The sequence below is a fragment of the Sabethes cyaneus genome, chromosome 1, assembly GCF_943734655.1.
Source record: "Sabethes cyaneus chromosome 1, idSabCyanKW18_F2, whole genome shotgun sequence".
NCBI classification, from domain to species: domain Eukaryota; kingdom Metazoa; phylum Arthropoda; class Insecta; order Diptera; family Culicidae; genus Sabethes; species Sabethes cyaneus.
The window spans coordinates 86,616,904-86,905,261 of record NC_071353.1 but is presented as its reverse complement, the minus strand read 5'-3'; the positions used below and the strand labels follow the sequence as shown (position 1 = coordinate 86,905,261).

General features: G+C 40.6%; 1 protein-coding gene across 2 annotated transcripts; it reads right to left on the bottom strand.

Moving 5' to 3' along the window:
- Window positions 1-48,924: 48,924 nt before the first annotated feature.
- On the bottom strand, window positions 48,925-259,651 carry LOC128732891 (tetraspanin-2-like). 2 transcript variants are annotated; one of them, XM_053826323.1, is made up of 5 exons: window positions 259,572-259,651; window positions 209,466-209,660; window positions 209,241-209,414; window positions 126,129-126,347; window positions 48,925-50,033 (listed from the first exon to the last, which is right to left on the bottom strand). In XM_053826323.1, exons 1-5 carry the CDS (start codon window positions 259,635-259,637, stop codon window positions 49,881-49,883), a joined length of 807 nt encoding a protein of 268 aa, XP_053682298.1. In that variant the 5' UTR covers window positions 259,638-259,651; the 3' UTR covers window positions 48,925-49,880. The 2 variants fall into 2 exon arrangements, with proteins under 2 accessions (XP_053682298.1, XP_053682297.1); XM_053826322.1 differs by lacking the exon at window positions 259,572-259,651 and adding an exon at window positions 259,013-259,400.
- Window positions 259,652-288,358: the final 28,707 nt, after the last annotated feature.

Below are 288,358 nucleotides of genomic sequence, written 5' to 3'. Positions count from 1 at the left end.
CCTAATATGGTTCCATTTGATTAATTAGTTTTTGAATTGAGGAAATTTGTATTTCATTTGAATAGGAGCCCCCCTCCTAAAGTGGAGAGGGGTCTCAATTCACCATAGAAAAAATTCTTGTCTCCAAAAACACCCACATGTAAAATTTTGTTCCATTTGCTTGATTAGCTCTCGAGTTATGCAGAAATTTGTGTTTCATTTGTATGGGAGCCCCCCCCCCCTCTTAGTGGGGGGAGGGATCTCTAACCATCATAAGAACCTTCCTTAGCCCCAAAAACCCCTAAATGCAAATTTTCACGCCGATCGGTTCAATAGTTTTCGATTCTATAAGGAACATAGGACAGACAGAAATCCATTTTTATAGGCATAGATTTGTATGGGAGCCTCTCCTCTTAGTTGAGGGCAAAAGACCGCCATCGAGAGAATCTTCCCTAGCCCCAAAAACCCCTACATGCAAATTTTCATGCCGATCGGTTCAGTAGTTTTCGATTCTATTAGGAACATAGGGACAGACAGACAGAAATCCATTTTTATAGGTATAGATTGTTGTTTACAGTCGCCAGTACAATACAGACTAGTATTATTCATATTGATCTAATTTTCTGAATTAATTATTGCACTTCTAAATCTACTTTTGCTAATATTAAAGTCAAATAAATGGTTTACTTCATTGAAATGCCTTCAGGGCCTTGCCAAGGGCTTCAAATGGTGAGTTGACAACCTGGAAGGAGCGTCAAACACAGTTCTGGTCCTCACAAGCTCCCGCCTCACGCCTCCACGAGTCATATGATACCAAATGCGGCGTAGCCTGGGCAATGCTGTCAATCTGACAATAGCGAAGTGAGGAGGTGCGACGCGAATACTGGCGCGGTAACCATAGCATGGCGGTAGAGGAAATGCTTCGTCAAACACGAGCGTTTGTTCACCAAGGAGGTGCAGCTCAAACAGCGTTTGTTCTCCATGTTAGGGGCGGCCGATTTTTTTACTCGTCCTTATGCCAGCAGGGACTCTAAACAGTGCTGTGCACGATGGTCCTCCGGCGAGACAGGGGGTTAGGGGCAGGCCCAACAAGCCGCCCTGGAAAACAAAAAGTTACCAACAACGAAGAAGAAAATAGGGATCGGAACAATCGGCGTCGACCTACGCGACGAAATAAGGACTACGATTGGAAACTCGGGACATGTAATTGCAAATCGCTCGGCTTCCCGGGTTGCGATAGGATAATATATGATGAACTACATACCCGAAACTTCGGAGTCGTAGCACTGCAGGAACTTTGCTGGACAGGACAGAAGGTATGGATAAGCGGGCATCGAGCGGCTACTTTCTACCAAAGCTGTGGCACCACCAACGAGCTGGGAACCGGCTTTATAGTACTGGGAAATATGCGCCAGCGTGTGATTGGTTGGCAACCGATCAACGCAAGGATGTGCAAGTTGAGGATTAAGGGCCGTTTCTTCAATTACAGTATCATCAATGTGCATTGCCCACACGAAGGGAGACCCGATGACGAGAAGGAGGCGTTCTACGCGCAGCTGGAGCAGGTGTATGATGGCTGTACGCGACGGGACGTGAAAATCGTTATCGGTGACATGAACGCGCAGGTAGGACGGGAAGCTATATATTAGGCTGACCAGACGTCCCGGATTATGCGGGACAGTCCCGGAATTGGATGGCTTGTCCCGGATTACTAAGCGTCCCGGAAAATGTCCCGCATTGATTGATTTTTTAATCGAAACAGTTTCCAAGGATGCAACATAGGAAATTAAGTAACATTGCATGAACAAACCTACTGCTGACACCGGTCGTTAGCCAGTGTACACCCTTTCCAATCACGGCCACGTCCAGCCGGCACTTCGAACTCCTCATCTGTCCAATGTCTGGTGACTGTTCTGTTCATCTTCAGCTTTCGCTTCTTTATCCCCCAGTATTTGAATACTGGAAGAACCCGGGGATAATTTGGTGCACTCAGCTCTTTTGAGATGAACAGAAGTCCATGGTCCATTGTAGCATGCAAGCTAAAACTGCGGTAGGCTGTCATGGGACTTAATGAATGGCAAAATCCGCCTGGTGAGGCACCTAACCCTGTGTATCTCCGAATTCTTGTCAGTCACAAAATACTGGTTTTCACACGAATGCCAGTGAAACAGATCCCTTGCCAAGTCATGACCTTTTATCATGAACCCATCCCCAAAACCAATCTCGAATCTACCACAAACCCTACCGCGAACCTGAGCATGAACACATGCATCGCGTTTCGTCAGCACCCGGCCTCATCCCACGAGACCGCATTCTAGCCCTTGTTTATTGTTTGAGGCTTCTGTTGGGCTCCCCACTTCCTCGGTAACACGTGTAGCCATTCCGAAACGGATTCGCCGTACAGCGGTCAGTATTCAGTGTTTGTCGCCAAAGCACAATCCGTGATGCTGAGATCAGCCTTGACTTTCCAAATGACCCTCAACTGCAGTTGACGATCAAGAATGCAACTCCAATGTCTGACCTGCGTTTTGTGGACAACCCTGACAGTTTCTTTGCAACCCTCAATTACTCACATCACCGCTCTTTTAGAACAATCCGTCAGAGCCGCCAGCTCCCGCGCCGACTCTGATGGATTCTGCAGGTGACCGCCCACAGTTACTACCATTTCTCCTCCTGCATGATGAATATCTCGAAACCACGTTACCTTTAATCTGCAAAAAAAAATATACCGAGCCCCGAACTGTTTACAAATAACATAACGCTACCAAAAGTTAGCATCCACGGCCGCTGGGAACGCCGCTATCGCCAAAATGAAGTGCCTCATTTCTAAATGATCCCATCTTTACTACCCAACAGATTTAGCAAATAAGCTATTCAATATGTCCCGCATTCATCCAAAAAAAATCTGATCACTTTACTATATATAGACCGGTAATCGGGCCAAACAGCCTGCATGCCGCAACGAACGACAACGGCCAACGATGCGTAAATTTCGCAGCTTCCCGCGGTATGGTAGTCCGAAGTACCTTCTTTCCCCGCAAAGATATTCACAAGGCCACCTGGAGATCACCAGACCAACGAATAGAAAACCAAATTAACCATATTTTAATCGACGGTAAATTCTTCTCTGATGTTATAAACGTTCGCAGCTACCGCAGTGCGAATATAGATTCGGATCATTTCCTAGTTGCAGTCTGCATGCGCTCAAAACTCTCGACGGTGCATAACACGCGTCGAAGTCGTACGCCGCGACCTAATATCGAGCAGCTACGAGACACCGGAGTTGCCCAGGAATACGCGCGGCAGCTGGAAGCAGCGCTACCAACGGAAGAGCAACTTGGCGCAGCAACTCTTGAAGATGGTTGTAAAGGCATTAAGACCGCCATCGGTAGCACTGCTCTAGCGGCACTAGGTACAATTAATCCGAACCGAAAAAACGATTGGTTCGACGGCGAATGCGAGTGAAATTAGTGCAGGAGAAGAATGCAGCACGTGCGAGAATGCTGCAACACCGTATGAGGGCGAATGTGGATCGATATAAACAAGCACGGAACAGGCAAAACTCGGTCTTCCGGAGGAAAAAGCGCCAACAGGAAGATCGAGATCAAGTGGCGATGGAAGAACTGTACCGTGCTAACGATAAACGGAGGTTCTACGAGAAGTTAAACCGTTCGCGCAAAGGCTATGTGTCGCAGGCCGATATGTGTCGAGACTCAGACGGTAATCTTCTCACGAACGAACGTGAGGTGATCGAGAGGTGGAAGCAGTATTATGACGAGCACCTTAACAGCGATGTAGCTGAACATGGAGGTGACGATATGGCAATAGATCTTGGAGCACGTGCAGAAGACGACAGAATACCAGCCCGTGACCTCCAGGAGGTAGCAGAAGAGATCGGTCGGCTGAAGAACAATAAAGCGGCCGGGGCTGATCAGCTACCCGGCGAGCTGCTGAAATACGGTAGTGACGCACTGGCTAGAGCGCTGCACTGGGTCATTGTCAAGATTTGGAAGGATGAGCTACTACCGAAGGAGTGGACGGAAGGCATCGTGTGTCCGATCTACAAAAAGGGCGACAAGTTGGATTGTTGCAATTACCGCGCAATCACACTGTTGAACGCCGCCTACAAGGTACTCTCCCAACTTTTATGTCGTCGACTATCACCATTTGCAAAGGAGTTCGTGGGGCAATATCTAGCGGGATTCATGGGTGCCCGTGGCACCACGGACCAGATTTTTGCGCTTCGACAAGTGTTGCAGAAATGTCGCGAATACAACGTGCCCACGCATAATTTATTCATCGACTTCAACGACGGCGTACGACACGATCGATCGAGATTAGCTATGGCAGATTATGCACTACTACGGATTTCCGGATAAACTAACGCGATTGGTCAAGGCGACGATGGATCGAGTAATGTGTGTTGTTCGAGTATCAGGGGCAGTCTCGAGTCCCTTTGGATCTCGAAGAGGGTTACGGCAAGGTGATGGGCTTTCATGTTTGCTGTTTAACATCGCTTTGGAGGGTGTGATATGAAGAGCGGGTATAGACACGAGTGGCATGATATTCACGAAGTCCATCCAGCTTCTTTTTTCGTCCGCTGACCGTCGAAGAGTTTGGACGCGCATTTTTACTGCGCAGTAACATAAGTACAATAATTTTTTTTTTTTTTACCGACTTGCGAAAGCCTCGCGAATATTTATAAACAATTTTGACCGTCGCGCAACCGCGAGTAACTAGTATTTATAAACAATTTTTGACCGTCGCGTAACCGTGTGTAAATAATTTATCTTGTCCGCCGCGCAGTGAACTCCAGCCGTAATGAAGTGCAACGCTCCTGAATGTGGAATGACAAGTCTACGTCATCTTTGGAAGTGTCATGGAACATGCGGACGCAGCTTTCATGCTGCTTGTATTGGTGCTAAACGTGAGTGGGAGGACGATTTACGGAATTTCGTCCTGCCACTATGTACAGAATGCACACCAGACTTCACGGAAAAATACTCGCTGAAGCAAATAATCAGCAAGCAGACAGAAAGCCAACATCGAATCATCACACAATTGCAGAATATCACGCATATGCAGGACGCCGTGGAACAAATCGAAAAACGAATGGCTGCCATTGAACAACATTGGCATGTGGGAAATAAGCAAATAGCCACCACATTAGCCAGTATATCAAAACATTCTTTGTCAGCAAACGTAAGCGACCACCTCTCGGTCGTCGTACGAAATGCTAACAGCGAATTTTTTAAGCCGCTTAACGCGAAAATGGCAGAATCATTCCATCGTATCGAAGAAAAAATATCAGAAAACGTGAATGACACAATTGTAGCAGAAATCCAAAGACACACAAATAAACTCTTGGAAAAGCATTTTGGAAACGCTTTTGCTACACTTGAATCAAAAATTGACGCAATTGAATCATCAATTGAAGCCTCGTCAATTAGTAAGCTCAATTGTAGTATTGCAGCAAAAGAAGTACTAGACGAACTAAAAGTACTTTCTGCTGAAACCTCCAAAATGCATACAACATCAGTGTCCGTCAATCACCTTAGTCTTTCTGAAGAGATGGAACGATCACTGCATCCGTCCGCACCTGTAAATGACGCGAAAAATGACCCTTCACAAAATTCCGGCTGGCGTATAGTAGGCAGCAAAAAAATCTGGAAAGCTGACTGGAGTTCTTTTGACTCCAGGCAACGAACCCGCCGCTTTCAAGAAAAACAGGCAGAAATTGCAGCGCGAAGACGCAGACAACAACGTAGACGACAGCGTAAAAATTCGGACAACATCAATAATAACACACGTCACAATCATCACAATAATAACGACTATACTCAGCACAATAGCGAACACCGCAAGGTCAGTAATAATATCTACAGCAGCAACGACTATGACAACACCAACAACAATATCCATAGAACTGTGGAAAGCAATCAGCCAATGCTTCCAAAAAATTATGCATTACCTCTGGACAAGGACCTGCTGGCAGCTGCAAAACTTCAATTTTCTGGACCACCAACAACGGACATAACATCCAAATTCATAAATTTCCAAAAAGGCGAAACAATTAATACATATAGAACCGAAAACCAGACCAACACCACCCTGAACGAAAACGGAAATAACAACGCCAGCAATAACAATACCTCACACCCAGCTCCAGCACCTCCTCAAGACAGTCTATTTGAATGCGACCCAATGCGTCCACCTATAGTCCGGCTCACTCAGCAGTCAACAAACGGCGACGGACGCTTTCTGAAAGCTAGACTGCGCGACCCAAAAATAATGAAAATCGTCCGCCTGTACTTGGCATATATGAAAGACCAGCAGCCGTCAGTCTGTATAGAAGGACTAACATCAACCAGCATTCGAATGCTTTTGGCATCCGAAGGACTCCCGACGTCTCCCGAACATCTAAAGCGCATCTTTCTAGAAGTCTACCAGGAATATGGACTTTTACCGCCGGAAGCAGAAGCTGACTTGCAGTCGTACAGACAATTTTTAGTAAGCGAACGAACTCACCGCCTTCAGCAATTGCGCGAAAGTAGCAATAAATTTTCGACAAGCGTTGTACCGTCACGTAAATCTTACAACGCGAATTTTCTCTACCATTGACGCACAACACGGAAGAATTTGAATCACCAAACGACGACGCCCAGTCTAATGAAGAAGAAATTTTATCGACGCGCTCTTTGGAGCTAGTAAACGTAAATGTAAGTAGTAATAATTTTCCAAAAACTTCTTCTGCACTAAAACAGAATGCGGCTGAAATTCTTGTGTATTGCCAGAATTTCAACCGCATGAAAAGTCCAGCCAAAATGAAGGAAATTCATCAAAAGGTAATATCATCTTCTTTCAAAGTCATTCTTGGAACCGAAAGTAGCTGGGACGAAAGCGTCAAAAGCGAAGAAATTGTTGGAAATCTATTTAACGTATTCCGGCACGACCGTAATTTGTCTTTAAGTCAGAAAAAATCTGGAGGAGGTGTCCTCATAGCTATAAACTCTGACTTTACTTCGGAAGAAATAATTACTAGAAAGCACATCGAATTTGAAAATATATGGGCCAAAGCAACCATATACGGCGAAGTACACATTTTTTCAGCCGTGTACTTTCCTCCCGAACATGCTAATAAACAGTCTTATGAACTCTTTTTCGAAGCAGTAGAAGACATTATTTCAAATATGGAACCCGAAGTAAAACTACATATTTACGGCGACTTCAATCAGCGCAATGTGGACTTCATTGTAGACATTGACAATGAATCCATTTTGCTTCCAGTAGTAGGCGAAAATGAAACATTGCATTACATTTTTGACAAAATTTCACAATTTGGCTTGCATCAAATAAATTCAGTCAAAAATAGTCAAAATGTTTATTTGGACTTACTTTTTACAAACTGCACAGACGACTTTGCTGTAAATGCTTCACTGTCTCCCTTATGGAAGAATGAAGCATTTCACACAGCAATCGAATATTCAATTTTCACACACAATAGCTCTTACCCTACTGACTTGGAATATGAAGAAGTGCCGGAATATAACAAAGCAAATTTTATAGAAATTAAGCGTAGACTATGTACAACAGAATGGCAACATGTGTTTTGTACTGAAGGAAATGTCGACTATGAAACAGAAAAATTCATCCTTTTCTTGAAGTGCCTTTTACACGAAACTGTACCAATGAAAAGAAGAAGACGAAGTAAACATAGTAAATGGCCTGTGTGGTTCAACCCACATCTAAAAAATCTTAAAAATAGAAAACAAAAAGCACACAAAAAATTCAAAAATGAAAACAATACCATTAACTTGAATAATTATCTCAATATTAGCGAAGAACTCAACTCGGCCACTAAAATCGCGTATGAAGAATATAATAGTAAAGTCGAAAATGAAGTCAAATCATGCCCAAAAAATTTCTTTAACTATGTAAATACTAAATTGAAAAGCAGTAATTTCCCATCCCAAATGAAACTTGACGGGCTTATTGGAAATAATACTAATGAAATCTGCAACCTTTTCGCAAATTTCTTTCAAGAAGTATATACAACATTTACTGAAGAAGACCGCGACCAAGAATATTTCTCATTTATCCCCGAATTTTCTAACGACATATCTGTCTCTCAACTATCAGAAATTGACGTATTTGAAGCACTCAAAGGCTTGAATGCGTCAAAAGGGCCGGGGCCTGACGGAATAGCACCCATATTTCTCAAAAACCTGGCCGAAGAACTTGCTACACCATTACAACGCCTATTTAACATGTCTCTGAAAAATGGAAAATTCCCGAAAATATGGAAATCTTCGTATTTAGTCCCTATCTTCAAATCAGGAACAAAATCAGACATCCGAAACTACCGTGGAATTGCCATTATCTCTTGCATTCCTAAACTATTTGAATCAATTATAAATGAAAAAATTTTTCAACAAGTAAAACACAAAATTACAAGTCAGCAACACGGCTTTTTTAAAGGCCGCTCTACTGCCTCAAATCTTCTGGAATTTGTAGCTTTTACTCTTAATGCAATGGACAGTGGCAACCACGTAGAAGCTATTTACACGGACTTTAGTAAGGCATTTGACAGAATAGACATACCATTATTAATCTTCAAATTAGGCAAAATTGGAATAGAACCGAAGCTCTTGAAATGGCTTCAATCATATTTAACGGAACGTAAACAAATTGTTCGCTTTCAAAATGCCCTCTCGGACCCTATTCAAGTCACCTCTGGGGTTCCCCAAGGTTCCCACTTAGGACCACTTCTTTTCATTTTGCACGTAAATGACATTTCCTACATACTTAACCACTCAAAAGTACTTGTATATGCAGACGACATGAAAATATATATGGAAATAAAAAATGCCCATGACGTCGCAGTATTTCAGAATGAAGTCAATGTATTCAACACTTGGTGCAACAAATCTTTACTAAACCTCAATGTAAAAAAATGTAACTCAATAGCATTTAGCAGGAAAATTCAAACTCCCTCTATTGACATATACTTAGGAAACAATATTGTACCAAAATGTAAAATTGTAAGGGATCTAGGAGTAATCTTAGACTCAAAACTAACATTTACAGAACATTACAATACCATTATTAACAAAGCAAATAGAATGCTGGGCTTTATCAAACGCTTCAGTCATAATTTCAAAGACCCATACACAATAAAACTTTTATACATTACATATGTAAGACCTATTCTGGAATATTGCAATATTGTATGGCACCCACAGACTGCGTTACACGAAGGACGCATTGAATCTGTTCAGAAACAATTTCTACTATACGCGCTTCGAAAACTTAACTGGACAGTATTTCCATTACCATCTTATGAAGCGCGCTGCATGCTTATCCATATACAAACACTTAAAGAACGTCGCGAACAAGCAATGCTTTACTTTATCAATGACATTATTTCTCAACGCATCCAGTCCGCAGATTTGCTTGCTCAATTAAACTTTTATGCGCCGAGTCGTAACCTTCGAACTAGAACAATATTTATGGAAAAATCATATAAAACCAATTATGCGAAAAATGGACCAGTCAATAACATGATGCGCCTTTATAATCAAAATTGCGAAAGAATTGACATCACTATGTCCAGAATCCAAATTAAACTACGACTTAGCCATAGGAATAATGTATAGTATATAAGTAAACATTGTAATAATATTATTGTATGTAGTCTACAAATGCTTGACGAATAAAACAAATCATAAAATCTTGGTTTCGCTGACGACGTTGACATCATTACACGTACCTTTGAGAGGATGGCGGAAACGTACATCGGACTGAAAGCTGAAGCCAAACGGATTGGACTTGTCATTAATGTATCGAAAACAAAATACATGAAAGGAAGAGGTTCTAAAGAAGTGAATGCTGACCTCCCTCCCCGGATTCATTTAGATGGTGATGAACTCGAGGTTGTAGAAGAGTTCGTGTATCTGGGCTCACTGGTTACCGCAGACAACGACACCAGCAGAGAAATACAAAGACGCATTATAGCAGGAAATCGTGCCTACTTTGGACTCCGTAGGACGCTTCGATCGAACAAAATTCGCCACCGCACGTTAACAATCTACAAGACGCTGATTAGACCGGTAGTCCTTTACGGCCATGAGACATGGACTATGCTCGTGGAGGACCAACGCGCCCTTAGTGTTTTCGAACGGAAGGTGTTGCGCACCATCTACGGCGGAGTGCAGATGGAAGAAGGAACGTGGAGGAGGCGAATGAACCATGAATTGCATCAGCTGCTTAGGGAACCACCTATCGCCCACACCGCAAAAATCGGTCGCCTGCGATGGGCTGGGCACGTCGTGAGGATGTCGGACGACAGCCCAGTTAAAAAAGTTCTCAATAACGATCCGACTGGAACGAGAGGGCGGGGCGCGCAGCGAGCAAGATGGATCGATCAAGTGGAAGGCGACCTGCGGACCCTACGTAGACTACGTGGCTGGCGAATTGCGGCCATGGATTGAGAGGAACGGAGACCACTTCTTCGTACAGCAGAGGAAACTACGACCTGGAGCTGATTAAGTAAGTAAGTAAGTTCATTGAAATGCCTACAACAAGCATGAAGCGGGTTATTATGGCCATACGTTGTTCGATGCGTCGGGGTCCAAAGTAACGCGTAATTTCGCAGACTACGACGAGGCGCGTGGATGTTCAACCGCTCCAGGAGGTAACTGCTATCGACGGCCCCCGTTAGTAAGTCGAAAATAAATAATCTTCGCGACAATACTCTTCTTTCTGCTAGCGTACTGAGCCTTATTAACCGGCAACGATTTTCATAAGCAGGAAGGTGTAGCGGGTTCTGCTATGGCAAACGGCGCAGAGCATACTGAATGAATGCACGTTGAACGCTTTCAATTTTATTGGCGTGAGTAACATTATATGGTGGCCATACCGGTGCGGCATACTCCAGAATACTGCAAGCAAGATCAGCAATCAGCTGCAACCCGACGGATGAAACCAAGAAAGGCGTACGCTTTGGACGAAATCGTGTTAATGTGCTCGTCCAAATTCATCTTGCTGTCGATTGTAACCCCCAGATCCTTGACGGAGCTGCAGCTTGTTTTTTTTCCTTGTGATGGCCCCGACCCTATATGGTCTTTGCCTCCACCCCATACGCATCTTTGGAGTGGGAGGGACGTTTATCTCTCGGATATTTAAATATAGTTACTTCACATATTGTTGCTTATCTATTTATCAACCATACTACTTGTTGCATCACTCTCCCGCGTATGTCCATCACAATACTATTAAATTCTGATAATCGTATTTTCTATGATTTCATATAGATTGGGCTACCATTACTTTTCACCTGTCTCACCTTCGCAAGCAACAGGACGATTACTATTTCACCTGTCTCGCCTTCGCAAGCAACAGGATATTCCCTAGTAAAAAACGGTTCTGCCTTAGCAGACTATAGAGTGAATGACTCGACAAGTTCACAATAATCGTTGATTTAAAATTGGCTTTTCACTGTTTCAATAGCCATGCGTTTGAACCGGGTCAAATTCGTTGAACATTTGGCTTCCTGTGGCAAACTATTGTATATTTGAAGTCCTTTATAGAAAAGCGATCTCTGAGTCGTCTGTTTCAAAAAACGAGGCAGTCTAAAGTCAGAAGCACCTCTAGTGTTGTGTCTGTGTATATCTCTACCAAACTGTATTTCTTGTGTAAGATATTCAGGCAATATACCAATTTTCATTTTATGTATAAACATCAAGCTGTTATATATTATTCTTTGTTTCACTGACATCCATTGGAGCATATCTAACATAAGATTCGTTGGTGTTAACCGTCCACATCTGAGCAATAGTCTCATTATCTTATTTTGCAACCTTTGAAGCCTCTGCACTTGCGTATCTGACGCCAGCAACAGCACCGTAGCGCAGTAATCAAAATGCGGCAATATAACTGATCTTACATATGTTAGCTTGGACCAAAACGTTAGATATCTGTTTATCCGACACAGTACTCCATACTTTATGGCAATCTTTTTTATAACGTAATGCACGTGTTCAGAGAAATTAAGCTTTTCGTCCACTTTCTATTACCTCTTCGTCTATTTTGAGCTCAACATTCTGAGCAAATTTTTTATTTCCTATAATCATCCACTTTGTTTTCGATACATTCAAGCTTAGTTTTTTCCGTTTCAAATACTCTGCGATCTGCTTGAGGTCAATTTCAGCTTCTCGAATTGCCGTGTCTAAGTTGTCACTGGCCCAATAAATTGTGGCATCATCTGCAAAGAGTTTCAGGTTTCCATGTCTCAAGCAAGTTTTTAGGTCATTGATGTATAAAATAAAAAGTAAGGGTCCTAATACGCTTCCCTGTGGTACTCCCAAATCATTCCTACGCGAATTCGAAACAGCGTTTCCGTATTTAGTCCTTTGACTTCTATTAGAAAGATAACTGTTAATATCGTGTACATGTATGCAGTATGTAAATCGTTGTGGATTGCGAAGGCGGCAGTAAGAAATAACGTTGCATTTCGATACATTCACTTCCATACCGCATACGAGGCACCAACGAAGCAGGTTGTTAATATCACTTTGCAAAGCGTCGCTATCGAGAGAGGAAGTGATAGTACGGAAGATTTTTAGGTCGTCAGCGAACAACAATTTCTCGGAATCGATCCAATCGCAAATATCATTCACGAAAAGTACAAAGATTAATGGTCCTAGGATACTGCCTTGAGGTACTCCGGACGGAATGGGAAAGCTATATGACTTAGTTTCTTGAACATTCACGGAAGCCGTCCGGCCAGTCAAATAAGAGTACAACCAGTTACAAATCCAATCCGGCAAACCTAGATGCCTCATTTTTTCAACAGCTAGTGCGTGTAAAACCTTATCGAAGGCTTTAGCGAAGTCAATGTATATTGCGTCTACCTGTTGATGTTTCTCAATGCGCCTCAACGTGTTAGTTACAAAGCACATGAGGTTAGAGACAGTGGAGCGATTTTTTACAAACCCGTGTTGATATTCAGTGATTACGTTGTGAACCGCTGCATATAGCGAGCGATGAACTATTTTCTCAAAGACTTTTAAGATGCTGTTTAAGGCCGAGATACCTCTGCAGTTTTCAACGTTATTCAAGTTACCAGACTTATGAATCGGGGTAATCGAAGCATGTTTCCAAGCACGAGGGAAAACTCCAGTAACAAGGAAACTATTTAGGATCAATCTGGGAGGGACTGCTAGTGTTGTAGCGCAATGTTTTAGAAATAGCGTCGATAATCCGTCAGAACCCGCTCCTTTAGAGGAGTTTATTGTCGAGAGAGCGGATGATATATCGCTCAATGAGAAACTAAAGTTTGTTTATATTTCTCTTTATTTTTGGCCGTTTCGTTTTGCGTGGATGGATTTGTCATTTGTGGCAGCAGCTCTGCTCATTGTATTGAGCAAAAAAGGTGCACTTTTTGCACAATGCGTGAGGAAATGGCAAGCCTGCTTGGTACAATTCAGGAATCAACGAGAAAGTCGAAGGGAAATTTCATTTAATTCTACCATAACAAGAGAATTAAACAATAGAATTATTGCACCTGGCAGCAATTTAACGAGTCCTACGCAAATTCGTTTTTTAATTATAATTATCCTGTACTTACTAAATCAGGGTGTCGATTTCCTGGAAAAACCTGGAATATCAGGGAATTTTTTTTTGGTTCAGGGAAATCATGGAATATCAGGGAATTTCGAAATTCAATCAGGGAAATTTTATTCACTCGGTAATTAGCCGGGATACCGCTCTTCCTAGCAGCTTTTCATCTGACATTTTCTGGCATTCGACATCAAACAAGTTGTTACACTGTCTTTCACACGTCGTGCCTATCACTTCCTTCGTAGTTGTTGGTGCCATGGAGGATCCTCCACAGCCGCTGGATGTTGAAACGCAACTTCTTCTCAGTGCGAGCCTTCGCCGATTTCAATAAGCTTGCGCGGATCTTACGACGAGATAGTGTCAAAGTCGCTAAGAGAAGACCGTACATCGATGACTTCCAAAAAGTGTCCAGCGTTAAACTGGACATGGTCGATCTGGGAGCTAGAGTATTGAATTTTCTAGTCGTGCGCATCCCATAAATCCTTTCGAACATGTCATAGAATTCGTCCCTAGCGTCATCGGATTTATGATTTGTTGGTGAGTATACGTTAATTAAGCTGTAGTTGAACAATTTGCCCTTAATTCTCAACACCCATATACGGTCATCTACGGGCTTCCACCGGTTTATTCGGTACAGAACTCCATTTCTTTGGAAATGGCCACCGAACTTCCAGAAAACTTCGAGTCGATGTAGTTCTCGAGCTTTGATAGTTGCAATCCGAAATTATGACTGCCAGGTTTAGTCTTAACTTCGCATACTGTCCACCATTGGGGATTAAAATATTTGCCATGTGGATATTTTCTAACAATATATCTAGCTAAACTTTTGCCGTACCGCCAGCAAAATGCACATTTTTGTACCAAAAATCTTTAGGCAATCATCTCCTTAACTCCACACTTTTTCCAGCAGAGATAACAAGCTGAAACTTCCAGAAAAGTTTTGTTTTAGTTCAACTTAAAAACCGCAGACATGTGTTTACCTTCCAGGGGCAAAGTTATTAGTTTGAGCTGACTGGAAGTTAGCAAGACTTGTTGTGTTTACACGGCTGTAATTGTGTTATATGTAATATCCTATTTTCCCAGAAAATAAATTTTTTTTATGAAAATGCAATAAAATTTTCTCAGCAGTCCAGGAAAAATATTAGTTGGAACAAGTTTTCCACATAATTTTTTATTACGGTGCAAAATTCTAAGGAAATGTTGGAAAGCCCATGTTTTCGGTCTTAAGAAATTTTGAAATACAGTGGACTCTTGGAAAAGTTAATCGATTGGTGAATGGGTCGATTAACTTTTTCGAAATATTACCTTTTCTGAGTATTTCTAAGAGTCATTGAAAATGATAAACACAAAAGCGAAAAATATATTCTCGGAAGCAGGATGCTCATTTTTAAGTATCTAGAAGTTGTAACGTTAAAAAATATGTAGCAAGATATTTATGGAATAACCCAAGTAACAATTCAAAGCCGCTTGGTTTTACTTGAATTTTATAAAGGTTTTATCGCGGTATGAATCATAACCACTGGATTTATTGTGGTATTGCGCAATACCAAGAGGATACGAGTGCAAACACACTTATAGCTAGCTAGAAAACCATAATAAAACTGTTAATAAAGCGAATTTATTGTGGTTGCTTATATTACCACAATAAAGCTTGTTGGCTGCACCACGTCTCCTATAAACTTACCATAAGTGTGGCGTAGCAACACAAAATGGCGCACCAATCAAAATTGATCTTATCGCGGTTACTTGTCAAACCGCAATAAATCTGTTAGCTTTATAGAGCTATTAAAATGGTAACACTCTAACCAAACAGTTTTTTTGCTGCTACTATGAAGAATACCAAAGTTCAACACCAAAATCATTTTTTTATGCGAAGCCATATTGCCATATTTTAGTATTTTGTTTAGCTCGAAAACAACGATTCATCAAAGCAAAGTGTTTTGCAGAAAGAAGGTCATTATTAATCGGTTTTCCTGTCATAGGAAGCAACTAAAATGATTTTGCTAGAAATTGAGATTGACTAACTGAATATTTTCAGTTTGTTAAAACAACCAGTTTTCGAAAATTGCTAAATTTCAGTGGCGCGCTGATTTTATCAAAATGCACGATGAAATTAAATGCGCACATAATGCAAACCAACGATATTGCTTAAAATTGAATAAATATTCTATAGGATATTTTATTCTGGTTGCTATATACCAAATCGTTCAGAATGATCTGTCAGTAAAACTAAAGCTTTTCTGCTCACGAATATATTTTCAAGTTGACAAACCTAGCGAACTTATCTGGCGTTTGCTAGAAAAGCGAAAAACAAAAAGCGAAAAGATTTTTTAAATTATGGCGATGGCTGTCAAGCAGCGAAAGCTTAATCGGTTTTATTGCTGCTTTTAGCAGAGCGTGATACGTCTACTTGAGTTTATAACGTGATTCTTATAGCGGTTATGAAAACATTCTGAGGAGTGGGCCACTTGGTCAGAAAGCAGTTTTATAGCGGTCATCAGAAAGTTCTGGTGGAGCTCTTAGTTTTATTAGCGGTTTTATGAAATTGGTCATGAAAACCGCTATACGAACGTAATAAAACTTGGAATTGTTACTTGGGAATGCTTCCCTACGATAAAACTGAACCTTGTCGTGGTGTAAGGCTTTTTAACTAATCAGTAAATGAGCAGCGGTCATGTTTACTTCTGAATGTGGGTATATGTCAAAATACTTTTGTGATTTCAAGTGGGACTAAGTGAAAATTCAAGTAAAAATTTACTAAACGTGATTGTTGCGTTGCACTATGGGGCAGAACCCGAAAAAGCTCGGACAAAACCTCAAAATTTTTATTTGAGATATTCTATCAAACTTAATATTTTATTTATTTATTTTATTTATTTATTTATTTATTTATTAATTTAGCATTGGGCGATACTGCGAGAAGCATCGATATTCGAATATCGATACAAATTTTTTAAAGGTATCGATCCGGCTGAAATATCGGGCGGCAAGTATCGATACCGGTAGTATCGATATCGGTATCGATACACTGACAGGGTGTACGCAACCACAACGAAAACCATACTTTTGTTTATTATTTAGCTTAATTTTCATCCGTTTTTTCAGCAAATCTGTTTTCTTAAGTCGGTAAACCGACTTTTTGCCAGATTGACCGGTCACCAGCTTTGCAAGTGAAAAACCGGCCGGGCCGGTCAGAAATCGAGCACTCAGCAACCTTACAGACAAAAATGCTAGAAATGGAACCTATGAATAAAAGCGAGGTGACCATATCGGTCGAACTAAAAAATCAGAACATTTTCTGCCCAAACATGCGGATGAAGATTTAGATTCGACAAACCAATTAATTTAACCCCCTTCCACCTCTGTTTACGCTACAAAAGGTACAAGCCATACAAAACTGGACAATAATGATGACCGTGAGAATGTACCTCTACAATCATACAGATAACTAAATTAAACACTTTGTTCTACAAGTGGTAACACCAACAGGTAACAATGCTCCTAATGGCCCTTAACACCTAATACAGTAAACATCGAAACATTGAAATAACTGTAGAGCGTAACACTTGCTGAGACAGATGAAAGTCAAACACTGCTGAAATTTGGTTGAATGCATGTTGCAGACCAGTGATGGCGCTATCAGCAAGAGAGACAAGAAAAAAAATGCTACGTTGTAGCGACCCGGGGTGGATTGTGCTATATCAAGAACTCCCAAGTCAGTTTCATCCTGGTGCCAATGGTGCATTCGTACAACATGCCAGCTGTGTACACATTGGCGTAGCTAGGTAATTTCCCTGGAGGGTGCCCAGGGGGTGCCTTCCGAAAAAAATTTCATTATGATCCAGTTACGCCGGCTGTCAGCGATAGCACAGGGTTTTGTAGGGAAATACCAGACGGGCTTCATGAGAGCCAAAACGATGACAACAACTACGCGTTTGCGATACCTAGCAAAAAAGGAAAACATCAACGCGGTGGGAATATATACACTGAATGTTTTTCCGGTTTTTCAATTACAATGGGGAAAATTTCTGGAGGGGGCCTGCAAAATTCTGGAGGGGCCCTGGTACCCCAGGCACCCCCTCTAGCTACGCCAATGCGTGTACGATGGGAATCTTTCAAAGTAGTGCCTGCAGCTCGTGGTTTATATGCCTGGACCGCTCTCTGCTTCCAGTTACCAACACCTTGCGTTCAAATACGGCAAATGCACTTATATTTTGCGTACGGTTTATGCTCCTTGATCGAAATCACTTACGAAGGCAAAAGTAGACCTGACATAGCTAGAATGTGTCGTTGAATCTGCTTACTCGTATTATTGACGGCGGTTGCCAGAGATCCCTAATTTATGAATTCATCAACCCCTTCCAGTTCATCTCCGTCAAAAGTCACTCCATGCAGGGTTTCTTCACTCAACAACGCGGTTGCGGCCTCATTGACGGCCTAGCGTATCCAACCACATCCATTTTCGAGTGGCAAGACAGCTAGCTCCATTGAGGAAAGCAAAGCTTCACTCAGCAAGTGCGCGTAGTTCTCAGCAACTTGCGAGTTGTCTAAATGATCGCATTTGAAGATTATTTTAAAATCGGAGCTGGAATTGCACTTGAAATTTTACTTAAAATTGAACTTGAAATAGAAACTGAAATTTAACTTAGAATTAAGCATGGCATTATGCTAAAAATTGAACTTTAAATTGATATTGATGATCAAATGATATTGGACAGTTTGAATCAATTTCAACTTAAATATTTACTTTAAATTGAACTGGAAGTAAGACTTTAAATTGTCCTTAAAATTAAACTAAAAGTGGAACTTGAATTTGGACTTCAAATTACACTTAAAATTGGACGCGAAGTTAAACTTAAGTTTGGACTAATTCAGACTAGAATATATAAATAGGACTTGAAATTACACATGAAATAGGACTTAATGAGACATAAAATTGAACTTGAAATTTTACTTGAAACTAACCTGAATTGGATGTAAAATTATACTAGAAATTTTACTTACAACTTCGCCAGAAATCGGACTTAAAAAGGAACTTCGAATTGGACTTGAAATAGGATTTGAAATTTAATTTCATTTTTACATCGCCCAAGAAATCCGACTTGAAATTGGATTTCAAATTGAAATTAAAGTTTTATTTAAAATTTGATTTAAGACTGGAACTAGGAATGCATCTATTTTTGCAGCGTTAGTATATTTATCGATAAAAATAGCCGCCGTACTTTTAATTAGGTACACCTCATATTTTAATTTCTACGAGTTCGAGGTGGTAAACTAGTTTATATACTTCGGGTCGTTGATGACGTCGGATAACAACTGCAGCAGAGAAACACACCTCACCATTCTTGCCGGAAGTCGTGCTTACTACGGATTCTACAAGACCATAAAATTTGACCAACTTCAACCCTGTATCAAATGTACCATGTACAAAGCGCAAATAAGACCGATAGTCTACGGGCACGAAATGTGGACAATGCTCGACGGAGACTTGAAAGCGCTGCAACGGCCAAGGCAACGTTTGGACGTTGTGTGCTTAGGATCATCTTTGGTGGTGTATGTGAGTACGGTGTATGGAGAAAAAACATAAACCACAAGCTGGCGCAGCTTTTCGGCGAACCCAGTATTCAGAAAGTTGCTGAGGCTGGAAGGGTACAATGGGCGAGACATGCCGGAAAACAATCCCGTAAAAATGATGTTTGCCTCGAATTCGATTGGTTCCAGGCGCAGAGGTACGCAGCGTGCTCGACGGTTAGACCAAATGGACTCCATTTAATGGAGCAAGTCCTGGAAAGTGTGGGACATTCGAGAAATTGGAGACGGGCAGCCATGGACCGAGTTTGTTGGCGGAACATTGTTATGCAGGTGAAATCCTAATGGACATCGCATTAGGATAAGCAAGGTTATTAATTAGGATAAGTATTTTAGTTTCTCTAGCTTTTACTATATAAAGGTATCGATACAAATATCGGCGTTTTAGCATCGATTGGATGGTAAATGGTTGAATAATGCGCTCCAGAACTATCACGAAGTTCCACAGCCTCTTATTTAGCAACTCCTATCTCTACCTCCTCGTGGTACCATCCGGGATACGCTCCTTAGTGGAAATCGGACAACCGGTGGAAACTAGGGTCGTATGCGGACAGAGAAGGGGGCACTCATGCGAAGGCTGAGTGTAAACTCTCCGCCTGCAAATGACGGATCTCGGTAGTAGCATGTTCGATGAACCTGAAAATACCGAGAACCTGAGCAGAGGGTCCAAAGCCCCCAAAGGAGGATGGTTTTAATAGCTATTATCCATGGCTAAAAGTAAAAACATGAATGGATAAACCCCTAATCCAAGGTGTCATGCGACCCGTGCCGAGGGATGAATGGTGGGGGGGGTTCTATAAATACTCAGCCTCAAACGGAGCCTGTGGAGTACCAGAGCGCCCTCCACAGTAATCAGCCCTTACCGCATCATGAGGGGCTCTGATGTGGCGGACTTTTCTTTCCCCTCAACTCGTGGGATTCTTATGGAAGACAAAATCAAAAATATAACAAGTGTGGATACGGTGGAAAACCCGTTCGCTAGAGGAGGCATCCAGCGTTCTCCACCAAGGGTGGAGAAGGATGCAACTAGGAGCGCTAGTGTGGGTGGCAAAGGCAGCGGTATGCCTACCACGCCGGACACAGCGATGAACGGCCCAGCGCTTATCAGGGCGATGGAGAAAAATAGAAATGCTGTACCTAAAGTGGTAGCAGCGTCACAGCAGCTCGAGGTAATAATCGAGTTCACGTCAGGTCGCGGAAATTTCTCCAAGGACCTGAAGCAGAGCTTGCTCATGCTTCGGAGAACCTTGAATGCAGCGACCAAAACGCACAACGACCTCGTGGCGCGTGCAGGAGAGGCTAAGAAGGTGACCGTGAAGGCGTCGAAGGCAGTACAAACGGACGCTTGCCCGTTGACGGAGTGTCGTAACGCGGCCCAGGAGGCTACGGAAGGCGCTACCAGCAGCGGTAAGGCATCCGCCAAGCGCCCGAGACAGTCCCCGGGGGATAGCACCCCTGGCGGACCGAAAAAACGCCTGATCGGTAAAAGCCCTCAGGCTAGCGGGTTGGCAGAGCTAACCGATGAACCAGCGGGAAGCTCCAAGACAGGTGGCCCGTGGACCGAGGTTAGGGCCAAGAGAAAAGGCGGAGGAGGCTCCAGTAAAAAAACTGCTCCACCTAAACCGGCAAGAAAGCGAGCGAAGAAGGGCGACGCTCTTATCCTGAAAACCGACGGGTCGAAATACTCGGAGGTTCTGAAGGCCATGAGAGGAGACGCCCTACTCAAGGATCTGGGCGCGGACGTACGAAGCATCCGCCGCTCACGCACGGGCGATATGATCCTCGAGTTAAAGAAGGACGCCACAAAGAAGAGTTCCGCATACAAGCCAATAGCGGAAGGAGTGCTCGGGGACGGAGTGAAGGTACGTGCTCTCACACCAGAAGTGACTCTCCAGCTTAAGAACCTGGACGAGATCACCGAAGTGCGTGAGGTCGTACAAGCTCTCAAAGAGCAAAGTGGAGTGGTGGTGGCAACCGAGGCGGTTCGCCTACGCAAGGGTCCGGCCGGGACCCAGGTAGCCACCATACGACTTCCGCTGATTGACGGAAACAAATCCCTGAAAGCTGCTAGGCTAAAAGTGGGGTGGTCGGTATGCCCACTGAGCGTGTCCAAGCAGTCGGAAGCTTGCTTCCGGTGTTTCGAGCACGGACATAAAGCCTGGAACTGCAAGGGGCCAGATAGGAGCCAGTTGTGCAGGAGATGTGGCAGTGCTGGCCATAAAGCAAAGGACTGCGCGGAGCCTCCTAAGTGCCTGATCTGCACCGGTAAACGGGACGCAAAGCACGTAACGGGAGGTCCAAGGTGCCCGGCCGGTGCGCCGGCGACTAAGCCACGTTCATAGTGCAAGTGACACAACTCAACCTGAACCACTGCAGCACAGCTCAGCAGCTGTTACACCAAGCAGTTTCTGAGTCAGCAATGGACATTGCCATAGTCTCGGATCCATATCGCGTCCCTGCCGGAAACGGCAACTGGGTCTCGGATAGGTCTGCGACGGCGGCTATATGGACAACAAGCAGGTTCCCGGTTCAGGAGGTTGTGTCAACTGCAGACGAGGGATTTGCGGTTGCCAAAGTGGGTGGAGTGTTCTACTGCAGTTGTTATGCTCCGCCGAGTTGGTCTATCGAGCAGTTTACGCGGATGGTAGACCGAGTATCAGTTGTGCTGACTGGTTTAAGGCCGGTGGTTGTGGCGGGCGACTTTAACGCTTGGGCGGTAGAGTGGGGAAGTCGTCGCACGAACCATAGGGGTCGGATTCTGCTTGAAGCTCTGGCAAAGCTTAACGTAGATCTGGCCAACGTCGGCAACACAAGTACCTTCAGTAGGAACGGTGCGGAGTCTATCATCGACGTGACTTTCGGCAGTCCTGGTCTGATAGGAGACTGGCGGGTAGATAATGGCTACACTCACAGTGACCACCAGGCGGTCCGCTATGGTGTCGGTCAGATAACGAGGCGGCAGGCGGCGAGTAGGGCCAACACTCCAACCACCCGTGGATGGAAGACATCATACTTCGATCCCGAAGTATTTGTGGAAGCGATCCGGAGAGAGTGCGGTGATCGCGGTATGCCCGATCCGAACGCTGATCATTTGGTTGAGGTACTGTCGCGAGCATGTGACGCTACCATGCCTAGGAAAGGTCGTCCTAGGTATGGCAGGTCACCGGCTTACTGGTGGACATATGAAATTGCGGAACTCCGCGGAGCGTGCTTTCGTGCGAGGAGAATTATGCAAAGAGCTCGTTCGGATGAAAGCAGGGCTGAATGTCGAGTAGCACTCGTTGCTGCACGCGCAGCGCTTAAGAGCGGGATAAAAGCTAGTAAACGAGGCTGCTTTGAAAGGTTATGTGCTAGTGCCAATGCGAACCCGTGGGGTGATGCCTACAGAGTCGTAATGGCAAAGACCAAGGGTGTGATGGCGCCCGCTGAGCAATCGCCAGAGATGCTGGAGCGGATCATCGAGGGCCTCTTTCCGCGCCACGAGCCAAGGCCCTGGCCCCAGGCCGCTGAGTCGTCCCACGGCCGACGTTCCAGTATCTCAGACCATAGCGTAGGATGGTCGGCCTCCCAGCCGAACATCCAAAGTAACGTGGACGACGGCGGTTTGGAGGTCGGGGAGGAAGTGACGGTTACGAACGAGGAACTCATTGATATCGCTAAATCCCTAAAGGTGAGCAAGGCACCGGGGCCAGACGGTATCCCGAATATGGCCATTAAAGCGGCTATTTTAGAGGCTCCCGAATTATTCGGGGCAGTAATGAATAGATGCCTGGAAGCTGGCCACTTCCCGGACAGATGGAAGCGACAGAACCTGGTCCTATTGCCGAAGCCGGGAAAACCTCCGGGTGTCCCCTCGTCATATAGGCCGATCTGTCTACTCGATACTGCCGGCAAGGTGCTGGAGAGGGTTATCCTTAACAGACTCGTACAGTACACGGAGGGTACAAACGGTCTGTCAAGGAACCAATTCGGCTTCCGAAAAGGCAAATCTACGGTGGATGCCATCTTGTCTGTCACTAAGACAGCCGAGGTGGCAATCCAGCCCAAGAGGACAGGTATTCGTTATTGCGCAGTTGTCACGCTCGACGTGAGAAATGCGTTTAATAGCGCTAGCTGGGACTCCATAGCCAGCTCGCTTCGGAACGTCCAAGTCCCGGTGTCGCTGTACAGAATTCTGGAAAATTATTTCCAGAATCGTGTGCTATGCTACAACACGGAGGATGGTCAGAAATGCGTTCCAATCACCTCAGGGGTTCCGCAAGGTTCCATACTGGGCCCGGTGTTGTGGAACGTCATGTATGACGAGGTGTTGAAGCTAAAGTTTCCGGTAGGGGTGGCGATTGTCGGCTTTGCGGACGATATCACCTTGGAAGTCTACGGTGAATCTATCAGAGAGGTCGAGTTGACGGCTGCTCACTCTATAAGCATTGTTGAAGATTGGATGCGATCCAGGAAACTGGACCTAGCGCATCAAAAAACGGAGGTTATCGTGGTTAACAACCGCAAGTCGGTGCAGCAAGCAAATATCAGTGTCGGGGACTGCACTATTTCGTCAACGCGGTTCTTAAAACTCCTTGGAGTCATGGTCGACGACAAGCTCAAGTTCGGGAGCCACGTCGACTATGCCTGCAAGAAGGCTTCCACAGCTATTTCGGCATTGTCTCGTATGATGTCTAATAGCTCTGCGGTATATGGCAGCAAGCGAAGGCTTTTAGCCAACGTGGTCCAGTCCATACTCAGGTATGGCGGGCCGGTGTGGTCATCGGCGTTAGGTACCAAAAGCTATCTAGCCAAGCTGGAAAGCACCTATCGTCTCATGTGCTTAAGAGTGGCGAGTGCGTACCGCACAGTTTCACATGACGCAATCTGCGTCTTAGCGGGTATGATGCCTATTGGTATCATCATCAGCGAGGACGTAGAGTGCTTCAACCAACGTGGAACTAGAGGCATACGGAGTACCACAAGATCGGCCTCGATGATCACATGGCAGCGGGCATGGTCTGATTCCACAAAAGGCCGGTGGACACATAGACTTATCCCGGAACTATCCGGATGGGTCAACAGGCGTCATGGCGAAGTCAACTTCCACCTGACACAGATTCTGTCAGGGCATGGTTGTTTTAGACAGTATCTGCACAAATTTGGGCATGCGGAGTCCCCCGAGTGTCCTGAATGCGCGGACGTTGAGGAAACTGCAGAACATGCTTTCTTCATATGCCCTCGTTTCGAGGGCGTGAGAAGCAACATGATGGCAGTTAGCGGACAGGACACTACTCCGGATAACTTAGTCCAAAGGATGTGTTCTAGCTCGGACGTCTGGGGTGCGGTCAATGCGGCTGCTACCCAGATCGTACTTGAGCTACAAAATCGTTGGAAAGCCGATCAACGGCGAATAAACAGCCTAACTACCATAGTCCAGTAGTTATCTAAGAGCGTGCGTTAAGCACAATAGCCCCTCCCTGAAGTAATACCGATAAGGTGGTTCCAGGGGGGATTGAGGCTGGAGACTCGAGTAGGGTTTTAGTGGGTCTGGATCTCCACGATCTTCACGGGATACCAAACCCCACTCCCTGAGCTGTCTTTTCAGGTGTCTGATAGCAGATTTCCCTACTCGTTAAAAAAAAAAAAAAAAAAAAAAAAAAAAAGCATCGATACTGGCCGGTATCGGGACGCTCAGTATCGATCCAAAATATCGATGTATCGGCCCAAAAGTATCGATTTTTTCGATACAGATACAGTATCGCCCAATGCTAGTTTAATTGTTTGTAATTAAGTATTTTTTGATTATTCATCGTAAAACAAGTAGTTTACGTCGCGTTAGTCTTCATGTTGTTGCTGAATTAGTTTTAAAATTAGTATCGCGACTTATTCTCCCGGTATGATTCAAGTAAGTTGTGGGAAACGAAACAACATTGAAGGATGTTCCCGGATTCCGCCGAAGGCCCCAGTGAAAATCGTTGGTGGTAATACTCCGATTAACGCTTTTTTTCTGGCTGGTCGATAGAACTGCGGTAAATTTTAATTGTTTGCTAATTCATTGAAAAATAAAAAGTTTACATCACGTTCGTGTTGCAGGTGCATTAGTTTTGAAATTGATATTGTGGCATATAAAAACAAAACAAATCCGAGTACCAAAATAGTAAACAAACTTGCCTCAACGCGGCGGTAATCGTGGAGGATTCTATAGTTCCGGCGGCGGTGACGGGCCAAGGCCTAATAGTGCCCGTAATTGAATATCCGGCAATGAAGTTTTCCTTTCAAATTGTGTCCCCACAGGTAGTGGCAGTGGTGTCCTAAATGGGTGCAACCGAGGCGAAATTCAACATTGAAAATATGCACGTGGTGACGTAAACAAAGCACGAGAAAGCTCACAAGAGTCACGTTTTGGCGACAGCAGGGTTAGGAATATGAGGACCTTGTGGACTGGGCAGCACCTAGTTCATGGTTTCAAACCTAGACTTCGCCGTAACTCTACACGAGTTGTTTGCAGATTTTGGCCCATTCAAAAACGTATCAGTCAGGACTGATCATATAGATCACTAGCAGATGTTGTGTTCGTTTTTCCATCGGTTACGGTCCATCAGTGATCATTAGAGTATAAGATCTCAACTGTCCCCGTGTTCATTTTTTGTTAGTGTGACAGGATACGTGAACGCGATCCCTATCGCGGTGTAAATAGATTGAAGACAGCCAATTAGGATGATAAATGAAAAAGATCATGCGAAGAAGATTGATGTTCTAGTAGCTGTGCCGTCACCGAAGAGATATGGTACAGCAACAGCTAATTTTCTATTGTAGTGATGACAACTGAAATCTATGGACGTCATACTAACTATTTGATTAATTTTTATTTGATGTTAAAAATTTAGTTAAATAATCAGCCACACAATTTAAAATTATTCAGGACAGTGTTTTTAATTTAGCAAAGGTCGTTTGCAGATATCTTCTACTTTAGAATTTTCGAAGTTATAAGATTTGACTTTCGTCGTAAATGCAGCAGTAGACGGGCTTTGGTAGCAAAAATAATGTTTCAGCAATTACGTACAGAAAATGATAATCAGTAAATCTTTAATTAAATTAATTTTAATTAGGTACTGAGTAAGTAGCAAAACTTGAATGAACCTTAAATTTAATGAAGCAAAGTAGAGATGATAAATAAACGTGAACTATAAAACAAAAACACTAACTTGTCATTTTGAACTGGTACTAGTGGTACTGACAAAGGAAAATATTGACGGGACGGAAATTGACAGGGATGGTAGGATGGTTTAGGCCTTCAATTGCGGCCTGGAATGGAATGAAAGTATGGTATTTAAGGGGACATGGCCGACAACTTCAGATCTAGATTCTATAAACTCCCGGTTCTTTTGATAATGATGTAACAATCCAATCAGGGAAAATGGATGAAAAATAATCGTACACCCAAGCACTATAAGTGTCCCTGGGAAAAAACTCGACGCAATAAAATGCCGGTTTCAAAATAAGTGGAAAAGCTGATAAATCTAAACCTGCAATAAAAAAACTGTTTTCCGAAGTAAATTGTCAGCGTTGTCGTCTTAAAATGATTCTATTAAATGGCATTTAAAAAGTTGAGATGATATATTTTTCAAATTATCCTTAGAATAATTTTTTTAAGTATGCCTCCTTACTAGGGCTATGACGCCTAGTCTCTTCGACAAGTTTGCTGTCTTGTATGAATGGGTACTAGAAGAGCGAAATCTGTAGGTTGAGTAACGTGTATGTTTTGGACAGGGCGTCAGGCGTATATATTATTGGCCACTTTCTTTTGATTTTGCCGTAGGTGGTCAATAACAACGCTTTGGTCAAGACATAGACGATACCCTAATTTATGAAATATTTATAGACCTGAGTGCAGGCTTAACATGCTCTTTTCGCTTCGATTTTGCTATTTTAATGAATATTGTAGAAGAAAGTAAAGTTTTATCTTTTATATTTACGGCGCTACAGGGCTGCAATGCCGTTGGTAGCAAAAAAGCCCTTCAAATTTCACAGTAAGCTGTTTAGTGCACAGAAGACCGCTTAGGTTTCGAGGTACGATGTTAACAAGCCAGTCGTCGTTTGTTCGAATGTCGGCCACGCGTTGCTGCTAGATAGTGTCAGTAGGATTGTTGAACAAGCCCCGTTACCGTCCTGTACTCTAATAACCGGCTGTGAAGTCTGTCGATAAAGAAGCGTCAAGTCTTAAGGTACTATTACACTAGCATATAAATATGGTCGATGGTGCCATATGAAATATGGCTCATATATCAATATGACACGCAAGGTATGGCAAGAGCTATTACACTAAGCCATATAAATTTGGCCAATTTCTATGACAGGCAACCTTGTCAGTTTATATGTTTTTATATATAATGCAAGGTAAAATATGGCAATTACACCAGTATGACCAACAAAGACATATGAAACAATGACCAGTATGAATTTTGTTGACATATATGGCAAACCTATTACACCGGGACATATATATTTGAGGCGTGATTCACTTTTTGTCCAAAAAAACGCTATAATTTGGGTAACAGAAATTTTAAAGTTAATAAAAAAAGTTTTGTTACCTATATTCGTATTTGATTTAAAAGTAAAGTGGCAACAGGAGTTTTTCGATTATTTAGAATATATGTTTTTCGTCCAATTCGAAAATTCACCTGCATAATATGATAAAAGCAAATAGCGAAAAGCCACTGGTTCCGGGACGAATATGTTGGGGTCATAATCATTATTGTTGTTGTTCAGGATAAAGCCGGTGTGGTTCGTCCTGTTTTGTCTTCATTATACTCTTCCTGGGTCACTCATGGCCAATTTCCCAGGCGTCTCAGAAGTCACCTCCGACTTGGTAGGGCTATTTTCCATATTGGGCCCTCCTGTGCCTACTGCCGATGCGGGTCTTGAAGAGAACGGTTTTCGGAAGGCTCACAAAACTCGTCAGCAGCTTAGAACCGGGATGGTTCGTTTTGTTTTAAGCTCCATTCAACTCTTTGGCTATTCGCCCAGGCGTTTCTGAAGTCGCAGTTTTTATATTTAAAAAGTAAAAAATGTCGCTTTAGACCTGGACGAGCCTTCTCACACGTTAAGGGGGGGGGGCTACTCTGGAATGTCGAAAAATAATGGATGTTTCGTATGTTGGAATTATAGTTAAGTGTTGGGGTAATTTGGTTATAGACTGAGGTATATTCGAACGTGTATATTATGTTTTTTGAATGCCAAAATAGGGATTATTATGCTGGAGGCAGCAGGGCGCGTGGATGCTCTCTAGAAAATAGTTCTTTGCAGGCGGTACGTGCTGGGAACCAACGAAGTATCGATAAAAGGATTTCAAGGATGATTTTGAAGCTTTAAGTCAATACCTAAATTGTTACGTAGCGGTTTTTGAAAATTCGAAAAGTTACCAAAACGGCAGCAATTTTTCCAAAAGAAAGGCAATTTCAAATGGCCAATTGCGAGCTCATGAAAACTGAAAAATTGAGATATCTCAAAACGGCTACGTAACAATTTAGATAATTCATTTTTACATGCTGAAAAAAAATTTCAGCAATATCGGAGCACGAGATCCTGAGATACACGTACCGCCAGCTGAAAAAACATGGTTTCGAGAAAAACGTGTTTAAAGTTTAGTTCAGCGAAGTACTTCCCTAAAGGTGACCCCACAGTTTTCGCTGTAACTTTCCAACGAGATCAGATGATAAAAGTCCTTCTGGCATGACATTTCTGAAGGTATAAGCTTCTCGAAAATGCAAAAGAAATAATATTGGATTTTTCCGACTTTCCAGAGTAGGGTCCCCCCTTAAGTCCCTCTATTCTTGGAGCTGATGGGGTTGCTGTATAGAACCCTTTTCCTTAGTACGTGTCCGGTTCACCGTAGCTTACCGACTTTCGCCAAATGTAGGTTGCACGTTGGTAATCTTCTCAACTAGTGTCTGTTGCTCTTGGTTCTGCTCTGCTACTTTTTGCTTTGATCTTGTACTCCGCCAAAAGTTGTCCGCAAAGACGCACATGTCCTCCATGAACATTGTTAAATTTATAAAAACTATCGGTCTAATGGAGAGTTTGTCAGGTTCGTACGACGGCTTATGTCTGATGATCGCAGTGCCTTGCGAAGGCCAAGTAGGCTCGATGTCCTGCTTGAATACACCATTGGATGTCCTTATTTGTGATGTTGTACGCGGCTACTCATTTACTAGTGGTAGGGTTGTCAAGTCTGAAAATTACAAAAACCGGCTGGTCGGTCCTGCCTTCCTGCAATGTGGGGGGCCCAGCTAGCATTTTCATATGTATAAAAAAGATGAAAATCAGCATTACGTACAGATATACACGCGAATAAATCGTATTTGATGCGCAAAATTGGCATATCCGTACTATTTTGGAGGCGATATACGTAATTACGAATAATTTTGAGTGTTACGACTATATAAGTATTAATACACGATAATATCCGATTAAGCGCGAATCGCTCCGTACTACGATACGATTTTGTGCAGAAAATCGTATATGTGTCAGTTATTATCATTATATACGACAGAAAATCAACTTGTTCCCACTTTATCCACCTTTAGTTACGATTTCGAGTTTGTTAGAAGATGTTTACGATAATTTCCGTACATTGATATACGAGTTGGTGTTAGCTGGGGGGGGGGGGGGGGGTTGTGGCAGTATAGCATTGGAGGATTTGCCTGGAACGGTTGACAGTTTCCCGTGTAATGGGACGAACAGTCAGTTGTGGAGATAGCGAACGGTAGGACCTCACAGTCGAAACCAGAACGAACATTGAATTGATTATTGAAGTGTAGCAGATATAGTAGGCATAGCATACCTATAGTAGAAATTTATATAAAGAGTGACATTGAGTGTAAAACCGATCATTAGCATTTGAGAAGCTCTCGAATAAACATTGTTTTAAATAGCTGTCTACAGAAGATAGCTAGTATCAGGGTGACAACTACTTGCTTCTGGCGCTAGTGGTGGACAATTTAATGTATACATATTACCGCCAGAAGCAAAGTATTGTCACTGCAAAACTGGCTATTTATCTTCAATAATCCACTGCTCAGGATTGCTAATAAATTTATCAAAAAATTTACAAATTAGACAAAAAATACAAATCCGGCTTCATCGGAAAACCGGCCTATGTGCAGGATTGACCGGCCACCGGCTTTGCAAGTGAAAAACCGGTCGGACCGGCCAAAAACCGGCCACTTGGCAACCCTACCAGTGGTTCGTCGCAGTCAACGATTACCGGCTGCAAAAAAGGCATGTTCGTCTTTTTTGAGTCTCTGTCATTCATGTATTTGGTCTTCGACGCATTTGTTTTAAGCCTAGCCTAGTTCAACGTTCCTAGTCCCTGGTTCAACGCAACTGGCCTCCGCCTTGGCAAGGTTATTGGTTTTAACCCCTTTCCTCCCAGCGTTACGAAAACGCAACGCACTCTTATCTCAATTATAGGGAAGGCTAGGTTTGAGATATTAACTTGGGTCCTAAGAAATCTAATCGACATGTTTTTTTCCAAAGCTCAGATGTTTTTTGCATGCCAGGAGGGCATTGGGTTAAAAGGCCACTGCGACAATCTTATTGATTTTCTTTTTGGGGCAAGCTCCGATTGCTGTACACAGTTTACGGACTGCTCATACCCATTGATGGAGTTGAGCCGGATAGTTGTAATCCTGTGCCCCAATTCGGTACTACGCGGTTAATAAACCTAATGAACGTTGCGGGATTCAGGAGTAAAAAGGATACTTTCGAAGAAATTTTAAAAATAACCACGCTAATAATTTTCGACTCTAAATAGGTGGAAACTCCGCAATATAAACAATCTTTAATTTTTTTAAGTTAACAGGAAAGCAATAATTTGTGTTTTGATTTTGTTAAATTGTCAAATGCACATAGCAATAACTCTGAAATCTATTGAGAATTGAAAATAGACAATGTTAATACTCTGATAAATGTTACATACAACGCATGTAGCATGTATGTATGAAGAATCCTATTATTAAAACGAGGTCGTATCTTGTCACAACTCCTCTTATTCCCCCCCCCCCCCCCCCCAGAAAACATTTCTGGCTGCGCCCGTGCCAAAATGGCGAAATTGCAAAAGGAGGCAGAACGGAAGTTGACCTAAGAATGCTTATGGAAGACTGTAGTGTCGCAGTACCCAATTTCTACGAGATCAAAAGGGATGGAAGGAGTTGTTTGTCTTATCTTCAAAAAGCGTGATCGGCTCCGACTGGTCGTACTAGCGCGAGCATTTTTATCACCCGACAGATCTAACAGAAATGTCAGGAACACAACGTGCCCATGGATCATATCGTTATTGACATTAAAGCAGCAGATAATGTATGAACACGTGTTTACGGACAAACTGACACGACCGATCAGAACTATTGAATCGAGTGATTGTTTCGCGCGCATCTCTCGGGACACTCTCAATTTCCTTCGAGAAGCGGCTTGGGTTTAGACAATGTGACGGCTTAGCCTGCATGCTTTTCAACATCGCTATTGAGGGGGTGATCTGAAAACAGGACATCCGAACAAAAGGCACGGTTTATAGTATGGGTATAGAACTTCTAGTCTTTGCAGATGACTTTGATGTCATAGCCTGGATCTTTGCGACGGAGACGATAACCGTTGACGGCGACGAATTAGAAGTGGTAGATGTGTACGTGTATTTGGGCTCGCTGGTGACCGCGAACAACACTAGCAAGGAGAACCAGCGGCGCAAACAAGTGGAAAATCGGGCTTTTGCCCTTCGTAATACACCGCGGTACGAAGCTGACAATGTACATAGCCCTCATTAGACCGGTAGTTCTTTATGGATTTCAAGCTGCGACGCTACTCACCGGGACATTCCCTTCCTTGCGTGTTCGACCGGAAGGCATTAGCGGAACTAGCGCACATTTCTAGGGGGGCTATAGTCCCCGGTATTTTTTTCGACCATTTTTTTGGTCGGCCAGGTCCATTTTTCTAGAAGGGTAAATCTAAGCCCCTCCTCACCGCCCCTCCCCACTAGTTCCGCCAATGCCGGAAGGTGCTGCGGATAATAATATTGATATTTTTTTTTTTCAAAAAATCGTATCTTGAAAATTACTTATATAATCAAAATGACGTCACGTCAAAATCACTGAAAAAGCAGTTTTCAAAATCATGACAAAATTTTGAAATGAAATCTGACTGCTCTTTTTACACACTCAAAAGCAAATTGTTGCAACCCGATGTTCAGATCCTAGAAAAATTACTAAAGTTACACAAAGAAAGTAGAACGTATCCTTCAAGAGCAACATTTATTTGAAAACACTATGTTAAAACGGGTCACAACATTTTGCACTCATTTTGTAATCGGTTCGCTACAAATTAAACAACAACAAACAAGCCACATAAAGATTTCATTGCAAGCTTTATGTTCATAGAACAGAATTACAAGAATTTGCGAGATATTTTAACAAGTGTATTCAATAAAACGAGTCGCTATGAAGATAAACATGAAAAATACGCGCGTTGAATATGACAAACGGGTAGCATATAAAAACCAGCAATTTTTATATGGCTGCCTGGCACCATATATTCAAATGCATATGACTAGGGCTCTATTTTGATATTACACTGTGACATATATCTGGCGCCGAATAGTATGACAAATCTTGATCATATATATGGTGTCATTTGTTCATTGCCATATAAATATGGCTATTACGCCGCTACATATATATGACATAAGACTGTATGACGGGCCGCCGCCATGTGTATGTCGCCATATTAATTATGCCATATTTATTTGGGTATTACACCTATATGACAAATTTATATGGCAAACTAGTCATATTTGTATGCAAGTGTAATAGTACCTTAGGAAGAATCTATTCATATTAGAGCCTGAAGTTGACACAGCTAGCGACTACACTGAAGTTATAGAAATCATGAAGAAAAAATTCTTAGATCCGGCGCTCACCAGAACAGAACAAATGTTAATTTTGTCAATGCTACCAAAGTCTTGGTCCATCCAAAGCATTATGAAAAAAATTGAGGCAACAAGATACATCGTTACGGGAGCCAGGAAAACTGACGCAATGGAGACTAGAGCGAAAACATATAAATCTGGTACAGCCTTAAGTGAGGAAACGAAAGAAACTGTTTTTCAATTTTTTGAGGATGATGATATAAGTCGTACCATGTCTGGTCAAAAAGATTACGTCTCTGCACGGAAACACGGAGATCGTCATGCTATTCAGAAACGGCTGCTTTTAACCCATTTCCTCCCAGCGCACTGTGGTATCGCCATAGGCCAATAATCAAAAAAAAATTGTTTTGTTTTACGGTTTCTAAAATTTTTTCGGATCTATTATAAACCCAAGAAGGCAAAAATAACATTTTCATCAAATATATTTGAGCGACAGTCTACATTTGAGCGTAAGATGTGATATAGTGTTTGACATTTTCAATATAAGCCTAAAAAGCAGGTGGTTTTTGGATTGTGTATATTGTCACCGTAAAGCAAATTTCAGCTGGTTTTCACCAAGGAACTTTGAAAAGCAGCTATTCCTTACAATGCAAGCTAGATGTTTACTAGTATTTAATTCACTGTTGTGTGTGAGTTAAAAAGAAGTTTTGTAGTTACAGAGAAACTAAAACATTCAAATTGACTTTAGTTTTTAACTCTGATTCTACCCGAATCTAATCATCAAATTACTATCTACTGATTCATTTAAGTCTTACAAATGAACCTGTGTAGGTTTTAGCTGCTAATACTTGTTAATGAGTTTGGCACCTTCGACTTAAGGATTGATAGTTGAGAGGCATGGTACCGTGCAAGCACCATATTCAAAACAGTGCCTAATTCTGAACAGCTGCATTTATCTCAAATATTGACAAAACTCTAGCTATTTAAACCATTTTAGTAATATTAAATCATCAGATGTAGTGATTAACTTGTTTAAATAGCTAGAATTTTGTCAATATTTACGAAAAATTAGCAACTGTTCAGAATTAGGCACTGTTTTGAATATGGTGCTTGCACGGTACGATGACTTTGATCAAATTTTGATTCATTTTACTATACAGCCTCTGTCAAGCAGAATATCATAAAGTAATGTATGAGGAATTTGTAGAGCTAGTTATTGTGTACAATATTGCAGAATAAAGTTTTACTGCATCTTTTGTATTTACAGTGCTACAATGCCGCTACTGTGTTGCTAACCAAATATACGTTCACTGGTTACCAACGGGATAGGAGCCGTATAGCATTGTAAATACAAAATATACAACAAAGTTTTGTAAAGAAAAATTGTAGATGATAACTAGCTCTATAAATGCCCTCCGCATAACTTTTTCGAATTCTGTTTGGTTGAAGCGGTACACTTAAATAATCAAAGTCGAGCCAAAGTGAGTGCGCCATGCTTGATAGTTGAGAAGAGGAATTGAGACAACTAATGATGGCAATACAGCGAACAAATTCTTGAAATACTCTGAGATTAGAAACAATTGGTTTAACATTGAAATTACTTGAACGTTGTATAACTATTCTGTAGCACTCGTCCTCTGGGTACGCAATCGATACGGTAAAATTTAAGGAATAAGCTATAATTGGTTACCAAAACCTTTTGCAATGATTATTGCTAAGTTCAAATTCATTCATTGCAAGTTTAAACTTATTCTTCAAATCCAACAAACCAAAATTCCCTCAAGAATTGTTTGAACTATTACATTTTTAGATTGATGTTTGTAAAATACTTGGATAAATAACATAGACGCATTTGCATTTCAAATACTATCATTATATTGCTTGCAATTTTTGTTGTAGCAAAAATAAATATACAAAACTGATCAAAAATAAGTACAATAAGTATTTTGGAACTACATTTAAGTCAAAACAAAAAAAACGTAACGTTAGTTTATTTAGAGAATGGCAATAAAAAGTGTCTAGTAACAGTGCTCTTAAGTTAAAAGTATTAAATCATCCAAATGGAAATAATTGTAACGAAATCATAGACATACAACTTTGACGTGTGTTTTGGTTAAAAGAGACTTATTTTCGTCCATTTTGATGATGCTGGACTTCAATGTCATGAAAAATCCATTTATGGCCGCCCGTCCTAACAAATGGAACCACTGTGCAGCGTTGCGAAAACGCAACGCACTTTCATTCGTTTCTGGAGATGGCCCGGTTGAAGATATCAACTTGGACCCTGAGAAACAAAGAAAGATTGGAAAAAAATCTAATCGACCTGTTTTCGCTCAAAGGTCAGATGTTACATGTAAGTAACATAATTACAGCTGTGACAAAACAACAGGTTTTGCTATTTTTCAGACAGCTAAGGAAAAATGCTCATAAAACTCGATTTTACCTCTATTAACGCCTGACCTATCAATCAGTGTTAGTAAGAATCGGTTGCTTGTCAAAAAAAAACTTTGTTTCATAATTTTGATTATTTTTGTAATTTTCAGATAGATTTGAAGCTTTGCGTTGCGAAAACGCAACGCTAGGAAGTAACGATATTCAAAATTTGCAACGGGAATGTTTGTTTTCGTTCGTTCGCTGCGGCGTTTCATTTGATGTCGTTGCTATTTAGTAAACAAATGAATGTAAATCTTATCTTTCGCTTATTTAAAATATCCCGAAAACATTATAAAAGTTTACATAACATAGAATTCGCAGCTTCAAACACTGATGGCAGATGGAGAAGCCGTCGTGATAAGAGCGTAATAAAAGTACAAGGGTCCATGCCTAGTGGCACGGGCGCAGGCTTGAAGTAGGACTACGAATGTAGCGCAATTCGTCTCCGAATGCTAAAGCCGGTGATTTTCGTATGAATTTCATATATAGATGCTCAAGTTGCGCATTAAAGAATTGTGTTCTTACATGTGAGAAATTCACAATTTCAACTCTTCAGTTAATTTATATGGTGGACGTGAAAAGGTCCGTTTGTTAATCTCTAATTCTCAAATTTCTGACTCGTAGTGTCCATTGTCAACTTTCGTCCTTCAGATGGGCTATTGGGGTGAGGATTAATGGTGGGAATACTGTTTACCGGACAAACGCTACTGGTAGGATCTGTAATCAAAATAGACTGTTATGTTTATGATCGTTAGGATAAATTTTACAACAATCAACCTGCTAGTTGTCAAAGGAAGATTAGAACCGTTGCGGTTGTTTAGTAAGTGGTAAGATTTTAGATATCACTGGTACCTGTAATTTAATTGTCTGCTGATGACATGAAATTTTCAATGAAAATACTCATAATGGTATTACTTACCTAAAGCAGTAAATATTGGCCGATGATAAGAGAAGTAGCTGATGAAACGTTTGCATCTAACATTCGGAATATGTTTTGCAAAAACCATATCAATGCAAGATCCCCCTAGTGTGGTTGGTTGTCGATTTGATACTAGACTCAAGTCAAGAAATCTGGCCATGAACTCTACGAACTCCTGACCTTCTGGTTTTGCGAGGTCAATATTAAAATCGCCGGTCACAATAATTGGAACAAGTTCATAAAAGTATCTGTACGTGAACAAGTTTCTCGTTATAAACAGCTCTGCTTGTTTTAAGGTCGTATTTGGTGGAAGATATATTGAAAATAGGATGGTTTTACAGTTGCCAATTAAAACTTCCGCAGCACAAATGTCACCATAGCCGTCTGATACTTCCAGCAGCGGATCGTGCTCTTCACTGAACTTGTTTATTACGTGTGGAACGGATGATGCAGACACATTTATCTTTTCGTAGATTGCTACGCCACCTGCTCGCTCATTGTTACGTTTCGAGTTGACGATGCATTGGAAACCTAAAGGTATTAATTTTATTAATAAGTGCGCCGAAGAGACTGATACGATTTAAGCTAAAATAGCACTTTTATGAGCGATTGCGCACTTATTGATTGGACAATTTTCCTTGCAATTGACAATAATAGATCGATGTTTCGAATCCAACACGGTCGGCGTAATTTCCACACCACACCAAACAATAATCGGCTGCTGCCGAGTTTTACCACCTTTGTCGCGTCCGGACAGGGAGATAAAATCGTAACTCTCGTTCACTAAATCGTAACCCAAACAACGCGAAAATGATGCCGTTCGCAAAATCAATTCAACTGCTTCATATACTTATTCAGTAGTTCTTAAAAGAACTGATTGTTTTCTACCAGCTGTTAATAATACGAATCGAAGAAATTTACTGCTTGGCAGCAACTTTTTTCGGACCGCGTTCTCCGTTAGAACTTCTTTTGGCTTTGGAGTTTTCGATGCCTTTGCTATGGTCTTCATTGACTTAGTAATCTTGCTTCTCGCTAGCAAGTTTGGTAGGCGAACGAACCGGAAGCGCCAGTTCTTTGCTTGGACCAGAAAATTTTCATCTCTTCATAAACAAATTCGTTCGTCTTAAAAAGGACGGGTTGTGGTAAATTATGTGGTTGAAAATCCGGCCAGCAGAATGGCTTGAATGTTTGAAACAACACCTCCCAGGTGACAATGGTTACCGGACAGAGCATTTTCCATTGATTCAAGCTCTTCCACTCCCGCAACTATTTGGTTCTAATATAGCTGATAATAGATCGATGCTTCGGCAACCAACGCGTTCGGCGCACTCTACTCCAAACAATGATCCGCTGCTGCTGCTGCTGCCGCTGCGCTGCGTTTTACTAGTTTGCCCTTGCCGAGTCCAGTGAGGGAGATACAATCGCAAGATACAAGATACAATGCTGTCTGTTCGGCACCGTACCGATGCCAATGCGAAAATGATGCCGTTCGCCGGCTTACTTCTGATTATATACCAGAGCAAACGGCAGCAAGTTGTAACAAAGGCGGATCAACGTAGGGTAGAGAATCATAGACACGAAAGAAAGGCGGTACAACGTAACCGTACATTGTTTGAACAAAACCGGTGTCCGGTGGTTCCTTAATGAAGAGCTACCAGTTTCTGCAGAGCAACCTAATATGAAGCATCGTCTTCATGCCACCGAAAACCAGTGGAAAGGCCGCAAAGCGCGATAGGAAAAAGAAAAAAAAGCTACGCCACTAGGAGAGAAACGCTATTTTCTTTCATTTAATGCCGACAGGGATGGCACGGCAACGGGCATGGCAGACGTGCACTCACAGTTGTGTGTGGTTGTGCCGGGTGAGTTTGCCAAGCGCGCCGTCTCGGAAGGTACCAAAGTATACCGGCCTATAGTAAATGTGTCTTGTCAGGCTTCTGTAACTATACAATTAGCCCTTTTTAGGGCCTAATATATAAATGAAGACGCAATTCGATTTTCTCACTAAACGCTTTGCCTCGAATTACGAAGTGGCGCAGTTTTCTTTTCAAAGAATTTTGCCAGGTAATGTGGCTTTTCCGTTTCATGCTTTCCAGAAAGAATCACGAAATGGCATAATTTTGCATATGTAGGTAGGTATATGATCAGTTGTATTCAGTAAGTATGTTATAGTACAGGACAATTATTCAATAACTTTTTCTGCTCATTAATGAGCGCTTTTATTGAAACTGTTGGAAATTGGTGTGGAACTTTTATATTTAATAATTTGGCTAAACTATAATGGTCTTTTCGACTCCATAATGGATCTGTTGTGGGAAAGTTGCTGGAAAGAAGGCAACTTATTAAAACAAAATGAAACCGTGAATGCTTGCATCTGTTTGTTCATTTGTTACAATAACCTGATGCTTTTAACATGAGTTCGCAATATTTGTCGTAATGCCGTTTAAACATATAATTACTGTACGTGTTAAAGCTTGGATAAATAAACTGCCAACTTGTCATGTGCATTTTTAAATGAGGAATATCATTCATGAGAAAAATCAATTCAACTGCTTCATATACTTTTTCAGTAGTTCTTAAAAGAACTGATTGTTTTCTACCAGATATTAATAACACAAATCGAAAAAATTTACTGCTTGGCAGCAACTTTTTTCGGACCGCATTCTCCATGGAACGACTTTTTTTGGCTTTGGATCGTTATTCTCGGTACCGATGCCCATGCGAAAATGATGTGGTTCCTCGGATTACCGTTGGTTATATATCAGAGCAAACGGCATCAATTTGTAACAAAGGCTGATCTACGTAGAAAAAGGAATGGCAGAGAAGAAAATAAGGCGTGACTATATGAAACCGTACGTTGATTGAAGCTTCCAGTTTCTGTAGATCAAGCATCGTCTTCATGTCATGGCACCGACAACCAGTGGAAAGGCCGCAAAAAGCGATAGGAAGAAGAAGATGCCACGCCGCTAGGAGAGCTACGCTATTTTCTTTCGTTTGTTGACTACGGCTCAGTCAAGCATAATATCAAGTTATAGTGAGTGTGGCTGGCTGCCGGGTGAGTTTGCCATGCGCGCGCCGTCTCGGAACGTACCGAAACAGTCACCAAAGTACAAATACTCATAGTAAATGTATCTGGTCAGGTTTCTGTAATAATCCAACAATTAGCCCTTTTTAGGGCCAAATATATACATGAAGATGCAATTCGATTTTCTCACTAAACGCTTCGCCTCGAATTACGAAATGGCGCAGTTTGCTTTTCAGAAGATTTTGCCATGTAATACAGTTTAAACATGACTGGCGGCTCGTACGCGCATAGTTGATAAACTTCCAATTTGTCATGTTCATTTTAAATTGAGGAAAAATGTGAGAAAAATCAATTTAACTGCTTCGTCTACTTACTCAGCAGTTCTTAAAAGAACTGATTGTTTTCTACCAGATATTAGTAATGCAAATCAAGGAAATTTACATCTGGGCAGCAGCTTTTTTCGGGCCATCTTCTCCGCTGGAACGACTTCTTTTGGCGGCTTTCGGTGCCTTTGCTGTGGATTCCATTGGCTTAGTAGATTTTTGTTCGGGGGCAGCCGCATATTTACTCCAGTAGTACAGCTTTAATCGGAGCCGCCTTTACAGCAGTTAGCAAATTTAATTTGTTATCGTCCGTTTTATCAACCTTGAACGAATCGGAAGCGCCTGCTCTCTTTGTTTGGACCAGCTTTTCGACCTTCTCGACAGCTACCTAATTTCAAAACCTTTTTCACGAATGTGATCAAGCTTGAAACGTCACAATTGTGGCTGGCGGCGATTTACTTGAAGACGGCTTGCACCGAAGATCCGTTGATTATTCAGGGCATTGATAGCAGCGAAAACCATATCGTTCGCTGGCGGACGAGTCGATGGCTTCTTCGGTTTGTTGGCGTCTCGCTCAGTGAATTTGGATGTCTTCGATGCCTTATTCCGGAGAAGCAGCAAGCAGCAACAGCTAAAGCCTAACAATTTTCGAACGGATTCTATTACAAGGCGTAAACTAAATACAATCAAAGGAAGCTTAAACCATAGCTCATCTCGTATATATTTCTGTCATCTGTGCTTGGGAAGCATTGACGTGGGGAGGCAAAAAAATGAAAATATTGAATTAATGAATGTTCGTCTAATATTTTCTTAATTATTACATGTCTGTTAGGGAAACATGTAATAAACTATGTAGAAATGGATTTTTTGAAAAATTTCCAATCGATTGATACCAATATCTCTAGAATCTATTGAGGGATGAATGAGTTATAAGCGTGTAAACCATAACCACTTTTCGTTACATGTTCCCTTTTCGTTTTTCTGAAGTGCACCCCAATATAGAAATCAAAGAAGTAGTCCTACTTCAAAATTGTTAAAGTACCTTTGCCTCCGGAATATCTAGAGGAATTGAGTAATGGCAACGACAGTTTCATGGACCCAAATTTAATGTTACAAGCTTTCCGGAACGTGTTGGTAGGCATTTAATCATGTGCGATGACATGCATTTAGCATTCAAACTGCATACTATGCGTCTAGTACAAAGATGGTCTCCAACCCAAATGTTTCGATATCTATCATAAAACATAACATGTAATACTCTAAGTCGTTCATTTAATCTTTATTAATACTCAGAATCACAAAAAAAAATCCCAAATTTTATTTAACGGTAAAAAAGTATGAAGCATTTATATGCATAATAATGAAGGTATGCAAAAACGGTATACCCTTAATGCCCAGCGTTGCGGGACACAGGGTCAAAATTAAAAATACATGTCAGCGGTTTTTTCTTAGTTGACCTAAAAGAGAATTTTTCTGAAAGTTTCAACTTTCTATCCCTGATGGGAAAAGTGTGGGGCTTAATGGGTTAATGACCTTAAGGGAAGCTTACCAACGTTTCAAGGAAATCCACGGCAATATCAAGATTGGATTTCCATTGTTCGCAAGCCTCCGCCTTAAACAATGTAGGCTACTGACCAGTTCAGGAACACACAGCATTTGTGTGTGCATGACACATGAAAATGTAAATTTAATTTGACATTATTTGAATAAAATTGACATCGATAAGGATTTGAAAAAATTCACTGACCATCTTATTTGTAAAAATAAGACAACATATTGCTTATTACGGTCCTGTAAAGTTTGTCCAGACCTCACGTCAGTACGAAACAGTTTATCAATCTAATTAGAAAAAAGGCACTGCCCAACTTTCATTTGAACAATGGGTTACCACTGACAGATGTGACCTAGAAACTATTGTCAAGTCAACAGATGAGTTTGTTGCATTTTTCTGCTTGAAATTAGAAAGTTTAATACCACATGGCTTCATAAAAACACAGCAAACTGACTTTTTGAAATCTACAAAACAAAATTTACAAGAAGATGAGTTTTCAGAAAACTTTATTGGCAAATGAAAAATCACGGTCGGCGCACAAAACTACCCACCGCCTTTTTCGGGAAACTGCAGTATTACAAAAACGGCTTATGAAATTGATACGATATCTTCAGTAATGTTGTACACACGCAGAAAAATAAATTGTAAATGCAAAAAAATTCTACAAAACAATTTGTTGACTGAAGGCTAACCCAGATATTTTTCTGATTCTAACTGTTTGACCTGTTAGTTCAATAATAAGGTTTGTTATTTCGAATGGACAATTATTAATGGGCAGGAAGTTATAGTCAGTAGCTGTGTTTCCTGTGTCAGTTTCCTATGTTATTACTATTATTACTAATATTGCTATCGTTGTTGTTACTGTCACCTCTATTGTATTGTTTTGGATGTAATTAGTTATAATTATTATTGTTATTTTCTCATTTCCCTCCTTTATTAGAATGATTTGCATGTCTTGTGACTAACCGCGTTAACGGTATTCAACTAACAATATAAAATTCTCATGAATGACGCTGTTTGTCTCCCAAAGACCCTCCTAATGCTGATGAGCTACTGTCGGAGAGTCCATCAAGTCGGACGGTGGCAACTCACCGGCGGCCTGCTCCTCTCCATTCTTGCTGCTGTCGTCGCGGTCGGACTCAGTGGATTTCTCGAAAAGCTTTATAGCCTCGATTCTGTCCATTGCCCAATCCTGGCAGACTTCAACTGGAATTCCACTTGCCCTTCAAGTAAAAACAGGTATTCGATTCTCTGGCTGATTCAAGCGATAGCGAAGGGCTGTCCTCAATATACCATCATTCCCACTTCCTAAAATATGGTTATAATACATAATATATGGCCATGGTATGAGGATTTTTTCGATTCAATACCATCCTCACAGAATTATCAGCTTCGTAAACATCTTATTAAGTCTTGCTTCAGTGACAGCTTGCACTAAAGACTTAACACGACATATATACATATCTCCAAGTGAAGTTCTAAATGGTCCACCTCATCCTTTCTTAGTTACAGAATTGCTTCAATTTGACCACGGTCTGAAGAGCATACCGACTAATCGGTTGACTACCGCTACAAATAGGCAATTACTGCCACCGGAAATAATACAAGCGAGTACCAGTCCCCATTATATCGCATCTGCTCAATTTTTTTTAAGTAGTTTTTCGATAGTTCTGAGCGATAATATTGCTCTTGAATAATATTCCGCACAAAATATTCGAAAATAAACGCCAACAGCTACAATACTGCAAAGATGGTAGATAAAGAAGCGGCTGTGGCTTTTAATGAGCATAGGTGGTTGAACAGCGCTGGGTCAACCGTGATGACATGGGTAGTTGGAGAGATGAGTAGCGTCCATCCTAGCGAGTAGTTAGTCGGTAGTAGCATAGGTGATAGACAGACATAGAATTCTCGTGATATTACTAACCCGAAAATTGCAATCAACATGTTGACTAAAATTTTCCCTCTTTTCTTTTTCTTCTCTTTTTCGTTTTCTGACTTCGGTCGTTGCTCCTCACTGCGAGCCTAACGTTGTCGTGGGGGGCAACGAGGGATCAGCTACAGGTTGAAGACGTTGGAGCGGACGACGTGAAATCAGCGTAGGCCCTAAGTTATTACGAATATACAGGTACGACAAGACTGACACAGGCAGATAAGCGGATAAACAAAAGGAAGGAGAAGATCAAGATAAGTACATTCATTGTTATTGCTTATACAATTGTAGCGGATCTGCATAGAGTCAAGTTCTGTCATCTCTTTTTCCTACTCATTAATTCATCATTATCAACGCATTATGGCGCTAGCGTTGTCCGCAAGGACTCTTTTATCATTATCACAACCACCTTCTCTCAGCCTTGGGCAGACTTGGCTCTAACTGCCCCACCTTGTGCTGCAAACAGAAACAGAAGCAGAATCAAAAATAAGTATTTTTGGGTTTATAAATGATCTAGCAGAAGCAAAAAGAGTATGAATTAAGTTTAAACAATATTTTTTTATTCAAAAATGTGAACTTGAACTGTGAATGTTGAACTCAACAACAGGTAATTGTTGTTTCAAACTATCATCATTTTTCTGCGTGCAGTATTATAATTCTCATCTTTAGAAAAAGTTATACACGGTAAAAAATTATTTTTTGGTGAAAATAAAAAAAACATGAAACTTTCAAAATATTATAATGATTCATCAACGATTGCAACCATTTTATGTTTAAAAAGTCCGTCAAGAGCTATCCGTCCGGTGCAAATAAGTCATTGACATCCTGGGGTAAGACGTAGTCCTACGGCAAAAAAATATTGTTCGAAACCACAACTTTTTTTCATGAACATACTGAGGGCATCATTTTTTCGTCATTTAAAGCATGTATGCTGAAACTGATTGATATTCAAGCATGTTTTTGGAAGTGAAATATCTTGTGTTGCCGAAAACGAATACTTTTGTTGCCAAAATCGAGCCATGCCAAAACCGAATCATGCCAAAGTCGAACCATGCCAAATTCGAAATCCAACTGTATATATTGTTACCTTTAACATGCCAAAAATATTTTTTTTTAAATGAACTTTTTTAGATATTTAACTTTTTAGTTTTATTTTTTGTATTTTGTCAACAACAAAAAAATTTTCTCAGTGCACATATTTTTTTAGGAGGGCAATTTTATTATCTACAACTTTGCTGACGACACCATTTCGATTAAACCATTTTTCCAATATAAAATATTTAATTCATTAGTACCATTTTTGGTTAGGCTCTTTTGATAAAGCAATCGAGATTTTAAAAAAACCATTGATACGGTAAAATGACACCTTTTTTTAATCAGAACATATATACAAAGTTTCAGCTAAATCAAAAATGACAAATTAAAATCGATTTGCGAAACTCCGTGGAATCCCTCCACTACAAAGAGACTTACGTAGTCCTGCGTCACATATACAGTCGTGTCTTGTACACAACCCCTCTGATTTTTGCCTTTCAATGGATCATTGGAAAAGCTAAAAAATTTCACAGATGTTCTGCCAAACACACTGGACGAACGTCTATGACCGACTGTCAATCAAGGGAATGGTGTGTTGCTATCTCTTTCTCATGTAGGAGTGAAGAGAGCAACTTTCAAATGGTCCTCGGTAAAGGGGAATTCTCAGCAAATTTTTTGGTTCCTGTCAAAATTATCATTTTGATACCTATGCGTGGTACATCGAAAATGTATGAATTTGACAGCCACTTCACCCCGTAGCTGTCAACCTGCCTTGCAATCTGATTGGTCCACCTAAAAAATCAGAGGGGTTGCGTACAAGACACGACCGCATATATAGGTGACGCAGGACTACGTAAGTCTCTTTGTAGTGATAGTGGAATGTATTCATGCTTGTAATCATTCGATTCTTCATGTATACATGCCATATGCAACATATATACATGCTACATGCGTTACATGTAACATTCATCAAAGTAGTAACATTGCATACGTTCAATTCTCAAAAGAATGTGCATTTGAAAACAATTTAACAAAATCAAGAACACAAACTATTACTTTCCTGCTACCTTACTGAAATTAAAGATTGTTTTTACTATCCATGGTTTCCCACGTTGAAGGGATTTTAGCAAATCAATGCTATTTTAACAACAGCACTTCTTTTCACTACACTTCTAATGAAACGGCAAGCATGCGTATTCAAGGAGATCCGTATTATAACCGAACACTACAGCTGTAGCACATTTTTCCAACACAGACATCAAATTCGCCGAGTTTTAATCGTCACGCAGTAAAGAATTTGCGATTTATTGGGACAACAAACTTGCGTCATTTTTTCTGGCACACTTCACTAACACAGACATCAGATTGGACTAGGTTTAATTGCGTTCGTAAGAAATCTGTTGGCACGAGGGGGCTTTGTCACTCTCTCTGGCGTACTTCCCAAGCAAGGACATCAAAATGGTCTAGGTTGAGCCGCAATGTTAAGAAATCTTGTTGAAATGAGGAAACTTTGTCACTTGTTTTGGCTTACTTCCCAAGCACAGATATCAAATTGGTATAGGTTTAGATCATCGTAAAGAATCTTCCAACCAATCACGAAGCGAGAATTCTGGTAAAACTTAGGTTCATTATTTTCAATTTTTCAATTGTTCAACATCAAGAATCCATACTTTTCTTCATTTCATTCTTAGAACATTTTCCTATCGATTGGTGTAAGAATATTGAAAATCGATCGGAAAACCGCTGAGCTATTAGCGCTCAAAACCTTTCATTTTTCGTGACGCTCGCATTTTTCGATTTTTTGGAATGACACCCTATCTCAAAACTTGCCGTAAGACGTAGTCCTACGTCAAAAGACCGGTTCAGATTAACCGTTATCAACCGTCAACAACAACGGAACGGCAAGAAATTATGACGTGTAATCTATATCAGCCTTAAAGTTTACTCTAAATATGCCACGTGGGGCTTTAGTGTCCATCTAGCGGTAAGCATGAGCAAAAGCCCAAAATTTAGCTGAAGAAAATAAAGATTTTCATGTACGGTGTGACACATATGCGACAGTGTGACACAATCATTACTCTATTGAATCGCCTTTTGTTTGGATAACACGCTTCAAACGCTTTTTGAAGTCGTTACATGCGGCACGCTCTACTTCCATCGGAATAGCTGGGGGGAATCGCTGGCCATCAGCCAAAAAATGAAAGTTCATTTCGACTCTCCATTATATTTTTCCTGTGATTCTATACTATTGAAGTGTTCAAATCCAAAATTTTAGATCAATATGACATAATTTGAATTTTCTATGAATCTTGAAAGTATACTATCTCAGCATGTTTTAGCGTTTTTTTGAAAAATAACCCAATATTTCAAAACATGCTAGAGGTCTAATGGTAGCTCGGATTTCAACGGTGTCTAAGGAAAAGTTCTTCTATAAATAGTACTGAATAAATTCCATTAATTGAGTATGCAGTAATTTTATCGTAGTATGCTATAATTTTAATTTTCATTAAAAAATGCCATATTTTCGCGTAAAACACGCTTAAAAGTTTTGAAGCCAAGGTTCGCCACTATTGACACTACCGGGAAAAGTTAGCGTAAAATATGAGCTTTCAAATGGATATAGTCTGATTTAGCGCAGAGTACAGATGTTACGCTTGTAAGGCTACTAAATCAGAATTCAATAATATAGACAAAATGCAAACACTCAAAGTAAACGTACGATATCTCAATTAAGGGATATCTCCTTTACATGGTTGGATAAGCTGCTTCGAATGCATGGTCCATATTGCATATTGACTAGATTTTCGAGGTTGGAGAAAATCTGGAGGATACGGCAATAGTAATGACGGAAATACAGCTCAAACATCTTATGCCATTCCTGGTATTAGTTCTGAAATCACGGGTATAGATATGAAATTAATTAAAAGTTGAGAAATTTTCTCATAGCAAGTACTTGAACACATTATTCCAGAAAAATTTGAAACTTGTTGTTTGTATACCAAAAACCTTTATGTCAGGGTATACTCCTCATACAATATGTCCACTGCAATGCAAAGAATTTGAATACGCGGTCATAAATGAATTTAGACAACTATATTGCTGATAGGACGAATGACAAGAAGCAGAAAAATAAGTTTTTCTTGTTTAATTATAGTCACTTTAACAATTCGGGTCATGTGGGGTTGTGGGGTTGTGTATTAAGTCCAGGGCCGCGATGTAAGAGGCGTGAATGCTAGCCACTACACCTGTATTGACCCTAACGAAAATAAGGTTATTGCCTTATGCTAAAAATAGTGATAAAATCACAAGACAATATTTTACATGCAAAAATGAGTGTGAAAATACAAATCGTGATAGAATTATTCATCTTCTTATTTCTCTGGATAAAGTTTATAGCTTCTTCGCAACGGAAAAAATGTAATTAGAAAAATCTTCCTGAGAACGCTATACTACTATTGAAGACGAAATGTGAAACGAGTGATTCTGCAGAAGGAGAAGAAGACCAAGAAGAAGAAGAAAAAGAAGATGGAGATAAAGAAGATTAAGAAAACTAATAAGGGGAAAAGTTTTGATTTTTGATTAACATTAACTTATATGTGATTTGGTGTTGTCTATTAAAGCTCATACTTGCTTTGTATTGTTTTATAAAATGTTTTATCCTATAAAAATCCATCTGCAATAGTTTTCCAAATGACCCTCATTTTTTATACGTCATTATACTTAAAAAATACTTGAAAAATAGTTGAAAATTTTCCCTAACACAAAAACTATACATTCTAATGCAAAATAAACCTGAAATTCGAGTTCAGCACCCCAAAATTACTTAAGAACCACATATTATCCTTGATCTGAAGAGATTTTTTTGCTTGGCCAGCATTTGTATGGAGTCGCCCCACTGTGCGTCTGCACAAGATTTGCAGTGTGGGCTGGAGCTCCATCCTGTTGAAATCAGTAATATTCTTCACCATGCATTTCCCGAACCAAAGGCATCAAATTTTGTTCTAGGACTATTTCTAGATAGTATTTTGTATTATCTTCTATACCTATGTCAATAAATACTAGAAGAAGTTTCCCTTTCTTTAAAATACCTTCCCATACCATGCCGCTGATGAATTTTAATATCGTGGTACATTTCGTTTCTGCTTTGGAAAGTCCATGATCGAAACCAACCGCAACCTATCATTTTTAGCATGAGTGGGGATTTGAAGAACAAACAACTTGTCATCAGAAAAATCACTTCGAAATCACCGTGCCGACGGAGCAGCAGTTAGCATCTTTCCTGCCGCTCTTATTTTGTAGCTTCCGTTAATCCTTGGATTTAACGTTATTTGAATGCAGTCGCTTCCAGAGCCATTTTCAAAATTCGACGAAGAGATTACTTGTTGAAAAAACTACGTCAAGTAAGACTTCAGTCATGATGACACATACACATGGTCTTTGTTTGATTGTATTAATTATGTATGCTATTGCAACCATAAAATGATTTTTGTTCAAATATATATGTGTCACACTGTATACAGGTTTTGAATTCCCTTATCACAATATATCACTCAAGTAATGGTCGAAGTGATGAGTTCATACAGGAAAAATACTGTGTAGTTCAGACGATGAACTTTGTGAAATTCAATTTATTTTATGAGTATATCGAATAATAGTGATTCCAGAAAGAACACCATATACTGCTTTTACATACAAAGGTTTTGTTATCTAATGGCCTACGTCTATACGCTGCTTGTGCAGGTGTATCATTGTGCAATGTTTAATATATTTTATTAGCAGCAATGATGGCATTTATAAAATAGCAATGAGAGCATTGGGTGGTATTTTCGGCATGCTTCTAATTATTGGGCCTACTGTTTCGTTTCAACTGTACCTGAAGAACCAATTCATCAGCAGCAAATGAATGTGCAACCATATAAGTGCACACAGTGGACCCCCGTTCGTTTGAACGATTCCTCATTCAAACTAATTCAAACTAACGGGACTAGTTTTTAATTTGAACAACTGGCAACGCCAAATATGCTGGAACTTGTGTGAACTGGTCGCCCTGCTCTTTATTATTGTTTTGGTGGTTTGATTCAGTTGGCAGTTGCAAGCAGCGAATATTTCATTTATCGATCGGATTTCTATCATAATCGTTGGGAAAACGCAATGTGAAACAGAATAAACACGCTAGATCAGTACAAACAAATCGTGTTTATGTGCATTGTCGACATAAGCAAATGATGACATGTTGAGAATGACATTTGAACCATTTTTAATTTGCACATCGTGCAAACCAGCGGGATATAAATTAAAAAAAGGTTCAGATTGAAAATGGTCAAACGAGCGGGGGTCCACGGTATTGGTAAGAATTAGTGATGGTTTCCACCTAAGATACGGAGAACAGGGGATAGGCTCAAAATAGAAACAGGCTGAAAAACTGATGCAACCCTATTAGTTGTAAAACTTATATTCCACATTTTCAAATTTTAACCTTCGTTATGCGCGAAAAAGTGTATATGATTATAATTATTTCATCACTCTACAACGTAAATCACTTAAACGATTATTAATTCAAAGCGCACACATAGTTTGTTCAGTTTTTATAGTTGTCGTTCCTCCGTATGGCACAACACATTAAAAGAGCAAATGTCAATGCGAGGATTTCAATGCCTACAACTCCAGCACCTATGATATACACCAGCTTAATATTTTTCGTTATTTCTTTAACCAGCTTTTCCATGCAGCCCTGCAAATAAAATAAAATTCTCTGTTAATAATTTTCACGTTGCTTATTAGAGTAATCCTGCAAAGTAAAATACAATATTTTGTCTTTATAGAACTCATAAGGAAACATCACTATGGGCAACAGGCTTAGAGCTTAACCATATACACCATAGTGTAGTCCTGTCGATCCAGAACATCACTGCACTGCTCGTATAGGTGTAGCCTATGGAACTTTTTTGAGAAAACTTAACTTGAAATTTGTATGGGAAAATGACTCAATGGAGGCGCATGGTACACGAATATCCTACATATACCCTCAAGTTTTATAAATGATGTTAGTTTTCTGCTTCCACATGGTTGTCGACTATTCTATGCTGACGATACTAAAATTTTTAAAACCATTACGTGCCTGAGTGACTGTGTGGAACTGCAAGAGTACTTGAACGTGTTTGTGAGCTGGTGCGAAACAAACTGCTTAACGCTAAGTATAGAGAAGTGTAACGTGATTTCGTTTCACAGAAAACGTGCGCCTATTGAACATGACTATACTATTTCTGGCCACCACCTCCTCCGCGTACAGCATATTAAAGATCTGGGAGTGCTGTTGGATAATGGATTAACATTCAAGAGCCACTACGACAGTATTATCTCCAAGGCCAACCGTCAACTTGGATTCATGCTCAAGCTTGCGGATGAGTTCCGAGATCCACTATGCCTTAAATCGCTTTACTGTTCACTTGTGCGGTCAATTCTCGAGACTAACTCTGTCATTTGGTGTCCATTTCACGCAAATTGGTCGCGCAGAATCGAGATGGTACAGAAGAAATTCGTCCGCTATGCCCTTCGCCATCTTCCGTGGCGCGATCCACTGAACCTACCGTCGTATGAAAATCGCTGCCGACTTCTTGGCATTCAGCCACTGGAACTCAGACGACGAACTGCACAGGCGGTTTTTGCTGCTAAACTACTGACGGATCGCATCGACTGCCCGTCGTTATTGGAACAACTGGCCCTATATGCTCCCGAACGACCGTTACGGCTGAGAAACTTCTTCTATTTAGAACCACGGAGTCATTTATATGGATCTCATGAACCTGTTCGAATTATGTGTCTTCGTTTTAACGAGGTGTTTGAAATGTTCGACTTTAATGTACCAATACATGTTTTTCGTGACCGCTAGCTTAATGTTAGAAATTAGTGGTAGCATAATTAAGAATATTCATTAAGACATACTTATTGTCAGATGAGTCTTATAAACAAATAAACAAATAAACAAAGTAACAGAACAAAAAGAAAATTAGGGTAATTGATCTTGAATGGACCTATTTAGCGCTTTTTAACACCACCACTCGCACTCCTGCTCAATTTACTCGTCATTTATAAATAATATGTGGTGATGTTACTATTTGTTGGAAAATACCACCTTTTTCTACATTATCAGTACTTTAAAAATGTATAATTGATGAAACTTTTATTAAATATATCCTTTTTTGCCAAAGCCTTTTTTTGATCTTGAATGAACCCAACATGATCTTGAATGGACCTATTTTTGATTTTTGAATGGTCCTAAATTAGGATTGTCATAGTTTCTTCCATGTAAATGAACAAAAAGATTTTTTTTTAATAGTACAACTATACTACTGTTATTTATTAATAGGACACAAGGTTTAACAGCTTTTACCTTTCTTATACTCTGTTAGAAAGGTATGAAAGTCAGTTGAAAAATTTGAAATCGGTCACAGTCGCCGAGGGTCTTGTTTTTATGTCAGCCCAACAATTTAACAATGTTTCAGTGACCTGATATGTGTTGTGTATGTATCTGTGTGTGACATTTGTATATTGGAAATTTATTATTACCTGTTGTTCAGATATGGTTGAAACGATTTCCACGTCATAAAAAAATTATCTCGCCTTCTTCTTCTTCAGCAGCATAGAGCCGGGGTGGCTCGTGCTGTTTCAAGCACTCGTCTCCATTCAACTCGGTCTTGGGCCACTCGTCGCCAATTTCCTAGTCGTCTCAGAAGTCGCAAATCGCTTTCGACCTGGTCGAGCCATCGTGCACGTTGGGCCCCCCTGTTCCTGGTGCCGGTGGGGTTGTTGAAGAGGACCGTTTTCGTCGCACTGTCGTCCGGCATCCTTACGACGTGTCCGGCCCACCGTAGCCTGCTAACTTTCGCTAGATGTACGATGGGAGTCTCCCCAAGCAGTGCCTGTAGCTCGTGATTCATACGCCTCCGCCACTCTCCGCTTTCAGTTTGTACTCCGCCAAATATCGTCCGCAGCACTTTCCGCTCAAACACGGCAAGGGCGCGTATGTCCTCCGTAAGCAGCGTCACGGCTTCAAGTCCATAAAGAACTACCGGTCTAATAATGGTTTTGTACATTGTTAGCTTCGTGCGGCGGCGTATGCTTCCTGATCGTAGCGTTTTACGAAGGGCAAAGTAGGCCCGATTTCCCGCTTGGATGCGCCGCTGGATCTCCTTACTAGTGTTGTTGTCCGCGGTCACCAGCGATCCCAAATACACGAACTCTTCTACCACTTCTAGTTCGTCGCCGTCAACGGTTACCGTCCGTGGGAGGCGCGCATTTGTTTCCTTTGAGCCTCTTCCTTTCATGTATTTGGTCTTCGACGCATTTATTTTTAGCCCAATTCTCCTAGACTCCGCTTTCAGTCTGGCGTAGATTGCCTCCGCCGTCGCAAAGTTCCTGGCTATGATATCGAAGTCATCTGCAAAGCCTAGAAGTTGGCTACTCTTGGTAAAAATCGTGCCTCTCGTTTCAATGCCCGCTCGTCGGATCACCCCCTCAAGAGCGATGTTGAACAGCATGCAGGATAGACCGTCACCTTGTCTCAACCCTCGTCGCGTCTCAAAGGGACTCGAGAGTGTCCCAGAGATGCGTACGAAACACATCACTCGATCCAATGTAGCTCTGATCAGTCGCGTCAGTTTGTCCGGAAAACCGTATTCGTGCATTATCTGCCATAGCTTGTCTCGATCGACTGTATCGTATGCTGCTTTGAAATCGATAAAGATGTGATGCGTGGGCACGTTGTACTCCCGACATTTCTGCAAGATCTGTCGGATAGTAAATATTTGGTCCGTAGTTGCGCGAGCCCCCATGAAACCCGCCTGATAATTCCCTACGAAACCTTGTGCTATCGGTGACAGCCGGCGTAACAGGATCTGAGAGAGTACCTTGTAGGCGGCGTTTACCAACGTAATACCACGATAGTTGCAGCAGTCTAGCCGATCACCCTTTTTGTAGATGGGACAAACCACTCCTTCCATCCATTCCTCCGGTAGCTTTTCCTCCTCCCAAATCCTCGAAATAACCCAGTGTAGAGCCTTTGCTAGCGTTTCCCCGCCATGTTTATAAAGCTCTGCCGGTAGGCGGTCCTTCCCAGCGGCTTTATTGGTCTTCAGCAACCTGATTTCTCGTTTGACTTCTTGGAGATCAGGTGCTAGGACATCACTATCTTCCATGGGCGCTCCTAGGTTAATTTCCGTTCCGCCTCCTTCTGCGACTTCGCCATTGAGGTGTTCATCGAAGAACTGCTTCCACCTGTCGACCACCTCGCGCTCGTTTGTAATTAGATTCCCTCCCTCGTCCCTACACATGTCAGGTTTCGGTGTGTAGCCCTTCCGAGTTTGGTTCACCTTCTCATAAAACTTGCGCGTGTCATTAGCTCGGAATAGTTGTTCTAATTCTTCACGATCTCTGTCCTCCTTTTGGCGCTTTTTTCTCCTCAGGATCGTGGTCAACTGGTTCCTAGCTCGTCGGTACTTGGCCAGGTTCTCTCTAGTGGCAATACTTAGATAATTTTTCCAAGCGTTTTTTTTCTCCTCCACCGCTTGTTGGCATTCCCCATCAAACCAATCATTTTGTGTACTCCGAGGCTCAATACCTAGTGCCGCGGTAGCGGCCTCTCCGATGGCCGAGCGTATTCTGCCCCAACCGTCTTCGAGGTTTGAAGCACCTAACTCTTCGGAAGAAGGCAGTGCCTCATTCAGTACTCGCGCGTAGTTCTCGGCAGCTTGTGGGTTATCTAGCTGCCTGATGTTCAGCCGAGGAGGGCGGCTTTGACGTGTCCGGTATACGGTGGACAGCTTTGAGCGCACATGTACTGCTACTAGGTAATGGTCAGAATCGATATCCGCACCCCGACGGGAGCGTACGTTCGTGATGTTAGAGAAGAACCGGCCCTCTATGAGAACGTGGTCAATTTGGTTCATTGTACGTTGGTCAGGTGATCTCCAGGTGGCTTTGTGGATATCCTTGCGCGGGAAAAAGGTACTTCGGATCACCAGGCCTCGGGAAGCTGCGAAGTTTATACATCGTTGGCCGTTATCGTTTGTGTCGGTGTGCAGGCTATGGGGTCCTACCACCGGTCTATACATTTCTTCCCTACCGACCTGGGCGTTCATATCCCCGATGACGATCTTGATGTCCCGTGACGAGCAGCTGTCGTACGTAGCCTCCAGCCTCGCGTAGAACGCTTCTTTCTCATCGTCGGGTCTACCTTCGTGCGGGCAGTGCACGTTAATGATGCTATAATTGAAGAAACGGCCCTTTATCCTCAATACACACATTCTCTCGTTGATCGCCTTCCAATCTATCACGCGATCCTGCATTCCGCCCAGCACTACAAAGCCCGTTCCCAGTTCGTTGGTAGCGCCACCGCTCTGGTAAAACTGGGCCTTTCCGCCACGTATCTTCCATACCTTCTCTCCTTTGCGACAGATTTCCTGCAGAGCTACGATGCCGAGTTTGCGGGGTTCCAGCTGTTCAATCAGCACCCGCTCGCAACCTGCGAAATTTAACGATCTGCAGTTCCAAGTCCCGAGTCTCCATTCGTCGTCCTTATTTCGTCGCCTAGGTCGATGCCGAATATTCCGCTCCGAATATGCTTGAATGTTGTTAGTTTGTGTTGTTTAGGTGTGTAGCCATACTGGGGCAACACAACCGAGTCTCGTGATGGGGCTGCCATCTTATAGTGCCGAGACTCACTACCTCCTTCCCGGTTAGTATACGACCTTAGTTTCCACCGGGGTTGGTTACCCGATCTCCGCTAAGGTTGCTCGTATTCCGGCTGGTACCACGAGGAGGTCGGGATCGGAGTTGCTGGATAAGAGGCTAGCGACCACTATGGGGTCTATATTCCGCATTATCTAGCCGTTTATCTCGCCTATTAGTTTCAAAAATTTAAACCATTCATTAAAAATATGTAATATAACTTGTATTAAACGTAGTTTATCAAGTATAGCGGGGTACGAGCTTTTATTTAGTGAGTACATATTTCGAAAGGTAAGATTTTTACTGACGTAGGACTACGTCTTACTGCAAAGTATCTAAAGGTTTCCGACAGCCCCTGTCGAACATTTTGAATATAAAACCGTTGCAATAGTGAAAAATTCGTTAATTAGTGGTAATTATTCAATTTTTGACACATCTATATGCAATTTTTTCAGTTCAAAAATGGTCTAGATTTTGCCACGGTTTCGATTTTGGCAACATAGGCGACACGCGTTTGTTGTAAAATTCGAAATCATACTGTAAATGGTGCTTGAAAAAATTAGGCTTGGTAATTCTACTAGGTTTAAAGGTAAGGTTAGATACTAGGTTTTAATTTTAAATGATAGTCGATGAAGAACTGTACCAGATAGAAAATAGGAAGTTTCAAAAATGAATATTTTAGATCTCTGGGTCACTCAATTTCGGTGGACAAGGAGGTATTAATTTTGTCACAAGTCAGAGGGGAGAGGTGCTTAAAGAAAACTTTACATCCCCCAAGAAAAAAATCAGAGGGGTTGTGTATAAGATACGACCACGGATGACGTAGTACAACGTTAGTCCGGTTGCATGATTTTGAATATTTTACTAAACTGATTTTCAAACTATCTGTCAATCGACCAAAAGGTGATGTGAAGTCAACCTGCTTACTTATCGGCGGAATATAAGGCCTTTGCAAAAGTTGGTTTTCACGCTTAAACTTTAAATAAAAATGCTTAAAACCCATGTTTTTTGCTCGATTAAAAAATTCACTTTGTTAATCACCCCCCCCCCCTTCAGTGGCCCAACACCGGAAGGACAAAAACTTTATAAAATATTTGTAATGGCCTAATTTTACTTTATTCTGAGCCTCATAATTATTAATTATTATAATAATTATTCGAAAACGGTCCAGATATTGATCCAAATTTTATATTTTTTGCACCACATCATTATCCAGGCCTTTACCTAATTTCTAAATCCTCCATTGACGCATAGATGATTTTATTGCCAAACCGGGAAATTTTGTAGAACAGTTGGGCATCACAAAGTTTCACGAGGGTGAGGAAGTTGGCGTTCTTAACCATTAGAAATGGCTGCTTCGTTTTACTCAGACGAGTCTGATTTTGTGACTACAGGATCCGGTTGAATTTTATTGGCCTTGGGGTTTTCGGTCAGCGCGCTAAAGGTGTTTTGAAGCTTTGGTATATGCTTGATTAACGTGTTTAAACTATTTCTCATCTGAGTTTTGTCAAAACATAAACTTACAACCAAACTTTTTGCTGGATGGAAAATACAGGACGTTATTTGTTCATGAAAAAAAAAATTTTACATAGGGCGAACAAATTGGGAAAATTTTACTTTACTTATATAGATTACTTACATAGATTATATAGATTACACCTTTGCTTCGTGCTAAAACAAATACATAAAATCCAATTAAAAAATTTAAGTGTAATTGGTTTTCTGCTAAATGCAAATAACGCCAAAATAGCTCTTTTTTAAGGGGCATAGTACCTTTTACACCATATTTTTTGCTTAATTTCAAATAATTTTTTATCGATAACGCGAAAGACAAATTCAATCGGGTTTTTTGCATTCAAAACATTGCATTTTATACTAATATTTGCAATTTTGTTTTCATAAGGAAACCTCTCCCCTTGCACCTACGGCTCCCTGAAGATAGTCGTTGAATTTCGGTACCATGGATTGGCGCTGGGGGGCTTATCCGAATAGAAAAATTCCAAAACGACATGAAAGTACATTAAATTATCTTGTGTTTGGATGGAAAGGATGGATTTTTTAGAATTCGAACACATAACAAAATGGCGGACATTGAAACATAAAAGTATGGTTTTTAAGCGAAAAAATTGACTTTAAATATTTCTAAAAAATACAAAAATTACAATATCAAGAAAAGGATGGGTCAAACACTAGATAATTTTGTTGGCTTTCAAACCAAAAAAGAATCATGAGAATTGCTTGAGCCGTTCTTGAGATATTTATGGTAGGGGAAGGACGGTAAAGACACAGGAAATTTCCCACGCCAGTGGAAAAATTCTAAAGTAATTCCCATTAAAAAGAAAACTAACTCGAGTTCCTTACAAGATCTCCGACCAATCAGCATTCTGTGTGCACTATCAAAAATTCTTGAAAAGATCTTGAAGATTCAAATCAGCGACCACGTTCGACGTTACAATTTCTTATCGCAATTCCAATCAGGTTATCGGGCCAAACACAGTACAAAGACTGTTATGCTTAAGGTCCTAGATGATGTTGCTATTGCTATTGATGGTGGCAGGCCAGTTGTATTGATTTTGCTAGATTTCTTCAAGGCTTTTGACACGATCTCTCACAATATTTTATGCACGAAGCTCCAAGCTAATTTCAATTTCTCAAACCATGCATCAAGTCTTATTCATTCATACCTTACCGGAAGAAGTCAAAGGGTTTTTAACGACGGTTCGTATTCTAGAGATATCTGTATAACATCGGGAGTGCCTCAAGGATCTATATTAGGACCACTATTATTTTCAATGTACATTAATGACCTTCCTGATACACTAAAGTTCTGCACAGTACACCTTTTTGCTGATGATGTGCAGCTATACTTCAGTTGTGAGTGCATGTCTTCTTGCGACGTGGCGGCTAAAGTAAACTTCGACCTTACCAGGGTTAAAGAGTGGTGCGCTACCAACAGACTATCTCTGAATATATCCAAAACTAACGCTTTATTCATTACTAGAAATACGTGTCATATTAGTCAAAAACCTATATTGAAACTTAACGATGTAAAAATTAATTTTGTCGATAGTGCTAATAGTCTTGGATTTACCATCCAGAGTAATTTGGAATGGGATAAATACCTATTTAAACAATGTGGCAAAATACATGCTGCTTTACGATCCCTGCATAAAACCGCTATGAATTGCAGCTCCATTATAAAATTGAAACTTTTTAAAAGCTTAATCCTTCCGTACTTTGTTGCTTGTGACTTTCTACTCTCGGAGGCATCTGCGTCAATTTTATCTAAATTGAGAGTAGCTTTAAATATGTGCGCTCGTTTTGTTTTTGGCCTCAGTCGACTCTCTAGTGTGTCCCACTTACATAAACTGTTAAGTGGATGTCCTTTCGAAAACTATGGGCGTATGAGATGCTGTTTATTTTTACACAAGCTAGTTGATAACAAGGAACCAGGCTATTTACTCAACAAACTTCAGCCTTTCAGGAGTACTCGATGCCGCAAATTCGTTCTACGTCGCCATAACACCTCAAAATACAGTGATACCTTTTTCGTCAGAGGTGTATCCTATTGGAACTGTTTGCCAAATGACTTAACTTTGGAAATATCTCATACCGCATTTAAGAGGAAATGTATTGAGCACTTCAATCAATGAGCTTTATGATTAATGTTAAAAAACGTACAGTAGAATTTTTTTTTTTTTTTAATAGTTTACGTGACACTCATTCTACCTTTTACACGATGTGACATTACAAGACACTGTCTTAAGTTACGAATAATAAAAAAAAAAAAAATATCTCTATAAAATATCTCTCTATAAAGACGGACACTGCGGGAAAGACGGACACTTGTCATATTTCATAAACAATAATTTTTTGAAGCAAATCAATGATGGGAAACGTTTCTATAGACTGAATTAACACTTTTGAATTAAACTGCCGATTTTTAGCAGCGCAGCTGTCAAATTTATAAGCAAAACAAAGAAAAAATGCGTATATACGCTAACCGATGTAATTTTGTGTGTGAAGAAAATAGCTGGTAAATCGTTTAAAAACAATATATTCATGCTAAACCGACGGCATTGCGTTAGTTTGATCCTTCACTGAATATCCATTGGAAACCTAAGGAATTTTTGAATATTCAGTAAAAAGTTATTGAAGTTTGAAAAAATGGTATCCAAGTCGGTTAAGACGGACACCCAATGGTAGGGAATGACGGACACACAGATTTTGAATCCACTTTGCCCAACAACTATTTAACATTGCAAATACTTACATATTATATATGTAAAAGTAACCAGAAGTCATATAGCAGTTGGAATAGGCCAACTTTTAGAAACGATTAATTCGTCACCAATTAAAATATTGAAGGGAACCATTTTATTTTCTCGCTCAAAGGGGGGGGATCGGGAAGGGTGTTTTCCCAAACCAATTATTTCCTAAATACATGATGAAATATGTTAATCTTGCTTAATACTGATAATTCGACGACGCGTGACACCTTTTTGCGAGTGTCCGTCTTTCCCATATCAAGTGTCCGTCTTTCCCGCCCATGCGCAGAAACTTTGATTTATACATGCTGTTTATAATATTAAAAAAAGTTTAAATTTTGGAAGAAATTTTCCAGCACACGTTGTAACTTTATTAGACAGAGACTTAAAGGTTCAGTTTGCGCGAAAATTGCGATCAATACAGTTATATTTGAGTAGATATTGAGTCTTTACCTTAAGGTGTCCGTCTTTACCGCCCTTCCCCTACTGACTTTCAAACCCTGGTTTCGAGAAAAACGGCGTTGAAGTTTTTACTCGTTGTTTAATCGCTCCAGACATGCGCGGTACAAATAGCTGTAACTGTAATTTTTGGAATTCATGCAAACGACTTCAAACACATATGCTCAAAATGTTAATCTTTCGAAATATTCAATAAAAAAATTTAGGTTTTAAAAAATTGAAAAGGTACTATGCCCCCTTAACAGAAGGCAGTTAGTATCCCTCTTATCTTTTGATCTATCTTATCTTTTAATCAATGATGGTTAAAATTTTTGTACAATACTGAGAATAAATTAAGTTTATATTATTTTAAGCATACAATGACATATGTTAGCTAACTAATTAGGAAGACTTTTTAGTTTCAAAACTAGAGGCTACACTATGAAGCAACTACGAAAAAGGATGAGTGATAGTTAGTTTTATCAATATAGGGTAATTGATCTTGAATGGACCTATTTAGCGCTTTTTAACACCACCACTCGCACTCCTGCTCAATTTACTCGTCATTTATAAATAATATGTGGTGATATTACTATTTGTTGGAAAGTACCACCTTTTTTCTACATTATCAGTACTTGAAAAATGTATAATTGATGAAACTTTTATTAAATATATCGTTTTTTGCCAAAGCCTTCTTTTGATCTTGAATGGACCCAACATGATCTTGAATTGGACCTATTTTTGATTTTGAAATGGACCTAAATTTGGATTGTCATAGTTTCTTCCATGTAAATGAACAAAATAATAACAAAGAATTTTTTTTAATAGTACAACTATACTACTGTTATTTATTAATAGGACATAAGGTTGAGCAGCTTTTACCTTTCTTATACTCTGTTAGAAAGGTATGAAAGTCGGTTGAAAAATTTGAAATCAGTCACAGTCGCCGAGGGTCTTGTTTTTATGTCAGCCCAACAATTGAACAATGTTTCAGTGACTTGTTATGCGTTATGTATGTATCTGTGTGTGACATTTGTATATTGGGAATTTATTATTACCTGTTGTTCAGATATGGTTGAAACGATTTCTATGTCATAAAAAAATTATGTCGCCTATTAGTTTCAAAAATTTAAACCATTCATTAAAAATATGTAATATAACTTGTATTAAACGTAGTTTATCAAGTACAGTAGGGTTCGAGTTTTTATTTAGTGACTACATATTTCGAAAGGTCAGACTTTTACTGACGTAGGACTACGTCTTACTGCAAAGTATCTAAAGGTTTGCGACAGCCCCTGTCGAACATTTTGAATATAAAACCGTTGCAATCGTGAAAAATTCGTTAATTAGTGGTAATTATTCAATTTTTGACACATTTATATGAAATTTTTCCAGTTAAAAAATGGTCTAGATTTTGCAACGGTTTCGATTTTGGCAACATAGGCACCACGCATTTGTTGTCAAATTCAAAATCATACTGTAAATGGTGCTTGAAAAAATTAGACTTGGTAATTCTACTAGGTTTAAAAGTTAAGCTTAGATACTAGGTTTTAATTTTAAATGATAGTCGATGAAGAACTGTACCAGATAGAAAATAGGTGAACCTTCCTATTTTCTATCTGGTACAGTTGAATATTTTAGATCTCAAGGTCACTCAATTTCGGTGGACAAGGAGTTATTAATTTTGTCACAAGTCAGAGGGGAGAGGTGCTTAAAGAAAACTTTACATCCCCCAAGAAAAAAATCAGAGGGGTTGTGTATAAGATGCGACCACGGATGACGTAGTACAACGTTAGTCGGGTTGCATGATTTTAAATATTTTACAAAACTGATTTTTAATCTATCTGTCAATCGATCAAAAGGTGATGTGAAGTCAACCTGCTTACTTATCGGCGGAATATAAGGTCTTTTCAAAATATTTTTTAAGTTTCTGTTTTTTTACATAAGGCGAACAAATTGGGAAAATTTTACTCTACTTATATAGAATACTTATATAGATTAATCTAAATACACTTTTGCTTCGTGCTAAAACAAATACGTAAAATCCAATTCAGGTTTTGTGCTAAATGCCAATGACGCAAAAATAGCTCTTTTTTAAGGGACATACTACCTTTTACGCCATATTTTTTGCCTAATTTCAAATATTTTTTCTCGATAACGCGAAAGGCAAATTGAATCGGGTTTTTTGGATTCGAAACATTGCATTTTATACTAATATTTGCAATTTTGTTTTCATAAGGGAACCTCTTCCCCTTGCCCCTACGGCTCCTTGAAGATAGTCGTTCAAAAAAACCATAAATGGCGGTACCATGGATTGGCGCTGGGGGCTTATCCGAATTGAAAAATTCCAAAACGACATGAAAGAACATTTAATTATTTCGTGTTTGATCCATCCTTTTTTAGAATCCGAACACATAACAAAATGGCGGACATTGATACATAAAAGTATGGTTTTTAAGCGAAAAAATTGACTTTAAACATTTCTAAAAAATACAAAAATTACAATATCAAGAAAAGGATGGGTCAAACACTAGATAATTTTGTTGGCTTTCAAACAAAAAAAAAATCATAAGAACTGCCGTTCTTGAGATATTTATGGTACCGACTTTCAAAACCTGGTTTCGAGAAAAACGACGTTGAAGTTTTTACTCGTTGTTTAATCGCTCCAGACATGCGCGGTACAAATAGCTGTAACTTTGTCAATATTTGGAATTCATGCAAACGACTTCAAACACATATGGTCAAAATGTTAATCTTTCGAAATAATCAATAAAAAAATTTAGGTTTTAAAAAATTGAAAAGGTACTATGCCCCCTTAACAGAAGGCAGTTAGTATCCCTCTTATCTTTTGATCCATCTTATCTTTTAATCAATGATGGTTAAAATTTTTGTACAATACTGAGAATAAATTAAGTTTATATTGTTTTAAGCATAAAATGACATATGTTAGCTAACTAATTAGGAAGACTTTTTAGTTTCAAAACTAGAGGCTACAATGTACAAACACTATGAAGCAACTACGAAAAAGGATGAGTGATAGTTAGTTTTATCAATATAATTAAGTTTTTATTTAGGCTATAAATCAAGCCTACTTTCAATATCCCGTGCTTATAGATTAATTATAAACGGAGATACTATAGTGACAACAAGCAGTTTCAATGAATATACAACGACGAGCTCGTTAGTGGTAGGCAATGATAGCTACCGCCAGTGATGTCTCGGAGCGCAAAACTAGGTCCATTCTAAAATCAATACTAGGTCCATTCAAGATCAAAAAAGGGGGTTAACATTTTTAAGGAATTTGAAGATTTTACTGGTTTTACTGAACTTTTAAATACCTAAATTGAAATTACACATATTTTAGCATCATTTTAAGAGTATTGTTTTATTTCAAACCAGAAGGGTTCCGGATAGTAACAGTTTGAAAATACTCTATGGTGACTGCCAAAACGCTGAAAAACAGCTACTTTTAAATACGCGGCAATAAAGTAGTTTTGGCTATAATTTTAATTTAATTTTATTATATTTACGTTCAGAAATGATTAAAGATAAACATAAAAGCTAAATACAGTACAAAGACTTGATAATTATATCCTAAAATTCTTATTTAAAAATAGGTCCATTCAAGATCAGAATTCGACTAGGTCCATTTCAAAATCATTTACCCTAATTAAGTTTTTAGTTAGGCCTACTTTCAATATCCCGTGCTTATAGATTAATTATAAACGGAGATACTAGAGTGACAACAAGCAGTTTCAATGAATATACAACGACGAGTTCGTTAGTGGTAGGCAATGATAGCTACCGTCAGTGATGTCTCGAAGCGCAAAACTAGGTCCACTCAAAAATCAATACTAGGTTCATTCAAGATCAAAAAAGGGGGTTAACATTTTTAAGGAATTTGAAGATTTTACTGGTTTTACTGAACTTTTAAATACCTAAATTGAAATTACACATATTTTAGCATCATTTTAAGAGTATTGTTTTATTTCAAACCAGAAGGGTTCCGGGTAGTAACAGTTTGAAAATACTCTATGGTGACTGCCAAAACGCTGAAAAACAGCTACTTTTAAATACGCGGCAATAAAGTGGTTTTGGCTATAATTTTAATTTAATTTTAGTATATTTACGTTCAGAAATGATTAAAGATAAACATAAAAGCTAAATACAGTACAAAGACTTGATAATTATATCCTAAAATTCTTATTTAAAAATAGGTCCATTCAAGATCAGAATTCGACTAGGCCCATTCAAAATCATTTTCCCTATATTGATTGAAAAAGACCAACGAGAAGCAAAACAGAACTTTTAATGAAATAACGAAGGTATGAGAAAAGTCACCAACCTTACGTTGAAACTTAGGAATGAAAAAGGGTCATGAACCCGTAGTTCGAACGAAGGCAAGGCGTTCGGCTCGAAAAAAATAAGAATTTATAGTAATCGAATGATATACAACTTATTTGTGTATAACCAAAATTATAACAAAAATCTTTATATTTATACATGTAAAATGAAAACCTCAAAACAATAAATCTAACGAGAATTAAACATTTAAACAAAACTATACGTTAATAAATAAAGACTTGCTTGCAATAGCATTAAGTAGCTATATAGGGATCAAGAAAAATTACGGGCTTAGGCTATAAGAAACAGAACACAATAGATACAATAGGAGCAGACAACATTCTTTTTTCAAAAACTTAACAAACAAAGTTATATGAATTATTACGGCCCGTTAGGAGAAAGGCAACCCGCGGTAGCCTTCAGGTAAATAAATGAACGCAGCCGATGTGTTTTATGAGAAACTAAAAAAATCGTGTTGAGTTACCGCCGGTTAACGCGTTTAGGAAGTGCTATTTTTAAGAAGTGAATATTACGATTACACAAGTACGAAAGGATGACGAAAATTAGCTACGGGGATGTGTCGCGCAAGACACCAACGGGCTCAATGTCAGATGAGCCATGATGACGAGTCGATTGTTTTTGAGATGACGAGCTGAGTGGGAGTGGGGAGTCGCGAGCGTCAAGGATTGGCGGGATTCGAAGGAGACGAGAACCAAGGGACCACAACCAAGAAGCAGCTAGTGAATGCCAATGACGATAACAAAAAGTGAGGAAGGACGACCTCAATTTCGATAAGTGAGAAGCAACGGAGGCGCACGGTCGACATAAGCTAATACCGACGACCGCGCCATTTTTTTTTAACACGAAAGAACCTGCAAGCAAAAGTAGAGATGCTTGTTTGATTCCGCTGATCACGCTACATAAGATTAGCCGGATCCTCGCTACGCACCACATAAGTCCGATCGACTATTTGGGCATATGGCATATGTTTTTTCCGACACGCTCAACGCTCCCACCATTCCCCAGAACCATGAATACCATAGTTGCGGTGATCTGGACCGGACGATGACAGGTCGCCGATGTCGCCGATAGAACCTACCTAGATTGCTGAAATTCACAGGAATACGTACACATGAAAATTCTCTCCAACACAGTTGCTTACGTTATCAAGCAGTGTCACTAATGGCCATAAGCGGCGGGGCACTAGCTAATTACAAGAAGAAAAAATTATAATCAGAAGAACTTTATTTTATAATCAGTGTATTTCGATTTTATAATCTATTTAAAAAAGTCAATGTCAGAAAAAGTGTCAGAAATTATGTCGGATATCAATGAAATGAAGTCTATTCATATTGTATTCACTATTGGAAAGGGTAGTTATCGGCCAAGCTATTGAGTGTTTTTACCTCACTTCGCCTTCACTTCGATTTACACACCAAGTGCCCATCACCCACCAGTTGTCGAGCATCTCTTTCAGCGGTGCTCAACAGCTCATAAGGGGGGGGGAGATGTAGCGACCATGCCCGCTACTCTCCCATATACTAATCTTGCCAGGATCCGAAGGACGAAATCCTGGATCAAATCATATTATTATTATCTTCAACATTTTATTCGATTACCCGCGCCGGTCAGTGACTCGATCGAGCGACGGCGCCGGTAGGGCAAAATACTTCGATGAAAAACAACGCGTTCGGCACCATTCTAGGTTAATGAACGCGCAAGTTTCTTAACCTGCCGCAACGAACAGTTCCCAAAACAAATGCGGGGTTGCGCGAAGTTGCAGTTTTGCCGACTAAGGTAAACAACGAAGCGCGGAACTGTTCGAGTTGACAAAAAACAAAGTTCCCGCGCGAGGGCTAAAATGTATGCGCGAGAGGGAAGCTCAACGGACAGCGTGAGGTCTGCCGCTAGGGAGAATAGGACGGAACTACCTCGAGAAGGAGGAGTTTCCTTAGGGTAAACAGTTTTTAGCAAGTAAGAATTAACTTTGTGTAAAAAGTTTAGAAAAATAAATGAGAGTCCAATTTGGCACGCCGACCCGTCCGGTCGGCAGTGCGAATAAAACGGTTGGTTTATTTCTTTTATTTTCTTAGGATCGAGGGGGCCCTTAAGGCCCATTTATTATTATGCAACAAGCGTTTCTAAAATCACTTTTTGTCTACCTGGAAGTGTTATTAAACTTTTCTCCTCGTTACGCTACACTTTCCAAGTTATTTTATACCGCACTTTCCGCTAAACGGGATTCCGCAGTTTGAAAGTGAGACTGCACAGAACTGTGACCAAATTGCGACATACTGAAGTCACTGTCGTAAGAAAGATACGAAGCAACAACAGCATTTGGTATTAGGGTAAATAATCCAGATTTGGCTGGCAGGCACAATATCAATTTAAATAATCTCTGACTCTGAAGCATTAGTTGTATTTGTAATAATTCGGGGTTTATCGCCGCAATGTAAACTAGGAAGTTCACATTTTACAACACCTTTCTATCCCGATGTTCGAGCAAATCATTGAAGCAGTAATGTAGCTCACAATGCACAGTGGTCCCATTGGTATCAGAACACGCGTTTTTTTAATTGCGCCGAAATGGTTGATTATACTGGTTGAGTATGTTCAGAGAAATTTCTCAGCGTTAAAAGCTCTTTCATATGGCATGAACGATTATTTGATTAATCCCCCTAAAAGTTAGATAAAAAATTTATTTTTTGAACAGTAAGAGATACAGCAAAACAAAGTTCTACAAAATTTTTGAAAAGATTATTATAAAGAACTTTGCCAAAGAAAGTAACCTTCTAGCTATTATAGTTTTAGAGATAAAGAACAATTTTTGTGGAGACTTTTCGAAAATCAATTTTTTGACCACAGTTCTTTCTACAGTATTTATACGCATTTGACATGTTCGGCAAAGATTTTCTAACAGTCAAATTACATACTTTTGTAGAATATAGTAACTTGCTATCGTCAATATTTGCAGAGAAAATTAAAGTTTTCGTTTAAAAATTAACCAATTTTCAACAGCAATAACTCCCAAACATGCAAATATATTTAAGCCTTTTATTACCCATGTGAAAGTACAAGAAAAATACTACAAAATGCAAAAAAATTAGCTTGACCCTGGCTATCCCTCTACCAAAACACTCGCATTGAAAATTGTTACTCGGTTGAATTTAATATGGCGTAGTGTAAAAACCGTGTTATCCCGATCAAGTAAGTGTGCAAAATAAATAATGAAAATGTGTAATCCAAGTAGTATGGATTATTTGTAGAGAAAAAGATTTTCAAAATTCGTTTTCGGATGAAATATGATTACTGCAGTTCGAGGTGTACGAATTTCGAAATGTATTTGAAGATCCTTCATCCTCACTATCGCTATTATTGTGCATATCATATGTACTGACCAACAGTTGCAGTAGGTACAGCTTCAGAGGACATGGCGTTTTTGTTATTTGGTAGTTCCCTCATGCTAGAAATTACCGGATCAGAAGATTCAGACGGCAGAAGATCCGTATTTGTAGCCATTCTAGAGATCTTCCTTGTGTGATGAGTTCGAAACTGTTGTATGTCCTTGTCCACCATTGTCATCATCAGCTCGTAACTACTACCGTTCTACCTTCACATTCAATGGATGTAGGATGAATTTTTGCGATTTACTGGTCTATGTTAATTTTTTCTTGCAGCGTTAGTGCAATCGTTTCCTTTGCAAACTGGAGATGCAACGGCCGGCAATACCTGGTCGAAGACGATCTAATTAGGCTAATTCAAAGAAACATATCTGGTCGTAGATGGATGTGGATATAGGAATATATTCTTTCCATTTGTTACTGCTTTCATGGGAACAATTGATGTGACACAAAGGCTTGAGTTGGACTTCGTGCCATCATCATCAATGAATGTTTGCTAATACTCGCTAAGATCTGCGGTTCCATCTTCCATCGCAACCGTATTTTACGAAAAAAGTTACTGTCTTCAGTTCTTCACCAGAAAACGTGTTTAGTGATGCAGCTTTCGAGCTGATAATACTGGACGAGGTCTGATATGCACAGTAACAGCGATAGTGAGGATGAAGTATCTTCAAATCGCTTCAAAGCGCTTAAGCGCTTTGCTGAAGAGAAGCTTGGTCTTCCTCTTGTAACGGAGAAATGTTGTCAGAAATTGGTAGAACACAAATTTTAGAAATGGCTCTAGTATGCCATCTTTGGTCCTGATCTTCGCGACCCGACCCTCCCGTCGTCTGCTGTGTGTACTTCAACCACTCTCCCAAGGCTCCACCGTAGAGGCGGTTGGTTGTCGTCCTTAAGCAAAACCATCATATCTTTAGCCAAATTGTTCTGCTGTTTAGTCCATTTAACCCCGTTTTGCAGATTCGACAGGTTAGACCATTTTTTCCAGATTGTCTGTAGATACTTCTGGAACTGCTGCCATCGTGATAACGAATTTTCTCGGAGATGTTGCAATGAGGGCTCTACGATTGACACCATTCGACGATGGGTTAGAAAATGTCCTGGTGTAAGGATTTCCAAATCTGCAGGATCGTTGCTCAAGGGTGTTAATGGTCGACTGTTTAGACATGCTTCTATTTGCGTCAGTAAAGTGTAGAACTCTTCAGGCGTGACGACGTTTGTTCCTAGAGTACGTTTTAGATGATACTTCATCGATTTTACTTCCCACAACCCCCCGAAGTTCGGCGATCGTGGCGGGATGAACTTGAAGTTGATGCCTGCATTAGCTGCAGCTTGGGGTATAGAGTTGGTGAATGCTTGTGAATTGAATAATTTGCGCAACTGGTCCAATTCCCTTTTTGCGCCTAAGAAGTATCTAGCATTGTCGCACATGATGATTTCTGGCATTCCTCGACGCGCGACTAAGCGACGAAGTACACCGATGAATCCTTCCGTTGTTTGATCGGAAACCATCTTCATATGGATTGCCTTGGTTACTAGGCATACAAAAATGACCACATAGCATATTCGAATATCAGTTTTTCTATGCGGGAAACGGATTTTGAATGGGCCTCAATAATCTACCCCTACACGAGCAAAGGGCGACGCTGGACTTACACGTTCTGAAGGAAGGTCTCCCATGACTTGCTCTTGGATTGTCGGCTTAACACGGAAACAAGAAACACAGCTACGAATTACCTTTCTGCAAAGGTTTTTCAGACGGAGTGGCCAAAACCGTTCTCGAATACTGGCGACCAGCAATTGTTGTCCAGCATGTAACATAGTATGATGCTGGTGGCTTACGATTAACAAAGTGAGAGGGTGTGTGTTGTCTAGAATGATTGGGTGTTTCCTTCCAAATGACACTGAAGGGTTTTTGAGCCGACCTCCAACGACGATGCCACCATTGACCAGCATCGGAAACAAAGGAAGAAGCCGAGAAGATTCACTTACTTGGCCTGTTGTTGAAAGCCTAGCAAGGTCCTCGGCGAAAGTTTCAGCTTGCGCAAGTTTCACTAATCCTGTTAGAGCAGTTTCACGTTCTTCGAGAGACAAATAGTCAGTTTTTCGATTGGCAGGGTTTCGACAATTGTATGTAAATCTCCTACAGAGTGCTGTGATTCTAATTAATGCTGACAGTGTCGACCGTAGACTGAAAATTTCACTAACAGGTTGTGGTTGAGCAAGTGTCACTACGACAGACTTTTCTTCTAGCAATGTTTGCTCTAAATCTGCCTCATCCAACGATGCAGACTTTGGCCACGAGTTTCTGGATTTTGACAGCCAAGTTGGTCCATGCCACCAGGTAGAGTAATCTGCTAATTGTTCTGGTGTCATGCCGCGAGAAATAGCGTCTGCAGGATTCTCAGAACCAGCCACTTGGTTCCAAACTCCACTTCTGGTTATGTGTTGAATTTCGGACACCTTATTTGCCACGAACATTTGCCAATGGCGACGAAGAAAGCCAGCATTTCACTATAGTGGAATCTGTCCAGAAAAATGGCTGAGCAGAGATACGAATACTATTGCTGACCTTTTGACGTAGGACTACGTCTTACGGCAAGTTTTGAGATAGGGTGTCATTCCAAAAAATCGAAAAATGCGAGCGTCACGGAAAATGAAAGGTTTTGAGCGCTAATAGCTCAGCGGTTTTCCGATCGATTTTCAATATTCTTACACCAATCGATCGGAAAATCTTCTAAGAATTGATCCAAATGAAGAAAAGTATGGATTCTTAATGTTGAACTATTGAAAAATTGAAAATAGTGAACCTATGTTTTACAAGAATTCTCGCTTTGTGATTGGTTGTAAGATTCTTTACGATGATCTAACCTAAACCAATTTGATATCTGTGCTTGGGAAGTAAGCCAAAACAAGTGACAAAGTTTCTTCATTTCAACAAGATTTCTTAACACCGCGGTTAAACCTAGACCGTTTTGATGTCCTTGCTTGGGAAGTATGCCAGAAAGAGTGACAAAGCCCCCTCGTACCAACAGATTTCTTACGAATGCGATTAAACCTAGTCCAATTTGATGTCTGTGTTAGAGAAGTGTGCCAGAAAAAATTACACAAGTTCATTGTCCCAACAGATCGCAAATTCTTCACTGCGAGACGATTAAACCTCGGCGAATTTGATATCTGTGTTGGAAAAATGTACTACAGCTGTAGTGTTCGGTTATAATACGACTCTGTATGAATACGCATGCTTGCTCCGTTAGAAGTGTGGTGAAAAGATACCCGAGCAAAGTTCCATAACATAAAAATAGCAAGATTTGTTATCCTGTGATCAAGTTTTGATAACAGGATTTAGTAAAAACTTGTATGAATTAAGTGACAACATAACAAAAATGATAACAAAAATCGTTCGGGATGGTATCAAGTTTATACTATACTCAGTTATCGGTAATAGCAAATGATGTCCAAATTTTGTTATCGAATTTCTTCACTATTGAGAACATGTGTTGTTATCATGATGTAATCTAAATAACAAAAAAAATCTTCTTTACCATAGTCTACTATATCGACATTTTGTCTCGGCTAACTGCCAACAAACTTAAAATAATTGTTGGGAGTTACAATGGGGGTCTCGAAAAAACCTCCCCATGCGTTTATACTTATTCTACCGGCCGGGATTGAACTCACGCCTTAGAGCACCCTATGCAAATACCTTACCTGTGCACCACAACTGCTCTTGTGTGTAACTGGGTTAAAAGCGTATGTGCTTTGGCCAATTCGCTAATATGGCAGTGACGTTATGGCACTGCACGATCTCTTTTACACTCGCAGTGCTGCCCATATGGAAGTGTGAAATTGTTCAACAGTTTTCTGTCTTTTTTATTCTCTCCCTCTTCCTCCTGCGTCGCAGTAAATGACTTCGCTGTCAAAGTGTCAACCGTAGATTGAAGTCTGCTATAAATGAAGTAAGCTTTGAGTATGTCGACGAATATTGTACAATCGTGGTGTTTTTTTTCGAGTTTAGTTACGCGTCAGTTTCAATTTTCATTCTAATTCGAAGCTCATTATTAGTAAACTGGATTCAAAGAATAGAATCTTTACTACAAAACAGACTGACAGAACTCTGCTGGATTCCGGGTCATGCTGGAGTCAAGGTTACGAAGCAGCTACACCACTCGTGCGCTAATTGCACGTCCTCTAGTCGCACCGTCTTTTTATTGCACGTTCGCTAATTGCACGATAGTGCAACTAAAAAACAGTTATCTGTCAAACAGCACGTGGTTTCCTAGGTGGATGCTATAAACAAAAATGCAGCGATGCCAAACAAAATCTCTCTTCTGCATTACGTAGATATATTAAAAGCAAATTAATTCAAATTCTGCTAAACTTTGGAATGAATTGGACACGTTTTTAAAGATTTAACTGTTTTTCTCAAAATCTAGCGCACGTGTGAGTGCATGTGAAGAATTCTTTACGGTGATAACGTATCACGTTTTACAATAAATATTGGCAGCCACCGTGCAATTAAAAAACGAAATTCGCTAGTTGGATCACCTCATTCGTGCAATTAGCAAACGAGTGCTGTAATCAACTATCCGCTAACACTAGAAACAATACACCAATTTCAACAGCAATTCCGGCAGAAGTCGCTATGAAAGAAATGAAACGTAAGATCGAACAACATTGGGACAACTAGTGGTTTTCAATGCAAGACGTAAAACTGCAAGAAGTAAAATTTGAAACTAAAAAATGGGTAGACTGCAGTTACGCCTGTGATCAAGGTATTCTAACCGGACTGGAAATTGGGCATACGAGACTAACGCAAAGCTTTTTACTTAACAAAGACTCACCACCATTATGCGATTGTTGCGAAACCACAATTAACGTACGACACCTTCTCCTCGACTGCAGAAAATATATAAACGCCAAACGAAAATGTAATATTGACGAAGTAACACTACAAAGACTCCGAAACGAAAGTTATAGTGAAAAAACAGTGATAAAGTACTTAAAAGAATGTAACTTGTACAATCAATCATGAAACAGTAAGAAAATAAACGCTAAAGCCCCAAACACAATGCATACGGATTTTACTACGTTGCGGCAATTTGACAGTTTTTTCATGGGTTTTCTGTCAAATTTCCGCAACGTAGTAAAATCCGTATGCATTGTGTTTGGGCCTTAACTCTGCGATTACTGCGGTTTTTTCACCAATTTTTAAATTCGAGCGGTTTTTCTACGACTTTTGGATTTTAAATAATATAAAAAAGCGAACACATTTTCATTCGAGCAAGTTTAATTAGTAATAAATTATAAAGAATTTTTTTAAAAAATTGATAACTTTGACAATTATTTAATGGCGAGCATGTTAGTAGAATCTCAAAGGAATTTTACGTTTTATTCTGCTATGCAACAAATTCATGAAAGTAAATATTTTGTATACGAATCATCGTGTAAACATTTCTGTAAATCGTGTAAACATTTCTTATTTGATCTCGCATAATAACTTTGAGCTAAAACAATCTGCCAAACTAATTGACAACGCCAAAAGGTGACGGTGGACATCAGAAGGTTAATATATTACTTCTTCTTATTGAAATCGCAAAATGATTTGATAGTAGTTTAACTTGTTTAGAGGGATTATTACGGATAACCTATCTTGATACCCGCGTACCATATCATGTTATATAGAAATATTCATTAAATAACATCAATATAACATATTGAGTTATCCGTTAACAAAACAAGTTATCTTGTAGATATCGCTTTGTGATCAAACTTTGCTCGGGTATGCTGTTGATAAAATAGGATTGAATTGGTAAAATCCCTTCAACGTGGGGAACCATGGGTAATAAAAACAATCTACTTTCAGTAAGGTAGCAGGAAAGCACTAGTTTGTGTTTTTGATTTTGTTAAATTGTTTTCAAATGTACAATCTTTTGAGAATTGAACGTATGCAATGTTTCTACTTTGATAAATGTTACATACAACGCATGTAGCATGTATATATGTTGCATATAGCATGTATACATGAAGAATCGTATGATTACAAGCATGAATACATGCTACTATCCCTACAAAGACACTTACGTAGTCCTGCGTCGCCTATATATGCGGTCGTGTCTTGTACACAACCCCTCTGATTTTCATAGAGATGACTAAGCACAAGTGCGGAAGATAGCTCCAAGCGAGGAATGGTCATTTTCTTACGTTTGCGACGAATATCATCCAGAGGCGCTACACGTGATTTCGCAGTAATCAGTCTAACTGAAATTTCACCATCATACGAAGTGCAACGGAGATACACGCATGCACGGTTTGCTTTTTCGGAAGCATCACAAAACCCATGAATTTCGGCTGCGATGGCGTTGTTATCAAATGCGAGCCAACGAGGAACTTTAAGAGTAGAAAGTCCAGCTAAGTTGCGACGAAATTCTAGCCACCAGTGCTGAAGCTCATCGCTGAGCGGTTCGATCCAGGAGCATCTTTGCTTCCAGAGGTCCTGGAGAAAAATCTTAGCTTGGACTACGACAGGCCCTACTAATCCGAGTGGATCGAAGAGGCGTGCAAAATCGGACAATACGATACGCTTGTTGATCTCGGTGGACTTATTCCACTGAGGCACAGAGAATTTAAAGTAGTCCGTTCGAGGTTCCCATGAAAGTCCCAGGGTTTTAATTGTAGCTTTGGATGCCTCGAGTTTGAGAGATGTGCGATCATCCTTCAGGTCTTCGGGGATCGCTGCTAATATTTCCGAGCTGTTGGAGCTCCATTTTCTAAGGGTGAAACATGCAGATTCGAGTAGTTGATTCAATTCGGTGTAGACTCGAATGCCTTCTTCGACGCTATTGACTCCAGCCAACATATCGTCTACGTAAAAATCCTTTGATAGGATCTTTGCAGCTACAGGATATTTTTCTTTCCCAAGATCAGCCAGTCGTTGTAAGCACTTCGTAGCGAGATACGGTGCCGATGATGTCCCATATGTGACAGTTGTCAACTCGAACGTCCTTATTGGTTCATTTGCAGAGTCTCTCCATAAAATACGTTGAAGACGATGATCAGCTGGAGCAACGTTGACCATCCGATACATTTTGGCGATGTCAGCAACGATAGCGAATTTATGCAAACGAAAACGAAGGACTATTGAAAATAAATCTTCCTGCACTACAGGACCGACCATTAGCGCTTCGTTGAGAGAAATGCCAGATGCAGTCGAGCAAGAAGCGTCAAAAACAACGCGAAGTTTGGTGGTAGTGCTGTCTGGCCGGAGAACAGTATGATGCGGCAAATAATACGGGAACGGTTGCGATTCAATTTCATCTGTCCCAACTGGTACTTCTTTCATATGACCAAGCTCCAAATACTCATGGATGAATGACGCATATTCTTTCTTTAACGCTGGGTTGGCATCCAAACGTCGTTCTAGTGAATGAAAGCGTCGAAGAGCAATTGAACGAGATTCACCTAAGCGATCAAGCAGGTGCGGCTTTTTCGGCAATGTCACTACGAATCTACCGTCTTGTCTCTGATCGTCGTTTCATCGAAAAATTGTTCACACTTGGATTCTTCCAATGATAGTGTGCTAGTTGTTTGACATTATTCAAGTTCCCAAAACCGTGTAAGTAGCTCTTCTAATCTCTCTTCCGCGCAAGAAACAGCGGCAATCGTGAAATCTTGGCTAGTTTCTTCCGTTACCTTGCCCGAAATAATCCACCCGAAATGGGTATTTTGCAAGGTTGGACCGCCTCCATTCACGTTGTATCGACCTGCTAGCAATAAGTCGTAGAAGATTTCCGCTCCTATGATGAGATCTTTTTACTGGGATGGAAGAATTCAGGATCAGCCAACAAAATTCCTGTGGGGAACTTCCATTTAGTTATATCGAGCTGCTTTATTGGCAAATCAGCAGTTACTTTTGGAAGGACAAAGAACTGCAACGAGATTGTGTATTGAGAAACACGCGAATGGATCCAAGCATGTACTGACTGCTTGGAACAAGTGCTAGCTTGATCGATGCCTGACAGGCAGACATTCAGGATGACGAATGAATTTGAGTTTTTGGGCGAGATTTTCAGACATGAAACTCAATTGAGACCCAGAATCTGGCAAGGCGCGAGCTACGGTTGTATTCCCATAGTCATCGCTAATGTTGATAACAGCTGTAGACAACAGTACAGTGTTTCGAGTTGCTCGAGTGTTCGATGATGGCACGGTAGTATGGCTTGTAGAAGGGAAGTCTGTGCTGCATGGGGTGTGTGATTGACTAATGCTTGCGTTAGTGGCTTGAGTGTGTGTTGTAAGTGGTGCTGGATATTTCGTCTGTGTAGAAACTGAAGGAACTTGAGCTTGGGATTTTTGCTGATTTTGTGGTGATAGCGGGTTCGGTGCTTGAAATCTCTTTCCAGATTGCGTGCCAGAAGATTGTCCTGATTTAAACTGTGAGGTTTGAGGATTACCTGAGTGCAGGAGTGTGTGATGATTTCTCCCACATGTGTGGCATGTGCCTTTTGAACAGAATTTGGATACATGGCCTGGCGAGAGACAGCTAAGACAAAGGGACTTTCGTTTCACCTCGTCTATTCGATCAGATATTTTCATTTTCATGAAACGATTGCACCTAAACATGGAATGGGCTTACTCCCCACAAAATGGACACAACGATGATTGAAAAATACCGCTATGGCTGACTGTAGATGAACGAGACTGGAAAGGCTTTCGTGTCTCTCCGCGGTTTGCTTGCCCAGACGAAATACTTCGTAAAACCATACACTGCTCCTTTAGATAGTCGATGAGTGCCCTGTAGGTCTGAATCTCTACAGAGTTGTGATGATTCTCCCAGTTTCTTAACGTATGCGAATCCAGTCGTTGACATACCATGTACTGAAGGATGGTACTAAATCCCTCCGTTTCTTCGTCAATCTTCTGAAGCATCATTACGTTGGTTTCGAAATCTCCCACCACACGATTTAGCTGCTCATAAGATTCTCTCTCCATTGGTTTGACGGCGAACAATGCATCCAGATAAGATTTGGCGATGAGCTTTTTATTTTCATATTTGCCTTGCAAAGTGCTCCAGGCAATAATATAATTTGCTGCTGTAAGCTCAACGGACGCGATCTCTCGCAATGCGTCACCCGTCAGTGATGTTCGCAGATAAGTGAATTTATCGATGGAGGACAAATGTTCATTGTCATGGATCATGCTCGTAAATGAATCGCGGAATGTGATCCACTCTTGCAGTTTCCCACTAAAAACGGGTAGTTTGAGCTCCGGAAGTTTTATTCGCATTTGAGTGTCGGCAGCAAACGAGACGCGAGATCGGGGCATGTGGTGATCTGTATTCCTACCAGCGGGAACTATTAGTGCCATCAGTGACTGCTTTATGGAATAATAGTCGTCGCGAAATCGCGAATCACTTTTACATTTTCCTGTTCCCGTTTTTCAGCGACCGAAGTGCGTAGAGATTTGCGTTCTTCGTCTGTTTCAACCGTTTCTAGAAACTGATCGTCTTCTTGTTCGTCCATAAGCACTTCCACACGCATTCGTACTTCCATAAATTTATCGTAGATTTCGTCCAGCTTATTGATCCGCATTTCCAGCACGTTCCGATTATTTTCCTCGCTATAGTTAGCAACAAAGGCTTTAAAGTTGTCCAAGGAGCTCCGCAACGTACGCTCTTGCTTGAGCAAAATTCTTAGATCGTCTTTGGGCATTGTAATTTAATTACAATCACTATTAACACACTTTAACTCACTGCACTACCTCGACAGCAATTATTACACTTGATTGATAATTGATAACCGTTGACGCGATATGACAGAACTTGCAACCCAAAGACCACGCTAAACCACCGAAATAATTTTTATTTGAAATAATCAAGCGGAGAAATCAGACCCAGGGCTCAATATTTGTTCGAATCAGTAAAGACGACAATAATTACAACGCCACAATTTATTTAACGCATGCAAGAAATACATTGAATCAACCACGTGCATCAATTTTTATTTGTGATGGCGGCCTGACCATGCTATTCAGCACCGCATCTGACACATACCCTTTATCGAGCTACTTAGCCTTTGACTTTTTCGACGACGTTAGGTAACTTTCCGGATGATATTTCCGTCGGAGTTCCTTCCATCCAACAAGCAGGCGCAGATCCAATATCCACTAACGGCAGCAGCAGATCAGCACCAACAGCATCCAGATCCAACAGCAACGGCAGCAGACTAGCGCGGTTCGAACAGCAGCAGCAGCAGCTTGACACAATGGCGACGTGCCTATTGTGCAACTTCGAGCGAACAATGGCCTATTTTATCAGCACACGCGGTTTCCTTGAATCCGGCTCGAACGACCAAATGTTGGAGATTTCACTGGTTCACTTTCTAAATTAAACTCGCGTATACTTAATTGAATCGAGTTTTATTGAATTCACGAAAAAAAATTTTATTCTTAATCGGGCTTGATCGAAAAGAACGTCTTATTACTTCGATTGCTTGATCGGTACTACTTTAATCTGATCGATACGAAGGTTACATATCAATTTTATCAAACGATCATACTGAGAGTGAGAGTATATGAGATCGATTAGCCTATATTCACCACTGCATGGCTGATCCTTTTTCTTCTTCGCCACTATTCATTGAGACATTGACACGTCCATAAATGACTCTCATTATTTTTCGTATTAACTTTAACACATGAGAACTGCGAAAAGCTTCAACAATGCATTGCTTGAAGAATTCGTACTGCGCGCTTGTCCTTTGATCGCTGGAATATAGCTCGGCGGTCGGTAATCCCCATTATCTCAACGGCGTTGAACGGTTAGAGAAAATATAACCAAAAACATTCCATCAAGAAGACTGGCATCTCTTCGTCGCGCCCATACAAATGTCGAGCAACAGAAGGAACAGCGCACCCCTCCCGACAAAAGTTGAAGCTGTGTGTACATGTATTGGTGTGAAAATATGTATGCGAGTATGGCAATGCATTGCATACGTGTTTGTGTACATCCATATTCTAATATACACACACTAGTATGTGAAAGTTCAACTTTAACTCGGCAGATAGCATTGCTGTTACTGTCGCTCGACTTTTAGCAGAGTTGCCAGTCTTCTTGATGGGATGTTTTTGATATAACGCAAATTCATTCGATTCGCTCTCCGTCGCCTGTCATGGAATCACCCGCTCCAGTTTCCAAGATACGAAGTTTGCCTGATGCTAATTGGACTGGACACCCTAGCAACCAGGAGAAATCTGTGCCGAGCAATCCTTGTAGCTGATATCCTGATGGCGAGGGCCGATTGCCCATGGCTTTTCAACCATATTAGTTTACGAGCTTAACCAACATCTCTTCGTAGCAGAATGTCTATCTAATCTAATCCTCTAAGTACCGTTACGAAAGAAAAATTATACAGCAAATGGGGTCATCGTCGGACTACAACGAGTTTTCAACCAAGTGTCAGCTGGGTTCGACTTTTACCTAACTCGTAGGACTATTCGTGGGAACACCGAAGACCGTTCATAGCAATGTGCTTATCTTGACAAATAATTAATGAAACACAAACGAACTTTGTTTCTTACTGTTTTATGCAACATGATACGCAACAAAGAAAAAATACTTTCTTCGTTATTCGGTTATCTAGCAGGAAACGTATTGTAAACATTGTTGAAAGTTTGCCAACAGAGAAGTTTGCCCCAATTATGCCACAGTATCTACTTAAATAGATAGAAAATTGCATCCTGCATCGTAAACGAATAACTTGTAACGCAATTAACAAATTATTAGTAAAAGACAAGTTTAATAACACTTCCAGGTGGACAAAAAAGTGATTTTAGAAATGCTTGTTGTATAATAAAATCATCCTTTTTCAATCAATATAATTTTCTTTTTGTTCTGTTACTTGAGGGTGTATGTAGAATATTCATGTACCATGCGCCTCCATTGAGTCAGTTTCCCATACAAATTTCAAGTTAAGTTTTCTCAAAAAAGTTCCATAGGCTACACCTATACGAGCAGTGCAGTGATGTTCTGGATCGACAGGACTACACTATGGTGTATATGGTTAAGCTCTAAACCTGTGACCGATAGTGATGTTTCCTTGTTAATAGAGTTTCACAAAATACAATTTCGCGAAAAACCATGCGCCGGATGTACCAGTTCACGGAAAATCTTTTCGTAGAAAGTACCATTTCGCAGGGGTGCTTCAACTGAAGGAAAGTAATAGAGGTCAGTAGATCTAGGAAAATAAATAAACCTAGATAGAGGTGATCTCTACGGGGGGCTACCCCCGCAGTGGCTGGCGCTTCCGACGGCAGGTCGCCAGCAACACTCGCGGCCTGTGGCCGTCTCGCGCTAAATTATCTAATGTCACTATTCATAGTTTTTGGTGGTCTTGTTATTGATTAATGTTTTATGAAAGGGTCTCAAATTTCTCGATTTCGATTAGTTTTTGAGTTACGCAAAAATTTCTGTTTTATTTGTATGAGAGTCCTTATCCCACTACCACAAGGGAGAGGGGTCTCAAACCATCATTAAAAAATCCTGACCCCAAAACCCCCCACATGCCAAATTTGGTTCCAATTGCTTGATTACTTCTCGAGTTATGAGGAAATTTGTATTTCATTTGTATGGGAGCCCCCCTCCTAAAAAGGTAAGGGGTCCTAATTCATCATAGAAAAAATTCATTCCTCCAAAAACACCCACATGCCAAATATTGTTTCATTTAATTAATTAATTCTCTCCCCCCCCTCTTAAAAAGGAGAGTGGTCATTTTTTTTTTCAATTTAAGGAGGCCCACCAACACACCCCTACACCAAAGAACTCGCACATGGACTCTATGTCCTGGTAATGGACTCCTCATTTGGCAATAAAAATCTTAATACGAAAACTGAACGAAAAAACAGAAACTAAATATAATGCAACAATTAAAAGGTGTGTGTGATGAGCTATATAAAAAGTAGTATCATGAAATAGTCGTGGGATGTTCCCAGTGGTACTAAGTTCCTTTGAAGGGTATCCCTAGAGTACTACAGGTTAATGATTCTAATGAATTTGGTTAAGTGTAGCTGTTTCTAGCTGATGCAAAATCATAGCAAAAACTGACTGATACATGATTTGTAGTGCTGCTTCAAACGGGTTTTAACCCATTATGACCCGGGTATACCTAAATTTGGACCAAATAAAGTGAAACTCTGTAATCTATTATATTATGGCTCGAATGTGTCGGGAAACGCAAAATCGTCATTTGGAATGCTTTCAAGGCCAAAATATCGCAGGTTAAATATTTTATAGGCTCAGTTTCAAACAAACAAATTACAAAGTTTTTTACAGATTTCTTATCGAATTTTGTGATAGACTTTACATATAAATACTAATTTACATGTCAGGCAATGTTTCGTCACTAAATGTAGACTTCTTCATGCGTTTTGGAGACAAAAATTTTTTCGCCATTTTTTCAAATTTTTTTCCGCCATTTATCACAACTTTGCACTGTTGAAAATACAGATGAAATGACAAAAACTGACAAATTATAGCACACACACATCAGATTGATGTCTTATCTCTCTTGTAGTGATATATTAACAATGCTAACTATTGACATTTAGCAGTAAACAGGTTTTGAAGACGAGGTATGATATATCATACGCTGGGGACCGAACAAGGCTTATAGGCTGGTAAACGGCTGAATAATGCGTACCGTCGGTGCCTTGTGCACGTGTAGGCATAAAATAGACCCTACAGTGGTTCATAGCCTCTTATTCAGCAACTCCTATTCCTACCGCCTCGTGGTACCAGCCGGGATACGAGCAACTTTGGTGGAGATCGGGTAACCAACCCCGGTGGAAGCCAGGGTCGTATGCTGACAGGAAAGGAGGGCTCTTTCGAGCTTCGTTGGCCCTCCGGCGAAACAGGGGGTTGGTGTAGCAGGCTTTGCAAGCCGTCACCACGAAAAATATTAAAGCATGGAACGAAGAACAAATATATTCTTACTGGAACAATCGGAATAGACCCACGCGACGAAAAAGGACTATGGATTGGAAACTCGGGACGTGGAACTGCCGATCTCTCAACTTCCAAGGGAGCACTCGAGTGCTCTCCGACGTATTGAAGAGCCGCAAGTTCGACGTCGTAGCGCTGCAGGAGGTGTGCTGGAAGAGCTCAACGGTACGTACGTTCAGAGATGGACATACCATCTACCAGAGCTGCGGCAACACACACGAGCTGGGTACAGCTTTCATAGTGATGGGCGAGATGCGGAAACGGGTGATTGGGTGGTGGCCAATCAATCCTCGAATGTGCAGGTTGAGAATCAAGGGCCGATTCTTCAACATAAGCATCATCAACGTGCACAGCCCTCACCTCAGAAGTACCGATGACGACAAGGATGAATTCTACGCGCAGTTGGAGAGTGAATACGACCGCTGCCCAAAACATGATATCAAGATCGTCATCGGGGATTTCAATGCTCAGGTCGGCCAGGAGGAGGAATACAAACCGGTGATTGGAAGGTTCAGTGCACACCAGCGAACCAATGAAATGGGCCTAAGACTTATCGACTTTGCCGCCTCCAAGAATATGGCCGTACGTAATACCTTTTTCCAGCACAGAATCCACCATAAGTACACCTGGAGGTCACCAAATCAGACAGAATCACAGATCGACCACGTTTTGATCGACAGTCGGCACTTCTCAGACATTATCGACGTCAGATCCTATCGAAGCGCTAACGTTGACTCGGACCACTACCTAGTGATGGTTAAGATGCGCCCAAGACTCTCCGTTGTGAACAACATTCGGTACCGACGCCAGCCACGGTTAGATCTCGCGCGGCTGAAGCAGCCAGACGTCGCCGCAAACTACGCGCATTCACTCGAAGCTGCACTGCCGGAAGAGGACGAGCTGGACGAAGCCCCTCTCGAGGACTGTTGGAACACTATCAAAACAGCCATCAGCAGTGTAGCGGAGAGCTCCATCGGGCATGTGGCCCGGAATCAGCGGAACGATTGGTTTGACGATGAATGTAGGAGGGTGATGGATGAGGAGAACGCTGCGCGGGCGGCCAAGATGCGCAGTGCCACACGTCAGAACGTGGAAAGACACAAACAGAAGAAGATGCAGCGAAACCAAATCTTTCGGGAGAAAAAGCGCACCCTGGAAGAGCAGGAATATGCAGAGTTGGAGCGGCTGCATCGTTCTCAGGAAACGCGAAAGTTCTACCAGAAAGTGAACGGATCCCGCAAAGGCTTTGTGCCGCGAGCCGAAATGTGTCGGGATAAGACTGGCAGTATTCTGACGGACGATCGTGAGGTGACGGATAGGTGGAAGCAGCACTTCGACGAACACCTGAATAGCGCCCAGGCGGAAAACCATGGCGGCGGGGAAAGCGATTTCGACGGTGCAGCAAACGGGGAAGAGGTGCCAGCCCCAACGATAGGCGAAGTTAAGGAGGCCATCATGCAGCTAAAGAACAACAAGTCAGCTGGAAAAGATGGCATCGGAGCGGAGCTTATTAAAATGGGACCAGAAAAGCTGGCCGTTTGTCTACACCGACTAATTGTTAGAATTTGGGATACGGAACAGCTACCGGAGGAGTGGAAAGATGGGGTTATCTGCCCGATCTACAAAAAGGGCGACAAGTTGGACTGTGAGAACTATCGAGCGATCACCGTTCTCAATGCCGCTTATAAAGTGCTGTCCCAAATAATTTTCCGCCGTCTATCACCAATTGCGAATAGATTTGTGGGAACTTATCAAGCCGGCTTCGTCGAAGGTCGGTCTACAACGGATCAAATATTTACACTGCGGCAAATCCTCCAAAAGGGCCGTGAATACAGAGTTCCCACGCATCATTTATTCGTTGACTTCAAAGCCGCATATGATACCATCGACCGGAAAGAGCTATGGAAAATCATGGACGAAAACAGCTTCCCCAGGAAGCTCATCAAACTGATTAAATCTACGATGGATGGTACGCAGTGCTGTGTTCGGATTTCGGGTGGATTGTCAAGTTCATTCGAATCACACAGAGGGCTTCGTCAAGGTGATGGTCTTTCATGCCTGCTGTTCAACATAGCGCTACAAGGTGTTATGAACCAGGCGGATATCAACACGCGGGGCACGATATTCAACAAATCTAGTCAATTCGTCTGCTTTGCCGATGACATGGATATTATCGGCAGAACATCTGTGGCGGTGGCTGAACAGTACACCAGACTAAAGCGCGAAGCAGAAAAGATTGGGTTAAAGGTAAATACGTCTAAAACAAAGTACATGCTGGCCAGCGGAACCGAGGCCGAACGACACCGCTTGGGCAGTAGTATATTGATCGACGGCGATGAGTTTGAGGTAGTCGATGAATTTGTCTACCTTGGCTCACTGGTAACGGCGGACAATGATACCAGCCGTGAGATTCGGAGGCGTATTATCAGCGGAAGTCGTGCTTACTATGGGCTCCACAAGCAATTGCGGTCGAGCAGACTAAGTCCCCGTACAAAGTGCACCCTGTACAAGACGCTTATTAGACCGGTTGTTCTCTACGGGCATGAAACATGGACAATGCTCGAGGAGGACCTGCGAGTGCTCGGAGTTTTCGAACGACGAGTGCTAAGAACGATCTTCGGTGGCGTACAGGAGAACGGAGTATGGAGGCGTAGGATGAACCATGAACTCGCACAGCTCTATGGCGAACCCAGTATCCAGAAGGTGGCTAAAGCTGGACGGATACGATGGGCAGGGCATGTTGCAAGAATGCCGGACAACTACCCTGCAAAGATGGTGTTCGCCTCAAATCCGGTAGGATCAAGACGACCAGGAGCGCAGCGAGCAAGATGGTTAGACCAGGTGGAGCGAGATCTGACGGAGAGTACTCGGTGTCCGAGGAATTGGAGAGCGGTAGCCCTCAACCGAGTTACATGGAGAAATTTTGTTCAACAGGCTTTGTCTTAGGACGGCAAGCCACCTAAGTAAGTAAGTGGGGACCGAACAAGGTTGCTCGCATACCGGGTGTAATGATCATGATTTGTTATAGACAAAACGATGTTATGATGAATATTTGGGTTTTTTATTGTATCTTGTATGAACAAACTGGTTTGTAGTCCGCGTAGAGAAAGAATGCTGTGCGCCATATTGTGTACAATTGAAGGGAAGAGTATAATCGCGGTAGGTTGTAGATGATTTTGAGGCATCTATTTTGCAATGTTTCTAGTTTTTTCAGCTTGGATTTGCAACCGTGTCCCCAGGGAAGAGTTAGGTATTGCATATGGGAATGAATACAGCCATGATAGAAAGTCAAGAGGGCATCTCTAGGCACAAACTTACTAACACGGTACATTAAGCCGCACAAGGATGAGACTTTCATTTGGACATGTTCTATATGATCACCCCAATTAAAATTCGTTACCAATTCAACTCCTTCTTGCTCAAACGACGGGTTGCTATGTGTAGGTATTTTTTTCCTTGGTGAATGGAAAACCATGTATTTGGTCTTTGATAAGTTTAATGAGAGCAAATTTGCATTAAAGTATCTCATAAGTACCTGCAAGTCACTGTTTATTGATGACACACTAGATGAAACATCGTGGTTTGGATAGAATAAAGCAGTATCATCAGCAAACAATTTAGGAGTTCCATTAAGCGGTATGTTTCCTATATCATTAATGTATATAAGAAATAAAAGTGGCCCAATATTACTACCTTGTGGAACTCCAATGTTTATAGATCTTGAAGAACTCTTGACATCTTTGAATGTCACAAATTGCTGCCTTCCACTCAAATAGCTACGAATGACATCGTTCGTTAATCCCTGTATTCCATAACTTTCCAGTTTTTGCAAGAGAATGTCGTGGTTTAATGTATCGGGAGCTGGATTCAAGCAATGCTCTCGAGCAGACAAATTACAGCATCATTGGGAGATACGTCGGTCACGATTTCGGTGATCAAAGGATGTCCACAGGGAGGAGTTCTCTCCCCCCTGCTCTGGTCACTGGTGGCCGACGCACTCCTTCACAAGCTGTCACAGCTTGGTTATGAGACCATTGCTTACGCCGACGACGTTGTACTTATCGTCAGAGGAAAGTTTGACGCAGTACTGTCAAGTCGCTTGCAAGGAGCTCTAAACACCACCATGTTATGGTGCTCACAAGAGGGACTTAATGTAAATCCCACCAAAACAGTCGTTATACCATTCACTAGGCGAAGGAAACATACCATTACTCCGCCTATACTGAATGGTGTCAGACTGGGCTTCAGTAATGAAGTCAAACACCTCGGAATAATTCTCGATAAAAAACTGAACTGGGCTGCCCACCTAGATTATGCTGTTAAGAAAGCAACTTCGGCTATCTGGGCATGCAGGTCACTGTTTGGCAAAACCTGGGGATTGAAACCTCAACTAGCCTTCTGGTCATATACTACTATTGCACGGCCTAGGATAACCTATGCTGCAGTCGTATGGTGGCCAAAGGTGAATGAGGTGACAGCCCAAGCCAAACTAAACAAAGTTCAGCGCCTGGCCTGTCTTACAGTTACCAGTGCCATGCGTACAACACCTACTGCAGCCATGGAGGCAATGCTATGCTTACTGCCTTTGCATCTTCATGTGAAGAAGGAAGCAGAGCTCGGCGCACTACGGTTGCAAAGGAGTAAAACCATACTCGAAGGTGACCAAATCGGTCATCTTCGCATACTTCGGGAATTCAATCTGACACCCTTAGTAACTTCAGTCTCTGACTGCATGGAAGCCAGGCCCAATATGGACGTTCCATATGAGGTGATTGAAACAGATCGCTCAATGTGGAATAATGGAGGGCCAGATCTTCCATCTGGAACTATCTGTTTTTTTACAGATGGTTCAAAAATGGGGGCCTGCACAGGCTCCGGAGTCTACGGACCCGGCATCAGGGAAACTATCTCATTAGGAAAGTGGCCCACCGTTTTTCAAGCAGAAGTATATGCCATATACATCTGTGCGACAATATGCTTGAAACGAAGGTACAGGCATGCGAAAATCGGTATCTTCACGGACAGCCAAGCAGCACTACTGGCTCTCAAGTCCGCCAAATGCGTGTCCAAATTAGTTTGGGAGTGCAGCACAGCATTGAGGGAACTCTCCCGCCAAAACAAAGTTTTATTACTTTGGGTGCCCGGTCACTGCGGAATCGAGGGCAATGAATTTGCTGACAACCTAGCAAGACAAGGATCAGCTCAGCAATTTATTGGTCCTGAACCGTTTCTGGGCACCTCCACATCCGCCGTGAAAGGCGAACTGATGACATGGGAAAAGCTAGAAATAGCATCCCGTTGGAATCAAATACAGGGTTGTAGACAAGCTAAACAGTTTATCTACCCAAACCCTGCAGTAGCTAAAAAACTACTCCATTTAACTCGTAGTGAACTACGCACGATCACGGGACTCCTAACAGGACACAGCCCCGCTCTTTATCATTTAAAGAATATCGGCAAGGTATCATCTGACACCTGCCGCTTTTGTAACTCTGAACCTGAAAGTTCAGCGCATCTGCTCTGCTATTGCGGAGCTCTTGCATTATCAAGGCACAACTTCTTAGGAAGTTTCCTTCTTACTCCATATCAGGTATGGAGCCTAAATCCCAAAACGGTCATTGGCTTTATAAACCATGTAGTACCGAATTGGGGCACAGGATTACAACTATTCCGCTCAACTCCATCAATGGGTATGAGCGATCCGTAAACTGTGTACAGCAATCGGGGCCTGCCACAAAAGACGATCATTAAGACTGTCGCAGTGGCCTTTTAACCCAATGCCCTTCTGGCATACAAAAAAAAAATGTATCGGAAGCCTTTTTACCGTTGTTATACTATAACAAAGGTTTAGGAATTGGTCGAAAAACACGAAATTGAACCGAGGCCCGGAGGGCCAAGTCACATATACCAATCGATAGGGTTCGACGATTTGAGCAATGTCTGTGTGTGTGTGTGTGTGTGTGTGTGTGTGTGTGTGTGTGTGTGTGTGTGTGTGTGTGTGTGTGTGTGTGTGTGTGTGTGTGTGTGTGTGTGTGTGTGTGTGTGTGTGTGTGTGTGTGTGTGTGTGTGTGTGTGTGTGTGTGTGTGTGTGTGTGTGTGTGTGTGTGTGTGTGTGTGTGTGTGTGTGTGTGTGTCTGTGTGTGTCTGTGTGTGTCTGTGTGTGTCTGTGTGTGTCTGTGTGTGTGTGTGTCTGTGTGTCTGTGTGTGTGTGTCTGTGTGTGTGTGTGTCTGTGTGTGTGTGTGTCTGTGTGTGTGTGTCTGTGTGTGTGTGTGTGTCTGTGTGTGTGTGTCTGTGTGTGTGTGTGTCTGTGTGTGTGTGTGTCTGTGTGTGTGTGTCTGTGTGTGTGTGTGTGTCTGTGTGTGTGTGTCTGTGTGTGTGTGTGTCTCTGTGTGTGTGTGTGTCTGTGTGTGTGTGTCTCTGTGTGTGTGTGTGTCTGTGTGTGTGTGTGTCTCTGTGTGTGTGTGTGTGTGTGTCTCTGTGTGTGTGTGTGTGTGTCTCTGTGTGTGTGTGTGTGTGTGTCTCTGTGTGTGTGTGTCTCTGTGTGTGTGTGTGTGTGTCTCTGTGTGTGTCTCTGTGTGTGTGTCTTTTTTTTTTTTGTATTGTTTATGCAGGGAGAAAATCTTCATAGACAGCACCTTCGCGGTGCCGAATAGGACTCACATGGTGCCAACATGCGCCTACCTACTAAAAATTCTCCTGCTGCCCGTTCCTGAACCCCTCCCGGAACTACCGTTAGGTTTTACTTCAGGAGGGAGGACGTGCCGAAGCACTCCGACTTGTCCGTTGCGTGTGTGGGTCCACACAACACCCTTGCCATTTCATACCGCTACTACCCTTCACCTAGGGCCTTTTTTGTATTGTTTATGCAGGGAGAAAATCTTCATAGACAGCACCTTCACGGTGCCGAATAGGATTCACATGGTGCCAACATGCGCCTACCTACTAAAAACTCTCCTGCTGCCCGTTCCTGAACCCCTCCCGGAACTACCGTTAGGTTTTACTTCAGGAGGGAGGACGTGCCGAAGCACTCCGACTTGTCCGTTGCGTGTGTGGGTACACACAACCCCCTTGCCATTTCATACCGCCACTACCCTTCACCTAGGGCCTGGGCTGCCCAATCAGCCCGTTACTGACCCTAGCAAGCTATGTCAGCCCTGTCGTTGCAAACGTTCTAGCCGTTGCAACTCCGTTATCACCGCTGTTACCGCCCTATCGACGGCACCCCATGCACGCTGCTCAGCGCACATTCTCTGCACGATGTTGTCGGCGTTGGTGTCTTCTCCAACGACCGCAAGCATCACCTGCCGAGTGGACGTAAACCGCGGGCAGTGAAAAATCACATGCTCCGCCGTTTCCTCGGCTACCGTGCAAACGGGGCAAAAGGGTGAATCTGCCCGCCCGCGCGTATGTAGATACTTCTTAAAGCATCCATGACCCGACAGAAACTGGGTAAGGAAAAAGTTTACCTCACCATGACCTCTGCCGATCCAGGACGATATGTTCTGGATCAGCCTATGGGTCCACCTACCATGGTCGGTGCGATCCCATTCCGCCTGCCAACGCCTAATAGAGTCCAGCCTAACTCTGTCCCTAGCGCCCCTGACGTTCCTCTGCCTATGGCACTCGATATCCTCACCTAGGAGTATGCATATTGGAATCATGGCTGCAATGACCCCAATCGCATCCAACGATATGGTACGGTAGCCGCACGCAACGCGCAATGCTAACAGCCTGAACACCTTGTTCAGGCATGCCTGATTGCGCTTACTCTCCAAAGCCGGGGCCCACGCCGGTGCACCGTATCGTAGCACCGACATGGCAACGCTGGCCATCAGGCGTCTCTTACTGCTGCTAGGACCGTAGCCGTTCGGCATGATCTTAGACAGAGCAGTGACCGCCGTTGACGCTTTACCACAAGCATAATCCACATGACTGGTGAAGTTCAGCCTGTTGTCTGTCATGACACCCAGGTACTTCACACTTCGTTTGGAGACAATCACCTGTCCCCCCACGATTATTTTTGCCTCTATGGCCGACTTTCGGTTGCTGACCATCACAGCTTCCGTCTTATGGTGGGCCAATCGCAGATTGACGCCCGCCATCCAACCCTCTATTATGCTTATGGCGTCTGATGCCAGCATTTCCACCTCTTCTAGAAACTCGCCTACCACCGTAAGGACTATATCATCGGCGAAGCCAGTAATATCGACCCCAGTGGGTAGTTCAAGCCTCAGCACCCCATCGTACATGGCATTCCAAAGCGTGGGGCCGAGAATCGAACCCTGTGGAACACCCGCTGTCACTTTGTACCTCTTCGCCCCATCCGCCGTGTCGTACACTAGCGTCCGGTTCTCGAAGTAACTCTTAAGCAACCTGCAATTGCACCCCAGTTAGCGCTGTTAAAGGCGTTTTTGACATCGATTGTGACTATAGCACAATACCTGTCGCCGCGCCTTTTCCGTTTCATAGGCTTCTCGGCCCTCTCCACTACGGACTTTATGGCATCTACAGTGGACTTCCCCTTACGGAAGCCAAACTGCGTGTTTGCCAGTCCAACATCACTTTCCACTACAGGCGTCAGCCTGTTTAGGATTACCCGCTCTAGCAATTTGCCTAGCGTGTCCAATAGGCAAATTGGCCTGTACGACGAGGGATCCCCAGGCGGTTTCCCCGGCTTTGGCAGCAGTACCAATCTTTGGACTTTCCATTTGTCTGGAAATTCGCATACCTCTAGGCAACTCTGAAGCGTCTCTCTAAACATATCGGGATACGCTTGGATCGCCGCTTTGAGTGCCTCGTTCGGAATCCCGTCAGGACCGGGCGCTTTCTTCGATTTCAAACCCCTGGCAATTACGATGAGTTCCTCATTCGTGACCGGAGTGAGGACATCATTCGATTGACCGTACGGGGTCGGAGGCCACCAAACTGGATCGTGTTGCGGAAAGAGCCCTTCCACGATGACTTTCAGCTTTTGGGGGCAGGTTTCCTGCGGCGCAGATGTACCCTTCATCTTTTTCATTACCACCTGGTATGCACCACCCCAGGGGTTTGAATCCGCATCGCGACATAGCTCCTGGAAACAGGATTTCTTGCTACGCCTAACCTCTTTCTTAAGCGCCGACCTTGCCGCTCTAAGATCAACTCCCCGAGCTTCAGCATCTGCATCGGTCCGGGCCCTCTGCGCTAGCCTTCTCGCTCTGTGGCACCTGGAACGGAGCTGGGCAATGGTATCACTCCACCAGTATACCGAGCGACGACCGTTCATTGGCTGCCCCGTCCTAGGCATAGTGGTATCACATGCCCGTACTAGGACGTTGGTCAGCTCACGAGCACTCAGGTTCGAGCGGGTGCTCTCTGCACTGAGTGCTTCAACGAACAGGTCTTTGTCGAAGGCCTTCACTTTCCACCTCCTCCCTGTCGACTTCGCCCCGCGTGGCCGTAGCGCCCGTCGTTCAATCGTGTACCGTATAGCTTGGTGGTCACTATGCGTGTACTCATCTGACACCCTCCAGCCCATGTTGTCAAGCAACGTTGGGCTGCAGAAGGTGATGTCGATGATCGATTGTTGTACCCCCCTACAAAAGGTACTGACGGATCCCACGTTAGCCAGACTTACATCTAGCTTGGACAGAGCTTCCAACAAGCTTTGTCCCCTCGGAGTAGTGCACCTGCTACCCCATTCGACAGCCCAAGCATTGAAGTCTCCTCCAATGACAACGGGCTTGCGGCCCGTGAGTTCGTCGGTGAGCACGTCCAGCATCCGGTCAAACTGCTCCGGCGACCACCTAGGTGGAGCGTAGCAGCTACAGATGCAGACGCCATCGACCACCGCGATCACGAACCCCTCTTGGTCGGACGACACCACCTCCTGGATCGGGTATCTACCCATCACAGCGATCGCTGCCATCCGACCCTTATCGATAACCCAGTTAGCGCCTCCACGGGGGACCCGGTAGGGATCCGCGATAATGGCAATATCGCACCCCGTCTCGGCTGCCGTTTGCCAAAGCAACTCCTGTGCCGTTTCACAGTGGTTTAGGTTAATCTGTATAACCTGCACCCTTATCGTTGCAATGCCCGCCTATAAGCCGCACACAGTGGACCACCTGTGGCATGCTTATTTCCCGCATCGACTGTGCAGAGCATGCACCTGGGGGGTTTGCTACATCCCCTGGCGAAGTGGCCATCTTCGCCGCACCGCCTGCACAGCTTGGACCGATCGGGGGCCTTACACTTGGCCGCCCGATGGCCAAAGCCCATACACCTGAAACAGCGTTCGATACGCCGTTTCGACACCAGTGTACACACTGACCATCCTACCTTAATTTTGCCAGACGCCAACATCTTGTTGGCGATTGCCTCTGGCACGTTTAAAGTCGCGGTTTGCATATCTCCATATGCCTTCCGCAAGCGGATGTCTGCGGGTGCCACATCAACCTTAAGCTGATCCCGCATAGCCTCACTCAGGTCAACTGTCGTCGTAATCTCGTCGAGGTTTTTACACTCGACCAGAACACGCTGCGACAGCGCCTTGACCTGGCCCGCTTCGCCCAGGGACTGCTCAACCAGTTCCTGGTAATTCGAACTCTGGACCGTTGGGTCCTTTCTAAGTTCGAAAAGCATATCCCCTGCCTGGGTTCGGCGGGTCTTTACAACGTTGGCCCCAAGCTCCTGCAACTTGGGGTCCACACGAACCTTACGCAGTAGATCAGCATACGACAGCTTGCCTGTCAGCTTCACTACTAAGGCGTCGCCCTTATGGACGCGCCTTGGCTTTGGCTTTGCAGCCGCAGCCTCGCTCGGTTTCGGCCTCGGCGGTTTAGGCGGTTTACGCCTAACCACCTGCCAATCCTCTTCCCCGGTCCCGGAAGCACCATCCGGGACCGCCCCCGTGTCTGTGTGTGTGTGTGTCTGTGTGTGTGTGTCTGTGTGTGTGTGTGTGTGTGTCTGTGTGTGTGTGTCTGTGTGTGTGTGTCTGTGTGTGTGTGTCTGTGTGTGTGTGTGTCTGTGTGTGTGTGTGTCTCTGTGTGTGTGTGTGTCTGTGTGTGTGTGTGTCTCTGTGTGTGTGTGTGTCTGTGTGTGTGTGTGTCTCTGTGTGTGTGTGTGTGTGTGTGTCTCTGTGTGTGTGTGTGTGTGTCTCTGTGTGTGTGTGTGTGTGTGTGTGTCTCTGTGTGTGTGTGTCTCTGTGTGTGTGTGTGTGTGTCTCTGTGTGTGTCTCTGTGTGTGTGTCTTTTTTTTTTTTGTATTGTTTATGCAGGGAGAAAATCTTCATAGACAGCACCTTCGCGGTGCCGAATAGGACTCACATGGTGCCAACATGCGCCTACCTACTAAAAACTCTCCTGCTGCCCGTTCCTGAACCCCTCCCGGAACTACCGTTAGGTTTTACTTCAGGAGGGAGGACGTGCCGAAGCACTCCGACTTGTCCGTTGCGTGTGTGGGTCCACACAACACCCTTGCCATTTCATACCGCTACTACCCTTCACCTAGGGCCTGGGCTGCCCAATCAGCCCGTTACTGACCCTAGCAAGCTATGTCGGCCCTGTCGTTGCAAACGTTCTAGCCGTTGCAACTCCGTTATCACCGCGGTTACCGCCCTATCGACGGCACCCCATGCACGCTGCTCAGCGCACATTCTCTGCACGATGTTGTCGGCATTGGTGTCTTCTCCAACGACCGCAAGCATCACCTGCCGAGTGGACGTAAACCGCGGGCAGTGAAAGATCACATGCTCCGCCGTTTCCTCGGCTACCGTGCAAACGGGGCAAAAGGGTGAATCTGCCCGCCCGCGCGTATGTAGATACTTCTTAAAGCATCCATGACCCGACAGGAACTGGGTAAGGAAAAAGTTTACCTCACCATGACCTCTGCCGATCCAGGACGATATGTTCTGGATCAGCCTATGGGTCCACCTACCATGGTCGGTGCGATCCCATTCCGCCTGCCAACGCCTAATAGAGTCCAGCCTAACTCTGTCCCTAGCGCCCCTGACGTTCCTCTGCCTATGGCACTCGATATCCTCACCTAGGAGTATGCATATTGGAATCATGGCTGCAATAACCCCAATCGCATCCAACGATATGGTACGGTAGCCGCACGCAACGCGCAATGCTAACAGCCTGAACACCTTGTTCAGGCATGCCTGATTGCGCTTACTCTCCAAAGCCGGGGCCCACGCCGGTGCACCGTATCGTAGCACCGACATGGCAACGCTGGCCATCAGGCGTCTCTTACTGCTGCTAGGACCGTAGCCGTTCGGCATGATCTTAGACAGAGCAGTGACCGCCGTTGACGCTTTACCACAAGCATAATCCACATGACTGGTGAAGTTCAGCCTGTTGTCTGTCATGACACCCAGGTACTTCACACTTCGTTTGGAGACAATCACCTGTCCCCCCACGATTATTTTTGCCTCTATGGCCGACTTTCGGTTGCTGACCATCACAGCTTCCGTCTTATGGTGGGCCAATCGCAGATTGACGCCCGCCATCCAACCCTCTATTATGCTTATGGCGTCTGATGCCAGCATTTCCAACTCTTCTAGAAACTCGCCTACCACCGTAAGGACGATATCATCGGCGAAGCCAGTAATATCGACCCCGGTGGGTAGTTCAAGCCTCAGCACCCCATCGTACATGGCATTCCAAAGCGTGGGGCCGAGAATCGAACCCTGTGGAACACCCGCTGTCACTTTGTACCTCTTCGCCCCATCCGCCGTGTCGTACACTAGCGTCCGGTTCTCGAAGTAACTCTTAAGCAACCTGCATAGATGATCCGGTACCCTCATCCTATGCAGCGCTAACGCAATTGCACCCCAGTTAGCGCTGTTAAAGGCGTTTTTGACATCGATTGTGACTATAGCACAATACCTGTCGCCTCGCCTTTTCCGTTTCATAGGCTTCTCGGCCCTCTCCACTACGGACTTTATGGCATCTACAGTGGACTTCCCCTTACGGAAGCCAAACTGCGTGTTTGCCAGTCCGACATCACTTTCCACTACAGGCGTCAGCCTGTTTAGGATTACCCGCTCTAGCAATTTGCCTAGCGTGTCCAATAGGCAAATTGGCCTGTACGACGAGGGATCACCAGGCGGTTTCCCCGGCTTTGGCAGCAGTACCAATCTTTGGACTTTCCATTTGTCTGGAAATTCGCATACCTCTAGGCAACTCTGAAGCGTCTCTCTAAACATATCGGGATACGCTTGGATCGCCGCTTTGAGTGCCTCGTTCGGAATCCCGTCAGGACCGGGCGCTTTCTTCGATTTCAAACCCCTGGCAATTACGATGAGTTCCTCATTCGTGACCGGAGTGAGGACATCATTCGATTGACCGTACGGGGTCGGAGGCCACCAAACTGGATCGTGTTGCGGAAAGAGCCCTTCCACGATGACTTTCAGCTTTTGGGGGCAGGTTTCCTGCGGCGCAGATGTACCCTTCATCTTTTTCATTACCACCTGGTATGCACCACCCCAGGGGTTTGAATCCGCATCGCGACATAGCTCCTGGAAACAGGATTTCTTGCTACGCCTAACCTCTTTCTTAAGCGCCGACCTTGCCGCTCTAAGATCAACTCCCCGAGCTTCAGCATCTGCATCGGTCCGGGCCCTCTGCGCTAGCCTTCTCGCTCTGTGGCACCTGGAACGGAGCTGGGCAATGGTATCACTCCACCAGTATACCGAGCGACGACCGTTCATTGGCTGCCCCGTCCTAGGCATAGTGGTATCACATGCCCGTACTAGGACGTTGGTCAGCTCACGAGCACTCAGGTTCGAGCGGGTGCTCTCTGCACTGAGTGCTTCAACGAACAGGTCTTTGTCGAAGGCCTTCACTTTCCACCTCCTCCCTGTCGACTTCGCCCCGCGTGGCCGTAGCGCCCGTCGTTCAATCGTGTACCGTATAGCTTGGTGGTCACTATGCGTGTACTCATCTGACACCCTCCAGCCCATGTTGTCAAGCAACGTTGGGCTGCAGAAGGTGATGTCGATGATCGATTGTTGTACCCCCCTACAAAAGGTACTGACGGATCCCACGTTAGCCAGACTTACATCTAGCTTGGACAGAGCTTCCAGCAAGCTTTGCCCCCTCGGGGTAGTGCACCTGCTACCCCATTCGACAGCCCAGGCATTGAAGTCCCCTCCAATAACAACGGGCTTGCGGCCCGTGAGTTCGTCGGTGAGCACGTCTAGCATCCGGTCAAACTGCTCCGGCGACCACCTAGGTGGAGCGTAGCAGCTACAGATGCAGACGCCATCGACTACCGCGATCACGAACCCCTCTTGGTCGGACGACACCACCTCCTGGATCGGGTATCTACCCATCACGGCGATCGCTGCCATCCGACCCTTGTCGATAACCCAGTTAGTGCCTCCACAGGGGACCCGGTAGGGATCCGCGATAATGGCAATATCGCACCCCGTCTCGGCTGCCGTTTGCCAAAGCAACTCCTGTGCCGTTTCACAGTGGTTTAGGTTAATCTGTATAACCTGCACCCTTATCGTTGCAATGCCCGCCTATAAGCCGCACACAGTGGACCACCTGTGGCATGCTTATTTCCCGCATCGACTGTGCAGAGCAGGCACCTGGGGGGTTTGCTACATCCCCTGGCGAAGTGGCCATCTTCGCCGCACCGCCTGCACAGCTTGGACCGATCGGGGGCCTTACACTTGGCCGCCCGATGGCCAAAACCCATACACCTGAAACAGCGTTCGATACGCCGTTTCGACACCAGTGTACACACTGACCATCCTACCTTAACTTTGCCAGACGCCAACACCTTATTGGCGATTGCCTCTGGCACGTTTAAGGTCGCAGTCTGCATGTCACCGTATGCCTTCCTCAATCGGATGTCTGCGGGTGCCACATCAACCTTAAGCTGATCCCGCAGAGCATCACTTAGGTCCACTGTCGTCGTAATCTCGTCGAGGTTTTTACACTCGACCAGAACACGCTGCGACAGCGCCTTGACCTGGCCCGCTTCGCCCAGGGACTGCTCAACCAGTTTCTGGTAATTCGAACTCTGGACCGTTGGGTCCTTTCTAAGTTCGAAAAGCATATCCCCTGCCTGGGTTCGGCGGGTCTTTACAACGTTGGCCCCAAGCTCCTGCAACTTGGGGTCCACACGAACCTTGCGCAGTAGATCAGCATACGACAGCTTGCCTGTCAGCTTCACTACTAAGGCGTCGCCCTTATGGACGCGCCTTGGCTTTGGCTTTGCAGCCGCAGCCTCGCTCGGTTTCGGCCTCGGCGGTTTAGGCGGTTTACGCCTAACCACCTGCCAATCCTCTTCCCCGGTCCCGGAAGCACCTTCCGGGACCGTCTCCGCACGTTCGCTGGTAGAGGCGCGAGCCGAAGTCCGCTGCCTCTTGGCTACCAGCGTTGGTCCATGGTCGGGCGTAGCCGCCTTGCGCTTGGCAAGCGGCGTACGCGCCTGACTAGGCATGGCCACAGCCTTAGCGGCTATGGCCTGAGCTTCGGCGATTTCGCATCGCTGCAGAAGCTCTTGCCTCTCCACCTCGGCAGCTATGACGGTAGAGCGGAGGCTCACCGCCAGCTTTTTAATGTCGAGGTGGACATTTGACCTAGAGTTGATGAACGAGTACAACTCGTCCACCAACTTTTTGGCTTCCTCCAGCTTGCTACTGGCTGGAGGAAGCCCGACTTCGCCCTCAGGAGGGTGCACCATGCCCTCCGTTGACATTTGCCTACCGCTGTCGCTCGCCTTCTTGGCTGAGCTGGCAGCGATGGCCACCGGCGTTCTAACTGGGGTGTTAGTCCTAGGTGGTGTCAACTTCCTCTTCGGTATCGCTCCCGTTTTCGGGGGGCTTCCCTGTATGGGCTGTGCCCCCGACTTCGGCGGGCTTCCCTTCTTGGGCCGCGCCCCCGATAACGGGGGGCTACCTGTCTTTGCTGTTGGTGACCTAGCCAACTTACTACTTTTGGCAAAGATATCATCTTTGCCACTAGTAGCACCCGTATTCGATCCCTCTTTGAAAGTTAAAAATTTGTCCATTCGAAAGGGTCCCAACTCTAGGCCGCTATCTCCACTCGTAATTGTGTAGTCGCCTTAACGATCCCATGGTGATCTATGCAAGCAGGGAGGCCATGGCTAGGGACACTCCCCCCTACCCTTCATGGGGGCAGGGATGTCAGCATCCGATCGGCGTTAGTCAGGAATGTATCATCTGAGCCTACACCACCGCACTTTGACGTGAGTGACGAGCTTTGAACGTACCTAGAGACCAGCCACGGTTTTAACGGGACGGAAGGCAGCTGTACCATTAGCCTACTCGCCGTTTCGGGAAGGTATCACCCTTCCTTACATAAGGTAGTAGAATAGCACAGCCGTCAGCCCTGTAGCGCCAAATCCAAACGTTTATTCCCGCCCGTCCAGTACACCGTAATTAGGATCTTCCTGGAACCGATCCTAATGTGCCCATGGCACTCCTGACCTGGCTTTTTTGCTTAAAGTCCTGAGCTCTAACAGGACGCTACTACGTCCGCAGCTGGCTTATAGGAATTGAGCTCCGCTCGCCTCTTTACACCACTGCGCCACGCTAACCGCAAACACTACGGCGCCCGCAGCTGGCTTATAGGAGTTGAGCCCCGCTCGCCTCTTTACACCACTACGCCACGCTACCCTCAGGCACAAAGTGCCCCCCTTTCCCTGTTAGCACACAACTGAGGGTGCAACCAAAGACTGGTATTTGGTTGACCCTAGGCCCAGTTGCGTCCCGGCCGGTACCGCGTGGAGGTAGGGATAAGAGTTCCCACTCCCATCGTAATGGCTATTCGGAGTCGCGCAAAGTCGAATGCGACTTTGTTCGGCGCCTTAACCTCGCTGAGTTAGGGCCTTAACCGGCCTGAACAATGTGTGTGTGTCTGTGTGTGTGTGTGTGTATGTGTGTGTATGTGTGTGTGTATGTGTGTGTGTGTGTGTGTGTGTGTGTGTGTGTGTGTGTGTGTGTGTGTGTGTGTGTGTGTGTGTGTGTGTGTGTGTGTGTGTGTGTGTGTGTGTGTGTGTGTGTGTGTGTGTGTGTGTGTGTGTGTGTGTGTGTGTGTGTGTGTGTGTGTGTGTGTGTGTGTGTGTGTGTGTGTGTGTGTGTGTGTGTGTGTGTGTGTGTGTGTGTGTGTGTGTGTGTGTGTGTGTGTGTGTGTGTGTGTGTGTGTGTGTGTGTGTGTGTGTGTGTGTGTGTGTGTGTGTGTGTGTGTGTGTGTGTGTGTGTGTGTGTGTGTGTGTGTGTGTGTGTGTGTGTATGTAATGATTTTTTCTATCGCCTGTTTCTCAGAGATGGCTGAACCGAATGGTTCGCTATTACTTTTGTTTGAAAGGTGTTATTGTCTAGTAGATCACTATTGAGTTGTTTCGTGATACGACGTTTCGTTTAAAAGTTATAAGCAAAAATGTGAAAAATACGTGACACGGGTTTCTTCGGAACTACATGACCGATTTCAACGATCTTAGCATCAAATGAAAGCCCTTTTCAAAGCTAAATTGTTCAGTAATTTTTAATTGAAAACAAACAAGTAGTTTAAAAGTTATGCTTAAAAAACCTGTTTTGACAAGGTAATAATTATCGCCTGTTTCTTAGAGACGGCCAAACTGATTTATGCGCTATTAGTCTCATTTGAAAGATAATAAATCCTAATAGATCACTATTGAATGGTTTTTTGATTGGACGTTTAATTTGAAAGTTATGAGCAACCGTATACACCACACCAAAATTAACAATAATTTATAATGATTTTAACCAAGATAATTTACCTAATTTGAATTATTTTAATATCAAACGAGAGGTTTTGACACTACGAATATATATGCAACATTGCATAAGAATTGGTTTTACCGGTTAAAAGATATTACCCCTCGAACACTCGCGCCAACTTTTGTAACACGGTTACTCGCGCGCACAATAGCCCCAAAACCAAAGAAAATGTGCGTACTAGAGTTTTGACTAGGAAAACTTGGTTTTAGGTTTATCGAACCTGCGGAAGAGTTTCCAGAAATTGAAAGCTATATCGTCTGGTGGAATTTAAATTTTGATTAATCTCCCTAAAAGTGAAATAAAAAAATTATTTTTCTTCAGTGCCAATATAACACATTGATGTGTTCTGCAAAGTTATTGAGCATATTATTACAAGAAATTTTGCTAAAGACAGTAACCTTCTATCTCTGCAGCGAATATAGAAATATCTTATTTATTGTATATGAATTTGTAAAATCAGTTTTTCTATTTTTGCTCTTTTTGTAATTGTTGTATGACTTTTTCATGTACTACAAAATTGTACAAATAGTAAAAATACACAACTTTGCTGAAAATACTATTCCTCTATATTTGCTTGTTTAGGATCTGTGGAACTTTGATTATAAAAAATACCCTAATTTTGACTCCGCATTACTCGACTACCAGCAAACGGATACATTTTACATTTGCTGATAGTTTTGCTGCATAAATTTTCCCAACAATTTAAATTATTAATGCATTGAATAATTATGATATTTTGCTCACAATAAGTTTGTTGAAGAATATACGTTAGTAAAACAACGATTTGTAACTTTATAACAATATGGCGTTGAAAAACCTACACGTGTTGTATAAAATACAACAGCGTGAGTTAATAAAAATTGATGAAAATTATTCAAGAAAACTCTATTGATGTGAGTCAAATAGAATGGCATTACAGGAAACTATGCACAGTTCAAAAACCTATAAACTAGACCTTTACTAGACAATGTATATGCTAAAGGATAAGATTTCCACTTACAACTTACTTTTATTTGCACTTACTCAGATTAATAACAACTTACTTATCCTTACTCGCAATTTCATGAAAAAAGAATCTATCAAAATTTAAAATTGTTCCTATTTTGTTCAAATTTTGTAAACTTATTTGAGCAGGTAGCCGTCTTTCAATATCTTGGTAGCCAAACAACGCCCGATGGTGGTACCAAGACTGATATAGCCACACGGATCAGGAAGGCCAGGGGTGCCTTTGCAGGTCTGCGAAACATTTGGCGCTCAAACCAGATCACTCTACGTACGAAAACCCGAATCTTTAATTCAAACGTTAAATCCGTACTGCTGTATGCCTGCGAAACGTGGTGCGTCTCAGCGGAGACAACGCAAAAACTGCAGGTATTCATTAACCGGTGCCTGCGATATATTATTCGTGCCTGGTGGCCTGATAATTGGATATCCAATGAGGAACTCCATCGTCGGTGTCATCAACGGCCGATAGCCACAGAAATTCGTGAGCGTAGGTGGAAGTGGATCGGACACACCTTGAGGAAAGGAGCGAACGAGGTTTGCAGAGCAGCACTCGACTGGAATCCACAAGGACAGCGTAGAAGAGGCAGACCCAGAGGCTCATGGAGACGGAGCTTAGCCAACGACATCCGGGCTGTAGACGAGAACCTGTCCTGGTGACAGGCAAAAGCCATGGCGGGTAACCGTCAGCAATGGAGATCTCTAATTTCATCCCTTTGTTCTGCCGGACCGGCGGACATGGACACATAAGTAAGTAAGTTTGTAAACTTATTCAATTTTCAAAAATTTTATGTAAATCGACGCAACGCATACGCAACGATAACCAATAGATGAATTATGTTCCGAAGACGTGTCGATTTCTATCTCAAATAGCAAGTAAGACCGTATAACAAAGGTTCCTTTCACCACTAGGTGGATTAAATCGGGTTTTTAAATCAATAAAAAGACCTCCGACGATACATTTGTTGTCTATTTTGTTTATTAAGAAGTCAACAAGCTCACCGATCGCCGTAGAGGTACTGCATCCTTTCCTAAACCCGTACTGGAATTTATACAAAACATTGAATTTATTCAAAAAATTGATTAATCTTTAGTCTTTCAAAAATTTTATTTATTGCAGACAGTGTAGAAATAGGACGATAGTTGCAAGGGTCAGACTCATCCCCAGATTTAAAAACAGGCACTACTCCTGCAACTTTTAAACAATCTGGGTACCTTCCTTGGCTCAGTATTCTGTTGAAAAGCTCTGTAAAAATGTTTAAAAATGCATTCGAATTTTGCTTGATAATACTTGCTGGTAGATTATCAGGTCCACAGCTTTTTTTGGTATCTAGATTATTTATTACAGAAGAAACCTCAGCTAAATCTGTGGGTTTAAGATAAATTGTTTGCTCCAGACGGCTTACAGTTGCCAATGGATTGAGATTATCTTTCGGAATTTTCCCAGCGAGATTCGCTCCAATGCTTGAGAAGAACTGATTGAATATTTCACTGATTTCAGAACTATTTGATGTTTTGCTACCATTATTTTGTAGCTCAATCTTAACATCCCATTTGGTTCTCCCCATTATTTCGTTTAAATTTTTTCATACTTTAGCACTACAGGTGTCGTCAAACAATTTTTTGAAATATTCGTTTTACATCTCTTTTTAACAGCATCAAGTTTTTTTGTTACATGATTCAGCATTTCTCTCAAATGACTATTGTTCGGATTCCTTTTTACTTTTTTCAAGTATTTGTTTTTGAGTTTAATCCATTGCCACGTATAATAATTAAGCCAAGGACATTTTCTGGTTTTTAAATTCACTCGTTCATTTTTAGAAGTGGTGCAAAGATTTGAAATATTATTATAAGCCGTTGTTATGGACACAATCGACTCGTTTACATCTTCAGTACAAGTGAAGGTATTCAAAAACTGTGCTTGTCAACAATGTTTTTGGTTAAAATAACATGTTCCTTTGGATTAACAATTTTAAAAGAAGAAACAATTATTAAGTGATCACTAACATCCGTATAAATTGTGTCATTTTTTTATATAAGTAAGATCTTCTTTTCGTCCAATAAAGTGGTCCAAAATATTTCCACTGACAGGGCGAGTAGCAAACGTATTTGAGCAAATATAGTCATACGAGTTCAGTAAGTTTTCATAACGACGAACAGTGCTGTTACCAGTTAAGTTGATGGAATAAATGGAATATTCATATCTCCAACGATAAAACGTGGACATGACGTGTGCGTTGACAATAACCTTTCCATATCATCTTGAAAATGATTAAAATCGAATGATGGCGGTCTGTATACGCCTATAACATCATACAGCAACCCATTTATTTTTATTTCAATTTGAATCATGTGCATGCGCTCAATGAGAATATTTTTCTTCACATTGAAGCTTAATTCATTCTTCATATACACGGCCAAACCACTAGACGACGTATCACGACAAGAGAAGATTGAGTTGTAATTTGGTATTTGATACAATGGACAATTTTCAGCTTTCAACCACGTCTCACCAATTACCAATATGTCAACAGGAACTTTTACGCTATCGGAATATTGGCAAACTTCTGCAAATTATTCATTCCCCTTACGTTCCATTGTGCTACACGAACGAAATTTTTACCGTCATCAGAATGATTTAGATTGAACTCATCAACATTCTCGTAGTATGAATTTATTCTACTAGTCATTTATTATACAATTGACACGGTTTTATATTACGGGCAAACGGAAAGAGCTTAATATAGTTTGTGTTGTTATTTTTGCGCTTTCTCTTAGGAGAGGGAGTTTGCTTTGGAGGAGATTTTTTAGTATAGCGATTAACTAGCTCATTTAAATCATTTCTAGTTTTTATTACTTCCGGCTTCGAGTTTTCGTTTTTCTTGACTAGTACAATGAGACATTTTTATACTTTGAGATAATTCATTTTGCGCCACATCAAATCACATTGGCTTGATAAAATAAGAGTGGAATGGGCACATTTTGGATCCGAATGGCCACTTCACCATCGGTTCCGGAACATCCGGTACCCGGTTTTTAAGGACAAGTTTGAATTTCAGGATGATTTATATTGCGGCACGTCAAATTTCATCACATTGATAACATAAGACTATTGAAAGTATAATAAAGACATTTTAAAGGCAAATGACCACATCAGCATCGGTTCTGGAACATCCGGTACCCGGTTTTTGAGGCCATTTTTGTATTTTGAGATAACTCATAATGCGACATATCTAATCACATCGGCTTAATAAAATAAGACTGATGGAAGTGAAACAGTGTCATTTAGAAGCCAAATGGCCATTTTACCATCGGTTCTGGAACATCCGGTGCCAGTTTCGGCGCGGCACCTCTAATCACATCGCGTTGATGAAATAACAATAATGGGAGTACAATGGGACGTCAGTCGCATATAATCTGGTACCCGGTATTTATAATGAACCGTAAAACGGGGTAACTCGGGTCAGATGAATTACCCTGCAATCCAAAAATGTCCCCAAAAACCGGGTACCGGATAGTCCGGAACCGATGGTGAAATGGTAATTTTTGGCTCCAAAATTTTTCTATTGTACTTCATATTTCCATTGTATTTTGTCAAGTCAATGTAATTTGATGTGCCGCATGACGAATTATCCTATTCACAAATGTTGTCATAAACCGTGCACCCGATGTTCGGGAACCGATGATGAAATGGCTATTTGTCTTCAAATTGTCCGTAAACAAACCTCTTATAACTGTCTTATTTGATCAAGGTATGGTGATTTGATGTGCCGCAAGATGAATTATTCCAAAATCCAAAAATTTCCCGCGGAACCAGGTACCGCATGTTCCGGAACCGACGGTAAAGTGGCCATTTGGCTTCTAAATGACCTTATTTTACTTCCATCAGTCTTATTTAATGAAGCCGATGTGATTTGATGTGTCGCAAGATAAGTTATCCTAAAATACAAAAATGGCCCCAAAAACCGGGTACCGGATGTTCCGGAACCAAAGCTGATGTGGCTATTAGCCTTCAAAATGTCTTTATTATACTTTCAATAGTCTTATGTTATCAAGCTGATGTAATTTGACGTGTCGCAAAATAAATCATCCTAAAATTCAAAATTGTCCTCAAAAACCGGGTACCGGATGTTCCGGAACCAATAGGGAAATAGCCGCTTGGATCCAAAATGTCCCCGTTGACGTCCATTAATCTTATTTTATCAAACCAATGTGATATGATGTGCCGCAAACTGAATTACCACAAAATATAAAAATGTCCCCCGGGACCTGGTAGTGGGTATTCCGGAACCGACGCAGAAGTGGCCATTAGTTAACAAATACTCCTAACATAAAAGCCAGCAAGATAAAATTATTATGCTAATGGAAAACGAAAAAGTGTTATAACTTATATGCTGGAATGGAAGATAGAATAGACGATTTGCAATACTAACTTGCTGTGATTGGAGTTGTTAAAGATTTTTTGATTATGATATTTAACGCATTTATTTTGTTTGAGTTTTTGCATTGCATCCGTTCGCTCAAATTTGACTAAACTGGCTACTCAACCTGGACTACCTATCCTTGCACATAACATCGCACGCAAGGAGCTTTCGCCCCTGTTGTAGTCGACAGAAATCACACAGTGTTACAGCAGCACGAGCCAACGGCTTGATTGCGCACGACGCCAATTCACTGTTTCAATTAATCTATTTGCTCAGTGGGATTTAAAACAACATGCATTTGCATTTATTATCGCATCAACAAAACCACAAGACTACTAGAAGGGCTACTTCAGCACCCATACACCAAGTCGAACCAACGGCTTGATTGTGTACGACGCTTCGTTAACTCTTTTTTCGCTAAATCTCACCATTCACTGTGTGCTGAAATAGAGCTACTTCAGCACCAATACACCGAGCCGAACCAACGGCTAGATTTGTGCAAGACTCTTCACTCAATTTTCGCTTAATCTGTCGAAACAAATAAATATTTGAACGATGATTTTGATCCACACTAAATAAGTAGAAAAAACTATACGTGTGCCACTATTTGAACCTAGCGGCAGTACATCATACTCAACGGTATTCATATTCACGAAGTTTGTTTACGATGAAAACTTTAGAGCAGCAAAACAACAACAGCAATAACAGCAATCAGCGGTCTTATTCAGCAATAAAACAATACGCTACTATGTCTTCCTCCGATAATATTTCGTACACCAAGCAATGTAATCAACTTTATCGAATTTTCCCAGCATAATATTCGTATCTCTAATTTATAGTAGCAAAACAATTTAACTGATTTCTTAAATATGAATACACAATATTTTTTACGCAATATACACTCCTTAATTTCAATTTAAAAACCGGCAAGAAAACGAATGCTAAATGCCAAAAAATTTATTATTACTCCGCTCCTAAAAAGGGGAGGATCTCAATTCACCAAAGTAAAAAAAATTGCCTACAAAAACACCCACATCCTAAATTTGGTTCCATTTGCTTGATTAGTTCTGAAGTTATGAGGAAATTTGTATTTCATTTGTATGGAAGCCCCTCCTCCTAAAAAGGTAAGGAGTCCTAATTCGTCATAGAAAAAATTCATGCCTCCAAAAACACCCACATGCCAAATATGGTTCCATTTGATTAATTAGTTTTCGAGTTATGCGAAAATTTGTATTTCATTTATATAGGAGCCCCCCCGCCTAAAGTGGGGAGGGGTCTCAAATCACCATAGAAAAAATTCTTGTCTCCAAACACCTGCACATGTAAAATTTTGTTCCATTTGCTTGATTAGTCCCAAAAACCCCTACATGCAAATTTTCACTCCGATCGGTTCAGTAGTTTTCGATTCTATAAGGTACATAGAGCAGACAGAAATCCGTTTTTATAGGCATAGATTTGTATGGGAGCCCCCCCTCTTAGTGAGGAAGGGGTCTTTTGCCATCGAGAGAACCTTCCCTAGCCCCAAAAACCCCTACATGCAAATTTTCACGCCGATCGGTTCAGTAGTTTTCGATTCTATAAGGGCAACATAGAGCAAACAGAAATCCATTTTTATAAGCATAGATTTGTATGGGAGCCCCCCCTCTTAGTGGAGGGAAAGGTCTTTTGCCACGAGAGAAACTTCCCTAGCCCCAAAAACCCCTACATGCAAATTTTAACGCCGATCAGTTCAGTAGTTTTCGATTCTATACGGAACATAGGGACAGACAGACAGAAATCCATTTTAATAGGTATAGATTTGTATGGGAGCCCCCCCCCCCTCTTAGAGGGGGGAGGGATCTCTAACCATCATAAGAACCTTCCCTGGCACCAAAAACCCCTACATGCAAATTTTTACTCCGATCGGTTCAGTAGTTTTCGATTCTATAAGGAACATAGAGCAGACAGAAATCCATTTTTATAGGCATAGATTTGTATGGGAGTCCCGCCTCTTAGTGGGGGAGGGGTCTTTTGTCATCTAGAGAACCTTCCCTATCCCCAAAAACCCCTACATGCAAATTTTCACTCCGATCGGTTCAGTAGTTTTCGATTCTATAAGGAACATAGAGCAGACAGAAATCCATTTTTATAGGCATAGATTTGTATGGAAGCCCGTCAACGGCGACGAACTAGAAGTGGTAGAGGAGTTCGTGTATTTGGGATCGCTGGTGACCGCGGACAACAACACTCGGGTACTTTTTCATTTCGACGTATCTGCAAATGAGACTCTCTTCGCGTCTCCTCTCTTTCGCCGTTTACGGCGATACTAATGCATTTTGACACATCAGCTTTGCATAAATCAGTTGCCGGAGTCACTACCTAGCCAAATGTTTTAAAAATTTTGTTTTCAATGCATTTGTATCGCCGTAAAAAGCGGAAGAGAGGAGACACGAAGAGAATCTCTCATTTGCAGATACGTCTAAATGAAAAAGTACCCGAGAACACTAGTAAGGAGATCCAGCGGCGCATCCAAGCGGAAATCGAGCCTACTATGCCCTTCGTAAAACGCTACGATCAGGAATCATACGCCGCCGCATGAAGCTAACAATGTTCAAAACCATTATTAGACCGGTAGTTCTTTATGGACATGAAGCCGTGACGCTGCTTACGGAGGACATACGCGCCCTTGCCATGCTTGAGCGGAAATTGCTGCGGACGATATTTGGCGGAGTACAAACTGAAATCGGAGAGTGGCGGAGGCGTATGAATCACGAGGTACAGGCACTGCTAGGGGAGACTCCCATCGTACATCTAGCGAAAGTTAGCAGGCTACGGTGGGCCGGACACGACGTAAGGATGCCGGACGACAGTGCGATGAAAATAGTCCTCTTCAACAACCCCACCGGCACGAGGTACAGGGGGGCTCAACGTCTCTTAGTGGGGAGAGGGGTCTTTTGCCATCGAGAGAACCTTCCCTAGCCCCAAAAATCCCTACATGCAAATTTTCACTCCGATCGGTTCAGTAGTTTTCGATTCTATAAGGAACATAGAGCAGACGGAAATCCATTTTTATAGCCCTCTTAGTGGAGGGAGGGGTCCTTTGCCATCGAGAGAACCTTTCCTAGCCCCAAAAATTCCTACATGCAAATTTTCACTCCGATCGGTTCCGTAGTTTTCGATTCTATACGGAACATAGAGCAGACAGAAATCCATTTTTATAGGTATAGATTTGTATGGGAGCCTCTCCTCTTAGTAGGGAAAGGGGTCTTTTGCCATCGAGAGAACCTTCCCTAGCCCGAAAAATCTCTACATGCAAATTTTCACTCCGATCGGTTCAGTAGTTTTCGATTCTATAAGGAACATAGAGCAGACAGAAATCCATTTTTATAGGCATAGATTTGTATGGGAGCCCCCCCTCTTAGAGCGGGGAGGGGTCGTTTGCCATCGAGAGAAGCTTCCCTAGCACCAAAAATCCCTACATGCAAATTTTCACGCCGATCGGTTCAGTAGTTTTCGATTCTATAAGGAATATAGAGCAGACAGAAATCCATTTTTATAGGCATAGACTAGCTGACCCGACAAACTTTGTATTGCCGAAAATTAAACTGTGTTGTACATAAATCGTTAATCTCAGATGACCTTTGTCACAATCTTGAGTTTTGCAAGTTTCTTAGGAGTTCATGGGTATTTTAATATACAAATTTTCCTCACAGTAAAGTAGAAAACAACTCCCCCCAATGCTTAGCCTGATAAAATAAAGCGGATAGCATTTAAATATTCGCCATCATTACGAACCATTTTGCCGAATACCATTTTGCGGAACACCAATTCTCGGTTGACCATAACGCGGTATATTCGCAGAATAGCATTTCGCGAAAAACCTTACGCGGGATGTACCGTTTCACGGAAAGTAGTAGAGGTCAGTAGATCTAGGAAAATAAATAAACCTAGATAGAGGTGATCTCTACGGGCGGCTGCCCCCCGCAGTGGCCGGCGCTTCCGACGGCAGATCGCCGGCAACACTCGCGGCCTGTGGCCGTCTCGCGCTGAATTATGTAATGTAACTAATGTTTTGTGAAAGAGTCTAAAATTTCTCGACCTCGATTAGTTTTTGAGTTACGCGAAAATTTCTGTTTTATTTGTATGAGAGTCCTTATCCCCCTACCACAGGGTTGAAGGGTCTCAAACCATCAGTAAAAGAATTACTGCTTCCAAAACCCCTCACATGCCAAATTTGGTTCCATTTGCTTGATTACTTCTCGAGTTACGAGAAAATTTGTATTTCATTTGTATGAAAGCCCCCCCTCCTAAAAAGGTAAAAGGTCCTAATTCATCATAGAAAAAATTCATGCCTCCAAAAACACCCACATGCCAAATATGGTTCCATTTGATTAATTAGTTCTCGAGTTATGAGGAAATTTATATTTCATTTGTATAGGAGCCCCCCCTCCTAAAGCGGGGAGAGGTTTCAACTAACCATAGAAAAAATTCTTGTCTCCAAAAACACCCACATGTCAAATTTGGTTCCATTTGATTGATTAGTTCTTGATTTCTGAACCAACTGAAGGTTATTTACGAGCCTAAGGTAAAAGCAAAAGTATTATTCGCCTTACCTGTAAGAATATATAACCAAGCAGTTCGGTGGGGCTTTCGGACATACCGAAAGTTGCTGAAAATGAAAACGGTGCTAAAAAGCGAAATTTCCGAAAAGCTACGAGCCCTGTTATAACCAGGTCCAGAAGTCGTAATAATAATTAGGAAGTACATAACAGAAGTCAGCATTCTCAAGAAGTTACAGAAACATATAAGCATGCCTTTTAGGTTTTCAAAAGAAAATAGAAAAACCTGATTTAATCCACCTAGTGGTGAAGGGAACCTTTGTTATACGGTCTTACTAGCTATTTGAGATAGAAATCGACACGTCTTCGGAACATAATTCATCTATTGGTTAACGTTGCGTAGTGGGTTGGTTTACATAAAATTTTTTGGAAATTGAATAAGTTTACAAAATTTAAACAAAATAGGAGCACTTTGATAGATCCTTTTTTCATGAAAATGCTGAGTAAGTATAAGTAAGTTGTTACCAATTTGAGTAAGTACAAGTAAAAGTAATTTGTAAGAGTAAATATTATTCTTTAATAAAGGTCTAACAAAGTTTTTAACTTCACTTTTTTGCACTAACGTAAGAACTGACGACACTATTAACACAAGGCATTACACTTATCGTTCTTACAAACATAAAAAGTATATTTACCTTTTACCGACTGGTTTCGGGCAACTAGCCCATCGACAGGCTGGGCATTATCCCGTCGATGGGCTAGTTGCCCGAAACCGGTCGGTAAAAGGTAAATATACTTTTTATGTTTGTAAGAACGATAAGTGTTATGCCTTGTGTTAATAGAGTCTAATAAAGGTTTAATAAAGGTAAACGACTAGGTTTTTCAACTATGCATAATTTCCTGTAATGTCGTTCTATTTGATTCACATCAATAAAGTTTTCTTGAATAAATTTCATCAATTTTTATTAACCTTCGGCTATTCACGCTGTTGTATTTTGTACAACACGTGTAGGTTTTTGAATGCCATATTGTTATAAAGTTACAAATCATTGTTTAACTAATATGCAAAATATCATAATTATTCAATGCATTAACAAAACTACCAAAGTGATTCGGTATTCTTTTTAAAAACTTACAACACAATGTACACCTAGACTGCTGCGCGATGAAAGAGGATTAGCACCTCACGCGCAAGCGGTTTTATTGCTAAATATGCTTACATAGCTAAATTATCCTACCTGCACCTTTATTGGTGCAAACATGTGGCGTGATATACCACGTTGTCACGATACGCCAACATAACGATTTCCCCCTTTGAAGAAAAGTCGTTCTCGACTTTCACGATCCTCCGCTATTGTGGGATGAATCTTGGTTGCCTGGTCGGGTGATCCATGTTGATGCTTCGCGTTGATCCGCCTAATGGATTAGCTTCATCCTTGTTGTTCGTCTCCTGATTGCCTTGTTGAATAACGATAGTTGCCTTCTTGGTCGATAGTATTTTGACGACACAGCTTAGCGTAATTCCGATCACAACGAGGGTTGATTGGAACACACATCTAGAGCAAGCAGTAAACAAAGCAACAAATGCTCTATGGATATGTAAAAGAACGTTTGGTAAGCAATGGGGACTGAAACCGAAGATGATCCATTGGATCTATTCGGCCATTGTCAGACCCAGGATTACCTATGCTTCGTTGGTCTGGTGGCCAAAAACGAAAGAGAAAACTACCCAAACAAAGCTGGAAAAACTTCAAAGGTTAGCCACTCTCTCAATAACAGGTGCAATGAGAAGTACACCTTCGAAGGCATTGGATGCTTTACTCTATATACTTCCATTGCATCAGTTTATACAATTAGAAGCTGAAAAAAGTGCTCTGAGGATCAAAAGATCAAAGAACCTTTTTGAAGGGGACTTAACAGGTCATCTCAGTATTCTAAAAACTATTAGTATAAATCCTCTTGTAACCAATAATGAAGATTGGATGGAGAAAAAATACAACTTCAACCGAATATTTCGTGTATTTGAGCCTAGACGTGATTCCTGGGAAGATGGTGGTCCCGATATTCGTCCAGGCTCGACAGTTTTCTATACAGATGGTTCAAAAATGGACAATCAAGTGGGAGCAGGAGTCACTGGCCCAGGAATAGACATGTCAATTTCTATGGGCAGATGGCCAACTGTATTCCAAGCTGAAATACAAGCAATTCTAGAATGTACGACTGTGTGCTTGCGCAGGAACTATAAACATTCAAATATATGCATCATGTCCGACAGCCAAGCAGCTCTAAACGCTCTAAAGTCGGCGACATGCACATCAAAACTTGTCTGGTAATGTATTCAATCACTCCAAAAATTGTCTCGTCGTAACCAAGTCAACTTGTACTGGGTCCCAGGTCACTGTGGAATTGATGGAAATGAGAGAGCTGATGCACTAGCAAGACTCGGATCATCTCATCAATTTGTAGGACCTGAGCCCTTCTGTTGCTTATCTGCTACTGCTTTAAAAATGAAGCTAAAAGCATGGGAATGTACGAAAGTGGAATCAAATTGGAATAACACTTTCAATGCTAGGCAGTCGAAACGTTTCATCTCTCCAAACGTTTCAATTACTCGCAAAATACTGGAGCTTTCGAAGAAAGATCTAAGCATTTATACTGGTCTTATAACAGGACATTGTCCGAGCCGCTATCATCTGAAGCTAATGGGAAAACTTCATGATGATATATGTCGCTTCTGCGGCATAGAAAAAGAAGACTCGGAACACCTGTTATGCCGATGTCCGGCAATTCTCAATAAAAGATTAAGGTTCTTCGAAAGAGGGCTGTTAGAACCCTCTGATATTTGGAGAACAACTCCCAGCGCAGTAGTGCATTTCATCCGAAGTGCATCACCGGGCTGGACAAATGCTATTAGTCAAACAATGACAATCACTTCTGCTAGTGGTGCGTCATCTTGACAACATAGCTATAATAAAACGGGGAATATATCACAATAGATCAAACAAATGGTCGCAGTGATAAAAACACCCAACATGGATAAAAAAAAGAAGGTTGACACCGAAATTGAGCCAAAAGATATCCAATGAAGCAGCTGAATCTTGGTGTGGATGCTTTCACTGGTAAGATTGAGGTGGTGGATGTCGTCTCGATGCGCCATATGGAGTACCTGTAAATATTCTAGAGGGATGCGATCTACCATGTTAGTAGTGTTTACCTTCAATCCGGTAGTTGGAATGAAAGCTTTGCTGGGAATTTCCACGTTAGTGTTGGTAAATTGTTCGCCATCTAGCAATATTGCACATTTTGAGAACTGGATGAGGTACGATCCTTCTAATCTGCTATTATGCATGCTGCAGTTAGATTTTAAGACGATGTTCGCCTCATTGATGATTATTGTAGCGTCATTGATTCGTTTTATTATGTTATGGCCATAAATTTTCTCCATCGGGCAATGTGCTGACGAACCGCTCATCAATTTTTGGATGCATTTCGATGGTGGTTCGAGCTGATTAGAATGACATATGAATTGGTCTATTTTCCGGTCACATGTTGATCTTGTAGAGTAAGGCGTTGTTCCGTTCAAATAATAGTTTGCTTCTAAATGAATTCTAGTTCCGTTTGATATCGTTGGTTCGATCTGATAGAGAGAATAAATTTCGTTCATTAGCTTGGGTATTCTCAGGATATACATTATAGAATTCTTAGTTGTTATACCGTATGCTCGTGCAATCTCTAGTACGCTCTCCGCTGTGGCTATGTCTAATCCTTGTTCTTTCAACATAGTTTGAGCGACGGTCAATTCTTTTAGGTTAATCAGGCGACTGCTAGGGATGTTCCAACGAGCCAAGGTTATGGCTACTCCTATAGTCTCTATCTGCTGAGTGAGTTCGTCGATATTGAGCAGTAGGTTTATAGATGAAAACCCTTCGTTGACGTCCGATGAAAGATCGTTGTATCTCGAGATGAGTGAGTTAATGCTATATGTAATATTCCTGATCCTAACATCTAGTCCAGAGTTAATTTTAATCTGATTATTTTCCTGATCGATTATTGTATTAATTGTCGCGTTCACTAGTCTTAAGTCGTCAGCGTCTGGGCTTCCTGAAATATACTTCCATCCTGTTCCTAAGCTGTCCCATCGCTTTACTCGTTTTTCTACGATTTTAATCTTTCTGAATGATAGGGATAATTTTTCAATTTTTGATCTTATAATGGGATTAAGAACTTTATCGTTAACAATTTTTTCTTGAGCTTTGAAATAGAGATCGTTGATGTTTAGTTCTATTGAATCTAGATCGATTGGGTGTATAATTCTCAGATAGCTGTTCCAAATTCTGGCTGTTCCTATAGGAAGTATCACAATGGGATTTCGCCTTATGTCGTGTATATATATGTCCGCCTGTCCTTTCGTCAGCAAGAGTAGCCTGAAATTACAAAATTCGTTTTAAATGCTTTTTATGAATTTTCACTTGATTTTGATCAGTAATCGTTTTGGGAGATTGGTCAGTTATTTCTGCTACTTTATATCTATTGTTGTATAATGTTGCTTTCCCTTTGCATTTTGCGTATACTTTTTGTTTTTCAATATTCTTATACTCTTCCTCGCTTAAACAAAGAATTTTGGAATTATGCTTTTTGACAGTCATTTCGATGTTATCTAAAGCTGTTTGAATTTTCCTACTATGGTCATTCGAAACTTTGAGTTTGTTAAGTGAACTGGAAGTTCCGTACACAATTTCCTTAGGGGCCAGCTTCGTTGTGGAATGTTTGGTTTCGTTATATAGTGCTACAATAAGTTTTAGTCCTTCATATAGGTTTAGCTCGATTGTTTTTCTTCGGTTTGCTTGATACATTTCAATTAAAGTGTTGTGGAATCTTTCAACAATTCCGTTACTGTTGCTACAGCTTGCAAAGTGTATTGATATGTCCAGGTCGGTTAAAAATTCTGTCATTGTCGGATTACGAAAACTTGATGCCTGGTCACATGTGATTTGCTTTGGAATACCGAAAGTTGAGAAATAACGTGTCAACATCTCAATGATCGTTTCTGTTTGTTCAATTTCAATTTTGTATAGTTGTGCAAATTTCGAAAATGTATCGACTATGGTAAGGAATTTTTCAGTCTCTTTTATAAAAACGTCCATGTAGATAATGTCGAATGGTCTGTCATACATACGTCTTGTAATCGGAATTTTAAATAGATGTCTTTCATATTTTACTAGTCTGCAGTCCTCACAATTTCTAGAAAAGTCTTGCAGTTGTTTGTAAAGTCCGGGGAAGAAGACGGATTTACTAATTTCGTCGTAAACAATTTTACAACTTCGATGACTGAAGTTATGACTTCGCTTAATAAATTCCTCTTGTTCCCTTGGTTCAATTATGTCCGGCAATTTCAGATTACAATATTCAATTTTGACTTTTTTTCGAAAAATTTTGTCCGCAACCTTTGTGCAGAGTCTCACTACCTCCAATGGTGCGAATATACCATTTGTTATCTTTGGATTGATATGTTCCTTAAGGAATCCGGTCAGACTTTCCTCATCGTAGTATGGTCGGTGATAAACGTGCCTGGTGTAGCCTGCAAAAATTTGAACCAATAAGTACGGGCTTTTTCGTTTATTATCGGTTACCCTAAAAAAGATTTGATTTTTAAACCTATTCACAGGTGAAGTTCCATACAGGTTGTCGTCCTCGTAAACCTCGTTCTCCATCTCCCGGTAGTTGATTTCCGCCTTTGGGATCCTGGATAGGCCGTCCGCTACGACGTTCTGTTTACCTTTTTTATATAAAATTTTAAAATCGAATTGTTCAAGATACAAGCGCTGTCTCGTCACCCTTCCTGTAGCATCTGTGAGCTTCAGTTCTTTCGTGAGCGGCTCGTGATCAGTATAAATTGTAAATTGTTTTCCGTATAGATAAGGTCGAAATGTCTTTGCTGCAAAATAGATTGCGAGAAGTTCTTTGGCGGTGGCAGAGTAATTTTCCTCCGCTCTCGACAATGTTCTGGATAAATACGCTATAGGTCGTTCAACTCCGTTCACAAGTTGGGATAGGACGGCACCAATAGCGACATTTGAGGCATCCGTTGTCAGAATAAACGGTTCCTCAAAATTAGGATAAGTGAGAAGCAGATTACTAGACATGATGTCTTTAAGTAGTTCAAATGTTTTTTTCATATTCGGGGCTAATGTTGATATTTTTCACTTCTTTCCTCAATTGTGAGGTCATTGGTTTTGCAATATGGGCAAAGCGAGGGATAAACCGTCTGTAGTAACTGATGGTCCCTAAAAATGATTTCAAATCTTTTCGATTTTTCGGCAAAGGCCAGGATTTAATTGATTCAATCTTTTGAGGATTCGGACGAACACCCTCTATTGTGACCAGATGTCCTAAAAACTCAACTTCTTTTCTCAAGAATTCGGATTTGTCACATTGCACTTTCAGGTTAGCTTCTCTTAAAGTTTGAAGAATCTTTTGTATATCACTCAAATGAGTTTGTAAATTAATACTATAAATAATGATATCATCCATGTATACAAAGCAGCGTATGCCTAGGTGTTTCCTTAACACCGAGTCCATCAGCCGTTGGAATGTTGCTGGGGCGTTTTTCAGCCCGAACGGCATACGAACGAATTCGTATTTGCCGTGGTCAACATTGAATGCCGTTTTTGGCACGTCTTTGGGGTTCACCTCAATTTGGTGAAAACCACTTGCCAAATCTAGAACCGTAAAGTATTGTGCTTTACCAAGTCTGTCTAGTATTTTACTAATTTCGGGGATCGGATATCGATCTGCCGGGGTTTTCTCGTTGAGTTTTCGGTAGTCGACCACTATGCGAAACTTACGTCTACCCGAGTTATCAATTTTTTTGGGTACCACCCAAATAGGGGACGTCCATTGAGAAGAGGACTCCCTAAAAATTCCACTCCCAAGCAGTTTTTGAATCTGCGTCGAGACTTCTTCTCGAAGATGATATGGATATTTGTAAGTTTTCTGATGAATTGGTAATTCATCAGTGGTTTTAATATTGTGTTTGACTTCGTGGGTGAACGTTAATCTATCGTTCTCCACGAAGAAAACATCTTTGTACGGTTTCAAAGTCTTGCTTAGCAGCCTCCTCTCTTCCTTATTCATATGTTCAGCAGGAAAATTAAGTTTGAAATCTTTTTCCTCCTGCGTCATTGAAAAACATTCACATGCAAACGGCCTGAGAGAGCATTTCACATTCTTTTCTTTCGCTACGAGATGCACCGTGGCTTTATTGTTTATCGCTTCGTACACTCCCGGTTTAAGTATTATTTTGTTTGTGAGGTAAATGTCCCTATCAATGAGGAAAGAACCGTTTGTGCTGTTGTGCATATTTCAAAAAGGTTTTCCTTCTGATCGTGAAAGTTTACTGAATTTACGCGGTATTTAGAAAACGGAAAGATTTGGTTTTTAATAATTAACGCATGATTGTTAGTATTAATTTTGGCTTTTAGGATGGCAAGGTTTTCATAGCCTAAAAGTCCATCAAAAAATTTATGGAAACGAAATACATGAAAAGGCAATTTTTCATCACCTGCTTCTGGGAAAAGGTTCACGTTTACCATTTTATCAATTTCAAAGGTTCCATTCTTATTCTTAACGACGGCGGATTGTTTGATCGTTTTTGCATTTTTGACATGTTCTGGATTCAAATACGATTTGTTTGCGACAGTGTCAACTAAAATATTTAAATAACCTTTTGTTGTTGGTAGTCGAAGACATGGCAAAAAGTTTATGTCTTCGACTTTCTCACACGGACTCGCTGAAAATTTAATTCGTCACATTCTTCACTCGACATTTCTTCTGCTTCAATTTCTTCTTCACTGAGATCACTCGCGTGTCCGTTCACTTCGTTTGCGTTGGTTTCTGTTTTCATTTTTCGATTAGGTGGCGGTGTCCGCTCGGTAGTCGGCTTAAAATTTGTTTTTACGTTGTGGCTGGCGCCGCTGTAATTAGGGTTATTGTTATGTTTATGCCTTTCAAAATTTTTGAAAGGTTTTGTTCGAATTTCCGCATTCTGGTTGATGCAGACATCTTGATATGCGGCTTCAAGGGATTTAGGATTTGATTGACGAATAATTGATGCCAAAGGTTCGCCAATGTTGTCTAAGTATTTCGTCACGGTAATCGCGTCAATTAATTCGTTTACCGTCATCGGATTTAGTTACAGGTTGGTCTTTAGTTTAGTGTTCAGCTCTTTAGTATCGCTGAAGAACTTCAAATTACTCTTCTCTCCTTTCCTCAAGTGGAATAGGAGAGTTAAGTTTGTTGAAAGATCCTTTTGATCTCCGTAATTCTCCGTGAGTATCGCTTCTCGCAATGGATTTGGGGCTGCCATTCGCACATAAGATTGTGCGGGCTTCTCCTTTAATTTTGTTCCTGATAGCTCTTAGATAGTAGCGGTCTAAGGTATCAGGTTCACCGTTTTCGCCCTTTATGGCGTAGTCGGTGTAAATCTCGTCTAGCTCTTCTAGCCATGACGAGAGTTCCTTTCTATTGCCGGTGAATTCCGACATGTTTTTTATTGAGTCAGGGATTTGATTACCCTGTCTCTGTTCAATTTTCAATTGGAGCTCGTTAAGCTGGGCTCTCAGCTGCTCGATCTCACTGAGTCTTGTTTCAGGCATGATTATGTATAAGAAAATAAGGTGTAGGTAAGATACTTACAGTATTATAACTGTTAACATCTGATGCTGGTGAGTGGCGGATTGGTAAGCTGTTGTTCTGTTACCGGTGTCGCTGCTGCGTTGTTTGCTCCAACTGTTGCTTAGCGTGACCAGCTAAAGATATCTGTTGTTTCAATCGCTTTAGAAACCTCCTTGGTTTTGTATCGATTTCCTCACACCACTGGATTTTCCGCAAATCCTACCGGCTGCACCACAAAAGTACCAAAGTGATTCGGTATTTTTTTTAAAAACTTACAACACAATGTACACCTAGACTGCTGTGCGATGAAAGAGGATTAGCACCTCACGCGCAAGCGGTTTTATTGCTAAATATGCTTACATAGCTAAATTATCCTACCTGCACCTTTATTGGTGCAAACATGTGGCGTGATATGCCACGTTGTCACGATACGCCAACATAACGTTAATACTTTAAATTGTTGAGAAAATAGATCAGCATAAACCGACGTCACAGAAATGAAGCAATCAGCATGTGAGGTGTACCGCAGTTGGCCCCAACTGGAATTTTCGCTCATTTCTGCATATGGAAAAATGGTGTCTGTATGCAGCAAAACTACCAGCAAATGTAAAATGTTTAAAATGTATCCGTCTATTGGTAGTCGAGTAATTCGAGGTCAAAATCAGGGTAATTTTTATACTCAAAGTGCTACAGTTCCTAAACAAGCAAACATAAAGGTATACTGTATTCAGCAAAGTTGTGTGTTTTTACTATTTGTTTTTACTATTTTACTATTTGTTTTTACTACTTTGTAATACATGAAAAAGTCATACAATAATTACAAAAAGAGCAAAAATAGAAAAACTAACATTACATATTCATGTGCAATAAATAAGATTTTTCTATCATCGCTGCAGAGATATTGTCTTTAGCAAAATTTCTTGTAATAATATGCTCTATAACTTTGCAGATCACATCAATGTGTTATATTGACACCGAAGAAAAATATTTTATTTTCACTTTTAGGGGGATTTAATTCCACCAGACGATAGAGCTTTCAATTTCAAGAAACTCTTCCAAAGGTTCAATAAACCTAAAACTCTAGTGCGCACGTTTTCTTTAGTTTTGGGCTATTGTGCGCATTACAAAAGCCCGTGTTACAAAAGTTGGCGCGAGTGTTCGAGGGTTAATATCTTTTAACCGGTAAAACCAATTCTTATGAAATTTTGCATATATATTCGTAGTGTCAAAACCTTTCGTTTGATATTAAAATAATTGAAATTAGGTAAATCATCTTAGTTAAAACCATTATAAATTATTGGTAATTTTGGTGTGGTGTATACGGTTGCTCATAACTTTCAAATTAAACGTCCAATCAAAAAATCATTCAATAGTGATCTAGTAGGATATATTACCTTTCAAATGAGACTAATAGCGCATAAGTCGGTTTGGCCATCTCTGAGAAACAGGCGATAATTATTACCTTGTCAAAACAGGTAACTTTTAAGCTACTTGTTTGTTTTTTTTTTAAAAAACTTCCTGAAAAAATTAGTGTTAATGAGAGCTTTCATTTGATACTAAGATCGTTGAAATCTGTTATGTGGTTCCGGAGAAAATCGTGTCAGGTAGTTTTCACATTTTTGCTTATAACTTTAAAACGAAACGTCGGACCACGAAACAACTCAATAGCGATATACTAGGCAATAGTACCTTTCTAACAACAGTTAAATCGAACGAATCGTTTCAGCCATCTCCGAGAAACAGGCGATAGAAAATGAAGCGCACACACACACACACACACACACACACACACACACACACACACACACACACACACACACACACACACACACACACACACACACACACACACACACACACACACACACACACACACACACACACACACACACACACACACACACACACACACACACACACACACACACACACACACACACACACACACACACACACACACACACACACACACACACACACACACACACACACACACACACACACACACACACACACACACACACACACACACACACACACACACACACACACACACACACATTGTTCAGTTCGTCGAACCCTATCGATTGGTATATGTGACTCGGCCCTCCGGGCCTCGGTTCAATTTCGTGTTTTTCGACCAATTCCTAAACCTTTGTTATAGTATAACAAAGGGAAAACAATAAAAAAATATACTAATGTATAATCGAAGTATAAAAAAATAGTTGTCTAAACATAAACATATATTATGTTCAATTTGTCTTAAGGAAGGAGAAATAAGAAGCGTGCTCCGAATGAACTACGCGTATACGCAAATGAATAAGCCTACCAGCGATCATAACATATTAAAATACACGAAGTATCTTCACTTCTTCTGAGCTGTAAGCGAGTGCGGAGACAGTGCATGCCAAATCGTTTTTTAATTACGTCTATAGAAAGTAACCCTTGTTACATTAGTATAATTAGCCTTATTAATTTCAAACCTAAACTAATTAAATAGATTAAAACCCTATTATCTTATACATAAAAATGGATTTCTGTCTATCTGTCCGTATGTTCCTTATAGAATCAAAAACTACTGAACCAATCGGCGTGAAAATTTGCATGTAGAGACTTTTGGGGCCAGGAAAGGTTTTAGTGATGGTTAGAGACTCCTCTCCCCACTAAGAGGGGGGGGGGGCTCCCATACAAATGAAACACAAATTTCTGCATAACTCGAGAACTATTCAAGCAAATAGAACGAAATTTGGAATGTGACTGTTTTTGGTGACAAGAATTTATTCTATGGCAAATTTAGACCCCTCCCCTCTTTAGAAGGGGAATTATGACTCCTCTTCCCTTTAAGAGGGGGGGCTTCCCAAGCAGCAATGTGAGTTTTATTGTACTCTTGTGGTGGTCTTCAAGACTAATTTTGACCTTAAATGCCATCATAAGAATGTAATAAAACCCAAATTGTTACTTGGGTTCCATACAAATGGAATATAAATTTCCTCATAACTCGAGAACTAATCAAGCAAATGGAAACAAATATGGCAAATGGAGGTTTTCGAGGGCAAGAATATTTTCTATGATGAATTAGGACCCCTCCCCACTTTAAGAGGGGGTGGCTCCAGTACCAATGAAATACAAATTTCCTCATAACTCGGGAACTAATCACGCAAATGGAACCAAATTTGGCACGTGGGTGTTTTTGGAGACAAAATTTTTTTCTATGATGAATTGGGACCCCTGGCCGCTTTAGGGGGGGAGGATCCTATACAAATGAAATACAAATTTCCTCATAACTCGAGAACTAATCAACTAATCAAGCAAACGGAACAAAATTTGGCATGTGAAAGTTTTCGAGGGCAAGAATATTTTCTATGGTGAATTAGGATCCCTCCTCACTTTAAGAGGGGGGGCTCATGTACAAACGAAATACAAATTTCCTCATAACTCGAGAACTAATCAAGCAAATGGAACAAAATTTGGCATGTGAAAGTTTTCGAGGGCAAGAATATTTTCTATGGTGAATTAGGACCCCTCCTCACTTTTAGAGGGGGGCTCCTATACGAACGAAATACAAATTTCCTCATAACTCAAGAACCAATCAAGCCAATGGAACCAAATTTGGCACGTATGCGTTTTTGGAGACAATATTTTTTTCTGTGATGAATTGGGACCCCTCCCCACTTTAGGAGGGGGGGCTCCTATACAAATGAAACACAAATTTCCTCATAACTCGAGAATTAGGGGGTGAGCTTCCACCCTCTAATGAAATAGACTAATCTCAAGGTTTTAGTCTTGACCTTGAAATGCGGTCATACATATATATTAATATTTTTTTTGAAACGATGGTTCTACAATTGATGAAGGAACGGTAGGGGAAAGAAATGAAAATTTTTGGTGAAGGAGGGGAAAAGCGGAAAGGAAGGGGGGGGGGGTATTGGTAGCAATGCTTGACAAGTAGTCATTTTGACTCCTACCTTTTGTCCAATGCTGGAAGGTGCATGGGTCGAACCAAGCTATAATCTGAGATTATAACCGGATTCTCAGATTATAGCTTGGTTCGACCCATGCACCTTCCAGCATTGGACAAAAGGTAGGAGTCAAAATGACTACTTGTCAAGCATAGCTACCAATACCCCCTCCCCCTTCCTTTCCGCTTTTCTTCTCCTTCACCAAAAATTTTCATTTCTTTCCCCTACCGTCCCTTCATCAATTGTAGAACCATCGTTTCAAAAAAAAACCTGATTTAATCCACCTAGTGGTGAAAGGAACCTTTGTTATACCGTCTTACTTGCAATTTGAGATAGACTTTTAGGGGGATTAATCAACATTCAAATTCTACCAGACGATAGAGCTTTCAATTTCAAGAAACTCTTCCAAAGGTTCAATAAACTTAAAACCAAATTTTCCTAGTCAAAACTCTAGTGAGCACGTTTTCTTTGGTTTTGTGCTATTGTGCGCGCGAGTAACTGTGTTGCAAAAGTTGGTGCGAGTGTTCGAGGGTTAATATCTTTTGACCGGTAAAACCAACTCTTATGAAATTTTGCATATATATTCGCAGTGTGAAAACCTCTCGTTTGATATTAAAATAATTGAAATTAGGTTATTTTTCTTGGTTAAAATCATTAGAAATTATTGTTAATTTTGGTGTGGTGTATTGAATTACTCATAACTTTCAAATTAAACATCCAATCAAAAAACCATTCAATAGTGATCTATTCGGCTATATTACCTGCCAAATGAAACTAATAGCACGCAAATCGGTTTGGCCATCTCTGAGAAACAGGCGATCATTTGAACCTTGTCAAAACTGGTTTTTTAAGCATAACTTTTAAACCACTTGTTTGTTTTCAATAAAAATTGGCGTGAAATTTAGCAATAGTAAGAGCTTGTATTTGGTACTAAGATCGATGAAATCGGTTATGTGGTTCCGGAGAAAATCGTGTCACGTAAGTTTCACATTTTTGCTTATAACTTTTAAACTAAAAGTCAGACAACGAAACCATTTAGTAGTGATATACTAGGTAAAAATACCTTTCAAATAAAAGTTATAGCAGATGAATCGGTTCAGCCATCTCCGAGAAATAGGCGATTGAAAATTGAAGCGCACACACATACACACATACACACACACACACAGACATTGCTCATTCGTCGAACCTGATCGATTGGTATATGTGACACGGCCCTCCGGGCCTCAGATCGACTTCGTGTTTTTCGACCAATTCCTAAACCTTTGTTATATTGTATAACAAAGGTAAAAACTCTAATGAAATGCAAATTTCCTCTTATCTCGAGAACTAATCAAGCAAATGGAACCAAATTTAGCATGTGGGAGTTTTAGATGGCAGAACTTTTTTCTATGGTGAATTACGATCCCTTCCTCTTTTAAGAGGTCGGCTGCCATACAAATGAAATACAAATTTCCTTGTAATAGAACCAAATTTGGCATGTGGGGCTTTTACGAGGCAGAATTTTTTTCTATGATGAATTAAGATCCCTCCCCTGTTTAGGAGGGGGGGCTTCCATACAAATGAAATTCAAATTTCCTTATAACTTGAGAACTAATCAAGCAAATGGAACCAAATTTGGCATGAGGGAGATTTTGGAGTCTTGAATTTATTTTATGATAGTTAGAGACCTCTCACCCCTGTGGTAGGGGGATATGGACTCTCATACAAATAAAACAGAATTTTTTGCAAAACTCAAAAACTAATCGAACTCGAGAAATTCGAGACTCTTCCATAAAACATTAGTCAAGAACAAGACCACAAAAACTATCTATAGTAACACTAGATCATTCAGGACGAGACGGCCGCGAGTGTTGCCGGTGACCCGCCGTCGGAAGCGCGCCCACTGGGGGAGGCAACTCCCCGCAGAAATCACTACGATTTATTTGTTTTCCTAGGTCTACCTGGGTTTCCTGGAACGAGCGATAGCGAGTAAGCAGAGGATCGCGAAATGGTACTTTCCACAAAAAAGTTTTTCGTGAAATGGTACATTCCGCTTAAGGTTTTTCGCAAAATGATATTCGGCGAAATGTTGTACAATCATGGCGAATATTACTATCCGCTTTCTGGCTATGCAATAGGGGGGGGGGGGGGCAGGGGAGTTGTTTTCTACTTTACTGTGAGGAAAAATTGCAAATTTGTATATTAAACTACCCATTCCTGGTAACTAATAAGCATTAACATAAGCAGCAAATCAGCGTATCTGGCATTTTATACTGCACGTTGTTGTATATTAGCTTTTTGACTGCATAGGTGTTGTAAATTGTCATCCAAAATTGTATTCAAATTCTTCGTGTCGGTAATTAGCTGTAAATTAGCATTGTCAGCACTATAAGAAGGTTATAAGTAAAGTAGCTGTATATTTTGCCAAAATAGCATTTAAGGTGACTTAAATGCTTATTGGCCTACATTTTAATAGCATTGACGATGCTTATTGGTTACCTGGGATGCTTTCATAGTTACGTAACTGCCAAAACGAATCATCTAAGGTTGAACTCCTCAGAAACTTGCAATACTCGAGAGTGTGACAAAGGTCATCTGAGATTCATGTTTTATGTACAACACAGGTTAATTTGTGGCAATGCGAAGTTTGTCGGGTCAGCTAGTTCTCAATAAAAGTGTAAGGCTCATGTCAAAAATACCACAAGGGTAGTGCTAAATTCGCTTGAAAATAAAACCGATGCACAAATTAGCCTGATATCGTCGCACTCATCGCATGTCATACGCACACTACCTTACATCGTTTCCGCTTGAACAGAACATACGAAACTTCGTGGAAGACGGCCGCAAACATCTCTCCGCAGCCAACATCGCTATAATAGCAGTAAAAAGTCTCGTGGAAAAAGTGACAGTGTCATCGCTTAGAGAAAAACCGAATTATAGCTGGAAAAATTGACACGTAGCTAGAAAACACTACACAGATCTCAGCACCTCGTAGTGCAACGTTCAGTCTTGGTTTCGTCATTAAAAGCTGGCACGTGGCAACTTTGTCCACGGATTAGCCCACAGTCGCACCCGAACATCTCGATTAACGAACCGTGCAACTAGATAACGTCGTAAGTTTGGCAAATAATCGATGCAATACGGATGTATGACCATTTTTCTCATTAAGGTAGCAACCGGCTGGATCTAACGATATAACCTACCATCGGCGCATCTTGAACTACGATTTCGTGAGGTAGAGGTAATTTTGCCAAACCAACTAAAAGCGTAGACCCTCATACGAGACTTTGATTTTGTCAGCAGGTGGAAGTCCGTAGCCTCACTCTTTGTGAGATTTTACCTCAGACGAGTCGACGCTAGCATCCACAACCAAGTGCCAAGAAACGGCAGAGAGTCGAGAATCGCATAACACGCACAAAGACAACGAAGTCTTCCTATTCCTAGGAGGAAAAGCATTATACGGAGTCAACACATATGTGCGATATTGACGTGCGTTCGCCATAGGGCTTTTCTTTGTTTTGCAATGGCAACCTTCGCGACGGAGATCGTGTCTCAGTAGCTTCAGGAACTTCGGGAACGTGCAACGGTGACAGCGAGAATTCAAGCACAACAAGCCGCAGACGTCGAGACGCTGTCCATTGCGAGTGATCTAGCATAGACGAAAAGCAAAGCGACACTTATTCGCGTTTACATAAGTCAACGAGTGCACGAGCATCCATCGCATAGGAGCGACGATAGGGTGCGTTTTGAGCCAGCTGCGTAGTGTTGCGTGGTGGCATGCGAACGATTCAACGAAGTCAACGTCGTCGTCTGCAGATAACCGTCGAGTGCTTGCTGCGTAGGAATGATGATGCTAAAGGGGTCCGCGAGTAAAGCTATTGTCAAAATGTACGTGTAGATTGGTTAGGAGGAACTTTAGGGTAACAGAGCAGGCTAGTTTTCATTTATAGGTTATGAGCGAGAATAGAATAAACACACGATTTGAAATCTATGAGTTTTGCGTTTTGGGTTTGCGATTCGCTACGGAGTAGAGCTAGCCGGCGGTCATTTATACCTATACACCGTAGAGTGACCCGCCTCGTTACACCCTTACTTATATCAAGGATTATAGTTAATCCTTGTGATTTGTGGTACGTGACACATCAGAAAAATCAACAGTTTCGGCAATTAGTTTCCAAACGGTATTTAGCAATAAATTTTTGCTTCTTAGGAGATTGATATCAGAAAATATCTCTGAGATATTTTTATGATTAAAAAGTAAATTGTTTTATTCTCAGGTTTCCTTTTTTGAGATTGTGCTGGGATGGTACTTACATCGGTGTAAATTACCGGCGTGGCAATTGATGTGATCAGTCCTTTACTGCGAAAAGAGTTGCATTCCTCCGTAGAAAGCCCTTCGACACAACAGGACTCTGGAACTTTATATACTACGTTTAGCTTTGAAATTGCTATGTTGACAAATGAAGAACGGTCAGCATGATTGTAAACACTACTTTGCCAGTCGTTTGGACCTTCGGCACCACAGCAACGGAACTAGAAAATAAATGTAAAAGTAATGTACACAAGATTAGTTTTTCGGTGAATTGATACATTAAAAACTTTATGTTCTTCTCTTAAGGGTTATTGGAGAGTTATTGAAGCAACGGATCGAACCAAGCTGTAATCGGAGTATCACAACTGGATTCGTACCCAGTAGGTCTCCCAGGCCTTGTGCCTTGCCGGTAGTGATGATCTTTTTTTTCTTTTTTATTGCTATTTAATGTGATTTTAATCAATTGGTCATTTACCATAGTGCTGATCTAATTACAGCTTGGCTCGCAAAAATTGCGGTACACAACAGCGTTACTTCAATTACCATTCTTTACCCTCATCTTTCGCTCTTTCCCCTTCACGCCTGATCTCAATCTGTTAGATCATATCGACTCTGTGTTTAATTACTTTCTGTGGCATTCCCCAGGTTGCCATAAAAATCTAATTGATGTTTTGCCTTTCTACTACATGAAAATATAGTATAAAGGTATAGGAATCACTGTGTGTGTGTGTGTGTGTGTGTGTGTGTGTGTGTGTGTGTGTGTGTGTGTGTGTGTGTGTGTGTGTGTGTGTGTGTGTGTGTGTGTGTGTGTGTGTGTGTGTGTGTGTGTGTGTGTGTGTGTGTGTGTGTGTGTGTGTGTGTGTGTGTGTGTGTGTGTGTGTGTGTGTGTGTGTGTGTGTGTGTGTGTGTGTGTGTGTGTGTGTGTGTGTGTGTGTGTGTGTGTGTGTGTGTGTGTGTGTGTGTGTGTGTGTGTGTGTGTGTGTGTGTGTGTGTGTGTGTGTGTGTGTGTGTGTGTGTGTGTGTGTGTGTGTGTGTGTGTGTGTGTGTGTGTGTGTGTGTGTGTGTGTGTGTGTGTGTGTGTGTGTGTGTGTGTGTGTGTGTGTGTGTGTGTGTGTGTGTGTGTGTGTGTGTGTGTGTGTGTGTGTGTGTGTGTGTGTGTGTGTGTGTGTGTGTGTGTGTGTGTGTGTGTGTGTGTGTGTGTGTGTGTGTGTGTGTGTGTGTGTGTGTGTGTGTGTGTGTGTGTGTGTGTGTGTGTGTGTGTGTGTGTGTGTGTGTGTGTGTGTGTGTGTGTGTGTGTGTGTGTGTGTGTGTGTGTGTGTGTGTGTGTGTGTGTGTGTGTGTGTGTGTGTGTGTGTGTGTGTGTGTGTGTGTGTGTGTGTGTGTGTGTGTGTGTGTGTGTGTGTGTGTGTGTGTGTGTGTGTGTGTGTGTGTGTGTGTGTGTGTGTGTGTGTGTGTGTGTGTGTGTGTGTGTGTGTGTGTGTGTGTGTGTGTGTGTGTGTGTGTGTGTGTGTGTGTGTGTGTGTGTGTGTGTGTGTGTGTTTAACGCTTTTGATTGAGCCAGCATTTCTCAGAGATGACTGGACCGATTTTAATGATCTTAGCGTCAAATGAAAGGTCTAGGTGTCCCATTGTTCGCTATTTAATTTCATACTGATCGGACTTTTAGTTCAAAAGTTATGTATAAAAATACGAAAAATATGGGACTTCATTATCTCATAGGTCCCTTAACCGGTTTGAACAAAATTGATTGCATATGAAAGGGGAATCTTTCAAAACCTTAACTTCAAAATTTCATGACGAATAGACTTGGGGTTTGAAAGTTACATAAAGAAATGGGGAAAAAATGTATTTAAAACTGCTTTTTGTTACATATAAGCATTAATTGAAAGGGAAACATGCTACAATTTATTATCATTTGAAAGTTACTGTTGAGATCTATCAAACGAAACCAAGTTACTGAAAATCGGACGCATTATTCAAAAGTTATTCAAACTTAAGCGCCGTATATGTATATACGTGTATATGTATATATGTATATAAAATGTATAAAATCGAAATAAATTAATCAAGGGTCGATTGTAGTCAATGTATGTGCCTCCAGCCTCAATCCCCCCTGGCACCACCTTATCGGTATTACTCGCTTAGATAACTACTGGACTGTGGTAGTTAGGCTGTTTATTCGCGGTTGATCGGCTCTCCAGTGGTTTTGTAGCTCGAGTACAATCTGGGTAGCAGCCGCATTGACCGCTCCCCAGACGTCCGAGCTGGAACACATCCTTTGGACTAAGTTATCCGGGGTAGTGTCCTGTCCGCTCACTGCCATCATGTTGCTTCTCGCGCCCGCGAAACGAGGGCATATGAAGAGAGCATGTTCTGCCGTTTCCTCAACATCCACGCATTCAGGACACGCGGGGGATTCCACATGCCCAAACTTGTGCAGATACTGTCTGAAGCAACTATGCCCTGACAGAATCTGTGTCAGGTGGAAGTTGACTTCGCCGTGGCGCCTGTTGACCCACCCGGATAGTTCCGGGATAAGTCGATGTGTCCACCGACCTTTTGTGGAATTAGACCATGCCCGCTGCCATGTGGTCATCGAGGCCGATCTTGTGGTACTCCGTATGCCTCTAGTTCCACGTTAGTTGAAGCACTCTACGTCTTCGCTGATGATAATGCCAATAGGCATCATACCTGCTAAGACGCAGATTGCGTCATGTGAAACTGTGCGATACGCACTCGCCACTCTCAAGCACATGAGACGATAGGTGCTTTCCAGCTTGGCTAGATAGCTTTTGGTACCTAACGCCGATGACCACACCGGTCCGCCATACCTAAGTATAGACTAAGCATGCGCAATAGCGGATACCTGTCCTCTTGCGCTGGATTACCACCTCGGCTGTCTTAGTGACAGACAAGATTGCATCCACCGCAGATTTGCCTTTTCGGAAGCCGAATTGATTCCTTGACAGACCGTTTGTACCCTCAGTGTACTGTACGAGTCTGTTAAGGATAACCTTCTCCAGCACCTTACCGGCAGTATCGAGCAGACAGATCGGCCTATATGACGAGGGAACACCCGGAGGTTTTCCCGGCTTCGGCAACAGCACGAGGTTCTGTCGCTTCCATCTGTCCGGGAAGTGGCCAGCTTCCAGGCATCTCCTCATTACTGCCCCGAATAACTCGGGAGCCTCTAACATAGCCGCTTTAATGGCCATATTCGGGATTCCGTCTGGCCCCGGTGCCTTGCTCACCTTTAGGGATTTAGCGATCTCAATGAGCTCCTTATTCGTAACCGTCACTTCGTCCCCGACCGCCAAACCGCCGTCGCCCATGTTACTTTGGATGTTCGGCTGGGAGGCCGACCATCCTACGCTATGGTCTGAGATACTGGAACGTCGGCCGTGGGACGACTCAGCGGCCTGAGGCCAGGGCCTTGGCTCGTGGCGCGGAGAGGCCCTCTATGATCCGCTCTAGCAGCTCTGGCGATCGCTCTGCGGGCCCCATCACGCCCTTGGCCTTTGCCATTACGACCCTGTAGGCATAACCCCACGGGTTCGCATTGGCACTGGCACACAACCTTCCAAAGCAGGCTCGCTTGCTAGCTATTATCCCACTCTTAAGCGCTGCGCGTGCAGCAACTAGTGCTACTCGACATTCTGCTCTGTCCTCGTCCGAACGAGCTCTTTGCATAATTCTCCTTGCACGAAAGCAGGCTCCGCGGAGTTCCGCAATTTCTTCTGTCCACCAGAAAACCGGTGACCTCCCATACCTATGTCGACCTTTCTTAGGCATGGTAGCGTCACATGCTCGCGACAGTACCTCAACCAAATGATCAGCGTTCGGATCGGGCATACCACGATCACCGCACTCTCTTCGGATTGCTTCCACAAATACTTCGGGATCAAAGTATGATGTCTTCCATCCACGGGTGGTTGGAGTGTCGGCTCTACTCGCCACCTGCCGCCTCATTATCTAACCGACACCATAGCGAACCGCCTGATGGTCACTGTGAGTGTAACCATTGTCTACCCTCCAGTCTCCTATCAGACCAGGACTGCCGAATGTCACGTCGATGATAGACTCCGCACCGTTCCTCTTGAAGGTACTTATGGTGCCGACGTTGACCAGATCTACGTTGAGCTTTACCAGAGCTTCAAGCAGAATCCGGCCCCTATGGTTCGTGCGACGACTTCCCCACTCTACCGCCCAAGCGTTAAAGTCGCCCGCCACAACCAACGGCCTTAGACCAGTCAGCAAAACTGATACTCGGTCTACCATCCGCGTAAACTGCTCGATATACCAACTCGGCGGAGCATAACAGCTGCAGTACAACACTCCACCCACTTTGGCAACCACGAATCCCTCGTCTGCAGTTGACACAACATCTTGAACCGGGAACCTGCTTGTCGTCCATATAGCCGCCGTCCCGAACCTATCCGACACCCAGTTACCGTTTCCGGCAGGGATGCGGTATGGGTCCGCGTGGCAGTGGTTCAAGTTCAGTTGCGTTACCTGCACTACGCCCGTGTTTTAGTCGCCGGCGCGCCTGCCGGGCACTTCGGGCCTCCTGTTGTGTGGTTAGCATTATCAGGCACTTGGGTGGCGCAGTACAGTCCCTCGCTATATGGCCCGTACCGCCACATCTCCTACACAAGTGACTTCGGTCTGGCCCCTTACAGCTCCAGGACCTGTGCCCTCTCTCAAAGCACCGGAAGCAGGCCTCCGGCTGCTGGAACACACTCAGTGGGCACACGGACCATCTCACCTTCAGCTTACCCATTTTCAGGGCTGCATTTCCGTCTTCCAGTGGAAGTCTTATAGTTGCTACCTGGGTTCCCGCCAGTCCCTTACGCAGACGAACTGCCTCGGTAATCACCACCACTTTGCATTGCTCGTTGAGAGCTCGTGCTAGTTCGCCCGCTTGGCTGATCTCGTCCAGGTTTTTAAGCTGGAGAGCCATCTCGGGCGTTAGTGCGCGGATCTGCACGCTATCGCCAAGGACCTTTTCTGCCAGCACTTTGTAAGCAGAACCCTTTTCAGTGGCATTCGTTTTGAGTTCAAGAATCATGTCGCCTGTGCGAGAGCGGCGGTTACTCCGCACATCCGCGCCAAGACCCTTCAACTGATCATTCCCTCTCATGGCCTTTAAAACTTCCGAGTATTTCGGCCCTCAGTTTTGAGCATAAGGGCATCGCCCTTGCTCCTTTTTTCCTAGCCACTTTCGGTGGAGCTCGATCCTCCTCATTCATCCTGGCCTTATTTTTTTTGACCAACTCCCACTGGTTGTCGGACGCTAACAGCGTCTTGTTACCCTCAGTAGGTTCTTCGGTTGACTTACGACCCTCTGCTATCAGGCGCTTTTTTGGACCCGTGGGGGTTTCTTCCCCTGGGGACTGCCTTGCGCATTTGGTGGATGATTGTCGTTAGACTGCTCCGTAGTCGCGAGTGCCACGGAATGGTCAGCCATTGACGGGCAGGCATCCGTTTGTGCAGACCTTGATACAAGCGTCTTCTCTTTCTCTGCCACTTTTACTCGCGCTTCGAGTTCGGTGTGTTCCTTCGTCGCAGCACGCATGGTGCTCCGAAGCATGAGCAGACTTTGTTTCAGGTCCTTCGCTAAGGTGCTGCGACCTGCCACGAACTCGATAATGGCATCGAGTTGATGAGACGCCGCTACCACTCTTGGTAGCATGTCTCTCTTGCCTGCCACTGCTTTTATTAGCGACGGGCCGTTCATTGCTGCGTCCGGCGTAGATGCAGTTGGAGCGACAGGTGTGCCGTTTCCCTTTCCGCTTACGCTGGCGCTTCTACTGGTATCCATCGGCGGAGACCTCTGGATACCACTTCTTGCGAACGGATTATCTAATCCGTCCGCGCTCACTGAAGTTAATGTTTTATTTTGATTGCTCATATAGAATCCCACGAGTTGAGGGGAAAGAAGAGTCCGCCGCATCAGACCCCTCATGATGCGGTAAGGGCTGTTTACTGTGGAGGGCGCTCTGGTACTCCACAGGCTCCGTTTGAGGCTGAGTATTTATGAAACCCCCCCTCCCCCACCATTCATCCCTCGGCACGGGTCGCATGACACCTTGGATTAGGGGTTTATCCATTCTTGTTTTTACTTTTAGCCATGGATAACAGCTATTAAAACCATCCTCCTTTGGGGGCTTTGGACCCTCTGCTCAGGTTCTCAGTATTTTCAGGTTCATCGAACATGCTTCTACCGAAATCCGTCATTTGCAGGCGGAGAGTTTACACTCAGCCTTCGCATAAGTGCCCCCTTCTCTGTCCGCATACGACCCTAGTTTCCACCGGTTGTCCGATTTCCACTAAGGAACGTATCCCGGATGGTACCACGGGGAGGTAGAGAGAGGATTTGCTAAATAAGAGGCTGTGGAACTTCGTGGTAGTTCTGGAGCGCATTATTCAACCATTTACCATCCTGTGTGTATGTATGTATGTATGTATGTATGTATGTATGTATGTATGTATGTATGTATGTATGTATGTATGTATGTATGTATGTATGTATGTATGTATGTATGTATGTATGTATGTATGTATGTATGTATGTATGTATGTATGTATATATGTATGTATGTATGTATGTATGCGTGTATATATGTATGTGCGATTTGCAATTTTAAAATAGAAATAGAAATACAAGAAGAGTGAGAAACATTTCAATTGTCATTTTCTGTTACTCGCAATCGGACGAGCAAAAAGCGAAAAAAAGTATTTGATTTAATCATGTAGGTATAGTGGTGTATAGGATTGAAAATACTAATGAGTTGCTTTTCCCAAATAAATTTATACCAATTTCAAACAAATTTTTGCGCATCAATAGAAGCTTTTCCAATCAATAGATGCTAGAGCTTAGAAATTTTATATAAAAACCTGATTTAATCCACCTAGTGGTGAAAGGAACCTTTGTTATACGGTCTTACTTGCTGTTTAAGAGAAAAATCGACACGTCCTTGGAACATAATTCATCTATTAGTTAACGTTGCGTAGTGCGTTGGTTTACATAAAATTTTTGGAAATTGAATAAGTTCACAAAATTTGAACAAAATAGGAGCACTTATAAATTTTGATAGATCCTTTTTCCATGAAATTGTTGAGTCAGTTGTTATTAATGTGAGTAAGTGCAAGTAAAAGTAAGTTGTAAGGGGAAATACTATTCTTTAACATATACATTGCGTAGTAAAGGTCTAGTTTCTAGGTTTTTTATAGGTTTATAGGAAAATAGATCAGCATAAACCGACATCACAGAAATGAAGCAAGCAGTATGTGAGGTCTACCGCAATTGACTCCAACCGGAATTTTCACTCGTTTCTTCATATGGAAAAATGTTGTTTTTCTGCAGCAAAACTATCAGCAAATGTAAAATGTTTAAAATGTATCCGTCTGTTGGTAGTCAAGTAATTCGGATTCAAAATTAGGGTATTTTTACCTTTGTTATATTGTCAGTTCAGAGAAAAATTCTCATCGAGCGATTTTGAACGAAAAAGAAGAAGCAACCCCGCAGTTGTCAAACTTCTCAAACACTGAAACAAAAACGCCGTTATGAATAACACGTGATACACTCATAATTGGAAATGCACAAAAATAAAATTTTCGCGCAAATCGTCACAAAAAAATTTTATTCCGAAGAACTAACGTCTGTTTTTTTTTTCATTTAAATATAGAAAAACGTTTATCTAGTCACATATTGCCATATTTTACTTACTCACATATTGAAAAAACGTCACGTCGAAATTTATTTGTTTATAACATTCAAACAACCGAACCGATTTTAATGATTTTGGTTCCAAATGAAAAGTTTTCCTGTGAAGTTTTTAGGGAAAGTATTAAGCCGAAGCAATAAAACGAAATACACTTCTAATTAAAAATACGCGTGAATAATAATCTTTTAATTATGTTGGATTTGGTGTAGGCCAAAAATAAATTACCCATAATCCGTACCTATTCAGCTTTTTACGAGCCATACTGGTAGACGTGTTCGTAATATTTGAACAACATTTTTGACATTTCCCTAATACATCGCACGTTTTCTTTCCTAGGTCTATAGAACAAGACAAATTTTGATATTTAACTTTTGTCTTACAAATAAGATTCTAAGTTGAATTTATATTTTATTAAAATTATGTACTTCTTTAGATTTGGATTTAAGAAAGAATTATCTGATAAACAGTGTAGAAGCCAGGCAGGATATAATTTATTAGGTAGAACTAGGGTAGAAATATCTACGCCTTCTGGAAAAGAATATGAAGGAATGGGAAAACCCGGTTTTAGTGTAGGAAATCAGGATTCATCGGAAGTCCAGGCGTAGAAATTGTATGTCTCAAAGCGCACGTGACGTGGCATTGAAATTGATTTGAGCGAGGATGTTTGGAGAGTCCAATTCGCCCACTAAAACTTTCCTGATTAACAGAACTCTTTCAGTTTTTCTCCTATTGTCGAGAGTTTCAATGTTGAGTAGGTTGCAGTGGTCTTGATACGGCGGAAGCACTAAAGGGTTTCACCAGGGTAGAAATCTCAAAGCATACCGTAAGAATTGTTTGTACTGCTTCCAACCTGGAGGACCAACTTCCAGTGAGGGGCTCCAAACTTCAGCAGCATACTCTAGGATAGAACACACAATAGAGAAGTACAGGGAACGTAAGCAAGATGGATATCTAAATTCTTTGGGTACCCTAAATATGAAGCCCAAATTTTAATTGCCTTTAGATATTACATATGAGTAGTGTTTCCGAAAACAGAGGCTCGTATCAAGAAGACTTGGGAGTTCTTTGATTGCATTTACCCTTTCCAGTATTTCGTTGCTGATGCGGTAGTTTCATATAATAGGTTCTTTCATGCGACTAAAAGAGATGATCGAACACTTGCGCACGCTAGTGGAAAGTTCATTCTTTTGATACCAGTCTGCAAAAATGTCGATTAGTTGTTGTAGTTCGCAGCAGTCTTCAATTGATTTGACCGGCACAAACATTTTAAGATCATCAGCGTACAGCAATCTGGATCCTCGTGGAAGTACAGCACAAACGTCGTTAAAGAATAAGGAAAACAATAGCGGTATGAGGTTACTTCTTTGTGGAACGATATTGAAAAACATACAGGACAGTCCATCCGCTTGCCGCAACCATCTGCGTGATTCAAAAGGACACGAGGGTGTCCCCGAAACGCGCACATAGCACATCACTTACTCCAGAGTAGCGTTGATCAGCCGCGTCAGTTAATCCAGAAAACCGTATTCAATGTATAAAACGCTTACTAAATAATAGTCTGCCATCTTGGATTTCAAAATGGTTCAAATCTATTTTCGACTACTGGCAGTTAGCTCCGATCTAAAAAAGTCTGTATTGCAAGGTTTTTCATGAAAAATGCTAAATAATAGTCCGCCATCTTGGATTTCAAAATGGTGTCAAACATCTATTTTCGACTACCAGCAGTTAGCTCCGATCTAAAAAAGTCTGTATTGCAAGGTTTTTTCATGAAAAATGCTAAATAATAGTCCGCCATCTTTGATTTCAAAATAATGTCAAACATCTATTTTCGACTACTGGCAGTTAGCTCCGATCTAAAAAAAAGTCTGTATTGCAAGGTTTTTCATGAAAAATGCTAAATAATAGTCCGCCATCTTGGATTTCAAAATAATGTCAAACATCTATTTTCGACTACTGGCAGTTAGACCCGTTCTAAAAAAGTCTAATTGCAAGGGTTTCCAATTTTCCATCTAAAATGCTAAACAATAGTCCGTCATCTGGGATTTCAAAATGACGAGACTTACAAAGAACGCATGAGACTATTTTGCAAGATGACATTTAGTATCAGTGATGAAACTGACCGTCACCAGCCCCGATAGGGGTAGCAAGTACATGTAGTTCACTACGAGTTGAGTAGGTTTTTAAACTACTGCACGATTTAGTTAGATACTCTGTCTAGCTCACAGCAGCTCTATGTTTGATTCTAATGGGATGCTTTTTATAACCTTTTCCATGTCAATAATTCGTATTTACATTGCTAACTCTAAAAAAAATATGTTTCTGCGTCGTTGAAATGTATATTTTAAATGTACTTTTTAAATTTTTGTGCGATTAAATGTATATTTTTGCAGGTTATGACTAAAAATAATTCAGCGTGTACGCATAATGTTTACGTGTTTCTTTAGATGAGTTTGTATCAGTGTTTTATCAGAACTGTCAGTTTCGGTTGTCAGTTGCGGTTGTCAGAATGAGCGCAAAACGCTAATTTTTCTCTGAACGGACAATATTTCTTTTTAAAAGAAGTTAAAATAGTTCGGTGGAATACTTCCCTAAGATTCCGCGAAAGACTTAGTTTTCTTATAAAAGAATTACTTAAGTCGAAAATCGCATATCATATTAATAAACTATACATGATCTGAGGCCGACGATTGCCTCAGATAAACCAGTCCTTGGAAGTAAAACTATTTCAAGGATGATAATTAAGATAGGCTTATAGGTAGGTTAAAAGTATGAAAATTGAGTGATTGAGGAAGCATGAAAGTGTTTAATAGGGTACCCGACTGCAAGAGCTAGAATGGTTGAGATAGGAATAAATTGGCATTGTTTACTAGGTGTTCCCTAGTAATAGAAGAAACTAATGTAGAATATAGGGCAATGAGGGAGAACATGTGTTCCTCAGAGATAGAAGGAGAAACTGCAACGTGAGAAGTAGATAGATATCTCACGCTTTGCGTAAAAGGGGAAAAATAGCTCGCGATAGGATAGCTGTGAAAGTGCTCAAGGAAAGTGTTGCAGATCTTAATTAAAATACAATTCAAGGGGAGGAAAGTAAAGTGACGAAACTCCGATTATTTGCCCCCCGCAGGTTAAATAATGTGTTACGATTCACGATTTTGGGACATGATGATCTCTATCGAAAATTACTGAATTAATCTTAGAATGAAGTCAGTAATTTTCTCACCTGGCGTGGGATGATTGTTACCGTCGATATCGGCAACAAGGCATTGAATGGACATTCAAGGCATGCATTTAGTTTATTTTGATTAATTTAAATTCCAATTTGTTCTTTATTTATTAATTTTTTGTTTCTTTTTTGTTCAAATTCTGGTGGCTCATTCTATTTGTAATAGATTTAAGTTAAGTTAAGTACTAACCCTAAACTCAACACCCTGCTAAATAGTCACCCAGCCCAAAATAAGCTTGGAAGACTACGCATGAAGTCGACAATAATAAAGAAAATTGTACAGACCAGAAAAAAGACGGCAAAGAACCGCATTAAAATCTTCAACCCTGAAAACGACTAACATCTCCGCGGCGAGTTTCAGATCTATAGGCGAGTTCGACGCAACACCACTGTTTCCGGTGATCGACAGAGAAGGAGAATGTGACAAGGGGATAGAGAGTGATGACAGAGGAGCAAAAAGATCATTCGTGGTTAGACCGATCAAGAGGCAGGAGCGTTGTTGCCTGTTCTCAAGAAAAAACCTAACAAGTGATTCTCTAATTTGACTACCGGTGAAAAGTTCCATCGCCGCGGGCAAAAGTCGATTCCGCGGTAGGTTAGCCGTTACGAAAGGAAAAACGGCCTGTAGTTGATCGGTCCACGTGTGATATTTCGTCCGGAGGAACAGCCTTCTTCTGACTTAGCTAGAGCCAACGGACGTATGCGACAGCAAGAGGAAAACCGTATTCATCTTGTAACACGTCTAGAGTCGCCATCGTGAATTTCTCATTTCGGTTCGCTCGCCAAGGGAGGATTGAAGCATCTCGGACAACATCTTCGGGTGGAGCCCGATTCCTGGAAGGTTGTCAACGCGGCCGACATCGGTCGGGTGCTTTATACCCACAACCATCACGGAAATCTCGATCCGGCCGAGTAAGAAGCTATTTTGACCACGTGTCACCGGTGACAGAGGAAGTGCTGGTGGCCGACGAGTTACGCCATCGTCGAGTCACACGTGTTCGTCGGTAGGGACGAACGTTTCGGAGGGGAAGGCCCGAGGAGGTCTGGTTGAGCCTGGCCCCCGCTCTTCGACGCCAGAACCGATGAGTCCTTACTTCGTTCACGAGCGCCGTGGATAGAGCGACCGTCAGGACTTTAGAAGCTCGATCCACATTGTTCCAGCCAAGGTACGTCACACTCTCTCCCTCTCTACGTCTGCATGTTCCTGTCTACAGGGCCCCAACAATTTCAGTCGGCCGCACCGTTCAAATGAAGCATGATCGCATATAAATATAAGTATTAAAATGATTTGCTTTGTATAACTTTTTCGTTACTGAGCCCTATGTCTGTCTTGCATGTGTATTTGGTGTTTTGTCTGCTCGATAGTCCGAGGTAAGTTTCTGGGAAGTGAGTCTCCTCCAGTACATTGGTGGGTAGCCGACCCTGTAACCAAGAGTCCGACCGAGCTAGTCGTGAGTTACAATTAATACTTTAAATTGTTGGGAAAATAGATCAACATAAATCGACATCACAGAAACAAATCAATCAGCATGTGAGGTGTACGGCGATTGGCACTGGAATTTTGTCTCCTTTCTTCATATGAAAAAATGGTGTCTGTATGCAGCAAAACTATCAGCAAATATAAAATGTTTAAAATGTATCTGTTGGTAGTCGAGTCATTCGGGGTCAAAATTAAGGCATTTGTTTAAATCAAAGTTCTACAGTACCTAAACAAACAAACATTCATCAAAGTTGTGTATTTTTACTATTTATACAATTTTGTAATACATGAAAAAGTCATACAACAATTACAAAAAGAGCTAAAATAGAATAAAACTGATTTTGCAAATTCATATACAATGAATAAAATTTCGCTGAATTCTTCGCTTCTTCGCTGAATAGATAGAAGGTTACTGTATTCAACAAAATTTCTTGTAATAATATGTTGTAAAACTTTGCAGAACACATCAATGTATTATATTGAAACTGAAGAAAAATATTTTTTTTATTTCACTTTTAGGGGATTAATCAAAAATTTAAATTGCACCAGACGATAGAACTTTCAATTTCAAAAAATTCTTCCGAAGGTTCCATAAACCTAAAACCAAGTTTTCCCAGTCAAAATTCTAGTGCGCATTCCTTTTTGGCTTTGGGCCATTGTGCGCGCGAGTAACCGTATTACAAAAGTTGGCGCAAGTGTTGGAGGGTTAATATCTTTTGATCGACAAAACCGGTTCTTCTGAAATTTTGCAGATATATTTGCTGCATTAAAATCTCTAATTTGATGCCAAAATAATTCAAACTAGATAAATCGTCTTAGATGAAATCGTTATAAATTATTGTAAATTTTAAGGTGTTGTATTCAAATGCTCATAACTTTTAAATTAAACGTCCAATCAAAAAACAAATCAATAGTGATCTATTAGGTTATGTTACCTTTCAAATGAGACTAATAGCACCTAAATCGGTTTAGTCATCTCTACGAAACAGGCGATAATTATTACCTTATCAAAACAGGTTTTTTAAGCATAACTTTTAAACTACTTGTTTGTTTTCAATAAAATTTAGCCGAAAAATTTAGCGTTACAAGAGCTTCCATTTGATACCCAAATCGTTGAAATCGGTCATTTGGTTCAGAAGAAAATCGTGTCACGTAATTTTCACATTTTTGCTTATAACTTTTAAACGAAACATCGTATCACGAAACAACTCAATAGTGATCTACTAGGCAATAATACCTTTCAAACAAAAGTAATAGCGAACAAATCGGTTCAGCCATCTCCGAGAAACAGGTGATAGAAAAGTTGCGCCCCGCACACACACACACACACACACACACACACACACACACACACACACACACACACAAACACACACAGACATTGCTCAAATCGACGAACCCTATCGATTGGTATATGTGACTTGGCCCTCCGGGCCTCGGATCAATTTCGTATTTTTCGACCAATTTTTAAACCTTTGTTATAGCATAACAAAGGTAAAAAGATATTGAGCTACACAATAACAAACCCCCTTAATATCAGTTTTCCTAATTTTACTTGCTTATTTCCATTTTTACGTAGTTTTGATGTTCAGTAAAGTTTAAGATATAGTAAAAATACATCTTTTTGTTGAAGAGAGCGTAGCTCTAACCTTGTGGGATTTTGAGCTGTTACAGTTTTCATATAATTTTATAGTCAATTTTAAGGTGATTTATTTCAAAAAGGCGCAAGTATGCGCAGCCAACATCAGCGACTTTAAGTGTTGTGATATAGTGCCTTTCATTCCATGTATATGTCACGGTGGCACACGGTGGAACATTTGAGCAAACTGCGACTAAAATTTACGTTTTACGCCTGAAAAATTACATAAAATAACATAATAGTCCAATACAAATGGTATAAACCCGTCTAAAATAAAAATAAATTTAATAATACATAATTTAAAAATTCAATGATGCTATGTTTCTAAATAAAGGTTCATTTCTTCATCGTTAGCTTTGGAGGAGTCAAGAGTACCGTTTCCCGTTTGCTGCTTCAAAATGTTCAAGGTGCATATTAGTCATCATATATGTTGTATGTTGTTGCTAATTGCATACGCTTATGTTCACAGAGTATCTACAAATCAAGATATATTTAAAATAACCACTCAATGCTATCATCTGATCCGATAATTTAAACAGTGGGTAAGAACATAAAACGGATGAAAATGCCATTTAGTGAAGCAGCACTGAAGTTATTGCGTGAACCAGACTCTTCCGATAGTTTCGCCCCAAAGCTGATGTCCGCCTATTTTTGAAGCCGTCCCACTGTGCGCTGGCGGCCGGGCAAATGGAATAAAATGTACACTCAATAAAATCGACACGTCGCATCCACGTGAAAAATCATGTAAAATTCTGTACAGCAACTTACGTGAACTTCATGTACTAGTTAATGGGAAAATTGAAAAAATTTACCGGGATGGCACGTAAACTGGTTAGTATGAGTGCGAGTTACCAACAATTCACGTGAATGTTACACGAAAAGTGTGATGGATGAGAATTACCTATGTTTTCACGTAAACTTGACGTGCTGATTTTTTTGAGTGTAGACAATCGATTCTTTAGATAGTATGGCATAAGCGCTCGCGCAATCTAGCTGCTGTTATGAGGCCGTTATTTTCCAGATGCTGTTGAATGCTGGTCATCTCTTCTGCTCTGATTATTCTGCTGCTAGAGATATTATGTCGGGCTAGTACTAAAGCTTCTTCTAAATTTTCTAGCTGCTGTATGAGTTCGTCTAAGTTGAAGAGTAGGTTTACTAATTCAAATTCTTTCCTATTTTCTGATGATAATTTGTCTAACTTTGTTACTACTTTATTTAAATCTTCTGTCATGTTATTGATCCTATCTTCAAGTATGCTGTTAATCTTGATTTGCTTTTCATTTTGGTCTATCAGTTTGTGCGATGTTGAGTTAATAATCCTTAAGTCTTCGGCATCCGGGCTGCCTGAAATATATTTCCATATGGCTCCTAACTGTTCCCATCTTCTGGCTCTAACGGGTGGTCTAAGCTTCAAAAAGGTTTGCTCTAGCTTTATAGTCTTTGCTTGAATAGTTGATCCAAGGAGATCTTCGGGATTAATGGTTGTTTTTGCAAGGTAAGTTAGTGCTTTGATAGATTCTTGAATTTGAGTGAGATCCACTCGGTGTAATACTCTAAAATAGCTATTGCTTATATATGCTTTTCCTAGGTTCAAAATAGCGATCGGACTCCTATCTAAATCGTGAATTAAAATTTTGCAGTTATTGATCTTTAGAATAAATGCTGTTATCACGAACAGCCATAGTCTGACTGATGTCAGTCGAATTTTTATTGAGGTCATGATTGCGTTGTCGCTGCCCATAGTCTGAAAGTAGATTTTAACATTAAAGCTGTGAACCATTTCGCGAAATTTTTAAATTTTTGGTTAAAATTTGACTGTACGATGGTTTTTCAAAAATAACCCTGCTCGGGAGCATGGCTAGTTTTAACCAAGTTCTGAGAGCCAATAGAGATATGCCACAGGTGAGAAAAGAGCTTCGATGTGTTTCACTGATTTTTCCTGGATTTTTTTTCACCAATATATGGATGTTTAACATATAACAAATTTGTTTATTCAACCCGAAATGAAATGAGATAAATTTCATCTATCAAATAGGAGCAAATGAACACCAAAAATTAATCCAATTTCAACCTGGACTGAATAAATAAATTCGCTGTTATAGAAACATATCTTCATCCTCATCTTATATATGCTCTCATTCAGTAAAACAGCTATCAATCGGACAAATATGAAATGGTTCGCATTCTGAACTGATTTTAACCACTCGAGGATAAATAACCATCGAACTGTCAAATTTTAACTAAAAAGTTAAAAATTTCGCGAAATGGTTCACAGCCTAAGTACTGCGTATTAATATTCTGGAGGTTGATTAATTTGAGTGCGTTTAATATGTTTCTTATGTGTCTTTATGTTGCCCAGGTCTGTGACTGTTTTGTCCGTTTGATTTTGGATATCTATGAGTCGGTATCTGTGTCCTCGTGGTGTCGGTTTTGTTTTGCCTTTTACTAAGATTTGTGTGTCGTGTAGTCGTTTGAAATCGTCTAGCGTGAATACCGGTAATTGGAATTTTGCTTATTTGCATGTGCTCGGATGTTATCCTTAGCAGTCTGCAAAGTTTTTTGTTTCTGATTGTTAATTTCAATCGGATCTAAAGTAGTTGAATTGCCAAAAATTATATCGCGCGGCGCGGATTTGTGGCTGAATGTCGCGCCTCATTGTATAGCGCAGTTACCAAAGAAAGTCCTTCGTAAAGCGAAAGACCTTCTATTTTTCTTCTATTCGCCATACACATCTCCAGCAGGGTATTATGCAAACGTTCCACAATTCCGTTGCTATTGCTGCAGCTGGCAAAATGAAGGTCTATATTTTGGATATTTAAAAAATTTCTAAATTTTGAATTCCTGAAACCAGTTGCTTGATCGCAAGTGATGATTTTAGGAAGGCCAAAAGTTTTGAAATAATCTAGGAGAGTTTCTGTGATCTCATCAGAGGTTTCGTTCTGAATTTTGTATATCTGCGCGAATTTGGAAAACGCATCTACAATGGTTAAGAAATTTTCTGATTCCTTAACGAATACGTCCATAAATACATGTTCTAACGGTTTTCCGTAAATTCGCCTAGATATAGGTATTTTGAAAGGTTTTCTTTCATACTTGGAAAACTTACAATCTTCACAATTTTTTATGAAGTTTTTAACCTTTCCAAGCATTCCGGGGAAGTACACGGATTTTTGTACTTCTCCGTAAGTTAATTAGTAATTACGGTGGTTGTAATTGTGACATCGCCTGATAAATTCGGTTTGATCGGTACCTGAAATGAGATCTGGAAGTTTTATGTTAGAATATTGTATTTTCAAATCTTTGCTGTAATTCCTTTTGATAAAGTCATCATAACATTTTAAGATTTCAACCGAGGCAAAGATGCAATTTGTGACTGTTGGGTCTAAAATATGTTCCAAATCGTGTTTAGAATATTGTAGTTGATGGAAAACGTGTCTCAGTTGATTCGGGAAGATTTTACACATAATATGTGGGCTCAGCCTTGTCTCCTGCGTTATTTTGATTATTAATTGATTCGAGTATTTATTCACAATTTCAGGGTCCATAAATTTCGTTATTTTCATATATTTCATTTTGTAGTTCTTGTATATTCAGTTCAGGTTGCGGTATTCTTGAGTCCGTCCGCGACGACATTCTGCTTGCCTTTTTTATATATTATCTTGAAGTTAAATTGTTCTAGGTATAGTCTCTGTCGTGTCACACGTCCAGTCGCGTCTGTTAGCTTTAATTCCTTGGTTAAGGGTTCGTGATCAGTATAGATCGTGAACTCTCTTCCGTATAGATAAGGCCTAAATGTTTTCGCGGCAAAATATATTGCTAGAAGTTCCTTTGAAGTAGCTGAGTTATTTTCCTCGGCTTTTGACAAAGTTCGGGAAAGATATGCAATAGAGCGTTCTTTACCGTCAATGGATTGAGCAAAGACTGCTCCAATTGCAACATTGGATGCGTCTGTAGTTAAAATAAATGGGAGATCGAAATCTGGGTATGACAAAAGTAAATCAGTAGCCATGATTTTCTTAAGCTCCGCAAACGCCTTCTCGAAGTCGGGCGTGATCTCGAATGATTTTGCTTTTCCTCTAAGTTTCGATGTGAGAGGTTTTGCAATTCGAGCAAAATGTGGTATGAACCGTCGGTAATTACTGACGGTTCCCAAAAATAATTTTAACTCTTTTGGGGTCTTGGGAAGAGGCCAACTCTTCACAGCTTCCACTTTGCGAGGATTGGGTCTGACTCCTTCAGTCGTTCCAACATTACCAAGTAATTCGACCTCTTTTCTGAAAAATTCCGATTTATCGCATTGTATTATTAAATTCGCTTCTTGAAGCGTTCCAAGCGCTTAGAAATATCTTGTAAATGCGATTGCAGAGATGTCGAAAAAATTATTATATCATCCATGTAAACAAAGCATCTTATCCCAAGGTACTTTCTTAAAACAGAGTCCATCGACCTTTGAAAGGTTGCGGGCGCACTCTTCAAACAAACCAAACGGCATACGAACAAAGTCGTATTTGCCGTGACCTACATTGAACGCGGTTTCTGATATGTCTTTGGAATCCACTTCGATTTGGTGGAATCCACTTGCCAAGTCCAAGACTGAAAAGTATTGTGCCTTTCCTAGTCTGTCTAAAATTTCGCTTATCTCAGTAACGTATACCTGTCAGCGGGAGTTTTTTCATTTAACTTCCGATAGTCTACGACCATTCTGTACTTCTTTTTTCCAGAGTTGTCGGATTTTGTGGGAACAACCCAAATAGGAGAGATCCACTGCGAGGAGGACTCTCTTATAATGCCGCTATTGAGCAGCTTATCTATTTGGGCGGATAACTCCTCCCGTAAAAGGTAGGGGTATTTGTATGTTTTCTGGTGGATTGGTTTGTTGTCGGTCGTGTCGATACTGTGTTTTACCTCGTGTGTAAAACTCAGTTTTTGATCGTCGTTAGCGATACGTCTTTGTAAGGTCTTAAAGTTTTTGTTAGTAATTTTATTTCCTCGGCATTAAAATGCTCTGCCGGGAAATTTAAATTAAATTTTGAAGTGTCACACTTAGAGAACAGTTCCGTGAGGAAATATTCATTTTTCAAAGGTGCAAATTATACTCCATATTTGACTTAGTATATGTCACATGAACTAGTGCCGTTATTTCGTAATTCATATACTCCAGGTTGCATAGTAACACCTTGTGCAAGGTTAAGCTCGCTTGGTATTAGAAATGTACCATTTTCGATGGTGCATACCTTGATCATATCTTCCTTACTTTCATGGGAATTTATGCAAGTAGGGTGATACTTCGAGAGTGTGTAGCTTTTTGTTCCTATACTCAGTTGGTGATTTTCCGTGTTAATTACGGCTTTCATTTTGGCTAGATTTTCGTAGCCTATCAATCCGTCAAGAAAGGAGTGAAATTTGAAAACATAATATGGCAATTAGCCATTGAATGATTCTGATAGAAGGTTAGCATTTACTACGTCGGAAATTTTCCATTTTTATTTGTTACTACCGCGGGGTTTTTAACCTTCCTAGCTGATTTGACGTGAGCTGGGTTAATATATGATTTATTTGCTCCTGTGTCTACTAAAAAGTTCAAAAAACTTTTTGTGGTAGGAATGCGTATGTATGGGATGAAATTTAAGTCGGTTTTCTTTCTAATCTGGTTGTCTGAAAATTTAATTCATCCAGCTGTTGGGTTACGTCATTAGATGTTTCTCCTGTTTCAGGTTCGTCGTCAAAACAAACATTGTCGCCTCCGTTGTCATCGTCGTTGTCGTCGTCGTCGTCGTCGAAGTGTTGGGTTTCAGTGTTATTATTCTCACTTCGCGGTCGCGGTTGATACGAGGTATTTTTGCTGTTAGGTCTATGATAATTCTTTGGGGATTAGTATTGCTGTTTGTATTGATGTTGTTGTTATTGTTGTTGTTGTGGTGGAGTTGTATTTGTTTTCGTTGGAACCGAATAATGTTTCTTAAATGGTTTTGTTCTGGTTTAAGCATTACGATTGATGCTGATATGGAAGTAGGCGTCCTCCATGTTTTTAGGCTGCCTGCTACGTATTATAGATGCCAATGGCTCATCTATACAGTCTAAGTATTTTGTAACGCTAATTAATTCTACGAGCTCCGCAGGGCTCATGGGATTTAATTGTAAGTTTGTTTTAAGTCTTGTTACTAGCTCTTTAACTTCCGAGTAGAATCTGTGGTGATTCCGCTCACCTTTTCTAAGATTGACTAAAACTGACAGGTTTGTTGCGAAGTCACGCTGATTCCCGTAGTTTTCACGCAGCATTTTGATTATACCGGGCGCTGTTTTCGGGTTTCCGTTCACGCAAATAATTGCGCGGGCGTCACCCCTTAATTTATTTTTATGGCTCTAATATAAATAGAGCTCATTGTGTCGGGGTTTCCATCTTCCCCCTTCACCTTAAACATTTCGTATACTTCGCTAAGCTCTTCGAGCCATGCGCTCAATTCGGTTTTATGGCCAGAAAATTCCGATAAATTTCTTATCGGTTCCGGAATCCTGTATACATCTGTTGAATTATTGATTTAGGATTCGAGTCGTGTCCTCAATTGCTGGACCTCTGTAGATGCTTGCTCGTCTAACCTTCTTTGAAGCTCGGCTACTGTGGCCCTGAGCTGCTCAATCTCGTTAGCCCTAGTTTCTGGCATTGTTTCACTGGTATGGTATTATGTATATATAAAAGTAATGGAATACTCACAGAATTTACACGTGGTATCCTAAAGGTGGTACGTGTGTAGTGGCGGACCAGTGGCTGTCGTTCTTCTCTTCCGACGTCGTTGTTGCTTTTTCAACGGAACGTGGTCGGCGAGGGTCTCCTGTTGCACAAGTCACTTTTTTTGAACACCACTAGGCACTATCCGTAGTCGCGCTGCGCCAATTAGTACTTTATTCACCGATGATGTGTTTTTAAAAACTTATACAATAATACACAGTTGTATACTTGAGCACTGACTAACTGAAAAAGAGACCTGTTCCTGCCTTCCGGCGCTATGTAAGGATAAAAATGCTTATCTGGCACATTCTACACCAAACCACGTGTATCTAATTCCTAACGGCAGAATAATATTTTGCGAAAAACCTTACGCGGGATATACCATTTCACGGAAAATATTTTCCTTCAATTGTTTTGGTCACCCTATTCCTTTGTATTTTCTTTCTAATTGATGTAAATCGGTGAAACTTTTAAACTTTCTTCTACTTTTATTACGTTTCGGCTTACTTTATATCTGTTCAGCCATCATCAGATTTCTTAAAAATAAACAATCTTCAAAATTTACATGTTTAGGCAAAACACAAATAACTTACATATAAACAAGCTTATAAAAAAAGTGCAACACTTTTGTTGCCCGCTGTTATTCTTTACGGCGACGCTGCTCGTGTCGTGTGTGGTTGTTTTCTGCTCTGTTCAAACTTTCTTAGTTTGTGCAGGGCGCCGTCATATGCGTTGGAGAAACTCAGAGCGTCCCGCTGTAAATTCACCGTTTTCCCCTCGCGCAGTTTTACATGTAGTGTTTCAGCGTTCAATCGTTTGGCTTCGTTGCTCTCTCGCTCTAAAATAACTGTTTCAGAGAACTTGAAGACATGGCCCTGTTCCACTGCGTGCTGTGTGAGTCCAGTCATCGACGATTTAGTCCGGATTGAGCTTTGGTGTTGCTGCAAACGTTTTTCAAGTGTTTGCGATGTTTGTCCCACATACACTTTGTCGCTACATCCACCACACGGTATGCTGTATACCACGTTAGTTTGTTGCATTTTGGGGATCTTGTCTTTCAGCTTAGTGAAAACCGTATCTTTCATTTTATTCCATGGTTTGTGCGACACTGTGACGTCATGCTTGCGCAATACTTTGGCCACTTTTTCACTTAAGCATGGGATGTATGAGAGTGATATGTACTTTGTGGTTTTCTCTTCCCTGTCGGTGTTTTGAAGCGTGTTGTAAAGTAGATGCACTCTGTTTGCTAGTGTACGATTTATCAGCTGATCAGGGTAGTTGTTTTTGCGTAGTGTATCTTTAGCCACTTGTATGCTCTCTTCTCTCTTTGCTGGATCAGTTAACTTTAGAGCACGATCAAAAAGAGCTGTGACTGTATTTACTTTGTGCGCAAAGGGGCTCTCCGAGTAGAAGTCGAGATATCGGCCGTCTTTCTGCTTGGGATGCCAAGATTTCCCAATTTGGTTGTTTTTTCTCGATAGGGTTAGATCCAGAAATCTTAAGCACGATTCTGTTTCTTTTGCTACCGTGAATTGTATCGTGTCGTGTAGTTTATTGAATTCTTGGAGAACGATGTTTATTTCGTCCTCTTTTCCGACTAAAAAACAATCATCGACGTAGCGTTTGTAAAACTCAATCGAGATGTTTTTTTGGGTCAATGTGGCTAACGTAGTTTTTTCGAGCTTCTCCATTATGATGTTAGCGACAACTGGAGAGAGAGGCGATCCCATGGGTGCACACTGGACTTGGGAGAAAAATTTGTTGTTGTATTGAAAGAAAGATGCTTCCAATACTGTTTTCATTGCTGATTTAAAACTGTCCCACGGGATGGTTGAGTGGTTCCGCAAGTCATTCCATTTTTCTTCCACACATTGGTACACTTCGTCGGTTGGGATGTTGGTGTAGAGCGATACTACGTCTAGAGAGTACATTACGGTGCCGTCTGGAATCCGCAGAAAATATTTTCGTAGAAAGTACCATTTCGCAGGGGAGACCGAACTGAAGGAAAGTAATAGAGGTCAGTAGATCTAGGAAAATAAATAAACCTAGATAGAGGTGATCTCTACGCGGGGCTGCCCCCTGCAGCGGCCGGCGCTTCCGATGGCAGGTCGCCGGCAACAATCGCGGCCCGTTGCCGTCTCGCGCTGAATTATATAATGTTACTATTGATAGTTTTTGGTGGTCTTGTTATTGATTAATATTTTATGAAAGAGTCTAAAATTTCTCGAGTTCGATTAGTTTTTGAGTTACGCAAAAACTTCTGCTTTATTTGTATGAAAGTCCTTATCCCCCTACTACAGGGGTGAGGGGTCTCAAACCATCATTAAAAAAATTCCTGCTTTCGAAAGCCCCCACATGCCAAATTTGGTTCCATTTGCTTCATTAGTTCTCGAGTTATGAGGAAATTTGTATTTAATTTGTATGGAAGCACCCCTCCTAAAAAGGTAAGGGGTCCTAATTCATCATAGAAAAAATTCATGCCTCCAAAAACACCCACATGCCAAATATGGTCCATTTGATTAATTAGTTCTCGAATTATGAGGAAATTTTTATTTCATTTGTATAGGAGCCCCACCTCCTAAAAGTGGGGAAAGGTTTCAATTCCCCATAGAAAAAATTCTTGTCTCCAAAAACACCCACATGTCAAATTTTGTTTCATTTGCTTGATTAGTTCTCGAGTTATGAGAAAATTTGTATTTCATTTGTATGGAAGCCCCCCCCCCCTCTTAAAAGGGAGAGGGGTCATTAGTCCCCTCCTAAAGAGGGGAATCAATTCACCATAGAAAAAAAATTGCCTACAAAAACACCCAAATGCTAAATTTGGTTCCATTTGCTTGATTAGTACTGGAGTTCTGAGGAAATTTGAATTTCATTTGTATGAAAGCCCTCCCTCTTAAAAAGGTAAGGGGTCCTTATTCATCATAGAAAATATTCATGCCTCCAAAAGCACCCACATGCCAAATGTAGTTCCATTTGATTAATTAGTTTTCGAGTTATGAGGAAATTTGAATTTCATTTGTATAGGAGCCCCCCTTCTAAAGTGGGGAGGGGTCTAAATTCGCCATAGAAAAAATTCTTGTCTCCAAAAACACCCACTTGTAAAATTTTGTTCCATTTGCTTGATTAGTTCTCGAGTTATGCGGAAAATTGTGTTTCATTTGTATGGGAACCCCTCTCTTAGTGGGAGGAGGGGTCTCTAACGGTCATGAGAACCTTCCTTGGCCCCAAAAACCCCTATATGCAAATTTGCACGCCGATCGGTTGAGGGGTTGCGATTCTATAAGGAACATTCGGGCAGACAGACAGAAATCCATTTTTATAGGTATAGATTTGTATGGGAGCATCCCCTCTTAGTGGGGGGGAGGGATCTCTAACCATCATAAGAACCTTCCCTGGCACCAAAAACCTACATGCAAATTTTCATTCTGGTCGGTTCGGTAGTTTTCGATTCTATAAGGAACACAGGACAGATATCTATTTTTATAGGCATAGATTTGTATGGGAGCCCCCCTCTTAGTGGGGGGAGGGGTCTTTTGCCATCGATAGAACCACCAAAAACCTCTACATGCAAATTTTCACGCCGATCGGTTCAGTAGTTTTCGATTCTATAAGGAACATAGTGTGATGTGATTTTACACAGATGTTAACTAAACAATCCCAGACAACTAAAACATCTGGCATACTCAAATAACAACCTTTTCTAAAACCTAGATCATCCTACATCTTTCCACACAACCCGAATCAGCACCATAAGTCTTGAGCAATATCAAGCCAAGCCGGGTGGCATCACCGAAAGGCTAACCACCTGCCAAACAGCGTTGCCAACCTTCCAGATTTGTCTGAATTTTCCAGACATTTTGATGCCGAATCAGACAAAAAAGACGCTTTTCTAACATTGTCTTCCATTAGGCCAAATGACAGCCAGATTTTTGCCAGACATTTTTATTCTCATTTTCCAGATTTTCGTAAAAACCGGATGGCAACACTGCTGCCAACCTAAATAAATCCGTTGCAACATCGCTTACCAGAACCCACAATCGTCCACACATCATAAATAACCATAAGCAACCCAAGCGGATTGCGCAACGCGCAATCTGACACCTTATTTTGTTTTTTCCTTTGCGATTCTCAGTACAGTCCACTTTGACCTATATATCACAGAACGAAGCCGACCTACGGCAACGTGACGATGCGCGTCACGCGTAGTCAGTTTAGTCCGCTTTGTCTCTTTCCTTCTCCACACACACACATCGACCAAAATCAATCCACGATAGGCACCGCCCATAGTATTATGTAAATAAGTAAACCAATTTATGTAACAAAAATTCTGTGGAGACTTTCCATCGAATAAAACTGTTTGGAAGCAGTTCAATAAACATGAATATCATTCTTGGCATGACAGTCTTCGGATCATAAAAACAAGTGTTTCAATTGTAACTACCGCGGGGGCAGTGTGCAACTGAAGTGTTTGTGGAAAATTCTTTCCGTATCCAGTTAAAGTCCAATAAAGAAAAATAAAATTGAGGACGATTAAAACCGAAACAGCGGTAATGGATACAGTGTGTGAACAACGATTTTTGTCACAAGTTATCAAAAAAACTACAAGGTATACAGCCCTAAGGGTTGTACGAAAGGGTGACGTAGGACTGTGTCATATAATACTCATTATATAGATAACATGTTTTAATCGATGAAGTATAACTTTATGTCTGATCATTAAATCAAAGACTAATGTAAACGGCATTTCTGGCATATGCATATTTGAGTATTTGTGAGTATCATTGTTTGAGTGTTTATTTGTAAAATATTCTGATTTAATTCTTCAAAGGTGGTTTTGAAAAAAACCGTTTGAAATTGTTTGGTGTCCCTGAAAAGAACTATGTTTGAGCTGATAGCACTTCTTAAAAATCAGTACTATAAAAACTGTTGCCAATATATAGATGGAAGTCGCTATTCGGTCCTTTAGACTCTAGGATGATGGTTGCCCGCTAATACAGGAGTGATAGGAAATACCAAATCACTGTAAAGTAGAATTGGATTAGTTTTATCAAAATACTGACCGTCCGTCAGTGCGATCGTGCGGTAAATGAGCAGACGGCGAACCTAGTGTGCGATTTTATAGTCACTGGCACTGCCGTTGCTACTTTTAAGCTAGTGTAGGTATGGGAGAAACCAGATCGGCTGCTGCTGCTGCTCAAATAATTATCCGAATGGAACGTTAATCATTTAGAAAGTGTAGAAAAATCTTTCCATTCTTCAATTACTATAGTTCTTATAAGAACTGTTTAAGACCACAACGGCCTACTGCTGAATTTGCTGCCCGTCAGTCGATCCGTTTTCATTTGCCTTCAGTGTTGGTTTGCGAAAATTACCGCCAAAATAACATTGGGTTTGCCTCGAATTGTCATCGAAGATGATATTAATTGCCGCAAAAGTCCTTGGATTTGCCTCCAATTGCCGCCAAAATGCTATCGTTTTTACCTCTCAATTGTGTTACCTTTGAGGCACAAAACTTAATGTATCTATAGCTATTCTCGTTAAAATATGATGTAATTAATTGTTTGATGTATATTTGTATTAGATGTAACTTGTTTAGAACAAATAACAGTTGGTACCGTGAATTCGGGTGAAATTGATCACTTTTTCGAGTATTTTTTAAATATCTTTGAATAGAAACATATTTAGGAAGATGATTCAATTTTAAAATAAGTACTGTAGTGCTGGCTACACGACAGTATCATCTATATCTTATATGAATAGTTTTATTTTAGATAAAACTTAATGTAATCGTGAAATTGAAAATTTACAAATAACGGGTGAAATTGATCACGTAGAAATCAAGACGATATTGCAATTAAACCATACGCTCTGACAGCAATAACCTAACGTGCAGTATAAAATCTGGCGTAATCGAGATATCGCCTGTATGTAGGCAACAATGTCGCGTACAGCAACTAGCACAAAAATCAAACAGTCAGCTCTACATTAGCATGGTTGATGCATCTGCTAAATAAATATGAACGATAGAAAAGATATTAAGCCAATTTTAGCATCGTAATCGTTTGTTTTTGTTTAAACATTGCTGTATATACCGTTCTGATTCAAACTTAGAACAGTCTCAAACTTCGAACACTTCAGAATAAAATGCTCGTAGTATTGCGAATATGATAAAATATTATGCTTATTGTACACCACCGTGTTCGTTAGAATGTCCTCTATCCGGTGAGGTATGACATTGAACTGTAGGACTCTTTGTAAGAAATCAGGAGGCGTTGGAAAAAAGTGAGAACTCAGATGTTAACTTCGTTCGCATACTCTTAGCGTTTCGTGCAAAAGTAGCTGTTTTTTTCGTTTGCATTATTTTACCAATTTTAGAACATTTACCTTCCCACTGCGCGATTATTAGGTAAGTGCAAGATATATATGTACTAAAGCATAGTTAAAATACAATATTTCATGCATTATTTCAAAGATATTAGATAAATAAATAGTGTTCGAAGTTTGAATCACGTTTTGAGGTGTGATTCAAACTTCGAACACCCACGAATAATATCCGGTTTTTTCGGGTTTTCCTTCGGGAAAATTAATTGTCTGCATTGATAAAGCTGTAGAAAGTAAACTTCCTTTAGATGTGGTTTATGGTGTTCGTAAATATTAGCAATTGACTTCAGAAATAAGGATTGAAACTAATTATTGTGTGAAAAATATAAATCACACTGTTAGGTGGATTTAAAAGGACAGTGTTTAGAAAAAGGATGTAATTTCACTTATTTAAGTTGAATGACACTAAAAACATTAATACTTTTCAAAGTAATACAAGTATTCGATGTCTGAGACTGAAATATTCGAGCTTTGAATGTCGACCATGAAAGTGTTCGAAGTTTGAATCAAAACCGAACAGCAGTTTTTTAGTGTTTTTCATTATAAAATAACATTTTATCCTCATTTTTGAAATTTTCCCATGAAAATAAATAAATTGCCATGCTATTGAACCATTCATGGGGGTAGAATAAAGATGTTTTCGAGCATTTTACTTTGAAGAAAGTTTCAGCATGGCTTAAGTGTTCGAAGTTTGAATCAGAACGGTATGTGTAAATGTACGATTTTCGTATACAATCTTCACCAATCTAGTGAAACAAATAATTTAATTTTCCTCATATACGGGAGCTTGACTGTCTCTTTGAATGTGTAGTTGCATTTCGCTATGTAAGCACAAACCGATCTCTTGCACTCTCATGCAACTGCCATATGAAGCGTTTGTAAAATCTGTGCGAAGTATTGTCTGTCTTTTGCACCCTTTTATAAATCTCCATTCTGCTTCACAGAAAGAATAAACTTTCGCAGGTGGCAGCTCCATTTCGCACCCATAGCGATCTAGAAATCTATGTTGCCTCAGTTCATGATGTTATCAACCGTTTTATTTCGTAAAAGGTCAAATCAAACAATTTGTGTCGCATAATTTTATTCATGGAAATTATCAAAGCACAGCCAGATAATTAGAGAATCGAATTAGTTCTATCAAAATTTCCTTCTGCAACGAAATTTGTGTTAACAGCAAGGAGTTTTATCGGGCATGTTGAAAATTGCGATTCGATCAAAATAGTAAATTTTAAAAAATCAAGCGATTTACAAGATCAATCTTGCTGAAAGCCAAGTGACTTTGACCTGTAACTCAATCTTTATATGGATGGGTGCATATTCAGCTTTATGAATCAGTATAAACGTAGAATAAAGAGTTTTTTACTCGTTGGTCCAAGGTGATCAATTTCACCCGACTGATCAATTTCGCCCGAATCGACGGTAGTTTAGTAAGTTAAAATAAATAAAAGAACACTCCAGTCAGTCAGTAGCAAAATAATAAAGCGTTTGCTCACATAGTACCCAACCCTGCTGTATGGGGATCAATTAGAGTTGCCAAATGAAGATGTGATACTAATCGATATAAGAGGAAATTTTTGGATCGAAGCGGGATATTTGGGGGAGCTACTGGGATGAGCTAATCAAATAGGTCTTTTCCAATTGTGCTACCATCGAAGCAACATTAGAATAGCCAAACGCTAATTGGCCGAAGTATTATTTAAAAGTTTAGTCCAGCTAAAAGTGAGCTATTAAATTGGAAAAGTGTATTAGATTGATTAAAACAACGAATCAGGTATGGTAGATTAACATTTGCAAGAAAATTGGTAAAAAAACCGACCTCTTTGCACCCAGTAGCCCTAACCTCCAACTATTTCCCATGATTTCCTTTAATTAGGACCCACGAGGTTTGAGCTGCAAAGCACGCCAGGCTTTGCCTCTGTAAAAGGTGTGAAACCGATCCCTTTCCCTCTCGATTTGACGAAATTCATCTGTATACCGTCGAGCGATTCCGGTAGGACACGTGGCCCTGCGCATTGGCCCTGCGATATTGCGACGTGCAGAAGGTAGGCGATCGCAGACCTTGCGATAGGCATTGTATGATCCCGATTCCCACCCGTACCCGCTACTAGGAGCAGGGTGAAGAAAAACCTCCCTCGAATAGCAGCACTGTTGAAAACAGCCACAGCGACGGCACCCGTTGACCGTTTGGAGAACGACAGAAGCAGCATCCATAACCCTACAGCAGCAGCAGGAAAAGCCCGGCCGGCAGCGACGTGAGCGTGAGTGTGTAGGTTAAGGAATAAATTGTAAAAAGGTATATGCTAGCTTTTCCCCGAATATCCGAACACCTTGATCAGCACTACGTTATCAGAGCCGACCTTGAGAGTAAGCGTGCTACTCACGGCCGTGCTAGCCGTTTAAGAAGAGGTTAGTGTTACCCACCCTCAAGATCGCCGACGGTGTCTGACCAGCGATCGAGGTTTTGTTCTGGTCGGTCCTCTACCGGCCAGTAATAAATGGCGCCCAACTAAAAAAATAAGCTGATCAAGGGTTCGGATACTACGGAAGATTAGGTCTGGAGTGTATAGGAGTTTAGGAAAGTGAGTTAAGGAAGGGATAATTAAGTAAAGTGCTAAATCGGCAACGCGAAAAGTGCTCGCCCCAAGCTAAAGTTACTTTACCTGTTATCGGCTTACTAGTGCGCGTACGCCTACGAAACCGATCAAAATTAAGAGTAATTTTATCAAGTAGCGGAATAGTACGAAGTTGATAAAATTTGTTTCAGTTAATGGGTCTTGATTCGATCAATATATCTAAACAGTTTATTATTTGTATAAAAAGTGAATTTAGTTTGATTGTTAACGATTTAGTCCACCCTAGTCGGAAAGTTTATTGATTAATTTCGTGGTTGTGATTCTTATAATTAATCGTGACACACAATGTCACAATGTCTTATAATTAATCGTACAAACACTCTATCGGAATATGGATGTGTCTCATCTCTCTATTAACGAGGTTGAGCACGAATTAGCGATTCGCAATGTTCCATTCGATTCGACGGAACATGAAAGTGTTAAACGACGAAAATTAAAGGATAAAATGAGTATTGAGAGAGAAACTGAAGCTTTTTCGGTTTCCCCGAGCCGTAATGGTGTAGTGGAGGAAATCTCGATTATTGGAACGACATTGACAAGCATTGCCAATGTGCTGGAGAATCCTAAATGCGACATTAGACAACGTTTGAAATTAAAAACACGTTTAATCCACTATAGAGTACGTATATTTTTGCTTTTAAAGTCCCCGCAAGCAAAAAAATATGAAGTAGAAATTTCTAAAATAGGCAAGCAAGCCAACAAGATTTTTCAGACGCATTTTCCTGCATTAAAAGTGGCCGCGAAAAATGCACCTGTCACGAAACCTTTAGAAGCCGACATATCTTCAGCCTTAGAAGATGTCCGTTCTGAAATCGAAAGCTTGAATGAAACAGCAACGGGAAAAGATTTGGAAAAGGAAGAAATAATAGATGAAACGAGTGGGGAAATATTGAAGAAATCATTAGAATTTAAGAAAAAGGAGATGGCATCTTCGATAGAGAGATCTGAAGATGTGATGAAAGTACTGACGAATTATGAAAATGGATCTTTTGATAATTCCTCGGAATTGATCAAAATTTTCAAAGACTTTGTAACACAAACTTCTGAACAACAGAAACAAATGAGAGAAAGAGAAATAGCATTAGATGTGAGAAGAATGAAAGAGGCAGAAGAGAATATGCAAAAGAAATTGCGATTGGAAAAGTTATTAGTAGAACTGAATGAAAAACTGAAATTAACGGAAACACCGAAAGTCGAGCCGGTGGCTGAGCCACGTGAAGAGAAAAATAAAATAATAGCTGAACTCCCACCAAAGTTAGATTTGCAATTTAAAGAAAGTAGACATACTGAAGACTCTTCGGAGGAGAATCAAACACACCAAAGCTTCGAGGAAGCTTATGATATAGATCAGAAAGGGAATTCTAGAAAGAGAACGGAATATCGGAAGATAAAACAAGAGCCAATGAAACGAAATAAAACGCGAGTACGACTAGAAAGCTTTTCGTCTCATAGCTCAACATTATCTGAAAGCTTTAGTTCGAGTTCCGAAACATCTTCAGACTCGAGTTACACTAAGCGCAAGAATCAGAACCGAAAAAAACGGCAGAATAGTTTAAAAAGAATCCCAGTGTCAGAATGGAGAATAAAGTATGACGGAAAAGATCAGGGGCGAAGATTGTCGGAATTTCTCAGGGAGATTAAGATGAGGTGCAAAGCGGAAGACGTTTCAGAGAGAGAATTTTTTCGAGGCGCGATACATTTATTTTCCGGCCATGCCAAAGATTGGTTTATGGATGGGTTTGAGAATAGGGAATTTCGGACATGGTCTGAGCTAAAACGCGAGTTAAAACGGGAATACTTACCCCCTGACCTCGACTACCAAATCGAAAGTCAGGCTACCAACCGTCTTCACCAACCTAGAGAAAAATTTGCAGATTATTTTCACGATATGCAGAAGCTTTTTCAATCAATGACAAGACCGCTTTCGGAAAGACGCAGGTTTAAAATAATTTGGCGCAATACCCGGTTTGATTACAAAAACGCACTAACCGGAGTTAAAATTAAACCGCTTGCAAGTCTGAAAAAGTTAGGTCGTCGAATTAACGAGAATAACTGGAACATGTTTCGGAAATCTTCTGATGTTCATACTCGCATAAGAACCAACCAAATTAACGAAATTTATTCCACCGATTCAAAAAAATCAAAAAACACTTTTACGAACACGGTGAATAGTGCATCTAACTTCGCCAAGAGTAAGGCTAAGAAGGAAAGTAATAATGAAAATCGTCCAAAGAAATCAGAGGAGGGGAAGGAGGGGAAAAATGAGTTCGGTGATGATCCAATGGAAGGGTCGGCTAAGAGTACATTGCAAGCTTTAGCCGAACAATACAAAAGACCTCCGATAGGTACTTGCTATAACTGCAAGAAGACGGGCCATCATTACGTTGAGTGTCCTGAAATTAGACGGAAGTTCTGTCGACTCTGCGGATTTTCCGACGTTCTGACACATTTGTGTCCGGTCTGTCAAAAAAACGTGCAGAATTCAGCATGAGGAGGCATGCTGAATCGCCACCCCCAAGTCCTCCCACTTACACTACATACGATAATTTATTGATGAATGGATTCGAACGGTTTTCTGAAAGTGAATATTATTCGGAAAATGAGGTAGAAGAAATTTTTGTGCGACTTGATGGTGATAATTGCCCATTTGCTCGTGTGTTTGTAATGGGAAAGGAGATGCTAGGATTATTGGATAGCGGAGCTCAAAGGACAGTACTAGGGATTGGGTGCAAGAAACTGATAAAATCTTTGAAGCTAAAAGTTTTTCCTACGGACGTGTCTATTAGGACCGCTTCGGGAACTCCAGTAGAAGTTCAGGGTTACGTGCATCTACCAATAACCTTCAACGACGAAAATAAAATAATTCGAGCTTTGATAGCACCCAATCTGAAACGGCGATTGATATTAGGATATAACGATTTTTGGGCCGCATTTCGAATCGAACCAACAGTGCAAACATTTCGAACCGAAATGACGATGGACAATTTTAAACAATTAGCAATTAGTGGATGAATTGGAAACCGAAGGAGAGGAAGAGAAAAAAGTTTTGCTTACCGATGAACGAAGACGTCGGCTGGAGGAAGTTAAATCAAAATTCAAAGTAGCAATCGACGGGGAAGTACTAAACACCACTCCGCTTATTGCTCATAAAATAGAATTTCAAGATGAATGTAAAAGCTTACCACCAATCAGGATCAATCCCTATCCCACGTCCCCTGAAATTCAGAGAAAAATTAATATAGAACTGGATAAAATGTTAAGCCAGAAGGTTATCGAAGCAAGCAAGAGTGATTGGGCTCTTAGTACGATTCCTGTTGTAAAACCGACTGGAGAGATTCGTCTGTGTTTAGATGCAAGACGGTTGAATGATAGAACTAGAAGGGATGCTTATCCTCTCTCACATCAAGACCGTATACTAAGCAGATTGGGGGCGAGTCGGTATTTGTCTACAATCGACTTGACAAAAGCGTTTTTGCAAATACCGCTTCATCCCGACTCTCGCAAGTATACGGCGTTCTCCGTGCTGGGGAGAGGATTGTTCCAGTTCACCCGATTACCGTTCGGATTGGTCAATAGTCCAGCCACTCTGGCCCGGCTGATGGACCAGGTACTGGGTTATGGTGAACTGGAACCAAATGTTTTCGTGTATCTCGACGACATCGTCGTCGTAAGGGAGACATTTGAAGCACACCTTCACAGCCTGACTGAAGTGGCAGCACGTCTAAAAGCAGCGAATTTGTCGATAAACATCGAGAAGTCAAAGTTTTCTGTAAGCGAGCTGACTTATCTGGGTTATATTCTTTCGCAGGATGGTTTACGTCCGAATCCCGAGAGAGTGGAGGCGATTGTGAATTTTGAGCGCCCAGCTTCTTTGCGCTCGTTACGCCGCTTTTTAGGAATGGCGAATTATTACCGCCGCTTTATTCCTAACTTTAGCACCATGTCTGCTCCTCTCACCGATCTTTTGCGCAAGAAACCCAAGATGTTGAGTTGGACACCAACTGCAGAGCAAGCTTTTTTGCTGCTGAAGGAGTGTTTGATCGCAGCCCCGGTACTCGCGAACCCGAACTTTGATCTTCCTTTTCAAATTCAGACAGATGCGAGCGACTGCGCAATCGCAGCCGTCCTCACACAACAGCATGATACAGGAGAAAAAGTAGTTGCCTACTTTTCTCAAAAGCTTTCGCCAGCACAGCAAGCATATGCCGCGTCTGAGAAGGAAGGTTTAGCTGTGTTGTCAGCCATTGATAAGTTTCGCCCATTCATCGAAGGCACGCATTTCCTGGTGGTGACGGATGCTTCTGCCCTCACTCATATTATGAAGGGAAAGTGGCGCACTTCGTCTAGGTTGAGCAGGTGGAGCATAGAATTGCAGGGATATGACTTCGAAATTAAACATCGCTGCGGCAAAGATAATATCATTCCGGATGCACTCTCCCGTGCGATGGAAACGGCGGTACTGGAAATAAAAGAGAATAATTGGTATAGGGATTTATATAATAAGGTTCTTGCAACGCCGGAGAAGTTTGCGGATTATAAAATTGAAAAGGGAAGGTTGTATAAGTTTGTCCCGACAAAAACCGAAGTTTTAGACTTCCGATTTGAATGGAAGCTTTGTGTGCCGGAGACAGCACGGGCGGATATTCTCCGAAAAGAGCACGAGGAAGCATTCCACATCGGTAATGAGAAGCTTTTAGAGAAGTTACGCACCAGATATTTTTGGCCGAGGATGGCAACGGCAGTTCGGAGTTACATCGAGAGGTGCCGAACGTGCAAAGAATGCAAGCCATCTTATGTGTCCCAGCATCCAACTATGGGTAATCCTCGTCTCACTACCAAACCTTTCCAGATTTTGGCAATCGATTTCATCCAGTCGTTGCCGCGCTCGAAAGCAGGAAATATACATCTGCTTGTAATGTTAGATTTGTATTCAAAATGGACAATTTTGGTCCCAGTTAAGAAGATAGCCACTCCGCTCGTAATTAAGATCCTCGAAGAGCAGTGGTTCCGTCGATTTTCGGTACCTGAGATAATTATTAGCGACAATGCGTCGACTTTCCTTAGCAAGGACTTTAAAAATTTTCTCAGCAGGTACGAAGTGCAGCATTGGGCCAATTCAAGGCATCATAGCCAGGCCAATCCGGTCGAGCGCCTGAATCGGAGCATTAATGCGTGCATACGAACGTATGTCCGAACTGACCAGCGTCTCTGGGATACCAGGATTTCCGAAATAGAGTCCGTGATTAATAATACGCTTCATCTTTCCACCGGATTTTCTCCCTATAAAATCTTATTCGGGCATGATATTGTCAAGTGTGGGGAAGAGCATCGGCGAGAAGTTGATAAAACCATCGGCACTGAAATAAACAGACAGCAAAATAGACTTAAAGTCAATCAGATCGTTTACGATATTGTTCAAAAGAACTTGCAAAAAGCGTACGAAAAAAGTTCCAAGGTTTATAATCTTCGGTTCCGTAATCCTGCACCAGTTTATCAGGTGGGACAGAAGGTATTTAAGCGGAATTTCGTGCAATCTTCAGCAGGAGAAGCGTATAACGCCAAGCTTGGACCATTGTATGTGCCCTGCACTATTGTTTCAAGGCGGGGAACAAGCTCATACGAACTTGTTGATGAGCAAGGCAAAAATCTGGGAATCTTCTCTTCCGCAGATCTGAAGCCCGGGATCAAGGAATAACTCATTGCTGAGATCATTTTCCTTCGTTTTTCGACTTACCTGTTGCTAAATTGGCAATTTTCCGACTTCTAGAGCTGAATAATGTAAGCCATTGTGTAACAGCGCGTCGTTGTTAGTTGAGTGCGTACGTACAATTATAAGTGTTATTGGGGGTTTGTAGAGCTAAAAGGTGTGATAGAGAGAGATATGCGAATCTGATGAGGAGCGAATTAAAAGCCTTTTCGATAATGTCTCCTTTTGGCTGAGTAGAGCAAATGTACACTTGATTAAAGCATCCTAATTCGCATGAGTAGCAGGAAATTTGAGAATCACAACCGACTAGAGAAATAAGACTTGAACTCAGATTCCAATTTCGCGTTCAGCAGGAATTTACCGGTATTACCTGCGGCTATTCATTAGATTAGTGATTAATACGACTCTTGGAGAGTCCGAAAAGATATATTTATTTAGGGACATTTTAATTCGAATAACACATCATCAGGAATAGGTTCGTTTCAAGAAATCAGGGGAACGAGGATTTTTGCTCTTCCACAAAACAATAAATTGTTTGGGAAAATTGGGCGATGCAAAGATTCATTAATCGATCCGCGATAGAAGTCGGCGATAATAGCCTTTCATATATGAAGATGAAAGCAACTATTTGATAATTCGACTCAAATTCTGTTCCGTTTTGTTTGATCAAATGCACAAAAAGGTGCGACTAAAACCTGGGCTCATAAAATGTAGAGTAACTTTGTTCAAAAATTAATTGATAATGTTATTATCAATTAATTTTAGGGGGGAGTACAGGGTAGTGTTACCTTTGAGGCACAAAACTTAATGTATCTATAGCTATTCTCGTTAAAATATGATGTAATTAATTGTTTGATGTATATTTGTATTAGATGTAACTTGTTTAGAACAAATAACAGTTGGTAGTTTAGTAAGTTAAAATAAATAAAAGAACACTCCAGTCAGTCAGTAGCAAAATAATAAAGCGTTTGCTCACATAGTACCCAACCCTGCTGTATGGGGATCAATTAGAGTTGCCAAATGAAGATGTGATACTAATCGATATAAGAGGAAATTTTTGGATCGAAGAGGGATATTTGGGGGAGCTACTGGGATGAGCTAATCAAATAGGTCTTTTCCAATTGTGCTACCATCGAAGCAACATTAGAATAGCCAAACGCTAATTGGCCGAAGTATTATTTAAAAGTTTAGTCCAGCTAAAAGTGAGCTATTAAATTGGAAAAGTGTATTAGATTGATTAAAACAACGAATCAGGTATGGTAGATTAACATTTGCAAGAAAATTGGTAAAAAAAAACCGACCTCTTTGCACCCAGTAGCCCTAACCTCCAACTATTTCCCATGATTTCCTTTAATTAGGACCCACGAGGTTTGAGCTGCAAAGCACGCCAGGCTTTGCCTCTGTAAAAGGTGTGAAACCGATCCCTTTCCCTCTCGATTTGACGAAATTCATCTGTATACCGTCGAGCGATTCCGGTAGGACACGTGGCCCTGCGCATTGGCCCTGCGATATTGCGACGTGCAGAAGGTAGGCGATCGCAGACCTTGCGATAGGCATTGTATGATCCCGATTCCCACCCGTACCCGCTACTAGGAGCAGGGTGAAGAAAAACCTCCCTCGAATAGCAGCACTGTTGAAAACAGCCACAGCGACGGCACCCGTTGACCGTTTGGAGAACGACAGAAGCAGCATCCATAACCCTACAGCAGCAGCAGGAAAAGCCCGGCCGGCAGCGACGTGAGCGTGAGTGTGTAGGTTAAGGAATGAATTGTAAAAAGGTATATGTTAGCTTTTCCCCGAATATCCGAACACCTTGATCAGCACTACGTTATCAGAGCCGACCTTGAGAGTAAGCGTGCTACTCACGGCCGTGCTAGCCGTTTAAGAAGAGGTTAGTGTTACCCACCCTCAAGATCGCCGACGGTGTCTGACCAGTGATCGAGGTTTTGTTCTGGTCGGTCCTCTACCGGCCAGTAATAATTGCTATCGGTGTTGCCTCCGATCGCTGGTGTTGCCGCCAAATGCCGTTGCTTTCGCCACCAATAGCCGTCGATGGTAAATACTGACCGTCCGTCAGTGCGATTGTGCGATGAATGAGCAGACGGCGAACCAAGAGTACCATTTTATTATAATCACTGGCACTGCCGCTGCTGCTTGTAAGCTAGTGTAGGTGGTGGGGGAAACCAGATCAACTGCTGCTGCTGCTGCTGCTCGAATGATTATGCGACGCTGAATGAGCAAGCATTTTCCATGGTATAACGCAAAATGGAACGTTAACCATTTAGACAGTGTAGAAAAATCTTTCCATTCTTCAATTACTATAGTTCTTATAAGAACTGTTCAAGACCACAACGGCCTGCTGCTGAATTTGCTGCCCGTCAGTTGATCCGTTTCCATTTGCCTTCAGTGTCCGATAGCCGTCGATGGTAAATAAAATACTGACCGTCTGTCAGTGCGATAGTGCGATAAATGAGCAGGCGGGTGAGTGGTGGGGGAAACCATAACGGCTGCTGCTGCTTAAATGATTGTCCGACACTGATTGAGCAAGCTATCGAACAATTTCGCATGTCTGCGATGGGGATAATGCAAAATGTAACGTAAAGTGCATCGTGTGGGATTCACGTTGGCCATTGCCCGCTGATTCCACTTGTCTTCGGGGTCGGTGTTGCCGTCAATAGCCATCGATGTTGCCAATTGGATTGGAAAAGGGGTGTGGCTTACAAAGTGGTCTCAAAGGTTATCATTTGGATCCAAATCCTTTGGTGTATCTAATTGTCGTCCGTGCCTGTGAAACTAGGCGATCACAAGGGAAATGTATGGGAAAATTCGGCCTTAAAACTTTACACACATTTTCACTATTTAGCGTATAAAAAATTATTATTCATATGTTACTATAAAATTGCTGGACATTTTATCTATCCAACGACATATTAACTGTTATGTTTCGTTCAGTAGTATAGTAGCTATTAGCGTTTGAAATATTTCATTCAAACGTTACACTTCTATTTTTCGTTTTTACAAAGTGCTACCCAGTCCCAGTATAGTAAACAAAGACGTAGTCCTACGTCAAAAAAATAATAATAATAAGCTGCAAATAGTATGGGGGGTTCAGACTCAAAAGAACCACGCGAAGAAATCACCATAACGCAGCAGCAGCAACAATCGCTGCCAGTAAACAGTTATAATTTCGGACCCGTGCATGTCATCGCGGCATGTTGTATAATACTGCTGGTGGCACTCATAATTCGTTTATTATGGAAATGGCTCTCTAAAGAGCTGGACACTAAAGTTAGCCATCAAGTGCAACGTGCTACAATCATTGCAAATATAGTGTAAAAACCCGATTTAATCCCCCTAGTGGTGAAAGGAACCTTTGTTATACGGTCTTACTTGCTCTTTGAGATAGAAATCGACACGACTTCGAAAAATAATTCATCTATTGGTTAACGTTGCGTAGTGCGTTGGGTTTTATAAAATTTTTGGAAAATTTGAAACAAAATTTGAACAAAATAGCAGCACCAATAAATTTTGATAGATCTTTTTTTTCATGAAATTACTGAGTAAGGGAAAGTTGGTTGTTACTAATTTGAGTAAGTGCAAGCAATGTTGCTATTCATCGATAAAAGTACTGATTCGGTTCGAAACACACTCATAGGTGATTCCATAACGTCAAATTCTCTGGCAATGCTTTTCTAGCTGAGAATTATTTAATGAGAGTGAGAGAAAAGCGAATTACCACTCACTCTTTTTCATGCAATGATTTGATCGCTAGTGATGCCAATCAAAAACGAATACCTCGCATCGTGACTCATCGCGATGAGTAGCTATGATTTATCAATTTTGGAAAACAGGCAAAAGCGCTATCGGATATTGAATTACACCGTCAAAAAAACATGTACCCAACATTTTATGTTGGTTTTTCAGTGCGACTATTAGCACCTGAGATACTTGGAATATACATTTTTGCGACATAATACATAAATGCACTTCAAAACATCAACGTTCTTCTACACCCAGAAGACTTTTAATCTCATAAAATTATTTTAACATGCTATTCATAATTTTTCAACATTCACGTTAACTGCAGCACAAATCTTTTTTTCGTGACAATGACAAGCACCAGCAACGTTTGCAAATGTTTACAAGATACAAGCGATTTTTCAGACATGTTGGCAGAATCCAATTTTGAACAGTGACCGACGATATTTTTATTATCAGCCTTCATCGTTAGTCACACAAGAAGAAGATGTATTATTTTTCATAGGTTCGAACCTTCGAAGTACCAATTAATAATAATAATATTGCACCAGGTTTGCATTTCATTGAAACTAAATCTTGAAACCATTTTGTTTGTCCGTGTGCCGCTTGAAGTTACTGGTTGTGTATGGCGTTGCAAGTTGACGTTTGACAAGTTCATAATTATTATATGAGGGGGTGAGAAGGAAAGGGGTGTAAGTGACAAAATTGAAAAAATCGAGTTAATGGTAGCAAACGATACTTTGAGCATGGTTTTATGCATGCTAGAAAATTCACGTCAAAGTTTTACCGTTTGATGACGTTTTTAGAAACATGAAAAAAAATCAGCAAAATAAAAGTTGGTTTCCGCTTGGAAGGAAAGGGGTGTAAATGCACTATATGAGCAATGCCAGCTCAACTAACAGAGAACAGAACAACTAACTAACAGAGACAAACCCTCTAATATTTTTTATTGGGATGAAATTTAGCTGATATGTTGGACGCTACGCAAGGATTCATTTTCCATGAAACATAATTATTTTCGTCTGGAGTAACTTTTCAAAAAGGCGTATTAATAAATAATTTTTTTTAAATGTATCTTGAAAACTACTTTATTTGTTAAAAATGACGTCAACGGAAAAGTTGAAGGAAATTAAGTGTATTTTTGAAAAAAAAATACGCTGAAAGAAAAAACTTTGCAAAATCAAAATAAAAAGCATAAAACATGAATTATCTCAAAACATGTCCCCTCTGATTCGTCTTATCTTTATAAATGATAAGTTAAAACATGTTCTAAAATCTGGCGAAGAGCTACTAATGGGCACTCTATCGGATTTTTTGTTTTATTCTGACAATTTATCAAAAATTTCCAAATTTTACTCATTTTTGTAAAATTAAAAACAAATCAAATTCTTCGCATAACAAATTGAACAAATTAGAGTGCTCTAAGCAGGCTACCACTATAGCCGAGAATAATTGAACAAATTACGTCATATAAACTTATTTCTTCGGTTCAGCCGTTCTGAATTAGTCCATTACAAATATTTAATGAAGATTTTGATCTTAAGATGTCAGGCGATGGGAGGGGGGGGGGATGGTAGCGAAAAACAAACAATGAGATTTTTTTAATCAGGCAAATCGGGGATTGCATACAATTAGAATTCTAGGAAAATCGATGTCTAACGATGCTTCCATTTCCGAAAAAAACGATTACTAAGGTCATGAGCTATGAGTAGCGCAAGATACAGCCCACACAAGTAAATTACATATACGCTGTCGCCATGCAGTGAGATACTTCTGTACTATTTTCCCTACTATCAGCAAGGGGGGCTCTGTAGCCGCAAGGTTACCGAGTCGGCTTTGACAAGCGAGTGGTCGTGGGTTCGAATCTTAGTAGAATCAAAGCCATTCGATGTCAAATAACTTTAGCATGGGTTTATTCTCAGGCCCCTCATTTACCCTTCCTTCATGCTGAATTTCTATATATTTACCCACTGAAGCCTCTTGACTTGACAGTGCAAAAGTCCCTCCTATAGTTATAGGTCAGAGGAACGAGGGAGTCCTCGCCAGGGACGGCTATAATATGAGATAGTGCTGGCAGCGAAGAATAAGTGAGTAAAGTAGATCAAGCTTTGAAGGAAGGGTAAACCCCAATACACACAAGCACGCATAAAATTTAATAAGCATATTGCTTTCTCAATAGCGGTTATAGCAAAAAGAAATGCAGTGCAGGTCATACAGCAAGCATCCGGGCGATATTACAATAGATCAACTCTGTACTGGTCGCAGTAATGAGTCTACACATGGAAAAAAGGCTGCTGTTACTAAAACCGTTTTCCCGAAGAAAGTAACATTTTTAGTTACTCATATCATGATATATAACGTATACGCATATACACTAGCCCCGCCGATGACAAAATTCTGAACTATTTTTCATACCATCTTGAAGGTGACAATCACTTATATAAACTTCTCGAAGACCAGAGAAGAGTAGCGTAAGCTACAGCGTATACTGTAATATTACATATACGGTAGCGCCACGTAGTGAGGCAATTCTGCACTATTTTCTATACCATCTGCAAAGCTGCTATTACTCAAACAACTTTGCCTAAGAAAGTAATACCTTAGGTTACATGAATTATAAGCTATAGCAAATAAAACGAGTTCACATATACACTAGCGCTGCACGTTGAGAATATTCTGAACTATTTTCAGTGTCATTTCCGAGATGACAGTCATTTGAACAACCTTCCCGAAGACTGCAACTTTCTAAATAGTCAGTAGCGTAAGATACAGCCTATACAAGAATATTACCTCTGCACTAGCGCCACGTAGCGAGAAAATCCTGAACTACTGCTGCCTGCCCGCTAGTCAACCTTTCAATGAAGACGATTGTAATATGATTCCAAGATTTGCACTTGCACCCTTTTCACTCCAAGTAGTAATTCCCTATAATCGCTTGGAATGAAAGGGGTACAAGTGCATAACTGAGAAGGAAAGGGGTGTAAGTGCAAATAACATTTTCAAAACTATTTTATAAATCCCGGAAATCAAAGTGGTTTTCCAAGATTTCAATAGAATTTAATAAAGTAAAGCTAACACAACCATAGTGCGTCATTAGTTTTCTATTATATAATCTGACGAATTTTCTAGACAATGTTAACTTTGAACCTGATTTTCTCGAAATTTACTTTTTGTCACTTACACCCCTTTCCTTCTGACCCACTCATATGTGATACGAATAACGTTTTACGAGCAATATTTCTTTTGTAATTTGCCAAAAAATATGTTTGTTTACGTTTCATCGCAAAATACATTCTCGGTTGGATGACAGCGATTAACGATGATTAGCGATGAATGTGAGACAGAGATACCGAGCGAGTATTTTCGTGCGTAATCAATTCATATTTTGCTCACCAGTTTTTGCGTCGGCGATTCATCGCGAGCAATCAGGATACGATAGAGTGGCCAGTTGATAAGATTTCAATCGCTGATGAGCAGGTGATGAGCCTTCATCGTGATGAAAATTTGCAACACTGAGTGCAAGTAAAAGCAAGTTGTAAGAGGAAATATTATTCTTTAACATATACATTGCGTAGTAAAAGTCTAGTTTATAGGTTTTTGAACTACGCATAAATTTCTGTAGTGCCATTCTTTTTGATTACTAACGCTGTTGCATTTTGTACAACACGTGTAGGTTTTTGAATTCCATATTGTTATAAAGTTACAAATCGCTGTTTAACTAACGTATATTCTTCAATTAACTTGTTATGAGCAAAACGTCATAATTATTCAATGCATTAATACTTTAAATTGTTGGGAAAATAGATCAGCATAAACTGACAACACAGAAACGAAGCAATCAGCACGTGAGGTGTACCGCGATTGGCCCTGGAATTTTCTCTCGTTTCTTGATATGGAAAAATGGTGTCTATATGCAGCAAAACTATCAGCAAATATAAAATGTTTAAAATGTATTTGTTGGTAGGCGAGTCATTCGGGGTCAAAATTAAGGCATTTTTTTAAATCAAAGTTCTACAGTACCTAAACAAACAAACATAGAGGTATACCATATTTTTTACTGTTTATACAATTTTGTAATACATGAAAACGTCATACAATTACAAAAAGAGCTAAAATAGAAAAACTACAAGGTATACAGCCGTAAGGGTTGTACGAAAGGGTGACGTAGGACTGTGTCATATAATACTCATTACATTGATAACATGTTTTAATCGATGAAGTATAACTTTATGTCTGATCATTAGATCAAAGACTAATGCAAACTGCATTTATGGCATATGCATATTAGGGTATCTGTGAGTATCATTGTTTGAGTGTTTATTTGTAAAAGAAGAGCGAAATATTCTGATTTAATTCTTCATTGAATCAATGGTGGTTTTGAAAAAAACCGTTTGAAATTGTTTGGTGGCCCTGAAAAGAACTATGTTTGAGCTGATAGCTCTTCTTAAAAATCAGTACTATAATTACTGTTGCCAATATATAGATGGATGTCGCTATTCGGTCCTTTAGACTCTAGGATGATGGTTGCCCGCTAACACAGGAGTGATAGGAAATACAAAATTTCTGGCAACCCTGTCAACTTACTACAAGTACGAATCTAACAGCTCCCGTAATAAACTGAATTTTTCGTTGTCTAAAGTGTTTAATTACTTAAAGTAAAGTGAAGTTATCGAGTTTAAGCGGCTAGGATTACAATTTGTAGGTGAATAGGACGGGGAGTGCAATTATCTTTAAGAAAAACAGTTTTTCTTGTGAGTGATTTGCTGCACAATGCGAAAAACAACAATGGCGCATAATGCGCGGTACCGGCAGACGGGCTAAAGCTTGTTGTGCGCGAAGGTGTTGCTACGACTCGGCAGTCTAGCCAGCACAATGGCATATGAAATTCATATAAAGTGATTGCAAAGTGGAGATAAATATAATACAATTCCCACGAGCTAGTGAAGGGGGGAAAAGCTAAGTGTACTCCAGAAACACTTCTCTTCTTTCACAAAAGTGTGCGGGTCTATGATACTAAATACGAGTGATAGCACAACAGGATTGAAATTTAGTGGTCATCTCATCATTAGGTTATCTGTTTACATTATACGTGACTCACAGCAAAACCGAAGTGCAATTGTAATTTCAATACAAATTCCATTGTTTACCGCGGTGTGTTTCTAGAGCTAAAATGTACTGTGTTGCGTACGGCAGTGACGTTCTTTTGTCGTGCTGCTTGTGCTGCTAAAGCAGAGCACAACACACAAGCAAACGATGCAACGTTCATTGATATTGTTGCAGTTACGGTACCATGGTGTATACTCGCATAGGCTTACTCACATAGCAAACAACACCGGTCCACAAAATTTAATTATTATTCGATCTGATTTAATTATCATTATTATTGGAACTATTATTATTTTATTTTATTATTATTACTATTATTATTACTATTACAGACATTCTTATTATTATCATTATTTTATTATTATTATTATATTATTATTATTATTATTATTTTATTAGTATTTTTTTTTTTTTATTATTATTACTCTTAATTTTTATTTATTTATTTATTTATTTATTTTTTTTCTTCTTTCTATTTATTTATTTATTTTATATATATATATATTTTTTTGTCATTAAATAATACAAATCTTCAACAAAATGTCATTTCATGCTTTCGCGATATTAATAAAGGAAAACAACACAACAGTCAATAAAACAGTTACATATATATTTTTGTGCGACTTATAGCTAAACCAAACTACAATATCAATTTTCCGGATTTCCACGATGAGCGAGTCACGGATGAGCGTCGAGCAGATAACGGATGATGAGGATCTGAAACTACAAAGCAACTCAGTCGAAGATGCTCGTTCCTGCTCATCTTCAATCTTGAACACTCCCGAAAAAGCGGACGATGGTAGAGATGATTACAGTGATGACGACGACATCAATGTAACATTAATATCAACGCCATTCTCGAGAGTGCCAAAACAGCTCCAGGAACATGCAATGGAGCAATCTTGCGGCCCACTTAACGATAAAAGGAAAAGGTTAAGTGGAGCAGGCTAAAAGCGTCTCAAGAGACTAGTCGATAGTGGGTACAGCCGGCAGGAGGCATTCCGAATGGCTCAAACCCCACAAGAACAATCCGACGTAACCAAACGTCCCAGGAATTCCGACTTAAATGGGTCAAACACTAGTGGCAATCCTCGTCCACAAAAAATACGACGTCAGAATTGGAAAGCTAACATTCCCTCAGCATCCACTTCTGTATAGCAGCGCATCGATATGATTAGACACTCAGGGCAATCAAGAGGAACTGAGGGTAAGATGCAACCATTATACCGAGATGTTGTCAGTGGTGTAAAGTTAGGTATTCTTCCAAGAAGCTATCCTAACATAGAACTCACCACACAACAATTAATAGCTACGCAAAATGAAATTTTGATTAGAGTAGAAAAGCAAAGAAAAGATACTCTAAAACCTAAGTTTGGACACTGTGCGTTCAAATCGGGCTATCTTGTGATCTTTTGCAAAAACCAGGAAACAGCAACCTGGCTAAAAACTATCGTTCCGTCCCTTAAACCTTGGGAGGGAGCAGAACTAGTAGCAGTAGACGAGAAAGATATTCCTCGTCCAGAAATACTGATTGGGTTCTTCCCATGGAGTGCAGAAGACAGTAATGAGAGAATTCTTACACTTCTAGAGAGCCAGAATGATGGATTAGCGGTTGATGCGTGGAGAATACTCCAACGCAACATCGTAAATCAACATCTGGAATTAATTTTTACTGTCGATGGAGTCTCTATGAACTCGATCAAGAGCAGTGAGTTTGTGCTCGACTTCAAATTCGGGAATGCACAAATCAGAAAAAAGTTTCATAAAAGAAATCTAACAGAAACGAAGCCAGGCGAAGAAAAAAAACAATTAAGTGGGGTGTCAGCGCTCAGGAGTAACCCTAGCGTCATTGAGACCCACGAAGAAACTGGTGATACTGAAATGATCAGTGACATCCCAGGATCAAGTGGTGTCCAAGATGCGGGGCTAAACCCGGAGCAATCTGCTCGTACCACAAAAGTCGAACTGGCAAATCAGGGATCAGCACCGGAGTATAGAGAAATAAATCTCCATGCTAATCCAAATATTGGCAACCGCGGAGCTAACGTTGGGAAGCAAAGTCTACCACGCCAACGCGGCAACCCAAACAAAATAATTCAATAAAAATATAAAATTTGTTCAAGTGAATCTTCATCATGCAAAGGGGGCAACTGCTGTACTTTGGAGAAGATTCACAGAAAGCAAACTGGATGTAGCACTGATCCAGGAGCCATGGACTAATAAAAGTAGGATACAAGGAATCCCTACAAATTCATGTAAGTTGATTTACGCTGAGAGCCAGCTCTCGCCCAGAGCTGCAATTTTGGTAAACGAAAGGGCAAATTTCTTTCCTATTACAGAATTAATTACAAAAGATACCGTAGCAATCATGATGGAGGTGCCAACGACCCATGGCACAACTGAAATTTGTATTGCATCAGCGTACTTTCCAGGAGACATGGGAGAAGTACCTCCACCGGAGGTTGTAAATCTGGTCTCTTATTGTAAGAGACATAACAAGGCATTTATCATTGGATGTGATGCAAACGCGCATCATACAGTGTGGAGCAGCACAGATACCAACCAGAGAGGTGAGTACCTTTTAGATTTTATATCATCGCATGAAATCGATATATGTAATAAAGGGGACAAACCAACTTTCGTAAATAGAATAAGACAAGAGGTTCTTGATCTGACAGTATGCAGTCCAACGGTGACTGATAGAATAAAGAACTGGCATGTTTCGGACGAAGAATCCCTGTCCGATCACAAGCAAATTATATTTGATTACGAAGCTAATCAACAACTGAATGAAATTATAAGAGATCCTAGGAAAACAAACTAGGAGCAATATGATTTGAATCTCAAAGTAGGAGTCAATAGCTTGAAAGGTTGCTCAAAAACGTATGAAGAGCTAGAAAACAACACAATGCAACTTTCAAGCCTGATCCTACAAGCGTATCATAAAAGCTGTTCTACAAAGGAACGCTCTACTAATAGAGATGTACCTTGGTGGAACAAAACCTTAGATAAATTTCGGAAGAAAACCCGGAAACTGTTCAACCAGGCCAAACGGACACAACAGTGGGAAGCATATAAGCAAACCCTCACTGCCTATAATAAAGAAATAAAGAGATCAAAGAGGATACACTGGAGGCATACATGTGAGAACATTGAAAATACTCCAGCAACAGCAAGATTACAGAAAATTCTCGCTAAAGATCATTCAAATGGGTTAGGTACCTTGAAAAAAGAGGATGGCTCTTTTACTAAATCTACTAAAGAAACATTAGAGCTAATGATGGAAGCACATTTTCCATGCTCAGTCATTAACTCATACGAAGACCAAAGTACACCGGCATTGAGAACTGTAACTCTTGAAACCAGGACAGACATTCATGAAATAGTGAATGAAATAACTGGGCTAGACAGAAACAGGAATGATGCATGCACTTTGGCCAAAAAAATTTTTACGAGAAGCAAAGTGGAATGGGCAATTGACTCCTTTGAACCCTTCAAATCACCGGGTAGGGATGGAATCTTTCCTGTACTACTACAGAAGGGCAAGGCGTTTTTAACACCTACTCTGACAAACCTTTATCAGTCCAGCCTGATACTAGGCCATATTCCAGCAGCATGGCGACAAGTGCGGGTCACTTTTATCCCGAAGGCCAATAAAAAGGACAAGACTTCACCAAAGTCCTTTAGGCCGATAAGCCTTTCGTCTGTTCTGCTGAAAATAATGGAAAAAATACTTGATGAGCATATAAAATCATCATATTTAGTTAAAAACCCTCTGAGCAAATATCAATTTGCATATCTAGAAGGTAAATCTTCAGTAACAGCATTACATACGGTTGTAAGGAAACTAGAAAAGTCTTTTGAAGCGAAAGAAATATCACTAGCAGCCTTCCTAGATATAGAAGGCGCATTTGATAACTCATCCCATAGTTCAATGATTGCGGCTATGATGAAACGTGGTTTCGATGTATCCGTTATCCACTGGATTGGCGAAATGTTATCAAAACGAGATATATCAGCAAAACTTGGAAGTACATCCATTAGCGTTAGAGCAATGAAAGGGTGCCCACAAGGAGGCGTAATATCACCTCTATTGTGGTCTTTAATAGTTGATGATCTTCTTCAACAGATGACAGCCTTAGGCTTTGAAATAATTGGCTACGCAGATGATATAGTCGTAATTGTTCGTGGGAAATTTGACTCTATCATCGCTGACCGGATGCAAATTGCTTTGAATTTTATTTCATCATGGTGTGATAGGCAGGGCCTCAACATTAATGCCAATAAAACTACTATCATACCATTTACGAGAAGAAAAAAAGTTACATTGAGTAACATAAGTTTGAAAGGAGCACTCTTGAAACTTTCAGACACTGTCAAATATCTTGGAGTATTTCTTGACAGAAAACTCAATTGGAACACACATCTAGAGCAAGCAGTAAACAAAGCTACAAATGCTCTATGGATATGTAAAAGAACTTTTGGTAAGCAATGGGGACTGAAACCGAAGATGATCCAGTGGATCTATTCGGCTATTGTGAAACCCAGGATTACCTATGCCTCGTTGGTCTGGTGGCCAAAAACAAAAGAGAAAGCTTCTCAGAAAAAGCTAGAAAGACTTCAAAGGCTAGCCACTTTCTCAATAACAGGTGCAATGAGAAGTACACCGTCGAAGGCATTGGATGCTTTACTTTATATGCTTCCACTGCATCAGTTCATACAATTAGAAGCTGAAAAGAGTGCTCTGAGGATCAAAAGATCTATGAACCTCTTTGATGGTGATCTTACAGGTCATCTCAGTATTCTAAAGACTATTAGTATTAATCCTCTGGTAATCAATAATGAAGACTGGATGGCGAAAAAATACAACTTTGACCGAATTTTTCGTGTATTTGAGCCTAGGCGTGATTCCTGGGAAGACGGTGGTCCCGATCTTCGCCAAGGCTCGACGGTTTTTTACACAGATGGCTCAAAAATGGACAACCAAGTGGGAGCAGGAGTAACTGGCCCAGGAATAGACATGTCAATTTCTATGGGTAGATGGCCAACTGTGTTCCAAGCTGAAATTCAAGCAATTCTAGAGTGTTCTACTGTGTGCTTGCGCAGAAACTATAGACATTCAAATATATGCATCATGTCCGATAGTCAAGCAGCTCTAAATGCTTTAAAGTCGGCGACATGCACATCAAAACACGTCTGGGAATGTATTCAATCACTCCAAAAATTATCTTGCCGTAACCAAGTCAACTTATATTGGGTCCCAGGTCACTGTGGAATTGATGGAAATGAAAGGGCTGATGCGCTTGCAAGATTCGGATCTTCTCATCAATTTATAGGACCTGAGCCCTTTTGCGGCTTATCTGCTTCTGTTTTAAAAATGGAGCTGAAGGCATGGGAATGTAGGAAAGTGGAATCAAATTGGAATAACACCTTCAATGCTAGGCAGTCGAAACGATTTATCTCTCCAAACATTTCTATGACTCGCAAAATACTGGAGCTTTCAAAGAAAGATCTAAGCATCTATACTGGTCTAATAACAGGACATTGTCCGAGCCGCTATCATCTGAAGCAAATGGGAAAACTTCATTGATGATATATGTCGCTTCTGTGGCATAGAAAAGGAAGACTCGGAACACCTGTTATGCCGATGTCCGGCAATTTTTAATAAAAGATTAAGGTTCTTCGACAGAGGGCTGTTAGAACCCTTTGATATTTGGAGAACAATTCCCAGTACGGTAGTGCACTTTATCCGAAATGTATCACCGGACTGGACAAATGCTATTAGTCAAACAATGACGGTCGCTTCTAATAGTGGTGCGTCATCTTGACAACATAGCTATAGTAGAATGGGGGATATATCACAATAGATCAAACAAATGGTCGCAGTGATAAAAAATACCCAACATGGAAAAAAAAAAAAATACAAAATTACTGTAAAGTAGAAATGGATTAGTTTTATCAAAATACTGACCGTCCGTCAGTGCGATCGTGCGATAAATGAGCAAACGGCGAACCTAGTGTGCTATTTTATAGTCACTGGCACTGCCGTTGCTACTTGTAAGCTAGTGTAGGTGTAGGAGAAACCAGATCGGCTGCTGCTGCTGCTCAAATAATTATCCGAATGGAACGTTAACCATTTAGAAAGTGTAGAAAAATCTTTCCATTCTTCAATTACTATAACTCTTATAAGAACTGTTTAAGACCACAAAGGCCTGCTGCTGAATTTACTGCCAGTCAGTCGTTCCGTTTCCGTTTGCCATCAGTGTTGGTTTACGATAATTGCGATCGAAGTTGCCGCCAAAATGCCATCGGCTTTGCCTCCAATTGCCATTAATGTTACTACTAACAACCGGTGTTGCCGCGAAATGTCCTTGGTCTTGCCACCAATTGCCATCCAAAGCCGTTGGTTTGCCTCCAATTGCCGGTGTTTCCGCCGAAATTCCATCGTTTTTGCCTCCATTTGCCATCGGTGTTGACGCCAATTACTGGTGTTGCCCCACCAATAGCCGTCGACGGTAAATACTGACCGTCCGTCAGTGCAATCGTGCGATAAATGAGCAGACGGCGAACCAAGTGTGCTATTTTATAGTCACTGGCACTGCCGCTGCTACTTGTAAGCTAGTGTAGGTGTTGGGGGAAACCAGATCGACTGCTGCTGCTGCCCAAATGATTATCCGACGCTGAATGAGCAAGCATTTTCCATGTTTACTATGGTATAACGCAAAATGGAACGTTAGCCATTTAGAAAGTGTAGAAAAATCTTTCCATTCTTCAATTACTATAGTTCTTATAAGAACTGTTTAAGACCACAATGGCCTGCTGCTGAATTTGCTGCCCGTCAGTCGATTCGTTTCCATTTGCCTTCAGTGTTGGTTTGCGATAATTGCCATTGAAACTGCCGCCAAAATGCCATCGGGTATGCCTCGAATTGCCAATAATTGCCGCAAAAATCCTTGGATTTGCATCCAATTGCCGGTGTTGCCGCCAAAATGCCATCGTTTTTACCTCCAATTGCTGTCGGTGTTGCCGCCAAATGCCGTTGGTTTCGCCACCAATAGCCGTCGATGATAAATACTGACCGTCCGTCAGTGCGATCGTGCGATAAATGAGCAGGCGGCGAACCAAGTGTACCATTTTATAGTCACTGGCACTGCCGCTGCTACTTGTAAGTTAGTGTAGGTGGTGGAGGAAACCATATCGGCTGCTGCTGCTTAAATGATTGTCCGACACTGATTGAGCAAGCTATCGAACAATTTCGCATGTTTGCGATGGGGATAATGCAAAATGTAACGTAAAGTGCATCGTGTGGGATTCACGTTGGCCATTGCCCGCTGATTCCGCTTGTCTTCGGGGTCGGTGTTGCCGTCAATAGCCATCGATGTTGCCAATTGGATTGGAAAAGGGGTGTGGCTTACAAAGTGGTCTCAAAGGTTATCATTTGGAACCAAATCCTTTGGTGTATCTAATTGTCGTCCGTGCCTGTGAAGCTACGTGATCACAAGGGAAATGTATGGGAAAATTCGACCTTAAAATTTTACACACATTTTCACTATTTAGCGTATAAAAAATTATTATTAATATGTTACTATAAAATTGCTGAACATTTTATCTATCCAATGACATATTAACTGTTATGTTTCGTTCAATAGTATAGTAGCTATTACCATTTGAAATATTTCATTCAAACGTTACACTTCTATTTTTCGTTTTTACAAAGTGCTACCCAGTCCCAGTATAGTAAACAAAGACGTAGTCCTACGTCAAAAACTGATTTTAGAAATTCATATACAATGAATAAGATTTTTTTATCTTCGCTGAATAGATAGAAGGTTACTGTATTCAACAAAATTTCTTGTAATAATATGCTCTAAAACTTTGCAGAACACATCAATGTGTTATATTGAAACTGAAGAAAAATATTTTTTTTATTTCACTTGTAGGGGGATTAATCAAAATTTAAATTGCACCAGACGATAGAACTTTCAATTTCAAGAAATTCTTCCAAAGGTTCCACAAACCTAAAACCTAGTTTTCCCAGTCAAAATTCTGTGCGCATGTCTTTCTGGCTTTGGGCCATTATTACAAAAATTGGCGCGAGTGTTGGAAGGTTTATATCTTTTGATCGGCAAAACCGATTCTTCTGAAATTTTGCAGATATATTTGCAGCATTAAAATCTCTATTTGATGCCAAAATAATTCAAACTAGATAAATCATAGCGACCAGAATAATGTATTCCATAGAATATTTATTAAATTTTAAACAATTTCATTGGTTTGCAGTATGTGCGCATTTAATTTCATCGTGCATATTGATATGATAGGTCGGTAAAATCAGCGCGCCACTGAAATTTTGCAATTTACGAAAACTGGTTGTTTCAACAAATTGAAAATATTCAGTTAGTCAATCTCAATTTCTAGCAAAACCATTTTAGTTGCTTCGTCTGACAGGAAAACCGGTTGATAATAACTTTTTTTTCTGTAAAACACTTTGCTTTGATGAATACGGACATACCACGATCACCGCACTCTCTTCGGATTGCTTCCACAAATACTTCACACACACACACACACACACACACACACACACACACACACACACACACACACACACACACACACACACACACACACACACACACACACACACACACACACACACAGACACACACACAGACACACACACACACAGACACACACACACACACACACACACACACACACACACACACACAGACACACACACACACAGACACACACACACACAGACACACACACACACACAGACACACACACACAGACACACACACACACATACACACACACACACAGACACACACACATACACACACACAGACACACACACACACACACACACACACTCACACACACACACACACACACACACACACACACACACACACACACACACACACACACACACACACACACACACACACACACACACACACACACACACACACACACACACACACACACACACACACACACACACACACACACACACACACACACACACACACACATTGCTCAGTTCGTCGAACCTTGTCGATTGGTATATGTGGCTCGGCCCTCCGGGCCTCGGATCAATTTCGTGTTTTTCGACCAATTCCTAAACCTTTGTTATAGTATAACAAAGGTAAAACTAAATGAAAAGTGAGTCAATAAACTGAATATGAACGAATCAGTGTATCATTGCATCTGAAATTGACAATAAGAAAAAGGCGTCTACCTCGCCTATCGTGTTACGTTGATAAGAGGTAAACAGTGTTTATAAGCTTCTCGTTTGCTATCTGGATGTGAACGTTTTGGACGCGACGGAACAGCAAGGAACAACAATATACAGGGGTCGCATAACTACCAACAACGAGGACAGAGGAACGAAGGTCAAAAGATAACTACAACCAACAATTCAAACATTTATACAACAACAACAAAAAATTTAGTGTTATCGAAATTTAATCAATGGAACCACAAAAAGATGATGTTTATAGGGAGCTAGAAGAGCTCATAGAAGACATACTAGAAAATAAAGAAAATATACCACGTAGAACAAATAATGCTACACCATATACCAGAGTGTTCAATTTACAAACCTTTCGTTTTTGCAAACTAACATTATAAAACCCGATTTAATTCACCTAGTGGTGAAGGGAACCTTTGTTATACCATCTTATATGAGTGGGGTCAGAAGGAAAGGGGTGTAAGTGACAAAAAGTAAATTTCGAGAAAATCAGGTTCAAAGGTTGTCTAGAAAATTCGTCAGATTATATAATAGAAAACTAATGACGCACTATGGTTGTGTTAGCTTTACTTTATTAAATTCTATTGAAATCTTGGAAAACCACTTTGATTTCCGGGATTTATAAAATAGTTTTGAAAATGTTATTTGCACTTACACCCCTTTCCTTCTCAGTTATGCACTTGTACCCCTTTCATTCCAAGCGATTATAGGGAATTACTACTTGGAGTGAAAAGGGTGCAAGTGCAAATCTTGGAATCATATTACAATCGTCTTAATTGAACGGTTGACTAGTGGGCAGGCAGCAGTAGTTCAGGATTTTCTCGCTACGTGGCGCTAGTGCAGAGGTAATATTCTTGTATAGGCTGTATCTTACGCTACTGACTATTTAGAAAGTTGCAGTCTTCGGGAAGGTTGTTCAAATGACTGTCATCTCGGAAATGACACTGAAAATAGTTCAGAATATTCTCAACGTGCAGCGCTAGTGTATATGCGAACTCGTTTTATTTGCTATAGCTTATAATTCATGTTGTTTGGCAAGGTTCAGGCAAAGTTGTTTGAGTAATAGCAGCTTTGCAGATGGTATAGAAAATAGTGCAGAATTGCCTCACTACGTGGCGCTACCGTATATGTAATATTACAGTATACGCTGTAGCTTACGCTACTGATTACCTAGAAAGTAGTGGTCTTCGAGAAGTTTATACAAGTGATTGTCACCTTCAAGATGGTATGAAAAATAGTTCAGAATTTTGTCATCGGCGGGGCTAGTGTATATGCGTATACGTTATATATCATGATATGAGTAACTAAAAATGTTACTTTCTTCGGGAAAACGGTTTTAGTAACAGCAGCCTTTTTTCCATGTGTAGACTCATTACTGCGACCAGTACAGAGTTGATCTATTGTAATATCGCCCGGGTGCTTGCTGTATGACCTGCACTGCATTTCTTTTTGCTATAACCGCTATTGAGAAAGCAATATGCTTATTAAATTTTATGCGTGCTTGTGTGTATTGGGGTTTACCCTTCCTTCAAAGCTTGATCTACTTTACTCACTTATTCTTCGCTGCCAGCACTATCCCATATTATAGCCGTCCCTGGCGAGGACTCCCTCGTTCCTCTGACCTATAACTATAGGAGGGACTTTTGCACTGTCAAGTCAAGAGGCTTCAGTGGGTAAATATATAGAAATTCAGCATGAAGGAAGGGTAAATGAGGGGCCTGAGAATAAACCCATGCTAAAGTTATTTGACATCGAATGGCTTGGATTCTACTAAGATTCGAACCCACGACCACTCGCTTGTCAAAGCCGACTCGGTAACCTTGCGGCTACAGAGCCCCCCTTGCTGATAGTAGGGAAAATAGTACAGAAGTATCTCACTGCGTGGCGACAGCGTACATGTAATTGACTTGTGTGGGCTGTATCTTGCGCTACTCATAGCTCATGACCTTAGTAATCGTTTTTTTTCGGAAATGGAAGCATCGTTAGACATCGATTTTCCTAGAATTCTAATTGTATGCAATCCCCGATTTGCCTGATTTAAAAAATCTCATTGTTTGTTTCTCGCTACCATCACCACCCCCCCCCCCCTCGCCTAACATCTTAAGATCAAAATTTTCATTAAATATTTGTAATGGACTAATTCAGAACGGCTGAACCGAAGAAATAAGTTTATATGACGTAATTTTTTCAATTATTCTCGGCTATAGTGGTAGCCTGCTTAGAGCACTCTAATTTGTTCAATTTGTTATGCGAAGAATTTGATTTGTTTTTAATTTTACAAAAATGAGTAAAATTTGGAAATTTTTGAAAAATTGTCAGAATAAAACAAAAAATCCGATAGAGTGCCCATTAGTAGCTCTTCGCCAGATTTTAGAACATGTTTTAACTTATCATTTATAAAGATAAGACGAATCAGAGGGGACATGTTTTGAGATAATTCATGTTTTATGCTTTTTATTTTGATTTTGCAAAGTTTTTTCTTTCAGCGTATTTTTTTTTCAAAAATACACTTAATTTCCTTCAACTTTTCCGTTGACGTCATTTTTAACAAATAAAGTAGTTTTCAAGATACATTTAAAAAAAATTATTTATTAATACGCCTTTTTGAAAAGTTACTCCAGACGAAAATAATTATGTTTCATGGAAAATGAATCCTTGCGTAGCGTCCAACATATCAGCTAAATTTCATCCCAATAAAAAATATTAGAGACAAACCATCTGTTAGTTGAGCTGGCATTGCTCATATAGTGCATTTACACCCCTTTCCTTCCAAGCGGAAACCAACTTTTATTTTGCTGATTTTTTTCATGTTTCTAAAAACGTCATCAAACGGTAAAACTTTGACGTGAATTTTCTAGCATGCATAAAACCATGCTCAAAGTATCGTTTGCTACCATTAACTCGATTTTTTCAATTTTGTCACTTACACCCCTTTCCTTCTCACCCCTATGTTTGACTTCAATGTGCCAATCAACGTTTTCCGTGAACGTCTAGTTAATGCTTTCAGCAGAAGTTAGAATTATCTTATTCATTATGACTGTAAGTCAGATGAATTTTTATAATACAAATAAACAAATAAACAAATAAACATTCGTTCCTCTCTTTTGCTTTTGGATAGCACACCGTGGTATTTAGATATTGGCACAGACCAACTTTGACAACAAAAGCACGCGGTTTTGGCAACACAAAAGATTTCACTTCCAAAAATGTGTCTAAACAGCAATGCCTTTAAAAAAAAGTCCGCAATCGTAGAAATTTCGAAATACTTCTACTGACGCTGGACCACGTTTCACGTCAGGGTCGTTCCAAATCAAATCAATAAAGGGTCTCGATCTTGGCACGGTTTCGACTTTGGCAACACAGGCGACACGCATACCCTTTTTCACTTCACCGAACAATGCTTTCATACACATTTTAGCATACTGTAAAAGCAGAAACGGTCCTGTCACGGTCGCCATTGTGCAAAGCTTGATGTGCCTGCTAAACATAGTTGCTCAAGACACGTTTATTCAACTAGCTGCAAACGACAGACTGAGGTTAGCGAACCGCATTATCAGCACGCGGCCGCAATCGAGACGACACCGATCATTGCCGATACGATACCACTCCGAACCGTTCTTGCTCTATGTAGCGTTGGTAGCGCAGAGTATTACTACCGAGAGAGTAAGTTGCGCAATGCATGTTCTCAAGCTGGGATAAAGCAATGTAACAGTCTGTTCCATGAGTAGTCAATCCCCACAGTTATCACTCCAGCATACTTCTTATTAGGTCGTGCATTGAATGCAGTAATGGAACCACGGTACGACGCCACCAAATTCAACCGACTATCCCGATGGCAGCATTGTCAGCTTATGCGTGAACAGTTTTGGCGAACATGGTCCAGAGATTACTTGATAAGCCTGCAACCCCGGAAGAAAAATTGGATGACGATTGACAACATGAAGCCCGGCATGAAAGAACTCATCCACGATAAGAATCGGCCACCGCTGCTTTGGAAGCTTAGCCGAATAACCGCCGTTTATCCTGGTGCAGATCAGCTCGTTCGAGCTGTGGACATTTTCAGCGAAGGAACTACTTACAGACGACCTATTACAAAGCTATCAGACAGTATCTGCATAAGTTTGGGCATGCGGAGTCCCCCGCGTGTCCCGAATGCGTGAATGTTGAGGAAACGGCAGAACATGCTTTCTTCATATGCCCTCGTTTCGCGGGCGCGAGAAGCAGCATGATGGCAGTGAGCGGACAGTACACTACCCCGGATAACTTAGTCCAAAAGATGTGTTCCAGCTCGGACATCTGGGGAGCGGTCAATGCGGCTGCTACCCAGATTGTACTCGAGCTACAAAACCACTGGAGAGCCGATCAACGGCGAATAAACAGCCTAACTACCATAGTCCAGTAGTTATCTAAGCGAGTGCATTAAGCACAATAGCCCCTCCCTGAAGTAATACCGATAAGGTGGTGCCAGGGGGGATTGAGGCTGGAGACTCGAGTAGGGTTTTAGTGGGTCGGGATCCTCACGCCCCATTAGGGGGGTCGGGATACCTAAACCCCACTCCCTGAGTTATCTTTTCAGGTGTCTGATAGTACCGTATCTTCTAAGGTGCTCAGCAGATTTCCCAACTCGTAAAAAAAAAAAAAAAAAAAAACTATCAGTTTTACCCATAGAGGACAACCAACACCTGCTTAGAGGTATAAAGAATTTGAGCGTAACCTTGCAACCCGGCCGGAGAATGTTGCGTTCCCCGCAAGTTTAGAAAATTTATTTGCTTCGCACAAAACGACATCGCATTAGCCAAAACGCGAACGGACGTGTTTCGACAAGTTACGGAAAATTCCGACATCCAAAAGGACTGCGAAGGACGATGAATGGAATATTCTATCACGCACAATACGGCAACAGCGCGTGTCGTATTTCATTATGTACTTATGTATTACACACACTCTCACGCACGTACATCCAATTGCACATGCGCGCCCCACTCCAGACAAGGACGAACAGGAAAAGGATGAACGAAAATCGACATGTATAAAAGGACGACCACCATTCCATTCAGTTCAGTTCAGTTTCAGCTTTCATTCAAAGTGTTACGAATTAAGAAAATAAAGTTTTTGTTAAACCTACGAACAAGTTTTTACACGTTCAGCCGCTAAGTTTTCCGACACTCAGTATCCTCCAAATACAGTCCACCAATTTTGATTTCCAACCGAACAGAAATCATAGGCTATTTTAAAAATAAAACCAAGCTGTCGGTTAGCTTTCGTAATGATTTCAATGTAGTGTACTCTAAACGAAAGTGCATCATCTAGAGAAACTCCTAGGTCACTTACCTGCGTGACTCTACATAGTGGCTGATTGGACATGGTGTAACTGTACATACTTACTTGCTTACTTAATTGGCCTAACGTCTTATGACAAGGCCTGCGCAGTATAATTTCTCCATCTGTTTCGGTCCATGGCAACTGATCTTCAGTTCCGCAGGCACCCAGTGCTCGCCAGATCTCGCTCCACCTGGTCTTGCCACCTCGCTCGCTGTGCCCCTCTTCGTCTTGTTCCTACCGGATTTGATGCGAAAACCATTTTTGCAGGATAGTTGTCCGGCATTCTAGCAACATGTCCTGCCCAACGTATCCGTCCAGCTTTAACCACTTTCTGAATACTTGGTTCGCCGTAGACGCGCGAGCTCGTGGTTCATTCTTCGCCTCCATACACCGTTCTCTTACACTCCGCCAAAGATGGTTCTTAGCACCCGCCGTTCGAAAACTCCGAGTGCTCGTAGGTCCTCTTCTAGCAGTGTCCACGTTTCGTGCCCGTAGAGGACAACCGGTCTAATTAGCGTTTTGTACAGTGTGCACTTTGTACGGGGGCTCAAATTGTTCGACCGCAAGTGTTTGTGGAGTCCGTAGTAGGCCCGACTTCCACTGATAATACGTCTTTTAATCTCACGGCTGGTATTGTTGTCCTCTGTTGCCAATGAGTCAAGGTATACGAACTCGTCGACTACCTCGAACTCATCCCCGTCGGTTACCACGGTACTGCCCAAGCGAGCCCTGTCGCGCTCGGTCCCGCCCGCCAGCATATACTTCGTTTTAGACGTATTTATCTTCAATCCAATCTTCTCTGCTTCGCGTTTCAGTCTGGTGTACTGATCTTCCACCGCCTCAAATGTTCTGCCGACAGCATCCACGTCGTCAGCAAAGCAGATAAATTGACTGGATTTATTGAAAATCGTGCCCCGCATGTCGCATTTCGGCCTGGTAACTTCCCACAAATCTATTGGCTATTGGCGATAGTCGATGAAAGAGGACTTGGGACAGTACTTTGTAGGCGGCATTCAGGATAGTGATGGCTCGGTAGTTCTCACAATCCAACTTATCACCTTTCTTGTAGATAGGGCAGATAACCCCGTCTTTCCACTCCTCCGGTAGTCGTTCCGTATCCCAAATCTTGACAATCAGTTGATGCAGACAGCCGGCCATTCCAACAGTCCTCAAGAGGGACTTCATCCAGCTCACCCTCTTCCGGCAGCGCGGTTTCGAGAAATAACGCGTAGTTTTCGGCGACCTCCGGTTGCTTCCGTCGCGCTAGATTATACCGTGGCGGGCGGCGGTATCGTATGTTGTTCACAACAGATAGTTTTTGACGTATCCTTACCATCACTAGGTAGTGATCCGAATCAATGTTAGCGCCCGGATAGGTTCTGACGTCGATAATGTCTGAAAAGTGCCGACCATCTATCAGAACGTGGTCGATTTGTGATTCTGTCTGGTTGGGTGATCTCCAGGTGTACCAATGGTAGAGGTTATGCTGAAAGAAGGTACTACGTATGGGCATGTTCTTGGAGGCGGCGAAGTCGACAAGTCTTAGGCCGTTTTCGTTCGTTTGCGGGTGGGCGCTGAACCGTCCAATCACCGGTTTGAATTCCTCCTCCTGACCAACCTGAGCATTACAGTCCCCGTTGATAATTTTGACATCATGTCTTGGGCAGCGGTCGTATTCACGCTCCAGCTGCGCGTAAAATTCGTCTTTGTCACCATCGGTACTTCCGAGGTGAGGGCTGTGCACGTTAATTATGCTTATATTGAAGAATCGGCCCTTGATTCTTAATCTGCACATTCGGGGGTTGATCGGCCACCACCCGATCACCCGCTTTTGCATCTCGCCCATCACTATAAAAGCTGTGCCCAGCTCGTGTGTATTGCCGCAGCTCTGGTAGATGGTATGACCATCTCTATACGTACGTACCATCGTTCCTTTCCAGCATGCCTCCTGCAGCGCTACGATGTCGAACTTGCGGCTCTTCACTTCTTTAGAAAGCACGTGAGTACTTCCGAGGAAATTTAGAGACCGACAGTTCCATGTTCCTAATTTTCAATCGTTAGTCCGTTTTCGTCGCCTGGGTCTTTGCCGATTGTTCCGATTAGAGTTATTATTATTACTTACGGAGTCCATTGCTTTGGTTTTTTTAGTGGTTCAGGCTTGCAAAGCCCGCAACCAACCCCACAGTATCGCTGGAGGGCCAACGTAGCTCGAAGGAGCCCTCCTCCCCTGTCAGCATACGACCTTGGTTTCCACCGGGGTTGGTTACCCGATCTCCACCGAGGTTGCTCGTATCCCGGCTGGTACCACGAGGAGGTAGGGGTAGGAGTTGCTAGGTAAGAGGCTGTGAACCACTGTGGGGTCTATTTTATGCCTAGTGCACAAGGCACCGATGGTACGCATTACCAAGCCGTTTACCAGCCGTAACTGTAACATAATGGGCATTTTTATCCGATGAAAGGAGATGACGCAACACTTTTGGATGCTGACGGTCAGAAAATGTTACGAACACCAGTTATCAAAAACGTTAAAGAGCTGCTGAAGCTCATCGCAATCCAGGCAATTTCGTATGACTTTGAATATTTTTACGTCATCTACATAGAGCTTTCGGCAACCATCCGGAAGCAGCAGCGATATATCATTGATGAACAACGTAAAAAGCAGTGATCTTATGTTGCTACCTTGCGATACTCCTGACGTATTTCTAAACTGTGCCGAAAGTTGCAATCCGATTTTCACACAAAGAGTGCGGTTCGTCAGGTAAGATCGGAACCATTCCAAAGAGCAGGCGGGATTCCTAGTTTCTTGAGTTTTGTTAGAAGAATTCCATGAACAACACGGTCGAAAGCCGCTTTCAGATCGGTGTATACCGCATCTATTTGAGCACCAGCACTCATGTTCAGCAAGCAGGTTGAGCAAAATTTCACTAAGTTAGTGGCTGTCGAACGTTTAGGATAGAACCCATGTTGCTCCGACGAGATGTAATGTTTGCAGTTGATGAATAGCACGTCATTCATAATAATTTCAAAAATCTTCGAGCACGCATAAAGTGATGTAATGCCTCTGTAATTCTGCACATCACGTTTGTCACCTTTTTTGAATACTGGAAACATAACGGAAAGCTTGACTAGTAGGAAATACGCATTGCCGGAGTGATAGATTAAATAGTAGGCATAACGGACGTATGAATACAGCAGCACATCTTTTCAGCACACATGATGGAATCCCATCGGGACCAGCAGAAAAGGAGGATTTTAACTTATCGATTGCAGTTTCAACGTGACGGTGCGTGATTTCAGCTAGATTAAAATTAATGACATTACTAGGTAAGTTGCGTAGAGCACCATCGACTTTAGCACTCGAGGCAGTAGTGTTGTTTCAGCAAAGAGAGTGAATTTTTCAGCTAACGATTGCCATGACTATCACCAAGAAACATGTCAACCGGTAGCCTCGCTTCCTTACGTTTGGTATTTTCTAACGACCAAGACAACCTAAGATTGCATCTAAGATTATTCTGCATTGCTTGTAGAGACTTTGACTTATTCAGTCGAGAGCCGGGGTGGCTCTTGCCGTATCAAGAATTCCTCTCCATTGTACTCGGTCCTGGGCTACTCGTCGCCAATTCGTTGCGCGTTTTGACACACGCAAGTCGGCTTCAACCTGGTCGAGCCATCTAGCACGTTGAGCTCCTCTATACCTGGTGCCGGTGGGGTTCTTGAAGAGAACGGATTTCACTGCACAGTCGTCCGGCATCCAAACTTTTCGAAAGAATAATAAACCGCCGACTAATTCAAAATGACCACCATACAGAAATGGTATCTTTGGACATCTCGAGAGCTTACGACACAACGTGGAGGCCTGGAATTATTCGAAATCTAATCAAATGGAAAATCACCGGCAGACTATTAAATATGATATCTAGTTTCCTCAGCGAAAGGACTTCGTGTAGCAGCCAACGAAACGGTATCCAGAGTATGTGAAACTGAAAATGGTGTTCCTCAAGGTTCTATTTTATCAGTGACGCTTTTTCTCGTGGCAATGCAACCAATTTTCTCCGTAATTGATGTACTGCTGATTACTAAACACACTGATTCTAGACAAACTCGGCTTCTTTTGAGGAGAGCCGTAAATGCAGTTACCAAATGGACCGATAGTGTAGGTTTTGCCATTGCCCCAAATAAATCAAAACACATTCTCATCTGTAATATAGCACACCGAAAAAAGGGCAGAGCAATCAAGATTAATCATGTACCAATTCCTCGTGTTCGCAAAATCAAAATACTGGGAGTAATAATAGATTCGAAACTTAATTTTTTACAACATTTTTCAAAAATTAAAGTAAGTTGCTCCAATCGACTAAATATCCTCCGGATTCTCGGCTCCAACCTCAAACGCAGCGCGCGATCTGCCTTACTAAAAGTAGGTTCATCACTCATAACATCTAAATTGTTTTTTGGGATTGGTATCACAAGCGTGAACATCGATGCAATGGAAAGATTGTTAGGAAAAATATACAACGAAATGATTCACCGCTCAACTGGAGCATTTCGGACGAGCCCAGTCGTATCCATTATGGCCGAAGCTGGCTGTCTACCTTTTCGAATGGTATTAATTCAATGCTTAGCACAATTGGCTTGTCGTCTGTCAGAGAAAAAACAGAATGTCACTAATCTTCCAGTAATAAAACACGCAACAACACTTTTCCAAAACATCACCGGATACATGCTGCCTCATACAAGCTGCATCGAACGACTGAGTGATCGCAAATGGTACGAGAAAGCACCACGAATTGATAACACGCTAAGACACTCCATCAAAGCCGGCACTCCTAGTTGTATTGCTGTACCGAAGTTTCTGGAATTCATAACATCGCATAGCTTATTTTACACTGATGGCTGAAAGGACGGCTGTGTAACTGGAGCCGGAATCGTATCTGAAACAGAAGCGAGTTGTTATGCCCTACCTGACGCATGCAGCGTCTTCTCGGCTGAAGCTTTTGCTCTGTGGAAAGCCACTGAAGAAGTAAAAGAAGATAGTCCAACTTTAGTGCACACCGATTCTGCCAGCTGAATCGATGCTATTCATGGAGGTCGCTCCAAACATCCGTGGATCCAAAAAGTGGACAACGCTTCCGTAATGCGCAATATTACATACTGCTGGATTCCAGGTCATGCGGGGATAAGTGGTAACGAGCAAGCCGACGCACTCGCCAACTTGGGACGAAAAAAAGTGCCGATAATTATTCCCATCCCAGCTCACGACACTACGAGAGTTATAAATGGTAAAACTCGGAATACTTGGGAAGAAATCTGGCTTCAGACACAAAAACTTCTACGACGTGTGAAACCCAGTACAATGAAGTACATTGACAGGAAGAACGCATCAGATCAACGAGTTCTCACTAGAGTCCGCATAGGTCACACACGTCTCGCTCACTCATATTTACTTAATCATGAAGCCCGTCCAAAATGTAATGGCTGTGGGGTTTTCCTAACGGTAGCACACATCCTTATAGAATGCCAGGAATACGCAGATATCCATCGAAACAACAATATGGAGGGTATTACAATCGAAGAGCTTCTATCTAACAATGACGAAAAACTACAAGGTATACAGCCCTAAGGGTTGTACGAAAGGGTGACGTAGGACTGTGTCAACGTAGCGAAAAGATTAGCTGATTCTGAGCTCGAGTGAGAAGTTGTTCCTTCGAAGTTGACCGACGGAGGAATATTGTTGCCAGTTTTACGTTTCTTAACAAAATTCCGGAAACATGAGGGGTCCTGTTTAACGGCAGACTGAATCCTTTGCAAATAGTTGTCATATGTTGCGGTAAGGACAGCTTTGTACTCATCCTCACGCTCCCGAAGTTTAGCTCTATCAGATTCGCTTTTAGTAAAGAATGTTTTAATCGATGAAGTATAACTTTATGTCTGATCATTAGATCAAAGACTAATGCAAACTACATTTATGGCATATGCATATTTGAGTATCTGTGAGTATCATTGTTTGAGTGTTTATTTGTAAAAGAAGAGCGAAATATTCTGATTTAATTCTTCATTGAATCAATGGTGGTTTTGAAAAAACCGTGTGAAATTGTTTGGTGGCCCTGAAAAGAACTATGTTTGAGCTGATAGCACTTCTTAAAAATCAGTACTATAATTACTGTTGCCAATATATAGATGGATGTCGCTATTCGGTCCTTTAGACTCTAGGATGATGGTTGCCCGCTAATACAGGAGTGATAGGAAATACCAAATCACTGTAAAGTAGAAATGGATTAGTTTTATCAAAATACTGACCGTCCGTCAGTGCGATCGTGCGATAAATGAGCAGACGGCGAACCTAGTGTGCTATTTTATAGTCACTGGCACTGCCGTTGCTACTTGTAAGCTAGTGTAGGTGTGGGAGAAACCAGATCGGCTGCTACTGCTGCTCAAATAATTATCCGAATGGAACGTTAACCATTTAGAAAGCGTAGAAAAAATATTTCCATTCTTCAATTACTATAGCTCTTATAAGAACTGCTTAAGACCACAACGGCCTGCTGCTGAATTTACTGCCAGTCAGTCGTTCCGTTTGCGTTTGCCATCAGTGTTGGTTTACGATAATTGCGATCGAAGTTGCCGCCAAAATGCCATCGGCTTTGCCTCCAATTGCTATTAATGTTACCACTAACAACCGGTGTTGCCGCGAAATGTCCTTGGTCTTGCCACCAATTGCCATCCCATGCCCTTGGTTTGCCTCCAATTGCCGGTGCTTCCGCCGAAATTCCATTGTTTTTGCCTCCATTTGCCATCGGCGTTGTCGCCAATTACTGGTGTTGCCCCACTAATAGTCGTCGACGGTAAATACTGACCGTCCGTCAGTGCAATCGTGCGATAAATGAGCAGACGGCGAACCAAGTATGCTATTTTATAGTCACTGGCACTGCCGCTGCTACTTGTAAGCTAGTGTAGGTGTTGGGGGAAACCAGATCGACTGCTGCTGCTGCTCAAATGATTATCCGACGCTGAATGAGCAAGCATTTTCCATGTTTACCATGGTATAAAGCAAAATGGAACGTTAACCATTTAGAAAGTGTAGAAAAATCTTTCCATTCTTCAATTACTATAGTTGTTATGCAGCGTCAGTGCCCAGAAGTGTGCCCGTACGGGTAACATTGACTAGCATCGACGGTTAACATTGCCCGAAGCTTTCGCGACAACGAAAGTTTTACCTTTCGGTGCGGTTTTTGTAAAGTTTATTTCTCTGACCATTTCAGGGGCAAGCGCAAACGTTTGCACATGGAACATAACAAACATTGCACGTCGAACGTGCGATGTGAGTAAGCTTAGTACACGTGTGAGAGGTTTCGCGCGCCGCCTGAAACTCTCATAGAACTAAAGTAAAGTTCCGCTCTACTCTTTTTTTTTTCTCAGCAGCTGTTCTAGTACTTCTTACTACGAACAATTAAAAGCTGTTATAAATACCAGCGGCGACGCCGCGAGCAGAGGAGATTTTTTCGTTCGTTTCGTTTTACGGGCAGTTCTTAGTGTTGTAGGATTAAAGATCGTTTGTTCCCTGTTAGGGGTCAGATATTCGTGCTGAAAATGTAGGTTTAGAGAAATTCCGTGTTCCGTTAGAAGTTAAGAACTGTTCATGTGAAAGTGTAGAGGTTTGAAGAGTTTTTGTTCCGTGTTAAAGTAGAATTAAGTAGGATTTTAGCAGGTCAATAAAGTTTAAGCTACATATGGTGACAGCGCAAAGAAGTGAAAGCACTTTAGGGACGCTTTTCTGACTGGTGGTAGCCAGCAGCCGGCAAAGTTAAGGTTTATAGGGACATAGCATAGAGTAGGAGAATAGTAAGTGAAGAAAGAAAGTGAAGTGCAGTGAAGTGCTCAGACATCGATACTGCGACGGTTCAGAGGAACACCGTTCAACTTGTACTCATTTCTACCGGAAAATCTACTGGGTGGAGAGCTGAACTGAGGAACTAGAGCCAAGTGAGTAAAACTCATCTATCATAATTGAAAGAACGATACAAAGTACGCGTTTAATTTGCAAAGCGATATAAATATCAACCGTGTCTGTTCAGATCAAATGCGTGTTCGTAATATTAGGGTTTATTGGTAAACCATAGGTATGTTGCATATTCCAAAAACATACTCAACATCGGAGAATCAACTTGACATATACACAGGTCGTTGCTCCAAAGCGTGTACAATATCCGGAATAGGGTATGAGTAGTTCGTGTAATGCAGAATAACGATATTTTGTGCAATTTTATTTTTGCTAAATATTTGGATACAATAGTTCGTAGACTATTAGAGTAAAGATGAGTAGTGATATAGCAACTGAGACTTTATTATCTGTAGTTCAGATATGGCTAAAACGGTATTTTTGCCATAAGCCTCGTATAAAAACCCCAAATTATATTCGAAATACGAAGCAAACTTGGGGAATATAACAGTAGAAGAAGCGAAAGAAGACTTACTCCGCATTGTTAACTTATCGGAGAAAGTGTACTCTAGCAGAAGGATCAAATTAATAGTCTCGCATATCTTTAAATTAATGATGAAAAAAAACTATATTTTTATAAATCTTGAGAATAAATAAACTTTACATAATTTTGAGCGCTAATAAAATGACATATTGAGGGATACAGCATTCATAAATTACAATTGTGGGAAAATCAAGGAATAAGTATTATTTATTGCATTGAAAAAAAAGTGTTACCACTTTGACTATTGATTTTATCAGAAATTTGAAACACAGGTTTTATTATTTTGACTATTGAGCTGACGGCAGCCATAGTAAGGGATATAATAATTAACTAATTCTCGTTATTAGACATAATAAGGCAATAATACTGAAGAATTTATTGCACAACTTTCATAATTAGAGAGATTAGGGAAATAAGATAGAGAATTAACTTTACAAAAGTAAAACAGAGAATAAATTTTAATTCATGTAACGCTTCAGTGTAACGTTTTAGTGCTTTGCTACTAATTAGGACACATTAATCTTAGAGTTACGCAGACAAGTAAAGCTAAGAAAGGTAGAAAACAAAATTCAGTTTATGTCCTATGTCATTCAAATTCCGATTTCTCTTTAAAGCTGAAATTCGAAGTAAACGTAATAAATTCAATTTTTTAAAGTCGTAAACGAAACATATATATTGAACACATCAATGGAAATAGCAGTACGAAATCTGTTAAAGAAACAGTACAATCAAATTCAAAGCTTTATCCATGTTGTTGAACGAACCGTATATACGTAGGGTGTTCTGGTAGTAGTCCAAATTAAGTACCTCGTTTTTAAGGTGGTAATACGGCAGTGGTCAAATTCAATGGTTTAACGTAACAATACGAAAATTATCGTTATGCAGAAAGAATTTCATACGACTATAAAATTCTTGTGACAGTTGCGGAAAATGCAATTGATAAGATAAGATAGGAATATAAATATCTATAAAGTAGACAATTACGGGATGGAAATCAATGAGCAGGGTGGACAAAAGCGAAGAGGAGTCGAAACCGGATAGACAGGAACGAACATATAATAATGGCTTAACCTTCACGAGAAGGGGGATTTCAAACCTTTCTATTCTTTTACTAACAATTTATATTTTCCAGGAAATCCTCAGAGTAGGGAAGCGGACGCGCGAACCTCGGATCGGAAGGGGGAGAGAGAGATGCAACTACGGAGAAGAGTAAGTAAGTCTTTCTGGATAAGGCTAGGAAAGGAAGGTAGAGTATATTTTGGCATAAGGAGAAAAATAAATTAGTTAGAGTTAAATAGAACTAAAGCTAATTTGGTTTAAAGTTATAAAGTCTTAAAGTTTTAAAATAAGAGAATTTGTTTTTCTCCGAATCCTTATATTTTGCAAGTATTGTTTGGTGAAATTGTGGTAATGGATAGAGTAATAGTGAGTTAAAGAATAATTTTATAAGCTAAATTTGTTTCTCTTTAGTTTTCAATTTAATTTTTTTTTGTTTGGTAGACTTGAAACAAAAATTAGAAAGTTACAATAATAATTTAAAAGTTAAAAGTTAAAACATAATTTGAAAGTTGAAGAAATAATTACAGAATGGAGAGTAACAAGTATGACTCCTAGAAGAATTAAAGGAGGGAGAATAACAGGATTGACTCCCGATAGAAAATCGAAACCCACGGAAAGTGAGCGATATTACGGTTAATGAAATAAGAAAGAAGTTCAATAGGAACAGTAGTAAAATGTAAGAGTTCGTTCGATGAACAAATTGAATGTAATAAAGTACATAGGTAAATCAAATCAAAGGTGTGAAGACTAAGAAAAAAAAGTCGCCATAAAATAGTAATGAAAATAACAAAGAAATTAAATTAATTACGTAAATCCGTTATTAACGTTTTACATGTAAACCAATTTCAGAGAAAGAGGACAATAAAATTCGGTGCGATCAGAGCATCAAATTCAAAAATTTTAACTCTTTTCTGATTGGTATAATTTTTTTCCCCAAAAAAGTGTAGATATAAGAAGTGAAGTATTATTAAATTATGAAGATCATTGAGACCAGCAGCCGGAAGACGACCCGAGACGAGTGAAGACATCCTGCAGTACGAATATCGGTGAACTCAAGCTTGGAGAGGTCTCACAGGCACGAGAGGAGAAAGGACTGTGGGGAACAACGAGTGTAGACGGTCAAGGAGTACGTAACAATACAGCCGGAACTAACGAGATAGACATCCCAGACGAATTCCAGTACAATAAGTTTCCAAATTCAGTGTGAAGGCAACGCACTACAATAAACAATTCCTAGGAGCGATGAAGATATCGCAAAGGCACCAACCCGGCAAATAGCACAAAAAAGTAAAACGCAATTCGGAGGGCATCTACTTCCCAAGTCGTGTGAACAAGGCAATATTCACACCCTATACAAATACACTATAACTATACAGTGTGCATTAGAAAAACTTAAAGGTGGTCAAGCATAAACTTGGCACGATTAATACACCATGAAACAATATTTCGTTCAGCAAATAGACGAAAAGCTAACACAATTTAATATCGATAAGCATCCCGATATACGAAGTACGCAGAGCGAAAGACATTACTCAGCCAACATCTTGGATAAATACCCGAATAGAATCAGGCAACCTGAGGAGCGAAGGTGACCAACAGAAGAAATGGAACCACAACAACCACTTACGATCTCCATCGACTGACTCTGCACTCAATGTTTCCCCGTTCTTCCCCACTCACGCCATAAAGCACATTTTACCGAACCCATTAAGAATAATTGAAGACACCGGCACCACCGCTGAGACGAGCTCCAGAATAATGATTAAGGCAAATTATATTACATAGTTGAAACATAACAAATCAAAGTGAAGAATTTACAACTGAAGGAAAATAGGATAAAGCAACGCTAGGGGGTAGAACAATAATATTTATTTATCTGCCAGTAGTCCACAATAGGAAAGTTTTTAACACCGAAGAAGAAAGAGAGAGAGAGAGAATTAAAATTTTCCAGCTAACGTACCCTCGCAAAATCTGTTTCCAAATTCTGCGCCCTCATTCGGAAGGGGGATCTGCAGCGTCAGTGCCCAGAAGCGTGCCCGTACGGGTAACATTGACAAACGCTAGCATTGACGGTTAACATTGACCGAAGTTTCCACGACTACGAAAGTTTTACCTTTCGGGGCAAGCGCAAACGTTTGCACATGGAACATAACAAACATTGCACGTCGAACGTGCGATGTGAGTTAGCTTAGTACATGTGTGAGAGGTTTCGCGCGCCACCTGAAACTCTCATAGAACTAATCTAAAGTAAAGTTCCGCTCTACTCTTTTTTTTTTCTCAGCAGCTGTTCTAGTACTTCTTACTACGAACAATTAAAAGCTGTTATAAATAGCAGCGGCGACGCCGCGAGCAGGGAAGGTTTTTTCGTTCGTTTCGTTTTACGGGCAGTTCTTAGTGTTGAAAATGTAGGATTAGAGATCCTTTGTTCCCTGTTAGGGGTCAGATATTCGTGCTGAAAATGTAGGTTTAGAGAGAATTCCGTGTTCCGTTAGAAGTTAAGAACTGTTCATGTGAAAGTGTAGAGGTTTGAAGAGTTTTTGTTCCGTGTTAAAGTAGAATTAAGTAGGATTTTAGCAGGTCAATAAAGTTTAAGCTACACTTATAAGAACTGTTTAAGACCACAATGGCCTGCTGCTGAATTTGCTGCCCGTCAGTCGATCCGTTTCCATTTGCCTTCAGTGTTGGTTTGCGATAATTGCTATTGAAACTGCCGCCAAAATGCCATCGGGTATGTCTCGTATTGCCATTAATTGCCGCAAAAGTCCTTGGATTTGCATCCAATTGCCGGTGTTGCCGCCAAAATGCCATCGTTTTTACCTCCAATTGCTGTCGGTGTTGCCGCCAAATGCCGTTGGTTTCGCCACCAATAGCCGTCGATGATAATTACTGACCGTCCGTCAGTGCGATCGTGCGATAAATGAGCAGACGGCGAACCAAGTGTACCATTTTATAGTCACTGGCACTGCTGCTGCTATTTGTAAGCTAGTGTAGCTAGTGCTGATTGAGCAAGCTATCGAACAATTTCGCATGTCTGCAATGGGGATAATGCAAAATGTAACGTAAAGTGCATCGTGTGGGATTCACGTTGGCTATTGCCCGCTGATTCCGCTTGTCTTCGGGGTCGGTGTTGCCGTCAATAGCCATCGATGTTGCCAATTGGATTGGAAAAGGGGTGTGGCTTACAAAGTGGTCTCAAAGGTTATCTAATCTAATCTATCTAATTGTCGTCCGTGCCTGTGAAGCTAGGCGATCACAAGGGAAATGTACGGGAAAATTCGACCTTAAAACTTTACACACATTTTCACTATTTAGCGTATAAAAAATTATTAATATGTTACTATAAAATTACTGGACATTTTATCTATCCAACGACATATTAACTGTTATGTTTCGTTCAGTAGTATAGTAGCTATTAGCGTTTGAAATATTTCATTCAAACGTTACACTTCTATTTTTCGTTTTTACAAAGTGCTACGCAGTCCCAGTATAGTAAACAAAGACGTAGTCCTACGTCAAAAGAAAAAACAGTGCTTAATTTTTTGAAAGACACAATATTTTACAACTAAATGTAATCTAATTCTTCTACTTTTAAGTTAGACACGAATGCCACAACAGTGGTAAAGTGTCTTAAATAAAATATAAATAAATAAAAAAATACTATGTAATACTAAATGATAAAGTCCAAGTGCGTCCAAGTGCGGTAAATATGAAGTGAAATAGTGAATGCCCGTAGATTATAAACAGTTAACATAATTCTACAGAGGTAGTCGATGAGTTCGTATATCTTAGCTCACTAGCAACCAGAGGACAACAATACCAGCCGTAAGGTTAAAATGAGTATTATCAGCGGAACTCGGGCCTACTACGGACTCCACAAACACTTGCGGTCGAACAATCTGAACTCGGGCCTACTACGGACTCCACAAGCACTTGCGGTCGAACAATCTGAACCCGTACAAAGTGCACATTATACAAAACGCTAATTAGACCGGTTGTTCGCTAGTATCCGTAGTTTGCACATTGCTAGAAGAGGACTTACGAGCACTCAGAATTTTCGAACGGTGAGTGCTAAGAACTATCTTTGGCGGCGTGCAAGAGAACGGTGTCTGGAGGCGAAGTATGAACCACGACCTTGCGCGTCTCTACGGCGATCCCAGTATTCAGAAAGCGGTTGAAGATGGACTGATACGTTGGGCAAGGCATGTTGCTAGAATGCCGGTAAGAACAAGACGTCATAAGACGTGCAACTAACTAAGTAAGTAAGTAAGTAAGTAAGTAAAGTAAGGGTTAGCATATCCTGAAAGTTTACAAATCACTCTGTTGAAGAAATGGTAATAGTTTTGTAAATTTCATCGCCTTTAGTTGTTGCTTTTATCTGTCAATACCATCCCACCCACACGCACAAAATTTAAAACAACTACAGTCAACCAAAAAAGTATTCGGACAGCAGCGCATAAAATTTTCTTTTAGTAATTTTGCACAGTATTTTTGCAAAACATGGTAACATATATTTTTTAAAACAATGTTTAAGTAAAGCATCGAGACTCAGACGGTAATCTTCTCACAAACGAACGTGAGGTGATCGAGAGGTGGAAGCAGTATTATGACGAGCACCTTAACAGCGATGTAGCTGAACATGGAGGTGACGATATGGCAATAGATCTTGGAGCACGTGCAGAAGACGACAGAATACCAGCCCCTGACCTCCAGGAGGTAGCAGAAGAGATCGGTCGGCTAAAAAACAATAAAGCGACTGGGGCTGATCAGCTACCCGGCGAGCTGTTGAAATACGGTGGTGACGCACTGGCTAGAGCGCTGCACTGGGTCATTGTCAAGATTTGGGAGGATGAGCTACTACCGGAGGAGTGGACGGAAGGCATCGTGTGTCCGATCTACAAAAAGGGCGACAAGTTGGATTGTTGCAATTACCGCGCAATCACACTGTTGAACGCCGCCTACAAGGTACTCTCCCAACTTTTATGTCGTCGACTATCACCATTTGCAAAGGAGTTCGTGGGGCAATATCAAGCGGGATTCATGGGTGCCCGTGCCACCACGGACCAGATTTTCGCGCTTCGGCAAGTGTTGCAGAAATGTCGCGAATACAACGTGCCCACGCATCATTTATTCATCGACTTCAAATCGGCGTACGACACGATCGATCAAGATCAGCTATGGCAGATTATGCACTACTACGGATTTCCGGATAAACTAACGCGGTTGGTCAAGGCGACGATGGATCGAGTAATGTGTGTTGTTCGAGTATCAGGGGCAGTCTCGAGTCCCTTTGGATCTCGAAGAGGGTTACGGCAAGGTGATGGGCTTTCATGTTTGCTGTTTAACATCGCTTTGGAGGGTGTGATAAGAAGAGCGGGTATAGACACGAGTGGCATGATATTCGCGAAGTCCGTCCAGCTTCTTGGTTTCGCTGACGACGTTGACATCATTACACGTACCTTTGAGAGGATGGCGGAAACGTACATCGGACTGAAAGCTGAAGCCAAACGGGTAGGACTTGTCATTAATGTATCGAAAACAAAATACATGAAAGGAAGAGGTTCTAAATAAGTGAATGCAGACCTCCCTCCCCGGATTCATTTAGACGGTGATGAAATCGAGGTGGTAGAAGGGTTCGTGTATCTGGGCTCACTGGTTACCGCAGACAACGACACCAGCAGAGAAATACAAAGACGCATTATGGCAGGAAATCGTGCCTACTTTGGACTCCGTAGGACGCGGCGATCGAACAAAATTCGCCACCGCACGAAGTTAACAATCTACAAGACGCTGATTAGACCGGTAGTCCTTTACGGCCATGAGACATGGACTATGCTCGTGGAGGACCAACGCGCCCTTAATGTTTTCGAACGGAAGGTGTTGCGCACCATCTACGGCGGAGTGCAGATGGAAGACGGAACGTGGAGGAGGCGAATGAACCATGAATTGCATCAGCTGCTTAGGGAACCACCCATCGCTGTCACCGCAAAAATCGGTCGCCTGCGATGGGCTGGGCATGTCGTGAGGATGTCGGACGACTGCCCGGTTAAAAAAGTTCTCAATAACGATCCGACTGGAACGAGACGGCGGGGCGCGCAGCGAGCAAGATGGATCGATCAAGTGGAAGGCGACCTGCGGACCCTACGTAGACTACGTGGCTGGCGAATTGCGGCCATGGACCGAGTAGAATGGAGACGACTTCTTCGTACAGCAGAGGAAACCACGGCCTGGAGCTGATTAAGTAAGTAAGTTAACTAAAGCATATTTAGATGCGCAACAAAATTTCGGGGAAAAGCTTTCCGTTTTGAAGATAGGGTTTATAGTTTGAATTGCTCAAAAATGCAGCCAAAAAAGTATTCGGACAATTAACTATTAGTTGAAACCTTGAAACAAATGTCCTTCCTCGCTCAACTACTACCTTGTAGGACCATTTACATTCTTGATGACCTGTTTTAATCTGTTTGGGATAAAATTAACAAATTTTCAAATATCCCTCTGTGAATTGCAGACCATTTTTTTACAAGAACTCGGTTTAAGTCATTGTGATAAGAAATCGAATGATTTCTCATTTAGAAATGAAATTATCTAAAAAGATGTTCTAAAAAGTTCAACTCTAGACTGAATGCTGATGTTTCGATAGCACTAGGACAATTGTATGGTGCCTACCGCTTACAATTATCGACAGTATGTTTAGATTCAACATCCCGGTACAATATGTATGTACCGTGCAAGCACCATATTCAAAACAGTGCCTTATTCCGTACAGTTGCAAATTTTTGATAAATATTGACAAAATTCAAGCTATTTAAACAATTTAATCACTACATCTGATGATTTCATATTATTAAAATGGTTTAAATAGCTAGAGTTCTGTCAATATTTAAGAAAAATTTGCAACTATTCAGAATTAGGCACTGTTTTGAATATGGTGCTTGCACGGTACCACACAATTACAATTTTGCTTTAATTTCACCTAAAATTGTTCAGATAGTTGAGTTTACATTTAGTTCTATCCAAAAATATGGCTGCTGCCTCGGAGCTTTCCATGCACCCCAACAAGGTATGACATCAACAACCCTTATGCAGGAATAACTAAAAGAGAAGGGTTACAAGAGAAAAATCACTCGTCAGCAAGTAAACAAGCAATGCGGTTAGTGTCATATATATTTTTGGATAGAACTAAGTGTAAACTCAATTATCTGCACAATAGGTGAAATTAAAGCAAAATTGTAATTGTGCGGTACATACATATTGTACCGGGATGTTGAATCTAAACATACTGTCGATAATTGTAATCGGTAGGCACCATACAATTGTCCTAGAGCTATCGAAACATCAGTATTCAGTCTAGATTTGAACCCTTTTGAACATCTTTTTAGATAATTTCATTTCTAAATGAGAAATCATTCCATTTCTTATCACAATGACTTAAACCGAGCTCTTGTAAAAACCCGATTTAATCCACCTAGTGGTGAAAGGAACCTTTGTTATACGGTCTTACTTGCTTTTTGAGATAGAAATCGACACGTCTTGGGAACATAATTCATCTATTGGTTAACGTTGCGTAGTGCGTTGGTTTTCATAAAATTTTTGGGAATTAAGTTTACAAAATTTGAACAAAATAGCAGCACCTATAAATTTTGATAGATCTTTTTTTCATGAAATTGCTGAGTAAGGGTAAGTTGGTTGCTACTAATTTGAGTAAAATTTGTAAGAGGAAATATTATTCTTTAACATATACATTGCGTAGTAAAAGTCTAGTTTATAGGTTTTTGAACTACGCATAAATTTCTGTAATGCCATTCTTTTTGATTGACATCAATAATGTTTCCTTGAATAAATTTAATCAATTTTTATTAACCTTCGGTTATTCATGCTGTTGCATTTTGTACAACACGTGTAGGTTTTTGAATTTTATTTTGTTATAAAGTTACAAATCGCTGTTTAACTAACGTATATTCTTCAATTAACTTGTTATGAGCAAAACCTCATAATTATTCAATGCATTAATACTTTAAATTGTTGGGAAAATAGATCAACATAAACCGACATCACAGAAACGAATCAATCAGCATGTGAGGTGAACGGCGATTGACCCTGGAATTTTCTCTCGTTTCTTTATGTGAAAAAATGGTGCAGCAAAACTATCAGCAAATATAAAATGTTTAAAATGTATCTGTTGGTAGTCGAGTCATTCGGGGTCAAAATTAAGTCATTTGTTTTAATCAAAGTTCTACAGTACCTAAACAAACAAACATATTCATCAAAGTTGTGTATGTTTACTATTTATACAATTTTGTAATACATGAAAAAGTCATACAACAATTACAAAAAGAGCTAAAATAGAATAAAACTGATTTTGCAAATTCATATACAATGAATAAGATTTTTCTATCTTCGCTGCAGAGATAGAAGGTTACTGTATTCAACAAAATTTCTTGTAGTAATATGTTGTAAAACTTTGCAGAACACATCAATGTGTTATATTGAAACTGAAGAAAAATAATTTTTTTATTTCACTTTTAGGGGGATTAATCAAAAATTTAAATTGCACCAGACGATAAAACTTTCAATTTCAAAAACTTCTTCCGAAGGTTCCATAAACCTAAAACCAAGTTTTCCCAGTCAAAATTCTAGTGCGCATTTCTTTTTGGCTTTGGGCCATTGTGCGCGTGAGTAACCGTATTACAAAAGTTGGCGCGAGTGTTGGAGGGTTAATATCTTTTGATCGACAAAACCGGTTCTTCTTAAATTTTGCAGATATATTTGCTGCATTAAAATCTCTAATTTGATGTCAACATAATTCAAACTAGATAAATCATCTTAGATGAAATCGTTATAAATTATTGTAAATTTTAATGTGTTGTATTCAAATGCTCATAACTTTTAAATTAAACGTCCAATCAAAAAACAAATCAATAGTGATCTATTAGGTTATGTTACCTTTCAAATGAGACTAATAGCACCTAAATCGGTTTAGTCATCTCTAAGAAACAGGCGATAATTATTACCTTGTCAAAACAGGTTTTTTAAGCATAACTTTTGAACTACTTGTTTTCAATAAAATTTACCCGAAAAATTTAGCGTTAACAAGAGCTTTCATTTGATATCCAGATCGTTGAAATCGGTCATTTGGTTCCGGAGAAAATCGTGTCACGTAATTTTCACAATTTTGCTTATAATTTTTAAACGAAACATCGTATCACGAAACAACTCAATAGTGATCTACTAGGCAATAATACCTTTCAAACAAAAGTAATAGCGAACAAATCGGTTCAGCCATCTCCGAGAAACAGGCGATAGAAAAGTTGCGCCCCGCACATACATACACACATACACACACACACACACAGACATTGCTCAGTTCGTCGAACCCTGTCGATTGGTATATGTGGCTCGGCCCTCCGGGCCTCGGATCAATTTTGTGTTTTTCGACCAATTCCTAAACCTTTGTTATAGTATAACAAAGGTAAAAATGGTCAGTAATTCACGGAGGGATATTTGAAAAATTGTTAATTTTATCCCAAACAGATTAAAACAGGTTATCAAGATTGTAAATGGTCCTACGAGGTAGTACCGTGAAAGCACCAGTCGCCGCGCACTTAGTACGTTGGCTGATACATAAATGCATGTATAAAAATATTTCTTTTACATATTTTTATGCAATATACATTTTCGGTTAGTGTTTTACCTTTGTTATACTATAACAAAGGTTTAAAAATTGGTCGAAAAACACGAAATTGATCCAAGGCCCGGAGGGCCAAGTCACATATACCAATCGATAGGGTTCGACGATTTGAGCAATGTCTGTGTGTGTGTGTGTGTGTGTATGTATGTAATGATTTTTTCTATCGCCTGTTTCTCAGAGATGGCTGAACCGAATCGTTCGCTATTACTTATGTTTGAAAGGTATTATTGTCTAGTAGATCACTATTGAGTTGCTTCATGATACGACTTTTCGTTTAAAAGTTATAAGCAAAAATGTGAAAAATACGTGACACGGGTTTCTCCGGAACTACATGACCGATTTCAACGATCTTAATATCGAATGAAAGCCCTTATTAATGCTAAATTGTTCAGAAATTTTCAATTGAAATTAAACATGTAGTTTAAAAGTTCTGCTAAAAATACCTGTTTTGACAAGGTAATAATTATCGCCTGTTTCTCAGAGATGGCCCAACCGATTTATGCGCTATCAGTCTCATTTGAAAGATGATATATCCTAATAGATCACTATTGAATGATTTTTTGATTGGACGTTTAATTTGAAAGTTATGAGCAACCGTATACCCCACACCAAAATTAACAATAATTTATAATGATTTTAACCAAGATAATTTATCTAATTTCAATTATTTTAATATCATACGAGAGGTTTTGACACTACGAATGTATATGCAAAATTTCATGAGAATTGGTTTTACCGGTCAAAAGATATTAACCCTCGAACACTCGCGTTAACTTTTGTAACACAGTTACTCGCGCGTAAAATAGCCCCAAGCCAAAGAAAACGTGTGCACTAGAGTTTTGACTGGGAAAGCTTGGTTTTAGGTTTATCGAACCTTCGGAAGAGTTTCTTGAAATTGAAAGCTCTATCGTTTGGTGGAATTCAAATTTTGATTAATCCCCCTAAAAGTGAAATAAACAAAATATTTTTCTTCAGTGTAAATATAACACATTGATGTGTTCTGCAAAGTTATAGAGCATATTATTACAAGATATTTTACTAAAGACAGTAACCTTCTATCTCTGTAGCGAAGATAGAAAAATCTTATTTATTGTATATGAATTTGTAAAATCAGTTTTTCTATTTTTGCTCTTTTTGTAATTGTTGCATGACTTTTTCATGTACTACAAAATTGTACAAATAGTAAAAAAAACGCAACTTTGCTGAAAATAGTATACCTGTATGTTTGCTTGTTTAGGAACTGTAGAACTTTGATTATAAAGAATACCCTAATTATGACTCCGAATTACTCGACTACGAATTACTCGACTACCAGCAGACGGATACATTTTAATAATTTTACATTTGCTGATAGTTTTGCTGTATGCATTTTCCCAATAATTTAAATTATTAATGCATTGAATAATTATGACATTTTGCGCACAATAAGTTTGTTGAAGAATATACGTTAGTTAAACAAAGTTTTGCAACTTTATAACAATATGGCGTTGAAAAACTTACACGTGTTGTACAAAATACAACAGCGTGAGTAACCGAAGTTGATAAATATTGATGTAAATTATTCAAGAAAACTCTATTGATGTGATTCAAATAGAATGGCATTACAGGAAACTATGCATAGCTCAAAAACCTATAAACTAGACCTTTACTAGACAATGTATACGTTAAAGAATAAGATTTCCTCTTACAACTTAGTTTTATTTGCACTTACTCAGATTAATAACAACTTACTTATCCTTACCCAGCAATTTCATGAAAAAAGTATCTATCAAAATTTAAAAGTGTTCCTATTTTGTTCAAATTTTGTAAACTTATTCAATTTTCAAAAATTTTATGTAAACCAACGCACTACGCAACGATAACCAATAGATGAATTATATTCCGAAGACGTGTCGATTTCTATCTCAAATAGCTAGTAAGACCGTATAACAAAGGTTCCTTTCACCACTAGGTGGATTAAATCGGGTTTTTATTACGCTTTCAGACAAAAATATTAAAAACGTCGTTTTGTTGCCTCTAACCAGCGAAACACGGCTTCGAGTGCATCATGTACATGTACCAATCCCCGCGCACATAATTTTGCTCCGTTTCCATTGCAGTGCATCAATGGTTCAATCGCCGCGGACTTTTCGTACTCATTTATTTCAATAAACATTTATATTATATTCAACTGCTAATATGTTGTTATAAATTTTACTATCTTAAACATGTTTTTCAATAGTTCTTTTCTATTATTTGTCTTCTAAAGCAAAATCATATAAAATATATGAAAAATACTTCTATATACATCCAAATGCAAAACAATCCCTCTCTTTAGAAAAACTGTTGTACAATAGAACATTCTCCATAATCTTTTCCTGGTTCTATAAGTAGATGCTATCTTCCAAAGACCCATGCGCGGCGATAGGATAAGGTAATATTTTAGCTGTACCAATGGCCGCACACTCGAAAATATCAGCAAAAATGCAACAACGATCAAAATATGCAGCATTTCATATGAAGAAATGTTTAGTGCACTTCTCGTTTCCGTTTCTGTGGAATATTTTTGCTACGCGTCCCAAGAAACTCCTAAATTCAAGAATGCACTTTTTCAGTTTGTCAGCTAATCAATTTGCAAAGATGGCGTCTTGTAGGTGCTTGTAGTATCACTCGCTTGAATTTATTTTTTCTTTGCTTCTTCAAGCGTCGCCTGGTTGTCTATTTTGCTTTAACATACACAGAAAAAGTGTAACAGCAGAACTGTATGCATAAAATTATATGTTTTTATCTTAATTTTATGTAATTAATGAAAATATGGCCGAGTGCGCGGCCATTGGAACTGCGCGGCGACTGGTGCTTTCACGGTAGTTGAGCGAGAAAGGACATTTGTTTCAACTAATAGTTAACTGTCCGAATACTTTTTTGGCTGCATTTTTGAGCAATTCAAACTACATGTACCCTATCTTCAAAACGAAAAGCTTTTCCCCGAATTTTTGTTGTGCATCTAAATATGCTTTAGTTAAACATTAATTTAAAAAATGTGTGTTACCATTCTTTGCAAAAATACTGTGCAAAATTACTAAAAGAAAATTTTATGCGCTGCTGTCCGAATACTTTTTTGGTTGACTGTATCTCGCTGTTCCAAATGGAGGCAGAAATAGACCAAAAGTTATAGTACGAAATCTAAAAAATTTACTACTTCGCTCGGGCTGGTACCGAATGGCCGAAACACAAATGGCCGAATCACGAATGGCCGAAATCCAAATGGCCGAATTTCAATAACAGTCACAGAAGGCCGAATCACGAAAGGCCGAATCACGAATGGCCGAATTACGAAAGGCCGAATCACGAAAGGCCGAATCACGAATGGCCGAATCACGAAAGGCCGAAATTTTTCGAGATGCCTAAATAACTACTCAATAAAAAACCATGAATTGGCAAGTAGTTAACAAATAACTTTAATCAAACAAAAAACAAACTACTACTATTAAACAAACAAAACATGCTTTACGAACGCCTTTGTTTAGCGCTTAATAAAAGCGCAACTGCGTCAACAAAATTTTTGCTGCTCATTTTGTGAGCATTAACACATTTCGAGTAGATTTTTTCGTCTATTTCTCGGCGGGAATTCGGAACATCCCCCTGAAGAATTCTAAGGATGTTCCCCTCTATCGCCTTTTGCTCCACCCGCAGCTCTGTGATGATCCTGGTCATTGACAGGTGATTGGAACCAACAATGGTTGTCCATCGTTGGTGCCATGCTTCCAAGCTGTTTGTGGTCCGCGGTAGCTTGTCAATGACATGCTTAAAATTTGACCACAGAGTGGGGTGAAACAATGGCCTGTTGTTTCCGTTCCTCCCACTTATGTAAGTATCCCGAAAATATCTGAGGAAATTCTCCAATTCTTCAGGCATCGTTCCTTCCATCGCGTCGTACGCCTCCTGTATCCGATTTTGAGGCAGAAAAGACAAAGCCTAGAATTTTTATAACATTATAAAAACATCAAATAGTACTTTATCAATAAACCCGCAGCCGTTTTACCGCCATTAATATGTCTGTGTTGGTCAAGTAATGTTGTTTTAGTCCGCGTATACTGATTATATTTTGTGTGAAATGAAAAAAGCATAAGAAGCATTTAGTGATGTCCGAAATTTTCAATTATTCGATTACCGAACGGGGCCTTCCCCGTACTCTGCAATTGATGTAGGAAGCGGCACAATATGTGTCGATAACCCAACCAAACACGTCGCTATTCTTGAGAAGTGGATTTTGCGGTCTCCTTTTGTCCAGCGCCTCTATGGTTCAAAGGTACAAGTACCAGCGAACCACATGCCCTGGCGGGTGTTGTGGATTCGAATCCGGTTATAATCTCAGATTACAGCTTGGTTCGACTCATGCACCTTCCAGCATTGGACAAAAGGTAGGAATCAAAATGACTACTTGTCAAGCATAGCTACCAATACCCCCCCCTTCCTTTCCGCTCTTCCCCTCCTTCACCAAAAATTTTCAATTCTTTCCCCTACCGTCCCTTCATCAATTGTAGAACCTTTCAAAAAATATTAATATACATGTAGGACCGCATTTCAAGGTCAAGACTAAAAACTTGAGATTAGTCTTTAAATGTTTCCTAGATGATTCAGGGCGAGACGGCCGTAGGCCGCGAGTGTGCGCCGGTGACCCGCCGTCGGAAGCGCCGGCCACTGCGGGGGGGCAGCCGTTATTTCGGCCATTTGTGTTTCGGCCATTCGTGATTCGGCCATTTGTGTTTCAGCCATTCGTAGGTAATCCCTTCGCTCCGGTATAAAATTAGATTTACAACACCGGTGCGGAAACATTTTTCTGCTTGGTCTAAAAATTTGGACCAAAACCAGGATTTGGATCACCGTAGCAGATGCCCTCATGGCGTGAATGCAAATAATATCGGATAAAATATAGATTACTTACATATTTTTGTATTGAATCCACTGTTGCAGTTCTTGTAGCAACCACGGAATATTCATCTTGAACGGCTTCTTTTACAGCAGTACGAACATAGGTGTCTAATTTCGAGGAATTACGATAGGCCCATGTACCAGCGGCCACCTCTGCGACAAGGACAATTAGCAAACAGCTAAAAAACTATATAAAGTGGTTAATAAACGCAAATTTTCTTGAAAGAATAACACTTACTGAAAATAACATATACTCAGATTCTTTGAATGCACCACAACACCCAAGAAACGCAACAGTTACTATTAATCCTCCTACTACGAGCAAAATGTACAAACCAATGAAATAATTGTTTTCGTTCTGCGTCATCGAAATTAAAAATGTGGGATCAGTTAACATCCATATTGATAGTAATACTAGAGCAAATCCAATGATCTGAAACAATATTAATTACGTTTCATTAGATTTGGTGGCATATTATAAGGAAGCAAAAATCATAAATGTTGTAATCAACGGTAAATGATTTGGAATGAGTCTAGTCAAATTATGATATGGAGTGGGCCTTTTTAAAATGAAGGTTTTATCATATACCTGTCAAGACTTTGTATTATTTTTTTACCCTTGTCTTTGTCTTAAATTAATTGTGACCATAAATATACAACATTTTTACATGGCTTTCAAAACATGGATTTAAAATTTCGATACCGAAAACAACACTAGTTCATTTCTGCAAGAGACGCAAACATTCTAGCTGTTTGGAATTCTACATAGAACAAAAAATTAGGGAATCAGATTCGCTTTCTTGGAATGATATTTGACAAATCATTGACATGGAAGAAGCAAATTAAGCAAACCAAAGTGAAGTCCATGAAAGCATTGAATATAATTAAATCATTATCGAGTACAAAATGGGGATCAGACCGTAAAACACTATTAAAATGGCATAAGTCGTTGGTACTTTCACGATTAGAGTATGGTGATTGCGTTTATGGCTCTGCAAAAGCTGGACAATGTTGAGGTCATTAGACTCAGTTCACCATCAAGGTGTTTGTTTATCTTGTGGAGCATTTAGGTTAAGTCCAGTAATCAGAATGTTAGTGGATACGAACTTCCAATCGCTCAGTTTTCGAAGAGAAAAGCACACTCTCAATCAGATGACGCGAGTTTTAAGAAACTCAGATCAATTGCCTGTTGACCGCGATCAACAAGACAATGGTTTTACTGCGCGGTGTGGAAAAATTTTACAAAACCATCAAATTAATTTTCCTTGCATAGAAAACGAAAATAGTTTACCTTTAAAACAACCATGGATCTCCAACATTGAAAACTAATATAGAGTTAGATGAACTGCAAAAAAATATAGGTAACTCATCCAATTGTATTCAAAACAAAATTCACCGCGTTCAAACAAAACCATAAAGATAGTACGTTTTATTATACTGACGGCTCAAAGTGTAATGAAACTTCTGCTTGTGCCTTTTATTGCGAAAATTATAACAAAATATGCAAGTACCGCCTGCCAGATCATAGATCCTCATATAATGCCGAACTAATAGCTATAAAGCAAGTAACAACTGAAATTCTACATACCGACTCTGCAAACAATATACATAGTTGTAACTGACTCGTGGAGTGCATTGCATGCACTTCGAAACAAATTTAGTAAAAATTGCATTGTTAAAGCTATATTTGCAAACATTAATAGAGATTTATATTACTAAGAAAAAGACAGCCTTTTATTTTGTACCTAATCATATCGGAATTTATGGTAATGAAATAGTAGATAATGCAGCTAAAAATGCTTTAGGAGAACCAGCGGATGATTTAAAACTTATATTAACGATTACAAAAAATATATAAAAGCAAAAATTGCCCAATCATGGGATTATAATTGGAATTACCCAACTAATAACAAATATAAGGAATTAAGAGAATCTACTAATAGGTGGAACAGCAGAGATTATTTAAATCGACGAGAGTGTTGTAATTACACGACTTAGGTCAATTTAACTCATTCATATCTCATGTCACGTGACTTACCCCCAGACTATGAAAATTCTAAGAAACGTTTAACAGTAAATCTATACCTATAAAAAAGGATTTCTGTCTGTCCCTATGTTCCTTTTAGAATCGAAAACTACTGAACCGATCGGCGTGAAAATTTGCATGTAGGGGTTTTTGGGGCTACGGAAGGTTCTCTCGATGGCAAAAGTCCCCTCCCCCCACTAAGAGGGGGGGCTCCTATACAAATCTATGCCTAAAAAAATGGATTTCTGTCTGCTTTATGTTCCTTATAGAATCAAAAACTACTGAACCGATCGGCGTGAAAATTTGCATGTAGGGGTTTTTGGGGCTACGGAAGGTTCTCTCGATGGCAAAAGTCCCCTCCCCCCACTAAGAGGGGGGGCTCCCATACAAATCTATGCCTAAAAAAATGGATTTCTGTCTGCTTTATGTTCCTTATAGAATCGAAAACTACTGAACCGATCGGCGTGAAAATTTGCATGTAGGGGTTTTTGGGGCTACGGAAGGTTCTCTCGATGGCAAAACTCCCCTACCCCCACTAAGAGAGGGGAGTTCCCATATAAATCTATGCCTTAAAAAATGGATTTCTGTCTGCTTTATGTTCCTTATAGAATCGAAAACTACTGAACCGATCGGCGTGAAAATTTGCATGTAGGGGTTTTTGGGGCTACGGAAGGTTCTCTCGATGGCAAAACTCCCCTCCCCCCACTAAGAGGGGGGGCTCCCATACAAATGAAACACAAATTTCTGCATAACTCGAGAACTAATCAAGCAAATGGAACAAAATTTTACATGTGGGTGCTCTTGGAGACAAGAATTTTTTCTATGGTGAATTGAGACCCCTCCTTACTCCTATACAAATGAAATACAAATTTTCTCATAACTCGAAAATTAATTAATCAAATGGAACCATATTTGGCATGTGGGTGTTTTTGGAGGCAAAAATTTTTTCTAAGATGAATTAGGACCCCTTACCTTTTTAGGAGGAGGGGGCTCCCATACAAATGAAATACAAATTTCCTCATAACTCGAGAACTAATCAAGCAAATGGAACCAAATTTGGCATGTGGGGGGTTTGGAGGCAGGAATTTTTTTAATGATGGTTTGAGACCCCTCACCCCTGTGGTAGGGGATAAGGACTATCACCCGAGCAGGAGAAAATTACTGAAGAATACCTGATCCAGATATTTTTTGGGTGAATAACTGCATATCTGAATTTGGTATTGACGAGGTTGATATAAGAGGTAAAATAGCTAAAATAATAGCTAAAAAATGTTCTATAAACACTTAAATAATAACTGATTTGGCTATTGCAATACCTAAATAATATCAAATGTTTTTGCACACGGGACGTTAATCGAATATCTCAGTTTGGTATTACTATGTTATTCAATACTAAATCTATATCTCATTTTGACATTTTAAGAAAAAAATGAAATATCTCGTTAAGTTATTCAGCTGATATTTAATACTAAATGAATATATCCTTTTAGTATTATAAGAAAAAATAATTAATATTTCATTTTGTTATTGCTATGGTATTCAATACTAACAGAATTGCTCATTTTAGTATTTTTACCTAAAATTAAAATACATTGAAATCGCTTTTTACGCAAATTTCAGAATTTACGTGGTTTTTTCGTGATTTTGAAATTTACGCGGTACTTAACGCGAATTTCGGAATTTACGCTGTTTCGATTTACGTGGAACGCATCATTCGCGTGAAAAGTGACTTGAGTGTACCTCATTTAGCCGATACTTAGAAAAATAAATAATACCAGTTAGCTTTGTAAATTTACATATTCTTTCCAGCAGTTTTCTGAGTTTCATGTTTATTTAAAAACATCAATCATAGGCATAGCGGCCTGTCCGGCCATACAGGACTTCGCCCTATATGATTTACAGTATTAATAAAAATTTTAATCAACCTTAGACGTTCATATGACAATTTTAGAACATTTTAAATGTAAAAATCAGATTTAGGTACACAAAATTACCATTAAGTGGCATTTTTAGTATCTTCGGACAACTTGTTTATTTTTGTCCAGCTTTTGTATGGAGAGGATCCATAGTGCGTCGAAGCAGCGCTAGCATCAAACAGTGTTTGTGCGAATGAGAAGAATCGCATTTTGAAATATACTTACCTATTATACTTATATCTTAAATAACGCTATAACATAGTTGTCCGAATACACCATTGTGTGTAAAACCCGTACCTGATATGATCACTACAGCTGAGTATTCAAACCATCTAATAGAAACGCACTCTCATTGAATATTTTGCTTAGTCTTTTTCCTCGCCCTCGCTCTAGTGCGCTGCTTCAAGCATTAAATTCACGTAAATTACGAATTGCGTAAAAATAAATCGCATAAACGGCTTCAACACTTGCCAAATCGCAAGATTGGTTGCCGAAAATAAAACGCCGCTACCCAGATCGTACTTGAGCTACAAAACCGCTGGAAAGCCGATCAACGGCGAATAAACAGCCTAACTACCATAGTCCAATAGTTATCTAAGAGTGTGTTTTAAGCACAATAACCCCTCCCTGAAGTAATACCGATAAGGTGGTTCCAGGGGGGATCGAGGCTGGAGACTCGAGTAGGGTTTTAGTGGGTCTGGATCCTCACGCCCCAGTAGGGGGGTCGGGATACCAAACCCCACTCCCTGAGTTGTCTTCTCAGGTGTCTGATAGCAGATTTCCCTACTCGTTAAAACAAAAAAAAACACACACACACACACACACACACACACACGCGCGCCCGCAGGACCTTCTTTCCATTTCCGGTTTTCCAAGTGATTTCTATACCTTTATACTATATATTTATATAGTAGAAAGGCAAAACGTGTTTGGATCCACAGACTCTGCAGCTTTGAGAATGAACGCAGAAACATGGTGAGTTACCTAATTACGAACAAATCATTCAGTTTTTATGAGGTGAGTGCCAAATACTTGAAAGATTATATAGGCAATCAGGTAAATCTCAAGAGCCTCAGTCGAAAGTAAATACTAAGTCAGCGCATACTGTCACGTCCTCCATTGTACCAAATTGCTGCCAAATTTGCAGAGATAACCACCGCCATTTCGAGTGCCAAAAATTCCATCAAATGTCCGTATCAGAGCGAATCCATAAGCTAAAAGATTTGAGAGTTTGCTTTAATTGACTTCGTTCTGGTCATAGAGTTCAAAACTGTCCTTCTAAAAAACTGTGCATGAAATGTAACAAGAGGCATCACTCGCTGCTACATGATGATTCTGCCTTTAATCCACCCAAGCCTGATACAAGTTCTTTAGCAAATGCCTTAAATGCTCCCGAAAATGTAGATCCTTAAGAATCTGACTCAGATGTTCCCATTTGTTCCCATTCTCGCAATGTAAAAACAGTAATGTTATTGACTGCTGTGGTAAACGTTGTAACAGCTGAAAACAAGATTATTCTCTGCCGTGCCTTGCTTGACAGCGGTTCTCAAGTTTGTTTCTTTTCCGAAGCAATGGCTAATCGACTAGTGTTGGCATGCCCCCACGCCAACGCACCACCATCCTACATCAACAGCAACGCATTTCGCAACGTAGTTACGAGTCTTCTTCTACACCCGTGTAGGGTAGCACGGGGCAAGATGCCCACCTTAAGCTTACTATCAATATATCCGAAGAAATCTACACCAAAGGGCTCAAAACCCTCGCTAGGTTATCTTTTACAGTCTTTTCTATAACCTGTATGCATATTGGGTGCTAAAAGTTATAACGTATATCAAAAATTCATCGATTTATGGGAATTTTACCAACCTGCAGGGCAAGATGACCACCCTTGCGGGGCAAGATGACCATCCTTTTCAAAAGCTATTAAACCTTCATTGTATTTCACGTATAATCTAAATAATAAATATTATGGATTCAAGCTGCTCATAAACTATTTTAAACATTTATTTGAATAATTTGGAGTGTCAGGCATCAGGCATCTATTTTTCTTCTTTTTTGTTTTTCTCAAGCTGTGTTTTGTTTACGAAACTGAAAAGTTGTAAAAGTCTTTGCCAAGCTACTGCCAACAAAAAAAAAAAAAGTTTGTTCCAATAGTGTGTGTAGTGATAGTAGTATGTATTCATGCTTGTAATCATTCGATTCTTCATGTATACATGCTTTATGCAACACATATACACTAGAGATGGTCGGGTTTCATATTTTCCATGCCCGAACCCGACCCGAGCCCGAAAATTTTTTTGCTGTCAAACCCGGACCCGACCCGAACCCGAATTTTAATTTTCTGTCAAACCCGAGCCCGACCCGAACCCGAAATTTTATTTTCAGTCAAACCCGAACCCGGATTTATTTATTTCGCTAAGCCCGAACCCGACCTGAACCCGAATTTTTTTTCGGCTAAACCAAAACCCGATTCAGGGTCTATAAATACAGGTATACCTCGATATAAGACAATTTATAATTTCTAAAACTTGTCTTATATCGAAATTGTCTTATATCGAAACATGGTTTTTTCAAAAAAAATTGCATTAGCGGTCGCCAGTTTTGCTCTGTTTTATGTGCTTACGGTTTTTGAACTATTTATTATTGTTTGAGCTATTAGTTTTTTACTATTTTTGGGGTTATTTTGAAATAATGAACATCTTCATGGCACCGATTTCAGAATGGAAAACCAGCTCTGGTATCGTTACCAGCTATGTCAAAGGGATTTGTTTCGATATAAGACAAAATTGTCTTATATCGAGGTTGTTTTATAACGAGGCTGTCTTATATCGAGGTATGCCTGTAAATAAATAAATAATAATAATAAAACCCGATTCGAACCCGAATTTTTATATTATGTTGAATTTGATCCCGCCCTGAACTTGAAATTTATATTAATTTTTATAAAACTCACACCTCGATTTAAATCTCGGAAGTTTTCTTTTCGTATTCTATATAACGTTCGAGCTCTAATATTCATTTGAAATTATAGGTTTTTATCACCCTTCTATTTCTTTTGGAACTGAATTGAAAATTCTAAAAAATTAAAGTATACACTAGAATCGTTTCTTTTACTTTTCGCGGGAATATCTCTTAAGTTTTCTATGAAACCTGTAAAAAGCGAAAAGAAAAATTTACATGAAATATTATTTTGAAATACTTGGATCTTGTTTCATTATGTTACACCGGTATCTAATAGCCGAAAGCTAGTTCTTAGTCTAAAGCACTAGCACCTTAGTTTAAAGGTAGCAAACATAAAAGGGATTGATTTTAACACTAAACATATCGACTTCACTCTACAAATATTCGCGAGAAGACCGGAAATCCCGCGATCCCCCTTCCCGGCAGAGCTGCCATAAATACAGATATTTGTGCATGCATAAATTTGGGACTACCGTTTTCTCCGGAGTATTTTATTTTCTCGATCTAATTTTTAAAAAACATAAATAGTTTATAAAGTACTTTAAAATTCAGGAACATTAGTTAAAGCCAGAAATCACAGCTACTGAAATAATTGATGGGTCCCAAATTTATGCATGCACAAATATCTGTTTTTGTGGCAGCTCTGCTTCATGGTATGTTCAGTGTTCCTGAACAGTTCAGACAACTAAACTTACAACTATTCCGAGGCACGAAACTTTTTGGAAACCGGAGTAGAAACCAATAATTTATGATAGCCGACAATTTTAGTCTTCTGTCAGTCCACCCTATCACTAGTTTGGGCGCAGTTATGATATGATCCAACTAACGAATTCTGGCGAATTCTGGAATATATAACTTTTGGTCTAAAATCGATCTAAAACTGAAAACACTAAACCGTCTAAAATGCAACCAGTCCAGTGTAGCTGATATCTGAGTCATGCTAAATATCATTAAAGTGGAGATGGTTCGGTTTCTCATTACCCAAACCCGAAACCCGGACTTATTTTTTTCGCTAAGCCCGAACCCGACCCGAACCCGAATTTTTTTTTGGGCCAAACCCGAACCCGACACCTGGTAAAAATGTCAAAACCGAACCCGACGGGTTCGGGTTTTTTTCGGGTTTCGGGTCTGAAAACCCGAGACCCGACCATCTCTAATATACACGCTACATGCGTTGTATGTAACATTTATCAAAGTAGTAACATTGCATACGTTCAATTCTCAAAGGATTGTGCATTTGAAAACAATTTAACAAAATCAAGAACAGAAACTATTACTTCCCTACTACCTTACTGAAATCAAAGATTGTTTTTATTATCCATGGTTTCCCACGTTCAAAGGATTTTACCAATTCAATCCTATTTTATCAACAGCACATCTTTTCACTACACTTCTAATGAAACGGCAAGCATGCGTATTCATACAGAGCCGTATTATAACCGAACACTACAGCTGTAGCACATTTTTCCAACACAGATATCAAATTCGCCGAGGTTTAATCGTCACGCAGTAAAGAATTTGCGATCTGTTGGGACAACGAACTAGTGTCATTTTTTCTGGCACACTGCCCTAACACAGACATCAGATTGGACTAGGTTTAATCGCGGTCGTAAGAAATCTGTTGGCACGAGGGGGCTTTGTCACTCTCTCTGGCGTACTTCCCAAGCAAAGACATCAAAATGGTCTAGGTTGAACCGCGGTGTTAAGAAATCTTGTTGAAATGAGGAAACTTTGTCACTTGTTTTGGCTTACTTCCCAAGCACAGATATCAAATTGGTATAGGTTTAGATCATCGTAAAGAATCTTCCAACCAATCACGAAGCGAGAATTCTGGTAAAACATAGCTTCATTATTTTCAATTTTTCAATAGTTCAACATCAAGAATCCATACTTTTCTTCATTTGGGTCAATTCTTAGAAGATTTTCTGATCGATTGGTGTAAGAATATTGAAAATCGATCGGAAAACCGCTGAGCTATTAGCGCTCAAAACCTTTCATTTTTCGTGACGTTCGCATTTTTCGATTTTTTGGAACGAAACCCTATCTCAAAACTTGCCGTAAGACGTAGTCCTACGTCAAAAGATACATAAAGTTTAAAAATCACGGTTTTTCAGGAGCGGCGTTTTGTTCCGCCGAAGTTGTTCCACGCCGCACTGGAATGCTTATGTGTATGATCGTTTTTCGACCACTTCCCGTGTTCGGATCATTACAAATTTAGTATCAAAATAAGCGGAAAAGATTGCAGAATCAAAATCTGAAATAAAAAAATTATGATTTTTTCAAAATTTTTGGTCGTTCATGTCCCCTTAACCATAAAAAAGTTGTTCATTGAATGTACGTATTTCTCTGTGGTCATTATTAGACAGAAATATGTTAAACAATGTATTTTTATCGAAAACAAATAAATATGCATGTTTATTCCGTTACAAATATTTTATGCAGCGATTGTTGCTGATTTAAGGTTATGGGTATGCAATTCAGGGTAGCAATCCTGGTCTATAAAGCGGTACGCATTTTGCCCCACAGGTAGATGTATTTTTTAAAAGCAATTTGTGGTAAATACATTATCTGCATAATTGGTGCAATATCAACATCTGATTCATTACTAAAATCAATGCCACGATAACTCATTCGTTAAATGAAAAATTTAAAAAATCATGATTAAAACCTTATTTTATGGCTGCGTGATCTTATAATAAATGCAGTATTTTTAATCGTCGATCTATCGATGTTATGTTATCGAAGAGTTCAATGATTTTATTTTTGTAATTGTTTGAATTATTGTTAGATGTAGTGTTTATTTACGCGTACGGTTACTAATTATATATCTTTATAGCGTATATAACGATTTTTGGAGGGGTGGTCATCTTGCCCCGGGTGGGCATCTTGCCTCTTTCTACCCTAAATACTCACTGGTGCACATTCGAGCTAGGTTTGACAGTCATCGCTGTCAGTCCAATAAATAAACAAATCATTAAGCATCGTTAGTTCCTGAGTGTGCAAAATTGATCAAGCAAATTTGCATGAGTATGCAAAATTGATATCTGCAAGTGAACAGTGCTATTTATAACTACAGCCAATATATCTCTAAGTGATAATTAAAATCATAAACTATTGCCAATCTTATATGCAAGCGGTAAAGTGACAACTAGCTTAAATCTACTTATTTGCTTAAATGTACAACTTAAGTAAACTTAGCCTAATTATTTACTCTAGGTGCTTAAGTGTATTCATGAATGAGCATAACCCTAACTAAAACTACTATAGTGATTTCTTACACACTAGTGCTACGGTAAATTATATTATAACATGCAACTTACAATAAGGTTAAAATTTGGTTAAAACCGAATATTTATAGTACGGCAGACGTTCTAACGGCTGGATCCATTTCATTTCATTTCATTTATTTCCAGTAGCGTAAGGTATAACCTTTACTAAATACTACCTCTGGCTCGTCACAGCCATTGTAATATTATTGCTAGTTTCTTATAAAATAATTTTACTACCTAATCTAACTACGGTTCCAAAACTGTATGCAGCCCCGCTTGAAAATTGCTTCCGACGATGAGCGCTTTATTATGGGATGTAAACTATTCGAATGAACAGGGAATTGGCGTAATTTGTAGTGTTGTTTGAAGGGATTACCAGGTTTTGCAAACGACGGCGGTTCGACTCTATCAATCTTCGATGCAGTATGGCCGGAATTTGCGTGGTTATTAGTTTTCTCAAGAACAAGCAGGATCGGTATGCGTAGAACACTTGCAGAGAACATCCCAACAGATTTTTTTGCAGATGGCTCACATGGTCGTTTCTGGTTAATCCATAGACGAAGCGTACACAGCAATTTAATGCAACTCGAAGACGTTCAAACAAATTTGCACTAAGGCGAACATGGAAGATGTCCCCAAATAAAAAGTGCGCAGGATTAGTGATTTAAACACTTTCAACTTAGTGTCGACCGTTGCAGCAGAAATACAGGAGTATAGCGTTCGTAGACCAGCGTAAATCTTCCCGCACTGTTGGGATATCAAACCGTCCCACTGTAGATCGCTCTGGAATATGTACCCTAGATTGTACGCACTGTCTGACCACTAAATGTTTTGACCGTCTATCACGATGCACGACACCGGAGGCACAAATCCAATTGCACGCCGTCGTCGGCTTGTTATGAACAGCGCTTTACTTTACACGCAGAAAAATGGTGATAGTTTGAATCAACAATCCCCTGTTGTTGAGTTCAACATGTATCATATTTTTGAATCAAAAAAAATATTGTTTAAACTGAATTCGTACTTCTTTTACTTCTACTAGATCGTTTATAAACCCAAAAGTACTTATTTTTGATTCTACAATTTTTTCTTTGATAGAAACTAGCAATTATTTGAAATAACAAACCTTATTGTTGAACTAAAAAGTCAAACAGAATCAAAAAAATATCTGGGTTAGCCTTCAGTCAACAATATTTTTTGTTGAATTTATACAGAATTTTTTTGCATTTACAATTTTTTTTCTGCGTGTAGGATTTATTGCAAGCCCGCTCTGCCGTGACCATTCTGAAATTCGTTCAAGATCCGCATTCATCATCCTAGTTATTTCCGATGTGCAAGGACCATGACAGTTATCCGATTACAGTTGAACGTCATCAGCATACATCTGGATGGAACAAAATTTGAGGATTGTTGGAAGATCGTTTATGTAGCAGCAGAACAGCAACGGTCCGAGAACTGAGCCTTGCGGAACACCAGATGTAGATTCAGCATAGCTGGAGCAGCGACCACCACAGTACACAGTTTGTTTCCTGCCTTGTAGATATGCATACAGTATGCTAACAGCGGCAGACGAAAAGTTGAACTGAGCTTCAAGTTTTGCAAGCAGCTTCCGGTGTGGAATTATATCGAAAGCCTTCGAAAAGTCTAGCAGTAGAAGAATACCAACACCTTTTTTATCGATTATCGCTTCTAAATCATCATGTACACGCAATACAGCGGTTTTAATACTTTGACCTTTACGGAAACCAGCTTGGTAGTCAGTTAGTAGACTGTTGCTTTCGATGTAATGTTGCATTTGTTGCTTGAGAAGCTTCTCAAGACTTGGACAGCGCGCATAATATGCTAATCGGACGTAGATTTGTAATATCGTTAAGATGAGGTTTCTTTTTCAATGGCAGTACCTTTGAATGCTTCCAACATTCCGGGAAAGTAGACGACCCGATGAATGCGTTGAACAAGTGAGTTACATGTTCAATTACCAATGGTAAGATTATCTTAATAAACTTGATAGGTAGCCCGTCCAGACTTACTGCGTTCGACTTAACATCCCAAATGGCATTTATGACCTCCCAGCTCTGTACTGGTCGAAAAGCAAACTCGTACGCTGCATACACTGTAGATCTTGAGGGATTCCCTTCCAGAGTGCCACTCGTAGTACAGTTGGACAAGAAAACTTCATTTACCTCATCGGGATCGAAGTCGTGGTGCTGCGCCTCTTTATCCTTGCCTACCCCTATTCGCTTCACTCGTTTCCACAAGACTTTTGACGATACTCTACTACCCAAGCAACACCATTTGTTGTATGAAGGGTTACGCAACTATAATTGAAACATTCAAGTCTGGTAAAAGTTCGCATCAGTTACCTTTATCGAACTGTTATGTTATTGAAAAAGCGCAAGAGGTGGAGCCTATATGCAACCAATTGTTACACAGTTGTTTTATGAAACATCAATGCACATTATCTATCCATTCGCGACTACGATACTAAAAGAGATTTTAAGCCTGTTTGCACTCCCACGAAATCCTATGCCGCGTTGTCAAAACTTGCGTGAAAACAAAAACTAAAATACTTCCTTCTCGTTTTTTCTCGCACAAAAACCAATGCGCGTTATCTACATACAAGCAAGTATTCGCGACTACGATACTAAAAGATTTTAAGCCTGTTCGCACTCACACGAAATCCTATGTCGCGTTATCAAAGCTTGCGACTACGATACTAAAAGAGATCTTAAGTCTTTTCACACTCACACGAAATCCTATATGTCGCGTTGTCAAAAGTTGCGTGAAAATAAAAACAAAAATACTTTCTTCTCTTTTTTCCTCGGACAAAAACCAAACAATTATGAGCAACTTTGTAATCGCGAATTATGTTTAGCGGGAAGCAAATTTCCTCTCTGGTCTCCAAGACGAAAATTATTTACATTAATATCCTTAATGCGAAACAAAACTAGTTTTTGGGCCTATTATGAGCTAACCTTCATGCCATTCAAAATTTATCGTGCAAAATATAATTTTGCTTTGTATTATTTGATGCGCCTCGTGAAAGTTATTAATTTGTTAATTTTCAAGTTTAAAGAATTAAACCAGCCAGCTTAAGAATTCGTTTACGATGAAAAAAGCGGTGAAAAATCGAACTAGATACTATAATCAAATAATATTTTAGTAAATGCCATGGATTCCTGATGAATGTTCGTGTAATTATTATTAAAATAAAAACATTTCTTCGTTGAAAAATATTTTTTCATAAAAATATGGCGGAATATGATGTTACATTGATTGTATTTGTTTGGTTACATTTTATTTAAAAATATGCCGTAATCAACATGATGCAACATCATGTGAAATTATTGTTTAGCAATGACATTATAATAACACGATGTTACGATGAAGTTTTATGTTACTAGATATAGACTAATATATTTGTGACAGCCAGTATAAGTATTGGATAACCTGAATTTAACGTATTAATAACATGAAGTTGCTTATTTGTTGCGTGTTTCAATACTGTAACCGGTAAAGTTTTTTGCAATTTAAACAAGACTAAATAGCAAAATGGAAGATGTTGCTATTTAGTGCTGCTTGGGTATCCAGGTACTGCTCCAAAAACTGTTTTTTGGTTCGTGCAACGTGTGTATTTGCACGGTTTCGTAACTCCTTATACCGTTGTCGTTTATAGCTTTTCAATTCGGGAGCCCTTAACCAGTCTTTATACGCTAAGTCACATTCAAGTAAAGACCGTCGGACACTATCGGTAAACCATTCGTTGGATTTCCGACGATTAGTACTGGCACGGAGAGGTATACACAGATCGTGGACTGCCCTAATATGACCATTAAAGAATTCAATTGATTCATTTGGATTATCAATTTCGTAAAAATATTGCCATGGAATAGAGAGTATTTCATTTTGTAGAGCGCTGAACATCAAAGTCGGTGGATGCGAAAATGAGATCGTGCTGTGATAATCCCGGAAAACTAACTTGACCAAAACGCAACACTTTTTCGTGCATGTTAGTAACAAGGAGATCTAGTTGTGAACATCCTCCATCGTGGAAAAATGTAGGTTCTTCGCCAACAGACGTCAGCGAAAAATTCCGCAGCATGGATTCGAACTGTGCACGCTTATTACTTTGACGAAGCATGTCCGTGTTGAAATCCCCAACGAGGAAAATGTTGTCATACCGAACCGCGAGATCTACTAACTTTTCAGACAGAAATGACGAGCAATCGGTATTCGGTGGATTGTACACTACTATCAAAAGAATTTTTTCACCAGATACTCGGAACTCTAATGCTAAGCATTCGGTCTGGCTCTCTGACTCCGCTGTAAGCACAGTGTTGAATACCTTAAAGCAAGCTAAGTGGTCTCTATAGTAAACAGCAATTCCTCCACCACGCCTAAATGCTCTGTCGTTGCGCACAATTTTATAACCCGTGATGTCTATACTGCGATTACTGACTTTTGAAGTGAGCCATGACTCAGTGAAACATGCTACTTCAATTTTAAAACCCAAATTTCGTCCATTTTCCCAAATTGCCTGGCACACAAACTTTGGGCATTGCCATGACAAATATTTAACTTGCCGGGAAACAGAGCCGCGTTTAACACCGCTCCCGGTATGTTCATCGAGGTGTTGGTAAGTAACGGTAACATTATGTATAGTATGGGAAGCAATTTTTCGAGGGCTGCAATATTACGGGGATACAATGTATAATCATTAAAATCTTTACAATTTTCAAATAGCGATCATAAATATAAATTAAAACATCAAATAAAAAAATGAAAAGAACTTCAAAAGTTGTCGGTGCAAACATAGTTACAGATTTTCCAGCTCTTCCTCGGACCGTACCGCGATGGGGGGGGCATCAACCGCTCGCTTCACGAAGACCACTCCTCCTTTAGTGAACACCATTTTCAGTTTGCCGTTCTTCTTCAGCCGTACAGCCGCCGACTTCACCTTGCGCCTCAGTGGTTAAACTTTCATTGATATACACGCGGTGATCCGAGTCCAGTCCAAGGTGCCTTAGCTTGAGATCCCGAATTTGTAGATATGCACGGTAGAATTAGTCACGTGTTGTTTTTAGCGCAAATACGAGTACGACGAGGCCATTTCCTTCCTGCTGGTTTCCAGTTCGCATGCGCCTTATTTCAGCCTTGATAGTGACTGATTCATTTACCGCCAGATGTTTGCAAATTGCTTTTAGCATTTCATTCAGATTTTCACCTTTTTGAAAAGGGATTCCACTAACTATCAGCTCATTCCGATTTTCCAACGTGCCAATTTTTGGTGCTACACTGTTAACCCTCTCGCTAAGTGTGTTCAAAGCAGCATCAGTGTGTTGGTACTTAGCCGCGCACTCATCCTTCAGTGATTTGATTTCGTCTTGCAGCTCCGCTTTCATGTCGTCAATCTTGTCGTTTATCTTGCATAGCTCCCCACGCACTGTGTCGATCAGCTGTTTGATCTGCGAGAACTGTGCCATCATCACATCCATCATACCGTTCAACGTGATTGGATTTTCGTTCTCGTCGTTAACTGCCATCTCACTAGAAGCGTAATCAGTACGAGATCGTTTGGTCGCTTGCGGTGTGTCTTACACCAGAAGGGGGGGTACGCAATATATTGGCCATGTCTTGTATGCACAGACGGATAGCAAAAAGCAGGCTGCTGTGGTATAAGTATTACAGAGCACGATCTGCAGCAAAAAAAACTTGGCACAACAAAAGACGTGAAAGACGATTTCAATGCGATTTAGCCAAAAATGTTTGATCGTAAAATATGGGACTAATCCGATGCGCACTGACTTGATAACGCGCCCAGAAATTACAGCGATTTTCACGGATTATAATTTAGAGGTTTCCGGTCGGACAAACAACGGAGACACTTGACTTTTGAAGTTTTTTTACTCCGCGATTATTTTAGATACATTCTTATCGCGCAGTACGAATACGGATCCATTCTATTATACGGTAGACTGAGTAGAAAGCGGGACTAAACGTAAGTTCCATTTATTGCCTATTTGTTCATGCTAAATCAATTCAATTATTTGCAATTTATCATTGATAATTATAATTAGTTAACTAGGACTCCTGTATACATATTGCAGGAGAATAATAATCATCCCACTGAGTAAACGGTTGTGTATTCTTTCTGTGGGAGATTATTATTTCGGAAAACTAACCCCTTCGATCCCATTGGAAATTTCCAACAACTAGCATTTCCACAACAACCAGTTTGTGTGCCAATCGCAGGTGTCGGGAGAGCAAACATTTATGCTGACGGTTGCAGTTAAGTCGAGCTTTTCTGAATTATCCACCAGCGTTGAATGTTTAGTTGTACCGAAGGTGACAGGAATTATACCAGCCTCAAAAATTGACATTTCATCATAGCCTATCCCGCCTATCCCAGCTGAACTTCAGCTAGCCGACCCTGATTTTAACAAACCTAATCGAATAGACATGCTAATTGGAGCTTCTAACTTTTTCAACCTGCTGAATACCGGTCAGATCTGTTTAGATGATGGTTTGCCTGAGCTCCACGACACTCATTTTGGATGGGTATTCGCAGGTGAAGTTGATTGTGATGTAACTACTTTTTCCAAGTTCGTTCATTACGCTTCTCTCGACTCCTTGAACAAAACGATGCGAAAATTTTGGGAAATTGAGGAGAATATACACTGAAGTCGCTTTTTACGCGGTTTTTTTACGCGACTATTTTTACGCGGTTTTCGGAATTTACGTGGTTTTTTTCACGCGGTTTTCGGAATTTACGCGGATGTGCTCAAAACGTCTATTTTTTCACGTAGTGTTGAAATCCACAGTTTTTTTACCCGAAATTTTGGTTTTTTTTACGCGGTTTTCGGAATTTACGCAGTTTTTTTACGCATTTTTCGGAATTTACGCGGTTTTTTTTACGTGCTTTTCGGAATTTACGCGGTTTTTTTACACGGTCTTCGGAATTTACGCGGTTTTGATTAACGCGGGACGTATCCTTCGCGTAAAAAGCGACTTGAGTGTATAACTCTTAAATGCCTTGGACACTTTACTTTTTGTTCTTACAAAGTATAAAAATTACCTTTTTGCCGACCGATTTCGGTCCCATCTACGGGGCCGAGTCCAACTAATTATGTTGATGAGAGCAGCTACATACTTAACTTTGTTAAGCCGAAGAGCGGCGATACTATTGGAGCATCATCCTCGTTCATCAGTGGCCGCTCAGCTGTGAGGATGTGTAATGACTCCCACGCATTCAAATGTGATGATTTTCGTACATTTTTTAAAAGTTTAGCACTATTCCAGTTTATCACATGTTCACTGCTAATGGCATGCATTGCCACACTGGAGTCATTAGTACGTTTATTTTCGGTTGCTGCTTTATGTCCTTTCACGCGGACTTTAATTTTTCGACTAGTTTGGCCAATATATATCGCCGGGCAATCTTGACACTCGATTTGATAAATTCCCGATTTTTCTTCGGCGGGGACTCTATCTTTCGTGTTACAAAGTAAATCCCGTAGTGTATTATTGCTCTTGTACACTACGTGATACCCTACCCATGTCGTTTAAGGCGTTGCTTAATCGGATTGGTGGCTTTCGGGTAGAATGGCATGCTGATTCGCTGTACATCATCTTTCTGTGGTTGTAACGTAGTGACATTTTTCCTGTGTCTCTTGCGCTCATGCAGACGAATTATTTTATCGACAAAATTATTGTCGAAACCGTTGATTCTAGCAGCTTCGTATATTTTATCCCTTTCCGTTACAAAGTCCTCTTTCTCCATCGGTATGCTGACAAGGCGGTGTGCCATTGCATGGAAAGCCGCTTGTTGTTGCGCGCCGTAATGGTTTGAATCCGACGTTATGTAGCGGTCCGTGGATGTGGGTTTTCGGTATATGCCAAACTTAAGCGTATTGTCCTCTTTTTTAGTTATTATCAGATCTAGGAAGGGTATTTTTCCATCCACTTCTTTTTCGACCGTGAACTTTATTGTAGGATGTCGGGAATTTAATAATTCTAGCGTTTGTGAAAGGTGTCGTTCTTTCACGATAGCGAAAACATCATCTACATAACGCTTCCATACTCTCGGAAAGTATTTTTCTTTTTGTAATGCCGCCTCAAAGTCACTCATAAATGATTCCGCCAAGAGTGGAGAGATTTTATTACCCATACTAAGGCCAAATGTTTGTTTGTAAAATTTTTGTCTGAACGTAAAGAAATTCTGGTTCATGCATTGCTCAACTATTGAAACATAGGCTTCGATATGGGTATGTGAAGCTCGGCTTCTTTCTAAATGTTCTCGCAAACTTCGTACTGCTTCAGGAACTGGTACACTTGGAAATAGAGCGCTAACGTCAAACGAAACCATAATCTCTCCCCGTCGAACCGTTACATCTTTAAGTTGTTCAACTAGTTCAATCGAATTTTTCACAGTTGCACCGTGATTAATGGGATATTTTTTCATTTCATCCACCAACCACGCAGCCAGTTTTTCCATGGGGGTGGAGATATTCGATGAGATAGGTCTCATAGCAAGCGGATTTTTATGAATTTTGGGTAAGCAATATAGCGACGCCACTTTTGGATTTGAAGTTAGTAAACGTTTTTCCAACTTTATTTCACCCATTAAGTGAGCTACTTTCTGGCGAGTGCTATTTGCCCCTTCAATCATGCATGCCATTCTACCCGAAAGCCACCAATCCGATTAAGCAACGCCTTAAACGACATGGGTATCACGTAGTGTACAAGAGCAATAATACACTACGGGATTTACTTTGTAACACGAAAGATAAAGTCCCCGCCGAAGAAAAATCGGGAATTTATCAAATCGAGTGTCAAGATTGCCCGGCGATATATATTGGCCAAACTCGTCGAAAAATTAAAGTCCGCGTGAAAGAACATAAAGCAGCAACCGAAAATAAACGTACTAATGACTCCAGTGTGGCAATGCATGCCATTAGCAGTGAACATGTGATAAACTGGAATAGTGCTAAACTTTTAAAAAATGTACGAAAATCATCACATTTGAATGCGTGGGAGTCATTACACATCCTCACAGCTGAGCGGCCACTGATGAACGAGGATGATGCTCCAATAGTATCGCCGCTCTTCGGCTTAATAAAGTTAAGTATGTAGCTGCTCTCATCAACATAATTAGTTGGACTCGGCCCCGTAGATGGGTAACTACTTACCCGGAACCGGTCGGCAAAAAGGTAATTTTTATACTTTGTAAGAACAAAAAGTAAAGTGTCCAAGGCATTTAAGAGTCATTCTAGTTCTTACGTTAGCACGACTACGTAATTGAAGTTGAGTGTATAACGCTAGGACATTGCAAAGAAGTTAACGAAGCAACCGATTCCTCTACCAATGATCGTTATTATATGCCACATCACGCTGTTTTACGGCCATCTACGGTTCATCTACTACTAATCATCTACTATCTACTTCATAGTTTTTGACGCATCTGGTAAACCTTTATCAAGCTCTTGTTCTTTGAACGACGTACTTCAAGTAGGGCGAACAGCTCAAAATGATTTATTTACCAGCCTCCTAAGTTTTCGTCAGTATCCGATAGCATTTACCGCAGATATTACAAAGATGTATCGGCAAATTTTGATTGACGGAGAAATGATCGTATGCAGCCTCTCAAGATTTTGGAGTTGCTAACAGTAACATACGGTCAGGGCCCGACAACGTCACCTTCAATTGCATAGCGTCACTCAACAATGAAGCAGTGAAGCTTCGGTTTCAACAGAAGCAGCACCGCTTCAGTTTCAAACTGGCTTCAGTCAGCGTCAGCGAAACGGGTTTCACTTCGTCATGACTATCGGTTTCAACTTTTCATTTATACTTTTCTATCAAATATTCAGAAGAAGGCCAGCAACTATGAATGCAAATGAATTGAATTTGAGTAACATTTCCTACAATGCAACGCATATTAAAGTTGATCTTGTAAATGTCGACAAATCGTGCCTAACTTTCTGCCGTCGTAAATTGAAACAGTCACCAACTTCAAATGAAGCTTGCTTGAAACGTTCTGTTCAACAAATGAAACAAGTCACTTCATGTATGAAGCGAAGGTAAGAGAAAGTCAGTTTCATTTATTTGTTTCGACGATGCCGGGCCCTGCATACGGTACAGCATCCACGCCATTTTTGGCTACAAGATGTCTTGCACAATTATGTGACGATGAACAAAACCGCTTTCCGATGGCGTCTAAGATTGTAAGAGAAGGTTGTTATGTGGATGAGATCCTTTCCGGAGCCGAAACTGTCGAACAGGTTTTACAAATACAACGTGAGCTTCAAGAAATGCTTGCACGGGATGGTTTTCCGATTCATAAATGGAGCTCTAACCGACAAGAAGTAATTAACCAGATACCTGAGGAGGATACAGAGAGATTGGTGCCATTAGACAAATCCATAACAAGTGAAATTGTAAAGACACTGGGAATGTCATGGTGTCCTAGTGTGGACGAATTTATATTTGCAACAAATTATCCGGCCTACGATTCAATTACTTACATTAAACGAAAGGTGTTTTCAGAAATTGGACGTTTACTCGACCCCCTTGGTTTGGTTTCGCCAATAATAGTCATTGCAAAAATGTTAATGCAACGGATGTGGGCTGCAAAACTTAGTTGGGATGAAAAACTCGAAGGAGACATAATCACAGATTGAATCAAATTCCGCGATGCTTTACCTCGGGTTAGTGACCTTCGTATTCCCAAATGTACTTTCGTTCCCCATGCAATCATGTTTGAGATACAGGAATCCCCCGAATAACGCGATGGATGGTACTGTACGCGCAGCACGATATCTTAGTTGTCCATTAACCAATAAAGTTGATTTTTGGTGGTTGACTAGATTATACTACATACCAACAATTTTCCCTAAAATCAACTTTATTGATTAACGGACAACTGAGAAATCGCCGTGGGCGTACACCACCACCCACCGCGTTATTCGGGGGACTACTGTACATGGATTTTCTGATGCATCTAATGCAGCTTATGGCGCTGTACTTTACATAAGAAATGTGATGTCTGACGATACTACACACCTTTGCCTGCTTTGCAGTAAATCGAAGATTGCGCCGCTTACCGAAATAACAATTCCACGAAAGGAACTACTCGCCGCACGCTTGCTTAGTGCTTAGTGCTTATTAATGAAAGTTTTGAAAAGTCTAAAATTCAGCATCGAAAATATTGGTCAGACAGCCAAATTGTTCTAGCATGGTTCAAAAAGCCATTAACCTCTCTCAATGTATTTGTTCGAAACATAGTGGCGGAGATAGTTAACGAAACTAAACAATACAAATAGAATAATGTACCATCAAAGGAAAACCCAGCAGATTTGATACCTAGAGGTCAGGCACTTGATATGCTGAAGCTGAATAAAATGTGGTTTCACGGTCCAGAATTTTTGCGAGCAAAAATTTATCATACCGCCATCCGGGGTGAGATTGTGCCACGGGGGTGAGATTGTGCCAAAAACCAAAAATGTTTATTTGTGAAAATTTATTATATCTATAGAAACTGATGACCTAAATTCAAAATGATGATGAACATAATATATTTATTCATAACTTAGAATGGAACACAGATAATATTAGCAAACTATTTAGCCTAAACAGGGTTTCAAAGTTCGCGATCAAAACTACGCGGAAATAACGCTTGTAAAAAATGTCCCGCATAAACCAACCCAAACAAGAAATCGCATTAACTTGCTATCTTGAAGGTATATAAACTAATCATTTACAATGTATTGAAAGGTTATTATGCGTAGGATAAGTTTTGATTACGAAAATAATATTTTTCGAAACTTTGTGCTTTTCGAGCTTCACGGGGGTGAGATTGTGCCAAGCCATAGTAAACGATCCAATTTGGGGATTTCACATACACAACAAAAATACGTCAGCATACACCAGCACACTCACATTCTTTACTATTGAGCACAATATTTTGACAGATTAGATTGCATCATCCATTTTGGAGCAAACAGCATCATAGGTCTGCTAAATAATTTAAACTAATTTTTACTTTTTCTCTGGAAATTTCAGATACTTTGAATAAACACTCTAATATAAGACGAATATATTATACCGTGTATAAACTGCCAATTTTAAGGAGGGGGAGGGGGGTGGGATAGACCACATGTTCTGCGGCCGCGAGTTCTCGAACGAAGTAATGGTTACTTTTGTTAAGTGATCAAATAAGTATGCCCCCTTAGGATACACCCCTTCATATATCTCCCCCTTGTTAACCCTAGAACGCTACTGGCTATATAAAGGCTGTCCATTGACTACGAACTCATTTTTAGTTATTTCAGACCTCTCCGGGTTATTTTCGTTCATACTTTTTATATGATGCGTTGTTTTTGGCCGACCTCCTGCCCCTAATAGTCCACTTAGTTTATAGACGGCCCCATGTGAACTACTTTGTACTGATATTTATGCGTATTGTTTAATAACATGCTAATGTTCACTGTTTAGGTTTTTAGCCTAACTTTATGTTTTTGGCACAATGTCACCCCCTAGAAGGGTTTCATTGTAACTAAACCAACTCTACGGTAGTTGTTAATTGAACAATTTAGTATATATTGACAGGTTTGAAATCTTGGTTTCTTAATTGTGTGTATACTGAGCTAAAGAACAAAAACATATGCTTTTTTGGCACAATCTCGCTCCGGATGACGGTACCGAGCCACCAGAGCACATACCAGACTATGAACTGCCAGAACTGAAAGTTGCTAAAGTTTCAACTGTTGCAGTATACAACCAATTTTTTCAAAATATAGTTGCTTCCGGAAACTGCAGAGTATTGGTATACGTCCAACGTTTCATTCGTAATTACCTTATGAAGAATCCAAGTACAGTAATCCCCCCAATAAGGACGCTAGTAGGGACCGCGTTAATCAAAACCGTGTTAATGGAGTCTACGTAGCATATGGGAATTGACTTAATTGGTTCCAACATGAAATAACTCGTGATCTTGACCGTATAGAACGTTGGTGTCTTCGACAAAGCTGTTCAGCAGATCGAGGGCTTTTCGTTGGATTGTAGTATTTTGAAATTGGCTCACTACGTGGCGCTAGCGTATATGTAATATTTTTGTGTAGGCTGTATCTTGCGCTAGGATTGGGCGATACCGTATCGATACCCGCGAAATCGATACTCAAGGGCCGATATTTCGATATATTTCATCGATACTTACGACGCCGATATTATGCTAAATCGATACTTTCATCCCGATACTGTTTTGATAAAGCGGGATATGCAGCTAAAAGAAAATGGGTTTGAGAATAGGCCAAGAAATGTCCAAGAAAGCAAAACTGTTAGGGATTTTTTCTCGCGACATAATGTGCTTTTAAAACTTGAACATTAGTTTTGACATCTCTGTTTACGTCAATCTATTGCCACGAAGAAGAATTTGGCCAAGTTTCGACGAGCGCGAAATGAGTTGACTACGATCCTGAAGAGGAAAAAGTGGCAGAAGGAGTACAAAAATCGTGAAGAGAACTCTACAGAAATGACCAAGAACTGCTAGTAACGACACTTTACTGGATAATTTCAAGGATTTGGGAGAAGAAGAAACTACTGGAGGAGTGGATGGAAGGTGCGGTTTACCTATCTACAAAAAGGGCGATCGGCTAGGTTTATGTAATTATTGCAGCATAACGCTGCTCAAAGCCACCAACAAAGTGCTCTCACAGATTTTGTTAGCAAGCAAGCATAGCATACCAAGAGAATTCGTAGGGTAGCACCAAGTGGGCTTTATGGAGGCCCGTGCTACTCAAATTCTCAAATTTTTACTCTCTGACAAATCCCAGTAAACCATTTGGTTTGTATATCTCGGTTGCAACTGAGATATATGAAATCATATCTGAACGAAAAAGTTATATTTCACGCCATATAAGAACATATATGCACCAAACTGGAGGCGATATACGTGTGAAAACTTTGACAATTATTTGTAATTCTATTTTGCGTAGTTTTTATAACACGCAACTAAATACTCCTGAATATATGATTAAGATATAATCAAATATTGCAATCGTCTATACTGCTTTATAATTCACAGTCATTAATTGTATATGAAGGCACGCACGACTACAAAACAACTTATTGTTCACTTCGATTTAACATACTCTAATCATTATACAATTCCAATGTGAAATTGACATGAAAACGATTTAATGTGAACTTTCTATTACGATTTTGTGTTATCTGGGATCATCTAGAAATCTCGGCAGTATAACATGCTACTCAAGTAACAATTTCAGGCTGATCAAACGCTTTTATAGCTGATTTTATTCAACCTGTGGCTGATCTATGATTTGGGTTTAGAAATAAAAACCTTTTTTCAGCTCTTAAACATCTAAATCTGGTGATTTTATCAAGCTTCAGGCTAATTAATAGCTGCTTTCGAAGCTGCAATGAAGCTTAATAGAAACTTTTTTGCGCTTTTAAATAGCCAAGTTGCGCAATGCTGTCAATTCTATTTTTAGAACAAGAAATAGTTTTGCAATCTGCTTTTCTAGTCGTTTAATCAACGCTTCATCAACCTTTATGCAGCCAAAAAAAATCTATTTTTAAATTTAAAAAATGGAACGCGGCCTTTTTTATTTTGCTGTAAACATGTTTCGAACGCGATATTTTTAATTTCGAATAACTTTTATAATTGAGCTAGCTAATTAAAAACGCATGTCTTTTTTCCTGGAATTGAACCCGCCATCTTTTGATTCACAAGCACTCACCATATGATCCGCCCCATTTGCATCTGCAGAACAGACAGTGAGAATATCTTTACACCTGAAGCCTAGCCCGCCTAGCGTGAAGCAGTCGATAATGTCGATAACTGACAAACTTTTGCTGTCAGCCGAATTGCGAAATTCTATGCTCTGACAGTATGTGTGCTGTGAGCCGAAAGAAAACTTGGTAGAAGTTTGTAAAGCCACTTTAACACCATTAAGCAGCCTTAAAGTAGTTTGAAAGCTGTGAGCCTAATGAAAGCTTCCACTCTACACTTTAACACCTTTAAGCAACCGTAAAACGGTTTGAAGTTTAGAAGCAGATTGTTTTGCAGAAAAATCATGTTTATCAGCTTTTGGGAGAGACCTGGTTTGAAAAACTTAAAGTAGCTTAAACTTCGCTTATTTAAACACCATTTAAGTGCTTACTTTATGCAGCTTTGATCACCATAAACCAACCCGTAAACAGCCATTGCTCTTGCAATTCAGCTACCGTTGTTACTTGGACACCCATCAGACACATTTTTGTGGATTCCAGTGCAGCATACGACTCAGTCGAGCGCAAACAGCTATGGCAGATAATGCACGAGTACGGTTAACCGAACAAAGTAACGTGGCTAAAATTAAGCTGCATTGGAGCGAGCGATGTGTTACGTGTGTGTTTTGGAGGAACTCATTTTGCTCAACATGAATCCCAGATTGCCGCCTTAAATAGTATCGATAAAGCTAATATCGATGCATCAAGAACGATATATCGAGGATATCGATAAAGCGGCGGATTTGATATCGATATTCAATTATCGATACTTTTGGAAATTTTGCCCAATCCTAACTTGCGCTGCTGACTATCTAGAAAGTTGCGGTCATGGTTACTCAAATGACTGACACCTTCAAGGTGGTATGGAAATTAGCGCAGAACTCACTCACTACGTGGCACTACTGTATATGTGATAGGCTTAGACAGGCTGTATCTTGTGCTGCTGACTATCTTGAAAGTTGCGGTCTTCGGGAAAGTTACTTAAATGACTGCTACCTTCAAGATGGCATGGAAAACAATGCAGAATTGACTCCACAGACGGCGCTAGTGTATTTGTGATATTTTTGTGTTTGCCATAACTCATGATTTTGGTAAATGTACAAGAAGTTGCTTTCATCGGAAAGGTTGTTTAAGTGACAGTGGTTATTTAACTAGTTGGAAAAGTAGCTAATATTTTGCCCGTTATTTAACACAATGCTGATCGCTTACAAAAATTCTCTGCAAAATGCAACGTTGCCAGTCGATGAAATTCCTTAGAATTTTTTCACTTCTCGCATTTAACTTGCAACGGACATGGAAAATATGCTGCAACACGAGAAAGCTGAATTACTTAAAGTAACATTACGTGTGCCGTTGACATTATTAATGCCGTGTGACATAAATGGTAGCAAGTTTCTTCAAATTGTTCATGAATCATTAAGAATGTTTAGAAAGTAGCTGGAAATGCTGACGTGTAGCTGTTAACGTGACTGAGACTAATTGAATAAGTGAGTTGGTGGGTTTTCTCTGGCCATTTAGGAAGTAGCATTAATAGTTTATAGTTGTTTATTGTTTATATATAAAATTCATCTGACATTTGTGTTTGAATGAATAAACTAATAACTTAATTTCTACGAAAACATCAAGAAGTCAAGAAGTTAAAGTCGAACATTACGAATTAAAACGATGAGATATAACTCGTATCGGTTCATTAACACCAAATAAATGAGTCCGCGGCTTCAGGTACAAAAAGTTTGTCGTAGTTGTCGTATGGGAGCATATATGTTCAGCTGCTCTAACAACGCCGGGCACTCGGGCAGTCGATGTGATCGGTCAGAAGTTTAGCAGCAAAAACTGCTTGTGCGATTCATCGTCTCAGTTCCATTGGCTGAATACCGAGAAGTCGGCAGCGGCTTTCGTACAGCGGCAAATTAGACGGATCGCTCCATGAGAGATGGCGAAGGGCATAGCGAACGAATTTTTTCTGTACCATTTCAATCCTACGTGATCAATTAGCGTGAAATGGGCACCACACAACAGAACTAGTTTCGAGGATTGATTTCACAATCGAACAGTATGACGATTTCAGGCATAGTGGGTCACGAAACTCATCCGCAATCTTGAAAATAAATCCCAGCTGTCGGTTGGCCCTCAAGATGATTTTTTCGTAGTGGATCTTGAATGTAAGTTCATTATCTAGTAGCACTCCTAGATCCTTTATGCACTGTACACGGAGAAGGCGTTGGTCGGCAATATTGTAGTAATATTCAACGGGCGTACGTTTTCGGTGAAACGACAGGGTGTCGATTTCCTGGAAAAACCTGGAAAATCAGGGAATACAGGGTGTCGACTCAAATCCAAAAATAAAATTCCCTGACTTTCCCTGATTTTCCCTGATGCTTCAAATATTTTTCCCTGACCCTCAAAACTCGAATGTCAAGCTTATTTGGGCGATATCTGGCTTAAATTTTTAACCCTTTAGCATGGCTTATGCGAGCTGCTGAAAACTAAAGCTAGATTTCTTCATGATTTAAGAACACATATCAAAGATTCTTAACCTATTTCTTACCAGCGTTTCGAAAACGCCCTCTTCTATCGAGTCTAGGGACAGTTATGTTTGAGGTATCAACTTGAATCCAAAGAAAAAAAGATTGAGAAATAATCTATTCGACCTGTTTTTGCACAAAGCTTAGATGTTACATACAACAAAATTACAGCCGTGTAAACATAACAAATCTTGCTAACTTTCAGCCAGCTCAAACTAGTACCTTTGCCGCTGGAAGGTGGACACATGTCTGCGATTTTTCAGTTGAACTAAAACAAAACTTTCCTGGAAGTTTCAGCTTGTTATCTTTGCTGCAAAAAGTATGGGGTTAAGGAGATGATTCTTCAAAGATTTTTGGTACAAAAATGTGCGTTTTGCTGGCTTCGAGGTACGGCAAAACTTTAGCTAGAGATATTGTTAGAAAATGTCCAAATGGCAAATATTTTAACCCTCAATGGTGGACAGGCCGGCCGTTCGGTTCGATGACCGTATATGGGTGTTGATAATTAAGGCAAATTCTTCAACTACAGCTTAATCAACGTATAGTCACAATCATAAATTCGATGATACTAGGAACGAATTGAATCGCCCAGTTAGCTTCGAGGTACGATGCTGATCTAACAAGCCAGTTGTGTTCGAATCTCGGCTAGCCGGTTTTTGTTAGATAGAATCAGTAGGATGGTTGCACTGGCCCCGTAATTTTCCTGTACTCTAACAGCTGGCTGCGAAGTCTGTCGATAAAGAAGGATAATGTCTAGTGACGGTTAATGCTCAAGACTTTGCTTTGCTTTGCTAGGGACGAATTCTATGACAGGTTCGAAAGGATTTATGGGGTGCGCACGACTTGAAAATTCAAGACTCTAGCTCCCAGATCGATCCTGTTTAACGGTCAATACTTTTTGGAAGTCACAATATACAGTCTTCTCTTAGCGACTTTGACCACTATCTCGTCGTAAGATCCACGCAGATCCACTCCACGTTGCAGTGGAGTACACCAGAAAGCTTGATCAACGAATCGCAGAACAGCATGACGAAAGGGAATAAGACGTAAGTAGGCTGTGGAGGATCCGCCATGGCACCAACAACTACGAGGGAAGTGATAGGCACGACGTGGAGAAGACAACCACCCTTATTCTGCGAGTCACGTGACTCAATACGACAATTGTCACTCGCCGTGACTCGCCACGGCGAGTCGAATTGAGTGCTGTCACCTAGGTAACAACCCCGTGCCACCTAAGTGACAAACCGTGTAACCTAGGTGACAAAGCGAGTCCCCAGTAAACCATTTGGTTTGTATATCTCAGTTGCAACTGAGATATATGAAATCATATCTGAACGAAAAAGTTATATTTCACGCCATATAAGAACATATATGCACCAAACTGGAGGCGATATACGTGTGAAAACTTTGACAATTATTTGTAATTCTATTTTGCGTAGTTTTTATAACACGCAACTAAATACTCCTGAATATATGATTAAGATATAATCAAATATTGCAATCGTCTATACTGCTTTATAATTCACAGTCATTAATTGTATATGAAGGCACGCACGACTACAAAACAACTTATTGTTCACTTCGATTTAACATACTCTAATCATTATACAATTCCAATGTGAAATTGACATGAAAACGATTTAATGTGAACTTTCTATTACGATTTTGTGTTATCTGGGTCACCTAGGTGACAAAGCGAGTCACCTAGGTGAACGTTAATGCTCCCGGTAACCCTTAACGGACATGAATCATGGACACTGAAGGAAGATGATCAATGCTTGGGGCTTCTGAGTGTAAAATTCTGCAATTGGTGAAAACGCTATGGATCGCGTGTAAATAACAGTCTGTATCCCGGTTTGTGCTCTTGATGAGTGCACCGTGAAGCGCTTGGGGCCTGCCATTGCCGATTTTGAGCACTACAGCGAATGAAGTCTGACAATTGTACGGCGCAAAAAAATATGAAATTTACGGCAAACTGAAAGATAATCGAATCGCCACTAGACATGTAACAAGTTTTAATTCAACCGATCAATCTGCGTATATTTTACACAAAAATTGATTTGATTCCAAAATTGATCAACAATATTGCCGGGTAAACAAAATTTCCCTGATTGAATTTCGAAATTCCCTGATATTCCCTGATTTCCCTGATCCAAAAATGAATTCCCTGATATTACGAAATCACATTGCACTTCTCTATGCTTAACGTCAAGCGGTTTCTAGCACACCAATCCACAAATATGTTCAAGTACTCTTGCTCCGCGCAGTCACTCAGGCACGTAATGACATTAAAAAAATTTGTGTCGTCGGCATAAAATAATCAGCAGCCATGTGAGAGCAAAAGTGAGACATCGTTTATAAAAATTGAAAATAGCAGTGGACCCAGATTGCTGCCTTGTAGGACATCTGATTGATTAGAGAAACAGTTGGAGACAGCAGGGCCTATTTTGACACACAAACTTCTATTAGTCAAGTAAGATCTGAACCAGCATACGGCATTTACAGATACACCTAGTTTTTCCATTTTGCTAAGCAATATTCCGTGGTCAACTCGATCGAAAGCAGCTTTGAAGTCAAGGTAAATAGCGTCAGTCCCAGCAAACATTTCGGTCTGTATAGATTAATTCTAAATGAGATAAATGTCAGCATATAAGGTCTATCAAATCATATATCATGCGCAGAAACGGCATATACATACAAAAGTGGAGGCGATATACATGATTTAGTTCTTCAGAATAATTTAAATGCCGACAAAACAAAACAGTTTATACGACTGAGCCGATTGACTGGATTGCATTTCGACACAGTTACGATAATATGTCTACTCTACCCTTCGCCTTTCCCCATGTGGTAAATGGCAACCCAGTAAACCATTTGGTTTGTATATCTCGATTGCAACTGAGGTATACGAAATCATATCTGAACGAAAAAGTTATATTTCACGCCATATAAGAGCATATATGTACCAAAGTGGAGGCGATATACGTGCGAAAATTTTGACAACTATTTGTAATTCTATTTTGCGCAGTTTTTATAACACGCAACTAAATACTCCTGAATATATGATATAGATATAATCAAATATTGCAATTGTCTATCCTGCTTTATAGTTCACAGTCATGAATTGTATATGAAGACACGCACGACTGCAAAACAACTTATTGTTCACTTCGATTTGGCATACTCTAATCATTATAGAACTCCAATATGAAATTCTGTTTCTGTTTCTGTTTGCAGCACGAGGTGGGGCAGTTAGAGCCAAGTCTGTCCAGGGCTGAGATAAGGTGGTTGTGATAATGATAAAAGAATCCTTGCGGATAACGCTAGCGCCATAATGCGTTGGTGATTATGGATTAATGAGGAGGAAGAAGAGTGACAGAGCTTGGCTCGTTATAATTGTGTACTTGGTGAATATAGAATAAGATGGCTTGTACTTATCTTGTTTTCTCCTTCCTTTGTTTGTTTCCTCGTCTTGTTCGTAGTCGTTCTTAATTAAGCCTAAAGCAGGCTCCACGCCGGCCGTCCTCTCCATCGTTGTCACCAGTGCAGTCATCTGTGGCTGATCGCTTGCCTCCCCTCACGACAACATTGTTGCCGTGAGAAGAAGCGATAGAGATCAGGCAGAGAAAGAAAAGAAAAGAAAAGAAAAGAAGAAATTTTTAGTCAACATGTTGATCGCAATTTTAGAGTTAGTAATATCACGAGAATTCTATGTCTGTCCATCACCTATGCTACTACCGACTAACTACTCGCTAGGATGAACGCTACTCATCTCCCAAATACCCATGTCATCACGATTGACCCAGCGCTGTTCAACAACCTATGCTCATTAAAAGCCATAGCCGCTTCTTTATCTACCATCTTTGCAGTATTGTAGCTGTTGGCGTAAATTTTCGAATATTTTGTGCGGAATATTATTCAAGAGCAATATTATCGCTCAGAACTATCGAAAAACTGAACTTCCGAAAAATAGAGCAGATGCGATATAATGGGGACTGGTACTCGCTCGTATTATTCCCGGTGGCATTAATTGCATATTTGTAGCGGTAGTCAACCGATTTGTCGGTATGCTCTTCAGACCGTGGTCAAGAAATGATTCTGTAACTAAGAAAGGATGAGGTGGATCAAGTAGAACTTCACTTGGAGATATGTATATATGCCGTGTTAAGTCTTAAGTGCAAGCTGTCACTGAAGCAAGACTTAATAAGATGTTAACGACGTTGATAGTTCTGTGAGGATGGTATTGAATCGAAAATATCCTCATACCATGGCCATATATTATGTACTATGACCATATTTTAGGAAGTGGGAATGATGGTATATTGAGGACAGCCCTTCGCTATCGCTTGAATCAGCCAGAGAATCGAATACCTGTTTTTACTTGAAGAGCTATACTCTAAAAAGATTTAGTTAGAAATGGAATTCCAGTTGAAGTCTGCCAGGATTGGACAATGGACAGAACAAAATATATATCGAGACTATAAAGCTTTTCGAGAGATCCACTAAGTCCGACCGCGACGACAGCAGCAAGAATGGAGAGAAGCAGGCCGCCGGTGAGTTGCCACCGTCCGACTTGATGCACTCTCCGACAGAGGCTCATCAGCATTAGGAGGGCCCTTGGGAGGCAAACAGCGTCATTCATGATCATTTTATGTTGTTAGTTGAATACCGTTAACGCGGTTAGTCACAAGACATGCAAATCATTCTGATAAAGGAGGGAAATAAGAAAATAATAATTACAATTAATTACATCCAAAACAATACAATAGAGGTGACAGTAACAGCAACGATAGCAATATTAGTAATAAAAGTAATAACATAGGAAACTGACACAGGAAACACAGCTACTGACTATAATTTCGTGCCCATTAATAATTATAGTTTGGCAGCATAGGTATAAGAAGAATTTCCGACTCATCATAGAACACTCAAACATATATTCATTCGTACCTATACACCCATGCACACTCATACATGCATACACATGTATACATGTACGTATGTGTATATTTTTCAGTGCTGTGCTGTCCATAATCGCATAACAGCCACAAATTCTATGGCAATCTCATAGAAAATGTCTCGATTACGCAAATAAAGACATCACATCATTTTTGAACACTCGTTCGTTCTAACTAGCGATAAATTTTAATTTTCATGAGTAAGTCAAAATCTCATGAATGGTGGGTAGGATTTGGTTTCAGTTTTCTAAAAAAATTTCTGTGCATACCAGCAATTCATCTAGGGAACTGAGTAAGCCATCCCGGTGCTTCGGCCCAAACGGATTGAATTTAAAATCAAATCCGTTCGATTTCGCTCCATTCCGCTTTACGAGACACATGCTACACATAAAGCTAAATTATGCAATACTATACTACATACTACACGTATATCTAACTTAAGCTATATTACATTCTACATGCGGAATTAAGTTTAGGAGTCTGCCGAAGTGCGCGACAAACCACCTACCCATGGGAGGGCATTATAGAACTCCAATATGAAATTGACATGAAAACGATTTAATGTGAACTTTCTATTACGATTTTGTGTTATCTGGAAAGTGTCAAAAATTGCATACAGAGCAGGCTATTTATAGCCAAATATTCGCCCTGAAAGTTGATGAGACAAAAAAGTAAAAGCTATACTGAAAGCTTTATTTCATAAGCTTCCAGATATTTTCGACCTGTCACAATATTTAACTTTTTTGTCCATATCATTTAAAACAAGCTGTACTTACCTGGTTTAGAACCACCCGTACCGCAGTATTTGTTCATTACCATTAAGCTACTGGCACATCAGTACCTCAATGATATTTTTGCACATCTTAAACCGAAGCCATCGTATATGTAGGCAATGAGATCGTATCTGATGCATTGAACATGTAAGTACGGATTCGATTTATTCTCATCCGACATACGAGTTTGTGTCAATTGTGACTGAATTACAGTGTCGTAAATAAGTTTGCATTTGATCGTTAATTTTAATGATAATACTGACTTCATGCAATGATATGTGTGTGGTATTCAGCCACCTAATAAATAAGTGTATTGCACGTATCGTGAAAGCCATCCCCCGGCGCCATCCCGAACCCCGAAGGCTTGCTGTTCGTTCTTCGGTTCGTATGCGCAGTGAGTTCAGGCATGTTGCCATCGTACGATAATCTTATCCCTCAGTGCGTAGTTAACCTCTTTGAATATAAGTTGTGTGTGTGCTAGATGCGGCATGTTGGGTGATTCCTAGTGGATAGCAGTGTTACACATTTGGCGACCGCGACAGGTTTTTTGCTGCTTATCTAATTAATAGCATATAACTTATCGGACAGCGGCAAAAATAAATCATGGCTTCTGGGAATCATCCAATGTGTGGCTGAATTAAGCACTGAAATATCCGAATAAACGATTGTGTAAATTGAACAGGAAATCTGCACGAGAAAATGGCTGCCGTGTGTGGAAAAGTACTCGGTACGATACTACGCCATTCTTTTTTTCTTTTCATCGCTTCCAAGAAATGCGATAATAGTGAGAGTCGATATCAGCTCGGGACGAGCAGTGGTAGTTTTTGGTGCACGATGGCACAAAAGATTTGATTATGTATGAAGACGCAGGAAACTTTGTTAGCTCGGGACGAGCATTTGTAAAGTTTTTTTTTAGCTCGAGACGAGCATTTGCAGTGACGTTATATAACTCGGGACGAGTATTTGTAATGTGTTTTTTAAAGCTCGGGACGAGCATTTATATAGCAATTGCAAAATTGACTCTTAGCTCGGGACGAGCATTGGCAAAGTTGTTAGTTCAGTTAGCATTTGCAGCAACGTGTTTTAGCTCGGGACGAGCAATTGTAAAATTGGTTGCCAGCTCGGGACGAGCATGTTCAAAAGTACTTTGATAGCTCGGGACGAGCATTCATGGAATTGATTAATAACTCGGGACGAGCATTGCTAAGAACTATTATCTGGTTCGTAACGAGGAAAACGCCGTCCATATTATTTTGGGTAAATAAGCGAAAAGGGCGAGTAGAGCACACAAGCAATTTGGCTTGAAGCTATTGCAAGAAAGCAAATTTTGCGAGATTAACAGGATGATATAGTTTACTATATATGGTGAAAGTTTAAATAACCAAAAATTTAGAAACTTTCAATTATAAATTACTAGCTGACCCGACAAACTTCGTATTGCCACAAATTAACCTGTGTTGTACATAAATCATGAATCTCGGATGATCTTTGTCACTATCTCGAGTTTTGCAAGCCCCCCAGTGGGCGGCGCTTCCGACGGCGGGTCACCGGCAACACTCGCGACCGGCTCGTCCTGAATGATCTAGTGTTACTATAGATAGTTTTTGTGGTCTTGTTATTGATTAATGTTTTATGGAAGAGTCTCGAATTTCTCGAGTTGGATTAGTTTTTGAGTTTCGCAAAAATTTCTGTTTTATTTGTATGAGAGTCCATATCCCCCTACCACAGGGGTGAGAGGTCTCTAACTATCATAAAATAAATTCAAGACTCAAAAATCTCCTACATGCTAAATTTGGTTCCATTTGCTTGATTAGTACTCAAATTATAAGGAAATTTGTATTTCATTTGTATGGGAGCCCACTCTCTTAAAAGGGAAAGGGGTCGTAATACACCACAGAAAAAAAATTCTGCCATCTAAAACTCTCACATGCCAAATTTGGTTCCATTTGCTTGATTAGTTCTAAAGTTATGAGCAAATTTGTATTTCGTTTGAATGGGAGCCCCCCCCCCCTCCTAAAAAGGTAAGAAGTCCTAATTCATAATGGGAAAAATGGTTGCCTCCAAAAACACCCACATGCCAAATATGGTTCCATTTGCTTGATTAGTTCTCGAATTATGAGGAAATTTGTATTTCATTTGTGTAGAAGCCCCCCCTCTTGAAGTGTGGAAGGATCCTAATTCACCGTAGAAAATATTTTTGCCTCCAAAAACCTCCACATGCCGAATTTGGTTCTATTTGCTTGATTAGTTCTCGAGTTATGGGGAAATTTGTATTTCATTTGTATTGGGCCCCCCCCTCCTAATGTGGGAAGAGGTCCTAATTCATCACAGAAAAAATTCTTGCCTCCAAAAACACCTACACGCCAAATTTGGTTCCATTTGCTGGATTAGTTCTCGAGTTATGAGGAAATTTGTATTTCGTTTGTATAGGACCCCCCCTCCTAAAGTGGGGAGGGGTCCCAATTCATCATTGAAAAAAAAATTGTCTCCAAAAACACACATACACCAAATTTGGTTCAATTCGCTTGATTAGTTCTCGAGTTATGAGGAAATTTGTATTTCATTTGTACAGGAGCCCCTCCTCTTAAAGTGGGGAGGGGTCCTAATTCACCATAGAAAATTTTCTTGCTCTCGAAAACCTTCACATGCCAAATTTGGTTGCATTTGCTTGATTAGTTCTCGAGTTATGAGGAAATTTGTATGGAAGCCCCCCCTCTTAAAGGGGAGGAGTTATAATTCCTCTTATAAAGAGGGGAGGGGTCTCAATTCACCATAGAATAAATTCTTGTCACCAAAAAAAAACACCCACATGCCAAATGTTGTTCTATTTGCTTGATTAGTTCTCGAGTTAGGAGGAAATTTGTATTTCATTTGTACAGGAGCCCCCCCAGATAACACAAAATCGTAATAGAAAGTTCACATTAAATCGTTTTCATGTCAATTTCACATTGGAATTGTATAATGATTAGAGCATGTCAAATCGAAGTGAACAATAAGTTGTTTTGCAGTCGTGCGTGTCTTCAAATACAATTCATGACTGTGAATTATAAAGCAGGATAGACAATTGCAATATTTGATTATACCTTAATCATATATTCAGGAGTATTTAGTTGCGTGTTATAAAAACTGCGCAACGTAGAATTACAAATAGTTGTCAAAATTTTCGCACGTATATCGCCTCCACTTTGGTACATATATGTTCTTATATGGCGTGAAATATAACTTTTTCGTTCAGATATGATTTCGTATACCTCAGTTGCAATCGAGACATACAAACCAAATGGTTTACTGGGCCCCCTCTTAAAGTGAGGAGGGGTCCTAATTCAACATAGAAAATTTTCTTGCCCTCGAAAACTTTCACATGCCAAATTTGGTTCCATTTGCTTGATTAGTTCTCGAGTTATGAGGAAATTTGTATGGAAACCCCCCCTCTTAAAGGGGAGAGGAGTTATAATTCCCCTTATAAAGAGGGGAGGGGTCTCAAATTACCCTAGAATAAATTGTCACCGAAAACACCCACATGCCAAATTTGGTTCTATTTGCTTGATTAGTTCTCGAGTTATGCAGAAATTTGTATTTCATTTGTATGGGAGCCCCCCCTCTTAGTGGGGGGAGGGGTCTCTAACCATCACTAAAACCTTTCCTGGCCCCAAAAACCTCTGCATGCAAATTTTCACGCCGATTGGTTCAGTAGTTTTTGATTCTATAAGGAACACAGGACAGACAGACAGACAGACAGACAGACAGACAGACAGAAATCCTTCTTTATAGGTATAGATATCCATGGAGAATTTTTATCTGTGAAAGTAAATTTTGAAGCTAATTACAAGATTATGCTTGTTTGCTTATATTTCAGACCAAGTTTTACCTTTGTTTTACATCATAACGAGAAATTTTGCTTTATATGAGACAATGTTTAGTCCAGGTAGATACGGTCCTGCTCCGATTTACGGAAGCGATAGGGAGCATTCGTGTGAATCGGAGGACAGCCAAGTGTTTTCTCCAGGCCGGTTTGTTCGTATCAGTAGTCCTGACGAGAACAGCGTGGAGTACACTGGCGATTCGCAAAACGAAAATGTGGGAAACTTGGACGAAATATTACAATTTTGAAATCGCTGCAAATGCAAATGACCCAGCCCAGTTAGGCGTTCCCAACTACTATATTTATTCGGTGGGAGATGACCTTCAGGGCATCGTTCGAGCAGCTGAGCTAAAACCTGTTTGCGGCGAAACCGGCAGCTATGCAGCTTTTGTCAGGGATATTGAAGAATATTTGAAGGGATTAACCGGTAGTTCAGCTGAACATGGTACTTTTACGTCAACGTGCTAGGAGGAAAGGGAACCGGCAAGTCAGCTTCCATCCCAGGTTGAGGGAGAAGGTTGGGCTGTGCGGTTATAGCCCAATTGACCAAGACCGTTGCTTTCTTTCCTTGAGAGTAGAGGGAAGATGTGTGGTATTCAGCCACCTAATAAATAAGTGTATTGCACGTATCGTGAAAGCCATCCCCCGGCGCCATCCCGAACCCCGAAGGCTTGCTGTTCGTTCTTCGGTTCGTATGCGCAGTGAGTTCGGGCATGTTGCCATCGTACGATAATCTTATCCCTCAGTGCGTAGTTAACCTCTTTGAATATAAGTTGTGTGTGTGCTAGATGCGGCATGTTGGGTGATTCCTAGTGGATAGCAGTGTTACACAATATGCAGCACCTTTGTTAGCATTCCGTAGTACAGATTGTTCTAAATATACATTAGAATACGTTATATGCATATTCATATTTGATTACATGGAGATAATATTATTAAAGCTCAAGTACAAAAATGTTGTCTGTTATTTCAGAAGCTCTTAAAAAGAAATTTAAAGTTAATTAAAAAAGAATGCTGAACATTTAGATGCTATAGGACAGCTCAAAATTGCTAACAATAAGCATCAAACATTATTTTTTACTGTACCAGTTTAATGCTGAATATCTTTTTGCAATTTTACTTACCATTTGCATTTCTTCTGAAAAGTCATAAGATGCATTGATATTAAGACATTTAGATTCGCTGAATGGATTATAATCTAGACTTGCCCAGTTCTGAGAAATACTCGTCTTGGTAAATTTTAAGATTTCCGTTCGTTCACTTACCTGTCAGAGAAATATCTAAAAAATTATAAGTTTCTACTTTTAACATTTTTAAGTTTTAAAACGCTACGTGGTTTTAATATACTAAAAACAATCAAACTCCTCAGAGTGCTTTTTCAAAAAGATCTTTTATTGTCTTGTCAGTATGACTTAATCATTATATGCTTGCTGCTTAATATTTAGGCGAGCTTATTTGAATTATTAACATTTTTAAAATAGTTAAAAAGGTGATTGTAAAAGTTTTTCAAACCAGATGATAGTTTTTAAATATTTCGCCACAATAAAAATAAGCTCAATTTTAACAAAAGAAATAAATAGATATTTAAATTTAAAATAAAAGCGAAGAAACCGTTAATTTTGTTAGTTAACAAATCTGCATTAAGAACGTATCCTTGAAATATCTATATTTTTTTGTTTTTGTTGTAAAGAAATAATAACATATTTGAAAGTATTTTGATGCAAACCATATTTTAATGCACCTAGAATCTCATGATTATCACTGCTTGTATATAAATCTAAAACGATGTCATATAAGACATTTTGCAAAACATAATCCGATGAAACCTGTAATTAAATACGATTACATCTTGATAGCCATTGTTGGTAACTAAATCTAAGAAATCGTCATATGTGATATTCGCTAAGCATAACCCGATTATCTTTCGACCTATTTACGATTTTTACTATTAATTCGTATATCAATCATCGTGTGTGTTACATACGATGAAATTTACACATTGTGCTAACAACATGTGTACATTTATACGAGTCCGATGTGATATCCATTTATATAAGATTAAATCTCGACATGAATATACGATATTTGGTTTGCTGGGGTTTGAAAGCTAGAATCCAAACTTTGTAGACAGCGGGAAGCAAATTGCATCAGATTTGTGGCCACTGATCTTTCCGAAAAAAATCCGTGCTGGTCAACGTCAATATAGAATTTACAGCAAGCAAATAAAGCGCCATTTATGATAATTTCGAATAATTTTGAGCAAGCGCACAATGACGTGATCCCGCGGTATTGAGTGATGTCTCGTTTGTCACCTTTTTTGTGTATTGGAGACAGATAACAAAACTTCTATTGGTCTAGAAATTTGCGCTGCTGTATCGACATATTAAAAAGTTTCGCGATTTATGAGCTAAACACGTTACTGTATCGTTTTAAAAGAAAGGGGGGGTACCATCCGTACCAGCTGCATATGAAATCTTCAGTTTACCCAGCGCGGCATTTACAAAATCACTGTTCATCCGGTAACTCAAACGGAAAAACATCACGTGGCACTGCATTACTGGCCTCTTCGATTTCTGTAGCAGATGCGATGGAATCGTTGAATACATGTTTGAAATGCTCGGCAAAAAGGTCACATTTCTCTCCTTTACTATTAGCGATGCAGTTGTCCAAAAACATAGAAGAGGATAATCCACATTCTTTTTGTTTCGCGTTCACAAACGACCAGAATTGTTTAGGCTGCATGCGAAGACGATCTTGAATGCGATTCACGGAGCGATTGTACAGATAACGATTGTAACTACGATACCGGTTGCTTGCAATGTGGGTATGATATGAGGAAGGCAACTGAGGAGCGTCCAATATAGCTCTAGCCATCCCAAGCCCCTACCTAGCGGTATTACCAGGTATTACCTATACCTGGTAATGCTCTTTTGAGTAGCCAAGCTAGAAGGTGCGATCTCTCTTCAAATCTCGGGTAATTTTTCAAATAGGCCTATGTGACAATCAGAGATTCTCTTCCACTTTTTACGGCGATACTAATGCATTTTAACACATTAGCTTTGCATGAATCGGTTGCCGGAGTCACTAGTTAGCTAGTTCGTGGCCAAACTGTTAAATGGCGAAATTGACTCACCGAAATTACTGTCGCTTATGAATTTCCGTGCATCTGAAAGGACTTTGAGGCCGTCATCATTGCTGACTAACCTGTTCCACCGTACCGTAATTTGGCCGCAACGAACCTGTTCCGTCTCCAGCCGAAAATAACCCGCACCCAGCAGCATACACTGTTAGCATCGCACAACACACACTGTCATCATCCCGCAGCTATAAAAGCAGCCCACCCAGAGAAAATCATTCCATTCCGTTTTCAGCCATCCAGCCGTTCACCTCGCAGCAGTAGCAATAAGCCGAAGAACAATTAGAATAAAGTTAGTTAGCATAGCAGCCGGTGTTTGTTTGGTTCACCGTCCACTTCCCCACTGGATTTTCGCACTGAAAGGAGAGCGAGCAAAGTCAACCCCCAGCCCTTATAAGCGCTAGATGAAGAGTTAATTTTCTCACCGAGACTTTTGCTTTTGCTTTCGCTGCCGCTACTATACAGTCCACTGCCAGAAGATCGTTCAGAGGCGAACATCTTTTTGGTCCAACCCGAACCGGATTAGAAGCCATCCCGACGCCGCACCTAGGCGTGCCGGAAAGGATTGAACCTGGTGGAAAAAGCAGCATTCGGCTCTGTGCTAACAACTTGTTACCGAACCGAATTGCTACCGCTGCGGCGTGCACGCAAGTTTGTTTGAACGTGTTCGATCGTGTTCGCGTTCGAAACGTGCCACACCGTTATTGAAGTGAACTTGTTTGAACGTGTTCGTTCATACCGAATTGTGTTCGTTTGCACTCGCGTTCGAAACCTTCCACCGTTATTGAAAAGTGAACTTTTGAAACGTGTTCGTTCCTGCTGGACGTGTTCGAACCGTTATTGACTGAACATTTTGAAAAAAGTGAACGTGTTTAAACGTGTGGCGTGTCACGATTTTCGCTCGTCGCGTTGCGAATTCGTCAAAAATATTTTTGATTAAGCGATGCCCGTAATGCATTCGCCGTCGCGTTCGGAAAACGGTGAAAAAGAGGACTCAGCATCATTTCACGGATTTGAAGAAGCTGGTGCTGTTGCTGTTGCTATGGATCCTGTCACCGAAAAGGAATATCGTGTGATCTGCCGTCAGCGCTCTCAAGTAAAGCAGAAATTAGTGCGTATTCAACGAACGCTCATCACCAGTGCAGCAATTGGTTTAGCACAATTAAATGTGCTATCCAAAACGCTTTCTGCTGTATACACGGAGTACAGTGGATTCCATAGCAAGGTGCTATCGTTAGTATCGGATGAAGACCTGTTCCAGGAGGAAAATGAATATGATGCCTTCGAAGATATCTACAACAATGTGAGCAACGCCGTGGAAGAGCTGCTGCTGGAAGCAAAGAACCGTGCAGTACCAACATCTGCGCCTAACCCGTCATCTCAACAAGTGATTATCCAGCAACAGGCCCTCAAGATGCCAATTCCAACGTTCAGTGGAAGCTATACTGAATGGCCGAAGTTTAAGGCCATTTTTACCGATCTGATGGCCAATTCGGGTGATACAGACGCCATAAAACTGTATCATCTGGACAAAGCGCTTATCGGAAATGCCGCCGGTGTACTAGATGCCAAAATCCTGAGTGAAGGGAACTACCAACAGGCCTGGAACGTCTTGATGGACCGCTACGACAACAAACGAGCCATAGTGGAGAGCCATTTCCGAGGACTGCTGACATTAAAAAAGATGTCCTCCACCGCCAATAAAGAACTTCGTGCCCTCGTTGATGAAGCAGTCAACCACATCGAAAGCCTGCGCTACCTCCAGCAGGAGATCAATGGAACGGCAGAGCATTTCTTCGTTTTCTTGATCGTGTCAGCTCTCGACAAGAGTGCACGCCAGGCTTGGGAAGCAACGCAGAAGAAGGGTGAGTTACCGAATTACCAGCAGACCATCGACTTCCTGAAATCCAGATGCCAAGTTCTGGAGAATTGTGAAGCAGCAGGCCAGCCAGCCCCGTCGAATCCAAAGCCCCATCCACCACAAAGAAGTGTACCACAAAGAAGCCATGCTGCATCGACCGGCCCATCCCAACCACCAGTCTCTTGTGAAATTTGTGGCGGTTCCCATCGAAACGTCCAGTGTTCGGCCCTATCCAGCCTAACCCCAGTCCAGAAGAACGAGAAGATCCGAGCAGCTGGAGTCTGTTTCAACTGCCTGCGCAAAGGCCATCGCTCCAAAGATTGCCCTTCCGATAAGACATGCCACAAGTGTCAACGCCGACATCACACTTTGCTCCATGAGAATGAAGAACCCAGCCGAGGTACGAAGCCCAACGTATCACTTCCCACCGAGACGATGGCGATCCCGCCACCGATACCAGCTGCAACAACATCGCAGATGCCAGCACCAGTGAACCAACCGGTTTCAACAACGTGTTCCGCAAACTTCACCCAATCCACCAAGACTGTACTGCTGTTGACTGCGGTGGTTCAGGTCTACGACAGGAGAAATCAACCACATCCATGCCGAGTGCTGTTGGATAGCGGCTCCCAGGTCAACTTTATCACGGTAGATGGCCAACCGTCTTGGCATCCCAAAGAAGCCAGCCAACATCCCAATTGTTGGCATTAACGCCCTACGAACCCACGCTCGTGATAAGGTGACCATCAAGTTTCGATCCCGTGTATCATCGTTCCACACCAGCCTGGAGTGTCTGGTAACTCCGAGAGTAACTGGGACAATTCCAACTTCCAAGATCGACATCGCCCATTGGATGATCCCAGAAGGACTGGTCCTTGCCGATCCCAAGTTCCACATTCCCGACAAAGTGGACTTGCTGATTGGTGGGGAATTATTCTTTGACTTGCTGAAGCCAGGTCACCTCAGCCTAGCAGATGGATTACCACAGCTACGTGACACCCAGCTTGGGTGGATAATAGCTGGCGTCATCATCGAACCACCACATGCATCCAACGTTTCTCCCATGTACGTCCACGCATCGGTTGCAGACATCGAGCGGAACATGCAACAGTTCTGGCAAATCGAGGAAGTACCAGACGTCCCCAACCTGTCGACCGAAGAGATAGCATGCGAAGCCCACTTCCTATCTACCTACCAGCGTGATGAATCTGGAAGATTCATGGTCCAGCTCCCGTTCAATAGTGATCTTCCCCTCCTGGACGACTGTCGTGCTCTGGCCCTAAAGCGTTTTCTGATGTTGGAGAAACGACTCGTCCGCAATCCAGAACTTCGAATTCAGTATGTGGATTTCATCCGGGAGTACGAGGCTCTCGGGCACTGCCGGGAAATCATGGAATCTGAAGACCCGCCCAATGCCGTGTCGTGTTCGACGCAAGTGCCAAATCTTCGCCGTCGCATCTTTCGCTGAACGAGGTACTCCACGTCGGTCCAGTAGTACAAAACGATCTACATCACATCATGCTACGATTCCGTAAATTCAAGGTAGCATTTACCGGAGACATCTGTAAAATGTACCGTCAAGTAGTCGAAGCCCCATCGGATCGTCGATTCTTGCGCATTTTCTGGCGAGAGCAGCCGTCGTTGCCTTTGCGTGTTTTGGAGTTGTGCACTGTCACCTACGGTACCGCATCGGCCCCCTATCAAGCAACCAGGTGCTTGGTACCGCTCGTCAAGGAAGATGGCGAGAACTTTCCCATCGCCGCTCGTATAGTGAAGGAGGAGACCTACATGGACGACGTACTGTCAGGAGCTGACTCGGTGGAAGATGCTATCGTGGCTAAACAGCAGTTAAAGGAACTCCTAAGTCGAGGAGGTTTTCCTATACGAAAATGGTGCTCTAACTCCCAACAGCTGATGGAGAACATTCCTATCGATGAACGTGAGACGATGACTCCGGGGGAGCAAGGAGTGAACGAAACCATAAAAGTGTTAGGCTTGCGTTGGGACCCAACCGCCGATACGCTGAAGATCGCCTATCATCCGAATCCACCTGTGAAACAACCACCAACGAAACGTACGGTGTACTCCGAGATCGCCAAATTCTTCGACCCCCTTGGACTGGTTTCGCCGGTGATCGTCTTGGCGAAACTCCTCGCGCAGAAGCTGTGGCAGCTTAAAATCAACTGGGACGATCCGGTGGATGAAAATATTGCCAAGCAGTGGCAAAATCTTCAACTTTCCCTAATGTATCTCCACGACATCGAGATCCCTCGGTGTGTTATTTTGGACAATGCAGTCGCCTACGAGTTGCATGGTTTTTCGGATGCCTCCACAGCGGCATACGGAGCATGCATCTACCTACGGTCCCTTTTTGCTGATGGTTCGGCAAAGCTTCGTCTTCTCACCAGTAAATCCAAACTGGCGCCTTTGAGTGAGCTCACCATTCCACGGAAAGAATTGTGTGCCGCCCTCCTGTTGACCCGTTTGCTGGCGAAGGTACTGCCAGCCCTGGATATGCCGGTTCAGGAAGTTGTGCTGTGGAGCGACAGTACGATTGTCTTAGCCTGGCTAAAGAAACCCCTCAACCAGTTGCAGCTATTCGTCCGAAATCGAGTCGCTGTGATCCAGCAGCACACAGACAATTTCCGGTGGGAACATGTACGATCCCATCAGAATCCAGCCGATATCATCTCCCGCGGACAGCTTCCAGAAGATTTAGCTACCAACACTCTCTGGTGGCATGGTCCGAGTTACCTTGAAGTGGTGTGCTACGAAGTGGTTATTCCGGACGAGATACCTGAGGAAGCGCTACCGGAACTGAAAGCTGCCGTCGCCATCTCGGATGTAAGAATGGATATGCCTTTATTCTTCTCCAATTACAGCAATTTCCGCAAGCTACAACGAATTGTTGGGTACATTCGTCGGTTTGCTAATAATTGCCGTAAGCAGAATCAAGCCAACCGAGAACTCAGATCCCATCTGACCGTCCATGAGCTTCGCCGTGCAACAGAAACCATCATCCACGTCTTACAGCATGCACACTTTGCTGACGAAATCAAACGAGTCCTCGACAACGAACCCTGCAAGAGGTTAGGAAATCTTCGTCCTATTTACACCAATGGTTTGCTCCGTGTTGGTGGCCGACTTGACCGATCGCAACTACCATTTGAAAGTCGCCATCAAATTATCTTACCGGATAAGGATCCGGTGATTCATCGTTTCATCCAGCAGATGCACGTCGAACTTCTTCACGTCGGGCAAACAGGTTTGCTGAATGCTCTTCGCCAAAGGTACTGGCTCCCGAAAGGTCGATCCATCATCCGTTTCATCACCCGTCGATGCGTTAAATGCTTCCGAACCCATCCTACGACACCCAATCAACTAATGGGAAACCTGCCAGCGTCGAGAGTGATGCCATCGCCCCCGTTCGCCATAACTGGTGTGGATTACGCTGGCCCCTTCTGGATTAAACAAGGGTCACGTCGTCCAACGCTGACCAAGGCGTACGTAGCAGTCTTCGTCTGCATGGCAACTAAGGCTGTGCATTTGGAAGTCGTCTCCGATTTGAGCACCGATGCTTTCCTGGCATCTCTAAGAAGATTAATTGCTCGCCGAGGAATGATTCATGAATTGCACTCGGACAACGCCACCAACTTCCGAGGTGCGAATCATGAATTGAACAGCCTATATCAACAGTTCCAGAATCAGCAGACTGTGAACGCCATCGAATCCTTTTGTCGCAGCCGTGAAATCGAGTGGCATTTCATCCCGCCAGACGCACCGGAGTTCGGCGGCCTCTGGGAGGCAGCCGTGAAATCCTGTAAAACACATCTGAAGCGTGTCGTCGGCAACGTGAAGCTAACATTTGAGGAGCTTTCAACTGTCATGGCTCAAATCGAGGCCGTCTTGAATTCCCGCCCTTTATTCGCCATCTCGAATGACCCGGCGGATCCACGAGTTATCACCCCGGCTGACTACCTCATCGGACGACCACTCACCGCTCCAGCTGAGCCCTCCTTAGAAGACGTCAAGGTTTCCCGTTTGGCGCGCTGGCAACATCTTCAACTCCTTCGTGAACATTTTTGGAGTGCTTGGAGCAGAGATTATCTGAACACCCTGCAGCCCCGAAAGAAGAACCAACGAGAGACGCCAAATGTTCGCGAGGGCCTGATCGTCCTGCTTCATGATCGGAACCAACCACCTCTCAACTGGAAATTAGGACATATCGTAGCAGTCTACCCTGGTGACGATGGACTTGTTCGTGCAGTCGATGTATTCTCCAAAGGCTGCAAGTATCGTCGTCCAATCAACAAGGTATCCATCCTGCCTATCGAAGACAACGAGTTAGTTGAAAAACCCGGCGATGTCCTGAGAACCGCGGATCCTTCAACCGGGGGAGGATGTTCCGTCTCCAGCCGAAAATAACCCGCACCCAGCAGCATACACTGTTAGCATCGCACAACACACACTGTCATCATCCCGCAGCTATAAAAGCAGCCCACCCAGAGAAAATCATTCCATTCCGTTTTCAGCCATCCAGCCGTTCACCTCGCAGCAGTAGCAATAAGCCGAAGAACAATTAGAATAAAGTTTGTTAGCATAGCAGCCGGTGTTTGTTTGGTTCACCGTCCACTTCCCCACTGGATTTTCCCACTGAAAGGAGAGCGAGCAAAGTCAACCCCCAGCCCTTATAAGCGCTAGATGAAGAGTTAATTTTCTCACCGAGACTTTTGCTTTTGCTTTCGCTGCCGCTACTATACAGTCCACTGCCAGAAGATCGTTCAGAGGCGAACAGAACCAGTTACATCGTGTGTCAGAGTTTTTAGCTGTGTTGAGGAGCATTTTCAATCTGGCGAATCACTGAGTAAATTTAAGCGGTTGGTGAGAATAAATTTATTATAGATTGTTAGAGTAAGTTCATTTAGACTTAAGTCAGATGAAGTGTAAATAAACAAATGTTTTGAAAATTTTCTTTTCTATGCATTTATGTAGCCGTAAAAAGCGGAAGAGAGGAGATGCGAAGAGAATTTCTCATTGTCACATAGGTCTATTTGAAAAATTACCCGAGAAATGTCGAATATTCTGTATTTACCATTTATATTGAAAATATGCTTGTCAAGCAATGAGGGGTGCAGTGGAGAGGCAATAACAAAAAACTGATGGTTCAAATTGCTAAATTGCAAACATGTTCGGGACACGCAGAAAATAACCACGCTAATAATTTTCGCGTGGGAATCTAAAAAGGTGGAAACTCCGCAATAAAAAGCAAAGCAAAGCCTAGGTGCTACATTCCGTTATCGAAACTTGATCTTATGTTTTTTATACGACAGACGTCGCAGCCAGCGGTTAGAGTGCAGGACAATTGCAGGGCCAGTTACTACGATCCTATTGACTCTAACAGCCTCTTCCAGTCGAGAATCTCCACAATATTATGTGTAAATTTTGGTCGTCGTATGCATAAAAGACATGTGTTTGTGCAGTGATACAAATCCGTATTCGTACGGCACCTTGCACATTTCGTTTTTCTACATTTGAAAGTTTAACAATTCAGATGGTCGTCATTTTGTATTGGGAAAAGCCAAACAATGAACTATATGTAAAAAATCTGAAAGCGATGGTGAAACACGGCTGGGGTGGAGCTGTGGTAAGCGGGTGGATTACGGCTAAAGGTGTTGGTAATTTAGTATTCATCGAGGGCATAATGGATCAAAATGTCTATTTAGACATTTCAAAGCAAAATTTGAAGCCAAATGCCAACAAAATGGAATTTAGTCAGAGGTTCAAGTTTTACCGAGACAATGGCTCATAGCACAAAGCACTTAAGAAACCCACATGGTTACTTTACAACTGCTCAAAACTTGATACTCTACCACAATATCTCCAGAATATTGATATCGCATTGAAAACCTTTTGGAATATTTCCTTTTTTTTTCCTTTTTTTCGGGTTATCCAACTGGTCGCTTAATAGCGTATAAAACTCTGCGCTGGGCCCTTTTGTGTTGTCAACAAAGTGTCAGGGAGACCTCAAACATCAGTTCTACCTGACGAGACAGGCACTGGCGCCCACTAAAACACAGGTAGAGCCCCAAGCATAGCCGTCACGCCTATACAACACAGGCGGAGGCGTTTCGGCCCTGCGCGGACTCCACGAACTGACTCTAAGATCTCTCTGCCAAAGGCCGGAATGTCATATTTTAAATATAATGATGATGATGACGATGATGATGATAATGATGATGATGAGAAGAAAAATAATAGATCGAATTTGTAAATGTGCTTTGGACTTTTTGTACCACTCGAGTTGCATATGTGGTATAGTGAAGAAGTGGAGAATTCGTCAGCCCCGCCTGACACCGGTCTTCAACCGCGCGCCCGCTTTCAGTTTTCCAACACAAACAACCACAAATGAACCAATAGGTAAAACAAATTTCGGAGCATTAGTGGTTATCAACTTATCAGGGCAAATTTAATCTTTCATCCCCTTAGTATTCACAGTGCATTCCCACGATACAAAGTAAATTGAGCGCAGCACAAGCTGGACGTTCGCGGTAGTCGACAGAAGCTTCAAAATATAGACTCGCCCGCCTTCCAACCCTCGAGACCAAAGTGCTGTAAAGCTCTGGGCTTAAACGTCTCTTTAAGACTCGACCCCTTCCCATCGACAGAGCCCGCGGACGGCCATCAGAGCTCAGGACAGCCACGGGGCCAGTGCAAAAATCCTACTCTATCTAGCAGCACCGCCTAGCCGAAACTCGAACACGCGACACGAATTGACCTAATTTTCCCATCTGCTACCTAAGAAGTGCTATTACCCGTAATCATTACAGAGTGGTCCTTCGGCATCCAATCGGATCTGGTATCCCGCTTACATCCCCTTACTAACCCTAAGCCCCCGACCAACTCAATCAATCCGACATTTTTCGGAGATATTTGTGACAGTTGTGATAAATAAGGATGAATCCCAGAAAACTTCATCTATTGTCAGAGATCCCCATGCTGGCCTTATTCTTAAGCGGAATAAAAGCACTTTCTGAACAACGCAACAATCACATTTGGTAAATTTTTACCCCGAGTCCCACTTGAAATCACAAAAGTATTTTGATATATACCCACATTCAGAAGTAAACGTGACCGCTGTTCATTTACTGATTAGTTAAAAAGCCCTACACCACGACAAGGTTCAGTTTTATCGTAGGGACATGAAAACCTTTTGGAATATTTCTACAAAAAAGTTAGAAACCAACAAATTTCTAACAAAAACGATCTTGGAAAGCACTTAATGGACGAATGGGACCAAATTCCCACCAAATACACGAAAAAACTGGTAGACAGCATTCCAAAACGACTAAAGGCAAAGTTGCAATGACCAAGGGATACCATACTAAATGCTAATCTTTGAAATTAAGCCACATCTGCGAAATCAAAACTGTTAATTTGAAGCCCGTACGAATATGGATTTGAGTGTATTTTTTCATACGCTAATTCATATTTTTTTCAGATAAATAAAAACCAAAACCAGATATCATACCTTAAGATTGACATCTGCCACTATGATTTTATTTAAATAACATGTCCCTAAAATTTCTGTTAAACTTTCGAATGCGGAAAAACGAAATCTGGAAGGTGCCGTACGAATGCGGATTTGTATCACTATATGAACATCTTTAACTGGGATCATTGAAAATTTAGTCGAATACAAGGTGAATTGACTAACCTTGGTGGAATTTGAAGCAAGATGAGAATCACGCAAAGCATTATCAGTGCACAGCTTAAGCTTAAATGACATGCTTGGCCCCGTCGCACCCTACAATATGTGGTAACGGCTTGCCAGCCGAATCCATTTGTAGACTCCAGCAAAAAACGCTCGTATTGTATATCTTCATTAAAACTTTTCACCGTTTGCAATCAACGCCTAGAATTGATCACATTTTGCACAATGTCGATTTGCAAAATACTTAGAGAATTATGACAAAAGCAGCATCCGTTTTATTTTCAGAATCCAGCAAAGATATGCTCGTATTTCAAATACTTTCATTAAAACTTGTCACAGCTTGCTATCAACACCTGGATTTGTTTACATTTTGCACATTGTCGATTTGCAAAATACCTAGAGAATATTACAAAAGCAACACCCGTTTTATTTAAATTCATAAGCACAACAATAATGTAAGTGTATGCTTAAAAGCGTTCATTCAACGAAACCATTTGCCTTTTTCGTAATTTTTGTTCGTTGAATACACTTCATTTAAAATCCTATGACTAAATATACTTGCCCAAAAAAGTAGATTAACTAATATTACTAAGTATTTAACAATACCACAACAACCAGTCAAACTCATTTTTCTAAAATTCCACAAAATTTAATATAGAAGATATCGGCGACTACGAAGTTTCTGATATATATTAATCAATATTGTTTGGTTTTTGTGGGAGTAAAAAAGTGAAGGCAATATTTCTAGATAGAATTAACAAAAGGGCGAATGTCGCAAATGTAAACAAAACGGGTGAGAGTTATTTTTTGCTGGACCAGCATAGGAAAATCAACCCACACAGCCCTCACACGGTTTGTTTACGCTTGCGACATTCGCCCTTTTGTTAATTCTATCTTCATTTTTGCTTTTGTGACTATAGTTAGAGTGACTATATACAGAGTGGCGCCAAGTCATCCCAAATGTATGCAATGCGGTTTATCCTACTGTTTTACCTGACTCACTGCGAATATGCGTATTATTGAAATAAAACGTAACCATACGTTTTATTCGTTTATAACGCATATGCAGGCAATATCGATAACAAACGATTTTTTATAAGTTGTGCTTTTGTTATAGCATTTAATTTGTAAAAAGTTGCATAAATAACAATTCAGTTTCACAATACAATTATTGCGTACTACTCTCACTTAAAATATAACGTTTAAGTACGTTATTTTTAGTGATCAAAATTAACGATATTTTCGATACAAAGGCGATATTTTTCGAAACCTTTCGAACCAACACGATCCCGCGAACACAACGCATATTCGCAGTGAGTCAGGTAACACAGTAGGTTTTTCTTTCGCTTTCCTGCATATGCGTTGGATAGGTTGTCTGCTCGATTGGAATGACACTGACAGATAATTATCATTCCAATTTTGACATTGTCGCCACTCTGTATATAGTCACTCTAACTATAGTAATGCGGCGTAGAGTGACTATGAAGTATTCCACCACGCACACATATAAAGATTTTTTGACATTAGCTGAGGCCCTCGCTGAGGCTGTTTGCAGTAGGAGTAATATCAACAACATCAAATTCCAAACTCCCGGATCCTCTCCTCCACTCTTTGCTCCCCTCTCACTCCTACATAAGCGATCCTCAGCAAATGTCATTCTCGTTGGTGACGAAACCGCAAATTACTTCATATAGTCACTCTAATGCGGCGATGTCACATCGATAATCGAAACATCGATGTTCCAATATCGATTTTCCGATGTTTCGATTCGATGTGAGCTCACAGAAAAATCGGTCACATCGATGTTGTTTTTTCTAGAGTGACTATATACAGAGTGGCGACAATGTCAAAATTGGAATGATAATTATCTGTCAGTGTCATTCCAATCGAGCAGACGACCTATCCAACTCGTATGCAGGAAAGAGAAAGAAAAGCCTAGAAAAAACCGCATTGCATACATTTGGGATGACTTGTCGCCACTCTGTATATAGTCACTCTAGTTTTTTCTACAGTGACTTAGAGTGACTATATACAGAGTGGCGACAATGTCAAAATTGGAATGATAATTATCTGTCAGTGTCATTCCAATCGAGCAAACAACCTATCCAACGCGTATGAAGGAAAGAGAAACCTAGGATAAACCGCATTGCATACATTTGGGATGACTTGGCGCCACTCTGTATATAGTCACTCTAGAGTGACTATATACCGTCGCCACTCTGTATATAGTCACTCTAGTTTTTTCGATTTAAATCGATGTCCCGGTACAATTAATTGGATGAAACTTGGACAATTCAGATCGGTGCGATTGACGCAGTTGACGGCGTTGCTGATTCTTATTATGTTTCTCTCCAGCTGATCTGCGAAAATTAAACAATGTTTACATTTTCACACTTGAATAATAAAAAATCATGGATGCTCCCATAGTAAAGGGCCAAACAGAATGCTGCGTCAACGCGTCCGTCAGCGTTATTCTGACAGTTTTCCCATGGGATTACTGTCAAATTGACGCTGACGGATGCGTTGACGCAGCATTCTGTTTGGGTCTTAACTCTTTCAGGGCGAATCTGACGCACCTGCAATGAGTGTCAAAAGATTGTGCTCACTTGTGCCCAATAGCCGCCATTATCGCTCGTGGAAAGCTGGATAAACTTATAATTTTATTGAAGACAGGGAAATCAGGATTTTTTCTCAATATCAGCAAAAAACGAAGGTTTGTCAGGATATCACTAGTAGCGCAAAAGAGTCTGGTTAATGTTCAAAGATCAGAAGCATCGGTACTCCATTTGCCTAGAGTGACTATATACAGAGTGGCGCCAAGTCATCCCAAATGTATGCAATGCGGTTTATCCTAGGTAGAGTGACTATATACAGAGTGGCGACAATGTCAAAATTGGAATGATAATTATCTGTCAGTGTCATTCCAATCGAGCAGACGACCTATCCAACGCGTATGCAGGAAAGAGAAAGAAAAACCTTGGAAAAACCGCATTGCATACATTTGGGATGACTTGTCGCCACTCTGTATATAGTCACTCTAATCCTAGGTTTTTCTTTCTCTTTTCTGCATACGCGTTGGATAGGTTGTCTGCTCTAGAGTGACTATATACAGAGTGGCGACAATGTCAAAATTGGAATGATAATTATCTGTCAGTGTCATTCCAATCGAGCAGACTAGAGTGACTATATACAGAGTGGCGCCAAGTCATCCCAAAAGTATGCAATGCAGTTTATCCTATAGGTTTTTTTTCTCTTTCCTGCATACGCGTTGGATAGGTTGTCTGCTCAATTGGAATGACACTGACAGATAATTATCATTCCAATTTTGACATTGTCGCCACTCTGTATATAGTCACTCTACATTTGCCAACATCGGACATCGATTCAAATAACATCGATGTCTCACACTCGATTTAATCGATGTGCCGATGTTTTCGAGACTGTCGACCAAAGTAAATTGGTATTAGAGTGACTATATACAGAGTGGCGACAAGTCATCCCAAATGTATATGCAATGCGGTTTTTCCAAGGTTTTTCTTTCTCTTTCCTGCATACGCGTTGGATAGGTCGTCTGCTCGATTGGAATGACACTGACAGATAATTATCATTCCAATTTTGACATTGTCGCCACTCTGTATACAGTCACTCTAATTGGTATATATCAATTTACTTTGACCACAGATAACAGACATCCAAGCTAGGCTTGGACCGTGTGTAAAAACTTGCAACGGTTTTTCGCAAGTGGCAATAAGCAGTATGGTGGCACTGCGATCACCTAAAATGTTCATTCGAAGACATGAGCGCAAAAGCAATTTGAAGCCTGCTCACACTGACACAAAAGCCTATATAGCTGGGGGCCCTAGTGTATATTAAAAGAAATCGACACCCGCTCGCTCATACAGGAAACCCCATAAGGTACACATTCGCGACTACGATGCTACACCCTACACGTAGAGTGACTATATACAGAGTGACGCCAAGTCATCCCAAATGTATGCAATGCGGCTTTTCCAAGGTTTTTCTTTCTCTTTCCTGCATACGCGTTGGATAGGTCGTCTGCTCGATTGGAATGACACTGACAGATAATTATCATTCCAATTTTGACATTGTCGCCACTCTGTATCCAGCTTTTTACGCGCTATAATGGCGGACGCTATAAATTGTGTTCGTAATATGCAAACAATCTTTTTGACAACTCTGCATCCATCAAAACTGAGCACTCTTCTCCTGTACAGCAGTGTTGCTCTTTCTTTCGTTTACGCAAAAGAAGGAGAGCAATAGTTTTGTTTACATTTCGCACATTTTTGCTCTCCTTCTTTGGCGTAAACGAAAGAAAGAGCACGGCAGTGTTGCAAGAGAAGAGTGCCAGATTTGATGTATGCAGAGTTGTCAAAAAGATTGTTCGCATATTACGAACACAATTTATAGCGGCCACCATTATAGCGCGTAAAAAGCTGGATATAGTCACTCTACCTACACGATCTCTTGTATACATATTCGAGACTACGAAGTTGCTGATATTTGATTGGTTTTTGTAAGAAAAAACCTGATTTAATCCACCTAGTGGTGAAAGGAACCTTTGTTATACCGTCTTACTTGCAATTTGAGATAGAAATCGACACGTTTGGTTTACATGAAATTTTTGGAAATTGAATAAGTTTACAAAATTTGAAACAAATAGAAGCACTTATAAATTTTGATAGTTTCTTTTCTCATGAAATTGCTGAGTAAGTTGTTACTAATGAGGGTAAGTGCAAGTAAAAGTAAGTTGCAAGATGAAATATTATTCTTTAACATATACATTGCGTAGTAAAGGTCTAGTTAATAGGTTTTTGAACTATGCATAATTTCCTATAACGCCATTCTATTTAATTCACAACAATAAAGTTTTCTTGAATAAATTTCATCAATTTTTATGAACCTTCGGTTACTCACGTTGTTGTATTTTGTACACCATATGTAGGTTTTTGAATGCCATATTGTTATATAGTTCCAAATCGTATATTACGTATATACTAACGTATATTCTTTAATAAACTTGTTATGAGCAAAATGTCAGAATTATTCAATGCATTAGTACTTTAAATTGTTAGGAAAATAGATTTGCATAAACCTACATCACAGAAACGAAGCAAGTAGCATGTGAGGTGTACCACAATTGGTCCCAACTGGAATTTTTTCTCGTTTCTTCCTATGGAAAAATGGTGTCTGTATGCAGCAAAACCACCAGCAAATGTAAAATGTATCCGTCTGTTGGTAGTTGAGTAATCCGGGGTCAAAATCAGGGTATTTTTTATAATCAAAGTTCTACAGTTCGTAAACAAGGAAACATAGAGGTATACTATGTTCAGCAAAGTTATGTATTTTTATTATTTATACAACTTTGTAATACATGAAAAAGTCATACAACAATTACAAAAAGAGCTAAAATAGAAAAACTGATTTTTCAAATTCATATACAATAAATAAGATCTCTTCGTTGAAGAGATAGAAGGTTACTGTCTTCAGCAAAATTTCTTGTAATAATATGCTCTAAAACTTTGCAGAACACATCAATGTGTTATATTGAAACTGAAGGAAAATAATTTTTTTATTTCAATTTTAGGGGGATTAATCAAAATTCAAATTCTACCAGACGATAGAGCTTTCAATTTCAAGAAACTCTTCCAAAGGTTCTATAAACTTAAAGCCAAGTTTTCCTAGTCAAAACTCTAGTGCGCACGTTTTCTTTGGTTTTGGGCTATTGTGCGCGCGAGTAACTGTGTTATAAAAGTTGGCGCGAGTGTTCGAGGGATAATATCTTTTGACCGGTAAAACCAATTCTTATGAAATTTTGCATATATATTCGTAGTGTGAAAACCTCTCGTTTGATATTAAAATAATTGAAATTAGGTTATTTTTCTTGGTTAAAATCATTATAAATTATTGTTAATTTTGGTGTGGTGTATTGAATTACTCATAACTTTCAAACTAAACATCCAATCAAAAAACCATTCAATAGTGATCTATCCGGCTATATTACCTGCCAAATGACACTAATAGCACGTAAATCGGTTTGGCCATCTCTGAGAAACAGGCGATCATTTGAACCTTGTCCAAACTGGTTTTTTAAGCATAACTTTTAAACCACTTGTTTGTTTTCAATAAAAATTGGCGTGAAGTTTAGCAATAGTAAGAGCTTTTACTTGGTACTAAGATCGATGAAATCGGTTAAGTGGTTTCGGAGAAAATTGTGTCACGTAATTTTCACATTTTTGCTTATAACTTTTAAACTAAAAGTCAGACCACGAAACCATTTAATAGTGATATACTAGGGAAAAATACCTTTCAAATAAAAGTTATAGCAGACTAATCGGCTCAGCCATCTCCGAGAAATAGGCGATTGAAAATTGAAGCGCACACACATACACACATACACACACACACACACACACACACACACAGACATTGCTCATTCGTCGAACCTGATCGATTGGTATATGTGACACGGCCCTCCGGGCCTCAGATCGACTTCGTGTTTTTCGACCAATTCCTAAACCTTTGTTATATTGTATAACAAAGGTAAAAAGAGAAGAAAGTATTTTTGCTATTGTTTTCCCACAAGTTTTGACAATTCGGCATGGGTTTTCGTGTAAATGCAAGCCCATGGCAGACAACCATGTTCTCGCCGCCAACATCTCGTGTGTGCGAAAATGAGATAGCAATTCAGCACTGCGTTTCACTCAACTGCCAGCAGTCTGATTTGGGCCCGCTGTCAAATTTTGAGCCCCGGACATGCTGTCGCTGATGTTTACTGCAGCTCGATATAGAGATGTCGATGGGGTGTGTAAATGCGAACAGGCTTGAAAATTTCATTCACTTTTGTAGTCACGAATTCGCGTTGAAAGCAGTAAAAGAGATTTCGTGGCTGCTCGCACTTACAGGAAACCTCGTAACGAACTGTCAACGTGTGAGTACGAAAAAATTAAAAATATACTTCCCTCTTTTTTTCTCACGCCTGAACAATATCAGCAAAACCGCGAATCATCGATGTTTAGCTTTTTAGCGAGAAAAAAAACAGAAGGAAATATTTTACTTTTGACATCACGCACGCATTGCCAATCCACAATGAGATTTCGTGTGAGTGCGAAAAGAATTGAACATCCTTTTTTAGTTTCGCGGAAGAGCCTGCTCGCACTTGCACGAAATCTTAAACGGGCAGATAAACAAAAGGAAAAAATATTTCCTTCCTTTTTTGTCATGAACAAACCTCAAAATATCAGCAACACTTTGCAGAGCTGCCAGATATTTTTTAAAAGAATTATTCTTTATCGAATTTTAACGCCGAATCACGGAAAGAATGATTTTGTGCATTCTATTTCATCTATTTGGAATTATATTGATTTCTAATATAAACATATCTTTTAACCATGCCGTATTTATAATATATGTGTACAATATGTGATAAGCTGAAAAAAGCGGGATATCTGGCAGCTCTGCCCAACACCAGCTGCAGGTATCGCAAGCGGGCGCTTCAATCACTTAAGAGAATGCAAGTGGCAATAAGCAGTTAGATGTCGCTAGAGTCATTTTACACACGGTTTACGAAGGTTTTTGTTCTAGCTTGGATGTCTGTTATCTGTGGTATAAGGCTAGGCTGGTAGCGAAAGGATTCCAACAAAAACCTGGTTTAGACTACGAAGAAACTTTTGCTCCAGTTGCTAAGCTTGCGACTATCCGAACCGTTTTAGCGGCAGGTATTCACCAACAGTTCTTTTTCCACCACATGGATGTCAAGACGGCATTTTTGCATGGCGATCTCAAGGAAATGATATACATTGCTGTTCCAGATGGTGTAAATGCTCCACCAAATACAGTATGTCGACTGCTCAAGTCGTTATATGGATTGAAGCAGTCTCCAAGGTGCTGGAATGAGAAGTTCAATCAGAAGCTGATGGATTTGGATTTCCATAGGTCAATGCATGACTACCCAAGCAACCAAAAGTTCGAATATTACTTGACACGCGAACTCGAAAGTTCATAATTAGTTCAGATTCAGTTCCGTAGAACTTTCTTGCTGATTAGTAGTGTATATCAAGTATACGTGGAACTAAATGCTTTAAGAAGTGCTGCAAGCACTTCATAGATACTCCAAAGCTATTAGGATGCTACATGAAGTTCTGAAGTAACTTTAGTTGCTAACAAGTTCTGCGTGCTGCTTTTGACGTAGGACTACGTCTTACGGCAAGTTTTGAGATAGGGTGTCATTCCAAAAAATCGAAAAATGCGAGCGTCACGAAAAATGAAAGGTTTCGAGCGCTAATAGCTGAGCGGTTTTCCGATCGATTTTCAATATTCTTACACCAATCGATTGGAAAATCTTCTAAGAATTGACCCAAATGAAGAAAAGTGTGGATGCTTGATGTTGAACTATTGAAAAATTGAAAATAATGAACCTATGTTTTACCAGAATTCTCGCTTCGTGATTGGTTGTTGGAAATGACGTCATCAAAGTAGAAACGCGTTTTCACGCTTCGACTTATAATTCAGTCAATTTTCAATAGATTTCCAAGATATTTACACCAATTGATCGGAAAATCGATTGAAAATATTGAAAATATAGAAAACTATTGATTTTGTTTTTGAAATTGAATTTGAAAAATTTTTGTTTTTGAATTGATTTTGAAAATTTGAATTATTTTCATATTTTTGCCTCCTCTCGTCAGTGCTTCCCTAGCACGGATGACAGAAATATATACGATATAAGCTATGGGTTAAGCTTCCTTATGATTATATTTAATTTACGCCCTATAGAATCCGATCGAAAATTGTTGAGCTTCAGCTGTTGCTGCTTCCCACGGTATCAGCATCTTTGGCTCGAACAGCACGTTCCTCACAATCATGTGGAAGATTTGTGCCTTGCCCATCTTGCCCGTGTCATCATTTACCTGATGAGGACGGGAAGGAGAACAGGAGGAATAGGAAGGGGTGGATGAGGAATTTGGACAAACACAAACATATATATACCGAGAGATTTTTGTACCCCCGAGGGGATACTGCAATCCTTGGTAGTTAACTTATCAATAGTACACCCCCTGAGGGGTATACTCATGACGAATAAGAGCTTATAGCTCAATACCGCTTTCGGTAAGAAACATCAAAATGTCTCGTAATTTTAGTTTCCTAAAATCCGATTCATTTAAGACGTGGGATCCAAAGATCCTATGACGCAATTGTGCTACTGCAGGACAGTTGCAAATTACGTGATATGGTGTACCGTAGTTGGATTCACATAAATTACAATGAAACGATTCAGCGCGCTGAATCGTAGCCATATGATAATTTAGTCTGCAGTGACCAGTCAGTGATCTGACAAGAATACTGCAATTCACCTTTGAATGTTGCAAAAGAAATTTTGCAACCTTCTCACAAGGCTTAACAATGAAACTTTTCGTTTGACGACAAGTTTCAAGATTTTCCCAATAACGTACATGTTCAGAAGAAAACCAAGATCGAATCTTTTGTTTTATCCAGCATGCCGCAATTGGTAAAGCAGGTTCTGGTCCGAAAACCGACTTTTCTGCTTCAGATCTTGCTAGTTCATCAGCCCATTCATTTCCGGTTATACCAGAATGGCCAGGAACCCAAACCAGATGAACGGCATTTAGAATGCTTAGTTCTTCTAATTGGGTGTGGCAGGCGATGACTGTTTTAGATTTAGAATTAGCCGCACAAAGGGCTTTTATAGCGGCTTGACTGTCAGAACAGCAGTAGATAATCTTGCCTATCAGTTCTTTCTGAAGTGCAAACTGAGCTCCGCACATAATTGCAAAGATTTCAGCTTGAAAAACGGTGCAGTAACTACCCAACGAATAGGATTCCTCCAATTCCAGCTCACGGCAGTAAACACCAGCACCCGCGCGACCTTCGTACAAGGAACCATCGGTATAACAGACCACATAGTCGGAAATTTTCCTTTCCATGTAGCCTGACATCCAATCCTCTCTAGGAGGAAAGTCACTTGAGAAAGTCCTATACGGGAAAGTACGCATGAGCGTTACATCGCTAGGAGCAAGGGCAAACTTGTCCTCAGCAACAATTTGCGACCACAGTCGAGTATGACCAGTGGAACCGTCCACAGACTGCCAAAGGCCAATCGCGTGTAGTCGATAAGCACATATTAGTGCCTCTTGCTTCAGGTGAAAGTGTAGAGGTTTAATATTGAACATAGCTTCTAGGGCGGCAGTAGGAGTTGTAGTAAATGCACCAGACATTGCCATTAAACACATCCTTTGAAGATGGTTTAGCTTTGTCTGGACAGTCACAACTTCCCCTCTCTGCCACCATACAAGACAATCATATGCCAGTATGACCCAGTCTGTCTGACAACGACCGTGTACAACCAGCGTATGTATTTGGGCTTAAACCCCCAAGAGTTGCCAATTGCTCGTCTACATTGCCCAAAGGCCATGCACGCTTTTTAATACGTACTTCACTTCGTTCACAACATCAACATCCGAATCGTAAAAGCGCAGAGCGCGAGCTCCATTGGTATTTCTACGTCTTGAAAATAAGACGATAGATGTTTTGCCCGGATTTACCGAAAGTGCAATTTCTCGGCACCACGTTTTCACGACGCGTAGTGCCTGCTGCTTTAAGTCAAATAATGTGCTTATGCACTTTCCAACTACTAGGATGAGATAGTCATCCGCAAAACCATATGACGGATAACCTAGACCATTGAGTTTCCTCAGTAGGCCGTCCGCCACAAGGTTCCATAAAAGAGGCGAGAGAACGCCATCTTATGGACATCCACAAACACTTTGCTTCCAAATGCTTGCTTGCCGTAAGGACGAAAAAAGCAATCGGTTACTAAGCATTTGTTCTATCCACTTTACGATTATTGAACGCACATTATGATAACGAGAGTTAGCATCGGAGCCACCCGGACGGCGACGGTTGGAATTGCTGACCACCACGTTAGCAACGAAGCGACCAGAACGAGGGCATCGAAACATGCTGACATCGATATCGGAGCGGATGGCAACCATCGATGGAACGTAGCAGCTTTCGGGGTGCAGCGTTTGCATTATGAACTGTAGTTAAGCTCACTTGTTAAATAAAGTTCAGTTCGTTTTAGGCTAGCAGGTAGTTAAGTTGTGTTTTTTTAAAAAGATAATCACGTCCATGGTTTTCTAACTGGAGGCTCCGGCGAGATCCTCCTGGACGGGAAAAGTATACGTGATAGTGCAGTGTAGAAGTCTTCAATAATCAGTGCAATTAAACTCTTAAGTGAAAATAATTTTTGTGGGGTTCAAAGAGCCCGATTGTACTTAGTTTTTGGTTCAAAGAGCCAAACACTGCATACCACAAAGCGATCTACAAGACACCGAGGACCTGATCCCGATCGGCACCATTGGCCCGAAGTAACCACGGTAAAACGGACTACCCATAAGTGCCTGCTTGAAGATCCCCCGTTCCTGAGGACTGCCACCAAAAGTCCAACTCGGTGATGTTGGCCAAACCCAGGACTTGGTCCTTTATGTAAGTAACCTTTTTATAGTTATTCTGTTAAATTTTTGTTTGATTCAAGTGTTAGTGATTTTTCCGTGAATAAGTGTTAATTAGACATAGATAGTGGAAATTGTGATTTGGCTGCAAAAGAAAAGTTTTCCCTCAGTGGTATTTCTAAATTAGTGCTTTCAAAATTTTTCGGAAGAAGAGAAGAGTAGACCTCTACTTCCAGCACATCATCATGCCAAACCCAACACCAGCAGACCCACCTGCCGTTAGTCCCCTAACGATGCAGCAATTCATTGAATTGGGTCGGTTACCAGATTTCATAAGAGATGTGCAACCGTTTGATGGCAAGTCAACCGAACTTGTGACCTGGTTGACTGACATCGAGGGCATTTTTAGTATGTACCGGGAAGCCGGAGCTACTGCCCCTCAGATTGAGTTGATTGAACGATCTGTTCGCAGAAAAATAAGAGGCGAGGCTGCAGACGTCTTAAATTCAAATAATATTCAATACGAATGGGCCGACATTAAAAAGACGCTTATTCTCTACTATAGGGATAAGCGAGATCTCAAAACATTAGATTTTGAGTTAACGTCTATAAGAAAATCCGGGAGTGAAAGCCTCGGAAGTTATTATTCAAGAGTTAACGAGCTTTTATCCTCAATCATCGCTCAGATTCAGACAGAAGAAAAGTATTTCCTCCACATAGATTCTCACATTGACTTTTTTAGAGAAAAGGCAGTAGATGCATTCATCAGAGGTCTGGAAAAGCCTTTGTGCCAACTTCTGAAAACTTCTAATCCAAAAACTTTGAACCAAGCATACCAATTCTGCATGGACTATTATAATATGGATACCAGATCAGCTCCATATCGAAACGAACACCCCATAAATATCCCAAAACCAAGAGAGCTTGATATCTCTAAAATTGCCCCTAGACTACCCCCCAGAAGATTACCGCCTATTCCTGCTCCTAGAAATTTCCAACCCTTCCAAATGTCCCCATTTGAGAGGCAAAATTTTCAACCTTTCCATGAAAACAGGCCAAGACCCCACTTCCCATCACATCCTCGAAACCAATTCCAACCGTCGCCGTCCGGGTGGCTCCGATGCTAACTCGAGCAGCCTCCAAAATGGAAGCGAAGGATACGTTATCAAACGCGCCTTCAATATCCAAAAAAGTTCCTAAGCAAGATTCCTTTTGTGAAAAAGCAACCTCAATTGTATCCACCACATCATGTAATAAGGTGGTTGTTGACTTGCCACTTTGATAAGCATGTTGTGCTGAATGAAGAGGAACTTCTACTAAGCTTGTTTCGCGGATGTGGTGATCAACAATCCGCTCAAGTGATTTAAGCAAGAAAGATGTTAGACTGATTGGTCTAAAACTTTTGCTTGCTCGTATGTCGCGCGTCCACCTTTAAGAATAAACTTAATGGTTATTTCACGCCATTGAGTTGGGATGTACCCAATAGCAATACTACACACAAACATCCTTCTCAGAATGTGTTTGAAGTACTTGAATCCTTTCTGCAGTAGAATAGGGTATATTCCTTCTGTTCCAGGAGATTTGTATGGAGAGAAGCTGTTCACGGTCCACTCAATCGCTTCAGTTGTGACAAGTCTCCGAGCAAAAGCCCATGAGTCTAAGCCACCTAAAACGATTTCTGGATAGTTTCGAACTTCAGGTTCCACACAGCCCGGAAAATGACTATAAAAGAGACATTCCAGGATTTCATTGCCATTCGAACAGTATTCACCGTTCGAGCTTCGAATGTTATTAACCTGATAATCTTCCGATTTTGACAGTATTTTATTAAGTCGACTTGCCTCGCCGAAACTGGAAACGTTGCTACAGAACCTGTGCCAGCCCGTGCGTGCTGAAGATCGTAGAGCCTTTGCATAGGCTTTCCGGGCCTGCTTGAAAGGCTCCACGCCATCCCTTCGACGTCTATTCCAGGCTCTCCTGCATCGTTTCTTTAGTTCCGCGAGATGAGAGTTCCACCATGGTTTTAATAGTTTTTAGCAAGCTACTTCAAAAGCTTCCGCAATAAAAGATGTCGTGACATCTACAGCCACATCCAAGTCGATCGATGACTCAATCGTCGGTTCGAATCCTTGAAATTTCGTCGCCAGTTCCTCCTCAAAGAGTTCCCAGTCAGAAAATCTCGGATTGCGAAATGTTGCAGCGTTCAAGGAAACACCCAAATGATCAAAATATATAAAGCAATGATCAGATATTGGTGTCTCATTTGAAACATGCCATTGTGCCAACTCATGACTGATCCTGTTAGCATATCACGTCGAAAAACCGTTCTTTTAAGAACGGAACATATGTTCATGAAGATTTGAGGAATTTTCGCTCACTAATTTTAATTCTATTTAATTTAGATTGATTCTAATTGTTCGCTTCTTATCAAATAATTTTAACCGATCGCCTCTCGCGGTTTCGTTCGCTTGTTGCTGGTGGTTCATTTCGTTGCCGTGATGGCATATCTGGCTGCTGAAGTTCTGGAATTGGTAGGAAATATGTTGCTCGCGACAACAAAACGACCAGAAGCATCCCACGTTACTTGCGGCTGGCCACTTGGAGTGGTATTTGATCGTGATTCAGGACCATACACGAACGGTTTCGTTGATCTCATAGCTGCTGAGGCTTTCCGGCTGGTCCGTTGCAACAAGCCGTGCCTGGATAGCGGTTATCGGTACTCCAATTTACCGAACAGAGAATTACGTTAAGTGCGTAAGTGCAAGTTTATTGCAATCTGGAGTTATGATAATCAAACAATCGGTCCTTTCAAGGGCCACATAACGATTGAAGAGTTTATTATATTTTCTTGCCCTGTTAATACCATAATAACACAGGCAACGAGGGAAAAGTTGAATTTTTCGTCATTGCGGACGACCAACAAATGACGGAAATAAGTTTTTTGGTCACGGGCGACATTTTCTGCGACTTCCAAAACCTCTGCAGGTTGTAAATGCTTTATCAGTGTTCCTTTGTAAGCCGCAGAAAAGTTGCGCAAAATTTTCAACTTTTTGAAAACTCGCGCGTACCGTCTACCGATTACCAGAGGAAAAGCACTATTCAACGTAGAAACATATCATAAAAATTTATTTACTGTTCGGTTTAGTTACTGACTTGGGTTCGTTTAAATAAAATAGATTCAGTCAATTCATGGATATAACTCCAAAATCGGTTGAGGAATGTATACACTGTTTCTACTTTGATAAACGTTACGTATGTAGCTTGTATACATACAAGAATCGGTTTATTACATACATGGATGCATCCTACTATCGCTACAAAGAGACTTACGTGGTCCTACGTCACCTATGCGGTCGTGTCTTGTGCACAACCCCTCTGATTTTTTATTTATATTTCTGGTGATCAAACCAGCAGAACCTGAAACTATTGGAGATTAATTATTTTTATTTCACTTGAATGAATATAATCCTCGCACATTTCTAATTACAAATATAAATTAGAATGTAATGCTCTTCATTATTGTGTTGTGTTGTGTAGAATATGCTGTCGGTATCTCACTACTATAGTTAATTGCTTGGTTTCAAACTTTATGTTCTATAATTAACTCACGCTGCACAAAGCTGCTGCAAGTTCTAAAACGAACTTTTACTTAACAACTCATTGGCAAAATTCACATCGCTTGTATACGACAAAGGTGACGCAGTGGATTGGTATAGGTTTACAACGCAGAACACCCGGGTTCAAACCCAACAGCAGGCAAATGCAACGAATTTGGGTAGTTAGGTAGAAGTATAAAAATAGAACATAGAAGTGCTGCTAAATTTGTTTTTTCTTAGTTTTTGACAGTTTATTTCGAAGCTGCTTAGCGTTCTATGCAGTGAGCCCAAGACAGCTTGAAAGTTCGGTTAATTACTTAAAAGTGACGCTGCTTAGCAAGTTATAGATTGATATATATAAAGCTGTTTAACCCTTGTTAGACACCATTATTCGAACTCTTGGTTACTTGGGTACTGTCTTTATACAAGAATTATAAAAGATGACGAGATTTATATTATTTTGTATGTGGATGATCTGTTAATTGCCGGACGAAAACTCGAGTCTGTAGTATATTCAGGTTATCACCCATAAAGATTAATTTTAAATTGACGAAGCGATATCTTTCAGTGTAAATTAATGATAAAACGCTATGTAAAGAACGCATCCAAAAAGGCCTTTCTTGTTAGGAAATCACAAATACCGGTAGATCTGGCACCTATGCGGTTGACAGAGAGCTGGTCATCATCAGCTTTCTCCGAACGGGTGATAAAGAGAAAGAGAGAATTTTCTTGATGGGAGAAGTAGGGTGCCTAAATGTAGAGTGAAGACACTGTCAAAATTGGAATGGCCACGCGCATAGGTTAGAAAGAGAAGAAAATATATGTTCTGCTAATTCAAGATGACACGTTGTCACTCTATATACATGCACTCTAGGGTAATGTAAGGGAGAGGAAGAACTATCTCTCTCATAGTATCGATGGTCCGCGAGTTGCCGGTGTGAGGCATTCTGTTGGTTATAGTTATCACGATTGGACGCGTTTTTGTTGCGCTTCGATTGCCTTCAAGATGTCTGGCCACCACAGAGTCGATCTCAAAGTTAAAAAGGCAGTTGAAGTCAATTTTTGCCATGACGGATTGTGGAACGACGAGCTACTTCTTGGGCATTAAGCTAGATTACAACCGATTGGAGGGTTTTCTGCATTTGTCTCAAGTAAGCTGCATTGAAAAACTACTGGAGCGTTTCAACATGACAACCTGCAACCCGGTAAAGGCCCCAATGGAAAAAGGTTTACAACTTTATCGTGACGGTGATCCAACAAATGAACCATATCGTGAATTGTTGGGATCACTGATGTATGTAATGCTTTGTACAAGGCCAGATTTGTGCTACCCGATTGGATTTCTTGGCCGTTTCCAGCAATCTCCTACTACATCTCATTGGCAGTCTCTAAAACGTGTAGTACGTTATGTGAAAGGAACGAAACAACGATGTTTGTTGTTTAAACGAAATACAACTGCAAAAGCATTGGTAGGATATGCGGACGCGGATTGGGCATCAAATACAGAAGATCGAAAATCAATAAGTGGTTACATCTTCACGGTATTCGGCAACCCAGTATCTTGGTCAAGCAAGAAGCAAACCACCATTGCAACATCGTCAAGCGAAGCTGAGTATGTGGCACTTAGTTCGGCTGTTTCTGAGGCAATTTGGTTATCTGGCATACTCGAAGATCTTCAATTGAAGAATGCAAAAGACCCAGTGACAATTTTTGAAGACAATCAGGGGAGCATCCATATGGCTAAAAACTGCGAGTCAAAACGATCTAAGCATATCGACATCAAGCACCATTTTATTCGGGACCACATAGCTAACAAACGAGTGGAACTGAAACATATTAGTACAATAGATCAACCAGCAGATTTGTTTACCAAAGCCGTAGATGCTGGGCGCCTCAAAGAACTTTCTAAGATGATTGGATTATCAGATTGAGAGGGGGTGTTGACATAGCAACAATCGGCTAATAGGTTGCGATGAAACAGTAACAACACTGCTAGGTTACGTGTTTGTTATAGAAATTATAATTTAGATTTTTTCATTCCAATTCCACCTTTCATCCTGTTCGGAAGCTTTAATAAACGTTCAATATTTAAAACCAGAGTTTCAATTCCGGTACCTAGTTCCAATAAAAGATTTATTGTTGCAACAACTATAACTTGCTGTTGTTTTAAAAATATAAAGCGTTTGTTAATTTTTTCTGACAGAATGGCTTTTCAATAAAAATATATTGAAGTAGGACTACTTCTTTGATTTCTATATTGGGGTGCACTTTAGAAAAACGAAAAGGGAACATGTAACGAAAAGTGGTTATGGTTTGCACGCTTATAACTCAGTCATCCGTCAACAGATTCTAGAGATATTGGTATCAATCGATTGGAAATTTTTCAAAAAATCCATAACAATACAATAGATTCCATGTTTTCCAAACAGACGTTTAATAATTGAGAAAATATTAGACGTATATTCATTATTTCATTATTTTCATGTTTTTGCCTTCCCACGCCAATGCTTCCCTAGCACAGATGACAGAAATATATACGAGATGAGCTATGGGTTAAGCTGACCTTTGATTGTATTCAATTTACGCTCTATAGAATCCGCTCGAAAATTGTTGAGCTTCAGTGAGTGCTGCTTACTTGGAATAAGGCATCGAAGACATTCAAATTCACCAAGCAAGACGCCAACAAACCGAAGAAGTAACCGACTCGCCCGCCAGCGAACGATATGGTTTTTGCTGCTATCAATACCCAGTAAAATCAATGGATCCTCGCTGCAAGCCGTTAGAAGTAAATCGCCGCTAGCCACAATTGTGACGTTCCAAGGTTGGACACATTTGTGAAAAAGGTTTTGAAATTAGCTATCGAAAAGCTGGTCCAAACAAAAAGAACAGGCGCTTCCGATTTGTTCAAGGTTGATAAAACGGACGAAAACAATATCTTTGCTAACTGCTGCAAAGGCGGCTCCGATTAAAGCTGTACTACTGGAGTAAATATGCGGGTGCCCTCGAACAAAAATCTACTAAGCCAATGAAAACCGTAGCAAAGGCACCGAAAGCCCCAGTCAAAGGAAGTCGTTCTCACATTTTAAAGTGATGTTGGCAGTTTAGTATGAGCGTTCGAAGTATGAGCCCGTCAGAAATTACATGTTTAAACTGTATTAAGACAAACCTTCCGAAGAATATTTCTGAACAAAATTGTTCATATACCTACACATGCAAAATAATACGAATTTAAGATTCTTTCTAAAAACATGAAACGAGTAAGCCACATTATCTGGCAAAAGAAAACTGCGCCACTTCGTAATTCGAGACTAAGCGTTTAGTGAGAAAATCGAATAGAGGTTTTCCGTCAGATCATACCCCTTCTTTTCTTATTTTTTCTCGAAAGTACTCCCAATACGAGTGATAATGGTGCAAAAATATATTTTTTTCGTTGACTCTAGAATTTACTACGATTTTTCAAACAATGTAAATTGCAAGAATGGTGAGTTTCTTTTCACCAAATCACGAATGTTGAGTTTTAAAAAATTCGTTTCGGCTGCACTGTTTATTAAAATTTTCAGATTTTCTGGCAGCATTGCACAACAGATATTGACATATGTGTATCAGCGTTTGAGTGAAAAGGACAAAACGAATGAAGCTAATGATTACCTTCTTTTTCGTTTCGTGCGTTGCTTGCCACAAGAGTAAAGAGTGGCATAAATGGTTTCGAAGTGGTGAAAATAGAGGACACTGGTACAAAAAGGCATGTAATACATCCGAGAAGTGACCGGTTGAAATATACGTATTTTAGTTTTTCATTTTTACAGTAGTTAGAGGTTTTAATAAAGAAAGTTTTATATGGGTATAATTTCTAAGAGTCAAAACCGAACATTTAGTGGAAAAAAAAATTTTGACGGAAAACCTCTATTGCATCTTCATTTATATATTAGGCCCTAAAAAGGGCTAATTGTTGTATAGTTACAGAAGCCTGACCAGATACTTTTACTATAGGCCGGTATACTTTGGTACCTTCCGAGACGGTGCGCTTGGCAAACTCACCCGGCACAACCACACACAACTGTGAGTGCACGTCTGCCATGCCCGTTGCCGTGCCATCCCTGTCGGCAATAAATGAAAGAAAATAGCGTTGCTCTCCTAGTGGCGTGGCTTCTTCTTCTTTTTCCTATCGCGCTTTGCGGCCTTTCCACTGGTTTTCGGTGGCATGAAGACGATGCTATGCTTCATATTAGGTTGCTTTGCAGAAACTGGTAGCTCTTCATTATGGAAGCACCGGACACCGGTTTTGTTCAAACAATGTACGGAGTACGGTTTCGTTGTACCGCCTTTCTTTCGTGTCTATGATTCTCTGCCCTACGTTGATCCGCCTTTGTTACAACTTGCTGCCGTTTGCTCTGGTATATAATCAGAAGTAAGCCGGCGAACGGCATCATTTTCGCATTGGCATCGGTACGGTACAGAGCACTAGAGCAGACAGCAGAGAGTTGCGGTTATATCTCCCTCACTGGACTCGGCAAACTGGTAAAACGCAGCACAGCGGCAGCAGCAGCAGCGGATCATTGTTTGGTGTAGAGTGCGCCGAACGCGTTGGTACCGGAGCATCGATCTCATAATTCAACCACATAATTTACCACAACCCGTCCTTTTTAGGACGAACGAATTTGTTTATGAAGAGATGAAAATTTTCTGTATACTAAATTTCTTTAATTAAATTTCCAAATGTCGCTGATTCTTTAAATCATGAAGAATTAAATATGTGGTGACTCACCATGCGGTCTTCTAACTCATGACGTTGCTTTAATTTTATTTTTGCTAAAATTTTTTGCCTTCTCACGCCAGTGCTTCCCTAACACGGATGACAGAAATATATAGGAGAGGGGCTATGGATTAAATTCCCTTTGAATCAAAGGGATCAAAGTTTGATTGTATTTAATTTACGCTCTATAGAATCCGCTCGAAAATCGTTGAGCTTCAGCTGCTTCCCCGGAATAAGGCAACGAAGACATCCAAATTCACTAAGCGAGACGCCAATAAACCGAAGAGTCAACGGATCCTCGTTGCAAGCCGTCTAGAAGTATATCGCCGCCAGCTACAATTGTGACGTTTCAAGGTTGGACACATTCGTGAAAAAGGCTTTGAAGTTAGTTTTCAACAAGAGAAAGCTGGTCCAAACAAAGAACTGGCGCTTCCGGTTCCTTCGCCTACCAAACTTGGTAGCGAGAAGCAAGATTACTAAGTCAAAGAAGACCATAACAAAGGCACCGAAAACTCCAAAGCCAAAAGAAGTTGTTTTAACGGAGAATGCGGTTCGAAAAAAGCTGCTGCCAAGCAGTAAATTTCTTTGATTTGCATTATTACCAGCTGGTAGAAAACAATCAGTTCTTTTAAGAACTACTGAATAAGTATATGAAGCAGTTGAATAGATTTTGTGAACGGCATCATTTTCGCGTTGTTTGGGTTACAAATAATAATGAGAGTTACGATTTTATCTCCCTGTCCGGATCCGGACGCGGCAAAGGTGGTAAAACTCGGCAGCAGCCAATTATTGTTTGGAGTGGAGTGGAAATTACGCCGACCGTGTTGGATTCGAAACATCGATCTATTATTGTCAATTGCAAGGAAAATTGTCCAATCAATAAGTGCGCAATCGCTCATAAAAGTGCTATTTTAGCTTAAATCGTTTCGGTCTCTTCGGCGCACTTATTGCTTGGCAAATAACGAAAACGTGCGCCGAAGATCGAAACGATTTAATGCAAAATAGCACTTTATGAGCGATATCGCACTTTGGATGGTACAATTTAACTTGCAATTGACAATAAGCTGCTATAATAGAATATTAAATAAGCTAGAAAACCCAAATTTTGGTCGCGGAAGCAGAAGGGTTTAAATGGGTGGGAATAGTGATGTCCGAAATTTTCAATTATTCGATTACCGATTAATCGGTGAGCCTTGTCTGCACAAATCGATTAATTAAACTATTCGATTAATTCAACTACTCGTGCTGGCATTATTCGATTAAAAATTATTCGAATATTCCTTGTGTTATTCGATTAGTTGAATTAATCGAACGATTAACGGACATCACTAAGCCCATCTGAAGGACGAAAGTTGACAATGGACACTACGAGTCAGAAATTTGAGAATTAGAGATTAACAAACGGACCTTTTCAGGTCCACCATATAAATTAGTTGAAGAGTTGAAATTATGAATTTCTCACATGTAAGAACACAATTTTTTAATGCGCAACTTGAGCATCTATATATGAAATTCATACAAAAATCACCGGCTTTAGCATTGGGAGACGAATTGCGCTACATTCGTAGTCCTACTTCAAGCCTGCGCCCGTGCCACTAGGCATGGACCTTTGTACTTTTTGAATCAATTTTGTCTTTTTGTTGAAACAACAGCATTTTTATTTCTTTCAAAAAATTTAGAACTTTACATCAAATGTAGTGCAGTTTATTACAATATTGTTCAAATATTAAATATGAGTTAAATTAGTTTGCCGGAACTGCCTTTGTTTATTGAAATAACAAACAAGTTGATTGATTCAAACAAATAAATCATTTATTTCAATGCGCATATCAGTTTATTCAAAACGAATTATTTTTACAGCTTGGTTTACATATCTTTATCTCAAAAAAGGATAATTTTATTTTATTTATTCATTTTATGTTGTTCTTTTATTATATAATACTTATATCTAATCTAGCATAATTACATAATCTAAAATAAATTTTTCCATCAATGCTGTGCAAATTGATCACTTTAGTATCAAATTTATCTATATTCGGTACAATTAGCGCTTGTTCCGATTTAATCACCTCAAATGATTGAAGATGCTCATTGAAATTTGACGGAATATATCTAAAATATATTAAATACATATTATTGCTTGCATCTGCAATTACATGGTCAATCTCGAATACATTAATTAAGTCTAAATAGCTTATATAAAAAACAACACCGGTTTCAAATATAGAACCCTCCTTAGTTAAACTATTCATAGATAATATGTATTTTCTATCTAAATTGAACTTTTCGAAATCTAAACTTAAATATTCAAAAGGTATTAAAAATTGTTTAGTAATAGATTTGGTAAGATCGATAAAAGGAGTAACAAAATTGTTATTAAAAACGTTTTGTGCAAACTTATAACAATATTTAATTCCCAAAGATTTGCATAAATTAATTTTATTGTTATTTACCCTGCTATACTGTTTAGCGTCTCGGTGTTTGGCTTCGCCTATCATCGCCTACTGATAACGTGGTGTTCCCGAACATAGTATAAATGTCACATAATGGGTGATGTTATGATGCTTTGGTTTTAGGGTATCATTAAATAACAGTTTGTACTGCGAATGATGAATAAATATCAAATCTTTCATTACTGGTAATAAACTATGCGGTATTTTACGCAGCATTAACAGGTGGCATAGCTTCAACAAAACGCAGAAATACAACCAAATTTTATCGTTAACAGGTATTAAATCTCCTATTATTAAAGGAAGAAAGTTTATCAATGTTTTGATCTCACTTGCAGTCATTTTTATTTTACTCTTTACAATGTTTGTATCTTTAATATCGTTTGGAATGTTCGCGGAATTTAATTTTCCAAATATGAATTGATTTTTTCTGGAATTTAATTCCTCAAGAGTAAATCCAGCTTTTTACGCGCTATAATGGCGGACGCTATAAATTGTGTTCGTAATATGCAAACAATCTTTTTGACAACTCTGCATCCATCAAAACTGAGCACTCTTCTCCTGTACAGCAGTGTTGCTCTTTCTTTCGTTTACGCAAAAGAAGGAGAGCAATAGTTTTGTTTACATTTCGCACATTTTTGCTCTCCTTCTTTGGCGTAAACGAAAGAAAGAGCACGGCAGTGTTGCAAGAGAAGAGTGCCAGATTTGATGTATGCAGAGTTGTCAAAAAGATTGTTCGCATATTACGAACACAATTTATAGCGGCCACCATTATAGCGCGTAAAAAGCTGGATAGTTTTTTTATGTTTATAAAGTAATTTAAACAATGTCCAAGTGCATATACACAGACGCCTTCCCACCAATCGTGCATTAAGTCAAAATATACATTATAAGTTATATTATAAGAAGGAATGAGGTTAAAAATGCTCTTTCTTTCAATACCGGTTGACGATATTTCATTAGTATTGTCATCTAGATACTTTGGAACGACGACGGAAGATTCAGCAATCATTATTTATAGCGAAGTTACTAAATGGTGAAATTGATGCCTCTGAAATTCTCTCAATGTTGAATTTCCGTATCCCAGGTAGAACTCTTCGAAATACGACGTTACTACAGCCAATTTTTCATCGAACGGTGTTTGGATATAATGAACCGTTCTCAGCATGCATTCGCGCATTCACAACTGTTGAAGACTATTACGAGTTTGACGAACCAAGTAAACGTTTTTTGTATAGAATTAGGTCTTTGTAAATTAGCTAAATTTTATTCATTAAGACATCATTGTCAGATGAAATATTGTCAAATAAACAAATAAACAAATCTTCCTCATAATTTTCAATTGTTCGAAAACTCCTCATATTCAATGCAATCAGTTTCTCTTTGTTGACGGTTTCGCTTACAAATTCTACAGTAGAAGTTAGCACGAACGGATTCAACTAAATCAAGAATCCCGGAAAGTCCTAGATTATCTCCTGTTACGAAGCCTATCATGAAATGTACTTTCATTACGTTATTTTTGTAGCTGATTTCTATGCCTGTCGTTTCTAGTTCTATCAATATATCAATAAAATCAGAGAACACGGTATCATTGTCATATTGCTTCCTATTTGCTGTTAAAACATATCCAGCAACGTGTATATTAGCAAGCTTTGCTAGCAAATGGCCTGGCAAGCATAGAATATAATAGATTCCACACATATAAGTTTTAGCACTATGTGGTGAAACAGTGTCTCCAGTATTGAAATCATCAAAAAATAAATTCATCGGCAATACTACTGTTTTACCTTACTCACTGCGAATATGCGTATTATTGAAATAAAACGTAGCCATACGTTTTATTCGTTTATAACGCATATGCAGTTAATACAGTGGACCCCCGTTCGTTTGAACGATTCCTCATGCAAACTAACGGGGTTCGTTTTTAATTTGAACAACTAGCAACCCTAAATATGCTGAAACTTATATGAACTGGCCGCCCTGCTCTTTGATATTGTTTTGGTGGTTTGATTTAGTCTCCTTTAGTTGGTAGTTGCAAGCAGCGAATATGCTATTCTCCGATCGGATTTCTATCGCAATTGTTGGGAAACGAAATGTAAAACTGATTAAACTAGGATTAAACACGCTGGATCAGTACAAACAAATCGTGTTTATGTGCATTGTCTGCGAAGGCAAATGATGCCATATTGAGAATGACATTTGAACCATTTTTAATTTGCACATCGTGCAAACCAGCGGGGTTCAAATTAAAAAGTGTTCAGATTAAAAACGGTCAAACGAACGGGGGTCCACGGTATCGATAACAAACGATTTTCTATAAGTTGTGCTTTTGTTATTGCATTTAATTTGTAAAAAGTTGCATAAATAACAATTCAGTTTCACAATACAATTATTACGTACTACTGGCACATGAAATATAACGTTTAAGTAGTATAATCAATATATATAGAATGCCAGTGTCGCTGGTGCTTCATGGATATTTTGGTGGCAAACATGTTGCTGGTTCGTGTCTTGGATACGGGAACTACATTGTCAAATTGCCCAATAGAAAATTTTCCTGCCGACGAAATACCCCAAAACGACCAAATTGGGTGATTTATCCTACGTGATTTACAGAAAAGCAGGATTTTTTATTGGGTTACCTTTTTAGTTTGACAATCAGATTCCCGTTTCGAATCGATCACTCACACATATGCGCATACAGTGTAAATACGTAATTTTCAAATGTGTGATGTTTACCACGAGCACTGCAGCGACACTGGCATTCTATACACGGAGAATAAAAATGTAGTTTCAACCATATTTGTGGTTGTTTTACGCACAAACAAAAATTTCGATTTGTTTCAAACTGAAGTGTATGAATCAAATGAAAATATTTATTGTTATATCAAAGTTAACTTCAAATTTAAAAATACTTTACATATAATTCAAAACTGTTATTTTCTTGATTCAAACAGAATCTCGTTTTGAAACAACAATATTTTCAGGTTGTTGTCGTGCTCCGAGACAGATTTGCTGCTGTCCTTCAGCTAGCCTTTCTTTGCCAGCGCCGCCGTCCATCCCTTCTGCTGTTCGGGGGTGAACAGCAGAGTACCGCGCCGCCGGTGTGGTTCCACCACCTTCGGCTGTGGCAGTGTCTTTCTGCCTGAAAGAGCCACTGCCTTCGCTGCCTGCTGCTGCTCCATGGTCCAGTCCAGTCCAGTTAGATGCTGCTCCTCCAAAGTTAGTCACAAGAATGAGGATTCACATAAATGACGTCCGTTTATATAGCATCGCTCGGCAGCTGACGCGCCGTTGCCATATTGGACTATAATACGTTGCATTGACAGTGTTGTCAGAGCAGACCGATGTGAATCGCTTTATTATTTTTTTTATTTGCTCATGATGTTTATTCATCATTAATTATTATTATTATTCTTATCTCCCACATTCTCCTGCTTCACTACTCTTAACGAAAATTGTACCCAATGGATCAATGTGGAAAAGCGTTATTTTTCTAATGCTCTTTTACACCTTCAATATTAGATTTAAAATCGGTTTCGCAACAAAAGAAGAGCAATAGTCAATATTGGTTGACTGGAAATCGGCAACTAACCTTCAATTTATAAACTGCTGTTTCACTGTACAGAACGAAAAAATGAATTTCATATTCGACGTAAACAAAAATCAGATAAATTTTTTCATCAAATAAAACGTAAATAGCCTAATCCGTTTTTAAAGATGTATTTTTACATCAATCCAAATGTAATAAATCAGCCTTTAGGTGAAATAACATGTAATTTTATATGATTTGCAATGCTCCATTTATGTGCATGTCAAAAGACGTAAATTTACATATTTTTTTGAAGTGTGTGTTTCTTACTAGTTTGTCAATTCCTCTCGCGGTTTATTATTAATTTTGTCTGATATTAGATCTTTCTGGACTTCTTGCTCATTTCTGAAATATAAGTGTCTTCTACTATTAGCAAAATTTCGGTGCTACATTGCGTATTTGGAGCTTGGCTCTCTGTCCCTAGTCGACAGGCTTCGCAACCAGCCACTAGTGTTATAAAAACCAGATACCTGACACCGTTTGCGTTAAAAACAACGCCGCTCATGGGCTCACGGACATGATCTCCACTGACAGCCGAAGAGCTAACTTGAGTGAAGCATTGATATCTCTATTATGCAAACGCTAACATTGAAAACATGGTTCCTATCAGCTACTTGCTAAGAGCGCAGGACTTCCTAATCACTTTGAAGACAATTTTACTGACCACTCTTTAGCCGGGTAGTTAATATCTCACCTATTCTCACATTCCATTAGGTGACGCGAATCTAAACTTGTAGATTAGACTGTCCTTCGTCAGTTAACAGTTTTGACTATTAATACCATCATTACAAAATTTTTCCACCATTAACCTATAGCAATGCATTAACCGCATTGGTACTCTCAAGAAAATGTACTAACCGCCCTCAAGAAAATGTACTAACCTCAAGAAAATGTACTAACCGCCCTTCCGTCGGATTGCGAAAATATTCATACTCTTAGAAAACTTAACTAACCGCCCTTCCGTCGGATAGTTATCAAGATGAATTTCACCATTACACCGCCCTTCCGTCGGGTAAGGTAATATTTACTGTTACTAACCGCCCTTCCGTCGGATAGTAATAACAAAAATTGGTACATTTGGCAAACTTAACTAACCACCCTTTCGTCGGATAGTTATCAAGAAGAATTTCACCATTACACCGCCCTTCCGTCGGGTAAGGTATTATTTACAATGTTACTAACCGCCCGAAAAGAATTTCTTTTGCAGTCGTGGTTTTACTGATCCACCCTTCCGTCTGTCTTATTATTTCCACCATTACACCGCCCTTTCGACGGTGCACGAGTTAAAAAAATCACAAAACATCTTGGCTGTCAAAATTTCCTTCCGTCGGTTGAATAAAAATATTTTCGCTGTTAAACCGCCCTTCTGTCGGTTGATGCTAAATTATCAAAAAGAGTTACAACCGCCCTTCCGTCGGATAGTGAGAAATCGTTCTTTTGACTAACCGCTCTTCCGTCGGCTATGCATGCAAACATTTTCGCTGTCAAACCGCCCTTCCGTCGGTTGATGCTAAATTAACAAGAAAATTTACTAACCGCCCTTCCGTCGGATAGTAAGAAATTATTCTTTTAACTAACCGCCCTTCCGTCGGATAGTTACCACCATTACCTGCCCTTCCGTCGGGTAAGGTTAAACTTAGTGTTGCTAACCGCCCTTCCGTCGGCTAGCAAAATAAATTATTGCACTATACCGCCCTTCCGTCGGTTATGCATCAAAACATTTCGCTGTCAAACCGCCCTTCCGTCGGTTGATGCTAAATTAACAAGAAAATTTACTAACCGCCCTTCCGTCGGATAGTAAGAAATTATTCTTTTAACTAACCGCCCTTCCGTCGGATAGTTAGCACCATTACCCGCCCTTCCGTCGGGTAAGGTTAAACTTAGTGTTGCTAACCGCCCTTCCGTCGGCTAGCAAAATAAATTAATGCACTATACCGCCCTTCCGTCGGTTAGCGCTCTACTCATAGTTACCACTTTTGATTTACGAGGGAGCTGCTGTGCCATTGTCGTGCTCCGAGACAGATTTGCTGCTGTCCTTCAGCCAGCCTTTCTTTGCCAGCGCCGCCGTCCATCCCTTCTGCTGTTCGGGGGTGAACAGCAGAGTACCGCGCCGCCGGTGTGGTTCCACCACCTTCGGCTGTGGCAGTGTCTTTCTGCCTGAAAGAGCCACTGCCTTCGCTGCCTGCTGCTGCTCCATGGTCCAGTCCAGTCCAGTTAGATGCTGCTCCTCCAAAGTTAGTCACAAGAATGAGGATTCACATAAATGACGTCCGTTTATATAGCATCGCTCGGCAGCTGACGCGCCGTTGCCATATTGGACTATAATACGTTGCATTGACAGTGTTGTCAGAGCAGACCGATGTGAATCGCTTTATTATTTTTTTTATTTGCTCATGATGTTTATTCATCATTAATTATTATTATTATTCTTATCTCCCACAGTTGTTATAACAATATTTTATTGAGGCTTAAAGCAACGATCATTTTGTTTGAAACAAACTGGAGCTATTTCGCTCCGTGTATATACCGTGGACCCCCGTTCGTTTGACCATTTTTAATCTGAACATTTTTTAATTTGAACCCCGTTGGTTTGCACGACGTGCAAATTAAAAATGGTTCAAATGTCATTCTCAACATGACATCATTTGTTTATGCTGACAATGCACAGAAACACGATTCGTTTGTACTGACCTAGCGTGTTTAATCGGTTTCACATTTCGTTTTCCTAACGATTAAGAGAGAAATCCGATCGGAAAATGCAATATTCGCACTTGCAACTGCCAACTAAAACAAACCACCAAAACAATAACAAAGAGCAAGGCGGCCAGTTCACACAGGTTTCAGCATATTTCGGGTTACCAGTTGTTCAAATTAAAAAGTAACCCCGTTAGTTTGCATGAGGAATCGTTCAAACGAACGGGGGTCCACTGTATTGATTCAACTGTTTAAGTACGTTATTTTTAGTGATCAAAATTAACGATATTTTCGATACAAGGGCGATATTTTTCGAAACCTTTCGAACCAACACGATCCCGCGAATTGGATTTGTTGGAAGATTCTGTAATGTAAGAGCATCCGTAACGGTGCGCTGCTAAACCCAATTTAGCAGCTCTCTGTCATCACTCTGTACCGTACCGGTCGCTGCTAAACGCGCTGCTAAAATAGTAACCGGGCTTTCAGGAAGCAGCGCCTGCACAAATTTAGCAACCCGATAACAGCGCTGGAGAAGGCTGTTATCTCACCCAAAGAATTATCAAATGCGGATCATTATTGAAAATTGTGGGTTAAATAAGAATTATTATTAAAAACTGGGGTTCGGGATATATTGTTGTTGTTGTTAATGTAAGTATTGCTTTCGGATAGCAATCTGTTTGTCTGTCTGTCTGTATAAACCTTACAGACTCAGAAACTACTGAACGGATCGGCGTGAAAATTTGCATGCATTTGTGATCGGGAAAGGTTCTTATGA

Bases quoted from the DNA above. Each gene is read 5' to 3' on its own strand.
- LOC128732891 (XM_053826322.1), bottom strand. From the start codon at position 259,084: ATGTCATTTAAGCTTAAGCTGTGCACTGATAATGCTTTGCGTGATTCT. The intron at 209,661-259,012 runs GTTAGTCAATTC...ATATTGTTTCAG, and splicing joins TTGCTTCAAATTCCACCAAG to ATCATTGGATTTGCTCTAGT. The intron at 209,415-209,465 runs GTAAGTGTTATT...CACTTTATATAG, and splicing joins CTGAGTATATGTTATTTTCA to TTTTTTAGCTGTTTGCTAAT.